A 288,358-nucleotide genomic window follows, 5' to 3' on the forward strand; every position below is an offset into this window, starting at 1 on the left:
TCCTTGGGGTGGAGGAGCTGAGGGTCCTCTTGGTTCATGTTTCTGGACATTTAATGGGTCTTTACAGACTAGGAAGGACGCTGGGTTAAAATCATAAACCTGGTCATCCTGCCTTTTTTATTCGCTTCTGAGGTATTTCTACCTTTTAGCTTGTTGGTCATCTGTGCGAAGATGCTCCATGGGCCCCTGCAGATCCACTGTCCCCACTTTTCCGCCCCCGGGAACCTGGCTATCTGGACAAGAGCAACATTCGCTTTGCCCTCTGACCTGTGATTGGCTTTGCCCCGTGGGGGCCACCAGCAGACGAGGAAAGGACAAGTATTTATCCCCCAGGCCCCTGCCGGCTGAGCCCTGGGTAGGCTGTGGCCTCCTGTCCCCACCAAAGCACAAGTTCTCGCGGATGTGATGGGGAGAAGCCTCTCCTCCAGACACAGTCTCTGCCAGGGCCTGGTCCTACTTCTTCCTCCCTTCGTCTTCAAAAGCCTAGGAGAGACTTTCCCAAGGCTGCCAGTTCCCGGGGCTTCACCAAACCCCTCCAATTCCCCTTAACTCTGACCCCAACTTTGTAAATCTTCTTTTTGTTAAGTCTCTTTTATTGGCCCCTTTTGAATGTATTCCTGTTCCCTACCAGGACATTGATTATGCATGGTAAGACTGAGATTTTGGGGGGATACAGAAATTCCTCACCTGTACCATAATCCTAAATCTCAAACTAAAACCAGGTTTGCAGAAAGTCTTACTTTAAGGGTTTTAGCACCACTGATAAAGAGGTTCCTTGCTTCCCATTTCTGGATCAGCTAGCTAAAAATCAGTGAATGCCAATCAGTCAGCTTTTATAGTTATTGCTACTTCAACTATTATTATTATAATTAACACGCTAAATATCTGTATTTGTAATATTGCAATGGTCGTGTAACAGTTTGGGGGTGCAGGTCAGTGTATTCAAATGCCACCAACACTCATCTTTCTCTGTGGAAAGAAGAACCTATAACCAAACAGAGATTTGCATGTAGACCACAGTGACTCCTGATAAGACTTGAGTCTTGCTTCTTGCCTGGGATATGACATCTAACCACTGTATTCACCATGTTAGTTCCCAGAAAACCCTAAAATTTAGTTGGGAAACCAGATGTCAGAATACTTAGGGCTTGACACAATTAAAAGTTAAATGAAAAACAACAAACAAACAAACAAAAAAAAAGTGGGGGCGGAGGAAAAAGAAAAGAAAGAAACCATCCCAACTTACCCAAGGCCAATTTCTTGCTTTTTCCCAGCTATTTTTAAATTATCAAATCACCATAGTATCTATGGCATTCTGCAGATTGCAGGGCTCGTGAGTCATATCCTTATTTACAGGAATGATGGGGAAAGTCAGCATGTTCAGTATTTACTCCATTTTTGAGAAGTGAGCAGACAATTAAGAAGAGGGGTGCGGGGGACAGTCTGTTTCACACATAATTTTACCTTGTCCGGCTATCTCTTTATCTTTCCCTTCCCAAGACTCAGATCTGAGAGAACAGCCACTGCCCAGACATGTTCAGTGACAGACAAAATAGGTTCAGAGCAGCTGATTGCAAATGCAAATTCTCCCTCTCATTCCACCGCTGAAAAACTTGGTTCCTCCTTTATTCACACTGGCTCGATCCTTCTGCTCAGAATTCTTGTCCTGAACGCCTTAGTCCAAAAGCTGCCAATAAAAAGTTTTTAAAAGACAAACTCCGGAGGGAAAAACTGTGTTTTCTGGTTTGTGTGACTCAGGCCATCCCCTCCCCATCATTATCATATTATCTACATTCGCAAAAGCTGCCCACACACAAGGACTGGATAGGAAGGAACGTTTTCAAGGTTTCCGAGAGCGAAATGAAACAGATATGATTTTAACACTGTAACTTAAAACCTTGTAAGTATAAGACATTTCTCTTTCAGGGAGCATTTGTTGGTAACTGTAAGAAATAATATATTCTGTCTATAATATAACATAGACAGAACTGGAAGGTAGTCAAACAATCTAATGGTTCATGCAATCAACCTCATGGTTATTTCAACTCAGCCTATGTGCATTTCAAGTTTCTATGTTCACATGTGATATAATTTAACTCTCAGCTCTGATTATTATCGTTCTTTAAAATAACAAGATGAGTAAAAAACATTGTCTTAGACTTTCTGATCACTTAAGAGTATTCTCTTGCCAGTTCTAGGTTTGGAAACGTTGAAACACAAGATAAACATTTTAAAAAATGTGGGGGGTAGAAATATTCACTGAAAAGCAGGATTATTAGTGTCACCCAATTAAATGCATTAATGGTGACTGTGAAGGTAGACTCAGTCTGTCTTTTATTCTGCCAAGCCACATGATACTACTGAGGGCTTATTATTCTCTAAGGAGACAAATATTCATTAAAATGACTTATCAAGTAAAAAGTAATAATCCTATATAACTAACCCTATCATCAGTCTTTCTGGCCAGCTAGCTAAATATACACAATATAAATAACCCTATAGAGCACTCCCAACAACTGAAAGTAAGGTAACTTAAAAAAGAAAAACTCTTAAAACATGTCACTGTAGAAGATATGTGTTCACATGTTACCCTCTGTGCTTAAAATTCAATGGATTCCTATTGCTTTCAGGATTAAGACCAAAATTCTTAATGTGATCTTCAAGTTTCTGCTTTATTCTACAACCTCATCTCGTACCACACTCTCCCTACATCTTCATGCTCAACCACATTGGTCTTCCTTCAAGGCTTTGAACAGGCCACAGGGCCTTTGCACATGTTTTCACTCTGTCTAGATGCCTTCCTCTACCTGCCTTCTTTGCCTCTTTAGCTCTTACTCATCCACCAGATCTTAGCACAGTACTCACCACCTTAAGGAAACCATCCCAGACTCATCTCAGTTAGATTCTCTTTTGTATGTGCATTCATAAAGTACGTTTCTTTTCTGCTTGGCATTTACTTACCTCATGTATATGGTATATCTGTTATCTATTGCTGCATAACAAATAACCTTGAAATTTAATGGCTTAAAACAACAAACATTTATTATCTCTTGGTTCCTGCTAATCAGGAACCAGAAGCAGCCTGGTTGGGTGGTTCTGGCTCAGAGTCTCATCATGTTGCATCAAGATATCCGCCAGGGCACGCCTGGGTGGCTCAGTCAGTTAATCATCTGACTCTTGATTTCGACTCAGATCATGTTCTCAGTGTTGTAAGATCGAGACCCTCATTGGGCTCCATGCTGGGTATGGAGACTGCTTAAGATTCTCTCTCTCCCTCTCCCTCTGCCCCTCCCCACTTTCCTTTCTTAAAAAAAAGAGAGAGAGAAAGAAAGAGAGAGAGAAAGAAGGAAGGAAGGAAGGAAGGAAGGAAGGAAGGAAGGAAGGAAGGAAGAAGAAAGGAAGGAAGGAAGGAAGGAAGGAAGGAAGGAAGGAAGGAAGAAGAAAGGAAGGAAGGAAGGAAGGAAGGAAGGAAGGAAGGAAGGAAGGAAGGAAGGAAGGAAGAAAGAAGAAAGGAAGGAAGGAAGGAAGGAAGGAAGGAAGGAAGGAAGGAAGAGAGGAAGAAAAAAAGATGATGTCAGCCCAGCTGCAGCCATCTGAAGTCTTGCCTGGTGCTGAAGGTGTTTCCAAGGTCACTGGCGTGGCCTCAGTTCTCCTTACCATGTGGGCCTCTCCCTGACCTACTTGACTCTCTTCAGAACATGGCAGCTGGCTCAGCCCAGAGCAGATGATCCAAGAGAACAGATGAGAAGGAAGCCCCTAGGTCTTTTATGATCTAGTCTTAGAAGTCACATACTGCTACTCCTTCTCTGTTCTGTTTGTTAGAAACAAGTCTTCAAGCCCAGCTCACACTAAAGGGCAGGGAAATTAGGCTCTACCTTTGGAAGGGATTTTTGGATATATTTCAAGACTAACCCAAGACTACATTTGGGTAAATATCTACCTCCCTTACTAGACCAAGGGTACCTTGAGAACAGGACCCATGTTTCTCTTGTTCACTATTGTGTCCCTGGCACCATCCAGAATGCCTGGCAAAGTACAAGCATTCAGGAAATAGTTAAAAGAATGAATTAAATGATAAAAGAATGAAACTTTGTATTTCAATCCCAGTGCTAGGGAACTCTGGACAAATTCTCTAACATTAGTCACTGGTTTTGGAGAATGGGGTTAATTCTAGCTACCTCTCAAGCTGTTACAAGAATTAAACAATACAGCCCATATAAAGCACCTAGCATCATCTGGCACAGAAGGGGCTCATTAAATGTTACTTCTCATCTTCTTTGCTTCGATTATGTATGCACTCCACCCCAGGCCACGCACAGATTCTACTCACATCCCTCCATCCCACCTAGTCTGTGACTCCATTTCAATTGCTATGTCTCTCCTTCTTGCTCACTCCTTTCTACTGCCCTTCTGACAATTCCTCATGCCTCTGGTCTCTGTCTCGTGTGATCCATCCCATGCACTGCAACCATATGAGTTATCTTCAAGCCCTCCACGTTTCAAAACGTTTTTGTCCAAACTCCCCCACAACCAGAGCCCAGGGGAACTGCACAACTTAATTTTCCACTACCCTCCTATATATATATACTCTAGAGGAAGACTACTTACTGCCCCCAAATGTGTGGCTCTCACTCTGTGCTTCCCAAACACTGTCCTGCTCACGCCATTCTTTTCTTCTTTGAGGTCCTACTATAAACTCCATTTATCTTATTGCATTTATGATTATTCATGTGTTCCAGGAACTAGAATGTGTGTACTATTTCTGTTACTAAATTGGAAGCATATCAAAGGCTGGGACTATGTCACTCATTCTTACACCCTCTATTGTTGTTCCTCTGCCCTGCACTAGGAAAGTGTATAATAAACTTTTGTTGAATTGAATTTGAATTCCAGGTGGCTTTTATTTCCTTATTTGTACTGACTTAATGATACATTCCAGCCCAGGTACCAGAATGAGATAGAGAAACATGCTCTGCCCATACCGATGATGAGAGATTTGACTTCTAGCCACATATAACTACATTCTTTTCATGTCTACATAAACTAAATGATCCACAAATAGCAAATCTTTAGTAGAGCAATTGCAGGATATAATATGGGTTACATTTTCCTTTAATTCTGGCTCTAATGCAAGTATCTTCACCTTAATATTTATAGGACCTCTGTGCTCATTTGTAATGCTCTGTAGTATTTTCACTATTGCTAGCAGCAAGAATATGATAAATATATTTGAAGATAGAAAATTCTTAAATGATTCTGGGTTACGTCAGTAATACGCAGTGGTAAGTAAGATTGGGGGAAATTTGTCAAACGAATGAATAGACAAGACCGCAATGTAAGAAATTTTGTCTTTAGATTGCTCTGGTAATGCTTCAAAAGCAGATGATGTTTTCATATTTTCAATGAATAAAAGTCTGCTAAACACACACACACACACACACACACACACACACACACACACACACACACACCTAGGGAAATTCTTGCTTTTGAGTCATGAATAGATACCTTTTGGAAACACACAGTAAAATTTCAGGCTGAGACTGACACAAACATGAAAACTATTTGTTCAGTGTCTCCTTACTATATTACCAGTGGTGTTCGAACATTTTGACCCCGCAAAATTATTTTCATTCTGGTAAAGCAGAGGTATTTTGGAACTATATTTCCCTGCCCCTCCCCCACATTATCTATAAGGGGTCATGACTGCTCGAACTCTGTAAAAATATCTAACTCTCTTCAGATGGGCAGTGACCAAAAATTAATGTTTGTGTATAAACGTTGGTAACATACTCTTCATCCTCCCAGTCCATTAACCCTGGATTTATAGAAATTTAGTGGACAATCTCTTCTTTATGTTAGTATTTATAAGCCTTGGGGTTACTTAAGAAGGTTCTACCAGGATAATAGGGACTTTCATCTTTGGTCAAATGTTAAAGCAGCTTCAGGGCGAATAGGAGCATGTAACATTAAAAACTTTGAGATCTATCTAAAAGCTTTATTTTACAAATAAGGAAACTGAGGGTCAGGAGATGGAAGGACCTCATGGACTCTGCACCTCATGGCAAGAAACTTGTGACCCCACAACGTGCTTCCCCTTGGCATTTGCCCACCTACCCAGTAACTAGTCTGGTCCTGGGTATATCAAACTTGTCACCACTGGCACATTGGGCCAGACAATTCTTTGTACTTGGGGTGTTGTCCTGTGCATCTCCGACCTCTAGTCTCTAGATGCTAGTAGCACCTCTTCATCTTCGTCATGACAACAACAACAACAAAATGCCTCTAGACTTTGCCACCTGTCCCCCCAGGGGGTAAAATCATCTCCTGCCCGTAACAGCTGGTCTATCCTAAGCCATCTTACTGTCATAATCAACTATTCTCTTTTATGTTTTCTGGGAAAATACCTTAAGACATGAATGCATCATATTGAATATTAGAACTCTGCATGATTTCCATGAGAAACCACAGTCTTTCCAAGAAAAGGGCCTTCACTGCTTACTTCACACATTCAGATACAATAAGAACAGAGTCTGACGCAGGGTGGCCAAACCCAACTAATCTTTAGCCTAAGAGAAGCTCAGAAAGGGACAAAACACAGACTGACAGTTTTGATTCATGTTTAATGAAAAAGAAGTTACATGAATAGAAATGAACATAAAACAGATCAGTTTGGGGAAATATGGTGATAGGTGGAACCAGGGAAAAATCATTTTATTCCTGAATTTATTCATATATTCCTATTCGTTATTACTGATCCAAAATATCTCCTCAAACCCAAAACAAAGTCATAGTTATAGTTTTACTGATGTTTTTATGGGAACTCACGAAAGTCATGTCCAAACAATCCTTTTCCAGGCCCCCCCATGCCCGCAGAACACACACAAGCAAAGGCAGAGATGTTTACTGGCTGGTAATGTGGCATAAAAGAAAAAGTAGCCTTATCAGCTTTTTATTACAAAGCAAGTTAGCACTGGCAGATGTGCTTTTGGCACAAACATGCTTTCTGCTAATATTTTCATGAGAAAGCTTTTATGATACACAACCATTTATTCTTAGTACAATCAATCATTGAGGGATTAAACCTAACTCTGGTGAACATAAATAGGTGTGCAGACGTTGCTGACTTCAGGTTCGAATGCAGTTGAAATAGTCAAGATGTGAAATTTAAAAATACACGGATATGAAACTGCAGTGAGCATCTTACTGGTTTGTTTCGTGGCTCAATTCTGTTCAGGATTCTTAGCCGAGTCAGTCAATATTCTATTTTGTTTGTTTGTTTCGTTTTCTACCCCAATGTACAGGATGATCACATCTTCTTAAAGAAGAAAAAAAAAATCTTTGGAAATGAATTATTGATCTCTGAAAACATATACTGGCAAGAGGTTTGCTTTGATCATCTTATTTCAAATAAGATATCCCTTCTCTCAAACTCGAACTGGCAAGCATTAAATTCATAATAGACGTTTGCCACGTGGGTAATAAAGAGGAACAATGAAACTTTACACACCATCCCTTTAAAATAAAAATCTTTTGGCCAGCACACAGCCGTCACCAACCTTCTATGCTCACATTGACTCGTTCAAAGTTAGGACGAGCCCTGTCTCTTCTGATACTGAATTCTAAGTTTTTCCAGCTGCTCGACACATTGGGACTGAGCCAACTTCAACGTCCGGTTCTCCTCCATCAGCTCCTCGAATTCCCGGGCCAGCTGAGCAGCATCCACCTTCTCCCTTTCTGCCTGATCCAGCTTGGCGATGAGCTCCTTTCTGAAGATTCAGTGGGGAGGTGAGGAAAAGAGCACAAAATTTAATGCAAGGAAATTAAAGGAAGCAGTAACAGCATAATGGAAGCAGAATGTTTCCTTCTGCTTTTCTGAACTTCACCATCTCTATTGGCTTCCAATGCCTTACTTTTAGTTTTTCCAGCTTCGCGAGTTTTAGGCACTTTATTATTTTTTTTATTTTATTTTATTATGTTAGTCACCATACATTACATCATTAGTGTTTGATGTAGTGTTCCACGATTCATTGTTTGTGTATAACACCCAGTGTTCCATTCAATATGTGCCCTCTTTAATACCCATCACCAGGCTAACCCATTCCCCACCCCCCTCCCCTCTAGAACCCTCAATTTGTTCCTCAGAGTCCATAGTCTCTCATGGTTCATCTCCCCCTCCGATTTCCCCCCTTCATTTTTCCCTTCCTGCTATCTTCTTCTTCTTTTTTTTTAATTTATAATGTATTATTTGTTTCAGAGGCACAGGTCTGTGATTCATCAGTCTTACACGATTCACTGTGCTCACCATGACACATACCCTCCCCAACGTCTATTACCCAGCCACCCCATCCCTCCCACCCCCACCACTCCAGCAACCCTTCTAGCACCCCTACCAGACACATCCAAAATACTAAATGTAGACCAAAAAAGCTCAATAAGTCCTTCGACAGTCAAAAAAAAAAAAGTGATTTTTTTTAAAGAGTACAACAAATTGTAAAAGTTATAATTAGTTTAGGGAAAAAAAAACCAGAAAGTCAGTTTATAATTTAAGATGGGATCTACTGTCCTATGGGTAGAACTATAGTTTGTCCTTTACCTTGTCTTTGTCTTCCAAATTCAATTACTGTCTTCCTTTGTTTTCTATTTCAGGGCTTAACGAATCTTTATTAGACTGCTTTGAACTAAAGAACCCAACTCCTTCCTGAAAATATTATTTTCCATGTCCTTCCCTACTGCTTATGTATATCTTGCAGCCCTATTTAACAAAACAATATATCTACATTTCATGCTGGCCGACTCTAGAATTTAGGAGGTAAGCTAAGGTTATTGGAGGGAACTTGTAGTGATAAGGTCTTAAACAAATTCAGTTCTTGGTAATTACATGTAAATAATTCATTGATATAAATACACATAATAAGGAGCTGAAGATTCCCAGTCCACGTTTAGATTTACTAAACATGACAATCCAAAACAGATCCGCTCCCCTTATGTGAGTCAGTTAATCCTAAACTAGATCTAACCAAATTCTTTGCCTATAAGCGTGTGTCAGATTTCTTTCTCTGTAGGCAAAAGCATAAGAAACTTGGAAGACCACTTTAACCAAGTGATCAGCCTTGACATCACCAGTAAGGAGATAAATAGATATGGCTGGCACCAAGGACACATCCTTTTTCTGGTATTCCTTGCCAAAAATGCATACACTAGACAACCTCAAATTGAGGGAAATTCTACAAAATTGCTAGCCTGTATTCTTCAAATTGCTAGCCTGAACTGTTCCATATTTAAGGAAACTAAAGAAAAATGACAACTAAGTTCAATGCGCAATTCCAGACTGGAAAAAAATTGCTGTGAAGAACATTGTTTAGAAATTGATGCAATTTAAACGTGGATTGTGAAATAATAGTACTGCATCAATGCTAAAATTCTTTTTTTTTTTGATGTAGTGTTCCATGACTCATTGTTTGCATATAACACCCAGTGCTCCATTCAGTACATGTAAAATTCTTAATTTGTAATTATTGTACTGTGGTTAAATAAGAGAATGTGCTTGTTCTTAGAATACTGAAGTATTTAGAGCAATGGGGCATGACTACATAGATAGATAGATGGATAGATGGATAGATAGATAGATAATAGATGGATAGATAGATAGATAGATAGATAGATAGTTGGATAGATAGATGGATAGATAGATAGATAGATGATAGATGGATAGATAGATAGATGATGGATAGATAGATAGATAGTTGGATAGATAGATGGATAGATAGATAATAGATGGATAGATAGATAGATAATAGATAGATAGATGATAGATGATAGATGGATAGATAGATGATAGATAGATAGATAGATAGATAGATAGATAGATAGATAGATAGATGATAGATGGATAGATAGATGATAGATAGATAGATAGATAATAGATGAATAGATAGATAGAGAGATAGATAATGATAGATGGATGGATAGATAGATGATAGATAGATGGATAGATGGATAGATAGATAGCTGGATAGATAGATAGATGATAGATAGATGGATAGATGGATAGATAGATGATAGATAGATGATAGATAGATAGATGGATAGATGGATAGATGGATGGATAGATAGATAGATGATAGATAGATAGATAGATGGATAGATGGATAGATAGATGATAGATAGATAGATGATAGATAGATAGATGGATAGATGGATGGATAGATAGATGATAGATGGATAGATAGATAAATAGATAGATGGATGGGTAGATAGATAGATGATAGATAGATGGATGGATAGACAGATGATAGATGGATAGATAGATGGATGGATAGATAGATAGACGGATAGATAGATGGATAGATGGATAGATGATAGATAGATGATGGATAGATGGATGGATAGATAGATAGATAGATAATAGATAGATAGATACATAGATAGGAGGGAGAGAGAGAGAGAACCTCAGTAGTGTGCAGTGTTGATGGAGGGAGAATAAAGCACAACTGGGGAAGCTTTGAATAATTAGTGAATCCAGCAAAGGATATATGGGAGTTATTTATACGATTTTTGCAACTTTTCTGTAAGTTTGAAACTATCAGAATAAAAAGTTACCCCACGAAAAGGACAAAACACAAATCAGAACTGAAGTTCTAGCGTATTCTTCCTTCACCCAATGGACTGCTTTGTGCACCTACTTTGAGGACCGCTGAGCAAAACCAAGCATTGGAAAGAAAGTGGACAAAGAGAAGATAAGCTGGAATACTGCTATACATATACACAAGGTTCCTTTGGGCTCTTATTGATCTTTGAATTTTCCATGGTATTTAGAATATAAAGGCTCTCAATAAATATTTGCTGAATGAATAATTAAAGAGTAAGATACCTCAGAGACAAAACACAGGTATTTTAAAGATGAGGAAATGGAAATGCAAAGTGCTTAACTTAATTGAAAAAGCCACCCAACTAATAAGAAAGAGCCAGAAATCAAGCCTATCTTTCTGATTAAATGTTTATGGCTCTTTGCCTCTAAGCAGTAAAGGTCAATAATTAAGTATTAGTAAAGTTCCTTATGTAACTTTCCTAAAGAAATTGATTAGTAAAACTGAAAATTCAAATAAACTGTGTCACACAAATAATTCACATGGAAATAGAGCTTTGCTTTCAAAGCATGGTCTGGAAATTGGCAGTACCAGGTATAACAATAGGTATTGTCCTTGTTCCATAACTGACCTCTCTTAAAACTCCTCAGAACATCTGTTATTGGTTTTGACTGGTAAGAAAAGATAAATCACAAAGTCACAGATTTTACAGCTAAAAGAAATGATCATGATGGTCTAGTTCAGTTTTCTTGTGTTGGAGAAAGTCAATAATAACTTCTTCCTTCCTGGAATCAAGAGGACCTAAATGATAGGTTTCTAAATTAGTTTGATGTATCTGATAAGCAATTATACACATATTCAATGAATACTGTCAAAATGTGTGTTGTCTTCTGTCCAAGACCTATTTATATAGATGTGTTTATGTTCATCCATTAGCAATTCATAATTAAACCTGGCACATCAAGCTATGGAGACAATTTTATAAATAGATGATCTGAGGAATAAATCAATATCTATAATTGGCTAACATGTGGTCCTACCTTTGAATTTGTGTTTATTATTTCTAGCATTCCCTTCAGTGTAATGTGATAAGGGGGTAGAAGACCATCATTACAGGAATCCTATTTCTGAAATCAAGAACCTATAACATAGTTTCCAATATGATGTATTTCAACAGGGAAAAGGCTGTGACCTCGGGCCCATCATAGATCATCTGCCATCCCCATCCTAAGCCATATGCCTGGAAAAGTTTTTATTTGCTACAACAAATGGGGGAAGGGAAAGTGCAAGTGAAGAAAACTTTGAAACTTTGTGGAAACTAATTCCAAAATTAAGGAGATTCCTTATGTTGCAGGAGGTTGGGACATGAATTCATCATTAGAATGAATATTTCTGTTTCTGGAAAGACCACTACCATTATTCTTGGGACTTTCAAAGTTGACTTAAGGCTTTTACTTGGAAAAGACAAAAATCCTAGATGTTTTGGCCATAATGAACTAAAGGGTTTTGGATAATAATGTGATAAAATACAATCTTCATCATGGGGAGAAGTTTATTCTTTTTTCTTAAAAGATTTTATTTATTTATTCATGAGAGACAGAGAGAGAGAGAGAGAGGCAGAGGGAGAAGCAGGCTCCCAAGGAGTAGGGAGCCCGATGCGAGACTCGATCCCAGGACCCTGGGATCATGACCTGAGCCAAAGGCACACGCTTAACCATCTGAACCACCCACGCGTCCAGAAGTTTATTCTAAATAGTGATTTAGACTGTACTATCGGTGGTTCTTAAAAGATGTGTGTTCTAATAAAGCATTGAGACACAGGAGAGAAGAAGCAGATACCTAAAGATGGCAAAAATGATGTGAAAGTCTACCTTCATGTTATGTGGCTAGGGAAACAATCCATGGTATTGAAATGGAACTGCAGAGCACAGTCTAGACTGTGGTAATTGAAGCCCTATAAATGAATAATGCATAAGGAATAAATGTATTACATCATTTGGGAGCCAAAGGGCAACACTTCTTGCAGGAAGAAGTGAGATTTGCTCTAGAGTTTCTCTTGGCACAATTAATCATTTGGGCCAGACATCTCTGCTATTGGAGGCTACCCTATTCACTGGCATCATAGGCTTAGCAGCACCGTTGGCCTCTATTCACTAAATACCAGTAGCATCTTCCCCCACTCCCGATCATTACAACCAAAAATGTCTCCAGACATTGCCAATATGTATGGGTTGAGGACTGAGGAACTGGCCCCGTTAAGAACCACTACTCTAAAGGAAATGGAGACTTCCACTATTGATCACCCCACAAAAAGTTAATCCTGGAATAGGAATAGATGAAAGGCAAAATGTTTCCTCATTCTGCTCCCCCAAAGACTGGAGCCTCTTTTCTTAGCCAGGGAGACCTACTTAAAGGCACTCTCATTGAGAAGTGGTAAATATTCTGTCCCTTTTAATGTGGTTCAAGGCAGAGATTAGATGGAGAGATACTGAGGAATGAGATTCCAGTTAGAAGTCTGGACAGCAGTTAAGCAGGTGGCATAAAAGGCCCAAATCATTATGACTGAGGCATGAACGGAAAGTGTAATCTCAACGCCTGAAGAAGTTGGGAACATTGGGATTTCACACAAAGCTAAATCCTAAAATGAAAAAATTTCCTCGGCTATACCTCTGGAGCAAAGTAAAGAGCCAAGACAGTTCTTTGGTTCTATTCATCCACTCAAGTATTTCTTGAAATCCTATTGCAAACCAGGCACTTTTCTCGATTCCTGCTAGTGAAGTTGGTCTCAGGAAGCATATCTCCACTGTTGGAAAATGAACACAAGTCCTATACCCTATACAGAGGCGTCTTACCCACGTCGGGACGTCTTAGAGGAGAGGATAGGTCCCTTCCACCATACTACTGCTTACCCTGCAAACACTTATGGAGAAATATCTCCATTTTCTATTGCTTTTTGACAATAAATTTGCTAATTTCTGAGGGCTGTGTAAATTTTTTTAAAGAATTTTTTTAAATGCTTGGAATATAAAAGTGAGGTTTGGTTTTCAATGTTTTCTAGCTGTGATACCATTTTTCAAGGAAAATCTCACCCTGAAGTGAAGCAAATAAAACCAACCAAATAGGACTTTCTCTGGTTGGTCTTTGGACAGTCCCCTGCCTGACACCCCCTCTATCCCCAATCTTTGAAAGGTTCCCCAGAAAACAGCTTTAAAATCTCTGCCATCAGGAATGTCCTCAAGAAATAAATGTTTCAGGTTAAACATCTATTGTTATTGGAAAAATCAGAACAAAATAAATGCCATGACTGAAAACAAATCATAATGGCTATTTTTAGACTCTGCTGTTACAAATTACATATGCTCCTTTTCCCCCATCCTGATATGTTCCCCTCAGTGAGATGTTGCTCCTTCAATCATCATGTTATGTATTTTTAAAAGATCTGAAGATAAGGGCGCCTGGGTGGCTCATTCAGTTAAGCATCGGACTCTTGGTTTCAGCTCAGGTCATGATCTCAGGAGCGAGCCCCGCGTCAGGATCCCCATTGAGCGGGAAATCTGCTTGTCTCCTTCTCCCTCTGCACCAGCCCCTCTCCATTCAAGTGCTGTCTCTCTCTCTGAAATAAGTAAATAAATCTTTTTTAAAAAAAAAGATCTGAAGATATAGGTCTGATATTTTTGTGTTATTCCCATACGAAAATCCTTTTCTAATGTTTTGCCTGGACCCACAAAAATTATATAACATTTTTTTCAATTCCATAATCAAAAGAGAAATAACCCAAATGAAAAAATGGGCAAAGGCTATGATGGACATTTCTCCAAGAAGACACAAAAAAATGCCAAAAAGCACATGAAAAGATGCTCAACAATGTTCAGCTGTCAGGGAAGCATCAATCAAAACCACAAAGATACATCATTTTGCCCCCATTTAGCATGGTTATAACCAAAAAGACAAAATAAGAGTTGGCAAAGATATGGAGAAATCAGAACCTTCATACATTTCTGGTGGGACTATAAAATGGTGCAGCCACTTTAGAAACAGTCTGGCAGTTCCTCCAAAATTTACCCATTGAGTTATCACATGACACAGCCACTCTACTCTTAGGTACATATCCAATTGAACTGAAAACATACCTCCATATAAAAACTTGTACTCGAGGGGCGCCTGGGTGGCTCAGTTGGTTAAGCGACTGCCTTCGGCTCAGGTCATGATCCTGGAGTCCCGGGATCGAGTCCCGCATTGGGCTCCCTGCTGAGCGGGGAGTCTGCTTCTCCCTCTGACCCTCTCATGCTCTCTCTCTCTCTATCTCATTCTCTCTCTCTCAAATAAATAAATAAAATCTTTAAAAAAATAAAAATAAAAAAATAAAAACTTGTACTCGAATGTTCATAATAGCCCAAAGGGCAAGCAACCCAAATGTCCATCAACTGATGGATGGATAAATAAAATACAGACTCTCCATACAATGGAATATTACTCAGCCATGAAAAGGAATGAAGCCTTGATACATGCTACAAGGTGGATGAACCTTGAAAACATCTTGCCAAGTGAAAGAAGCCAGTCACAAAAGACCATATACTGTATGATTCCACTTATATGACATATTCAGAATAGGCAAACCCCTAGAGAGAAGGTAGATGAGTGGCGGCCAGTGGCTGGTGAGGGAGGAGTACAAGGTTTATTTCCTGGGTGATGAAAATGCTCTAAAACTGTGATGATGGCGGCACAACTCTGTGAACATACCGAAAACCAGAGTAATTTTTTTTAATTATGTAACATTTTTCATCCTGACGTTTTTAAAAGTTTATCTCTGTTTCTGACATTCTAAGCCAATCTTTTAAACACCATCGCATCTGGCACAATGTTTCACATATACAGAAGACAAATGGTTTCTCCTTTGAACAAGATAAAATACCCTGTCTGGAGCAAAGCAACCTTCACTAATTGTAAATCTGATTGTAGATCTAATTGTAGCTTAATCATGTACTTTAACTTGCTGTCAAAATACTGGTGATAAATTTCATAAGTCATAAAATGTCTACCTCTCACTTTTTCCCATTAGATCCACAAAAAACCATGTTATATTTTAAAAGTTTACAATATTTATTGAGAAAAGCATGTACACGTTTCATTTTATTATATAAGCGATTCTATAAAAATATCGGTTCACATTAAAAAGGCCTAAAAAGAGGCAGAAATAATAGTAGGAATTCTGGACGGATGTCAGAATTCTTGGTAAGTTTTTAAAGCCTTCAGTAAGATTGTCATTTTTTTCAACTGAGAAGAAAAAAAATCCAATAAAAGTAAGAGCAAGCATTTCATACATCAAATAAGCCAGAAGTGATTCTTTGAATTAATTTCACTGCATGCTGAGTTTATAGTCCTAGAAAATGTTTGACTCTCTTTATCTAATAGACATGATTTAAAATAATAGTTAATCATCAACTCTTCTCTCGCCTCTGCAAAGTCTCCCAAACTTGATCCAGGGTGACCCCCTCTGGAGATGAGAGAGAAGTTCAGCTTCACCTGTGCCCACATGGTTCCACTAAAGAAAAACTCTTTTTTAAAATACCCGAGTTAGCATCTCTCTTTGTGTCTAGCTCACGCTAGCCAATCACCAGAGACAACATAATCACCCACACTTTATGAAATGATGGGAAAGAAATTCTTATCCAACTCATCAAAACACAGAGAGCTAATGACTTGGGTCAGATCCATTTGACCTAATTTATCTTGCTTGAACACAAAGAATGTCCAGGAAAATATCTGTTACATAATGAATTTCTGCTTTGGTAAAGTATTAATGAAAACAATGATCACCAATAACCCCTGGAGGACCAGTCTCATTTATTTATAAATATAAGATATACCACACTTCCTATTTTAACAATTCATCTTAGCAATTCCTTATTGCTGATATCGACACGGTATTTTAAATATGGACCGTGCAAATTACAAATGACACATCTGTTACAGTGTTTGTATACACCGAGGGTATTACCATGTCTTATAATCAGTCACTCGAAATCACCCTCACTCATGTTTGACCCCATGTACCTGTCCCTCTGCTTGGTGACTGGGACACCAAGAGATGTTAAAAGGTGACCACGTTTGTTGGGAATTCTGCACAGTCAGAAAGTTAGGACATAAAGTTAAATAGGTAACTATTGATAACACCAGCCCACAAATATGCCAGAAGAATCATTCCAGGGGCTCCTGTGAGGCTCAGTCAGTTACGTTGTTGACTCGATTTGGGCTCAGGTCATGATCTCAGGGTCATGAGATCCAGCCCCGCCTCGGACTCTGTGCTCAGTGTGGAGTCTTCCAGAGACCCTCTCTCTCCTTCTCCCTCTGCCCCTCCCCCTGAACACTTGCCCATGCCTGTGCTCTCTCTCTCTCTCTCTCAAATAAATAAATATTAAATCTTAAAAAAAAAGAATCATTCCAGTGTATTTTCTTTCACCCAGGAAGAGAGATGAACCCCGTAGACTGGTTGGGCAGGGATACTGGCTGGGCTCTCTTTGAGGGTAGCATTTGGGCATGCAAAGAGGAAGGAAGCAGTGCTCCAGACCTAGAGCTTGGTGTGTAAGCAAGGGCACAGAGGCAGAAAGAGTGAACAGACTAATGTAGCTGAAGACGAAGGATGAGGCAGAACATTCTACAGGGGTGCTGAGGCCATCGTGGGCTAGAGCTTGCAATCCAGGCCAAGAACTTGGTGTCCTTTTCCAACAATGTGAAAACACAGGCAGGGAAACCAGTTATAGTATTACATTGACCAGGATTTGAAGCAGCAAGTCTTGATCTCAAAGAGCAGAAGCAGGAATGGAGAAAAAGGAATTGAGAGACTTTATAAAAAAGAAAGGAAAATAGATAACAAAAGAATTTGGCCTTTGCCGTGCATCTAGCTAATTATTTAAGAAGAAAGTGGGGGGAGGGGAAGGAGATAACATAGTTTCAAGAAAAGTCCAAAGTTCGAACAGGCTTAGGGAAAAAATAAGATTAGTTATGTAGAAACAGCAGGGATATGTTTTCAATAAAAGACCACAATGAGTCACTATTACATCGTTATCCTATTTTTTAATGAAACACCCAAAAATATAAACTTACAAAACATACAATTTAGTGGGTGAGCTTCGCATTGCCGAAATAAAAAAAGGCCACCTATGGGTTAATTGAAATAAACGAAGTCTTCCAATACTTTCGATCTGAAGAGTTTACAAATAAATACATAATTACCTGTTATATCTGTCTCAACAGCACAGTTCACACACAGACACACACACACACCCACACACGCACACGAGGAGATACGTTTATAGGTTACTGATTATGTAAGTCCTCCTTTAACTTCCCCATGGGTACTATTAATAAGCTTCTTCAGCTCCTTTAAGGTTTTTTTAGGACTCAGATTGTGTGCGAATGCGCAATCTGAGCATTCCAGCCAATTTATGAGAACTTTCAGACCAAAAAGAAAGTCTCAGATAAATGAGGGGAAGATGTGTTTTTCTGATCTCCTCATAAATATCTTATCATCCCCTTTAGCCATAAGTCCAGGTATGATTTTATGTTTGAAGCATAACACAACAAGGAAGTAAGAAAAGGTTTGTTAACGGAGGTCTTACAGTAAGTGCAGTCTGACCCTACAACCCGTACCGCTCCCCACCATGTTATTCTGTCCAACCATCGTCCGGGGGGGACTGGGGGCAGGGAGGGCAGTCTTCAAAGAGTCCCAAGAATTTTATAAATTACTCAAAACATATTTCACTTGCTTTGATTTTGAAAACTAAGTAATACATACCATGTATCACTTCAGGAAGAGGAAGTGGGAAAAAAAAAAAACAAAGTTAAAGAATCAAAACATGTTTTGATTATGTGTCACGCAGTCAACAAAAACTGATTCAGCCTCTACAACCCATGTACTGTGCTCGGCTTCAGAAATACGATGGTGAGCGATACCTGACTCTCCCCGCCTTCAGGGATTAAAAGCACTTGGTGGTTACCATGTAGTAGGAGATGCAAATATTAATCAAAAGATCTCACTAATAAATATATAAGTATGGACTAAACAATGCTAGGGTAGAAAGCTGTCTGAGGCTTTGAAAGTATGTAAGATATGGGGATCACTGGGGTAGACACTGGTAGAACTAAGTGCAATTAAAGAGGAGGAGAATTCTGCAAGAAAAAGCTAAGTGTGAGCAAAATTAGAATGCTTTAATTAATTAATTTAATTAATAGAACTCTATAATTCCCTACAGCAGAACTGGAGTGGTAATGGAAGCTATCAAGGTTTTAAAAACCTCCTTGGGCTATTGGACTAAAAAATGCAGTTAGTCCACTAATACATTTACATTATTCCAAAGATCTGTCCCACTGGCTTCTTGACTTGACTTGACTTGATGCAAGAACTCCACCGTTAAGCATTAATCAAAATTCACTCCAAGCCAAAGTTCTCTGGGGCCTTTGGGCACATCCATAGGAAACGTAGTGTGACTCTGGCATTCTGACATTTTTAATTTCCTGAACTAAAAATGCTTATTAAAAAATTAAGTTTCTGGCAGGAAGTCCTCCTGCTGTTCTCAGTACTCCATAAAGTAAAGCATTTTGTCTTCAGCAGCTCGATTTGGGTCTCTTGTATAATCAAACATGATATCCACAGAAGTGGCCTAGTAACCTCTGAACCATGTCACTTGCCCCCATCCCTCCCTCTCACCCTCACGCTCAGCCCAGTCCTTCCCTGCCTCCCCCGGTCCGTGACCGGTAGGCAGTACTCGGAGGCCAGAGGGTTCAAAGGGACAGTACTTACTTCCTTTCCTCAAGCAGAGCGATTTCCTTTCTGACCTCATTGTATTCTTCTGCTATTTGGCAGTGTTGTTTGAACACCTGCATGGATTCCACGGAGTCATGACAAGGCGCCAGAGGCTTCACAAACAAGAAGAAGAAGAAATCAGTCCACTTCTTTGCATCGGAATACATTATCAACGATTTCGCTCTACTGATGTCCTTTAGAGGGAGATTTTTGGCATGAGAACAGCATCGTCGGTCAACACTGGACAGAGTTTGGCTGATTCTACTTGACTGAAAAGAGGGGGGTGGGCTGACCTTTCCTCACATTCATCTTCCAGTATCATTCACGGGCATTCTCAGGCCCAAGCCAGAACTGGGGGGCCCATGACACGCTCATTATTGGTCATACATTGGAGCAAAAATAGGTCTTCTAATAATTCTCCACTTCTCCCCAGAAATCTTAAACTCTGCTTTAGAGAAGGGCAGTGGTGGGGAAATATTTCAGTGGTCTGCTTTAGTTACCCCTTGCTTTCTGCGCCTTTAGCCCAGAGGCATAATCTCATCTTGGAGAATGGAGTAGCCCTACAAGAAAGGCTCTTTTCTGAGAGATGCAAACAAACTGAAGAAATGAAGCGGGGCTGGAAATAAAGCTTGCAAGGATTAACAAACCCCATGAAAGACCAAACCCCAAGTGAGACAATGCTCGTCACACGTGAGGCCAAAGAGCCTGGATTCGTGTCTTTGTTTCTCTCCCATCCACAGGGAAAACAAAGGCAGCAGCGCAAGCCTTTAGACCCATAACATGTTGAAAATCCTACTCCTTTCTAGAAATTATTTTTTGAAAAACTAGCTTTCCTTGAGTTTATAATTCTAATTCCTAGTTAGCAACACATTATTAAAAACATTACCTTAAGAAACACTAGCTAATAGTCTTTTTTAAAAAGAGTTTTTTAATCACCCTAGTCAATTATTTATAGAAAATGGTAGACACTATCTGAGAAATATAATTTCATTGTTAAGTGGGCTCTTTGGTCTAATCCTTTTCTCGCTATAGTCTGTATCTGTACGTATGTGTCTGACTAGGTCATATTTTCACTAATTTTATATGCGGAAATTAGGAAGTGATGCATTTCTTCCTGCTTGCTCCTCTCTTTATATTTTTCAAGGACAAAGATTTCTTTGGGTGTTGTATTCAGCAACCCCACCCAGGATGTAGTAGAAATTCTATAAAGTTCTATAAAATCCTATAAAGCCTGACTGACAGATAAGATGACCTCTCCCATTTATCATGAGGCCTCTAATTAGAGGTTTCCTAAAGGAAATAAAATTCAAAATAGATTTGCCTGAAATTTACCTTCATGTGGAACATCTTATGTCCAGGTTCATGGAAAATCTAATAATAATTGCATTATGAAGCGTCTTTACCTACTGCCCCAAGAACAAACACATTTGTAGCATAAACTCAGCCTGTTGGAACCATTACCGTCTTTCTTTATAGAAATAAATTGAAAAGTACTGCCCAGTAGTATTACAGTATAATGCACCCCATGAGACAAAGCTCTTGCCAAAGGAATTCAGAACTCCTGGCTCTTCTGGTCTGTGTCCTAGAAATCACCACTCCCTCATCAATTTTCACCTGTTACCCTGGCAAATTACCAGGTATAGCAGTAAGGAGAATGAAAACAATTTATTCTGGGCACCCTAGCCAAGTTGCTATTAAATCATCTGTGCCCCATGTCCTCACTGGAAGGCCCTAAGACTCTACGCATCTTATTTCCTGTCTTTACAAACATCACATAAACTACATTCAGCTCGTTCCATCACTTGCCACCCCTTGTAGGTCCCTGAGTCACACAATCAGCATAGTCATCTATGTGACAGCCAAAGGATTCTAGGGGTCCATGCAAAGGGTTTATGTCCTTAAGAGGAAATAAATGCACATAGCCATGTACAGGAAGAAATCCCCTCTGCTGCTAGATTCAAAAGGGAAAAATGAAAGTTACATATATATGTGTGTGTGTGTATAAGTGTACGTATAACAATATGTAATAAAGTTACATATATAATTTTCCTAAATTTACATACATAATTTCTTAAGAAGAGAATATACATTTACATATATAATTTTCGTAGGAAGGGGGGGGGTCTTTTCCCCCCTTAGCTTGCTACCTTGAAATCCTTTTTATTAAGGGGGAAGTTTTTTCATTTGTTTTTTTTTTTTTTTGGCACTTCTTAATTGTGGGAAATTTGAAGATATTATGTACAGGCAGTGTGATCATGCTGCCAAGGGTATATACGTATATGTAGTATTTCAGGATATATTCAGTATCCTCACATGCTCTTAGCAGGATGATCATGCTACTTACACATAACACTATTTTCAGGATTTTCCACAATTAAAAAGTAGTGCCAATTAAAAAAGGAAAAGTCAGAAATACTTAGTGTTCAGCGTCTCAGGGAATAAAAAGATGCCAGGTGTCACTTCAAGTCTGCAGCTCCCACAAGCTCTGTCTTCACCCAACCTGGCATATAACTAGGCACCACTTCTAGTTCTCTCAATTTGTATGAAAGCATTAAAGAGAATAGAGTAGATTTTCTTAAGCAAGGAGGGAAATTATGTTGCATAACCCACCACAACATTGTAAAGTCATCTCATTAGTTGCCAGGGGCTTGGGGGGAAAGAGGGGGGGAAGTGAGGAGCTGTTTAATGGGTATAGAATTTCAGTTTTGCAAGATGAAAAAGTTCTGGAGATTAGTTGCACAATAATGTGAATAGACTTAACATTACTCAAGTGTACACTTAAAAATCACCAAGATGGTAAAATTTATGTTATGTGTTTTCACCACAATTTTTTAAAAAGCTAATGCAAAAAAAGAAAATGGTCATTAGAGTTTCTTGCTGCCCCCACTCTTCTTCTAAGAATTGCTGCAAGGATTCACTATCTGAGGCTCACTTCATATGCACCTAAATGCTCTCTCCTTCCCAAATTTTCTCCAGGAAACATAAAATTTCTCACCCCTTTATATCTAGAGCCATTCACCACAAACCCTAAAGGTCATTAGACAAAACAAAGCGCCCCCTGACAGCAGGATGTGCTGTCGTTAGAAGGTATTTGGCATTTATCCCAGCCCAAAATCCATATCCTATATGGATTTTTAAATACATATGGTTCGCATCCCAACAGGAATTCTGGTGAAGAAAAGTATTAAGAGATTTAGGTTTATACCCCCCAAAAAAGTAGAACTATAGGTAATGAGATGTTGTTCTGTACAATATAGAACACTATTATTGCTTTATGATATAATATGTGTTTGTGTGTTTGTGTGTGTGTAGCATCCTAAGGTCTTCACTGAGAATGACTCTCTCTTACCTTCTTATAACCCCCGCAAAATAAGAGATAATATATGACCACTAGCATTCATTGAATAAAATGAAACTGCCTGAGGAAACAGATCCCTAAAATTCAAGCACAATAATCAGGTTTCCAGGGCAAAAAATGGAGCTATCGATAAGTTTAAATCATGTGATATTTGAAACATGGGCATTCATGAATTAATCAGTCATGCATAGGCTTAACACATGTTCACATTGAAAACTAAAAAAATAATGTAAGACAATACTGGTGGTGGCCAAATGAAAAAAATCTATTAGATGCTTAGAACAAAAATTAACACATATTTTTGCTTTAATGCTCATTGCTTCGTTTTGACTATTCTCATCTGAGAGGCTTTCGTAGTCATCGTTCCATGCTGGGAACAGGTGAGCAATAAATAAACTCTTCGTGTTGACAGTGAATTTCTTTTCACATCAGGAGAAAAAGAAATTTCCTTATTTTCTCCATAATTACGCTACATCTTCCCACACTGGATACACTTCTCCCACACGCTTGCCTAAAAGATGAACTATTGCATTCCGAAGACAGGAGTCCGAAGATATTTGATTTGAAAGTGAAAAGGTAAAGGTATTCTTCATGCACTAGAGCGTGAGTCCTGTGGGATCCCAGAAACAACTCTTCAGACTTAATGCCTTGGTATCTAGCCTACTCACAATACAGCCAGTTCTAAGAAGGTTAAATCAAGATATTCTCCTAACAGCAACTCAAGCCAACTTTGAAACACATTTTTCCAAGACCCAGATTGGGGTTGGATGAGGTCAGAGCCCAGGAGGGGGCACTTGCTCCTCACCCCCTTTCCTCCCTCTCCGCCCCATCCCGCGGCTGCCTGAGGATGGAGCTTGTAAGGGCTTTAAATTACACACAGTGTGAGTGAGTCGCTACTACCCCCGGTATCCACCCCAATCAACAGGACAGACTTAACAAGATGAAGTAAGAGAGAAACCGCAGGCTCCTGTTCCAAGAATGCCGGCTTGAGCCACACCATCCCATCTCTGCTCTCTGCCCAGGGTTTATAGCAAGCTCCTCCTGAAATGGACTCCCGTCCTCTGGAAAGTGCCCCGTGGGAAAGGACCCAGCCAAGCATCTCTCTGCAAGGGGCAAAGCCAACTTAAGTACTTCCGTTTTCTACTTGGTTTCTTCAAATACTACTGGTCCCGTCCACTTAAAAAAACGTAAGAATTTAATTTTCCTCTCCCAGCTTCCCACACAGAAGATTATATTTAGGAAGCTAGATATTCTATAGTTACTGAGTAGACTTTTTATTTATTCCTTGAATGTCAGTGTTACCTTTATTTGGGGGGAGGGGTGAGGATGGAGGTATCTGGTTTAAATTTATGTTGCATTTTAATATCCCCGAATTAACAGGCACAATTTGTTAAAACTAAATGGAAAAAAAAAACATCGTCGGAACTAATTGCAGTATTTGAAAACTCTGTTATCTTAGAATTTAAAACACTTCGGGGCGCCTGGGTGGCTCAGTTGGTTAAGCGACTGCCTTCGGCTCAGGTCATGATCCTGGAGTCCCGGGATCGAGTCCGGGCATCGGGCTCCCTGCTCAGCGGGGAGTCTGCTTCTCCCTCGGACCCTCCCCCCTCTCATGCTCTCTCTCTCTCTCTATTTCATTCTTTCTCTCAAATAAATAAATAAAATCTTTTAAAAAAAAGAATTTAAAACAATTCTAAAAATATTTTAAGAATTGACATTTCTATAGTATCTACATGATGGCCAAAGTCAACAATAGTCATTATAGAACATATCTTCTATAACATTGAAATGAAGGACATTTAAGTCATTTTTGTTAATGTAAGCAATATTAAAGGGAGAGATTACTCAAGAGTGTCTCAAAGTTTTCCAACAAGGCATCTTGTTGGATGGCTACTGGGCTTCTCAAAAAAAAAAAAAAAAAAGTAAGGTACCATAGTAAAGCTCCAAGGTATCTGCGTATATTTTCCGTGTGGTCACAAGCAGCCAATGAACGATAAGATACTTTTCAATATGCATATTGGAGGAAGAAAATGCAGACATGTTCACTGTTTTCTATGGGATTATTTCTTAATTGCATTTCCAGATGGATGTTCAAGACCAGGGTAGCAGAATCCCAGAATGCTAAGACTTCCCCATTTCCTACCATTTTCCTCTCTAAGACATCAAGCAATACACTGACGTAAGACCTGAAAGAAATTTCTGGAGAGACCGCTTGGATAACAAGATATTACAGCCCACAACTGAAGCTAGGAAATTGTTTATTTGTGGAGGTGACATCAGTTTCTGGACTTACTAGGCTCTGTCTGAGAAAAGGCAAGTTCAATGTGTACCACAGAGACACCTGTCACTGTCTTCTCAGATTAGATGGGAGGACTTTAAGAAGGATTGAAGCTATTGCTCAATTTGGCTTAAAAAAATTGTTCAAAGTACCTTAGATTAATGAAAAGAAGAGAGCAGCAGAACCTCTATCCCTAACTCAAATATCCAAAGAGATGCTTCTCTTGTCATTTTACACATCCAAAAATAAGTTACTAGTTCTTAAATACTTCATTCAAAAAACGATTTCACTAGAGAAGGAAATTAACATTAAGTGAGCAATTATTTTGCCAAGCACTGTGCTAGATCTACTCACTATCACATTTAATTCCCACAACAACAATACGAGATCAATATTGTTGTCTCTACTTTGCAGTTCAGAAAAGTGAGGTTTAGAGAAAGTAAATAATATGCCCCAAATCATGAAACTGGTAGGTATGGAGCTGAGGTTCAAATTCAGGCCAATCTAATCCCACTGCCGATGCTCCAGCCATTGTACTCCCCCCTAGGGAGTTTGTTACAATTTATTCATTACCATAATCTCTACCTGATGATAAAAGCATATTCTTCATTGCAGTGCAATTAAAACCAGATTATAGCTCAGCTTTGGATCATCTATAGGTCAAAGGATGATCTCCAAAACACAGCAACATGGTTAAATTTCAAGACAAATGTGGTGCCAACTCAGACCATCCTTCAGAACAAAGAGGGAGGTTGGGCATGATTTTGTTTTCAAATAGAAGGAAACTGAAGCCTAAAGAAAATTATTCCTTGAATCTCAGTGTCATCTTTATTTAGGGGGGGTGGTAAGAATGGAGGTATTCTGGTAAAGAAAAATAGTGATTTTTTTTTCCATCATTCTTAGAAGTGGCCATAGAATTGCGCCTCCCTTCTCTGGACAGTGTGTGCTAAACCAGCTCAACCCAACTACTGCCTCCAATAGGCAGAGAGAATTTAGAAACCAAGTTCCAGGAAAGGAATCTGCATAAAATAGAATCAGCCTACACATTGCCCCCACGCTGAGGCCTAAGGCCCACAAACGAACATTATAAAGAGATGCTCCTTTTAACACCTACCTTACCCCAAAGTCTCTTGCCCAACTTTTGCATTAATAGAGATATCAAGAGAAATGTTTGTCACGGCTATTCTTACACAGGGCTTTTTTTGGCTTCTGTGAAAATAGAAGCACCACGAATTACATGCTCCAACATGTCCACATTCTTGGCAAAACAACAGAAAAATCTAGGGGGTCAAATTGGTGAGAGAATATCTACCAGATAGCTACTTTATAGCTCCATTTTATAACAACACAAGAATGTGTAATGGAGATCAGAAAGTCAGAACCGACTTTACAAGGTTGTCCTATAGCCACGTTATGGCAACCTCGCAAACCAGAAACAAACAAAAAAAACCCCTCTACTTGTCAAAGTAATTTAAGCAGTCCATAGGTTTCCCAAAAGCTATCAGGGAAAGAAAGCTACCAAGATGCAGAATCCGAGATCGAGGTGGAAATAGCAAATTGGTTCAGACCAAAATTTGACCTCAGGTTTCTCATCTCTAAAGTGGAGATATTATTGTTAGCTTACACAATCACGGCGAGGCTCACATGAGATTATTTGCGTGGAAGCGTCACTTGCCCAGCAATACGCAATGTGCACAGTGGGATTTATATCTGAGTCTTATGCAAAGAGTAGGGATGGCAATAATCACCTGGCATTCTTTATCTTTCATTTGGCAAGTTTTTAAGGCTCCTGTGGAGATAATCAAGAGTCAGTTTATCCTCAAGCAAATAGTGACAACCACAAGGCACTTCGTGTAGCTTTGTCACCTAACTTTTATTCTTCTGCAGAGGATCATGATGGTCGGTACAATTCCAAGAGCCATTACTATGTGTGGAGAGCACATGACACTGACTCTGAAGAGGGCCTGCTCCACAGAACGGATTGCTCCTTTCCTACATAAAACATTTTCATCGCTTTCAATACAGAGACTTCCTGTGGCAGAATGGCTTAAATTTATAGGCTTATGCTAAGCATGGAAAGAAGAATCTGCTTTAAGACGTCGTTTTCTGTGTTAGCTTTCCCCTCTCAATCCCCACCGTTCGTTTTTGAGCCAATCATGCCCTGGAGTATAGAATAAAGGTAGCAGGCTACCGCCCCAGACCGAGGCGACCCTAACCAAATGGCTTGACAATTGGTAAATGTTTATAACAAACTTGGTCATATCCTTCACGCAACAAACAAGCACTTACTTAAGTGATTTAAGGTGTGAAGCTGGGAATGTTCCCTCCAGTCATGAAGACAGTAAAGCAATACCATATTTTAAGGGTAGGGGACGGGGGGGATCAAAACCCATGAGCCAGAAAGCAGCCTCTCAACTGCTTATCTTGTTAAGGATCAGTGAAGATGAAATAGTCTCATTGGATTAAAATAATTAAATAGACCTAATTTCTCGGGGTACCTGGGTGGCTCAGTTGTTAAGCGTCTGCCTTCAGCTCAGGTCATGATCCCAGAGTTCTGGGATCGAGCCCCGCATCGGGCTCCCTGCTCGGCGGGAAGCCTGCTTCTCCCTCTCCCACTCCCCCTGCTTGTGTTCCCTCTTTTGCTGTGTCTGTCAAATAAATAAATAAAATCTTTAAAAATAAATAAATAAATAGACCTAATTTCTAATATATATGTCAAATAGAATTAAAACCATAAAATCCAAATGGATCTTGAGATGCTCTAACAGAAAAATTGCCTGGAGAATTGCCAGGGGCGCTATGAATCCTGTAAAGAACAATCCATGAACCAGGGAAGACCATTAATGTTCCCAAAGGAAAAAAAAAAAAAATTGTCAATACAAAAAAAGTAGAATTCACGACCCACTGTTTGATGGAGGAACCAGAATATTTTACCAGTAAAATAAAGGAGGGGAAAAAAAAACTGGGACTGGGGGGGGAGAAATCGAGTTTTTACCTTATAATCCCAACTATACCACCAGCAGCCCATGCACAGCCCTTTGGTGAGGACAGAATCGAAGTGGGGAAAGTAGTGTGTGTGGTGGAGCATGCCAGACAGAAAAACACAGTAAGAGCTGAGTCTTTCTCCATGGTGAGAAAAAGCGATATTCAGGATATGGTTAGCTATGAGGAGCTGGGGGAACTGGGTTGAAGACCCTGCATGGGGTGCAGGAGAAGGAGGAGATAAGACGGCTGATAGCACAGAGGAAATTTTAGGGGCGAACAGAGCTGTCCTTTGACATCTGGGTGGTGATCAGCATAACCCTCCCGCCTGCGGGCTACTCTTCAGTAATCTCTGCATAACTGACACTGGTCTGTTGAGCGGGCTTTCTGGTGGAGGACTGTGAAAATGCCCTGGACCGTGGTAAGAGGTAGGAAGGAGGACTCCTCCAAGAAGCCTAGTCACACCTGAGTCATGTTGGGTTGATTTTTTTTTTTTTTTTTTTAAGAGACCACTCTAGTACTGGAACACAGGCTCTTCCAATCTGACCTGGCTACTTCCAGGTTTTTAACTCAGTGCCCTGGGTACTGAGATCAGAACTGGAACCCACCGTAAAGGACATTGTTTTGGATTGCACAAGGGCTCATTCTTGGTTCTTCCCACCTCTGTCAATGGCTGTTCAGGACTGGGGGTCCCACATGTGAATGACTTCAGGATACCAGTCACACGCACAAATGGGAAGAACTGCTGGGTGGAAGACAGTGGGGGACATAAGGCCTGGTGGGAAGTAGAGGTTGCAGACCCCTCCCAAAGGTTTTCAAAATCAATACTTAGAGGGAAAAAAAAAAAGTAGTGACTAAATAAATGTCTGTGTGCAGGATTCAACACCCCTATTACATTTGTCTAAGTGTGACTGCAAAGTGAGATACTCAGGAGCACATCTGGCCCACGGCCAGTATCCAGGTCTTCGGACAGAACATCTTCCTAAAGCCATCTTTGCCTGGAATCTCCATATATCATCTAAAGAAAGTTGAAATGTCATAAACTAGCTCCTTTCAAACGATTCTGGTGTACTGAAATGGGATCTCTTTGATAGGTCATCTGTAAACTACACACACAAAATAGTTTTCTCGCAGATCAAACCAGACAGTATTCAGAATGTTTAACTTAAAATAATTATATTCTACTGAAAGCTGTCAGAGGACTGGGGAGGGGTTGGGGTGAGGAAGGAAAAGAAGATTACTCTGAAGCCCCCTCTCCAGCCCCACCCCCGCCCATCACAAGTCACCTCTGCACAGTTTACCACTAAATCACTCATTCAACATGGGCCACAAGCGCAATGGCACAGAGACATTCTCAGGGAAGGAAGGCAGGGACCAGCCCTGTTCCCACGCTCCAGAACTCCTGATAAATAGGAGCTTGCTTATGCTGTAAATTCTGGATATTCTGGTGTTATAGCCAGATACGTAGACAGGGCTATTACATGCGAGTTACATGACTTTGGAGCTCTAGAAACGGAATCCTTGGTGACTTGAAAACTCCCCGCTCTGTCTCCAAGTCAGTCTTTTCTCAATGACGTCACTTGTGCATTCACTGTATCTTGTGAAGCTAAAGAGGAAAAAGGAAAGACTCTGGATATATCCTTACCTGTAGCTGCTGGTCTAATTCTGGAAAGACCAGAGGAATGGCATCTTCAGGAGGTGTATCATCTAGAACATGAAAATAAAAGGATTCTTCACTATAGAGCTCTTTCTCTCCTGGGAGGTGTCCTGCTCTCACCATCTTTGGATTTATACAATTAAATCATCAGTATATACTGCTTTAATTATTCTCATCACTTCAGGTGGGGACACAGAGAATACAGAAGACAATCTTGTTCATTTCTGGTACAAAACGGAAGCCTGGAGAGCATAGCTGGCCTGGCCAAAATTTTGCAAATATCAGAATCCTCAACTGTTCAGTCTGGTAGCTCTACAATTAAGAAACACAATATTCTCATGGTAGCCAAACCCAGATTCCCTGGTGTGCAGGAAAGTGCTTTAACAAGGCGCTAATGAGGTGATCAGAACAACCTCAATGGGACAGAAGAATGTGTTAGTGAAAAATAGAAGCTCTGCTCTGAATGACTCCAATGGGGGCAAGCTTTGGTGTCCTTACCACAAATCACCACCACCAGGCAGTTACCCAGAGCCTCGTTCTGGGTTCCGGTGAGCAACAGGCAGCAACCCAGTCAGGGGGTTCTTCCCCGCACGGCAGGCAGCAGTCCCCACCTGAGGCCGCGTGCACTGCCTTGATGTGGAGGAACCCGAGCGAAGACAGCCATGGCCACTCTGTCCCCAAATGCCTTACACTGACTGACTGGCAATAGGCAGGTGTCGCGGGATCAGAAGATGGTCTCAGAAGCATCCAAGGAAACCTGAGAGGAGTTTGGCCTAAAATATCCAAGTCACCCCCAAATGTCTTCGAGAACACACTGTGACCCAGCCACACAACTAGAGCACAGCCCCTTGTCAGCAGAACCTCATATGTCCAGGTGGGCTCTGGCGCCGCTGGGCCATCCATTCCCACCCCCTCCATGTTGGCAACACCTACCCTGGGACAGATGACTATGAGGATAAGACAAAAGACAAGTTAAAGAATTGTTTAAAAACCAAATCTGTTTTACACTATAACAAAGTAAGGAAAGTTCATGGCTTTCATGTTCTCACTATCATAACCAAATCTATTTATAAAAATGTGCTGTTCTGTTTGAACAAGAGCATGTGCTATGGGCCATATCCGACGCCAAAGCAAGTCTCCTCTCCCTACTCCTCGACAGCATAGTCCAGAATAACACACAGCATGCACGGAGCTCCTGGCTTCTAAGGCAGTACAATTCTTTGAAGGCACCAAAGATAATTACCAGGAAGGTAATTCAAACAAGGACAGTATTTGCCTCTGCCAAACACCTCAAGGGTCACAGCAGTTAATAGTTTCTGGTATATTTTAGTCAAGAGTAGTATAATAATACTCCCATTTAAAAGTGGCTTAAGACAATGATAATGCATCGCCCAATTTGCATGCAATTTTTCCTGTGCCTATGCCAGACTATGGATGCCCACGGGTTCACTAACTCTGTTCTGCTTCACACAGCAAGTAGAAATGGGGAAAATCTCCCCAAGACCTTGCTGCAGGCTGCAGGACTGAATCAAGAGGACCCAAGGAGATCTGATCCCCAGGCCCTCTGAGGGCTCTCTTCCTACTCAGAATGACAACTTCTGCCGGGTACTGTGGCTCTTCAAGTCCACCGCTTCATCTGCAAAGAGTTGGCCAAAAGACAGACATATTCACTTGTTGCTACTGACCCTTTACAGGTAGCCTTCATTATGAAACCTGTAGTTTGTAAAACTGATGTGAGTCTAAGGCACATTTAAATGTACCTCAATAAAATATCAATAAGCCAGACATCATGATTATGTCAGTTCATTGTGTCTGAGGCCAGAACAACTTGGCACAGGTAAATGGGAACATATTATACTTTGGCATCCCACCCCTAATAATCACAGATGAACAGGCACTTGTTAGAAGGAGAAACCACTTCTGTAAAGTACCAGAATAGATAGTGCCTTCCAGAATCCTAAAAGTCAGCCAGGAAGGGAGCTCAAGGCTTCCTGGGATTTAATCCACCTTACTGCCTGTGAAGTCACACTCCTTCCTGCTTAATTATAAAAAAGGAGAAGCAAGTTACTCAATGCCTTCACTGTAGTAAAGTAAATAGCCAATACAAGGTATGCCCCAGAATTAATACAGTGCATTGTAGAAATCTACATCATCACCTATAGTCAAACCGTGGCACTTATAGGTAAGCATGCTGATAATTTTGTGGACAAGGCTGAAGATTGGATCTCTTGAGTTAAAAAAAAAAAAAAAAAGTCTAACTCACTGACATAGAAACATGTAACGAGGGGGCACCTGGGTGGCTCAGTCGTTAAGCATCTGCCTTCAGCTCAGGTCATGATCCCAGGGTCCTGGGATCGAGCCCCACATCGGGCTCCCTGCTCAGTGGGAAGCCTGCTTCTCCCTCTCCCGCTCCCCCTGCTTGTGTTCCCTCTCTCGCTCGCTCTCTCTCTCTGTGTCAATTAAATAAATAAATAAATAAAATATTTTTTTAAAAAAAGAAACATGCAATGGATGTTGTAATGACAAGCAAAATAAAGATAAGACTTTGGTTAAAGAATGGTTCACGTTGGCTTAATCCAAGCGGGAAACGGCAGCAGAAATAAGAAAACCGAAGACAGATGTAAGGAGACAACCGAGAGTCTGAAAGCCAGGCCTGCCTTCCACTGCCTGATGCCATCTGGTTCGTCTGGCATCCCTGCCGGCCAGAAATTTCAGGGCTTGCAAAGCTGCTTACAAAGCTGCTCTGAGTTGATGTGCGGTGTGTTTTCTTTTAAACAGTGGCTGCCTTCTTTGACTGGTTTTAAAAATAGGCAAGTATTCTAAAAGCAGAATGATGAATCACAGGATTGGGCCAAAAGGAAAGAAGGAAAATGATTCAGACAGACTAGTAGCACAGCTGTTCCTCCAACATTTGGCCAAATCGTTGTAAAACATTTTGACAGTGACATTGGATCAGCGTTCCTGAGAGCAGTTAGGTTTGTTTTGACAATTCAGAAGCACAAAGTGGATTGTACAGTAGCTATACAAGAGAAGAGACCTTCTCTCTGGCAAATTTGGCTTTTTTTTTTTTTTTAAAGGAGAGCAGTTACCAGATATGCTTATAAAATGACAAAATCAGAATGCAAGTACATTTTTATTAAAATATATTTATTTACCAAATAGTCATTGAATGCCTTTGATGTGTGAGGCAGGGTCTCGGGCTCTTGCTAAATTGGCAAATTTGTCATGTTTTTTTCATGTATTATTATTAAAAAAAAATTCTTCGACTTCATTTTTCAAAATGCCACTGTGGGCTTTAGTGGTCCAAGCAAAATGTATCCTAAGGAATTTTTAAAGAACGAAATATAAAGGAAAGAATTTAAAGGGTTGTTTTGGGGGGGGGGTTGTTGTTTTTTTGATAAGCAGATGTTCACTGCCTGTTTTGCAAAACACAACGTGACTAAGTCAATGGTACTTAAGATAGAACTTTCTTATTGGTATCCCAACCACTATGACATGCCATAGTACATAGTCTCAGCAACCCTGGAACAGCTGTTGAGTTGCTTTTGTGGTTATTCTGTTTCAGATTTCCTGAAATTTTCTTCTCTCTGTTTCTCTGTGAATCAGGTAAGTGGGACCCACTGGGTCTGTAATCCAAATCCTCACTGTTATTTAGCAATGAGAGTTATGTGGTCAGAATTTTCAGAGAATGCTGCAGCTGGACGGGACTAAACCATCATCTGGTCCAGGACTCCGTGCAGAGCAAAGGACAAGGGCCCCAACAAAGGAAATGAGTTTTGTAAGACTAAGGGGTGTTTCCCAGCCCCGAGCTCTTCCCTATCCTACTCTGCTCTTCTTTGTTTTCTGGTCCATGAGCTCCCTGACTTTTGTATTTCATGAGACAGTGAAATTTTCCTCAAAACATTGGGAATCATGCCTTAGAGTGTCCAACTTTTTATTCAGCTGGTGAAGATGACTCAGAACACCTACCATGTATCATTAGTATCTCTTTATGACAGAGAGAACATTTTAGCCCCCAAATCTTAAGACAAACATAATCGTAGAAAAGTGTCCATTATAATGGATAAATTTAGCTTTAGAGACAAAAGCAAACACACACCAAGAAAACCTCACTGCCGTGCCCTTATTTCTTTTGTTGTACTTCGGAGAAGTGACAACTTCATCAAAGCCAGACCAGGCCTGCAAAGCAGCAGTTGAGAACCACTGTTCTAGGCAACATCTTGACTGGCCTTTGGGATCCATTATCTCCCCTTTCCACTGGGCTCTCCAACCCAGGCATAACTGCAGGCAAATCCTTGGTAGGAAGAGTTTAGGTTTCCACACAGAGAAGACCTCAGGACGGAGATGAGCCACCGTTAGAAGACATTCCCAAGCCCCACCCCACTCCCCAGCCAGAAACTCAAGAGGCACCCCTGCCCAGAATCCATTCCATTTGACTGCATTTTCTGCAGTCAGGGCTGGTCCCATTGGCATGTGTGCACGCAGACACACAGAGCCCTTCCCCCAGGTGTGGCTCCTGGTGTAATGCTCTAGCGAGAGTACTTGAAATTCTTGGGCAAGCAGCCCTGGGTTTTAGTACTGTGCGTCCACAAATTACGTAGCTATCCTGCCCGCTGGAGTCCTGAAGATAATCCTTCGGGGCACTGGGAACAGACTCACACTTAGGAGGCAGATGGCTTTGGGCATCGGCTACAGTGCCAAGGCTCATGCAAAAATATTCCTGGAACTGTGGAAGCTCCCAACCACTCAAGATACAGTGGGTTAGTCCACATTCTGTAGGGCTCAGGTCAGCCACTTTTTTAATGTGGACAATCAACATAATCTCTTCGAGACTTGGTTTCTCCTCTACTGTCTCAAAAACTTATTAGTAAAGGAATGCATATGTCAATTCAATCAGCCTAAAGCCAGGCGCCTAGGAAATAATCAGTAATAATAATGAATATTTAATATAACTGAGCTTACTTCCATTCCTTTTCAGCATAAATCCAACCAAAGGGGTAATGGGGGGCAAGGCACCTGCGCGTGGATGTGTGCATATGAGAGTATGTGTATGATGGTGAGGGTTGAAGGTATTATTTCTCATCTGAATAATACAGACAGGAGGCAGGGTGAGAATCACTGCTTCTGATTACTTAGCTCTCCCCACGCCAGTTAAGAAAGATTTCCCTGGTGCAGCCACAACCTCAGGTCTCCTGGGTTTTCTATCTTCATTTAAATCTGAATTTAAGAAGGGTTTCCCTTTTACTTCCCTATCAAAGCAAACACTTTCCATATGAAATATTATTTAAAAATTTTTAATTTATGCCTGAAAGGTCTTTGAGTACTTTCATTTTAAATCTAAATCAAGATTCATATTTTAGTTTTAGAAATAAGTCATCTAAGGCTGCCAACTTACATTACTAATGTATCAAAAAAACTTTTTAAACATGCCTATATACCTTGGTTCTTGTTAGAGCAACACATCATTTTGAGACACATCAAAAGCTTTTTGAAATTTTGCTTCCTGCTTGTTAAACACTGGACGTGTGAACCTTTTAATACACATTGGATTTTCAGGGCCCATCAGATTAAAAGTGCAGACATGGGTACGGATTCAGGCAGCGATTTGGTATGACACCTAACAGATGGCCAATTCTTTATAATTAATAGTAATCATCATGTCACCTCAGCCAGTACCTACAAACAAGATCATACATCAAGGGGCGCCTGGGTGGCTCAGTCGGTTAAGCATCTGCCTTCAGCTCAGGTCATGATCCCAGGGTCCTGGGATCAAGTCCTCCATCAGGCTCCTTCCTCAACAGGGAGCCTCCTTCTCCCTCTGCCTGCCGCTCCCCCTGCTTGTGTGCTCTCTCTCTCTCGCTCTCTCTCTCTGACAAGTAAATAAATAAAATCTTTGAAAAAAAAAAAAGATCATACATGAAACAGACTGAATGAGATTTCTCCACACAGAGAGACCTCATTCAGTTTAAACACTTTTTTTTTTAGATTTTATTCATTTATTTATTTGAGAGAGAGAATGAGACAGAGAGAGAGAGACCATGAGAGGGGGGAGAGTCAGAGGGAGAAGCAGACTCCCCACTGAGCAGGGAGCCTGACACGGGACTCGATCCTGGGACTCCAGGATCATGACCTGAGCCAAAGGCAGTCGCCCAACCAACTGAGCCGCCCAGGCGCCCAAGACCTGATTCAGTTTAAAGACAGGTTTTATGTTTCTTAGAAACATTCATCTAGCCACTATTATTGTAGCTAAGTTTGTGAATCTTACCAATTTATTTTTTGTAAGAATAGTTTTACTTATTTAGCCTATAACATATTTGCCCAGAAACATTTCCTTCAAAAAGAGCCAGGCGGAGGTATATTTATTTCTCAGCACACCACCAAATAAAACTTACCTCTACTTTTCCTCTTTCCTGTTCTATAAAAACATATCAGAACTAACCTTTCTCCACCATTTCCCATGACTGTTGAGGAAGCTCTTTGCTGTCAGAAACAATCATGTTTCTCTCTCATTACATGGCCCTTACTTCAAACGGGTAATCAAGCAAAAACAGCCCCAAGAGCCCAGCTTTGAATCCCTTCCTACTACTTATTAACTGCTTGATTTGAGGCAAGTTCCTTAACCTCCCTTAGCCAATGGTCCGCATCTGTGAAATGGGTATAATGACATCGTCCCGCAGAGTTGCTACCAGTCTAAACTGATGAGATGATATAAGTAAAAGCATCTAGGTATTCAACAAACAATGACTTCTGTCCAGTTTTTGTGGCCTTAAGCACCAGATACCAACCGATAAATCCAGCTGTATCTCAAAGAACCTTCATCTGATATTGGAATAACAAACTCAAAGTGGTTACAGATATTGTATTATTGATTTTATAGTATTTAATGATTACATTTCCACTGTGGTTCTCAACTCTGTGCTTCATGAAAGATGTAAATATAGGAGACTCCTCCCCCTTCAACTCCCATCGGACCTATGAGGGAGTTTGACTGCTTGTTGTCACAGCGTGCTGAGACAGCTTTGGAGGCAGGGTCAGAGTTAGGAAAGGTGACTTGAAAGAGCTCAAAAAGGCTCCCCAAGCCCCTATTCTCCCAAAGACCATCCTATCTCTTCACTGGCTGGCAAAATTCCAGGGGGGGCTTTAACCCTTGACTTCCTACCGATTCCCCTGTGGATATTTAAAATAACAGTAATAATAATAGAAAAAAGAAAAAACACCCTGAGAGTTTTTTTTTTTTTTAAAGTAAACCTCAATATTCATTCATTTAATGCTTAGTGGGAATGAGGTTTTCCAGAGTCTTTCCAGAGAACAAGGATTGGGAACATGGAGCGAAGAGAAGACAGAAAACATTAGGGCCCTGAGGAGGGGGAGGGAAATAATACCTAAAGGTACCAAAGGTAGAAAAAGTTGAAGGAAAGCAACAACGACAAGAGACACTTCACCTGCATCACGATTTTCCTGAGAATCAGTGGTGCACGTGCACATTCGACATTCACACAACGTCCAGTGAAATTAGATTCCACGGTCACTCTTTCAGCTGCTCCGCATGGTTCCCACTGCCACAAAAACACTCTGATATGTAAGGAGAATAGTACTACTTAAAAGAGATATCAACAGAATGGATCCTGGATTTTTTTTTAACCAAATGTCATATGATTAATTCAAGTCCAGATATGAAAAATTCTAATAGCTTGAAAGAATCTTTTAAAAACAAAATGTTGAAAGCTACTGACTTGGGCTGATACTAGTACCCTTGACTCCTTCTTAAAAAAAAAAAAAACCCTAAAAGCTTAACAACAACAACCACCAAAAGAACCCCACAGCCAAGGTCTAAATTCACACTTGAGTGTAGCAGATTTTATAGCTTGACTGAAATAAAGAAAACGCTCAAGTAATGAACATGAAATCCTCATGTCAGTCCGACTCTAAATTCTCTCCAGCTGGAGAAGAGCCAGTGATTCTCTAATAACCCAAGAGATGGGATTCATGTTTCTCTTCTGCATATTTTCTATTGGGAAAACTAACTCCATGAATGTCCCAATTTAGAAAGTTAACTCTTTGGAATTCCCAGTTTAGAAGTAATGTCAATCATATCATTAGTTTGTTAAAAATAGCCATTGCTGCCTCCAGGAACTGTGGTTAGCTAAGTGTTACTTAATGAAGGCTTCTGATGATAGGCTAGAAGTGGTGATTATATTTTAAAGGGCTTTTTCTCCCCCCCCTAAAAATTTGCTTCCTGTATTTAAGCCCCTGGAGGTCCACCGTCTATTTGGAGTCTTGTGGCACATTCTGCCATCAATAAGTCATGATCAACTCCCCATCCAGAGCCAGTCTGTCACCAAGTCCTTTCAACCCTCCCTGCATAATGTACTCTGAATTCAGTCATCCCATTCCATCATCTGATCCAGGCACTCAGTACTCTGTCTCTGTACCATTATAAAAAGCCTCTTCCATTCTCTCATCTCTACACATTCCAGACTGTTCTACCAATCGAACATTTACCATTTTCATCCTATCATTCCCTTGCTCAAGAACTTTTGACACTCGATTGTTTCTGATCAAATCCAAACTCTGTTGTTGAACTTTTAGGATTATATTGTTAACTCTAGTTAATGGCTATATACACAGATATTCAAGGTAAACCTCAAAGTATGGTTCATTAAATGACATGCCACTCTTCCACCATTCAAACCTCTGCTCCAGTTGACAAGAATTTTACTATTTGATGAATATATCATGCTCTTCCTGACTCTTAGGTTTTGCTCAGTCTTTTTGTTTGAAAGGAAAAGGAAGAATGGTTAAAAGTTGTATAGCCCCCATTTTTGGTACCTGGTACCCAGAGATGGCACCTTTCCTACACTGCCCGTCAATACCCCACCTGTCTTCAAGAGCAGGTTGACTATCACATTTCCCAAGAAGATGTTCCCATCTGCTCTGGGTGACACAGATTTTTCCTCAACTCCCTTTGCCTTATGAAACCCACAGGAGGGATCATGCCATACTTCGTATTTGCACAACTCACCCACCTTTGGGAGAGCACTAAAGCATAGAAACTAAGTTCAGCTAATTGATAAGAGGAGAGGCAGGGGTACCCCAAATCCTCCAATTGCAAAACAAGTCTTTAAATAATCTCAGGCCAGTTATACTATAAACTCTATCTTGACATTAAGTAGATGTGGGAGATATAGGTGAGACATAAAACTGCTTAAGATGCTTATATTTTCCCTAATACTCCAGAATCAATTATCATAGGTACAAGGACCAGTCGAGTCCTTAATTTGTGTCAAGCACTATGCTAAATGCTTTACCTATATAGTCTTATTTAATTCTTACAACCACTGTGTGAATTATCGCTATATACACCTTGTGGGAAACTGAAGTTCAGCAAAATTGAGTGACTTACCCAAGATCACACAAATAGTGATGGAGATGGGTCTAGAAACCATGTCTTGAGGACTCCAAAGCCCTATGTCCTTAACCTCTACACGAAATCATCTCAGAAAAATATGAAAAAAAAAAAAAAGCCTAATATAACGAAAGGAATGAGCACTCTTTTCTCATGGACTCTGCTTACCCCTCAACGATAAATCCATAACTATGGAATTACTTCCCAAAATTCCATCTTAGTTTCCCCATTTACTATGGGAATCTAGGATGCTTGCCTTTGTTTTCCCCCTAAATGTGTGGTCTAGAATGCACTGGAATTCAAAAGGCATGCACAGCGTGCGTGATGGCAAGTGTTGTTCTCCATGACACTCCACAGGCTCCATAGTCAAGAATTCAGAGGGAGTGTCTCCAAATATCTGCAAAGCCTCTTTCTGTGCACTCACAACTTCATATGCATGCAGAAATACAGATTGCTGGACCTCCATCTGTCCCTACTGCCCCAGAATATACAGGAGTAGGGCCTTGGAACATGTATTTTTGGTGAGCGCTCTCAGGTCATTATTTTAAGAAAGGTTGAGAAACGCAGAAACCCACTCCTGCCTTGGATTCTCTAGTTAGATGCCTTTTTAGAGATATGAGGACACATAGATCATAGGAAAAAGTTCTTTTTTAATTTTAGCAGTTTCTTTATAAATCTTCCCAAGCATCTTTTTGTGGAACTAGAGAGTAAGAATTACTTGAAATAAATGACAACCCCTTTTTGAAGCTACCGTATTAAAAAACATGAATTTCAAAAGTGGGCATTCTTGGGACATTTGAAAGACTGGAACGAATCAATCTAAATTGACTGATTAAAAAAACATACAAGAGCTCCTAGTCAGGGGCTGATAGCCTTCAAAGGATGATGGCAAATTAATGACAAGTTGTATATTTTGTATTTCAAGGAAGAATATATTTATGCAGCCCAAAGATCAAGATTCACCTCTCCATGCTCTTTTCTGTACATAAATTAAATTTTGTTAAAATAAAGACAAGGAGGGTGCCTGGGTGGCTCAGACAGTTAAGTGTCTGTCTTTGGCTCAGGTCATGATCCCAGGGTCCTGGGATCAAATCCCACATCAGGCGCCCGGCTCAGTAGGGAGTCTGCTTTTCCCTCTGCCCCTCCCCCTGCTCATGTGTATTCTCTCTCTCTCTCCCAAAAATAAATAAAATCTTAATAAATTAATAAATAAAGATGAGGAAACGGTACATTTATTTGTCTCGTCCAAAATTATGATATAATAATATTGCTTGGAATAAATAAGCTTTATATACTGAAATTGTCTTTGTAAGACTGCTGATTGTAACAAGACTTGTTCTGCTCATGTGGGACATGATCACAAGGAAGTAAATTATACTTCTTTCTCCCAGATTTGGGAGCTTACATGTATCTGTCTTGAAAGCTAGCCACTCAAGCATGAACTATTCCTCAAAATCTTACATTTATGAAACGCATAAAAGCAGGAGGGGCTTTTCTTTTTCTTTTTAGAGTAGTGATATAGAATAATAGAGTTCAGATTCATAAGTCTAGAGACCTGCATTTAAATCATAACTCTGTTAACCTACTTACAGCATGGTCTTTGGACCTCAAGCTCTGTGTCTGCAAATTGGTAATACTAATGTCTACATTGCATGGTTATTTTTTTTAATATTTACTTAGTTATTTAAGTAATCTCTCCACCCAGTGTGGGGCTTGAACTCAGGACCCCAAGATCAAGAGTCACATGCTCTGTCAACTGAGCCAGTCAGGCGCCCCTACATTGCATGGTTATTTTAGAGATATGCGATAATACATATGAATGCCTAATACAATAGAGAAATGCAATTAATGTTAGTCATCATTTCTTTGTTGGGATGGATTGGTTTGCCTTTTGGGAGGATTTCCCTTCACCACTGTGTTTCAAGGCAACCTGAGTGGAGATACCAGGACAACAGCAGGCCATGGGAAGAGGGTTGAAAGAACAGACAATGAAGAGTCAAGGCTTCACCTCTTCTTACTCTCAAACAAATCCTCCACTGGGGGCTGCACAATCCAGGAAAACGGGGGCAGATGGGCTACCACCAGAATCACTTGGTATAAGTAAAGCCTGAATTGGCTGTATAATGTCAGACTTCACAGAGCCCAGATGCTTACTTTGCATTATTTTAGGGATAAACTTGCTTCTTTTCAATTATTACTTCTTAAAATATTACCCCTACATGTGCAGTGTAGGAAGAAAAATAGACGACTGAGTGAGTGATTGATTGATTGATTGATAGGTAAACAGAATCAGCCCTCAAAAGACCCAAGATTGAAACAGTAATGTTGTTTGAGTGTGTGATTGTGGATTTTAACAGATGAGAGACTGAGAGCCAAGGCTGATGCCAGTGACAGAGATCCAAGGGTTCCCTTCTCACGTCTGTGACCTCACACCACCTGGGGTCCCCGTCATAGGTGGTGTAACTCAATATGTGTGTTAAGAGGTCACTGAAGGGAGTCATAACAAAGGGCTCCAAGTACGGCAGCCTCACCTCAGACCTTACTATTTCAAAAGGGTCTGCTTCACCTGTCCCATTCATCACTCTGGCTACAGTCTGTTTGTTCGGCCTGAATTGTGGAAGCACCAGTGAGAAACCAGGCTTTGGAACTTGGGCTCCAAGTATTGCTGCTGGAACCGGGACAGTGATATTTTTACATCACTAACCAACTGCCAGGGCTTTAATAAACGTCTCCTCACACAGTTTCAATGATGACATACGTTGGAATCGTTAGAAATTGTTATAGCCCTGGGAATTTTATAATAAAAGAAAGTTAAATGGGGAAAGTAAAAAGGAAGGAGAAATGTGCTAAAGCACCCAGAGGATAGGAGGCTGGGGCGGCATCACCAGAGGCATTTCTGGAAGCCACACTCCAACGATGCTTGATGAAAAAATCACACGCCCCATCATTAGATCATGCCAGGCATGCATTTTTTTCTTTTTGTTAAAGATTTTTTTTTTTCATTTGCCAGAGAGAGGGAGCACAAGCAGGGGGAGCAGCAGAGGGAGAGGGAGAAGCAGGCTTCCCGCGGAGCAGGGAGCCCGATGAGGGGCTCGATCCCAGGACCCCGGGATCATGACCTGAGCTGAAGGCAGATGCTTTACCGACTGAGCCACCCAGGCATCCCCAGGCATGCATTTTTAAACACCCTTTGTGGAACAGGAAAAGATGACCGCAAAGCAGTGACGGGCAGGGAGGTGGCCCTCTCCCTGCATGCAGAGCGTACCTGAGGCATTATCGAGGCTGAAGGCAATGCGTACTGGCTTATCCGCAGGTACCCTGGCTGTGCTGATCATGTGGGCACCTGAGCTTTGGCCTTCCCCTGGGTCTTCCAGCTGTAAGGACAAGAGAGAGCCATTGTCACTTACCCAAGTCATCCCTCAAATATTCAGAGGATCTTGGAAATTGGAGGGAAAGTTAGTAAGCATTACTTTCTTATTTTGAAGATACTCCCAGTTCCTAACTTTCTTTCCCTACATGGAAAGTATTCACCTGCCCCATTTAAAATTCTTTTTCTGGCTTATAAAAAAAAAAAAAAACTTGTCTTGGAAATACATATCTAGAATGAAATATACAAGATGGAGCAAAATCTCCACCCACCTCACTTTTTTAGTATCCCTTCACACACACTAGTCCAACCCTGGCCCTTCCAGGTCTTATATAGTGTTTTATTTTTAATTGAGGAGGATAAAGAAATCCTAATAGGGCATCAGATGGCTTCATATTAAATTAGCTTGTCACACTCAAAAGCCTAAATTGGACCTGAATTATTGATCTGAATTATTGAGTGGTAAAGAATGGGTGATAAAGAATGTATCAAGGACCACTTCAAGAATACCAAAGACTATTTTAAAATATCCCACAGTTATAGTATGAATATTACGTGCTTTAAATATCTATTTAACTACCTGTGAATCTATCAAACACCTATCAGGTTGTACATCTTAACAATGTATGATACAAGCAAAAGACAGAACTTAAAAACATGCTATTGATGTTCTACTGTACCTGTAAAATTATCATTAATAAACTAAGATCGAATGAATGGAAAAACATCCTATAGATGAGTTGGAATGGGCAAAAATACATGCATATTTCCTTGTTATAATAATAGAATTTAGCCCAAATACATTTTAACCAAGATATTTGATAACTTTTGTACAATGGGACTAAGGAAAAGAGATTGTTATAAATACATGATATCTTCACTATTTAAATACATATGTGCAACTTTTCTATTTTTAATCATGCTTCCCTAAACTCTCTACTTTCCTTCTCATGTAGACAGTAAACCAAAAACTCCGAGTGATATTTTTAGGAAAACATCTCTAAAAATGGCAAAATATAAATCATCTCTTTAACCATCCTCAGCAAGATTCTGGGAACTGTTTATCAGGACATTTTCTCAGAGCAAGGTTTCCAACTCTTTCCCATAACTTTTTTGTATCTAAAAATAGTGTCCAGAACACTGAATTTTGTTTTTACACTTATTTATAGAGCAAACTCAAATGCATACATACACACACACACACACACACACACACGTATATTTAGACATACATACATATGGAATCATCCTACCCAGTATATGGAAAGAGAACAGGATTATATTAAACACCTAGTATAGCTTTGGAGAAAAACCAGCAGCTGTTTATCACCCAGTTAGAATCATATTTGGCCCATTCATTCAAAACCACAAATAGCAATGAACCATAAAGCACTCCGAGTCATGTCCTTCTAAGTTAAAAAAAAAGTAATAACATGAAACATTCAACGTAAGAAAAGGGTAATACAGAATTGCTGTTACTTGACTCAGGATATGTTTTATCTTAGCTCTGACATACATTTCTGTGTAGTCTCCTCTGCTTAGAATCAACCATCTTGTTAGCCACCTGTTCCTAGGGAATAGAACAGACTGTCTCAAATTTAACAAAACAAACAGTAAAAAAAACCCTTAAAGTTGTAGCTAAGAGAAAAAGTCTGATTGTTATGCACTGTCCCATCACCGACCCATTTTATCCTAACACCCTAACAGGATGAAAAGTGCCCCTCTTTTGGCTAAATTTCCCAATGCTTTCCTGCACCAAGAAATAAAGCGCGAGAGGTGGAAATTTGCCTCGAGGTTTCCAGTGCCCGGGGAAATGAAACTGGTAAACACAGCTCATTAGAGCCCCTCCCCTCCACACAACGGAGAACATCTGCCTGCATCGGAAAGGATGACAGCAGCCAAGGGGGCTGGATTTTGAGTTCCACACGGTGTTGGCCAGGAGAGCTCCTAAACCAGCTTGCCTTTTCATCACACCGCCTGTGGGAATGGACCACTGCTGTCCTCCTCTCCGCTGTTAACAGAGCTTCAGTTAAGTTGCTGGTGCCCCGAGCGTTTAGTTCGGTTTTCACACCTGCTGCCTTACCTCACTTAGTTGAGTGTCTGCACTTGTGTAATCCAGGGCCAACCACTGCCTTGGCCAGTCGTTGCCTTTGTGGAGCGAAGACCTAGTAAGAGAGCAGGCTCCACCTGCTGCATAGCAGCTAGTGACAGTCTGAGGGGCAATGACAGCTGTCAGGGCAGTCCCCTGCTACCTGCTCTCCCCCAGACCCCTGCGTCCCACGGGCCTCCCTGTTCCGCTTCCCTCCGCAACCCCTCTCTCCTTTCCTTGCCTCTCCACCAGCCAGGATGTTGTCATGCTTCTAGAAAAAGCAAGTGCAAAAGAAAACCCTCCTCCTGTCAGAGGCATTGATAAACAGCAAGTTGTGGAGAGTCCAAATGTTTTAATTCATTAGTCCTGGCAAACCTAAAATACAAACAGACTTGCTTCACAAGACAGGAATGTCTTCAGCGTGACCCAATCGGTGTCTGTGTCTATTCCAGCAAACTGGCAAAGACAGCATGACTCCAGTCAGCAAAAATGTCGGCAGCTCCAATCAGCTCAGCAAGAGCCGGCCAACTCCGACAGACCGCAGGCTGACTCTCAGATGATAGCAGCAAGGATTCCGGTTCAGAACGTGAGGTCTGAGATGGAGCGGCTGATGGGCTTGATGACTTGATCCCATCTACAAACGCACCCGACTACAAAACCAGTCAATGGTGAAAAGGAATGGAGCATTCGATTTGTTCATCCTCTTTAACAGCTATAAGCCTGCAGGTACTTTAGTACTTTAAAAGAGTTGGATGATGATGTTGCGGTCAAATAATTAAAGATAAACAAGTATTAAGAGAATGCAAAGACAAGCCATAGCTGAGAAGAGTAGTCTTTGAAAACTAAGTACCAGATAAAGAGCTAGTCTCCAAAATATAAAAAGAACTCTTTAAGCGGTAGGAAAACAAACAACCCAGTTTTTTAAAAATGGGCAAAAGATCTGAACAGATACCTCAGCAAAGATGTACGATGGCAAATAACCATATAAGAAGCTGCTGAACACCATAAGTTATTCGAGAGTTACAAACAATGAGTGACCACTACACACATATTAGAATGGTCAAAACCAAAACACTGACAGCACCCAAGACTGATGAGGACGCATAATGGCACAGACACGTTGGAAGACAATTTGGTAGTTTCTCACAAGACTAAGAGAACTCTTACCCTATTATGCTCCATCAGTTCCGCTCCTTGGTATCTACCCAAAGGAGTTGAAAACTACTGTCCACACAAAAACCCACACCCGGATGTTTATAGCCACTTTCTTCGTAATTGCCAAAACCCGAAGGCAAACAAGATGTCCTTGGAAGGTGAACAGATAAACCAACTGTGGTCCATCCAGATAGTGGAATCTAATTCAGTGATAAAAAGAAACGCGCGCTCAAGCCACAAAAATACATGGAGGAAACTTAAGTGTATATTATTAAGTGAAAGAAACCAATGTGAAAAGGCTAAGGACTACATGATTCCAACTATGCAAAATTAAGGGAAAGGCAAAATTTAATTAAAATTAAGAAGACAGTAAAAAGATGAGTAGTTGCCAGATCTTCAAGGGAGAGGCAGAGAGGGTTCAACAGATGGGACTTTTGGGTGCCTGGGTGGCTCAGTCATTAAGCGTCTGCCTTCGGCTCGGGTCATGATCCCAGGGTCCTGGGATCGAGCCCCGCATCGGGCTCCCTGATCGGCGGGAAGCCTGCTTCTCCCTCTCCCACTCCCCCTGCTTGCGTTCCTGCTCTCGCTGTCTCTCTCTGTCAAATAAATAAATAAAATCTTAAAAAAAAAAAAAAAACAGATGGGACTTTTAAGGCAGTGAAACTATTCTGGATGATACTATAATGGTGAATACCTGTCTTATACATTTGTCAAAACCCACAAAATGTACAATACCAAGAGTGAACCCTAACCCAAATTGTGGACTTTAGTTAATAATAATGTATCTCTACTGGCTCATCAGTTGTAACAAATGCACCACACTAACGCCAGATGTGAATACTAGGGGAAATAAGTGGGAAGAAGCATTGGGAGGGCATAAGGGAAACCTGCTTTTCATTCATTCTTTCCTGTAAACCTAAAACAGCTCAAAAAAAAAAGTTTAATAAATAAGTAAAAAGTCTTAGCAGTTTGTCTTGATCTAATGAATAAAAGACTAAATTTTGGGGCACCTGGGTGGCTCAGTCAGTTGATCTCAGCTCAGGTCTTGATCTCAGGGTCGTGAGTTCAAGCCCTGCATCAGGCTCCATGCTGGGCATGAAGCCTACTTAAAAAAAAAAAAAAAAAAGGCTAATTTGTTATGATATCCACAGCAATAAGCTGCACAGATTCAGATAATTAGAGCATTCACATATAAACCTATTTGCATTTCTAACTGCAAATCTTTTCAGAAATCATTATTACTGTTTTGATGTTATTTTATGGTTAATAACATCACCTTACATAATGCATTATACTTCATCAAAAGAGTCTTATTCACTATCTCATTGTCACCTTCCCTGTAATCCTGTAACATAATCATGGTCAATATTGTCATCCCTATCCGACAGATGAGCAAACTGAGACTCAGACAGTAGAAGAAACAAGCTTAAGGGTAAATGATCAGATGGAATAAAGAAACCCAGATAGGATCCAGGTTTTCTAATTTTTGGTTCATGCTATTTCCACCATACCAGGATGCACTCTGTATGAAATATCCAACTGAATTGTTTCATTAATGATGACTGACTTTTAACTTTTGGCTTGGAGGAGACAAAAGTATAACTTGCTCCAATGGTCTGGCATCCAGGTTCATCTGACCCCAGCCATATTTATCATGACTCTCCAAGGAAATCAAAGTTGTGCATCTTATCTATGCTGATGGTGAAGTGGATACCACAACTGCACTCGCACCCAAATCAACCCCTCAGTGCACCTTGAGAAATGCTGGTGGTGACATCAGTATTATATTGATGTCTGGACTCCAGTGAAGCATCTGGACTCCAGTGAAGCTGACCCTTCAGAATGGAAAGACCCGAAATGAGGTAGCACCTTCCTCCTCTGCCCCAATCATCAAAACTCTGGAGGAACAACCCAGAGATAGAAAGGGAAAGTTACACATTAAATACAATAGAACTATTGTTCTTTATTTTATTGTCAGAAGCACCTGACAGTTGCAACATAGATCTTTCTGCAGAGAATTCCCCAGCATCGATTAAAGCAATCCTGGGGACTGCCCAATTTGTGGGCTTCAGTGTCAATGGCTCCCTCCTCATAACATCAAAGATGACATCAACAGTAATGTGGTGGATGCCCCGTTGGCAAAGAGCTATAAAGAGAAAGATTTCATTAAAGGATAATTTGACAGCAACCAGAAAGGAAAAAAAGAATACATCCAAATAATCTAAATGTGCTCCGTCCAAGTCTCATCATATAAATTCAAGGTTTTAAACAGTAATTAATATTCACTAGCTCTTCTGTTCCCATGGGAGCAACAGTGTATTTCTTGGCTCTTTATCTAAACACTTCCAAGAGAGTAACAAATCTGAAACCAAAGTGAAATCCCTTCCCACAACTGTAACCCAAAATAACACATGGTATTTTAAAAATTCAATAGAATTGTACTAATTCAATCAAAAAGGATTGTGAGTATACATCAAAATAGTAACAAATTAACAGTATGTCTCTGGGTAAAAGCAACATGTATAATTTTTATTTTCTTCTCTTCAGTAATAAATGTATTTCCTTATTAGGTGAGAAGTTAGCTTTAATAGTATTCAAGGAGCTTTTCAAATAATGAAATCTAGACCTGCTTCTGAATGGTGGTCCGTAATATGCACAGAGGCTCATGGGACAGGTCATTGTTACAACTAATGTGGTCTGAATGTCTCGATACAATTCAATCAGCATTTGAGGAAGATTTACTTACTTACTTACTTTTACTTACTTACTTACTTAACTTACTTATTTATAGTAATCTTTACACCCAACATGGGGCTCAAACTCACAACCATGAGATCAAGAGTTGCATGCTCTTCCGACTGAGCCTGCCAGGTGCCCCTCATTTGAAGAAGATTCAGTATGCTCCAGGCTACTTACCTCATCACTGGGCTCATGCCTTTGAAAAATACCTCTTGCCAGGCTCTGCCATGGCAGTGACTCAGTAGGGCTGGAATGGGCCCAGGGTTTTGTAAATTTAAATAAGAAATACTAATGCCTATGCATGGTGTTTAGGGAATGGTTTATAAGACATTCCTGACCCACGGTTCTAAGGGAAGACTGATTATTTCACTGTCATGGAATAACCGACCCTTGAACTCCCTGGGGGTTTAGGGGCACCAACTCCCTGGGTGACAGTCAACCATCCACATGTAGCTTTTGATTCCCCAAAAACTTAACTATTAATAACCTACTGTTGCCCAGAAGCCTTACTGTTAACATAAATAGTTGAGTAACACATATTTTGTATGTTTTATGTATTATATACTCTATTCTTGGACAATGAAGTAAACTAGGGAAAAGAAAATGTTAAGAAAATTGTAAGGAAGAAGAAATATAGTACTGTACTGTATCCAAAAAAAAAAAAAATCTGCATCTAAGTGAACCTGCACATTCAAACTTGTGTTGTTCAAGGGTCCACTGTATTTTGTGCGGGGGAGAATTCAGGCTTAAGATAGCAGAACGATCAGCTTTATATCACTAAGCTCAAGAGAGGGGTGAATAGATGAGAACTATTAAACCTCTCAATGGGTCCTTCTGTTGCCTTGTGTCTCCCTCATTGCAAGAGACAGAACGGTGTATAGCGGACAGCCTGGCTCCATCTCTTGCTGGTATGGGACTTACTAAAGTTGCTTAACTAATCTGTGCCTCAGCTTCCCCAAGTATGGTATATATGTCACAGGCTGTTTTGATTATTAAAAGATCAACAATGCCAGGAAGACAATAAGCACTCTGTAAGTAAAAATTATTATTTTGAGGGGCAAAAACATAGGGAAAACCATACCCAAAGGGTATCTAGAGTTAGAAAGCCTCGGTTTGAATTGTGATTCTGTGAAATTTTACACTGGACACTTGACATGCCCAGCCTCAGTTTTATCACCTAGAGCAGGGGTTGACACACTTTTTCTGTAAAGGGTCAGAGGGTAAATATTTTAGGCTTTGCAGGCCATACCATCTCTGTTGCAATGACTCACTTCTGTCATTTCTGTTGTCAAAAGAGGCAATAGACAACATGTATTTAAATGGATGGGTGGACTCCAATAAAACTTCATTTACAAAACAGTGAATAAATTCCAGTAAAACTGTACTTACAGACAATGAGTATTTCATATAATTTCCAAATGGCACCAAATACTATTCCCCTTTTGGTATTTAAGGTTTCTTTGAGACATAATTGACATATAACACTATATTAGTTTCAGGTGTACAGCATAATGATTCAGTATTTGTATATGTTGTGAAGTGATCACTACCATAAGTCTGGTTAACATCCTTACCACACATAGTTACTGATTGTCTTAATACCTACTCTCTTAGCAACTTTCAAATACATAGTATACTATTGTTAACTATAGTTATCATGCAGTACGTTACATCCCCAGGACTTCTTTATTTTAAAACTGGAAGTTTGTATCCTTTTGATATTTGTCAACTATTTAAAAATATAAAATCCACTCTTAGCTCATGAGCTACACCAAAACAGGTAGTGGGCCAGATTTTTCCTGAGGTCTATAGTTTTAAGACCCTTAATATACAGAATTAGCCCAACAAGCGAGCATGGGATAGCTCAGGGTTTCCTAAACTGGAATAATATAATGTGTGTGTCTGTGTGTGTGTGTCTGTGTGTGTGCGTGAAGCCTGTTTAACTTCATTTATATATAATTTTAATGGTTTTATACTATACATTTTTCATTTATAATTGACTAGATTTGACAAATATGTCCCAATTTCTATAATAACTTAGACATCAGGCTCATGGAGAAGAATGACATTTTCTTTAATATTCTTGGCTATGGGAAATTATATTTATCTTATATTTCAGTATTTGCATCTTTCCCAAGAATATAAACTAGAACAAATAAAACCAAGTTTTAAAACTTGTTACTACAGTACAGATAGATTTATTTTATCATTATAATATTATCCTAAGAAAAACATGAATTTCCTCTTACCTATAAATAACCCAGTGTGTACTCCAAAAAGCAAGAATACTCCCTTCTTTAACACATCTGAATAGTGCTATCGTACCAAATAAGAACCCCCATCATTGCCCGACATCATCAACATCCAGATAAACGCTCAGATCTCCAGTTTTCTCACAAATGTCTTAAATTACTTTTTCAGTTCATTTTTTATTTTTAATCAAGACCCAAACAAGTTCTGAATATATGATTGGTTGCTATTGTCTTTACATTTTTAAAATCTATAGATACCACCTTTGATTCATTTTTTGGTAATTTATTTATTTTAGAAGACCATAGAGTTTCCCACAATCACACCTTGACACTGTTGTTCAACACGTCTCCTTCTTCTCCAGACTCCCTGTAAATTGACAGTTGGATCCAGAAACTTGATCAGATTCAGGTCTGATTTTTTTTTTTTTTTTTTTGGTGGGGTCCTGGGGGAGGCAGGACTGCTTCATAGGCAGTGAATACTATTCTTTTAGAAGAACAAGTATTCTCCAATATTGACTTAGATAATTTTGATAATAATGTTACTTAAGTAAGTACAAGCATAAAACTATGTGTAAGCTTCTTACAAAACTCTTATTAAGGGGTGCCTGGGTGGCTCAGTCGTTAAGCGTCTGCCTTTGGCTCAGATCATGATCCCAGGGTCCTGGGATCGAGCCCCACATCGGGCTCCCTGCTCAGCAGGGAGTCTGCTTCTCCCTCTCCCTCTGCCGATCCCCCTGCTTGCATTCCCTCTCTAGCTGTCTCTCTCTCTCTGTCAATAAATAAATAAAATCTTTAAAAAAAAAAACTCTTATGAAAACCAAATTGATAAAGCACTTATAAAAACATGTTTACAAATTAAATACAAATAAAGCAAAATTAAAATACCATTTAACCCCATTAATTAAAAATGACAGAATGCTTCCCTGAAAATAAGCAAGTACATGCAACGTGAACATAGTAGTCATTTTGTACGGTATGATTAATTAGGCTTCCTCCATCCACACTGCTGTAAGAATGATGACTGGTTGCTTATGGGACTTTTTCTCTGTGACCTACTTTGAAATTCATGCTTGATTGGTGCCCATGACATCCTTGCCCTTCACACAAGCACATGTGACCAAGAAAGTGCTCAGCACCTGGTGTCTGCAAACATTGGTCTCCTTTTTTCTAACCACAACTGCTTCTTTTGTACCATATTAACCCATGAACAGAGCCTGTTAAAATTGGAAGGCCTAAACAGATATATCCTGAATACTTTTCTGACATTTCTCAAATGAGCTTCAGTTTTAAGGTCACATCTTTACTGAAATATAAAGGAACTCATTGAACTTCTACTAAAAATCCCAGACACTGAGCTATATGGTCCATTAATTATTGTGGTTGTCTGTCCTCTTGGTGTATGTCTTAACTTTGAAAGCCTCCAACTGTGAGAGCAGACCAAATGCCAGTTGAACCTCCCATGTGATTGAGGGGTAAGTAAAAACAAGCTTTAGCTTTAACTTAGGATTTATATCAGGATTCCTTCAGGTATGAGAGTCAAAAACCAATTTAATGATGGCATAAATAACAAAAGATATTTATTGGCTCACATGACTAGGAAATCCAGGGCCCTTCTCATTTCAGAAGTGGATTTATCCAAAGGCACAGAGACATCAGGAATCTGTCTCTCTTTATGTCCTGGGTCATCTTTCTCTTGTACTAACTCCATTCTCAAATGCAGTCTCCCCGTGAGGGGGCCATAAGCTATCTAAACTCACATCCTATCAGCTTTTTTTTTTTTATTATGTTGTGTTAATCACCATACATTACATCATTAGTTTTTGATGTAGTGATCCATGATTCCTTGTTTGCGTATAACACCCAGTGCTCCGTGCAGTACGTGCCCTCTTTAATACCCATCACCAGGCTAACCCATTCCCCCACCCTCCTCCCCTCTAGAACCCTCAGTTTGTTTCTGAGTCCATAGTCTCTCAGACATTTTTCCAAAGAAGACATCCAAACGGCCAAAAGACACATGAAAAAGTGCTCAACATCATTCAGCATCAGGGAAATCCAAATCAAAACCTCAATGAGATACCACCTCACATCGTATCAGCTTTAAAAGCCCAGTCAAAAGAGAATACATTTTCCTCAGAATACTTGGGTACAAGAACATTGGCCAAGTTATTGGCCATACCCATCACTGTGGACAGACAAGGAGTAGTGTATTTGGACAGTTGAGGCCTGCGTCACAGGCCCACCCAGAAAGTCAGGTAAGAAGGGAATTATTCCCCAGACTGAAAAATTGATATTGAGAGAGAAAAGAAAGAAGGAAGAAAAAGAAAGAAAGAACGAGGGAAGGAAAAAAAGAAAAGAAAAGACTACTTAAAAATCTTATGCTACTCTCTTCGGAAGTAGGATAAATCAGTGTCCCATGAGGCACTTAGATTTCAAGATGGTGGTGAAAATGAACTTGATGGGGAAATAACTATGTTCCAGACCTTGGCTAAGTTCTTTTCATACACATGACATCATTTAATGCTCAAAACACCCCTTTAAGATAGCCACTGTCATTTCTATCTTATAGAGGAACAAACTGAAACTCCAAAAGTTTTAGTAATTTGCTCAAAGTTCCAGAGCTAATAAAGTACTGGACCAATTTTTTTTTTGCCAAAATAAATCTCTTCCTCTACAAATCAAAATCCTGTTCAAGGCACAGGGCTGAAGTTGCCTTTGTAGGAGATACCTTTTCCCATTGCCAGAGTAAGAGTCTCAAAAAGTTATTTCTTTATGAAGGAGAAATGCAAAGTCTCAAAAAATGCAGAGTGTGTTTATTTTAACAATCAAATGCCAAAAGATACAAATCTGGTTACCTCATCCAATGAATAAAAACGAGTTATTCCTTGTGTAGGGAATCAATATGAAGCTTCCATAATTAGCAGTCAGAGAAACAGAGAATATTAGAATGGACTAGGATCTTAATCCAACTCCTTCTTGGGGAAACTGAGACCCAGAAAAAGAAGGTTATACCCTTGGCCTGGAAAACAAAAACAAAGGAGATGAGCACTAAAGGTTCATACCTGTTCCAACAGCATCATCCTCTTTATGAGCTTAAATTTATATGGGAGTCCAAATATACCAACCAAATACTACTTTTGAAAGCACAATAAGACTCTTAGAAAGTACGGATTTATAACATTTAAATTTTGAAAGAAAGGCAGAAGTGAAGTAGGAGAAATTCCTGATCTCACCGATTCTTCTCACATAAGACATCCTTTTCCTCACCTCTCCATGCAGAACTGATCACCAAATTGGGTGACTTCTTCCAGGTTTGTTTCACAACATCAAGGTGGTGATATCATCACTGAAACTCCTACCTTGACTCTCATTTAGCTCATCTGCACACAACCATCATTGTTTACCTTCCTTTAAAAAGAAAGGTCTGGGGTGCCCGGGTGGCTCAGTCGTTAAGCGTCTGCCTTCGGCTCGGGTCATGATCCCAGGGTCCTGGGATCAAGCCCCTCATTGGGCTCCCTGCTCAGCAGAAGCCAGCTTCTCCCTCCCCCACTCCCCCTGCTTGTGTTCCCTCTCTAGCTGTCTCTCTCTCTGTGTCAAATAAATTAACAAAATCTTTTTAAAAATTTAAAAAGCTCTGAATCACTATCATACTCTGGTGAAAAGCATCCGCTGGACAGAGGCAGCTTTTGGGGACCTGACTCCCACAGACCCCTTCCAAGAGCCTGGGTGGGACCCTTACAATGGGTTCACAGGGTCATATGTCTTTGTAAAATCTGCAAACGTGAGCGAGGTTAGCTGCATTGGTTAAGATTTTCATCTCTTACTAATTCAACTTCCCTTCTGTCACAATTCCTCTAGTGTTGAGTGGAAATGGAGTCTCAGTGGGAATTTGGCTAAAGGGAAGTTGAGTTGGGGATACATTGACTATCCATATTCATCTGTGGTTCTCTGTGTCAGTACAGAGTATATGTCTGGCTGAGCCAGTGTAGGAATGGCTTCCAGTATTACCCCACCACCCACTGTACCAACCCACAGCATGACAGCAACAAGGTTCAGAGCCATTGGCCATCTCGTGATATTAGTGTGCCCTAGAGGGTATGCATGATTTTCTAGACTTGTTCTCCAACAACATTCCAGGAGCTCTAAGCACCACTAACCAAGATCCATGCCTCCATTTCTAAAGAGACTTACATGTAAAGATGGCAGCTCAAACATTTTCTATTTCTAAAGCCCTGCTAAGATGATAGCAAAGCTTTGTTGTTGTAATTGGTTTTCATTTTTATTGGTTTTGTTTTTGCTTTTAGGCAAAAATCCACAAGGATGGGAAAATAGGAAAAGACACAATAGGAACAAAGTTTTGCAAGCTGGAAAGCAAGTGGAAGAGTACTAAGAAGTGAAGAGTAGCCTGGGGATGCCTGAATCAAACTTTAGCAAGGCAAGTTGAGAATCAAAATAGATTATAATCTTCATAACAGGAGGAAAAAAATAAAAGAATCAGGGGTCGGAAATGTTTTGGGGGCTCTCAGTCACAACACTGGAAACCACAAGGAAATGGAGCTAGTCTTGAATATTCCCAGGACCGTGGGATCATGACTCAAGCCAAAGGCAGAGGCTTAACAACTGAGCCACCCAGGTGCCCAAGAAAAAATTATTTCTAACCTGGAATTCCATATCTGAGCAAACTATCAATCAGGACTGAGGATTAAGATCTTAAAAAAATAATTTATATCCTGTGCACTTTTCTCAGAAAGCCACTGGGGTAAACCAGGAAAGAGGAGGCCTGGGACACAGGAGACACAGGAGAGGGTGAAATACTTTTGGGATCACAGTAAAGAAGATTAGAGCAACCCAATGCGCCAGGAGCAGGGGGCAGCCCATGTGCAGTCCCCACAGAGGCAGGTCCAAAGACCACAGAAAAGGCTCCTTAGGAATAGGAAATGGTTAGACTTTATTGGTACCATATGAGAAGAGATTTATACTGTTGGCAGAAAGGCAAAGACATTTAGGGTTGAATTAGTGACAATACATGAACTGAAAAAGCAAACAAACAAGATGAACCCAAGGGGGCGTCTGTAGCAAAGTAGAAGGAACTGTAGTCGACTATTTGCCTCAGCTGTGAATAGCATTTACATGACCTTAATAATGTAAATACCGAATATTGACTTAACTAAAATCGCGCCGTTGAAAAGAGGTGGTATAGGAAGGATCCCTGTGTGTGTGATGGCAGTAAGATGCAGGGAGAAAGAAAAAAATCCTCGTTCTCCATGGTGGGAAGCCAGCAGATAATGGCGCAGACCAAAAAAGTAAGAAATTGTAATGAAAACACATCGTGTAGGAGTGGAAGGTAAAGACCAACATCATTCTAGAACGCGGTTACCTCTGGAATGCAGAGGATGGGAAGGAGGGCAGAGCACCGTTGGGATTTTTCAACAAACCTTGAGGAACTACTTGACTCTTCAGTGTATGAGCGTGTCAAACTTTGATAAAAGTTAAGATGTGCAAGTTTCCATTTGTGGGCCGAGTCTTGCCTAGAAGATAACATTCAGCATTTGAAGCCCTTCTCACCTTGGCCTCTTCCCCACTGGGCTTAGCTCATGGCCCACCCTCCCTATGAGGGGGCCACACTGAGCCCTCAGTGCCTTGAAACACGACAGCCTTGGTGCCTACTTTGTGCCCTTTCAATCAAGGTCATCTCTGCTATCACCTCCTCCGTGCAGCCCTTCGAGCTCGCTATTCCCAAAGCCCTTTGTGCATGTGCGTGCTAAAGCACTCAGCAGCACCTCGTGTTGCTCCCATCTCTTTACAGGTTGGCCCCCTTTCCTCCATGAAACTGCTAGAGCAAAGGTACATGTACGATGCCTGGTCCGTAGCAGGAGCTCAATAAGTATTACTGGAACTAAATTGAATCTGGGATCCAAGTGTCTAGTGGAGAAGACACCCAGAGAAACCAGGGATATCAGGAGAGAAGTGAAGAGATATCCATTTATTCTGCCTATATCTCTACTTTTGTCTACTGCCAGGCCTAAATCCAAGTCAACCTCTTAACTTTAGATTTGTTTTTGTGAAGAATCAGTAGCCAAAAAGCCACAGGTATGATCAAATGAACGGAGGCATCCCTGCCCTAAAAGGCATGCTTGAAGAACATGCCAGGTCGTTGTTGACCACGGACCTCTCTTTTGCCGAGGGGCATACGGAAGTCCCCCCACTTATCTACAGTTTTGCTTTCCATGATTTCAGTTACCGCCAGGCAACCATGGTCCAAAAGCCGATGATCTTCTTTTTGACGTATCATCAGAAGGTCGGTAGTAGCCTAGCGCTGGGTCACAAGGCCTGCGTCATTCCCCTCACTTCATCTCAACACGTGGGCATTTTATCAGCTCACATGATCACAAGAAGGGTGAGTACAGTACAATAGACATTTTGAGAGAGACCACATTCACATAACTTTTATTACAGTATATTGTTATAATTGTTCTCTTATATTCTTAGTTATTCTCGCTTCTCTCTTACTGCGCCTAAGTTACAAATTTAGCTTTATCCTAGGTACATGTGTACAGGAAAAAATACAGCAAACATAGGGCTTGACACTGTCCACGGCTTCAGGCACCCACAAGGGTCTTGAAACATACCCTCCATGGATAAGGTGGGACTACCATACACTCTCCAGGCCAGAGATGAGTGGCTCCAGAAAACAAAGGGAATTGAAAAAGCTATGTGAGAAACAGGAAGTGGGGAAAGAGACCAGAAAACAGGATGCCAAGAAGAGAAACAAGGGATTCCAAAGGGACAGTCCACGTTTTTCTGGGCAGTATGTGATCTGTCTCCCTAGGAAACATACGGTAAAATCCACCTTGTTCACCAGTGTTTTCGGACATGTGTATTTTGAGGATGTAAAAAAGTAGCAAGTCTGGGGGCGCCTGGGTGGCTCAGTCGGTGAAGGGTCTGCCTTCGGCTCAGGTCATGATCTCAGGGTCCTGGGATCGAGTCCGGCATCAGGCTCCTTGCTCAGCGGGGAGCCTGCTTCTCCCTCTCCCTCTGCCTCTCCCCACTGCTCGTGCTCCTCTTTCTCTCTCTCTCTCTCAAATAAATAAATAAAATATAAAAAACAAAAAGTAGTAAGTCTAAACCCAAAATTGCTTATGGGGAGACAACAGAGGTTACCCAAAGGGCTCAGCCACTTTGGAGTATGACACATGGTATTCCTGAACAGTATCACAAAGGCCAATGACACGGAGAGTTGCAAGGGACTCATATAAATGGGAAGCTACTGGTGTGGAAAAATGTTGCCGTTGATGGTGGAGGTATTTAATTAATCAAATTGCCAACTCAAACTTTTTCATTTCATTATCAGATTACATAGACTCAGTGTTTTCAGAGGAAGGAGAAAAGTAAAATGACTTTGAAGTGAAGTAAAGAAGAGAGAGGGATATGGCTTAGCAATTCACCTTTTTTGTGGGAAAAGTCACCAACACGAGAATAAAAGAAAAAGGACCCAACACAATGTTTTATCCACCTTTTCATCTTGGTTCTGTCTCTCACACACGTAGCCACATTGAGATCATTATTTCACATCTCAGGGCCACAGTTTCCCTGATCTCAAAGGGAGAGATTTAAAATTTAGGCTCTCTGGAATTCTTATAATTCCAAATTCTTTCATTTGGAGAGGTAGAGCAGCCCCAAAAATGAAAAAAGCAAATTATGTTCAGAATTCCTTCCCTAGTTTTGATTCAGTAAAGGGTAAACCGGTTTGTAATAAACCAAAAATACATTTTACAGCAACCGTCAAGAAAAGAACAGAATGAAGATAATCCCTCTTCTTTTTCCTGTTGAAGCCAGTTCCCAACACCACCCCCAATTTTACTGCCAAACCCATTTAGTCATCAGATATTTCATACCCCAGCAAAATCCATTCAGTCCCTGATTATACTGTGAAACCGGAGGAAAGTGACAAGGAAGAGATCATGTTTTGTTCATCAAAACATTTTTCAAATTAAGCCATCACATCCTAAAATAGTGGATTAGAATCACCCAGCAGGACTTCTTCCTGAAAGCATGCAAATGCACGATCCTTGTTTAGAAATGGGGTGTCAATTACTTGTGCAGATACAAAAATGACTAATAGCTAAAGCCTAATAAGACACCTGTCAATTTCCCTTTTTTTAGCTTAGCCACAGTCAATTCATAGAAGTTGCCCAACACAAACAGCATTTTGCTGACAGTTCTGTGTGTGCTTAGGCAGTGATAGCATTCAAACGAAAATGGAGTTTCAGATATTTCCATCCACTTCTTAAAAATACATTTTAAGAATTACAGTATTAACCACAAATGAATGGCTGCCTCGCCTCTCCAATGAGATACAGAAATAGCATCGTTAAGTCCACCAGAGAAAGGACAGCTTCCTATCATTGCTCCAGCTAAATGAGAATGAAGAAAATTTCCTAGAAGAGTCTACAAATAGAAACTGACATTTTCCTGGAACAGAAAAATCCCAGTGAAGGACAGGAGATGATCTCCTTTTGAGATCTGAGAATATATTAAATATAAGAAACCTATCAATAGTGAGGACAGAGTTCACAAATGCTTCTGTGTTTGAGGTGAGAGCATGCATCATTAAGAAAAAGCCTGACCCAAGGTTAGCATAGCCAAGGTAAGAATCCAAGTGATATTTCACAGGTTGCCAGATTAGTCCAAATAATTTAAATTAGACAAGTCTGTACTACAAGGTCCTTTGTGGACTGAGTTCCATGAAAATGGAAGTTATTTATCAGGAAAGCATTCCTGAACAGGAAAAAAGTTTGCTTTAAAAAGTCCTCTGGACTGGGGCGCTTGGGTGGCTCAGTCGGTTAAGTGTCTACCTTCAGCTCAGGTCATGATCCCAGAGTTCTGGGATCGAGTCCTGCATCAGGCTCCCTGCTCGGTGGGGAGCCTGCTTCTCCCTTTGCCTCTGCCTCTCTCGCTCTGTCTCTCATGAAAAAATAAATAAAATCTTTAAAAAAAAAAAAAGAAGCTTATTTAAAAAAAAAAGTCCTCTGGACTAACTGTAGCTACTTCATCCTTTGAATGTTAAAATTATATATATGAATATATATATATAAATATATAAAAATATATTTTTTCAAACATTTTTATTTATAATTGACATACAACGTTAAATCTCAGTGATTTAACATAGTGATTTAACAATTCTATACATTACTCAGTGTTCACCAGATAGATGTAGTCGAATTTTTAAAGAACTCTCTGCAGAGCCTTATTAGCATGGTTTTAGAATTCCCTTTCCAAATTTAGATTCTGAAATTCACATGAACATGAATTATGTTCCCTTTTACCAAGAAAAAGAGTAAATGAAGATTAATGTGACTATAGAATGAATAGTATTTTGTATTCCATTTAGGTTTTTTAAGCGAGGATTTTTAAAAAATTATCTGCCATTGATCAGAGCTGTTTTTAATAATTTTCTTTAAGAACACATTAATAGCAAAAAACAGTAATTTTAACTAGGTCTTTCCAGTTGTGTCTCCTTGAGCATTAACAAAGAATTGGAGCACATGTGATTACATTATTAATGCTAGAACTAGATTTCTTTTAAATCACCTAAATCATCTCCTGCTTTAACCCATGAAGAGACTCAACCATCATTTATATTTACATGTATCTTTTTTTTAAAATAATTTACACTTATAAATTCTGTTCATATTTTGAGGACAAGATCCCAATGTCATTTACCTGACTCTTCTAAATCCATATACATGACAGTTGGGTAACTTCATTTTTTAGATCTAATTAACATTTACATAGATTGCATATATGCTAAATGCTGCTTTAAGAGCTTTAAATACAGGACCACCTGGGTGTCTCAGTCGGTTAAGCGTCTGACTCTTGGTTTCCGCCCCGGTCATGATCTCATGGGTTGTGAGATCGAGTCCCACTTCGGGCTCCACAAGGCTTGGAGCCTGCTTGGGATTCTCTCTCTCTTTCTCCTCTGCCCCCCCCCCGCCCCCCACACACACCCCCGCCTCTGTGCTCTCTGTCTCTCTCTCTCTCAAATGAATAATTTTTTTTTTTAAAAAAAAGAGCTTTAAATACAATAATTCATTTAATCCTCACAACAATCCTCTGATTAGGGCCAGCTTCCTGGGCAGCAACAGAGGGCCCCGAGCTCAGAAAGACCCCATCCTTCGATTAATGCTCTGCTGTCGCCATCTTGAAATTGGAACAAGGGGCCCAGCATTCACTTCACTGAAATTTGAACAAAGGGCTCAGCAAATTATGTAACGAATCCTGTCTATGAAGTGTTAGAACTCTTATCACTCCCATTTTACAGATGCAGGAACTGAGGCAAAGAGAGGTTAAGTAACTTGCTCAAGGTCCAAAAGCTGGTCATTATTGGAACTGCAATTCATACCCTGCACACCTCTGAACCGCCTCACGGGGAGAGGCTGGAAGCCCTTATGCTCAGTTCCTCGCTGGTTCTGCAATCCTAACATAGGTCCTGTACTAAGAGGAATGTTGCTTTCACTCTTTCCTCCTGCAATCAAAGCTTTTTATAGCTACAGAATTGCGGTGGATAAAGAAAAATAGATGTTGCGTTCACAAACAAACCAAATTTGAAAACAAAACTGCTTAGCTAAATGGAAGGTGAGACTGTTTGAAGTGGTCCTGGCAGGGGCGTAGCTATTTAAGTGACGAGCTAAACAGGATACCTTGGGGGCTATTTCAGGCTCTGATCCCCAAATTAGAGCTTTTAGGAGTGGGATCCAGAGCCCTACATGGGAAAGACCAAGTTAGCCTGGAATGGTGATACCACAGCAGAGGCGGAACACATCAAAGGGAGCACTCCGTGCTGCCTTTTATAGATGTGAAAACAGCCCTACTGGCCTGTTGTCCCCAGGCAAACATAAATAAAAGGTTTGCATCAGCTGAGGATCAAATACTAAAGAAAAGGTTCAAGATATCCTGAGGACGCAGTCAAAGGTCAAGTCTCCTGTGGAGAGAAGCATCTGGCCTCCTTTTGCTCTGGAGTTTCCTGCCAACCCTCTTCCATCCCCATCTCCTATCTAAGGTAACTGTGGGTGTTTCACTTTGACTAAAACCCATGAGCTCAAGGCGATGGACTGTAGACATTCCCCAGTAATCCTGGGTCTGGTCCAGACCACATAAACTCTGAGAGTTGTTATTATTATTATTATTATTATTATTGGCTGTTGTTTCGTTTTCTGTCTGCGCTGTACATTCGATTTTTTAAAAATCAGAATAAAACTCTTTTGTTTTACTAATTTCAAAACTAGCTTCCAAATACAGGTCAATAAAAAGGCCACCCGAATTTGGGCAGAAATGATGTCTCCAAAGCGAACCCTGGAAGTTGCTGCTTGGAACCCAGCACACTCCTTATTGCTAACTGCCCTTGCGCAGTGCAGACCAGAACCATGTGAGCCACACTGAAGAGAGAGACCCAGTAACTGATGGTGGAGTCTTACACGAAATCAGTGGTTTTCAAGACTCTTCGAGTTCTCTGATAACACTGCGTGTTTTCTGATTGGAGTATGTAAAGTCAATACAAGGTCCCATAGTTCTTAGGCTACTCTGATTTTCTGATTGGTCAATAGGGTCTCTGTAACTTCTAGTATGTAGTCAGTTAACCAGCATCAGTCTTCTCAGGAGGTCCCCCAACCTCTGTCTCCCTGCTCAGAACCATTAAGGACCAGGTCAGGATTCCCAAAGAGGCTTCCCTGTCCCCAAATCCGTTCTGCATTTGGCTGGCGTCAAATTTCCTGTCCCTCCTGGAATTCCTTTCAATAGCATCATTGCTCCACGTGCAACCAAAAGTCAGAAGCACTGACCCTGAAAGAGCAAAGCTGAGGATGCACCTGTAAAGGCCATAGGTGGCAGCAGGGGAGTTTGCAAGGATGGTGTCTGACCTGGACCCCTGAACACAAAAAACCATCTGCAACCACACAGGTCACTGTCTAAGTTAACATCACATCACTATGGCAGGAAACTTGGAAGATGGAGTTGTAAATAACTTGAGTGTTTCAGGAACTTCCCCAAAATTCACTTATCCAAACACTAGACTATTCAGGGTTCCTCATTAAAGTAAATAACCACCTCTCAGAATAGTAGAGCCTTCAAGCAGACTCATCAGATGATTTTTTTATGTTTCCTGACAGGTGTCATTCTCAGTTTGTCTGCCAATTCTAAACTATTATATAACAAATTTTGCCCAATCCCAATTAATCCCCACCATACTGGAAGACTCACCTTAAACCAGACCCCATAAATATCCCACCTTTACCCTCTCGCTGCCAGGAAGCTACTAACTCTGCTTTGCTTTATCAACACTTTGATATTTGAAGGCTTTTTTCAGGAAGTTAGTAATTGATACTTGCTTCCCCTCCACAACCAGCTCCAACCTATTCGTCTCCCCTGATGGCACAAAGGCCACATAATCAACAACTGGATACAAGGAGGGCCTCGGGCTCTGTGAGAGTTGCAGAGCAGAAGACTGCTGCAGACTTTCTTCCCAGTGGCTTGGGCAAGGACCTGGGAATCATCACTGGAGGACCCACTGCAGCCTGCAGGGATTTATGGACCCTCGGGAAATGGTCTCCCTGTCCCTCGAGCGGTAAGCTAAGCCCTCCCTGACCAGGAAGCTGGGAAAGCCTAAGAGAAAAGGAAGAGAGACTTTCCCTCCAGGGGTCTCAGCAATGGGTTAGCAGCCTACCTGTGCCTATCCCGCCTGCCCAGCAGACTTGGCTGCCACCATTTGGAGACCCCAATGAACAAAACTATGCCACAATGAATTTGAAAAGGAAAACAGACATACATAAAAGGAGGCTCAGAGAGAGAGAGTAATGCATCAGATTGTTCCAATGTAGCACATGCCAAGAGAAATAGAAGTGTAGGAGAATGCCAAAGGGAAAAAAATGAAGTCCCAATTCAGGTCCAGAAACAGGTTGGAGCTAAAAATTATCACTTTCCAGCTAACATTTCACAAGATGAGTTGGAGGAAAGGAAGACCATGTTGATATCCAAAACAGTGGTATAAAATAACTAAAGGAATAAATATCCTTTTTGCACAAAGCAAAAATATAAATAAATCATGAAAGAAAAGTAAAGAATTCTGAGAGAAAATGGTTATAATCCAAGAATCCTATATTTAAATCACCTGTCAGTATAAATCATAATAGAGGTTCCAAGGCACAGAGGGAAAAGAAAAGAGGAAAAGAAATGATCGATAAACCTAGAATATATACACACATTCATACAGACAGATATAAACACTCAAACATACATACATATATAGATATGTTCATGTACGTCTTGATGGTATGCATGTAAATGGATAATGGTATAATATCTAAGAATGTTTATAAATGTGTTAACAAGTTAACATTTATTAAACTATGAAAGAGGCAAAGAGGCATCTGGATGGCTCAGTGGGTTAAGCGTCCCACTCTATTTCAGCTCGGGTTGTGATCTCAGGGTCCTGGGATTGAGCCCTGAATTGGGCTTGTGCTCAGTGGGGAGCCTGCTTGAGATTCTTTCTCTCCCTCTACCTTTGCCCTCCCCCCCAACTCTCTCTCACATAAATAAATACTTTTTTAAAAAGACTATGAAAGAGACAGTGTTTCAAGTACTTGTCATATAGTAAATAACTAAACCCTCACAAAAACCTTCATGACGTTGGTACTAATATTAACCCCATTTCACCAAGGAGGACAGTGAGGCACAAAGTGTTTAAGTAACTGACCTACAGACACAAAACAAGAAAGGCACAAAACCAGGATTAAAACCCAGGGAGTCTGGTGCCAGATCCTAAGTTTTTTAAACACAGTAGTACTGAACTGTTCTCAGGTAGGGACTTTTGAAGAAAAAACATACTACAAGGAGAAATTTAACAAAAGCATACAATTAAAAGTTAACTATTTCATGAAAAAAAATATTGGCGTTAAGAGTTGAATCTAGGGGGTAGGGAAATTTTAGAGTAAGAGTTCCAAAGGCCTCATTTGCTGGGAGAAAAGGTGGAAGGAAGAGTAAAAATATTCTGGAGTCAGCTAATCAAGATGGGAGGGACATGTGGTGAACTATAAAGAGCGTCTCGATAAGGGAAATCATTGGTGCCTTGTTTTCAACAATGGTAGAGAAATAGGTATATAATTATGAGAACCAAAAATGATAGATTGGAAAAGCATAGTAATTATCAGGAGAAAGGGAATGAATTACAATTTGATGAGACCTACCAAAGAAAGGAAAGGAGAAAATAACCATCTAAAAAAATATAACAAATACAAAATCAGATATAAGGAATAAAATCTAATGCATCAATCCATAAACTACAAAGCAGAGAATGTCAGATTGGGTTAACAAAGAAATCCTAACTGTATGGACTAATTACAAGGAAGACACATAAAACAAGTGATAAAGAAAGATTTGCCTTTAGGGGACCTTGGTGGCTCAGTCAGTTTAGCGTCTGCCTTCAGCTCAGGTCATGATCCCAGGCTGCATCAGGCTCCCTGCTCAGTGGAGAGCCTGCTTCTCCCTCTCCCTCTGCTGCTCCCCCTGCTTGTGCTCTCTCTCACTGTGTCAAATAAACAAATAAAATCTTTAAAAAAAAAGATTTGGGGGCACCTGGGTGGCTCAGTTGGTTAAGCGACTGCCTTCGGCTCAGGTCATGATCCTGGAGTCCCGGGATCGAGTCCCACATCAGGCTCCCTGCTCAGCAGGGAGTCTGCTTCTCCCTCTGACCCTCTATCCTCTCGTGCTCTCTATCTCTCATTCTCTCTCTCTCAAATAAATAAATAAAATTAAAAAAAAAAGATTTTCCTTCCTAACGATAAAGGATTGCATTTAATTTCAATCCTTCCAAAACTACAGCAAAAGATTTTGTAATGAATGAGCATGGAACCTTAAGGAGACAGAGAAGGAGAGGAGGCAACATAAAGTTTAGGTCTGGAAATATCCAGATGTGAGAATGGCAGAGGGCTGAGCAAACCAGAGGGTATAAGCCATCAGCAGGGAAAGTCAAAAACCAACTCAATTTACATCACAGAATCCTCCAAAGGCTCAGCAATTGGTGGCACCAGGGACCTCTGGAAGGGAGGATGAAGTAAGAAACTAAAATAAGGAGGATGGATTGAAATCTGTTTGAGACATTGTCAGACCCTTAAATTTCCTGTTCTACTCCATACTGCCAGTAGAAGAGTGGTGTTTTATTCTCTGGAGAAAGGAGAAGAGAGGATGAGTGGGTATACTTGCCTAGAAATGGGACAGAGCCGGGGGCGGGGGGGGGGGGGAGATGGCGGTTAAGTGAAAGTACAGGTCTTCCTGTCCTCCCCTTCTGCAGTGCAGGCACACAGGAGACTGGAAGATTCTTCTCAGGAAAATTTGACGGGCCCAAGAAGATGGGTCTAAAGAGACTGATCCCAGGAGGAGGAGGAGCTCCCAACAAACCCAATAGCCAGACTACCCTCCAGTGCGCAGGCCCACCTGTGCATTCAGAGCTTCTGGCTAGCATTTACCTCCTTATTTTTAAACAAGAGCAGACAACCAGAGATCACCAGACACCTTAGGAACACCTCTAACATGAAAAATAAAAAACAACAGCAAAAAAATAAAACACACAAACAAACAGACAAACAAAAACCACAAAGCAATTGGAAGATGCAGAGGCTACAGAAAGAGGAAAAAATACATCTTAAAATACATGTAGATAGAGGGTGGGGGTATGTGTGGAAGCGATAAAGGGGGTTAAACGTACACTTATGGTGATGAGCACTGAGCAATGTATAGAATTGTTGAATCATTATATTGTACACCTAATATAACTAATAGAACACTGCATGTTAATTATGCTTCAATCAATATATATGTTCAGATTTGATATATATATTCAGAATATATATATTTATATTCAGATTTAAAGGAAGATGAAACATCCACGAAACAAAAATAGAATAGTATAAAACAAAGAAGCATTCAGAGAAGGAAAAGAAGTTCTTTGAAATTAAGAACATGAGGGGCGCCTGGCTGGCTCAGTCGGGAGAGCAACTCTTTTTCTCGGGGTCATGAGTTCAAGCCCAATGGGGGGGCATAAATCTCACTTTAAAAAGTAGAAATGAAAAGCTCAATGGAAAGGGTAGAAAAGAAAATTAAGGGCCTACCAGCAAGTAGAACAAAAAGGCACAGAGATGGAAAATGGAACATGGTGGGGGTTAAGAAAATTAGAGGACTAGTCCCACCATCGTTTGAATATAGGAGTTCCAGAAAGTGAAAAAGTAGAAAATGTACCTCAAAGTTAATGGCTTTAGTTAAGATCTATAACTAATTAATTATGGGTGATTAAAGTACATAATGGCAGAGATACATGAATGTATGTCCGTATAACGAATGTGAGGCTTTTTACGAAGGAAAAAGATTAATTTTGTATTTAAAGTAAAATGTCTGGTCCCAAGGTGTAATTGAAGATAGTAAAAGAAAAAAATTTGCATGGGTACACGTTGTAGAAGTTTTGAAGAGAAGTGGAAGTGTGCTCAAATTTTCTGAATCAAAAAATGCAAATTAAATATACAATATAATATCACTTTATACATCATTGGACTGATAACCTCTTAAAAACAGAAAACATCTCTTGTTGGCAGGGCTGCGGGGAAAATACACAGCTGTGGATTGCTAGATTAATGTCTTCTTGGAGAGTAAACTGACAACATCAACTAAAATTAAAGATTGTGTATACCCTCTCACCCAGAAGTCCCATTCCTGGGAATCTACCCCACAAAAAATGAAAGCTGTGGTACTGACAGTATAGTACAAGATCATTTACTGGATCATGGTACATAATGGGAAAAATGGAAACAAAATGAGGGCCCATCAGCAGGAGAAAGTTGGTTCAATCACAATATTGTTATACAAAGGATTGTCATATAGCCATTCAGAAGAATGAATTAGACCCAATGAAGTTGGCTTGGAGGGATTATTCTAGAGGTTGTTGAGTGAGAAAAACAAGATGCAGAAAGCATGCATAATACAATTTCTTTGTATAATACATATACATAGTCATAAGTAGGCTTATGCATATCTATGTTTGAATATGATTATTTGGGCATGGAGAGAGATATGAAAGGAGACTTTTATTAACATGGGTTGGGAGGAGAAGGAGTGGGTAATGTGGGGACTCTAAGGATGGAGAGAGGGGAAACCGAGTCAAAAAGAAAAGAAATTCACTTAAACAAGGAGGCAAGATTTGATCACATTTATTCCTTTGTACATAGGTGTATGAAGTTTTTTTTTAACTTAGAGGGGAAAATATTGTTTAATTTTCCAAAAAAAGGAGAGCATTATTTGATATATTTAATTGTCACTTTGTGAAACACAGTCTGAAGAAGATCCGAAGAGATGTTTTTCCAAATAAGACATACAGATGGCCAGCAAGTGCATGAAAGAGAAAAGATGAACAGCTCTAGGAAGGCTGAGAAAAATCAGAGAAAGTCCTTCTTTAAGCATAGAATCCCCCAGGGCAAGCTCTACCTCCTGTGTTGGAGTCCTAGAGACACAAAGCAAAAGATCAGGCCTGGCCCAGAGGCTAATCTGCAACTGGGTCCCACCACTAAGCCGGGGGTAGATACCTGGATGGAAATCACACGGTCCCTGGTACAATAGGAGGCAGCCAGTGAAAGTTCCTTCCCTGCTCAGTAGGAAACAGTGTGCTTCTCAGTGCGAGAAGTCCTATCTCTGGGCTTCACAGGGAAGTGAGTGGTCCTTCACTGGGACCCAGAGTTTGGCTGAGGAGAGCTGGTTATTTACAAATAACTATTAAATGTATCTAGTCGGGGGCAAAGCTAGGCCTGTGTGCTCCCAGAGGATTGACCACTGAGTCTCAAAGGCATGAGAAGACGGCAGGAAGGACACGGTTGAGAAGCCGGTGCATGCAGAAAGAGAATGTCCACCTCGGTTAATGAGGATTAGCTGGAGGATATGCTGTGGTTCATAGCAGTCGTACTTTAGGGGTGATGCTTCCGGGAGCGTTGTAATTAGAGATGGCCACACACACATTCTGTCATTTAGGCAGGTCAACAAATACACGGCCCTTTCCTGTGTGTGATTCCAAATACTGCCAGCTAAGGACAGTGTCAAGTTTCTATGCAGGACTTTTCTAATCCAGACAAGCGTTCCCTCTGAGCAAAGGTTCTCAAATTCACGGTATGTGGGTAAGGCAGGTCAGTGAGGAGTGGAAAACAGCAAAGCTCGCCTCCACGTGGAGGAATTGCTTGTTGTTCAGATCCTGTGCGGTTGGAAATGAAATGACCTCTGTTGGGTGTCCCCATGCAGACCACACACAATGGGAAGGGGAAAAGGGAATGCAGTTAACTGTGGAAAGGAGTTTGTTCTGCTGGGATGACAATAGTTTAAATATAAACCATAGCTCTTGCTGAGAGGAGACCTGGAGAATGTTTCCAGAAGGAGAACAGAAGGAACCTCAAGGGAAAATAACGTGTCATTTTTAAAGTATCATCTGGGGTGATGCTGATGCCACTGGTCCAAGGACCACCCTTTGAGGAGCAGGGCCTTGAGGGACACAAGCCCTGAGGCTGAGTGACAAGAAAATATGCATCAAAAAAATACAAACAGCATCATGGCTGGAGTTTGTGTTGATGGGAACTCAACACCGTGGGCCAGTGGGTTGGAAAACCAGGAAGGATGAGAAGTAACTTGCTACATAGTAAAAGTACCTAATACAAAGGAATTTGGCAAAAGTTCTTAAGAGAGACGCACAGAAATATCCTCTTAACCTTGACTTTGTCATCTGACCCAAGGAACTCACCAAGAAACCAGGCGAGAGATGCCCTATGCTAAAGAAAGCATCATGGAGCTGCTTTGTGTCAAAAACCAACCCAAGAAAAGAAAAGAGGAAGTACAAAATACAAAGCCCACCCCCACCTGGTCAGTGTCAGGCTAAAGGTGGAAGTGGGTCCCCACAACACAGTTCTGACCCAGCAGACCAGGCCTACTCTGCACTCCCTAGACCACTCACTGGTCAGAGTGGGGGGGCAGGTGTCAAGGCCACCATGAAAGTAATGGGCATGCCACAAGCTATTAAGGGTGTTCTTTAGGTGCATTCTTCTCCCAGGTCTTTAATTTATTATGCATGCCCTTCAAGGCACCAGGAATCCAGGGCAGCCTAATGTGTTCCAGCTCCCTTCCCATGGAGACCAGTGCAGATCTGGAGGGGAGGAGGAAACAGTGGAAAAGTGGGAGGTGGAGGCAATTTGAGTTTTGCTACAAAGATCCTCCAATGTATCACTGACACATTCCCCAGTTGCCTAGACAAATTAACAGGCTTTTGAGTGGAGTTAGGCTCTGTTTGCTTGCAGAGCCACTTTGTTCAAATATATAGTCATATAATTAAGATGATTTTAGGGCCAAGTAACCAAAATTCCAACTCAAAGAACTGAAACAATAAGAAAATCTGTAGGGTCCAAGACAGAGTTGAGGTAGACTAGTTCTGGTGTTGATTAATTCAGTGGCTTGATAACTTTATCGCAGACCCAATGTATTAGTCAGGATTCTCCAGAGGAAAAGAACCGCTAAGATTCATATAGATATAGAAAGGATTTATTATAGGAGATTGGCTTATGCAGTTATGGAGGCTAAAAAGTCCCACGATCTGCCATCTACAAGCAGGAGGCCCAGGGAAGCTGGTGGTGTAGTTCCACTTCAAACCCAAAGGCCTGGAAACCAGGACAGCCAATGATGTAAGTACCAAACTGAGACTGAGACCCAAGCACCAACGGCCAAGGGCAGGAGAAGATGCATATCCCATCTCAAGCAAGAGAGAAAATTTGCCCTCCCTCTATCTTTTTTGTTCTATTAAGGCTCTCAGAACATTGGATTATGCTCCCCTTCCTTAGTGAGGGCCATCTTCTTTACTTAGTCTACAGATTCAGGTGCTAATCTCTTCTGGAAACACTTTTACAGACTCACTCAGAAATAATGTTATACCAGCCATCTAGCCATCCCTGAGCCCAGCCAAGTTGACACATAAAATTAGCATCACACCCAGCTTTTTGCTTCTTTTTTTTTCAAGTTTTTATTTAAATTCCAGTTAGTTAACATATATGGTAAAATTGGTTTCAGCTATAGAATTTAGTGATTCATCACTTATATACAACACCCAGTGCTCATCACAAGTGCCCTCCTTAATGCCCATCACCCATTTAGACCATCCCCCACCCACCTGCCCCCAGCAACCCTCAGTTTGTTCTCTATTAACTATAGGGTCTCTAATGGTTTTTGCTTCTTTAAGCTCTGCTATTCTAATTGCGATGGCTTTATCCTTCAACTGACTCTTACCTTGGTCACAAGATGGCAAGTAGCACTTCCAGGGGTCATAGCTAGATATGACAAAATCAGTATAAAGAAGAAAATGCTGGGGCCCTTGGGTGGCTCAGTCAGTTAAGTGTTAGACTCTTGATTTCAGATCAGGTCATGATCTCAGGGTCCTGCGATTAAGCCCTGCATTAGGCTCCATGATCAGTGGGGAGTCTACTTGAAGTTTCTCTCTCTCTCTCTCTCTCTCTCTCTCCCTTTGCCCCTCTCATGCACTTGCTCACTCTCTCTCTCAAATAAATAAATAAATCTTTAAAAGAAGCAAATGTCTATTCTTGTATATCTCTCTTAGGAATATTTGCCATATTCCCCTGTGTTACATATCTATTCTTGTATTTAAAAAAATTACTACAAAAATTAACAGTTGAGGCAGGGATTGGCAAATTTTCTTTCCATAAAGAATGAAATGATAACTATCTTTGGCTCTGTGGGTCACATAATCTCTATCACAATTACTCAACCCTGCCATTGTAATGGGAAAGCAGCAATAGACAATATGTAAATCAATGGACATGACTGTGTTCCAATAAAACTTTATTTACAAAAACAGGCAGCAGGCTGGATTTGGTCTTCCATTTATAGTTTGCCAACTCCTGGCTTAAAACAACAAACATCTTTTACCTTACACTGTTTCTTTAGGTCAGGAATCTAGGCACAGCTCAGCTAGGTGGTCTTGGCTCAGAGTCTCTCATGAGGTTGCAGTCAACCTGGGGCAGTGGTCATCTGATGTCTTGACAAAAGCTAAAGGGTCTGCTTCCATGATGGCTCCTCCAAATGGCTGTTAGCAAGAGGCCTCATTACATGTACCTCTCCACAGGGCTGCTTAAGTGTCCTCACAACATGGCAGCTGGCTTCCTCCAGAATGTGAGATCCGAGGGAGAGAGTAAGAAAAAAGCCATGACATCTTTTTATGACCTGGTCATACATATTTTGCCATATCCTAGTCTTTGGAATTGAGTCATTTGTCCAGCTCACACTCAAGAGGTAGGGAATTAGTGTCTCTCTTGTGAGGGGTCAAAACACAAAAACAAAATGATGGCATCAAATCAGTCTGGATGTCTTGGGCCAAATGTGTGCTCCATCTCTAATAATTGAAATTTAGCCTTATTTCTGAAGACTGTTTTTACCATGTACTTGATTTCTCTGTTCCCTGGGCCTCAATTAATTGACCTAAAACTCAACCAAGTTGGAGAGACTCTTCAAGCAGACTCCCCGCTGAGTGTGAAGCCCGACGCAGGGCTCATTCCCACAACCCACGAATTCATGATCTGAGCCAAAACCAAGAGTTGGACGCTCAACCAACTGAGCCATCCAGGCATCCCCAAGACCCTTTTTCACATGTGCTACTGGGAAGCCACAGGTCTGCCACGCATGGTTATACAGTGTGTACACTGTGTAAGGGGCCCAGATGAGACGAAAAATTGGGGCTGAAATCTAGCCTGCACTCAGTTCATCAAGCCTTGTCCCCTGAAGAAGGAAACAATTTTTGTCATTCTTTTGCCTGGAAGAGTCACCTCTGCAAGGATCTACATAAAAGGAGACTTATGTACCTGGGATGTTGATTTTTTGCATGATTTGTCCCCAACCTTGGTATATTTGTCTATAACTCCAGCCTGTTGAGATTTATTTGGGTCCTGACTCTGGTATTCACCACATTCCCTATGTCTCCATTACTTTCTATGTCAGGAGGTTACACATACCCAGAGAATACATGAGACAATCCATTTGGGTTCAGGTTTAAAAAAAAAAACTTCTGTTTCTAGGCGGTTTTATTCATCTAGAGAAAGAAAGAAATTAAGCCTTACTATTAGTTAATTAATTAATGTTAGTTGATGTTTATAAATTAATGTCAGCAGACGTTCATAATTTATAAATAAATATATGTATATTGAGGTAGACGCTCAGAAGTTTTTATAGATGCATGATCAGGAAATATTAAAGACTATTGTTTAATATCATCATCTAAGTCACTGATAAAAATTTTAAATGAGACCAGGCTGAAAATAGAACCTAGAGATGAAGACTGATCCAATAGGCTATCTGGGTACCAATACAATTTGACCCCTCATCTAAGCCAAATCGACTGTTACCTAGCAGATACTCCATGCTCAGCAGCCTCTAAGATGGTCCCCAGTGATCCCAACTCCTGCCTTTCACATCCACGTAAATGATATTTTGCATGACAGATCATGCAGCTTTGTAAAAATCCTGAGCCAGAGGTGTCCAAGCCACCCCCAGATTCCTGACCCACAGAAACTGTGAGATCAAAAATGTTTGCTGTCATAAGTTGCTAAGTCCAGGAATTTTTGTAACACAACAATAGATAACTAACAGACTCTTCTAAGTGATTTGTAATAGATATCTCTAAACTTGCAACGGCAAACAACCCTGCAACCTAGATATTATCATCCTAGTTTTACAGATGAGTAAAGAAAGGCTCAAAGTATTTAAATGGCTTTCCTGGTTTAAAACAGCTAGTAAGTGACAGGATTCAGCTCTAAAATCCACACTCTTTTTCACTTACAATAATTATTCCCATATCTAGCTCTATAACCTTGAGTAAGTAACATCAACCTCTTAGTTTCCTCATCAGTAAAATTGGGGACTGAAACAAATTACTCATCTCTAATATTATAAAATTTCATCCCCCTCCTCTGCTTTAGCCACAGCCCAAGAAGCAAGTTTAAATGACTTTTATGCTAGAGAATGTTGGGGGTGAGGGACGAGGGTTTGAAGATCACTTGATTTAGCTAAAGAAATACACTGAAGTCAGAAACCACTGAGGCTTAGGAATCTCCATTGTTTCTGTAGCTGATGCCAAAAGCTTCTCATATGTCCCAGTGCTGCCACTCAGAGGATAAAAGGGGGATGCGGTCTATTTCTTTTTTTCTTTTTCTTTTTTTTTTTTTTAATTTTATTTATTTGACAGAGAGAGACAGAGAGAGAGGGAACACAAGCAGAGGGAGTGGGAGAGGGAGAAGCAGGCTTCTCGCCGAGCAGGGAGCCCAATGCGGGGCTCCATCCCAGGACCCTGGGATCATGACCTGAGCCGAAGGCAGACACTTAACGACTGAGCCACCCAGGCACCCTGGATGTGGTCTATTTCTTAGGAGGAAAGGAAGAAGCATCTACTCTAACAGAGATCCCCCAGCTGCAAAAAATATAACGAAAGTGATAAAACTTATTTTTGCTGCAACTCAGCGTACATCCCCTTAATAGTGTGATGTGACAGAAAGAACTTTGCAGAGCAATGCAGAGAAAGAGGTAGCATAGAGGCAAAGAGGGGCACCATGATGTATTTACACATTCTTTTTTTTTTTTTTTTGAAGAAAAAAAGGGAGAGAGAGAAAGCATGAGTGGGGAGGCGGGGCAGAGAAAGAGGGATAGAGAATCTTAACCAGGCTCCACGCTCAGCACGGAGCCCAATGCGGGGCTCAATCTCAGGACCCTACGATCATGACATGAGCAGAAACCAAGAGTCAGACACTTACCTAACTGAACCACCCAGGTGCCCCAATTTACACATTCTGAGATTCTGTTTTACTTTATCATACTTTGCTATCATTTTCACTGGCTTTTTTGTATGTGTTCTGTTTTGACTCTTTCGATCTGTACCAGTGGTGCCTTCAAAAACCAGTGTTTCCAGCTAAGCCTTAAACCCAAAAACATGGGAGCCACTGCCCTAAACCCTAGGACAATGGCCCAGCTTGATCAGGGAGGGGACCTTTCAGCAGAAGCCACTTCAAAAGTCCACCTGCCACTTTGGCATCTTTGGAAGTAAAAGGAATAGAGAGTTTCCACTTCAACCTGATGAAGAGGCTATTGTCCTCATAACTGAAGACACGAAGTCCAGATAAACAAACAGGTAGATAAAGGTACAACGAGTTCCTCTCTTCCTCAATGGAAAGAGGCCCAGTAACAAATCTCTTGGGGTTTAACAGTATTTAGCAAAGCAGTCTAGTTGGAAGCTTATGGCCTTTGCTGTCTGATCATCCATTTGTTTCTTCGATGGTTCTACCATTTACTAGCTAGGCGAACACAGACAAGTTATTTGCCTTCTCTAAGCCTTAATTTCCATCTTTGCAAAAAGGAGGGAATTATGAAACCTCCCTCATATATTACTGTGAAGGTTAAAGAAGATAGAACAGGGCACAGTGGTGCAAATAAGTGGGGATTCAATAAATGCTAGATTTTCCTCTTTTGCATGCTTTTTTTCCTCTTAAGAAATTTCCATTTTTAAAAATCACCCTGACTGCTCTAGGGAGACCGTATATAAATGGCAAGAAGGGAAACGGGGGAGATGAATCCAGAGGCTATTGCTGTTACAAAAGTGAGATACTAGTGGCTTGAACTCAGGGGGTATCAGTGGAAAAAGAGAGAAGTGGTTAGATCTGGGATGTGTTTTAAGGCTTTGTATTTTGTACTTCCTCTTTTCATCTCTTGGGTTGGTTTTTGACACAAAGCAGCTCCATGATGCTTTCTTTTGCATAGGGCATCTCTTGCGTGCCTTCTTGGTAACTGACTGAGTTCTGTGGGTCAGATGACAAAATCAAGGTTAAGAGGATATTTGTGTATGTCTCTCTTAAGAACTTTTGTCAAACTCCTTTGTACTAGGTACTTATTCCTATGCAGAAAGTTACTTCAAAAGGGCCATCTTATTCTCATCCTTCCTGGTTTTCCAACCCACTGGCCCACGGTGTTGAGTTCCCATCAACACAAACTCCAGCCATGATGCTGTTTGCATTTCTTTTTGATGCATATTTTCTTGTCACTCAGCCTCAGGGCTTGTGTCCCTCAAGGCCCTGCTCCTCAAAGGGTGGTCCTTGGACCAGTGGCATCAGCATCACCCTAGATGATGCTTTAAAAACAACACATTCCTTTCCCTTGAGGTTCCCAGGTATAGACTGCCCACAGCGGTCATTTCATTTACAACTAACTGCACAGGGGTCTGAACCACAAGCAACTCCTCCACATGGAGGCGAGCTTTGCTGTTTTCCACTCCTCGCTGACCTGCCTTACCCACATACCATGAGGTTTTAAGAGTAGAGTTGACAGGATTTACAAGGAAAGAGAAAAAAATCCCTGTTAAAATTTATATTTAGTTTATTTCATCCCAAAGAAAGGGAACTTGACCCAATCCTATCTAGATTAGGATTGTCCAAAGAACTTTCAGTGATGATGGAAATGTTCTACATAGGTGCTGTCCAACATAGTAGACATTAGCCACATAAGCCTTTTGAGCTCTTGCAGTGTGGCTAGTATGACTAAGGAATTGATTTTTTAATTTTATTTAATGTTTTTATTTTAATTCCAGTGTAGTTAACATACTGTGTTGTATTAATTTCAGGTATAATGATTCAACAATTCATACGTTACTCAGTGCACATAATGATAAGTGTACTCTTAGTGCCCTTTATCTATTTCATCTACCCCACCCACCCACTTCTGAATCCCCTTGAAATTAATCATTTTTCCCATAGGCACTATGGCCAAGTTTATATATATATACCACATTGGACAGTGCAAGTCTGGGTAACATGCCCCGTAGATGTTTCCCACTATAATTTCTTCCAATTATACAGACACAATTTACAGAACCTATGATTTGCTCTCACATACACTCTTATGATCTTGTCCAGTCTTAACTACTTGACCAGTTTCTATTGACTGAGCTAAAACCTGGGGGAAAAATTATCAAGACTCCTCTACTTCTGTTCATCCCCATGTTATGACAGTAAGGGATAACCCGTTTTGACCAACGGTAAAGATCATTATAAAAATTATATCTTTACATGTTTTAACTAAACTGGAATATTGGTCTTCTGCCTAAATTATGGGAAGTCAATTGCTAAGAAACTATATATCATGCTGCTTGACCATGGTGCCTATAGGAAAAACTATTCATTTCAAGAGGATTCAGAACAAACTGGTAGTAAATCCACTGTCTTCTAGCCTAAAAACTGAAATGTTCATCACACCACAGGGTACTTAGCAGACGTCTCAAGGTTGACTTATGGGGAATTGTAGTGGTGATTGTTAAAATTTAAAACAAATTTTAATTTTGTTTTATCTCATGTTTTATGCATAACAGTAATATTTCCAATTTCCCTTTCTCTTCTCTTCCTTTCTTTTCTTTTCTTTTCTCATTTTCCTTAGGCAAGTTCCAAATATCTGTTGGCTACCATTTAGTCCATATACACCTAAACAATGTGTTCAAAAACAAACTTATCATCTAAGCTACATTAAAAATCCAAGGTCTCATCATGACATGCATACCTCCTCCATATTCTTATTTGATGCTTGTTAAGATTTTTTGGTTCTGTCTGCCCAGGATCACTTTTTTTCTGATAATTGCAACTGCTTTCTCCCTAAGATGATATTCCTGTCCCCCACTTGTGATTTTAGCGGGACAGCCAATCATGGTACTCCTCCCATTCCCCAGCTATAATCAGTGTCCTATACTTGATGTGATCAGAGTTCTTACCTGAGATTTAATACACATCATGAAAGAGAGGAGACCTCACTTTTCTTTGTAGTCGCTGAAATGAGATGTTATAAACCTTGCACTAATCATGCCTCTAATCATTGCTTGTCATTTCCCAACCATATGGAGGAAGCTCCTCTGAAATGGAAGAGAGTAAGACCAGCATGTAGAGGACAGGAAGAAAGCAGAGGGGCAGGCCTGATGGTTTCCTTTCATTCCCCTTGAGGACAGATCCACTCATGAACTTCCCGGCCCCATAAGCTGGGGAGGGGAAGATAGGAAGGGCTAGAAAAGGAAAGGCAAGTCAAGAGAAGTGTCTTAGTCAAGGCAATAAATAGAGACATCTGAGTTAGGAAGGTGGGTATGTATGTGAGCATGGTGGAATGGGGGGACCTGAGTCCTCAAATGCAACTCCCTCCAGAAAACTGTAATGCACTAACTGTGTACCATCTCTGATGTGAGGAGGGCAGCTTCCCTCCGTGAGGCAAAGCCTTGTCATTGCCTATAATCACACATAGATCACACAAAGAATTTAGACCTGGAGCCAGACTAGCTAATACAAATTTTGTACCATTTACCAAGTAAAGACACTATTTTGCTGCACTGACTAAGTGAAGAAGCCTATCAAATCAACCAATGCTTCTTGATGGAAATGTTTCCAGCAATGGTTCTTAAAGTGTGGTCCCTGGACCAGCAACATCAGCATCATCTGGAAAATTCTTAGAAATTCAAATTCTCGGACCGCAGCCTGGACTTTCTGAATCAGAAAATGCAGGGATAGGAGCCAGCAATTTGTGTTTTAACAAGCCCCCAGGTGATTCTGATGCATGCTAAAGTTTGAGAGGCACTGCTCTAGAGGAGAGTTTCTCAAATTCAGCACTATTGGCATTTTAGGCCTGATCAATCTTTGTTGTAGGGAGGTATCCTGGCATCGTAGGATGTTTAAATGAGTCTCTGGAATCTACCTGCTAGATTCCAGCACCATCCTGCTAATGTGACACCCCAAAATATCTCCAGACTAAATCTCCAAAGCTAAATATCCCCTGGGGGGACACAAGTGTCCCCAGTTGAGAACCATAGCCCTAGAGTCACAACTATGGCCCGGACTGGTCCAAGCCTAAATCGTGACATATAAACAAGCATGTCAATAACATATATGCATTCAAGTGTTCACACAGGTATGTGACAATGTGACATAAACTAAGGTTTGAAGCTTTTATGGTTTACAAAGCACTTTGGTATATATGTCCCTTGTTCTCACATTTATCCTATATGCAGAAGGTAATTATCATCATTCTTGTATTACTGGTAAGGAAACTGAGATTCAAAGAAATTACTTGATGTGCCCAAGATCACTGCATGCTAAGTAACTGGGCTGGAACTCAAACCCAGATGTTTCCTTTTCATAGATAAACAGCAATATCTTATTAGATGGGCTATAAAGGGGTATTTCTATCCTTGAAAAATATCATTGCTGGGGCATCTGGGTGGCTCAGTCGGTTAAGAGTCTGCCTTCAGCTCAGGTCATGATCCCAGAATCCTGGGATCCAGCCCGGCATTGGGCTCCCTGCTCAGCTGAGAGCCTGCTTCCCCCTCTCCCTGCCACTCCCTCTGCTTGTGCTCTCTCTGTCAAATAAATAAATAAAATCCTAATATATATATGTCTATATATATTTTTTTTTGCTTTTGGAACAAATCCAATATTAGCTGAGAAATAATAGTTGTAGGAATACTTAAACAGAATGTTCAATATGAAATGTGTTGCCTATGCAAGAGTAGGGTAAGCCTATCCATAGACAGCATGGGCTGTTACTTGGAAAGAAAATTTTTGTGAGTTTCTGTGAGCCTTAGAGATACTGGGGAGATTTGTACTCAAATCAAAGCAGTACAAAATAGCACAGCTAAACAAAGTCAGGAAGATTCTTTGGACTCTAAACCACACCTTTTTGGGGAAAGTAAAACAGAATCAAAATCATTGGCTGAACGAGAGAAAGAAAGAGAAAAACCCAGAACACTGGAGAACCATTGTCCTGCTGTGACCCAGATCCTTGCAGAATTAAGTGCTGTTCAGCCAGCATTAGGTCCTAGGGAGCAGTGTGCAAAAAGCCCACAAGGCCCACAGCTTCCAGAGAGTGGATGTGATACTCATCCAGAGGCGAGCTGGGGATTTCCATGGGCACAGTAATAGACTTTGGCTTCTGAGTGCGCATCCAATCACCAGCAGCCAACTTGCTGACCTTTGGACGGTCCTCCAACAAGGCCAAACTTGTTGCAGAGCATAAAACTGAAATTCTAAATAAAGATCAAGGCCAACTCAAAGTCACCATGAGACAAATGACCCCAAAGAAACCTTTTGATGTCAGTTCTTTTTTGCTCTGAGAAGAATTTGAAACCTCTTGCCTCTTCTTTAGAGAGGATTATTTAATGGTCCTATAAACTGGAGTTTAAATCTGGAGATATTTCTAATCAGAGGAAAGAGCACTGGGCCTGGAGTCAGAAGGCCTGGGTTCTGGTCCTGGAGTCAGAAGGCCTGGGTTCTGGTCCTGGATGTTCAATGGAGAAACCACTGAGCCTGCTCTGGCATCAGGTTTGGGTTTTGTTTTTTTTTTTTCCATAAAGCAGAGAGGTGTGACTACAGAAAGTCTGGGATTCCTTCCGTGAGTATAATACTCTTCACCAACATATGAAACTTGCAGTTAATATACCCACAACTTGGGAAATATCATGCATAAAGTTTAAAAAGCCAGGATTTTAGAGTCATTCAGACCGAGCATGAAATCCCAGCTCTGCTGTGTTAGTTGGGCCACACAGGACAACTCCCTAACCCTTCCTATCCTCAGTGACCTCATCTTTAAAATAGAGGTGATGGTAATAGTACCCAACCCAAAAGGCTATTGTAACTATTAAATGGAATCATTCGGATAAACAATTAGCACACAGTCCCTGGCCCCTAGGAAGTCTGAAATAAATGGTCATTGTTATTATACATTTGAAAATGAACACTCAGAAAAATAAAATTAAAGGTTTGTTTAAAAAGATTTTATTTATGGGGCGCCTGGGTGGCTCAGACAGTTAAGCGTCTGCCTTCGGCTCAGGTCATGATCTCAGAGTCCTGGGATCGAGCCCCACATCGGGCTCCCTGCTCAGCGGGGAGCCTGCTTCTCCCTCTGCCTCTGCCTGCTGCTTCCTCTGCTTGTGCTCTCTCTCTGTCAAAAATAAATTTAAAAAAAAATTAAAAAAAAAGATTTTATTTATTTATTTGAGTGACAGAGAGCATGTGAGAGAGAGAGAGAGAGAACAGAGGGAGGGGCAGAGGGAGAAGCAGACACCGCACTGAGCAGGGAGCCCGATGCGGGGCTTCATCCCAAGACCCCGGGATCATGACCTGAGCTGAAGGTAGCTGCTTAATCAACTGAGCCACCCAGGCGCCCCCAAAATTGAAGGTTTTGATTAAAGTCTGTACCTCATATTGTGACAGAAGGAATGAGAGCCTCTTAAAAATTGATTGGCTAAAAAATATTATTTACATTCTATTAAAAAGCTCTCAGAATTGGTAGATAAAAGTCTCTCAAAAGGACATAGACCATTTCTCATGTTTCCTGCTTCCAAATCAGTAGATAATTAAACATGAAGGGTCCCTGCATACTTAGCACCATTTTGTAGTACACTCTGTTGTGCTAGTTTTTAGTTAGGGATACATACACACACATACACAAAAGAGTGAGGAGAAAAGGAAGCCAAAAGGATGTAGCAAATTAAAAAAAAAAAAAGCCTCAGTTCGTAAGGCTTGATGAGCCTAGCTCCATGTAAAGCAAGGAAGACATCAAGACTGATTTTTGTATTAGCAAAATGTAAAAGAGACTATATTTCCTATGCCTTTTACATATTCCATTTCATAACATTTGGTAGAGGAAAGAAAAGAGAACTTGTACTTCTTTTTATTGCATAGTTTTTAAAACTTCTATTATTGAAGGCTACTTGACATACAGTATTATGTAAGTTTCAGGTGTACGGCTTGGGGATTTGAAAACTCTATACATTACACAATGCTCAGCAGGGTAAGTGTAGGGGCCATCTGTCACCATACATTATTATAATGTTATTGACTATATTCCCTATGCGGTGCTTTACATCTCTATGACTCATTCATTTTATAACTGGAAATTTGTACCTTTTAATCCCCTTCACCTATTTCACCCAGCTTCCCATACCCCTCCCCTCTGCCAACCACCAGTTTGGTCTCTGTATTTATGAGTCTGTTTCTGGGTTTTGTTCAATCATTTGTCTTGTTTTTCGATTCCACATGTAAGTGAAGTCATATGGTATTTGTTCTTCTCTGTCTGACTTGTTCTACTTAGCATAATACCCTCTAGGTCCATCCATGTTGTCGTGAATGACAAGACAATAGTTTTTAATCTCATAAATAACAATTTGTCCTTTTTTGGTCAGTAAGCAGTTGGAAGGACCTAAATTAAGGAAAGTGCACCCTCTGCAGGCTATTTAGTAGAATTTTAAAAGAAAACTCGGCACAGTGGCTCTCGGCTCCTCCCCGTTGGACAGACAGACGCATCTTCTGGTGCAGAGCCAGCCTTGACCCCGAGACACAAGGGTGAAGGTGGGAGTAAACGGATTTGGCCACACTGGGCACCTGGTCACCAGGGCTGCTTTTAACTCGCAAAGTGGATATTGTCACCACCAATGACCCCTTCATTGACCTCAACTACACAGTCTACATGTTCCAGTATGATTCCACCCACAGCAAATTCCCCACACAGTCAAGGCTGAGAACAGGAAACTTGTCATCAATGGAAAGCCCATCTCCATCTTCCAGGAGTGAGACCCAGCCAACATCAAATGGGGCAATGCCTGTGCTGAGTATGTTGTGGAATCCACTGGGGGCTTCACCACCATGGAGAAGGCTGGGGCTCACTTGAAGGGTAGGGCCAAAAGGGTCATCATCTCTGCTCCTTCTGCTGATGCCCCCATGTTTGTGATGAGCATGAACCATGAGAAGTATGACAAGTCCCTCACGATTGTCAGCAATGCCTCCTGCACCACCAACTTCTTGGCCCCTTTGGCCAAGGTCATTTATGACAACTTCAGCATCATGGAGGGACTTATGACCACAGTCTATGCTGTCCCTGCCACCCAGAAGCTTCCCCTCTGGGAAGCTGTGGCATGATGGCCAAAGGGCTGTCCAGAACATCATCTCTTCTTCTACTGGCTGTAGGCAAGGTCATCCCTGAGCTGAATGGAAAGATCAGTGGCATGGCCTTCCGGGTCCCAACATGTCATTTGTGGATCTGACCTGCCTCCTAGAGAAAGCTGCCAAATACGATGACATCAAGAAGCTGGTGAAGCAGGCATCAGAGGGCCCCTTCAAGGGCAGGCTAGGCCACACTGAGGACCAGGTTGTCTCCTGTGACTTTAACAGTGACAGTCACTCTTGCACCATCAATGCTGGGGCTGCTGTTGCTCTCAGTGACCACTTTGTCAAGCTCATTTCCTGGTATGACAATGAATTTGGCTACAGCAACCGGGTGGTGGACCTTATGGTCTGCATGGCCTCCAAAATGTAAGAGCTCCCTGGACCACCAGTCCCAGCAAGAGGAAGAGAGAGGCCCTCAGCTGCTGGGGAGTCCTAGCCCCAACTCATCCCCCAACACACTGAGAATCTCCCAACCTCCACAGTTTCCATCCCAGATCCCCTGAATTAGGAGAGGGGCTTGGGGAGCCCTACCTTGTCAAGTACAATCAAGAAAGTATACTGTACCCAGTCCCCCCCCAAAAAAAATTGGCACAGTGAAGGAGTCTATAAAAAGAATGAAGAATGAATAAAGGAACGAATGAATTACATTTCACATTACTATTTTTATAGTTTTTTACCATGGATTCAATAATGATGAAAATAAAGGCAAGAAAACAGGTTTGATAATGAGAAACTAGTATTAGAGCCTGCCAACCCTTTCTTCTTTTCCTCAGTCCTACCCTCTTTCCCTCCTTCCTTCTTCCCTTTCATTTTTTTCTTTCTTTCACTCTTTGAACCTCTCAGACACACCTTTTATATAAATCCTATGTAAAGACAGAGCCATAAGGTCAAATTCAACTTAGAGATACATGCTGCTTATTTCTATACGATGTCTTCACGAGGTTAATATGTGATTCATGTTTCAAAGCCCAACTTCACAGACAGGATCAAGACACAGTAAGACCATAAACATTCACCAGCTACAAACTTAATAGAGTCAAGTGCATAATGGTAAGCAGCCCTCAACTTAGAAAGGGGTTATCTTCCCAAAGGCAGCTTATTCACTGGTCATTTAGAATGGGAAATCTTTTTCTCATTTGTTCCAGGGCAAGTTTGCAAAAATACAAATACACATTACACTAATAACACCATGATTTCTACCTCATCAAGCAGTAATATAGCAGTATTTTTATGGGAAAAGACAAATATAAGGCTCAACTCAGTATCTCAGGAGCCCGTACTCCTTTTCTTGAGCAGTATGAGCAGGCTTCCCAGCTTCTGGAACTGGAGATGAAAGGTACCCAGGTACTTCTGAGATACCCATAGCAGATAGCCCAGCACCAGTAGCTTGTTAGCTTTCTATGTTGGTAAAAGGAAGCTAACTCATTGGGACGATCATACTCAAGATTTCCAAACTAGAGAACAAAAGAAAGGAAGGAAATTTCTCACTGTGAGATCAGAGAAAGCAGAGCCACAAAAGGTAAACTATCTTGCCTTCTTCAACACACACACACACACACACACACACACACATCCATGCACACACACTTTTCCTTGTGTTACCAAAATTCACCCATAAATTGGTCAATTGTAGGCTAAGACTGTCTGTCATGATAATAATAACTGGGCTTCAGAAGCCACAAGAAATATAGCATTAGTATTAAGGAATATATTTCCTATTAACAGTTTTATTATTTGCAGCGTAATTTATTTTAAAACCAATTTAATTCCGTTTAACCTATCAAATAAAACAAGCATGGTTAAATTAAACTTTGCAGGGTGTGAAATAACTTAAGGAGAGCTTTAGAGAAGGAGATTGGAAGAACCCAGAAATTACATTTATTCTTTACACATAATTCAAAACATGATGAAAATATAGTGCAAGGCTGCAAACTTGTGTACTCTTTGTCAAATATAGATCACATATCTTAAAATAAGTAAATGCAGGAAAATGCAACAAAGGTGATAGCATTTATTACTTGCTGTTTCTTATGCTTATATTTAAGCTTCTTAATCAAGAATATTTAGAACAGCCCACATTATATGTCTATTTAAGCTTCATTTCACTTAAACTCCTGAAAAAAATAAAAGCATCTATCTTGATCAGAGCTATTAGGACATAAGTGAAATATTTTCACAGCTCTGCTCTCTCCTGAGGGCACAATCTTGAAATTCAGCACTTTGGAGAAATACGGGCATTATTTAATAGTGGTTCATAAAAAAGTGCATAGTGGTTCAATACAGAAGCTCTTAACCCACTCAATTAACTTAGTAGATTAAAACACAACCAGAATTCCCCTCTTGGGCATCTAAGCTTTGTTTTCACTATAACCCTTACATGAGTCCAGGTTTGATGGAAAGAGATCTATTAATCCATGTCATAGCATGGTGGTTAGGAAAATGGGCTTTGGAATTAAGCCTGGATAAATCCTTCATGCGCCTTAGGAGTCGTGTGGCTTAAGACAGATATGTTAACTTCTCAGTGCTTCGGCTTCCTGCTCTGGAAACTGGAGTTCTTCATATATTGAATACCTACCATGTGCCAAGCACTGTTCTGAGAGCTAGGAACATAATAATAAAGAACATGTGTGGTCCAAATGTTCAGGAAGTTGACATTCAAATGGGTGGAGATGGAGAGTTTTTAAAAATCATTCAACAAGAACATTTCAGGGAGTATTAGGTGTTAGATGAAAATAAAGCAGAGTGATGTGTAAGGGGTATCAGGAGGTATTCTGGACAGAGTTGTCAAGCTAACCCTCTCTGGGAGGTGAGACCTCATCCAGGACCTGAATGACGATGAGGAGCCATCTGTGCTGAGGTCTAGGAGAAGAGCTGTCCAGATAGAGGGGACCGCTGGTGGAAAAGCTCCAAGGAGGGAACGAGCTTGGGGTGTTTCAAGAAAAAAACGAGGCAGAGCAAGTGGGAAAGAAGCAGGACCTGAGGTAGGAAGAGGCAGCATCATGCTGAGCCTTAGGGGCCCTGGTAGAGGGTCTGGTTTTTATTATAAGTCCACTGGGAAGTCATTAGAGGATTTTCATCCCAGTGGTTGTAAAGATTAAATGAGATAACCTCCATGAAGGGCTCCACACAGCAAATGCTTGGCACATAGTGCATAGGCAACAAGATGTGTCATCATCACCATGGCCACACGGACAACCCTGACATACAATATTGTAAGTGAGGCCCAAAATCTTCATTCATGTAAAAGTCAGGGTCGGAGCACCTGGGTGGCTCAGTCAGCTGGGCGTCCGACTCTTGATTTCGGCTGGGTTCGTGATCTCAGAGTCATAGGATCGAGCCTCTCGTCAGGCTCCATGCTTGGCACAGGGTCTGCTTGTCCCTCTCCCTCTGCTCCACCCCTGCTTGCTCTCTCTCTCAAATAAATAAACAAATAAAATCTTAAAAAAAAATAAAATAAAAGTCAGGGTCAAGCTAGTGTAAGATTACTTGAGAACAGGGCCTGAACAGAGGATAGGAGTCAATTGCCAAGCAGCATAAAGCCAAACTCTCATTGTGGGCCCTCTTTTACTCTGCGGTCTTTCTCATCATGATTACCAGCAATTAAACTGAAGTCAAATATTAGGCCAGCACTGTTCCCCAGCCTTGACTTTTGCCATCTGGAATAAAATGACAATGGGCCTATGGCAAAATCAATCCGAAGGAGCAAGATTTAATGCCATGGTCACTATAAAATGCCATCATCATTCCTTAATTTCTTCCAGAGCATCATCAGGTAAGTGGACTTTCTGCTTCCAGGGCTTGGTGAGAATCCTTCCACCCATTTCCCAGAGCTGGTGGGGAGCAAACACTTACTGGGCTGGGAATACGGAGAAGTCCATTTCAAGTTGGAACTCACGTGGGTGGGCCAAAGATTTTTTTTTTCCTGGCCACACTTAACCATCTGTGCTTTCTCTTTCTGTGAGAACACTATATAAAGCCATCCTTACTACGTGGATCATTTCGTTTACTAAATCATGGTTTATTTTTTCCTCAGGATATCACATGCTATTTTGGAGAAGGTTTTCAAAAGGTCTTAAGTGCCTTGGCTTGAAATTGGTTTTGTATTAAGGGAAAGAACCGGTGTCCCAGAGTTTCAATCAGCACTTCAACAAACAGGCAACTGACCTCCCAGAGACTGCCCAGGGGTTGCCAACAGTAATAGTGGGCTATAAGACTTCCAGGGTTCATTTCTTTCTGCTGCTTTTCTACATTTCTTCTACCCTATTTTTTAATGAAAACAGGACTATGGTTGAGGGTCTTACAGGAAGGGGTTGGGACGGAGTTGGCATACAATAAGATCTGTTGCCACCTCCCATCTAACTGCAGAAGTTTCAATGATGTGAACTGCTTGGTTTCTGCATGGAAATAATTGTTTTTAAATATTTTATTTATTCATTTGAGAGAGACAGAGAGAGAGAGAGAGCACAAGTGGAGAGAAGGGAGGGAGAAGGAGAAGCAGACTCCCCACCACGATGGGTGCCTGACGCAGGGCTCAGTCCCAGGACCCTGAGATCATGACCTGAGCCGAAGGCAGATGCTTAACTGACTGAGCCACCCAGGAGCCCCTCTTTGCATGGAAATAATTGAACTACCCAAGTTGTCCTTCACATGAGTGGTAAAGAATTATGTTTCTACATCAAAGCCATCACAACATTGCTCAAACAACACACTAACTATGTCATTAGCACTCAATACTGTTAAATATAGTCACATTTTACTCATACATAATTTGGGGGGAACGAGGTTTTCTCCACAAATGAATTTTCCAGAAAAGTGATGCTTCCCCCATCAAGGATCAAAAGATGTTTTTTCATCATTTTTGATAGAACTTAAATGTATTTTACATATTCAGCAACCACTTAAATAAGATGCAAGAATCATTATTTGTTTAGTCTTTTCACAGCCAATGATCACTTGAAGTGTAACTAACTGCTGCACACAATCACTTCACCGAATAGCCTCACTTTGGCTCCTCTAGTCCTTCATGTCTCCTTTAAGAATGTCAGGCCCTCATCCGTCTGGCTATTCTCTGTCACTCTTTACAACTATCAGTAGGTCGGACTGTTAGCTTGTGCATTCTCACACCTGTTCTCATTTGCCCTGTGTGAGAAACTAGACCGCAGTATAGAGTTTATGGGAATGAGTGGCATTTTTTGACAATAATTCTCAGTCCAAAAGGCCCCAGGTAGGGGCCTAAGAGTCATTTCGTACCTCAAATGAGAAGAAAGTGGTGGGCTTGAGGATGCAGTTTCCTGGCTAACATGTTTTCCTTTTTCCTTTGTAAATTTTTGGCAAAGCTTGAGAGTCTTCCTGAGATGAGTGACTGTGTAGTATTGCATTTTCTAAACACGTTCCTTCCCCGTATCTCTCATTTATGCATAAATTATCTTATTCATCTCAGAAAGTTAATTTCTAAGTGTTGTTAGCCTGTATTTGCCTAAGTTGTCAAAAATCCCTGTGTGATGATGTCGGAGGACAAGAAGATCTTTTGGAGGGGGATTTTTGGTAGCCATTACCCTTCTTCTTGATCAGGATTCCTGCTGTGATTTAACTTTCGCCTCAGTAGTGTGCTTTGGCAGTCAGAAGAGCGAGTATCTGCGAAGGAACAGAAAATAGTTAAATCAAATAACAATGAGAAAATGTAATTTCTCTAGCCATCCACTACATAGACACACGGATCCGTTCCTACTTTTATCTCCCTGAGACTGACCCTAATGAAAATCCTAGTGGAAATCATTGCAATAAAAATAGCCAAAACATTAAGAATAGGACAAGCAAGTATGACGATGGCTGATAAGCATTTGAACCATCAAGCATCCTTACTAATCCAACCACAAAAATAAGTACTGGCTCATGGGCTAAGTACCCAAAAGAAATCAGGGACCATCTTATATGAATCAATTAGTGTGTGTACCTTAAAGAAAAGAATTCTTCAATGATCCTTTAGTTCCCCTTATTATTATTATTTTTTTTTGAGAGAGAGAGAGAGAGAGCGCACAAGAGCACATGGTTGGGGGGGGTGCAAACAGACGGAGAGGGAGAGAGAGAATCCTAAGCAGGCTCCACGCCCAGCATGAAGCCTGACGTAGGGCTCAATCTCACAACCCTGAGATCATGACCTAAGCCTAAATCAAGATCAGGCGCTTAACTGATGGAGCCTCTCCCCTTATTATTTTTAATAGAATCTACGTTTAGTAATGTAAGTTCTCAAGCTTGTTTTAAACTTTAGTGTTGTTGTACTTACAGTTGATTGTGTTTCTAACAAAAACTGTAAATTCCTCTCCCTAAATTAGTAAAAAAAAAAAAAATCATTCTGAAGTGAGGCTTCTAAGGTCTTGAATCATCCTCAAACCATCTTTAAGTCCATAAACTAGCACTTTAAATATATATATTTTTTATCCCACCTCATTCCATAAGGATTTGATGGGGCTTATAAAAAAACAAATAAAATCAGTAAATATATTTTTTTAAGCTGAGATAGTCAAAAAGAAAAGAAAGAAAGAAAGAAAGAAAGAAAGAAAGAAAGAAAGAAAGAAAGAAAGAAAGAAAGAAAGAAAGAAAAGAAAGAAAGAAAGAAAGACCAAGCAAGAAAATAATAAAACCAAGTAGTAAAAGTAGTATACAGAAATGGTGCACCATTGGCCTCTATGGTTGGCAGAGCTGGGCTACACATTTGGCTCAAAAAATCCAGCAGTTTAAGAGAGAAACACAGAAGTTGTAAGATTCATAGAGGCCATAAAATAAAAACAATGGTGGAATAATGAGATAAGTTTTCCCGACAAGTCACATAAAAAGGAAATGTAATGAAATGTTTGACATCCAGGAAAACAGGCCAAGAGTAGAGACAATAGTCCATTACATTTGGCTGTTCCTTATTATAAGACAATGGCATGATACCAAAATGCAATTTGTCAAACTCAATTCTCCAAATAACTAGAATTTTGATGGTCTGGCTTGATCCAACAGCAAATTTGTTATCTAAAGGAGAACGAACTGCATGGCATTCAAGGGATTTCTCACAAACATAAATTTTTGCAATTAGGTTTCTGATAAGGATAAAGGATGATTAAAAGTTATATTCTCAAACTAGAATTCCAGGGTACAGATATTCTATGTAGCAAAATAAAGCAGGGAAAACTGAAGAAGTGACCAAGATAAACACCCAAGTACCTTGGGAGTGGACTGATATCATGCCCTGCAAATATTTCTGAATTCACTTCAAAATATAAATAAATGGAAAAGATACCAATGCTCGACAACACAAAGAATGACCACACTAATTTTTAGCTTGAATCTTTATAACACAGATATTACCGATCATTCACTGTGGCTCAAGAAAAAGAAAAAAAGAAAAAAAAAACCTCAGTAAAGCACTGGAGTAGGGCGCCTGGGTGGCTCAGTCAGCTAATTGTCTGCCTTCAGCTCAGGTGACGATCCCAGGGTCCTGGGATCGAGTCCCGCATTAGGCTCCCTGCTCAGTGAGGAGTCTGCTTCTCCCTCTCCCTCTGCCCACCCCCGCTTGTGCTTCTCTCTCTCTCTCTCTGTCTCAAATAAATAAAGCCTTAAAAAAAAGAAAGAAAAGAACAGTTGTTGGCCAAATACTAAAAAAAAAAAAAAAAAAAAAACCACTGGAGGAAACCTTAATTCAAGTAATATTGCTTTCTAGTGAATCCTACAAGACACATTCATTCTGATATTTTCCTAAGATAACCTGCTGAGTGGAATTGTTGAATAAAAAGCCAGCGAATGCTGGAAAACTCTTAGCAAAAAAGGGTGATTGGTGTTTGAGTGGCTATGATAGACTGCACTATTGTCCTCAATTGTCATACTTCCTTGCATCTACACTCTCCAGTACTTCCCTCCCACACTGATTCTGGGCTGGGCCATGTGTCCTACTTCAGCCAATATGATAGTAGCAAATTTGATGAAGGGCTTGCTCATTTCGGCTTGCTGTCTTGGAACTCTCCATTTCAGTGAGCACCAGCCCAGGTAGCCTGCTGGAGGATGAAGTCCTGTGAGACACAGCTAAATTGTTCCATTTGAGGCCTCCTAACCTGCCAGTTCCCAGCCTACCCACAAGCTGACTGTCCTTGCCCTAATGCAGTCCTTGCCCTAATACATCAAAGCCTGGTCCAGATCAACCAAAGTGCCCAAGCAGTCCTATACATGTGAGAAATGATAAGTGGTTGTTGTTTTAAGCCACTAAGCTTTGGAGTGGTTTGCTATTGATAGCTGATACAGCAATCACTAACTGCTACAGTACCTGAATTTGAGCTATTCTTTTATGTAGTATTAGAAAATAGGACCAAGAGTTGGTGAAAATCATTTCTAGAGCTTGGTAATATTAGTAGATAATATTTACTATTTTCACTCTGAATGGGAGTAGGGAGGGATTCAATTAGCTCATCCAAAAATAATACTGAATATTAAGAAATGATTAAAAAGAAAGGAGGTCTTCGAACATTTCTGTTTTACTCATCTTGAGATAATTGTTCAATTGATCAGGAAACTGTTCTTCCAAACCCAGATCTTTACACTGGTGTTAAGATGCAAATTCTATAGAAGACTCTGGATTGGGTTCAGTGTTGTATAGGTTAGCCTACAACTGGTTCCTACCCACAGAACCAAATACTAAGTAAAGATAAAAAAAAAAAAAAGATGTGAATGATCTTATCTTGTTCTTGAGAGATTTCTGCATAAAATATACAGAAAGGAAAAATAATTTACCATGGAAGAGCCTTGCCAAAAGCCTGTTGCTTCTGTAGAATATTGGCCTGAGAAACCCAGACTTGCAATTTTTCATGGGCAACTAGCTAAAATATTTTTTTAAAGAAACAGTAATCTGATAAATCCATAATTACAAAGGAGTAGAGGATTTACCTTTTTTTAAGAGGTTGCAGATGGGGAGCAGGACATATTATATACTTGGTCCATCAGAGCAGAACTAGAAAGGTCAGTCACCAGCAGACCGTAAACTATTTTAATAACAGAAAATCCTCACTGGGGAACTTACTTAATTTGACCTTATAAATCAGTAAGACTATGAAAGGACATGTTTTCTGCATACACTAGAAAGAGAGCGAATTATCTCAAATTATAAATTTGAGAAAAGGGGGTGTCTCATACTGTTTGCTAGGGGGCTTCTTCAATCATCCTCACCAGGTTCATCTCAAAATCTTTCCTGACTCTCAGCTCTACCTGCCAGGTCTGGGCCAGCCACAAGAAATTAAGTTGAAAAACAAAACTTTTAAAAACCAAGAGTAAAAATTGGATTTGGCAAGATCCTGAATGACTTCCGAATTTCATTTCCTATGTTAGCTCACAAGGCTGGCCATGAGTGCTTTTAGCTTCCTAAAAATCATACACACAGGAATTTCTCAATCAACATCCCATGTAGGAAACAAAAACCACTCTAAGTATTACAAGCAGAAAGGCTTTAATACAAGGAATCAGATGCTTGAAACATCCGTGATAGGATGGAGTAGCAAGCTCTAAGATGGTCTTCCGGGAATAAATCCCAGATGTCACAGAACTGACCCACCTTAAGATCTATACTTTCTACATCATGGGAAAGTTGAGAATCAAGAAACACCACTGGACAGTCTGAGATCAGGAGCACCCCACCACTGCTCTGATGTAGAGAGCAAGAAGCCAGGATGAGGAAGCTGTCTCCTGGCCACACATTTTGCGTGGAGACTATGGAATTGGGATGTCAAAAATGCATCCTGTCATGACCCTGCCTATTGGGGGACACACCAAGTCCTCATGAAAATCAACCAGATCTCCTTACCACCTTCCAACCCTCACAGTGTGTATCTAGCTGCTGGAAGTCTCACTTATACCCAGCACCTTAACCATGAGGGAATCTGGGAGGTACAGTTTGGGCTTCCTGGCCTCCGCAACAGAGGTCGGCACAAGGGCACCAGTCTTGCATGTCCATCAGAGGAGCTATGGCGGTAACTCTTTGTTTTTCTAAAAGAGGGAGTGATGAGCACAGTTTTAGCGTATCAGCAATCCGTTCGTAAAAGCAGAAGGAGAACTTGTCTCTCAGTCCCCTAAGACAGAGATATCATCAATCTCCAGAGATCTGAGGCATCACCAATGGAATCTAAATGTGTCTTTCTCCATTTCCCCTTTCTCATCCCCATAACCTAACCAGCTCAATCTTGGCTAGGCACAGATCGGCACAGGGGCAACTAAGCCAATGTTTAAAGTAAGAGGAAATGATCGCGTTCATACAGTCCAAGATCTCCATTCTCAGAATGGTTAATACTCAGGGAGTGATTAACTATAACACATTTCATCTCTTTTTACTTTGCTTTGACCCAGAAAGACTTCAGGGGAGCTGTTCACTACAGCATTGCCTTGGATAGATTGGCTGGACTACTTATGAACCTCTGAATGTGGGTCACATCCACAGTCCATCTTGGAACAAAAAAGCCATAAGCATTCCTTATACTAAAGTTACAGATGATCCTGGCCCCTGGTCACCATTAAGCATGCCAGCAATTCTTGCTTAGGATAAGGCAGCCATAGGGGCTTGTAGTACCCTTGATTTGAGAATTCAGCAGAACCTGGGGGGTTTTTGTTAGATAGCAATTCACTGAACCAACCAGATGTTCTCTCTTGGGATGTTTAAATATGAAACACACAGAAACCCACCTGAGGGGGACAGGGCAGCTAAGATACACATAGAGACAAGGAAAGAAGCTGAAGCTAAATGTAGAGAGAAGAAAAAGAGGCCAACAGTTGAAGGAGGTGAAGAGAAGCAGAAGCCATAGAAACAGAGATAAACTTAGGTATAAAAATAGTAACTCAGAGACACCAACCTGCAGCAGTATACATGAAGTCATCTTGCCCTAGGACAGATGTGCAATTTCTTACTTTTTTGCAATCCTTAATAATCCACACCCTCTAAAGTGATTTATTTTCCTTGAAACCTCAAGGAGCCTAACTCACTTCCCAGAATAGAGGGAACTGACCTTTCCAGGTTCGTGCCTTATGTTACTGTTTAGAATAAGAAGCATCTGTTTGCAAATGAAATTGGTGGGAAATTTACCATTCAACATCTCCTTGGGGGCCCCAGAGAAATGGCTCATGGGAAATTAAATGTCTTTTGATGTTTTGAGGCTGGAGGAATGTCTCCATCTGTTCTTTAACAGACCAGGTGTTTAAATGGTTCTTCCTGCTAGGGGGTTCATAGAATAGATGAAAGTCCAAAGATGACAGAAATGTGGTCCAACATCCGGAAGACAGCGGGAAGTCTACTAAAGGCATTATGTGCATCAAGGTGAATCTCGGCTGATTTATCAGAGAAATTAATCAGGACCAAAAAGTTCCTATAAGAATGGAGAATACTTTGACCTTAATGCCCCAAAATTCATATGTTGGAGCCCTCATCCGCAATGTAACTATATTTGGAGATAGGCCTATGAGGAGGTAATTTAAGTGAAATGAGGTCCTAAGATGGTGTTCGGATAGAATCGAATCAATGTCCTCCTAAGAAATGTTATCAGAGATCTTGCACACAGCAGGATGGCAGCCACCTACAAGCCAAGAAAGAGGCCTCAGAATAAAACAGAATATTCTGTTGTGGCAGCCTGAGCTGACTAAGAGAGCTTGACAGCCACCATCCCTCTGCCTCCTGTAAGTTTGAAAAACACGAGCATAACTAGAACCTCCTTACCTCTGTGAAAGTTTTTTTCCCTATAACTAAGAAAAGAGGAACCTACAAACTTGGACTTAAGGCCTCCGTCAGTAAAATGATTAATATAGCCAGAATACATATAGTAAGTTCACTTGATAGTTTTAAAATAAGGTCTTAAGTTCCCAACTACACCACATGCTAATAGAGGAATTTTATTCACTGGAAGGGAAACAAGGTCCAGCTAAACAACCAAAAATAGAGAAGAGACATATTGGTCATGGTGTGGGGATTGGTGTCAGCAAGAGAGGCATCTGCCTGTGTCAGCTCAGGATCATTCCAGCTCCCTCTTTGGATTCCAAACATAGCCGCTACCACCAGCATTTAGATCAATGGAAACACACAGTTTCTCTGAACTAATACACCATTCCTGATGCTAAGCTCATGGGAGATTTAATCATCTGGAGAGGATCCCCTTTGATTGTCACTAGGCAAAGTGTCAGGAGTGACAACTGAAACCATCTACACCCACACAGCTTGATGTCCACATTAGCATGACTTTACCAGTGCGATGTCTTCATCAATTTATTTATTCCAGGAAACACTGACCCAGGAAGATAAAAGCTGCAAATAACTTTATTGTTCCTTCCAGGAAGTTCCTGAAAGATCCACCACTCTTCAATAGAAAGCATCAAATGACAGTTTATACTTCAAGATTCTTTGAAAGCCTTGCCTCAAATCCTCATCTTGCTGTGCTCATCAATCCTGTATCATGATCCATATTCGAACCAACCCAAGCCCCTGCATTGAAAGACCTTCATTACCTGGACTTCAAAAACCCATAAACATCCTAACTTTGCAACTCCCCAAATGACATGTTATTAAGATTCTATCAAAGTAGTATTCTCCCTGACTGCAGTACAATAAACTCAGCTTTGTCTCATTAACATGCTGTCTTGGTGATATTTTAGGAAGCCAGTATTCTATTGATAAGGAAATAATCAAGGGTAACAAAAGGCTGTAAGATCTCTCACAACATGGGGCTACAGAAGTGTTATTTCAGCAGAGTGGGGAGGAAGGGTAAGCGTTCAAAAGATGGAATGGCAAGATGCACCCCTTTGAGGACCAGGAATCACTGCTGGAGTGAACCCTCTAAAGATAGCCACAAGGAAAAACAGTGTCAAGAAACTAGGGGAATGGATCTGCCATGGTGCCATGGCAACTTTGCATCTAGCCACGTAGACCACCCAAGCAAACGCAATCCCAAACTAACCTGGGTCTTGGCAGAATGTTTTGGGATTCTCCTGGAATACAAGAGGATAGGAAGCCTCCAAAGAGCTTCTCCAAGGCCCTTTCCCTCTCACCTCTGCTAAAAAAAAAAAAAAAAAAAAAAAATTATCAAAGAAGACAATGTAGGTGATAAAAACAAACTTCAGTTCGAACTTTATGAAGAGTCACCTTTTGGAGAACCGCAAAGTGGAGTGCAAGGCAAAAAGCTCTTATAGGATAAAGAATAAGAACAAGACAAATAGATAATTTCTGATTGTCTGGGGCCACATAGTCAACCTTGTTTGGAATGAGAAGGCCCAGGGTTGGCTTGGCATTTGGGGATTGGCTGACTGGATATACTGCATTTCTGGGCAGAGAGAGTTTCCAGGGACACAAAAGTTGTCTAAGTTTCAGTTTGCTGATGTGGCACCCTGGACAAGAGTGGCTCCATCTTGGGTCTAAAGTTCAACACCTCCCTAGCCCCTCTGGAAAGCTGTCAGGAAGCAGTTTCTCACCATCTCCAGGGTTCTGAAGGGGCATGGATCATCCTATTCTATCCCCCGCAGAATAGAGGGGCAGAATATAAAAAGTTAGCCGTGGTATCCCACAGCCTGTGTTGCAATCTTATAGTACCTCTGGTTTCAGTGTAAATCTTTTTTTTTTTTTTTTTAAGATTTATTTGAGAGAGAGAACATGAACAATGGGGGGGGAAGGGGGGAAGGGGAGAGGCAGAGGGAGAGGGATCTCAGGGTGGTGGGAGCCTCCCCTACCTGCCCCCCTCAGGCTTCCCCCTCAGGGGGTAGTCCCCTTCACTCCTTTTCCCTCTTCCTCTGCCCCTCCCCCCACTCGTGTGTGCTCTCTCACTCTCTCTCTCTAGAAATATGTAAATAATCCTTTTTTTTAAATTCTATTTTTCGGGCACCTGGGTGGCTCAGATGGTTAAGCGTCTGCCTTCGGCTCAGGTCATGATCCCAGAGTCCTGGGATCGAGTCCCGCATCGGGCTCCCTGCTCCTTGGGAGCCTGCTTCTCCCTCTGCCTCTCTCTCTCTCTCTCTCTGTGTCTCTCATGAATAGATAAATAAAATCTTTAAAAAAAATAAATAAAATAAAATAAAATAAAATTCTATTTTTCAAAACCAAATAATGAGGAGTGGCATTGTTTTACATTTTTGTAAATCTCTTTTATATTTGGCTTAATAATACCTGGCTTCTCATGCCCTTTACATTCAAACTGTTTTAATCACACACATCGTGCATCTCTGGAAAACTCCCCAATTAAAGAATGAGAAAGCAAATGTCTTAGTCTTATAAAAATAGTTTTCTCCTGAGGACCCTCAGGTCTGGGTGAGCCTCAGAGGTGCCTGGACCACACTTTTGAGAATCCCTGATATCTTATAATGTTTCCCAACAAGTGGTTCACGTATCATTTGATTTGACATGGCAAAAAAAAAAAGTTTTATTTCAATAATTATGTATTTTAAGTGCTTATTAGAAGTTATAACTGATGATACACTTGATGCATCTGATAATTCCTTAAGGCACAGCAAAACTGTCCCAATTTTAAAAAAATAAGCAATTTGCAAGTGTCCGAGTCAAAGAACAAAAGTCGAGCCAAAACGTTCTGCTTCACGTTTTCTGTATTTTAACAAGAGTGGATTACTTTCATGGAGTGCAATTATTCCTAAAAATACTACATTCAACCTTGCTGAAATCAACCATATGTTGATTTGGGAAGACACAGAGATCGAGTTTTAAGATTCTGGGAGCATAAAATAGATTTATATTTCCAGGAAGAAGCAGAAAAGAGGAATATAGGTAATGGTTAAGAACTCGTATTTTGTAATCAGTCCGATCTGGGTAGGAATCCTAGGTTTAACATTATTAGCGCTGTGATCTTGAACAAATTGTAAACGTCGGTTTCCCCGTAGCAAAAGGAGGTAGTAACAGTGAACTCCTAAGATCAACCGTTAGCTAAAACACCGCACGTAAAGTAAATAGCACAGAGCCTGGCACATATGAGCACATTCGGTGTATCGTTATTCCTACAGATTTTATTTATCGCCCTAAAGTCGCCAGAGCTTCCCACAGTGCCCAAGACAGAGCGGACGCCCAGCGACAGATTTCGGGGGAGGAGAACAGGTGCTCCGCCTCGGAGAAAAAAGGCACACCCGCCCTGATGTTGGGGGTGGGTCTGGAAGATTTCGCGCAAGTTAATCTTAAGAGGATCGGGTTCCAGGTGAGAAATAGCAAAACACCAAACGTCCCGACCTTGGAGTCTCAGCAACGGGGTTAATATACCGCCAGGTCGCTGGCCCGTTTGCCAGCCGGAAGACCGAGGGCGCGTTCTGCGAGCGGCCCAATCGATCGATGTGATCGAGGATCGTCAACTCAGTTCTGGCTGCAGGAACTGTTTTTTCTCGCGAGGCTTCAGACCAGGCGGCCAGGGAAGAGGCGGGCCCAGCTGGAGAGAAAGGAGGAGCGTGAGGTTGCCGCACGCTGCGTCCCCAGGAGGCTTTGCGTGCCCCTCGCTTCCTCCCGGATTCTCTGAGCGAGCGCGTGAACGGCTACCTGCGGAGGCCATGGCGCTTCACGTCCCCAAGGCCCCGGGCTTTGCCCAGATGCTCAAGGAAGGAGCGAAGGTAAGGCATGGAGGAAGAGGGAGTGAGGTAGGAGAGTTACCGTAGGGCTGCGGCGGCTGGAGCGAAGGAGAGGGGCCTGCTAACGGGCCGGGTGTGCTCCCCGGGCACAGCGGTCGGAGGAAAAGAAGATTCCAGAAAGGGAGGTGTTCTGGGAGGCGTGGGGAGTCTCGGCCACCGAGGCCCGCGGGCGTTTCCGTTCTTCCCCGACGTTGGGAATGGTCGAAGGGGCAGAGGCGGCGAGAGAGGGGTAAGGCCACAGAATTCGCGTACTATGCTTCCTAGCCGGGCAAGCGGAAAGTAGCTAGTGCATTTTCCTCCATCCCGAAAACGGGGTTTGATTTGGCTCTCCACCTGTAAAGGGTGTTTTGAGGGTGAAGTCGAATAACGTAGGTGAAATTGCTTTGGGAACGGCGAAGCCGATTGACACAGTTCAAGGTGTGGGTAATCCGAGGAAGAGGGACAAGGGCCAGTTGTTGACAGCTTTCCTTCAGATGAGGGATAGGGGGAGGGCTGCCCGGTTCTTTCGTAGTAGTTCGTTATGGTAGGAAAAACGTTACTCTGAATTCAAATGGGTTCTGGTCCCAACTTAGATTAGCTAGTTTGATGTAAAACCAACCCTCAGGTCTTGCTTTGCTCTTTAAATGAAGCAAAAGATGGTAGCTTTGAGGTGTAACTCTCTGGCTTACCGTGTTAAGTATACGGGACACCCTGGACTAATTAAAACTTTTTGTTTTGTGGTCAGACCGTGAACGTCATTTCAAGAACATAAGTTCTTTAAAATATCTCAGTATACTACTGATAAGTTTGTCTCTGTGTTCAAAGTGTTCCTTTATTTGTCCCCCAAATTTCCAATACTTAATTCAAGAAATATAGATCATTGTGGTTCAGTTTACAGTAACAGTGTTAGGGAACTAGGTTCTTGTTGGCAGAATACACTTGGGATAACACGAGTGTATCAAATATCAGGGTTTAATGTAAATACTAGTAAAATAGCTTTGCTGGTAATGACATTGACTCTTCTAAAAAGTGAGACTGAATTTTTCGTAGTTTTTATTCTTTTGAGACAAGTAAGGATAATTTCAAATACTGATGAAAGAAATAAAGAGTATTGTAAAAAAAAAAAAAAGATTCGATAGAAAGTACTGTAGTAGAGAATGACAGGAAGTACGAAAGTCTGCCTCCCCCTGAAAAAAATGAAGGGTCATGGGTAGATAGAACAATTAAGTAAGATGTTCAAGGAAGAACTCTTAGCTCAGTACTGAGTGATGAAAGGAAACAGCCAAGATTAAACAGGGCAGTGTTCCAGGCTGAGAAACTAGTAGGTACAAAGGCCCTAAGGATGAAATGAGTTTGACCTGTTAAAACAGAAAGGTGATGGGGTTGAACCTCATTAAGGGAAAGCAAGAATGGTGAGAGATGAATTTAGAGAAGCTGTAGGTAAGGACTAGAACATGTAGGACCTTGTAGACCTGAGGAGGGTTTTACATTTTATCGTAAGAGTGATGGGAAACCATTGATGGGATCCAATTTATGATCACATGGCTGTTCCTCAGAGAATGGGTGAGGGAAAAAGCCAGCGTGTAAGCAAGATCAGACTAAGTGCTATTGTAAGAGTTCAGCTCTCAACTCTGAAGACATTGCTTCTAAAGTAATGGTTATTAACATGATGCAGATCAATTCCTTTTATGAATATTATAAAAGCCACACCTTATGCTCTAGAATACAGCCATCTCATAGAACTAACTACCCATGATGATGGACATGTTCTATATCAGTTCTGTCTAGTACAGTATCCACTAGCCACATGTGGCTTGTGCAGTTGAGATACTGAATTTTTTTTCAAGCCACACTTGAACTGTGGCTAGTGCAATTGAGATGCTGAATTTTTTTTTTAAGATTTTATTTGTCAAAGAGAGTGCAAGTGTGAGCATAAGCAGGGGGAGCTGCAGGCAGAGGGAGAAGCGGGACCCTGGGATCATGACCTGAGCCAAAGGCAGATGCTTAACCGACTAAGCCACCCAGGCATCCCGAGAAACTGAATTTTTAATTTTAATTATTTAAATAACCACATGTGGTTAATGACTACTATGTTAGGCATAGCAACTCTAGAAAAATGTTCTCATGAACAAACAGGAGGCTCATGAAACCCATCTGAGGCCACAGGTAAATCCCAATTCTAAAAGAAGTCAGGTATAAAGTTTGAGAATTTTCATATTGTGAGGAATTCAGCAGTTTTTCAGTATGGATGCATTAGGATTGTGTTCCGATTCACAAAAGCATTCAGAAGTCTGTATACTAAACATTTGGGGGCAGGTATGTTAAGTGGAAATTCCCAACAAACAGAAGACTGCTGGCTTTATAATGCTCAGGTTCCTAACATAATAAAAGTATTCATACCATATTTTCAAATTGAGTCAAAAAGTAATGATAAACTGAAAAGGTATTTTTACCTGAAATACCTCATCTGCATTCACTGATCAATCACAGCATTCTTCCCTGCACTTTGACTACATTTGAAAAAAAAAATTATAGGCTTTATGTTTTGATGTGTAAGCAGGTACCTGTGGTCCCTAAAAATGTCACTTTATTCAGCCAGTGAGCAAATTTATGGATCATTTATGAATAGCAAGCACCATGCTTTCCTCACATAAGCCTTGCTTGATTATTATTTCAGCAGTCCTGTAGGTAGGTACTATTATTATTATACCCATTTTAAGATGAAGAAAATCCTTGTGTTTCACTGTTCTGTCTAATCAGAAGCGGGATTTGTTTTTGTTTTTTTTTACAGCATTTTTCCGGATTAGAAGAGGCTGTGTACAGGAACATACAGGCTTGCAAGGAGCTTGCCCAAACAACTCGTACAGCATATGGACCAAATGGTAATTTCCAGGTTCATGTTTTTAAAAGATACAGTGATAGAATTTTGTGTACTAGCTTCTTCACACTTATTCTGAGAATATTATACATAAAATGAGAGTATTAGCCACCATACAGAAGTAATTTCATAGTTTATTGCCACCAGTGTAGTGTTTTCAGTTTTTAACCAGCAACTCAGGTCTCTTTAGAAAAATAGGATTCAAAATGTTATTTTTTATCATAATTGAAAGGATAGAAAAATTATGGTGCTTTCACTATTGAGATGATACCTAATGTAAGGAAGAAAGTTCTCTTTTGCCTCCTACCATCAACTGAATGTAATTGGTACACATGTATGGAAAACAATAAAACTATACTTTTAAGTAGATTTTTTGGTCTTTATGTTAACGTAATTTACATTTATTGAACAAAAATATGAGAAGATAGACGTCCTCCCTAATAAACATTAGGAGGTTAGAAAGGACAGGAATAATATGGGGGTGCATTTAGGCTAATAGAGTTTTAAAGAGTAAATAATATGTGTCGAATTTTTATAGTTATTTTAAAAAATAGATACAAGCTTATATTTCTTGACTAGGTTTTCTTGGGTATTTGGAGAAAGATTTGAACGATAATGGATTTCTTTTTCTAACTTTTCTTTTTTTTTCAGGAATGAACAAAATGGTTATCAACCACCTGGAGAAGTTGTTTGTGACAAATGATGCAGCCACTATTTTAAGAGAGCTAGAAGTAAGTTATTTCTTTGAAATCAAGGAATGTTTTGGTGATGTCAAAAATTAAGTATATATTGACATAGAAAAAACGTCTTAGGACGATAAGGGACTCCCCCCTCCCCCAGCTTCAAAGTTTATTATATCAGTTTTCCTAATTATGGTGTCCTCTTTAGTTTTAACATCTTACCACTTAAATTTAAAAACCTCACAAGTTATTAATTTATGGAGGATTGGATGTGATAAAAGCATATTTGCTAATAATCATATCAAGTTGAGTATTTGTCTCATTTTTAGAGTAGGACACTGAAGTGAATTATTTCATAATGCAGAAATAGCTGATACATAAAACAGTGGTTTTAAAAAAAAAAAACTATTTTTTTGGCTTTGTGAAAATAAAACAGTTGGTGGCATTTAGCTTTGTTCACCTACAGTTTTGATGTTACAGAGTCTGTAGAATAGATAACTGCCGGCAAGGTTGTGAGAAAGGTCTGGCACCTGAACATCAGAGAGCCATTCCTCATCTAGCTGCTTTGTAGCTGAAAGATATTTTCAACTTCAAGGAATTTTCCTGAACTTAGCTCTTAAAGCATCAGAGCTTAATCTTTTTGAATGAAACTGTAGGTATGTTAACATTTCTCTACTTGCTTAAATAACAGTTTATTTTTAAAATAATATGGTGAACAAAACAAATTTAATTGCACAAGATGTTTATGGAAAGACTAGTCATTGTAAGTGTTAATGTTGGACACTAAGATGGACTCAGAAATTATTCAGGGATGGTGTGAATATTGCCTTAATAAAACCATAGCGACGGGGCAGCTGGGTGGCTCAGTCGGTTAAGCATCCAAGTCTTGATTTCAGCTCAGGTCTTGATCTCAGGGTCCAGGGATTGAGCCCTGCATTGGGCTCTCAGTTTAGCAGGGATTCTGCTTGGGGTTCTTTCCCTCTGCCCGCCTCCCATTGTGCATGCACACACGCTCCTGCTCTCTCTCTCTGAAATAAATCTTTAATTTATGCATGTAATAATTTTCTGAACCTTATGTGTGAAGTTGTATGTACTGGATAACTGACCATCGAAAGAAGATGCAGTTTTAAGAAGTTGTTTTCATTTGTAGTAATGCATTTGTGCTGATAGTCTCAGAGGGATTTGGATTGTCTTCTTGGGACCACGCTATAATATATAGCAGTATGACTGAATGGAGTTACCTAGCCCACGGGGAGATTGGAGTCTGTTAATTTAAGAAGGAATGGAAATGAAAAACTTAGTGTTGCTTTAAGGATCAAATGTTTTTGATATTTAAATTCAAAACCCTTCTACCAGGTACAGCATCCTGCTGCAAAAATGATTGTAATGGCCTCTCACATGCAAGAGCAAGAGGTTGGAGATGGCACGAACTTTGTTCTGGTATTTGCTGGAGCCCTTCTGGAACTAGCTGAGGAGCTTCTGAGAATTGGCCTGTCAGTTTCAGAGGCAAGTGTTCATTTTATAATGTACTCCTATTTAATTTGTGCCTATATATATATATACATACCGTAAGAATCATCATTGTAATAATAGTTAATATTGAGCGGTTTACTTGTGCCACTTCTTGGAGCACATGTGCCTTACGTGCAGTATCTTATCCTATTCTTACAAGAACTCTATGAGTATGGCCTATTAAAATTCTTATTTTATTTTAGATGAGGAAAGGGAAATTTAGAAAAATCTATAAGTGGCAGTTAGCATTCAAATTCGGGCCATCACAAAAGCTTGAACTCTTGGTTAGTAGGCTATGCCATTGATGCTATTCTGAAAGTATACTTTGTCATTATATTTGGAAAACAAATACCCGTATTCCTTGGGTTACCAAAATAAGCTATTTTTTAAGTCTTGTCAAAATTAAGTCTTTTGAAGAAATGTTTTTGCTCTTTATTTTTAAGGTCATAGAAGGTTACGAAATAGCCTGCAGAAAAGCCCATGAGATTCTTCCTGATTTAGTGTGTTGTTCTGCAAAAAATCTTCGAGATGTTGATGAAGTGTCATCTCTGCTTCATACCTCCATAATGAGTAAACAATATGGTAATGAAGTGTTTCTGGCCAAGCTTATTGCTCAGGCATGTGGTGAGTATATCAGTAAATGAAAAGCTCCAAAATTAAAATGTCTTAATGAGACTAAGATATTTTCTCTGTTGTTCCGATGTATCTTTTGATAATGTCTCATTTTCTTAACAGTGTCTATTTTTCCTGATTCCGGCCATTTCAATGTTGATAACATCAGAGTTTGTAAGATTCTGGTAAGTTTAGAAAATGCATCAGTGTTGTCTACATAGGTCAATTATATTTTGCAGAAAGGAAAAATGCGTTCATCCAAACCTAAATTTTACCCCAGGTTTTGAACATTTAGGACTTTGTGCCTTTTGAGGTATCATTTGTGACTTCTGATAGGTTAAATTTTAAAGGTGGTTGATATATTATCTCCTTGTAAAGTCCTCATCTCTCCATGACAACTTGAAGGTTGAGAATGGCGTATAAACAAAGTATCACATGTCTTACATTTTTCATATGTGTTGAATTAAAACAATAAACTTAGAAGCCAGTTTCAAATGAGATGAAGTTCTGTTGCTCTACAATAATAGAATTCACATCTTAATGTTAGTATTGAAATGAGGTTTTTTTTTTAATTTTGTGTTTCCTATAGTAAAATTTATAATTTCAGTTGTTTGCTTATATAAATATACCTGCTGTGTTATTTATATAGATGCTGTGCATTTTCTGACTCCATGCACTACCTCCTCCTCCCCCATTAAATTATAAGCTTGTACGATCAGAAACTTTGCTTTGTTCCCTCTTCTATCCCCAGTACTAACAGCTGTGCCTGCTACATTGGCACCAAGTATTTGGTGAGTGAGAGAATGAATGGCTCAGAGCAGTTGTTCTCGGTCTTTGCTTGCTCCCAGTGCCCTGAAGGCCCCCCGCCGCCTTCTTAACAGTGGCTCATTCTCAGAGTGATTTCTACCTCAAGCAGACTCGTGCTTTCCGCCCACCACCCCACTCCTTATTACCAGGAGTCAATTCCATGGTATATTTATTTAGAAACAGGTCTTTTTGGTACATGCAAAATAAACAACTGACCCCTGATGTTACTTTGAGGAGATCACGGATGACTTTCGTATTCAATCTTAGGGCTCTGGCATCTATTCTTCCTCGGTATTACATGGCATGGTTTTTAAGAAGGAAACCGAAGGTGATGTAACATCTGTCAAAAATGCGAAAATAGCAGTGTACTCCTGTCCTTTCGATGGCATGATAACTGAAACTAAGGTATGTAGACTTCAAAACCTTAAAATTAAAGGTAAATTTTTTGACACTGCCTTTTCAGATTAGTGTTTTATGATTCTTAAGTTTTTAGGTAGAGATTGCTCTACTGCATAATTATTGAAGATTGCAGGATTGTATTTCTTAAAATCAGATTCCTGTTCTTTTTTGGATACCTAATTCATATACTAAATTTGAAACATGAAATGGTAGCAGTATAGTTTATGTTCTAATATACAGCTCTTGACTCCTGTAAGTACTTGCTCAGCAAGTAAAATGCTCACGGAATAGGAGTGCTATGTGCTCTTCATTAGTATATTTAGAACTTGAGATCCTATAGCATTCTGAAACAAACATGCTAATATAATTTGAAAATAATAGGTTTGTTTTTAAAAATACATTGTTAGGAAGTTTGAAGTTCTTGTTTATAGGTCACTTCTGTCTTTGTCCCTGGAATTCTTAAAATCTGAGTTGATGGTTTTAAAAGTTTCACAGTTTGTAGATGGGCCAGGGGGAATCATTTTAGAAAAGTTTAGAAAAACTTCAAGAATCACAACGTGGTGATTTTGGTACACCAATTGACGTTTGTGAAAAGAAATGCCAAGACCACCTGCCCAATATATCTAAAATAACAGTGTTTCTCCCACTTTTCTACAAAGTGCCTGTCAGAGCAAAATGCATCAGTTTTAGGAGTTGGGGGGCTCTAGCAGTAAGCTGAGTTTTTATGAGTTTCATACACATTTTGTATTGTTTCACAATGCGTGTATAATTATTTTCCTATTTTTTTCGCCAAATCTTTATTCAGTAAAATATCACTCTATGACGTCGAACACCAAAGTGGTAAAATGGTTCTAAAGAGCATGCTTGCTTGTTTTGCTAGGGAACAGTATTGATAAAGACTGCTGAAGAATTGATGAATTTTAGTAAGGGAGAAGAAAATCTCATGGATGCACAAGTCAAAGCAATAGCTGATACCGGTGCGAATGTAATTGTAACAGGTGGCAAAGTGGCAGACATGGCTCTTCATTATGCAAACAAGTACAATATCATGTTGGTGAGGTGAGAGCTGCATTCTATTAACCTGTATTGTAAATAGCCTTTTGGTGGTGAAACACCAAACACCTTCAACACCCCATGAATTCATGACTTAAAAAAGGGCAAGTAGAAGATATTGGATCAAATAATAGCAGGACTTAACTTGATCTAGAGGGACAGGAAACACCTGTAAGAAAACTTACATTTATACTGAGAGCTGAAGGACCAATCAACATACGTTATTTGAAGAGGGAGGGGGGAAAAAGCATTCCAGGCAAAAGCTGCAGCTTGAGAGACCAAACTCAAGCCTGGTGCACATGGTCAGGGTATGGGATCTGGAACGTAACTTCTAATCCATAAACCCGTTTATGGGGCACAGGAGACAGCTTACCTACCCATTCCCACCCCTCCTAGCACCTGACCAAATACGCAGTGTAAATCTCTTCTCTTCCTTGGGGCTTACGCGATTACCCAGAGTGAAGCAGAAGGTTCCTATATACCAGGCCTGCCTTAGTGTTTTAGAACTATAATTCGTGACATTCTAGTGAGACTCGAACTCTCCCAATTCTAGAATAATGCCATCTACGTAGACCTATGTCTGGATTACATGTGCAGTCCAGACCTATTGAGCTTAAATTCAGAATCAAGAATGTGATTTGGGGACCAACGTACAGTTGCCTGTTTCATCTCTGCATTTTGTTATGGTATCTGATGGAATTTAAGTAAGGTCTTTGGGTTTTTTTAAAGGTTGAATTCAAAATGGGATCTCAGAAGGCTATGTAAAACAGTCGGTGCTACAGCTCTTCCTAGATTGGTATGTATTTTGGACAACATTAAAATGTAATTGAACCTATTTGAATTATTTTTATTATAACAGTCACTTTCTTTTAGACTCCTCCTGTTCTTGAAGAAATGGGACATTGTGACAATGTTTACCTCTCAGAAGTTGGAGACACACAGGTGGTGGTTTTTAAGCATGGTATGTAGAAATGGTCAAGTATGTTTATGTAAGTATGGGCTGTTCATTTGCTTGTATTCATATATTTAAATTTCTTGACAGAAAAGGAAGATGGTGCCATTTCTACCATAGTGCTTCGAGGCTCTACAGACAATCTGATGGATGATATAGAAAGGGCAGTAGATGATGGTGTTAATACTTTCAAAGTTCTCACAAGGGTCAGTATTAGCAGTACTTTTAATTTAGTAATTTGTAAGGTTTCAAACATAGTTGGCAGAGAACTTCAAAATGAACGGCTTATATAAAAGCAAAGTACCTTTTTTACTTAAAGCCAAAGTGTCCGTTGCTGATGAGTATGATAGTTTTCTGAAATGGTTATGCAAAAAAAATAAAAACCGCAAAGCAAGGCTTTTGACTTTAACTGCTGGAAAAAGTTAGTTCATGGTTTTTTATTTTAAATGTACCTTTAGTTTCTTAAGTATTATTCTTAGTGCTTTGTCTGTGGAAATGCAGGTAAGGTATTGTGTGCTGTTCCCATTCTTAACTTTGGTTCTCCCTTTTTATATACCAGACCCTAGGTACTATAAAGTAATTTGCCCAAGTCACTCCATTATTATAAAATTTGTAATTAGAATTTGTGTAACAATGCCTGATTAAAAGCTCTAGTGTGGTGGAGTACTGGAATCTGAGAAGATTAGAAAACTATAAACTGCTTCTTAGTAAATTTTTTTTTACTACATATTCTAGGATAAACGCCTTGTTCCTGGAGGTGGAGCAACAGAAATTGAGTTAGCCAAGCAGATCACATCATATGGAGAGGTACAGCTTTCTCTGTATAAATTGACTCTCGTCGTGTTCTTTGAATAAATAAAATAAAATACAGTGCTAAACACATTTTTGTTTTAGACATGTCCTGGACTTGAACAGTATGCCATTAAGAAGTTTGCTGAGGCATTTGAAGCTATTCCCCGGGCACTGGCAGAAAATTCTGGAGTTAAGGCCAATGAAGTCATCTCCAAACTTTATGCAGTACATCAAGAAGGAAATAAGAATGTTGGATTAGATATTGAGGTATTTGAAAAAACAAACACTATGAACTTATTTTGTGAATATAAAACATAAAAATGAAAGAGTAAGTTTAAAAAAGGGAAAGTCAGAAAATGTTCTGATCTGTAAGCAAATGATTTTCATAACAAAAGCTTTGATAGAGTTTGTCTGACATCGTTTCCCTTTAAATAACCTTTGTTTTATAGTGTGCGTAAGAGAGTACTTTCATCTGGCAACTTTCTACATAAGCCGTGTGTTTTTATTACTGAGCTAAACATTTTCACATTCAACAATTTAAAGTGAAAGAATGAAAATTGTTTTTGTGCTGACAGGCTGAAGTTCCTGCTGTAAAGGACATGTTGGAAGCTGGTATTCTAGACACTTACTTGGGAAAATACTGGGCTATCAAACTGGCTACGAATGCTGCCGTCACTGTGCTCAGAGTGGATCAGGTGAGTGACGAGAGATTTTGATCTTTAAAAGTACTGATTTTCATATGGATCAATAGTGTATTTTCATTGAGCTGGTTATTCTAGCCAAAGGCGTTTTCCTTTATTTTTCATCTTAGAGATGCTAAAGTGCCCCCAAAAAAGTTTGGGTTTTTTTTCTGTTACAGTTTTAAGTTGTGTTTAGTATATTTCAGCTAAAATAAATGAGTATCTTTTCAGTGAAAGAAGCCTTTGCTGTTTTTAAACTGGAATGGATAAAACAAGTTCACAGTTTTCAGGCGTTTCTTAGCCTGGGAACCCCTTTCTACAAATAACATGCAGACTCGGAGTTCACTGTGTCACGTGGAAGGCCCATGAATCCCTGAAGCACGGGCGTGCCACCAGCTTTAAGGAAAATGGAGCCTCTAGTCGTCCATGGAGTTGCTAGGACCTAGGTGCATAGGATTCTTTCTGCTATGACAAACTATGTTTTGAGGAACTAAAAAGTGTCAAAAATCATAATATTTTCTCGCAATTTTTTTGTAGGGGGTGGCAGGAAGGATACTGTGGCAAGGAGGAAAATGGTCAGGACTCTTCTAGGTTCAGATAATGAGCCTCAATTCAAAGGGGATTTTTCAAAAGGTGTTTTTTGAAATCCATTTTCCTTCAGAATTCTAGAACTGATTGTTAAGCAGTGAGTTATTTTTAAGTACTTAGTAGAAAGTGGTAATTGTGAGGGGCATGGTTATAAATCCATTAGGTGAAAATCATGCCAAATTAATATTCGGAGAAACAAGTTATAAGAAAATAATGGAGAGGAGATGAGACTTATTCTAAGCATAACAAGGACTGGTTATTGTTGATAATTATAGTAAAACATTCTATCTCAATAGAAATAACTTTCCTACTTTTGGTCCTTGAAATGACAAAAAATGGAACGATATCCAGTTTCAACTCACTGGAAATAAACAAATTAGATGTTCATGTCCTAGATTTATTAATAGGGTGTGTTTATATCAGTGTATCAGGTAGTTTCCAGTAGAATGTGGTTTTGGAGTTCTCAAATAGTGATAGTGCAGGCCGAAGAAAATGGTTTTTCTAAAAGTTATACTAAAAATAGAAGGGGACAGGAGAAGCTAAGTACATTGAAGCATGAGGTAAACTGGAATTCTAATAGTGGGAGTTCCTTAACTGAGGAACTTTTTGAATGTCAGTCATCCAACTGAGACAGTAATTGTAATAACACAAGTGCCTTGATCACAGAGGCAGTTCTCAATTTTGGTTTTAAACTGGGATGCCTGTTTTGTTTTATGGTAGAGCAGGATGTTGATTGTTGTGTGTCTCTGGACTTTTTCAAATATCTGAAGAACCCATCCACTATCAGTAACCCGTTTGTTACTATAATGAACTTGTACTCTTTTAAGATTGTTATTTTGTATAGTATACATTTGGGAGAGGGACTTACGAATCAAGTTTTAAGTATTGAATAACTTAGGGCTGGATTCATCTTTGTTCAGATGTTTATTTCACTCGTTCTGAAATTACAGTTCTCAAACCAACAGCATCAAGATCACCTAAGAAGGGCGCCTGGGTGGCTCAGTCGTTAAACGTCTGCCTTCGGCTCAGGTCATGATCCCAGGGTCCTGGGATCGAGTCCCACATCGGGCTCCCTGCTCAGTGGGAAGCCTGCTTCTCCCTCTCCCACTCCCACTCCCCCTGCTTGTGTTCCTGCTCTCGCTGTCTCTTGTCAAATAAGTAAATAAAATCTTAAAAAAAAAAAAATCACCTAAGAATTTGCTAAAAATATAAATAAATTCTCAGGGCCCCTAACAGGCCCACTGAATCAGAAACTCTGGGAGGAGGCCCAGCAGTCTATTTTAAATAAGCTTTCTGGTGATTGATGCCTACTAGTCTGAGAACTGTTCTGAGAATGTTTGGTTTTATCAAGCTACACTCAGGTTCTAAAACTGTACCTGATACCTTTAATTCAGCCTGAATTTAACCTCAATTAATGAAATGTTATATGAAGAATTTCAAGTTTAGATTTCCTGCAGAAGCTTCTGAAAAAAGGGGTGTTCAATCTATTGGTGGAAGTGGTAGTGAACATGTTTTACGGTTTGTGTTGCTTGAGGACACAAGCAAGACCCCTTGATGTTCTACAGAAGGATCTTAGTCCTATAAATTTGGGAAGCAATGAATACTATTTTCAGGTTAGAGATTCAGAATGTACATTAGAGTTTGAGAGTTCTACTTTGAGGAAAGCCAGCTAATTTAATTTAGATTCTTCCAAATTTGAGCCCAAAGCTGCCACTACCCCTCTTTTTTCTCCCAAATAAATCCTTTAAAAATGATAGATGGTTATACTTGGAACATACTTGGTGATTAATGCATTCTAGAAAAATTAGGGGCTTCTTGGCATGTTCTTTTAAGTTACCAGGAAACTCTACATATTTGGATAATTGTTTATGAATACGCACTTCCTGCCACTTGAATGGTTTCATTTACAGGTACTAGGAAATTTCAGGGTTGAACTTTCATATATATATTTAATTTATGTACCAACCACTTTAGATTATAATGGCAAAACTGGCAGGTGGACCTAAAGCTCCTAAACCACAAGGAAATTGGGATAAAGATGATTGGCAAGACAAACTTCATATATAAATAGCAAATCAGGTGCCAAACTGATTTATATTAGTAATGCATGCAGGTATTTTTCACATTTGGCTAGGGTTATTGAGTTACTGAAGTGCATGTCTTAGAATGCCCTTCACTAACGTGTTTGGATTTTGCTGCTGTTAATGTCCACAAGAGCCGTCAAAACATTGCTGGAAGCTAACAACTTTGTGATAGTGTCTCATATGCAGTACATAACAGATTGCTTATATTGAGAGGATTGCTTCATCTTGAATCAGTCTAGTAGAAAAATATTCTTTCTCTTCATTTTAAAGGTAGAGTTTATAAGTATATACTTGTTTTTGCTTTTCCAGATCATCATGGCAAAACCAGCCGGTGGGCCCAAACCTCCAAGTGGGAAGAAAGACTGGGATGATGACCAAAATGATTGACTGGCTTAGATTTTACTATAGGTGAAGACTACATTTGTAGTAGTAGTCTAGGAATTGCCTGATGTTTTCATATTTTCCTTAAATTAAGAAGTGTTTTGTGTTTATATCCTCAGCTGGATGATACAATAAACATGTTGTTGGTATCAAAGCCTCATTGTCTGATGAGCAGTGTTCTTGGATGTGAATGACCTGTTTGTCTCAACCTTGGTAATGAAATTAGCTGTGGGACCTCAGGCAAGCCACTTAATAAGAGGCCAGTTCCAATATATAGCTGGCCTGCTGCCCGTTTGGAACACAGCCATGCTCGTGTATTTACATACGGTCTATGGCTGCTTTCTATAAGGAAATGGCAGGGTAAAGGAGTAGTGATAGAGACTAAGTGGCCTACAAAGCCTAAAATATTTACTGTCTCCCTTTACAGGAAGTCCGTCTCCCAGATTGGATTTCAGTTTTTTCACAGCTCTGCTCTGGGAATTCTAAGACTTGAGAGGACCTGTTGTAGTACCAGTGAGTGATCTGTTAAATAGCTAACTTAAAATACAGTCCAGTAGTAGAATGTAAAGATATTTGTAATACAACTGAAAATCGATCTGGTACTAGAGATAAATTAAGCAAGTCAGTTTTTATAAAGTAGATCTTAATATATTAAGATCAGTAAGGAGTTTTGAAAAAACATGAAAGGTTAACTGATTTTATGGGACACAGGCTACTGTATGTGTTGGTTATGTAAGGTCTATGAGTAACACTGAAGTTTTATATTTAAAAATTAAAATTTATATTTTTGGTATTTGGAAAGAATTTCGGGAGCAGTACGACTGACTGGGACTTAGATAAAGTCAACAAGTGTTAAGAGTAATGGAAGTTTAAACAAACTTGGTATCTATTAAGGCTCTTAGGATTATAAGCAACTTGGCAGTGCTGGCTGGCTTGGGTAAAGACATTTTCTCTGGCATGCTAGCATTAAGGGGGACCTGGTATCAAATTACTTGAGAGTCTTGGGAGTATCTACCTTGGGTCCGTTAACAACTGCACAGAACAAGTGCAGTTAGGCCCACACTGCAGCTTACGTACACTGTCTGCCATCAGAATTGTAAATAACGAGTATATTTCTTCCAAGTATATATTATTGCCAATATCAAATGTCTACGCTTATATAATCAGCACTTTTTAAAAATACACCTGAAGTTTTATTAGCCAGTCTGAAACATTTTTTTAAATGTTACCTGCTAGGGTAAGAACACAACTTAAAATCCTCCAAGTAATAAAACAAGCTTTGGGGGATAAGTCAGTTTATTGATGTTACAACCCACCACCCAGACATATTTAATCACAGAGGACTTAAGGAATTCAGAATCCTTTCCAGAAACTGGAAGCAAGAATAAAAACCACTATGACAATACAAAACCATTGTAAATTTTTAGGTATTTTCCCTTCAATATTTTAATAAACATGATTTCTTCTGGCATGTGTTTAATTTTAAGTGAACATGATTTTACAGTTAGTCTTTACTTCTTTATTATTATTGTTATTAATTACAGCCATTTTAAAAGCCATAAGCTTGTTTCTGGAGAAAGCACTCTGAAACTATTACAACACTCTCTCATAAAACAGGAGGTACGCTTGTGAGTTCAGTACTTTCGCTGTAGGCACAGCTTGCACATGTGTATCACTGATGTGAAACCACTGCCCTTTGGTTGACTGCATTTCAAAATCTGTAGAGAGAAAGTTACATGTAAATGGGAAGATTCAAGTTCATTATTTTTTGGTTTTGCCATAATCGGAATACCAGAATTTTCCAAGACCTTTTACCTTGTGGAATGTCACCATGGAGAACGAGATTAGAGAGATGACTATTCGCAGCTCTGGTCTTGGCATAGGCAGTATAATGCCCTGACCTCATGGTACCACTGTGTTCAACGACTCCATATAAGGAATACAGTACCCTTGTATTTTCTTCAGCGACATTCTTTCAAAATGAACAGAATTCAAAAATTAGTTCTAGTCCCATTTATAGATGCCAGTGGCAAGATCAATTTATGCAAAGGGTTGCTAACCTCTACTTTGAGAATGTAGAAATCACATTTGACCTTGACTACTTCTTCCCTACCTTTACCCAGCCTACTGAGTAGTGTCACACCATGGCTGGATGTTTTTATTGCTTTTATTAGAAAATCACCATTGCTGTTTCTCTGCTAGAATCATAAACCAGAGGCCACTTGCTGCAATTGCAGTTTCCTGGCCCAGATACTTAAAATAACTGAACTTGCCAGTTTCTCTACGAGTCCTGGGCTCTGGTAATTGCAAAATACCTCAATAGCGCTACCAGTCCAGTTCCTCCCCAGACTAAGCCTTTTTTAAGATCAAGAGGATAGCGTTTAAGTTGTGCCAAAACTCCCCCTTACGTTTACACATGTCCCCTAAAGATTCAACTTCTCACTTTCACCATCTAGACCTTGGAGCCTGCTTATTCTAAAATCCCGTATGCTGTAGGGCAGACTGGTAACAAGGAAAGGCATTATCCAAGCGGGGGGCCACTCTCAGACAACTTCCAACTTAGGTTCTCTAGTAAAAAGTCCTGAATGGGCATCACTGTCCTTCCACAGAACTGTCATCTCTTTAAATCTACAACCCCCTATTCACTGGAAAACTTCATACTTCACCCCAAATCCTGTCTGCTTCCTCGGGGAGTTCAAGGGTTGTGTGCTTCCCAGGGTTTCTGCAGCCATCCTGTTTTCACTGCCACACCCAGGACTAAATTCTGCAACGGGTCCTCACTTGGAACTGTTCAAGGCTTCCCATTTTTCTAGTCTCAGCCCGCAATTCTATTCCTTTCTCACCTCACCTGTCTCCTCTCTCTCCAACCTAACTGGACGCTCCAGTCCTCATTTTCTCCTGGCTGATGAAGCCTCTCCTGGCCTCATTCCCCGATCAAGTCTGTGTCTTCTCTACTCACAATGGCAACAGCACAGCAGTGTCCGCACAGACCCCCACCTAAGACCTACTGATGCCCAAGTGACATACGTACATTAAAGCTGGAGAACTTAGACCACGTGCATCAGTCTTAAAAATAATCTCTCTTACACCGACCACAAGCCTTGCCAGCACATTGACTGATCAGAAAATCCTACTCTGAATCCTACAACAAACCCTTCCCAACCCCACACCCAGACAGCTGCTATTCCTAGGCAGCAAAATTACATACCCTGCAGATTGATAAACTCACTGAGGACTCATCAGGATCTTGCATGTGACTATGATCTTGTAACTTGTTCCTTAGCTCCCTAGTTCCATGGATTTCCTTCACAGCAACTGACCCACACTTTAACCATTCCTTTAGCCTCCCCTTATCCCCCAAACCTTTACTAATCTCTGCTGTTGACCTCACCTCCCACTTCAGGAAAACGGAGATACAACCTACCCAACTCTAAGTTGCCTATTCTTGGGAAGATGAAGTATCTCTCCCTTTTGTTCAGAGACAATACCCCAACTTAGTGTTGCTAAGCTCTTCTGGCCTCGGCCTCCTCCAGGGTCTTGCTCAATCAATTATCTCTCTTTTCTGTATCTTCAACTTGTAGATTTTCCTGTTGGCCTACCAACCTACTTAAGTCTCCCAGACTTAAAAAATCATTGATCCACCACTTTTCCTTTTCAATAAAGCCTCTGGTGTATCTGCATGCTTTATTTCCAATATTCTCATTCAATTCTCAATCCACTGAAGTCACCAACACTTCTTAAAAAATTTACCATGACCTCTATACTGTCTAATCCACAAATACTTTCTAATTCTTTTTCTCTGATATTCTGACACTCAGGCCACCTAGTCCTTTCCCTGAAACTTGAACACAGGGCAATGACATTTTAGGCAAACAATGGATTCCTAATGACCTTGTGTCTGAACTAATCCAACTACAGGTATTTCTGTTTATCGGCAAAAGTGGCCCTGCCCCACAGTGATAATATAGAAATTACAATTCACTCTACCCACCAGCTCTGAAATACCTTTCTTGAAAAATTTTAAATTTTTAAATTGGGAGGCAGGACAGGAGAATTTCTATCATTTCAAATTTTGCACATAAACTTTATTAATGTTGATACTGAAGCATTTGAAATCTGAATATAATACTATAGCTTCTCTGTCCAAATTCTTCAACATGGGGATTTGTTGAGATTGTTGGTAGTGTGCTCCTCTTCCACACATGCTTCTTACACTCAGCGGCTCACCAGAGTTGTCATTAACCATCTCTTCTCTTTCACCATGCTCTGCTCAGGGGGTCCTAACCTCACCGTCTAAACCACCACCTATGTATTGATTTCCAAATCTTTATCTCCAAACCTAACCTCCCTGCCCTGAGCCTCAGACATGTACATCCACATGTTTTCTAAACAAAGCCCCATAGATATTTCAAAAACAGCTGAAACTCAGTGTATCCAAAACCAAACTCATTATTCGTTCTCCGCCTCCCAACCTCTCTTCTTCCTGTACTTCCTACCTCAGCTAATGGTACTGCCACCTGCCCAGCTGCCTAGACACTCAAGCCAGGCCTCCGGAATCAGGCTCAACACGTCCTGTTGTATTAACCTTACCATCCATTTCAAGGCCTCTTCCTCATCTTCCAGAGCCAATCCAATCACGAGTCTGGTGAATTTTACCTCCTAAAATATTCTTGCAATCTTGCCTTCTCTTACCCTACTTGAAGTCCTCACCATTGACTAAATTAATTCAACAGCCTCCTAACTAGAGAGCCCCTGCCTCTCTAGTCTTTTCCTCCTAAAATCCAACCTCCTCCATGCTTCAGCAAGTAACCTGTGTAATACACACATCTGGCTACGTCACCCCATTGCTTTAAACTCTTCAGTGGCATCCTACCACATACCTAATAAAGCCCAAGTTCCCCACCACGATAATCCTCCAAACCTCATTCCCATTTCACTTCTCTGGCTTCACCTCCCAGTGTTCTCTAGGCTTTGTACTGTAAGTTCTACAACTGCTTCTACTGCTAGTCACTAGTCCCCACCACATCACTGTACACATCTTTGCTCCAGCTGCTCTGTTCTCTCTGCCTAGAAAAAACTTGTTTCCTCTTGATTCATCACACTAACTCTTACTCCTTCTTTAAGTAGTGGTTGAGGTGTGGTCTACTTCACAGAGCCTTCCCCGAACCACCAACATATTGGGCTAAGTGCATAACCACCCTGCTCTGTGTATACCAATCTTAAAACTCAACCATATTAAACTGAAATTACCTGCTGATCTTTAGTTTTGTGCCCTCAGCTCCCAAGACAATGTCTGCCACAATAGAAATTCAAAAAATGAACTGAATTTAACAACCTAATATTCAAAATGATTCATCAAAGATCTTGAAATTATAATGGTACAAAGATCAAAGACCCATTCTACTCAGTCATTCTTATCAACTTCATACTTAAGTGAGTTACCATTAGAGTATCTGGTAAATAAGCTATTGCCCTTTAAAGGATTTTCCCAAAAAGACCACTTTCACTTACCTTACACTTGAGGGTACAAAAAGGAGCCAAATCTAAGATTTCCGGAAATTTTATGTGTTTGTTAACTTTGCGTAGGTTAAAACCAGCCTAAAAAAAGAGAGATAATAGATTGAGTTCTTCTTCTGGAAAAGCTGTACACATTAAGTAAACTGTAGTCCTACTCTGATGCACAAAACACCAACATCCAAACCTAGGTTCAATCTTCTCAGGAGACTCTTTTCTTTCTGACCACTAAATGATTTTTGCTAGGTGCACACCACACACACACACCCCCCAACGCATTAAGAAATCTGCTCCCAGGGGCGCCTGGTGGTTCAGCTGGTTAAGTGTCTGACTCTTGATCTCAGGTCAGATGTGATCAGGCACGTTCAGGGTGGTATGGCCACAGACTTAATCTCAGCTCAGGTCCTGATCTCAGGGGTGTGAGTTCAAGCCCCATGTTAGGCTCCACACTGGGAATGGAGTCTACTTAAAAAAAAAAAAAGAAAGAAAGAAAGAAAGAAAGAAAAGAAAAAAAAAGCTGCTCCCCTGAGAAAATTCTGTGTTTCTGCTCTGGCCATCCAGAAAAGCCAGATTAGATCAGAGGTTCTGAGTGTTTAAAACTCAGCAAGAGCAGAATATCTTCTGTGGAGCACATACTCTCTGCCTCCTTTCTAAAACCAAGCTTAGTGCTTGGTTCATGGAGACCCACCCAGTTGGTCAAACCCATACAGGGTTTGAGGGAGGGAAAATGTTCTAAAGGTACTTTGGGAATTTGGAACTTAATTTAAAACTTATAGTGCTTACAACCAAAGTCTTCCAGAAAAGACAGGGTCAACAAAATGATGAAAATCCAAGGTATCAATGTTTTTTTATGAAGGGTCAGTAAAAATAAGGTACCACACCCAAAACAGAAAAAATATCACTACTTTTCTTAAGTGTGAGATACAGCTAGTAAACTGGACTTTTTTTTTTAACCTGAAAAAAAGTTAAGAGTAAGATGCTAATTTTACTGAAAAGGACAACATGAGTTCTAGTAAAACTGAGGAAGGACTGTGCCTACATGTCTCCTCCACCTTGACAGGCGTCTTCATCTAAGTTTTTGTCATGCCCAGGTATATTTCTTACTTCCCTATTTTTTTAAAATTAGAACTAGGAAATAACAGAAAACCAAAGAAACACAGTAATATGGTGAAACAATAACAAATAAAGCAAATGTTACATATTTAAAACAAATTTGAGCTAACAAAGGTGTACCTGCTGAAATCTCTTTAAATGAAGAGTGAGAACAGGAGGAGCAAGAGAAATCAGCATCTGCTTTTTGGCATTGGTATAAACATGTTTCCTTTCACCTAAAGAAAGAAATTTTAGCAGCGTGAAAATCATTTTGGACTTCTAAAGCATTCACATTTGCTATAAAATCATTTTAAACATCTAACACAATCGACTTATCTTTAAACTTTCTGGAAAGGACCAGATAATAAATATTTTGGGCTCTGTGGACCAAGAGGCAAAATTAAGGACATTTTGTAGGTATCAGCAATAATTTCCACAAATTCCCACAAATTTTTACTGATGTAATTCAAAGTATAGCAATAACTGAGTATGACTGCAGTCTACCAAGAACGGAATTATTTTTGGAGAGATACCATTTAATTAATTGGGGCTCAAAGTCAGTATTTCCTACCACTGAATCATTTTCAAATGTTCATCAATAAAAGACATAGACACCATACAAAAACCTAACTGTGGACAATAGTTGGCCACTGTTTGCTCTAAAGCAAACAGAAACGCTATAAAATCAACACAATTTACTTTTTATATTGACATGCAAGCTAGACTTTTTAAAAGTTTCAATAATTCTAGTAAGAGTCCTTAGGAATCCACAATCCCTCCTTATCCCACTTACCCAAGCTCAAAAAAAGGGGGGTGGAAGAGAAAGGGAATTATCACAATTTTTCTGTTCTATATTTGAGGGAGACTAGAAGAAAGCACTGTCCTCCCAGTACCTTGCACTGGGCATATCACAGAAGTACACGGATGAGATGAAGTGTAGCTTCCTGCATACAAGGGAGAGGGCCAGCGCAAATGCTGACAGGAAACCGAGCATACGAAGAAAGAGCCACTATCTGTAAGGACCCTGCTGCAGTAACAACCCAGTGGGATGATTTACCCATAGACAGAGGTGTTGGAGAGCAAACAGTCCCACTCTATCTGCCGTTCAGCTGCCACAGAGTTTTAGCCACTTCAATCTGTTTATTCAACCTTCTGTTAAAATATTTACACAGGGGAGGAACTTACTGATGCCATGCAAATTCTGATACAATTAAGATAGCAGGATTCTACCTACTCTGTGCAAAATATGCCCCCGAACATTAATTTCACTTTCAGCAAGAGAATCTAAATTACCTTTTATGTTTGCCTTTGGTCCACTAAACTGTCTCCGGGTGCATACTTCGCAAAGCAGTTTATTTGCCTCTCGAAGTTTCTCGTTTCGGGTGAACTGATATAAACAATGTTGGATTGAACACTCATCAGTATGGAAAGCTTCCCTGTTTGCAAGAGTACAGAAAGCAGTTTCTGGATCTTCGTTTACAACTTCATATACCTTGGTCCCAGGAGAATGACTCTCATTCAGAATCTCTATATTTATTTCGTCAGGTTGAAGAGCAGCATTCAAGTTAAGGTTTTTGAAACCACTGGAAATGTCCACTTCACCACTCCCTTCTGTTAGATAGGCACCATTTAAATTCCTAGAACAGTCAGCAGGAGAAGATGCCAAAACCTCCAGATCATTATCCATGTTGACATTGTTCATATCTATTTCTTCTGTGGATTTTTGATTGTCAGTTTCACTTTCTACCATTTTTTCTTGGCCATTCAAATCTTTCTGATTAATACAATATTCTTTATGTATAACTTCCTCTTCTGAAATATGGTTGGATTTAACATCCACTTCTCCCTGAAGTGACATTCCAACCTCACATTCATTATCTTCAGGATGGTCAATGGTACAGATATCATTTAAATGAAGAACTTTTCCTTGAATTTTTTGTTGTCTTCGTTGGTTCTGTGCAAAAAGCATAAAACATTAGAAAATAAAAATAAAAAAAGGACGAAGAAAAAAAAATAGGAAGAGAAAGAGCATACATGTACCACATCAGGTTTTCTTGCTTATCAATCAAAAAGTTTATAAGGAAGAGTGCACTCCCAGAATTCTGATCCTCAGAGCTCCTTTTACTATCAGGGACCAAATAAATTATGAAGAAAGTTCTTTCACTGAAAGGAATAAACCATCACCAATCATCAAAATATTGTGACGTGGGGCAAATAAAAACATGCAAGACATAGTCTGTGTTCTAAGGGAAGTGACCTAGACAGGATAGCAGACTAGAAAGAAATTGCCAAATCCAAGCAGCCAAGTATGAAACCATGTTGGGAGTCTGACTACACAGAGAGCAGGAAGGGATGTATCCATGTGAGTTAATGATTATCAGATCAAGGTTGCACTGAGGGAAGAAAAAAACAAAATGAAAACTCAAGGATGCACTAGTACAGGACTGCTTTGGGCAGGACGGAGGAAAACATCTCAGGAAATAAACGGCCCCAAATTAGGGAGGAAGCAAGGAAGCCTCATGAACAGAGGACAATAAAGGACTTCCCTCCTAAAATCACTTTTATTTGCCATATTTGCAGCCTATTTCCAAGCAGAGTAGGGAGAAAGGCATTTCATCAACATTCCTGTCACTAGAATGCCTACAGACTCAGAGTAAAATGACAGTCCCCATGAGGCTAATCTGTAATACCAGAAGGCTGAGACACACGCAGGACACAAACATTTTCCAGTGTGCTTCAGCTACAGTTACAACATGAAAGAAAAATGGAGGAAGGATATAAGCAAATACTGAAAAGAAAAGGGAACAAAATGGCTCAAACATAAAACCATAGTTTACTTATATTAAAATAAATGGAAAATAAAACTGCATTGAGAAAATATTTTCCAACCATGAAACTGGCAGAAATCCAGAAGTTTGATAACACACTTCTGTCAAGGATAAGGAGAAACAGCAAGTCTCATTGTTGCTGGTGGGAATATAAATTGGGACAGCCTTTGTGGAGGGCAATTAGGTAACACTTATCAAAACTACAAATGCCCTCCCTCTTCTCAAAATGTGCCGTACTGATGACAGGAATATAGGATTATTCACTGCAGCACTGGCTATTATATAGCAAAAGACTACGAACAGCCCAAATCGATAGAGAAACAGTGAAATGAACAACAGTACATCCATAAAGCAGAATACTATACAGCTGTTCAAAACAACGGAATCCTTGTGTCCTGAAATGGAAAAATCTCCAAGAACCCAATTAAGCAGAAACAAAACACAGGGTCCAGAACAGTGTGTATAATTTTTTTAAAAATTAGGAGGAAAAAACACAGTGAAAGGGGTACTTTCACTGTGCATCTTTATATATTTTTAAATTTTTGAAAGTCAATGTATTAAGAACTCAAAAAATTGTTAAAAATGAACTAAAACTCTTAAAAGTTCTCACAAGCAGGGGTGCCCAGGTGGCTCAGTCAGTTGGATACCTAACTCCTGATTTCGGTTCGGGTCATGATCTCGGCGTCATGGGATTGAGCCCCATATGGGCTCCGTCCTGGGCCGGCATGGAGCCTGCTTGGGATTCTCTCTCTCCCTCTCTCTCTCTCCCCCGCACCTCTGCCTTTCCCCCCATCCTGCCCCTGCTCCCATTCTCCTCCTCTGAAAAAAAGGAAGTTCTCGCAAGTAATGCAAGGTTACAAAAAACAAAAGCACAACCTTTTCTTTCAGTCATTCAGACTTCAGACTCAATAGCTGCAAATATAAAATTAGAAAAGCACAGTTTTCTTCCTAGTTACCTACCTTGGCTTGCTTTTTGGCTTGCTTCTTTGCTTTCTTCTGTAAGTGCTTACTTGTTCCCGAAGGAATGTCATTCCTCTCTTTCATGTAACTGTCATTATCTTTCTCCTCCTCGCTCTCTTTATCTTCATCCTCCATCGTCTTTTTCAAATTTTTATCATTTATACTTTTCTTACCACTCTTAAAATATGGGCCAAAAATAAAATTTTACAACAACTGGTGAAGAGATTGCATGTTAACCTAAATATTTTTCAATTCCTATGTCACACTGGATTTACTTTCTATGTTTGAAAATATATCCAGGACAAAATTCATTCATCTCAAATACTAGAAAGCAATCTTATATACCGAGAAAACAAGCCAACAAACACAACAGTAAAAAAGGCAACTTCACATGCCAGTAAAATAGAAAGGAATATCATGCATTTTATTAGATACGTGCTGCATCGCACAGTAATTATGCCCCTTTCTAACTGCGCTCCCTGTTTATCAGTGAATTACTTGTCCCACTACAGGCATTCCTTTTTATCCTTTTCCTTCTTTCTGTGTAAATGAGAGTTTTAGAAAAAGAGAAAATAAAGTGAATTTGGTTAAGACTTTAATCACTAAGTAACACTGATTAAAGGGACCCTGAATTCATATGAAGTTGAATAACGATTTATCCAATATTCATATAACAGGCTTTCTTTTCTCCAACCACTAGCTGACGGAACCGAATTAATACGCCTTAAAACTGAGATACTCTCTACTAACATGTATGAACTGAAGACTGTAAGGGATTTACGTTTAGTCTTAAATAATGAAATAAAAAGTAATTTTTAATATAAAGAAAATACTTCCCCTACATGTCTACCAATCAAGCTAATTATCTATAAAGAATTCTAGACACACCATCTATCCTCTTTTAAAATAAAAAAGCATTTACTCCAATTTCTATTCAAATCTTTAAAATTCTATCTCAAATACATTTAAAAAAATTCCTCCAAGGGCTAATGTACAAACTTGGAAAAGAGTGGCAAGGCTTCCCTCATAAAATCTAACATGGGGGGAAAATCTACTTAAATAAACTCAGTATGTCTTACCTGATCATCTAAAACTGGTAGAGACAAATCAAGGAAAGATTCATGAACCAAGGAGACCTTAATCAACCAAAAAAGATAGATGTAAAAAGGAAGGAAAAAATTCATTTTAGACATTACATAGTAAGATTATGGTGGGGGGATGACATTTTTAAAATTCTTAAGAAAATGAAAAATTACACAGTGTTGAGGTCTTTGGGTTAGGAGAAATAAATTAAAATGTTAAACTAACTTCTTTCAGACATAAGAAGTGTTCACAGTCCCAGGAAAGAACTATGAAGATTTGGGAAGCCCAACAAAGAAATCTTTATGAAACTAGATACTTCTGTTTTTGAAAGACACAACTGATGAACTATACTCTATTAATATTAATGAATAAATCCAGTTCACACTACAACTTACAGTTCTACATTCATCACACATGATTGTACTAGTTAGTTCACCACCAAAGATGCGGTCCACAAAACTTGGTACAGATTTTTTCTTTTCATAATCTAGAAGGGGAAAAAAAGTTTATCAATTATCCTTATATAATTAATTGAGTAAGTTAGAACTATTTACTTACCTATCTAACCCTAAAATTTTATTTTTAATTTCCTATCCCACAGGTTTTCTCTGTTCATAATTACCATAATTTTATTTTATGCTATAGTCAGCAGCAAACACTCCACTTTTGAGCACAACACAATTTAACACAATCATGTCTCATGAAAAAGAAAAAGTTCTTATCCTAGATCTAGTCAGTGGAAAATAAACCGTGGAAGTCAGTGAGACCTTCTATCCCCACTAGTAAAATGAACAGATGGGGCCAAGCTGGATGATACTCTAGATCACTTCTAGCTCTACCACTCTAATAATATTCAGCAGCAAACTTAGGAGAGAATGCACATAACTTGTTTTTAAACTCTAAGACTGAACTCCACTCAAAATCAAAACAAAAAACAAAAAAATAAATCAGGAAAATGTTTCAGACAAAATCTTCCTTTTACTTTTTCTATGTTCCCAGAAACAATCTTGGTAAGTTTAATATAAGACAATTTTACCACCTGGTCACCCAATTTTCTAAATACATGAAATGTATAAGCCTTATTCCAATGATAAGTGTGTCCATTTATACAGAAACACACTTGATGACAGATAGCACCAGCAGAGCAAGATTCTCTCTGCTACTGGCCTGGCCCTAAAGGACACCAAAGAGGCAAACAGGTGCTATGTGTTGATTCTAAACTGTGCTTCACAGGGGTGCCTGGTTGGGTCAGTCAATAGAGCATCTGACTCTTGATCTTAGGGTCATGAGTTCAAGCCCCACAAAAACAAACAAAAAAAACCACAGGGCTTTACAGTATAATAGCCGCTAGTCACTTCTGATGATTTAAATTAAAATTAAATAAAGGTAAAAATTTAGCCCCTCAATTGCCCCAGTCACATTTCAAGGGCTGAATGGCCACATGTGGCTAGTGGCTACTGTATCAGACAGCATAAATATGGAAGAGTTCCATTACCACAGAAAGTTCTGTTGGACTGATCCATCCTAAATCTTTAAATGCCACACAACAATAATAATGAAGTTGGCACCATGATTAACAAACCAGCTTACTGACAACTCACACAGACAAGTGTAACTCACATGTTGCTGCTCATTAGAAATACAGCTGACCTTTGAACAACACGGGTTTGAACTGTGTGGGTCCACTTATATGTGATTCTTTTCAATAAATACAGCACAGAACTGAAAATGTATTTTCACTTCCTTATGATTTTCTTAGTAACATTTTCTTTCCTCTAATTTACTTTACGTAAGAATATTGCACATAATACATATTACAAAAAAAAAAAAATACATGTTACTTTACTGTTTAGGTTATCAGTAAGGCTCCTGGTCAACAGTAAGCTACTAGTAGTTAAGTTTTTAGAGAGTCAGAACTCAGAAGTAGATTTTCGACTACGCGGGAATGAGGCAGGAAGAGACTTGTGCCCTTAACCTCTGCATTGTTCAAGTGTCAACTGTGTAAGCTTTTCAAAAATAAAAATGTAATCTCATTTTAGCTCTATCTTTATAAATTTCACTGTAATACAGCATAAAAATACACCAAAGTTAAATTTTTCAAAAATATTCACCTTTGGAGTACTGAATAATTTTTTTAAATCAATGGTGATAAAGAAAAATTATGTTATTAACTGTGAATTTGAAATACAAGTGCCAGCAATCTTGTCCTAAGTTACAGAAGAATTCAACTATAGTGTGTTAGTTCAAAAAGTCAGACATTACCTTTAACTTTATTTTTTAGTTCTTCATCCAATTTTTCAGTAGAATTACCAAATGCTTTAAGAATTCCTTTACTCACTCTCTAAAAGTAATAAAATGGATATATATACACTATTAAATTTTTAAAGTTTTATAGTTATTGTCCTTAGAAAATATGTAATCAAGTCAAGAAAGTGATCAAGAATTAACTCCCCCAACTTACTGAATAAAAATTAGTATTTCTAAAGTCACATTTTCAAAATTAATTCAAGGAGCTAAAAAAAAATTACAAAACAATCACTAACCCCTGAACAAAGGCACTGTCTTACTTCAAAATTTTAATCTATTCAAACCAAAGCTTTTCACACATGCCCACCACCTTTGGAAAGACCACTGAAATATCATGTCCAAGAGAAGACTGTTTAAATGAGAGCTATAGGGGACTCCAGCGTTCAAAGCTGAGAGCCACCATTACTGGGTGACCTTGAACCAGGTCCTGAACCTTATTTACACCCTGGCTTCACAGTCTATAGAGTGAGAAAATGATTAACAGCATCTACCTCAGAGAAAGTTTGTGAGGACCAAGTAAGGTAATTCACATAAGATTCTGAAAACAGTGCTTGACATAAAATAAGAGCAAAATAAATATTATCACTAGTTATCACTTGTTATCACTCATATTACTATTATTAATTATATTCAACATCCCCAAATACATTACTTTTCATCTGGTAATTTACAAACAATTAAAAACATAATTACATTCCCTGACTCTTAAAAATGAACATACTTCCTAGATTCAAAAAGCTGTGTTAAATCACACTAGGAGTAAGAATAAGAATGCACTGCAACTGGGAACTGTTTTGGGGGAAACATTTTCCAATACTCTGGAGCTCTCCTGGCATAGGCTAGTATAATAGAATAGAACTAAAGACCAATAATGCCCTAACCAGCAAGGAAAACATAGCATCATGAAAAGGAGAATCATTTCTAATTCTCTTCATTCATTCTACTGATTAAAATATACCAGTTGAAAACACTGGTGTAGAAAAAAAATTTTAAATACAATGGCCTCAATAACTAGTTTCATAGCTTTAATAACCCTTTAAGATGTCAAATGTCAGAGAAGTTAATGACGATGGGATTATAAATTATACTGGTCAAAATATGCTAACTTGTTGTTCTTCTGCTCTCATTCCATCCAATAAATAGCGAAGCAGCTCCTGGCTGTCTTGCTGCTGATAGCCTTTAAACCGTACTGCTCTACAGAAAAAAAGAAGACAAGACACAAAGAAAAACAATGATGAGTCTACTAAAAAAATCTTTTTGTAAAAGATTTTTACAAAATCTTAGGATCATATCCCAAATCTCAGAGGGTTCTAGTTTCTCAAAATTTCCACTTAGTTCGACAACACCCTTAGCAGATTTAATTTTCACATTAAGTTCATGTTTTTTAATCCAAATGAAATAAACCATGCTGTAACATATATACTGGGCTGACTCTAACAAGTTTTTCATATTATATCTCAGCATCTTACTGATGCACTGAAAACAAAATCAAAGCAGATACTCACTTTTTACAGACCTGAGAAAAGAGTTCTTTAGGTGTCACGATTCCCTTTTTGGTCTCTTGCATCTCATTAAGAAACTGGCTCATGGCTAAAGTAAGAGGGCCTGGAGGCTCAAGGTTTATTTCTAAGGGTTCCTGAATATGGGAATAAAAATTACTTTCTTCAGTCAAAGTATGGAATCATTTATGTTACCAAATCGTAGCTAGTCAACTTGTTAATGCCAATGTTCCTGATAGAGCTGTCCCATTTAAAACTTCAAAATGTACATCAAAAGGGTGCCTGGGTGGCTCAGTTGGTTAAGTGACTGCCTTCGGCTCAGGTCATGATCCTGGAGTCCCGGGATCGAGTCCCACATCGGGCTCCCTGCTCAGCAGGGAGTCTGCTTCTCCTTCTGACCCTCTTTCCTCTCGTGCTCTCTATCTCTCATTCTCTCTCTCTCAAATAAATAAATAAAATCTTTAAAAAAAAAATGTAGGGGCGCCTGGGTGGCTCAGTCATTAAGCGTCTGCCTTCAGCTCAGGTCACGATCCCAGGATCCTGGGATCGAGCCCCGCATCGGGCTCCCTGCTCAGCAGGAAGCCTGCTTCTCCCTCTTTCTCTGCCCCTGCTTGTGTTCCCTCTCTCGATGTCTCTCTCTCTCTGTCAAATAAATAAATAAAATATAAAAAAAATAAAATAAAAAATAAAACACATTTAAAAAAAAGTACATCAAAAGATGTAGAAAGTTTCTGTTCATTGACTATGAAGAATTCAGTTCTACTGTTTTAGTTTTAGAATATCAAGAGCAGACCACCTAAGAACTGAAAGAGCCAGAGAAAAATGTGAATAATAAAAATGGATAGGATAAAATTCATTTTGCTACACACAATTTAAGCCACCTGCAAAGCTGTTGAAAATAATAATGCGTGCCTAGGGCTTCATGCCTATCAACAGCTTTCCCAAAGACACCAAACACCAGAGCACAGCAGAACATGGCATACACATAGCAAATAAATCTAAAGGCTTAATCTATTAGCCTGAAAATGTTTAACTCAGTAGCCTAAAATAAAAGCAAACAAAACAAGTAAAAAAGGTGAAAATGAGCATTGATTCTTTAAAATAATTTTGAATGCGGATATTCAGAGAGGAAAATTACTGACTGTAAAAGAAAATCTTAAAGTACATACAGTTAGTGCCAAATCGGGTGGTTCAATTTTTACAATTGTTCCGGACATTTTTACTTCTTTTAGTAGTTCTCTCAGCACCGGTGTTTGTGACAAATTCTGGAGTAAAGGATGGAAAAGAAAAGGAAAATTATTTAAAAGCAAATCAAATATTTATGTCATCACTCAAATATTTAAATAACTCAAGTATTTCTTCAGTGTCTATTCTATCAAAACAGAACATCCCGATCAAAACGGCCGTCTTCATTGTACCTATCTTAGGAAACAAGAAGGAACAGCATGCTCCTCTCCCACCTTATTTGGCTCCTAAGTTCTTCAGTTCAGAGCTTACTCATCACCTCAAAAGGGCACTGCCTACTACCCAACATGAAGTAGCTACCTTACCACCACCACCACTGGTGACTAGGTATTTGTTTCCATAACAGGTTATCCCGTACATCCCCGCCCCCCCCAGTACAAAGTCCTTGAAGCCAGGGGCCATGTTTGTTTTGAACTCTAACGCACCCCAGGGCTTAGCACAGTGTTTTACTGTCATGCATAGTCAACATTTCCTTAAATATTCTTCGAGAACTCAGAAATAAATTACTTGGGGAAAAAACTCAATACTATAAGTAACAAGTATGCAAAAACATCCTATAATGTGAGGGAAAAGAGTTTTAAAGAGGGAAAAAAATTAACATTGGCACCTGCATAACTGCATTGAAGAAACATGTATTTCCCAAATTACTGAGTCCTTTCACAGTTATTTGGGAAGCAGAATTCGTGGAAGGATTTTCTTTAGCCATGTTTTCCTTTTTATCTCGCTCTTGTTCATTTTTACTCTCCTTTTCTAATTTTTTATTTTCAAGTTCAATGTTACCATCTTTTGCTGCTTTAAGAAAAAAAAAAAGAAAAAAGATCCAGCAAAATGTGTAATACAACTATACCAAATGCAAAGTTGTAGTTGGGACAGAGTACTAGAATTTGTGAATTTTTACCAAACATTATTCCCAGCTGTTTGATTTTAAATGTTTTCTAATAAATATAAGTAAATTACCATCACCAGAGAAAAACCAATAAAAAATATTCAAAAGTGATGGAAGCATTAGTTTGACAAATGAAACCAAACAGTGTATGTTTGGCATAAACCTTCCCCTTTTTACTGCACAGTTTTTTGTTTTGTTTTTTTTCCAAATGAGCACATCCTACCTTATGAAAATAGAGTATAAAGCAATCAGGTAAAGAATGTGGACATGAAATAAATTTTTAAATGAATGGGTCAAAAATGAATCCTGAAGCTAAGAACAAACAATTCTGGCTGTGCAAAGATACTCTGTGACCGTAAAAATCAAAACAAGTTTAAAGCAGATGATGTATGCCAACCCAATTAACTCAATTATGTATGAAAAAAAGCTGAAAAATCTGACTTTCACTTGTGTATCAACCAAACACAAATATAACAAAATAAATTCAGTATGAGGCAGGTCTCTCTCAAGCCCGCTACAGAAAGGGCATCACTGCTCATTACTTCAGACTCATCACAGACTCTTTATCACATCTGACTAGACTGTTCCTCAGATTCCCTTCTAACACATTATAATAATCTCTATTCCCGCTGTTTTATATTCTTAACCAAAAATAGTTTCACTGTTTGAAATCAACCATAATTCATTTTACTCAGGTATATGTAATGCTGAGCAGTACAGATACATTAAGTAAGATACATTAATAGATACACTAAGATACGTTAGTTAACATTAGTGTACATTAGATACATTAAGTTACATAGATACATTAAGTTCACATTAACTAGATACATTAAGTTAACATTACAGTATACATTTTTTTTAAAGATTTTATTTACTTATTTGAGAGAGAGAGAATGAGAGAGAGAGAGCACGAGAGGGAAGAGGGTCAGAGGGAGAAGCAGACTCCCTGCTCAGCAGGGAGCCCGATGCGGGACTCGATCCCAGGACTCCAGGATCATGACCTGATCCGAAGGCAGTCGCTTAACCAACTGAGCCACCCAGGCGCCCAACATTACAGTATACATTAAGTAAGAAATTATTTTACCTGATTTTGGAGTTGTAATATCAGCTTGTTTTCTAACAAAATCAACCACCTGACCCAATCTGTTTGAACTACAATACTGGACTTCATCATCACATAGGTAACACCTGTGTCCCAAAAGACCACAGAGAAGAAAAGTGACAAACACAACCAAAAAAGGGGATGAATTAGAATTCCTGGAAACCAAAATGTGTAACCACCAAATTATTCTATTAAAGAAAATGAAAATAAAAACTTTGTGTTTTCGTGAAGAAGACTATCCATGTTACCTCTGGTTTACTTAGTAAGGCTAGCCAGAACTGTGGCTACATATAAATCCTGTGGAAAAACTCCAATCATTTTATTGAAATGGCTATTTACAATATTAAAGTCAAAAGTTTTTTCTACACATATTTCAAAATACAGACCTACGTCATCAAAATTAACAAGTTTTACAACTGACAGATGATGTGCAGTGAACACTACTGTGTAAATGTTTTTTAAAGATGTGAAAATTTGTTTTGATGATGTTACAAGAAATATACATACCAGCTTGACATTTATTTTCATACAAATTCATTGCCAAAATTTTACTATATTCTCAGTTCATCTGAAATTTGTTCTGTGTCCCAAATTTTAAATAACCCACTACATGCCATTTATAATATCACAAGAAAAACAAAAGGGTAAAGATTCATATGTCTTCTACATGCTACAATTTCTATGTGCATACAATACTAAGCAAAAGGTTCTCAAATATCACATCCTCAAGCCTTCTGAAAGTTATGGTATTTAAACAAGTCCTACAAAAATTTAAACTTTCTTGCTCCTTAAACACCTCCGTTCTCCAATATTTCAAAAGTTACCAGTCAACTGACAGGCACAAGAGTTGAAACTTACCATACACTCCAGTTGTCCAAACTGAGAACCAGACAATGAGGTTCAGATCTTGGTGTCATATAGTGCTTCAAGGCATGTTGCTCCTGAGAATCTCTGCCACAGCCCTAGAGAATCATAATCATAAGCCTCAAAGCCACGAAAGTTCACAAAAAGAGAATTCATAATCCATAATGCACAAGAAAGTGGCCTGAGAAATTCTGTCATTCTTACAATTCTGAAAATAACAGATTAGACTCTAGAGAGAGTCCCGATTTTGTGAAAACCTAAATACGAATAGGCAACTGATCTCAACAAGAAGGTATTTAGGAACCGTGCATTCAAAGTAGTCTTCCTCTCCAACTTGTGCTTTCCAGTCCCAACTAAACCATGCTGATGAGCCATTCACTAGGTCTAGTGTGAGCCACTTAACGGCTTCCTAAGTACTTTCCTGACTTCGACTTCTTTCTTCACATACGTATTTTTTCAGTTTAATGGTATCTAAAAAAATTTCTGTTCATATACTCAATTCAAAAATTATGAATTGCTTTCAAACTTCTAATTAACAAACCCGATACCATCTGACCTCACCCTACTTTCCAGGGTTAGCTCTCATATTGTCCTATATCAAATCCCACTCAGTCTTCAAGGTCTAGCTCAAAGGCCACCTCCTCTCAGAAGCCTATGATTATCCTTCCAGATAAGAAAACATTGTATTCTTGCTGTAAACAAACTCCTACAAAACATGGTATAAATTCCTAGTGGCATTCCTTATTTTCTACTTCATATTAAAGTTGTTAATGTTTATATCCTTCCTCCCCTGGATTATAAATCCTGTGGATACAAAAACAGAACGAATCATCTATTACCAAAAAAAACATTTAGCAAATGGAAGGTCAATAAGCATTAATTGAACAAGCAAATGGGAGATTTTCACCTACAAGATGTATAGACTTATTCATAAAAGAACATGGCCAGGGCGCCTGGGTGGCTCAGTCGTTAAGCATCTGCCTTCGGCTCAGGTCGTGATCCCAGGGTCCTGGGATCGAGTCCCACATCGGGCTCCCTGCTCTGTGGGAAGCCTGCTTCTCCCTCTCCCGCTCCCCCTGCTTGTGTTCCTGCTCTCGCTATGTCTCTCTCTGTCAAATAAATAAATAAAATCTTTAAAAAAAAAAAAAAGAACATGGCCAGATTTTCTGCCTTTCGCTGGTTAAATCACTGCTATGAAATGTATCTTCACTGTGTATCCATCTGAAACCAAGCCACCCACTCCCTTGGATTGCATACAGAAGAGGTCCTGTTTCTCTAAAGCCAAAAATACACCTCGAAGGGGAACTGTTTAACAATGGCTTCTAATCTTTTAATTATGATATCAACACTACTGATTTAATTTATCCCATTCAACATTCAATTCTAAAATAAATGAGCATTAATTTTGAAAAAAAGTTTTTAACACCATTTGAGATCATTTGAAACATAAGAATGAGATGACTTGTCTTAAGACAGCAGTTGAGAATCACTTTCTAACAGTGCAAAAGGTAACTATAGGACAAAAGTTAACAATAAATAGTGATATTGTCTTACCCTTAGGAACTAAATAGGTAGCAAAATAAAATTTATAATAGGAAATGTATTCTGGAAAATTTGAAGTAACAATATATTCATTCTCACCATATATATTTAAGAGCTTCAGTGAAAACCTTTCAAATACAAATAATAAATATGTTCTTTGCAGCCATTCAATTTTTTTTTTTAAGTAGGCTCCGTGCCTAGTGTGGAGCCCAATGTGGGTCTTGAACTCATGACCCTGAGATTAAGACCTGAGCTGAGATCAAGAGTTGGATGCTTAACCAACTGAGCCACCCAGGAGCCCCAACATTCAAATACTTTTAAACTGTCTGACTGCAATGAGATAGCACTATTCACCTATCAGAATGGTTAAAATAATAAACTGTGACAATACTAAATGCTAGCAAGAATGCAGAGAAAGCTGATCACTCATACACTGCAGGTAGGAATATAAAACATTATGGACACTCTGGAAAACAGTTTGGCAGTTTCTTTTTTTTTTTTTTAAGATTTTATTTATTTATTTGACAGAGAGAGACACAGAGAAAAGAGGGAACACAAGCAGGGGGAGTGGGAGAGGGAGAAGCAGGCTTCCCATGGAGAAAGGAGCCCAATGCGGGGCTCGATCCCAGGACCCTGGGATCATGACCTGAGCCGAAGGCAGACGCCTAATGACTGAGTCACCCAGGTACCCCCAGTTTGGCAGTTTCTTAAAAACTAAACATTCAACTAATATATGATATAGTAATTGCACTCTTGGACATTTTTCCAGAAAAATGAAGTCATAAAAAACTTGTATATAAATGTTCACAGCAGCTTGATTTGTAATCACCAAATGTGGACTGGGACAGCCCAGACATCCTTCAACAGAATAAACAAACTGTGGTACATCTACAGCATGGAATACTACTCAGTAATAAAAAAGAGCTATTGATATACACAATTTAGATGACTCTTCAGGCAATTATGCTAAGTGAAAAAAGCCAATCCAAAAATGTTGTATACTGTATGATTCCATTTATATAAAATTTTTGAAATGACAAAATCTGAGAAATAGGGAACAGACTAGTGGTTGCCAGGGGCTTGGGCGAGAGATGGCAGTAGGGATGTGGGTATAATAAAAAAAGGGCAATATGTGGGGCACCTGGGTGGCTCAGTTGGTTGAGCATCCAACTCTTCATCTCAGCTCAGGTCTTGGTCTCAGGGTCATGGGTTCAAGTCTCGCATTAGCCTACTTAAAAAAGGGGGGCAGGGGGATGGGCAACACAAGAGATCTGTGTAATTTGAAAGTACTCAGTATCTTGACTGTGGTAGTGGATACATGAATCTAGACAGGTGACAAAACTACACAGAACTTAATATACACAATCACACATGCACAACATAACATACAAATGAAGAGAAGTAAAACTAGGAAGAACTGATTAAAATTGATGGATTGGGGGCGCCTGGGTGGCTCAGTCTGTGAAGTGTCTGCCGTCGGCTCAGGTCATGATCTCAGGGTCCTGGGATCAAGCCCCGTGTCGGGCTCCCTGCTCAGCGGGAAGCCTGCTTCTCCCTCTCCCACTCCCCCTCTGCTTGTGTTCCCTCTCTCGCTGGGTCTCTCTCTGTCAAATAAATAAAATCTTAAAAAATAAATAAATAAATAAAATTGATGGATTGGATCAGTATTAATATCCTGGTTGTGATATTATACTATAGTTTCATAAAATGTTCCACTGGGGGGGGGCACCTGGGTGGCTCAGTCGGTTAAGCATCTGCCTTCGGCTCAGGGCATGATCCCAAGGTCCTGGGATTCAGCCCCCCATCGGGCGCCCTGCTCAGGAGAGTCTGTCTCTCCCTCTCCACTGCTCCTCCCCACCCCCATCAGCTTGTGCTCTTTCTCTCTCACTTGCTCTCTCTCAAATAAATAAAATCTTCAAAAAAAAAAAAAAGTTCCACTGGGGGAAATGGGGCAATGTATATAGGGATATCTCTGAATTATTTCTTATACTGCATATAAATCTATAATTATCTCAATAAAAATTTCAATTTAAAAGAAAAAAAAGTCCTCTGCCTCATCTTGAAGCTTCATGACAGGAATGCCTAGCAGCCCAGTTGCCTAACATATAAACTTAACTTGCCACCAATAACAGAGAAAGAGACCCTGACCGTTATTATCATGGCAATACCTGTGAGCTGTTCTGCCCCCAGATACCATCCATGCCCCAAAACCCAGGTACTCATTCCCACAGCTGTCACGAATGTGGCCTACTGACAGCTCACAGCTCAGTCTATCCACCCCCGGGAATTATCCTCAGTGTAATGGAGCTGCCTTGCCCAAGGTTAGTCCCCCTCCCCAGCAGCATCCCACATCCAATGTTAGTCTATGCACAAGTAAAAAGGCCTGGCCCCTTGTCTCAGTTCAGGACATCTCTGAAGGCCAGAATTCATTGTGGGATCAGCTGAGGCCCCATAGCACTGCCTCTTGCTTCAGCTTCTCCCTCTGCTTAATCTTGCCTCCCTAACTCTCTTCCTGATTGTGGTACCTGAGAGCACTCCCCAGTAAACCACCTATACCCAAACCTCAGTCCCCAAATCTGTTCCCCAGGGAATAGAGCCTAAGCCCCCTGGCAGCCTACTCACCCAAACTGTGGTTTTACGTAATACCTTCTAAAATAAATTCAAAGAGTTTTACAAAATCCCATATTGATCAAAACCTAAGCATACCTGATGGCCACATTTAAGACATAGCCAAACTGAAGGGTTTTCTTCCGTTTCTTCTTCAGATTTATCTTTTACTTTATTGTCCGTCTTACAATCTTGGCAAATATTCCATTCCACATTCAATAAAGCCCTTTTCAAATTACCTTGTTCCAATCCTTTTCTAATGTGTCTGCACATAGGTTCTATTAAAACAAATAATAAAGGAGTATATGAGGTAAAAATGGCTTTCTGCAGTTAAACTCAAAACTTACCCCTCATTTGAACTTCAAAAATGAATTTATAAACAAACTGTTAGATAATCTGAAAGCTTAAATTTCTCTTTCACATTTGAATATTATGATGATGGAAGAGATTTTATACAAATTTGAAATTTTGGCTTCTTGAAGTCCTAGGTATAAACATCACCACCCCAAATTCACTTCAATTTATCTATTTCCTTTAAATTAAGGCCTTTATCATATTAATTATTCTCTTTATCCTAAAAGGTTCATGAAGAACGTCCTTCGTCAAGTCAACATTACAACTATTGCAGGCCCAGCACTATGGTAGGGGCCAGGGAACCTAAAAAAGACCAAGCCACAGCTCTTCTCTTTGAGTAGTATTCTGGCAGAAGCAGATAAATAAATGTGTAAGAATCTCCAAAATGTTAAAACAAACAAACAAAAAAATTATCTCCAAAATGTGCTACAGCAGTACACAAAGGGCTAAAATCAATGAAGGTTACCAAAGGTAGGTAACATCTGTACAGTCTTATTAACAGTAAGAAAGTTTTCTGGTATTAAGCACTTACTATGAGCCTGACACTGTGCTAAATGTTTTTGCATACATGATCTCATCAGAAAGACACTACTATCCCCAATGACAGATGAGGAAACTAAGATTTAGTGCCCAAGATCACATAACTACAGAGTGGCTATGCCAGAATTTGGACTTAGGTCTTTCTGACCTCAAAGCTCACACTTTAAACTATAAACTCAGGGACTATAGAACAAATGAAAAGGCCATATCCCAAGAACAAAGGTATGTAGGTACAAAATGTCAAAGTTCATACTATCTCCTCAAACTGTGTCCTCACACATGTGTAAAAACAAGCAGCTAGACCGGAAACTGAAAACCCTGTCGGGACCAGATCAGTAAAGGGTTTTGCAAGTCACTCTAAAATGCTTCAGTTGTCTCAGGGACCCAAGAGGTTCAGAAACCAGTCAAGTGGCACATTTAGCTTATGTACAATGAACTTGCACCCAGAGAAAATAAATACAAATGAGATCATACAAAAAACTACTAAATCCCAGTAGGTGGTCAAAGAAACACAAACTAAAAAAAGAAAATACTCTTTTTCAACTAGACAATCAGCAGATGTTTATAAATGATACTGGAAAGTGTTGATATCATTAAGGGGAATGGGCACTTTATTTCACTGCTAGGGGACCTATAAGTTAGTAAAAAAATTTTGAAGAGCATTTAGCTATGGAACCAAGAGAGTCTTGAAAATATTTATGCCATTTAATTCAGCAATTCTACTTTTAAAATCTGTACTAAAAAGACAGCTGGATGTGCAAAGAGATTTAGCTACAAAAATGTTTACTATTACTCCATTCAATATCACTGAGAAGTTAAAAATTACCTAAATTTTTAACAGTGGGGAATTACCTAAGTAAATTATGAAATATGCACCCATGGTCGTTTACATCAATGGAGTATCATGCCATTAAGAATATTAAGACTATTAAATGACATGTAGATATAAACATTAAGTTAAAATGCAAATTACAGAACAATACTGTACACTTTGATCCCATTTGTACATATTAAAATATATGTCCATTTAGGGATATAAACATAACTTTAAGATTCAATTGGTGAAATATACCTAAAGATTCAGAAGAATCATCAATTGGAACAGTTTTTCCCTTTGTCCGTTTCTTTCCCATGTTGGCACTTTATGGATTACTTACTGACACAAAATAACAATCTAGAAAACAAGATAAAGTTAGCTTGACAAAAAAAAAAAGAGTATGTTTTATATTTCTCTAGGCAATAGTAACTAAGCCACATATTTTACATGTCTATCACACTTTATAATTTACAGAGACCATTCACATGTATCATCCAGTTTTCAGTAAGAACTCTGAAGTAGATAGGATAGTATTACCCCTGTTTTTCATAGCTTAGAAAACTGATTCTTAGTAAAATTAAGAGTTTTACAATGAGAGGCGCCTGGGTGGCTCAGTCATTGAGGTCTGCCTTCCGCTCAGGTCATGATCCCAGTGTCCTGGGATTGAGCCCCGCATCGGGCTCCCTGCTCCATGGGACGCCTGCTTCTCCCTCTCCCACTCCCCCCGCTTGTGTTCCCCTCTTGCTGTGTCTCTCTCTGTCAAATAAATAAATAAAATCTTAAAAAAAAAAAAAAGTTTTGCAATGAATGTAAGAGTCAGGAAAGAACCTGTGTCTTCTTACACAGATCCTAAAAAGTCTCAGCACTTTACACTATTAGGAATTCAACTTCTCACTAAATAAATGTGGAGTGGTGGTGGCATTTTTGAAACAGAATAATGTCCCTTCCTTCTAAGCTACCTTTCTTAGCTCTGCAATCTATGCAAATTAAACTGATAATTTCTCCAAGAAAAATCTGAAATAATTCTGAAGATAATCTACTAAAGGGAGTTAGAAAATTTATAAATTTCAAAGCCAAATATAAAAAGTGATCCACTGTTCCACATTTTCCATACCAGGATTCCCTCTGGGTATTAGCTAACTGAGAATTTATTACAACTGCATTCTCAACTGTTTACGTTATTATATTACTGCCAAAATCAGTTTGGAAGACTATGCCAAATCTAGCTGCACATCACATCTTCACCTCCTTAGTCAACAATTCAAAATTAGAATACATGAAAAGTGCTGCAAGTACATATAGATCTACCTAACTTTAAATAATAATGATTTTGAAAACTTATACTTCACATCAAATAACTTAGTGTCAAAATCACCGAAATGACTATAATAATTATTTTATCTGGGATTCTTATTAAAATTCTGATTACATAAGTGGAAAGTAGGACCTGGGAGACAGGTTTTGAAAACACTTCCCAATAATTCTGATACTTGGTGTCATCCTATCCTAAGGTCTTAGAAGTATTCCTCTTTCAGCTCTTACTTGGTTAGTGTAAATAAAGTTAATTCAAAAAGGTTTATATGAAGTGCCACATCAAGTAATTGTTAAACTTTCCAAGGATCATCTAAAATGTAACAAGCCTCCATGTTTACAAAATAAATGAATTAACAACAAACAAAAGAATACAAAGTATAGGGGTATATATAAAACTAGGGTACTTTTTATGTACATTTTGTCACCCTAAAGTAACATATTACATAATTTACCTCCTCTATAGATTTTAAGGGAAAACAAATAGTACCCAGTACCCAAGTTCTTGCCTCCAATCCAACTACCTCTAATCTGTGCTGCATTCCAGTACCAGATAGATCTTCTAGTAATACCATTTTCATCATATCCAGGATCCTGAGCTGTGCACTCACGGTCCCTTACAAATTGTCCTCAAGGCTCTGGTAATCCTGATTCTCATTACTTCTCAGCAAAGAACCACTGAAGTTTAATTATACAGTGCGTTTGATCTTCAAAGCCATTTCATAAACATTATCTTATTTGATTTTCACAACAACCCTTTAAATGGAGCATTTTGCTAAAGGAAGAAACTCAGAAACAAAATGATGGAAGATCATAGGGTGGCAGAGATGGAATTAAAACACGGATCTTTCAGTTCCAAAACCACCACTCTTTGCATTTCAATCAAGCCAGTCTCTCCAAAACACTGTGGCCCCACCTCTATGACTTTGGTCTCTAGCTGGGACGTTCTCTCCACCTATCCAAATCTTACCAGTCCTCCAAGATGTCCATTGCAATGAAGACTTAGGCAACCATTCTACTCTAAATAAACCTCCCAAGTGAACTTCCCCAACCTTAATAATGTGCACTGTTCGTTTTGTCCCCGAATCCAACGGGCTGCTTCTTAAATCTTTGACCTGGACACGTGTTATTTATCTATATGGAATCTAAAGTTCTAGGAGAAAGAAATGGTTTTGGGCATCACCTCTGAATTGCCTAAAGCATCTAATAGAGTGTCAGTACATATAGAAATACTTCTCAAGAAATAGTGCTTGCTTTGAAACAGAAAAAGAGCATAGTACCTGAGACATAAAAGATTGATATAAGGTACAAAGGTAGGTACACCTAAGAATGAAGCAAAAAAGTTCCGCTGAAAAACAAAAAGGTAAAGAATGAAGAAGTATCCTGTAATGAAGACAGCATAGCAAATCTGGTTTGAGGACTGCAGCAGCCCGGACTCCAAAGAAAAACTTGAAAGACTAATTGTAACTACTTCAGGGAGAGGACAGTAGGGTTCACTTCAAAGCTGTGGAAGCGCTGCAAAAAATCTTTAGCAGCTATAAAGGGCATGAAATAAGTCTAGAGAAGAGTGGCGAGTACTCTCGCTAAAAAACCTCAATAAATCTATTAAGCTTTTCAGGTGAGTCTTGAGATGAGAGTCAGCTTCTCAGCCAAACTACTCTTTGCAGGACTCCACACAAAATTTAAATCAAGGCTGGGTCTTGCCGGTTCGCATACTAATCCAGTTCCCTTTCCTTCCCAGTCTTCCCATGCCTGCTCGATTCCATTAAAAATGGAAGCGTTTGGAAAACTTTGTCAGCAGATCCTAAATATGGCTTTCAAGTTCGGCGTAGATCTGACCTACCCTAGGTTCACTGAATCGGTGAGATGACAGATCTTGCTTTTCCTACTAACCACCACATGGACGTGGCAGCAAACCCAACCCCAACCTGTAGGGTGCTCCCGGCCGCGCGGCGCCCGCCACACCTCCCCTTCCAACTGCTCTGAACCCAAGGGGGAACCTTCGGGTCCAGGGTCGATCAGGGCGCCAGCACCGACAACTCATTGGCCAGCTCCTGGTACTGACAGGACATGAAGCCAATGAGAACGCGGTACCGGGCCGAGGCCGGGTAACGTGCTTAAGGAAGAGGAGCCTTCGAGAAGAGAACCAGGTCAAGGCAGGAAATTCGGGCTCTCGAAACGCAGGAAGTCATGCGAGCGGTGACTGCGAGTCAGTGGGAACAGAACTCACCCACGGCGACAGCGCCCATAACTGCATCCCCTAATGAGCCTGTGGGCTGGGCAGCCAGCTCCGTCTCCCTCCCGGTGACGGATAGAGAGCGACAGAGCCGAAGCCAGACTGACCCCTAGAAAGCAACAATTTCCGGTACTCGGCATTATGGGAGGTGGCTTAGCCCCAGGGGCCTGCGGCGCTGACGCTATTTCATTGGCGCTTGTGCGCGGTTCCCTCCGGAAGTTCAGATCCAGCCGCCTGGAAGAAATTGGCTGTCAGTTTTCCCCACTCTGGTGTAATTATGGGGTTGTTTAAATGTTTCGGAAGCATGAGTACCTGGTGGTGGTCAGAGTATTGGAATCTCCTGGATGGGTTACCTTACTCACATTACATCTAAAGGCTGGCTAGGAGGGTAAAATTTACATTTCACGCAGTTCTAATTCTGCCCAATAGCCTTCTAAATGTTGAGTACGTAAATTGTCTTGAACTAACCTTGCCCACGGAAGGTAAAATTTTCAAACATTTACTGTGTGTCCGTTAAAAATATGTAAGGGCCCAGTCCCCTGTGAAGTGAATTAAATGAACATAGGCTCGCTACCCTAGGGTTTAGTCTTCTACAGAAGACACAATAATAGCTTGGGAAAAAAAAGATGCAAGCGCCAGTAGAAACATAGGCAAGGAATATGAACAGGTAATTCACAATAAAAAGACAATTGGTCATAAGAGATAGGAAGAAATGTTCCTCATTAGTAATCAGATAAAGGTAGATTAAGTGGCATCCTAACCGTTCAAACTGGCCAGAGTAGCAAGGGTTACATTTAACTCTTTTGCTCTTTACTGCTGATAGAATTTTTTAAGCTTTCTTCACTCAGCACACACGCATTTTTTTTTCTATTCTAAAACGCAGCCTTAGGGACATTGTACCACTTGCTTCCTCTGCCTAGAATGCTGCTCCCCATGATCTTCTGTGGTTGCTATTTTATTGTAATTCTGTTCACACCTTAAAAGTTACTTTCTCACAGAGAAATTGGGCAATCTAGGTTACATAGCCACCTGATCATTCACGTCACTTTATTTTTTGTCACTACGCAGCAAATTATCACTAATATTTTCCCCTTATATTTACCTATATATTTCTTCCCCCCCCCCAGCCCCCATACATACACAGAAACATGCAAATGTAAGCTCTTAGAGAGATGGGATATCTTTGTCTTGGTCGTGGCTATCTCTAGCATCCAGAAGTGTCTGGAACATAGTAAATGCTCAATAAATACTTATTGAAGGATAATCATTAGAAATGAAGAATTTTGCAAGAATGTTCATAGTAGCCTTACTCATTTTAGCCAGAAACTAGAAACAACCCACATTTTGAACAAAAGAATAGGAAAACTGTGGTATAGTCATAAAATGGGATTCTAAGCAATAAAAAGAAACTGTAAGGCACAAGCACATGGATCAATCTTAAAATATTATAGTGAAAGAAGACTTATACAAAAGTACCTACTATATAATTCCATGCATATGAACAGGCAAAACTAATTATGGCAGGAAAAAATCAGAACAGTGGTTGCCTCTTGGGAGTTCAGGTGGGGACTAACTGGGAAGGAGCATGAAGGAACTTTCTAGGATGCTAATAATGTTCTAATCTTAATAGGATTTGAGCTACACAGGTGTATGCATTTATCAAAACTCAGCAAATGTACATTCAAGATGTGCATTTCATTTTTACCTCAAAATAAAAAATCAAACATTTAATCTTAATGTTATGCATGCTGAAGTACTTAGGGAGAAGTATGCTAATGTCTGCAATTGCTTTGAAATGCATCAAAACAGATGGATTGATGAATAGATTAGACATATGACAAAGTTGGTAGAATAAAATGTTACGATAGTGTCTAGAATCATGATAGCACCAGTTTCTTAACCTCAGCACTATGGACAGTATAAACCAGCAAATTCTTTGTTGTAGATGGATGTCTTCAGCATTGTAGAAAGTTGAGCAGCATCCCTAGACCCTATCCATTAGATGCCAGAAGCACCCTTCCAGTTGTGACAACTCAAAATGTCTTCAGATATTACCAAATGTCCCCTGAGGAGCAAAATCGCCCCCTTTTTTTCTTCCCTGAGGGTCATTCCACTATTTCACTGTAAAATTCTCTCAACTTTACTGCATGCTTGAAATCTCTCATAAAAATTGGAAAAAGGGGGCACCTGGGTGGTTCAGTTGGTTAAGTGTCTGCCTTCAGTTAAGGTCATGATCCCAGGGTCGTGGGCTCCAGCTCCACATCGGGTTCCCTGCTCAGCAGGGAGCCTGCTTCTCCCTCTGCCTGCCGCTTCCCCAGCTTGTGCTCTCTTTCTCTCTCAAATAAATAAATAAAATCTTAGAAAAAAGTTGGAGAAAAACAAAGATTAAAAACATTGAAAAATGCCCACAAAGCATCAAGTCAAAGATGCAGCTATGAAAACGTATGTACTAAACTTATTTTCATTAAAAAAAGTTCAAGTTATTGATAAATTATACCAATGAATATGTTCACAAAAAATCTTGAGATTTCTAAAATGAATATGTAACATAAAGAAAAAAGTGCATTACCTATATTTAGATTGTGAAGGAAAAATCTAAATTACTCTCATGGTGGAGTCGCCTTCAAACTGTCCTTTTATTATCAGTGACAGATTTCTATTAAATAACACAGTATTTCCTAAAGTCGCCACGACCACCATCCAGGCTCACCCCTCCCTAATGCCTTGCTATTTAGGGGCCAGAAGCATCCCTCTTGTGTGGGAAGATATCAGAAACCCAGAATAGGGAACCCCACTCCTACCTATTGAATCCCAAGCTACACACAACCGAACGATTCCTACGCATGTTTGAATTTGAGGAGCGTTACTTTAATGGACCATTCCTTGGCCCAGGAAACACTGCCGTCTAATACTTCTCCGTAACCCTGGCAGCAGCTGGGAAATGCCAATAGGGTGGAATTTGAACTTTGCGGCTGAGAAGCCCATAGCATTGCCAAGAATTCCAGCCGTTGAGCACCTGCCAGGACCAAACAGCCAGGACCAACGGGCTTCCGGGACCTCTGGCCCTGAGCGCGCGCATGCGCCAAACGGAGAGGGCGTTGTCTCACTTCCCTATGCCGCCTCGCTGGAGTGGTTTGTAGGCTTCGGATTGCCTAGCACTGGACCTCTGAGGCTCCCTCCGGATGAGACCTGAGCTATCCGCGCAGCCATAAAATCCAGGGTTTCAGCACCGAGGGGGTCCGTGGCTCCAGGTGAGTCTTCGGTCTACTGCTGCCCAAGTGAAACGGGAATTTCCTGCCCAAATGAAACGGGAATTTCCAGAGGCCCGTTTCCGACTCCGGGAACTTGGCGACGTCGCGGCCCCGCCTCCCCGCGCGCTACACACTGCTCATTGGTTAGAGCCGGCTGTTCCTGACCCCGCCCGCAGTCGGGACCCTCCCTTCCCACGCTCACCACCATCCCTAGGCCCAGGCAGTTGTTAGGGGCGATGGCGCCTGCGCACGAGGTTTCGGTAGTGGCCTTCTGCAACTTGCCGGGGGTCAGGGCTTGTGCCTCCTGGACCCGCTCTCCTCTGTAAAATAAAAATCTGCGAGGAAAAAAAAAATGGTTCCACTTAGGAAACTCGGTTTTCATTCTACGTTCGTACAGAATTCACTGAAATCTTGAGTCCAAAAATTCTTTTCAAGGGTTTGGTTTCTTTGCATTGAAATCTTATCTACGAAAATAATTGGACAAGTAAATAATATACCTGTAGCATCACTCCCATAGTTGTTCGCACACGGGTGGCTTGGCCCCAAACTTCTTTGCTGGCTCCATTTCATCTTCCAGACCCCCGAACTCAGTAGGACTTTCTCCCAATTTCACTCACTCAGTAAGTGACAAAACAAACATGCCTTTAAATATATGTTGGTTACTCCCAAAATACATCTCCAGCCGGATACCTCATAAACTGCATAATTGTACATCCAGCTGTCTCCTAAACATCTCTATTGAGTAGGTGTCTTAATAGGCACTTCATTACATAGTATTTCTAAAACTAGGCTTCCAGTGTCCACCATCTTCCCTACCTAAATGCCAAATCCATCCTTCCAGTCTCTTAATGCCTTGGATTCCTCTTACATATCACATATAATTTGTCAGTAAATCCTGTTGGTTCTACTCTCTATATGTCCAGAACTCGAAAGTTGTGCACCACCTGGACTTCCACATCCTAATCCAAGCCACTGTCATCTCTCCCCGAGTCATTGTAGTACCTCCCTGGTCTTTCACGTTTCATCCTCATTCCCCTGCACATTTCACAGCATCAGATATGGGCCTCCCCATAAGTAAGTCAGACCCCTGCAATGGCCTTCCATATCAGACAGAATAAAATCTGAAGTCCTGGCCATGCCCTCTGAGTCCTAATATAAACTGCCCCACATTTCCTCTCTAATCTTGTCTCCAAAAATCTTGCTCCAGGCTTAGTCAGCTCCAGTACCTAGTCTAGCACTTCCCTTCCACAAGGCCTTTGAACTTGCTGTGTTCCTCTTGCCTAGAAAACACATTTTTTGTTGTGATTTTTGAGATTTTTTGGTTTTTTTTCATTGTTATAGTCTTAGTGCCAAGGACAATACTTGACACACAATAGGTGCTCAAGACACATTTGTGGATGAATGATGAATAACAACAGCAACCACTTTTATAGTATTTACTCTGTTGCCAGGCACTGTTTGAAACACCTTCCACACATCATTTAATCCTCACAGCAACCTTATCATTCCCATTTTGGAGATGGGGAGACTGAGGCACAGAGAAAGTAAGCCACCTGCCTAAGGTCACACAGTTTTTAAGTGCATGTTGGCAGTCTAAGTAGCAGAGCACATATTTAAACCACTATGATGAAAATACAAAATAAATTCACTTCCTCTAATAACCATCTAATAATATCTAATAACTATCTAACCTCAACTTTAAAAAAATACTAGAAAAGATATTAATGGAATTCCAATGAGTTCAGGGATTTTGAATACTTACATGAATATTTTGTTTAATAACAGTAAATGCATCAGTTAGGATGTCAAATGAAAGTAGGATATAAAATTATATGAAGTGACTGGTTAGTAAAGAAAACATAGATATACACTCAACTTTGAAATTTTAAAGAGACTGCTTAATGAAGGGACTGTTTATACAGAGGTGTGGCCAGGCATTACTGCCCCTAGGCCCGGACGATTTCCTGGAGCTGAGGAAGAAGGGCTGCCCTTCTTCCTTCCACCACAAAAGCTGTGGTCTTAGGGCGTCATGGCCATTGTCAGAATGCCACCAAAACAAGAAAAGTGTGGTGAAGAAACACCCTGGCTTCTTTCTCCTCCCATCCTTCCCCTTCCTGCCAGAGCATTAGCTGAAACTAACCACAAGAAAGAAGAGTGGGGTGGTATAGGCTGCGGAGGTCAGTTTTTCAGCCTAGAGCAGGGAAAAGAAGGACCAAGAATGTGTTTAGGGGACAAACAAGAAGTAACTAGCAGAAAATGGTCCAAATAATGAGCCCCTGAATTAGGCCTTTGTAGTCAAGGTTGTGAGGAAGGGACAGGCTCAGGTCTATACTGTTTTTCTTGTGCTTTCCTGCTTTACAGACCTTTCTTCTCTCCCCACTATGCTCCCTTCTCCACTTGTCTAAGTCTTAGCCTATCTTTAAGGCTCAAGTCAGGGTCACCTGACTGGCTCAGTTGGAAAAGCATGGAACTCTTGATCTCAGGGTCGTGAGTTCAAGCTCCACATTGGGTGTAGAGATTACTTAAGTAAATAAAACTTAAAAAAAAATTGGAGAAAAGGTTCGACTCAGATCCTGTCTCCTTCCTTAAATCTTTCCTGATAGCCCATTTCATTGATCATGTACTCCTCTTAAACCCCACAATAATGCCTATACTAGTCATTTAACACTTAGCCTTTTTTGTCTGCATTGTTCTATATCTTACTAGATAATATGTACTGATCCTCAAACTAAATAGAAAGCTCCAGAAAGGAATGAAGGATGAAGCTCTAAATATAGTATTTATTAAATAAACATTTACCCAAAGATGAGAAGGACTTCCATGAAGACGCCATTAACCAAGATAATGGTGTTTGATTTCACAGAGTAAATTCTCTTTGAGAAGGTAAGCCATATTTCCTTTGGAGCAATGGGACTGAGTTCTGTTTTTCTTTTCAGATGTGTAACTCCTTTTTTTCTGAATTCAGAAGCACTACATACTAATTCTAAAACTTCAAACAATATAGAAGCATACAAATTAGTCCTTCCCTTCTTCCTTCTACCCACATTTAACAAACTAATTTGGTGAATTCTCTTTCTGACTTTTTTCATGTATGTGTAATGATATAACAATGGATAATATCATACCTATTTATATTCTTCTACAATCTCCTTTTTTTAGGTAATTGTATTATGAATATCAGTGTTAATATATATATTTTGATGGTCTCATAATATTCTGTTTAGATATATATTAACTAATCTATTGTTGAACATTTAGGTCATGTCTGATTTTTTTATTATAGATAATAAGCAGTGAACATCCTTATAAACACCTTTTTTATATACTGTCTGATTTTTTCCTTAGATCAGCTTCATAGAATTAAATCAGCTTTCCTTATACCAACTTTTTCTTCTATAACAATTACCAGATGTTAACCATCTTTGTGTGTGTGTGTGTGTGTGTGTGTGTTTGCACATGCATACTAATTCAATAAGTTAAAAATATTGTGTAGGGGGGACTTCCACTTTTGGAACAACAGAGTAGATGTGTCTTTCCTAATTTGTCCAGCTAAGTACAACGAAGGATCCCGGACACTATTTATAAAACAAACACAAAAGACTCTGAAAAGTGAAGGGGAATGCAGACCAACTAGGGACCTTGGGACCCAAGAAAGGACACAGTGGTGACTTTCTTGGTTATTCTTTTTTGCCGCAAATATCTGAGACTTGATTAAAGAAGCAGCAACCCAGAAAAACCAAGGGTACAGACCAAACAAGTTGTAAAACCTCAAAAAACCCTGCTCTCTAGCTAAAGTACCAAGAAATGTGCAGCTGAGCAAGATGGAAAACATTTAGATAATAAATGCTCTATACCAGGCAAATACTAAAGAAAATACTGTGGCCTCTCCCCTACCACACCAGCAAAGGGAGCCTAGATTCCAACTTCACTGAGCTGTAATAAGTACTTCAATGCCCACTCCTTGTCAGGATGTATCAAAAAAATCTGATTAGGGATCTAGGACTTTCCTCTCTGCCTGGTGATAATGAGGACCTTACCAGAGTTTAGTGTCAGACCCATGTCAGACCACATGGGGAGCCTGTACTTCCACTCTGATGCAGCAATAACAAGGCATCCCTCCTTCACCCTGCTGGAATGATGTCCAAGAAGTCTGGTGGGGAGTCCAACTTTCACCAACACCTAGCGTTAGCAAAGTGGCCCGTCAACATGGTGTTAATGGAGGCCACATGGGTAACAGTAAGGAGGCTTTCCCACCCCTCCTGGGCATAAGCCCCCCTTTTTTCTCCCTTCTGAAGCAGGATGTCAAAAAAAGTATCAGAAAAAGTATGCTAAAATGGAAGATTTGAGTAATATTCAGAGTCTTAGAATACCTAAAATGTCCAGATTTCAATAAAAAAAATCAATCATACCAAAAACAAGGAAAATCTCAAACTACATGAAAAAGATGATAAAATAGATGCCGATTCCAGGATGACAGAGATGGTAGTGTTATCTGACAAAGATTTTATTTTTTAATTTTATTTTTAAGTAATCACTACACCCAGTGTGGGCCTTGAACTCATGACCCTGAGATCAGGAGTTGCCTGCTTCCTACTGAGCCAGCCAGGTGCCCCTGACAAAGATTTTAAAACACATATCGTAGAGGCACCTGTCTGGCTCAGTCAGAGGAGCATGTGATTCTTGCTTACACATTGGGTGTAGAGATTACTTAAATAAATAAAACTTATAAAAAAATACCTATCTTAAAAAATTTTCAGTGAGCAATTATAAACATACTTCAAGCAAATAAAAAAAAACGGGTCCCAGTAAAGAAATAGAGGATGTGAAGAAGAATCAAATGGAAATGATAGAACTGAAAATGCAATAACCAAAATTAAAAACACAGAAGATAGACTCAACAACAGAAGAAAGGGGACAGAGGAAAGGATCGGTTAACTGGAAGATACAATAGAAATTATCCAGTCTGAACAGTGGAGAGAAATAGAGCAAAAATAAATGAACAGAGTTTTAAGAACGTATGGGACTATAACAAAAGATCTAACATGTCATTCCAGAAGGAGAAAGAGGGGGGAGGGCAGAGCTGAAAAAAGTACTTGAAGAAATGATGGTTGAAATTTTCCCAAATTTGTCAAAAGGCATAAACAGATTCAAGAAATTAAATGAATGTCAAGCACAAAAAAACTCAAAGAAATTCATATAGAGACACATCATAGTTAACCCTATGAAAACTACAGAGAAAGAAAAGATCTTGAAGGCAAGCAAGAAATGAACCTTTGCTATAAGGTTCAAATAAGAGAGTATTTCTCATCAGAAACTATGGGGCCAAAATGAAGAGGAATGATATTTTTCAAGTGCTGAAAATAAAGAATTAACAACCCAGAATGTCATATCCAGTGAAAATATCGTTAGGAATGAAGGGGAAATCAAGACTTTCTAAACTTTTATTTTATTTATTTATTTATTTTTGAGAGACAGAGCAAGCACAAGCAGGGGAGGGGCAGAGGGAAAAGCAGACTCCCCACTGAGCAGAAGCCCAATGCAATACCCAGTCCAGGACCTTGGGATCATGACCTTATCCAAAGGCAGACGCTTAACTGACTGAGCCACCCAGATGCCCCAAGAAATTCTAACATGAAGGAAGATTAAGAGAATTTGTCACCAGCAGACCTACCCTAAAAAAAAAAATGGCTCAAGGAAGTTCTTAAAATGGAAAAGAAACAATAAAGAAATTATCATGGAAGAAATACAGAGAAAGCAAAGGTATGGGCAAATAAAATGGACTTCCCTTCTCTTCTGTCTTCTTAATTATATTTGATGGCTGAAGCAAAAATTTTAACACTCTTGTGGTTCTAAATATATATAGAAGAAAATTTTAAGATCACTCTATTACAAATGCAGGAAGGTAAAGGTACATAAAGTTTCTATATGTCACTCAAACTGTTTAAATAAGACACTGGGAGACTGTGATGTTTTATATACATGTGTGTAGAGTAACCACTAAAAGAGCTATAAAAAGAAATACATGCAGAAACGTTACAGATTAACCAAAATGTGGAATTCCAAAATATTTTCTACCTGCAAAAGGCAGGGAAAAGAAAACAAAGAAATGGAAAACATAGAAAAAAACAAAATGAAATAGGTACTTAAGACCAAACATATCAATAATCGTGTTAAATGTAAGTTTTCTAAATACAGTAATTAAAAGACAGAGATTGCCCCCCTACATACACAAACACAGAATTACCTGTTCTGAAATATCAATAGTGCCAAGATTGAGAAATCCTAAACTGGAGTCTAGTTAAGTCTAGACTCTAGACTTTAAACAAATTCATGTTTTCTACTGCACATTACACTGCTGCTTTCTAGGGTACCTGGTGCTATTTCCTGAGCCTTCCCGAAGTTCTGCAGCTCCCCTACCCACCTGACCAAGCAGTTAATAGAGGGAAGGAAGCTGAAATATAAGTTAGTTATAATTCATTTACCCCTTTTCACCTTCCAAACTTTTGTTGATAGCTTTTGTTATTTCCTTTCCCTTTGTCTTTGAGAATTTATCCTTTTATTCTCATTTTAGTGGGGTCACAGAGAAAGGGAAATATTTATACAAGTGCTCAGCCTCCATGTTTTATCAGAAGTCCCTACACTTTTTCTTGCAAATGAAATTAATTAAAAAAAAAATCCTATTTGATTAGCATCTTGGTGAACTTTATAACCCTGGAATGGTGAAGACTTTTCTAGCAAAGATTCAAAGTCCAGAAGCTTTGAAAGCAGAAATTGATGAATATGCCTACTTAAAAACTCATGAATGGTACACACAGACAAAAAAACACCATAAAAAGACTATGTATTAAGAATTTTTTTAAAGAGTTTGCAGGGGGCAGGGAACCTGGGTGGCTCAGTCCATTGGGTATCTGCCTTCAGCTCAGGTCATGGTCTCAGGGTCCTGGGATCAAGCTCCGAGTTGGGCTCCCTGCTCAGTGGGGAGTCTGCTTCTCCCTCTCCCTCTCCCTCTCCCCCCTCCCCCATCCGACTCATGTGCCCTCCCTCTCTCTCAAATAAATAAATAAATAAATATATAAATAAAATCTTTTGAAAAATTAATAAAAATAAAAGGTGAGGGGACTATGTAAAAACTTACATTTCAGTATGGCAACTTTTGGAAGGCAACCTGGCAATATCTACCAAAATCTAAAATGTTATACTTATTGACCCAACAAGCCACCTCTACAAACTTATCCTTGAGAATACAGTATTAACAGTTTGCCAAACTGTATCTATAAAAAGAACTTCTATTAAAGAAATGTTCATAATAGCAAAAGTATGGAAACAACCCAAGTGCCCATCAATAGGCAAAGAATGCAATAAATTATGACATATCAACAAGATTCAGTATGACAGTCAACCACTAGAAAGAATGAGATAGATCACTATGTACTGACAGTGAATATGTCTTTGACATATATTTGGAGGGGAAGAAGTGGAGAAAAAAGATATGTTTATATGATCCCATGGATACATTTTGATTATGTATCTCACTCTTTACATATACTTAAACATTATACCACCATATATTTTCCATTTATGTATGTCTCTAATTCCTAAAATATTTTCTGTTTCTGTAACACCAAAACTCTTCACCTTGGATGGGAGATTTAGGCAGGTAGGGGAAGAAATCACCAGCTGAAGCTATATCTTCATTTTTTAACCTTCTACCACTTGAATTTTATAACCTAGTACTTTTTTTTTTTTAATGTTAACAGAGGGTACTTGAGCTGTGACGTTGTTAGCTTATTTTCTCTTCTTCACATTCTTCTGCTTTTTAAAAACTAATAAACACTAATATTAAGAGAAAAATATTAACCATCCACAAAACTAACTCTGTTACTTATTCTGTTCATTCTAGGTTTCCAAAGTAACCAGTCATATAGCCTCTCTCCTGGCTATATCATTGATAGGGCTTTTGACTATGTAATTAGTTTACTTAAGTGAAATTGTTCACTGTGGTAGCTCAAGATTCCAGGTCAACTATCCAGACACAGAGGAATTTGATGCCTGGTTATTATTAGAGTTTTATGGCTTTCACTGGGTTGGCCCATAGTTTGGATCCTTAGTATATTACATCTGTTTAAATTTCACATTTTATGAAGAAATCAAACACACTTTCAATAAGGACCTATATTGATCTATTGAATTCTCCCAAAATTGCATTTGTAAATTCTCTTATCCTTACCTCCTTAGAAATTTACAGATATCCAAAAATGATTGAGATTGAACAGGCAGAGGCCCAGCTCTCTGAGTTAGACCTGCTAGCCAGTATGTTCCCTGGTGAGAACGAGCTCATTGTGAATGACCAGCTGGCTTTAGCAGAACTGAAAGATTGTATTGAAAAGAGGACGATGGAGGGACGATCTTCGAAAGTTTACTTTACTGTCAATGTGAACCTGGATGTATCTGAGGAAGCAATGGTAATTCAGTTTGCTTTTTGAAGAACTGAAAGCCTGTCAAGAATTAAAACACCACTTAGGGCATTTTCTTCTTCTATTTTTTTAATCAGGTGATGTTTTCTCTGGCTTGTATTCTTCCCTTTAAATACCCTGAAGTTCTGCCTGAAATTACTGTCAGGTATGTTACAGGAATTGGCCAACATCAAAGGTTAAAATTAACCTGAGAATAAAAGCAATGCTTAAGTTTTCTATTCTAAAAAATTGATTTAATTTTTATATTCCATATCTTTTCCATCAGATCAGTATCACTTAGTAGATCCCAGCAGACTCAGCTAAACACAGATCTGACCGAATACCTGCAAAAGAATTGTCTCGGAGATGTCTGTATATTGAATGCCACAGAATGGGTTAGAGAACATGCTTCTGGCTATATCAGCAGAGACACCACACCTTCCCCTGCTCCAGGAAGTACATTCCAGCCAGTTGATCTCATTCTCACAAGACTGTGGATCTACAGCCATCACATCTACAGCAAGTGTAAAAGAAAGAATATTCTAGAGTGGGCAAAGGAGCTTTCCCTATCTGGATTTAGCATGCCAGGGAAACCTGGTGTTGTTTGTGTGGAAGGCCCACAAAGTGCCTGTGAAGAATTCTGGTCAAGGTTTGCTTTCACAAATGTTGTATGCTGTGTCAATAATTTTAGTAGTAAACAAGATACTAGAGATGTGGAAATTAGTATGTCCCTGGGGTTGTACCTTCGGGGATCCTCAAGTCAGTGGATAAAACAGAACTCACATATGATCAGCGTCACCCCCTTCCCTGACATGGTGCACATAGATGTTCTGTATATAGCTGTTTAATTGAGCCCTGTCCAAGATGTTATGATCCCCTCCATTTCCATGGATCGGATTCTTCTTAGTGATGTGATAAGCTGTGCGTACCCTGTGAAACAAACGGGTTTCTAATCTTCTCATTTCTGTACTGACATCCTGAATAAGTTTCTAAGAAGTCCCTTTGGGAGTTTGAGATACAGTAATTTCCACATTTCTAAAATGTTGATATGAGGCAGTAGCAATAAATGAGTTTGGAGATAGGATCATGACCAGCATCATATTGAATTAAAATAAATCCCTGTGAGATAAAAGTAAATTTCTTTACTTCTGGGAAAAGGCATTGAAAAGTCTGTTTTATAACTTCTATTTTCAATGCTCTAGAAGACAAAACACATTTTCAAAATGTCTACTTTGAAAATTTCTTTTCAGACTCAGAAAATTAAACTGGAAGAGAATTTTAATTCGCCATCGAGAAGACATTCCTTTTGATGGTACAAATGACAAAATAGAAAGACAAAGAAAATTTTCAGGTTTTGAAGAAAAAGTGTTCAATGTTAATGGAGCCAGAGGAAACCATATGGACTTTGGTCAGCTGTATCAGTTTTTAAATGCCAAAGGATGTGCGGATGTTTTCCAGATGTTCTTTGGTGTGGAAGGACAGTGACTGGGCAAAGGAGTATTGAAAGAGTTTTGTCACTGTTGGCCTTTTGATTTTTCCCCCAATCTTTCTTGAAAGATGAAGTAATTTGGGGTGCCTGCCTGGGTGGCTTAGTCGGTTAAGCATCTGACTTTGGCTCAGGTCATAATCTCCGGGTCCTGGGATGGCGCACTGCTGTCAGGCTTCTGCTCTCTCTGTCCCTCCCCCCACTCGTGCTCTCTTTCAATCTCTCCCTCTCAAATGAATAAATAAAATCTTTTAAAAATAAATAAATTTAAAAAATAAAAATGTATTTAAGATATCAAAAGAGAGAAGAAGAAGTCAGATGGTCCTGCCTGCACTGTATACTGTAAAAGACACAATAAAAGCTATAAGAGGGGAGGGGTGCCTGGGTGGCTCAGTCATTAAGCATCTGCCTTTGGCTCAGGTCATGATCCCAGGGTCCTGGGATCGAGCCCCGCATCAGGCTCTCTGCTCTTTGGGAAGCCTGCTTCTCCCTCTCCCACTCCCCCTGCTTGTGTTCCCTCTCTCACTATGTCTCTGTCAAATAAATAAAATCTTAAAAAAAAAAAAAAAGCTATAAGAGGGGAGCCTGAGTGGCTCAGTCTGTTAAGCGTCCAACTCTTGATTGTGGCTCAGGTCATAGTCTCACGGTGGGATCCCGTCTCAGCGCGCTCTGAGCTTGGCAACAAGTCTGCTTGGGATTCCCTCTCTCCCTTTCCATCTGTCCCTCCTCTCTCTCTCAGATAAATAAATCTAAAAAAAAAAACTATAAGAAACTGTAGTTAAGGGCCCCCTGGGTGGCTCAGTCTGTTAAGCATCTGCCTTCAGCTCAGGTCATGATCCCAAGGTCCTGGTATCAAGCCCCACATCTCCTTCTGCCCACACCCCCCCAGCTTGTGTTCTCTCTTGCTCACTCTCAAATAAAATGTTTAAAAAAAGGAAAAGAAACTAGTTGAATGTTAGGAAACATAGCTTTCGGGCGCCTGGGTGGCTCAGTTGGTTAGGCAACTGCCTTCGGCTCAGGTCATGATCCCGGAGTCCCGGGATCGAGTCCCGCATCGGGCTCCCTGCTCAGCAGCGAGTCTGCTTCTCCCTCTGACCTTCTCCCCTCTCATGCTGTTTCTCTCTCTCTCTCTCTCTCTCTTCCTTTAAAAAAAAAAAGGAAACATAGCTTTCTTAGATTATTACCAATGATTACATATTTGATATATAAACATCCCTGTTAGGTAAAATTGACCAGTATGATTGCACATACATTTATTCCACAATGACAATCTGTCAATGTATTAATTTGATATATATCTTGAACTGTAATCATCTACAAAGAAATAATAATAAATTCTGAAAAGAAACTATTAGTCCCAAATCAAACTATGGTTAAAAATTAAAAGGATTATTAGAAAACAAAAGTATGGGCAGGAAACAGTGGCCATATGTCCACTTTTATTTGTAAAAGTAATTCCTGTATAAACTTTTTTTTAAAGATTTTATTTATTTGAGAGAGAGAGCGAGAGCGCGCGCGCGCCCGCGCGCGCGCGTGCACCAGCAGGGGGGAGGGGCAGAGGGAGAGGCCGACTCCCTGCTGAGCAGGGAGCCCAATGTGGGACTCCAGGATCATGACCGGAGTCAAAGGCAGATGCTTAACCAACTGAGCCACCCAGGTGCCCCAAACACATCTTAAGTAAAATTTTTAAAAATATTGTAAATTGGGGGCGCCTGGGTGGCTCAGTCGTTGGGCGTCTGCCTTCGGCTCAGGTCATGATCCGGGGTCCTGGGATCGAGCCCCGCATTGGGCTCCCTGCTCAGCGGGAGGCCTGCTTCTCTCTCCTCCACTCTCCCTGTCTGTGTTCCCTCTTGCTGTGTCTCTCTGTGTCAAATAAATAAAATCTTTAAATATGTATATATTGTAAATTGTAAAATTAATCCCATAAATCCAAACTAGTTGAACTTGGACTAACAAAGTCAAAAGCCACTGTTGTCATTTGCACATTAATTTGATAAACTGAATTTTAAAACAAAATTGCATCTGCTGTTCAGAACTGATGATCACTTTGAGCACTAATATAAAAACTGTTACACAGGTTGTTGTTTTTTTTTTTAGAAAGCTATATAATAAGATATTAGAGAAACCCAACAGAATATATCGTTTGTGGACCTCCATAAAGACTGCAAGGCAGCTACGAGTTTATGGCATTTAAGGACTGATGCTCTTGGTACTTCCCTACCCCCTGCCACGATTACAACTATTTAGAACCATCTGAGCCCATAAAAATTCCGCAAAGGGGCACTGTGAGCCTTCTTCTGGTTAAGCACAATTTAGCAATCTGCTCCCATCAGGACGGGGGAGGGATGTAGGCCTTAATATCTTTTGCCATCCCCCCTCCCCCCCAATCAAAGGCAGAACCCTTCAAGGAGCAGAGCAGCGATAGGGAAGATTTCGGCTCAGCATGAAAGGGGAGTGACCGGCTACCTGCTGACACCAGCTCCCCAGAAGCTTTCAAGTGCTCCGGAGCTTCGACTGACGCTTTGGCCTTCCCCAGCCCCCGCAGCTTGAGCGCACGCTAGGGCTCCCACCGGGCGCAGCTGGGAGGGACCTAACGAGGCTTAGCGCAGGTAGCCACCGACTAGCCCGGGAACTACTAGCCCGGGTTGGGGGCGTTGTAAATATGGGAGCAGGTGGGCAGAGGCTTTTGACCCGGGGCTCTAGCCCTAGACTGCGGACTTGCCCTTCAAGTAGGGATCTCTCAGCTGGACGGGTGTGGCTGTGCTGCCGGATGGCCTTTTTCTTTTTTTTTTTTTTTTTAACCGCTCATTATCTTCTGGGGAAAAGGCCTCGATGTGCATTCTTCTGGGATTTCCCAGATGCTGCTATAGCGGGAGAATTGGTGGAATTCTGCTCCCTGAAGTTCTGGTGGTGCAGTCCAGGACCGCGTGTCTCCAGATTTTAACCAGGGAGTTATCTAAATGGAGGCTTATTTTTTCCTTCCCGGGGCATTTGGCGTTTTGGATTTTGTGAATCTCTTCTTTCTCCACCCACCCCCATATGTATGTAATACATTTTTATTAGAAAAGATGATTATTATAGGAAATGTAGAACTAACTGGATTTAAAACCCACCCACAAATCCACCCCTAAGAAGATAATATTAAATTTTGGTTTTACGTTTTATTTTCTAGTATATTATTTTTACTTATGGGTATATGTGATATTAAGTGATATGTGATATTCAGTTGAACGAATGCAGCATTATAGTTAGTTCTGGAAATTCTTACTCATTTCAGTTTTGTTATTAAAGATATCAAGTACCTGTATTTGTCCTAAGAGTCCTTTTTATGAATCTCCTTGAAGATTAAACACTGTTCACAAGAGGAACAAAACTATAAATGACAAAAGACTCAAAAATAGACATGACATGATTAAAGATCTGATGAGAGTTCATTATAATGTAGCTGACAAGGAAATCTGGTTATTTCTCTGACACACAACACCTCAATAATCAGAATATTGAGTGATGACCTTATACCAGAAGGTAACATACCAAATAAACATGCCTAATTGGTCAAAGAGACTTCATTTATGATTTAAATCTTGGTGAAGTTTGTTAAAACCTTAGAAAGTTTTAAAGCACTGGCCTAAATAGGATTATAGATCGTTAAAGACCTGATAAAGACAAAACATAGACACTGGTTTTCCAGGCAGACAAAAGAAAAAAACCCTTTGTTTACATTTTTCTTACCAAGAGCAGACCAACAATCTAAGAAAATTTAGTGTTTTTAAGAGAAAGAAAGCACGATTTCAATCTTATACAAGTGTACTTCTAAAATCCACTCATTTGGGGGCACCTGGGTGGCTCAGTTGGTTAAGCGACTGCCTTCGGCTCAGGTCGTGATCCCAGGGTCCTGGAATCGAGCCCTGCATCTGGCCCCTTGCTCAGCAGAGAGCCTGCTTCTCCCTTTCCCTCTGCCTGCCTGCCACTCCCCCTGCTTGTGCTCTCTCTCTCTCTTTCTCTCTGTGTCAAATAAATAAATAAAATCTTTTAAATAAATAAATACATAATACATACATACATACATAAAATCCATTCATTTCAGCTTTAGTCCACCCTGATGGCATATAAAATTCCTTTACAAAGATTTCCTTTCACAAACCTTCTACAACTTTCTTTTGCATTCAGATTTTGTCTCAAGCCATTTTTCACCAAACAACTGGTATCATTTTAAGACAAAATTTCTTTCTTTTACCTTCAACAAAAATGTATTTCCATTCATTATATCTTTTATTAAGATTGATTTTATTTCTTTATTTACTAGAGAGAGAGAGAGAGAAAGAGAGAGCATGAGTGGGGAGAGAGGTAGAGGGATAGGGAGAAGCAGACTCCCCGCTGATCAGGGAGCCTGATGTGGAGTTCAATCCCAAGACCCTGAGATCATGACCTAAGCTGAAAGCAGACACTTGATTGACCGAGCCACCCAGGCACCCCCTTATATCTTTCTTATATATCTCCTACTTCCCACACGTAGAGTTGCTTCCCTTATTTTCATCAGTTTTAATTACATTTAGCAGAATTTTAACTCTTAGAAAACTAAGCCTCCAGTGAAAACTAAGTAGTAACCAATTGTGAACCGTTACACCAGAATTCTTTCAATGGCAAATTTATGAATCAATTAAGCACAAAGCATGCTTACCAACAAACTCAAATATCCTCAATTTCTCTGCAATAAGAAGCCAACAAACCTACATTCACTAATCAATGCTTTAGCACTCCTTTCTATTTAGAAAAGACCTAGATACCCAATGAGTTCAATCCCAAACATCATCCAAGCAAAACTTTAAAGTTTTAGGCTACCAAAGACTATCTTAGCAATTACCCATGAAAACCTTGAGATGAACAAAATTAACCATTATTTTAAGTCATCTTTTTGCTGACAAATTGCAACAGAGATAACACAAGCTTATTTGACCTTGAGTAAACCTTGGTAGAATAAAAAGTTTCATATTTAATGCTGAGAACTCACATGTCTATCTTAATTAAACCAACAAACTTAAAGTAGTTTAAATACCAATTTATGTTCCATGTGGGTCCACTTAAGAGTCAATCAATTTGTTTCCCATCGTTAATTTTTATCTGGGGCACCAGTGTGGAAATCTGAAGTGGGCAGGGTTAGGTCTAACAGGGTGCTCTTTGCTCCTTGACAGCGAGGATAGGAGGAGTCAATGGTGCCAGAGGCACCGAGGATGGTATAGGAGACAGTGATGCAGGCTGCATCGAAGGTGGTGCAGAAACAGGAGGAGGGGGAGGGGAAGGCAGAAGAGGTGAGGTGCTACCAGGAAGGCTGGAGGCAGATGAGAGTCCAGAGGGCAAAGAAAGAGGTCTCTTGGTCTTAAAGCTCATCCACTTGGACAGATGAAAAGACAGGTTGAAATGATGGCTGAAACCAAGTTTGCACTGCAGTTCAGAGTCTAGATGAGAAGATTCAGCCCCACACTAGGCACCAAAATGATGTGGTTCAGAGTGGTGAGGTTCAGAGCCCACGGTCAAGAAAGAATTCTTGAGACACCTTTGGTGCAAAATGGTGGCTTAAAGCACAGGGACAGGACCCGTGGGCAGAAAGAGCTGCTGCCTGGGGTTGTGAGGGGTGACGGATTATATAAGATTTTCTATCCTATGGAGGGTGAGGGTGATGTTAGGGCTCCAGGCAATTGGGTCTATAGGTTCCTGGAGATTGCTTTTCTTCTTGTAAATCATTAAGACAGTTGCAAACTAATGGAGACTCATGTCCTACATGACTGTGATCTCTATCAGTTAACCACTTGTTTTTTCCTTTCCTTTGTTCTTAGGCAGCCAGTAGTGCCTGAGGAATGTCACACATATGCCCCGGGGTGGGGGGAGGGGGGGTTGCAATTTTTGTGCTGCAGTCTTATGCTTTGCCCTCAACTTGCCTTTTGCTCCCTAATCAAAGAGATCGTAACCTTTTTTGGTTTTTGTTCTGTTCTGTTTTCGGTTTTGTTTTCCAATCATCAAAGCTACTATGAGCATCCATTATGTCCTCATGTTAGATTTCCAAAAGTGGAAAGTCACTCTTAACCCCTGGATTTCTCTTGTCAAATTGCACTTATGAAGGGTTAAGAAATGAATATTACAATTCTGAAAATTCCTTTTCTCTGGATTTTAATCATTATTATTATTTTGTCTTTTTTTTAGATGAAAAATCTACATTTTATGTTATCTTCATTTGACTTTTAGAGTGGGTCAATTATATTTCCTTTGTGGTAAATGCCTATTTATGCTTTACTTATTTTTACTTAAATGGGCAGCCTTAAAATATTTATTTGTAAGCATTTTTTTAACAACAAGCACATTAACCCCTAGGTAATGCTGCAGATTTTCCTGTTTGTCTATTTGTTTTTTCTGACATAGGGAAAAAAACATTTTAATTTAATGTATTTAAATCCATCAATAGTTTTCTTTCTTTTTTTTTTTTTTTTTTTGGAGTATCAACTGGGAAGGCTTTCTGTTGGTTCAAAACCTTGGAAGCTTCCCAGGTATAATCTGAGAGGCCACACCTCCCCCCTCTACTGGGAGGGCAAGGAGGGAAGGAAGAGGCATGCCACTCCGGAGTACTAGGTGGCATGTGGTTTTTGTTTGTTTTCTTTTGTTCTCTTTTACAGGAGACTCATAGGGGAAAATAAAGATGATTTTGAAACAAGGTGTTTTTAGCCTTAGCCTTAAGCTGTTTCCCCTTACAGTTGAAATATGCCAGGAGTCTGTTATTCTGAAGTAAGAAAAGAAGAAATCCTTTCCTCCTAAAATCTTATAAAGGTCCTTCTGTTCAGTCCAATTTGCCAACCTAGGTCACTTACCCATCCATGGACCAAGTTGACTTCCAACTTCTGTGTTTTGGACTGATTGGATACTTTGTCCTGAAACTAAAAATGAGTTTCTCTCTTCTAGAATCATGAGTATAGGTGTATACCTGAACAAAATTTGCCCATTGAGTGGCAAAACTAGAGGGAGTCATCTTTGGTGGAAATTTGTTTATTGTGAAACTTAAGAATACGCTAATCTTTTTGACTATTTGCCTTTTGATCTCAAAACTTGAATTTTTGTTGCTTCAGGGAGGTAGTCATATTTCTTTGTTGCCTTTTTAAACTATATTATGGTAATTTGGAATACATTTTCAACAACTTTCTATTAAAGAATGATAATATATTTTAAGCAGAATAACAGAAAAAATAAGCTTTATTTTTTAAAGGAACAATCAAGTGAGTACAAAAAGAAGATGCTGGGGCACCTGGGTGGCTCAGTCGGTTAGGCATCTGCCTTCAGCTTGAGTCATGATCTCAGGGTCCTGGGGTCGAGCCCTGAATCAGGCTCCTTGCTCAGCGGGGAACCTGCTTCTCCCTCTCCCTCTGGCTGCCACTCCCCCTGATTGTGCTCTCTCTCTCTCTCTCTGTCAAATAAATAAACATTTTTTAAAATTGATTTAGTATGATTTTTATTCTGTGTGTGTTGACCATGAAGATAATGCAAGCAGAATAAATCCACTATTTCAGTGTTACAAAACGTAAGATCAAAGACCAATAATCAAGAAAGTCTACTATCTAAAATTCATTAATTGTATGATCAGAATGTTTAATAAATCTGACCTAGATAAACAAATAATTGGGATATACAATACCAAAATATCATATTCTTAACTTTTTAATGCATTTACTTAGGCTTAGTAGAAATACACCCAGGGTTTTATCTTCTTTCTAGATTTTAGCAATTTTTTTCAAATATTCATCCAGTGTTAGGCCTTTTAGTATTATAAACAGTCTTAGAAGACATGCAGCTTTCTCCTATTAGCCCTATCTTACTTCCATACCAGGTATTGTGACATACTAATTACCTTATAGCTTGAGATGTTGACCCCTGGTAGGTGGCAGTTTTAATAAACAAAGGGAACTTACATAGGAGGTTTTCTTGGGTGGCAGCAAGATGAATGAATCCCCACACCGGCCCACCAAATCTTAAAAGTTTATATAAAGAGGTTTTAACTAGGTTCAGTCACATATACTGTTCAGGTGTTCTTAACACCACATCATTACCTCAAGGCTGAATCAGTCTCTGGGAGCAAGAAAGGCAAATGGAACACACATTTCAAGGGAGGGGGGCAGAGGGGTGGTGAGGAGCCCCCCCACTACCTGGGTCCAGCTCATGGGTCGACCAGCAGTTCTTTTCCATGACCTTCCCCAACACTTTCCAAACTCCAGGATAATTGTAAAATATATTTATTTATATAACCTTGTAATTTCATTTGTCTTAAAAATCTTGTGAAAGGAGTGCCTGGCTGGCTCAGTCAGTAGAACATCCGGGTTGATCTTGGGGTTGTGAGTTCAAGCCGCATGTTGGGTGTAGAGATTACTTTTAAAAAATCTTGTGAAAATGATATGCAACATTCATCCTATTTATCTATGAATATTTACCTTGTACAAAAAGGTAAAAAGAATAAAACAATTAACAGTCATAATCTTGCAACTCTGTTAGAGAAATAAAACTTTACCAGTATAGTTGAACTCTGCTTGAGTACTTTTGTTTATTACAACAATCCTTGGCAGATTAACCCCTACCCTGAAAGTATTTATCATTCCTATAAATTTCTTTGTACTTTTATGACATATGTGTCTATCTCTATGCAACATCTTATGGCTTCATTTTTAATGTTCAGTCATCAGCAATTCATTTGAGTGCTGCATGAAATAGGCATTTAAATTATTTTCTCAAAAAGTAACCAGTTGTTCCAATGATATTTGTTGGACAATCCATGTTCTTCAGACGTTTGAGATGCTACTCTTATCAGAGCCTGAAGGTGGGCTTCTGGATGTGCCTTTCTATTTCACTATTTATTCCTAAACAACGCTGTTTGGATTGTTATGGCAATATCTCACATTTTAAAGTTTGTTAGATGAATCATTTTTTTCTGTTTGCTTTTCAAAATATTTGTAGGTATTCTTCATGTGTATCCTTTCAAATGAGCTTTTGAGATAGTTTTGTGATACTTAAAAACAAAATCTTGGGGCACCTGGGTGGCTCAGTCAGTTAAGCCTCTGCCTTTGGCTCAGGGCATGGTCCTGGAGTCCTGGGACCAAGCCCTGCGTTTGGAGCCAGCCTGCTTCTCCCTCTCCCTCTGCCCCTCCCCACTCATGCTCTCTCATTCTTTCTCAAATAAATAAAATCTTTAAAAAAAATCTTACCAGGAATTTGATTGGGAATACATTAGATTTACATGCATAGTTTTTGAGGTTGACACCTTTTAACTTTTGTGATTTTTTTCATCATCTATTTATGACTCTGATTAAATTTTTGTAGCCTTTTTCCTCTTGGTACTGCTCTTATATACTATTCTTAAATTTTTAAAGTATTTTGGATTTATTTATTTATTTTTCATTTTTTTAAATATTTTATTTATTTATTTGACAGAGAGAGACACAGCAAGAGAGGGAACACAAAGCAGGGGGAGTGGGAGAGGGAGAAGCAGGCTTCCCACTGAGCAGGGAGCCCGATACGGGGCTCGATCCCAGGAGCCTGGGATCATGACCTGAGCCGAAGGCAGACGTTTAACAACTGAGCCACCCAGTCGCCCCTAAAGTATTTTGGATTTAATAATTATCTTCAGTTAGGTCTTTTATTTTAGAACTCATTTCTTATAACTTCAAAATTGATATTACTGCCTGATTGAACAAATTCCTCTCAGCATTATTTACTAAAAACATCGTTTGATTCTTCCTTTACTCTCTCAGACATACTTTTAAATCATATTTTTGAAGTTCATTAAGACTTTTGGTTGCATTAAAATTATATGTATTTTGATTAGAATGGACATAATACTAATAGCTAATATGTATTAAATGCTTATCAGGCTTTGTGCAAAATCCTTTCCAAGGACAATCTCTTTACAGCAATCCTTTTGATAAATATACTTTACACACAATAAAACTGGGGATCAGAGTGGTTAAGTAAAATTTACAAATTTGCAGTTAGTAAGTAGAGGAGCTAGACTAGAAAGTCAGCATGAACCCAGAACGTGTCTTCTGAACAGCTAACATATAGTCCCTTGTCATTTTCCCATTATTTCACTTTTCTGTCCAGAAACAAAAGATATCTTTCCATATATCTCTTATGCTCCTCAGTACATTTTTTTGTGTTTTTTTCATATAGGATATAAATTTTATTATTTTATTCTTGTTGATATATATTTTATTGCTACTTAGAATATCATCTTTTTTCATTATATTTTCTGTTATTGTTAGTCAAATCAATACCTTTATATTTGATATTTATTTAATATCTGACTACCTTTGTGAAGTATTTTACTCTTTTAAATATTTCTTTTATTAATACTCTTGTGTTTTTCAAGTAGACAATCACAGTATGCCAATAATACTCCAGTGGCCTACTTTCCAATATTTGCATTACTTATTTGTTTTTGATATATTTTTGTAGTAGTTGGAACTACAGAACAAGATCAAGAATGCCGGTAATTGAATGCTGTTTTTTCCCCTAAATTTATTGCTAATACTTATTATTTATTCAATAACTGTTTACCCACTCTGGAATGGATAAAAGTGGATGCAGTCCTCATCAAATTTTGATTCTGGTTGGAAAGAAAGACATTTGACAACCATTGAGACTGCTATTTATTTTCAATTTTTGTAAGTAGAACAATCTATGAGAATGTATACAGCAGAATCTGACCCAGCTGAACTTGGGAAGAGCAGGGGGTTTGGAGAGAGGGAGTGGCAAAGAAATTTTCACCCCAAAAGAATAGCCTTAGTGCAGATCCTGAAGCTGGAGAGCCTGTGACACATTTGGGGTGCCTGGGTGGCTCAGTCAGTGGTTAAACATCCGCATTCAGCTCAGGTCATGATCCCAGGGTCCTGGGATCGAGCCCCACATTGAGCCCTGCATCGGGCTCCCTGCTCAGTGGGGAGCCTGCTTTTCCCTCTCCCTCTGCTGTTGCCCCTGCTTATGCTCTCTGTCTCTCTTTCAAATAAATAAATAAATAAATAAATAAATAAATAGAAATCTTTTTTTTTAAAAAGTGGCTCATGTTTGGCAAGTAATGAACAGAATGGCATGACAACTTGGAGGGGTGGACTGGGGCCATGTAATATATGACCTTATAGGCCATTTTTAAATTAAATACTCCTCTGGCTGCAGCATGTATCCTAGATTGAAGCTGGAATGCCTATTTGCAAATCAGTGAGGAGGTTATTGCCAAGGAATGATTCTTGGCTTAGACGGTGGAGATGGAGATGGAGACAGAGATTGAAATGTGGATACATTTGGTGGTGCCTGGGTGGCTCAGTTGATTGGGTGTCCCACTTTTGGTTTCTACTCAGGTCATGATCTCATGGGTCGTGATCTCATGGATCTCATAATCTCTGGGCATCGGGTTCTGTGCTCAGTGGGGAGTCTGCCTGAGGATTCTCTCCTTCTGCCCTTCCCCTACTCTCTCTCTCTCTCAGAAATGAATAAATAAATCTTTTTTTAAGAAAGAAATGTGGATACATTTGGAAGATATTTAGAAGGTTAAGTTGTTAGGATTTGAGAATTTACTGAATAGAGGTACAAAGGAGAGAGTGATAGGAAGGTTTTGTCTCAGAAGTGTGGCTTGTGGAGGTGAATTTATTGTGGTGTATTTTACCAAGATAGACAACATAAGACAACCAAGTTTGGGGGTAAAATAATTCCATTTTGATGAATTTGAATTTGAGTGCCCAAAATACATTCAAATTAACTTTCTAATAGAAATTGTCTACATAGGTCTTTATTGTAAAAAGGTGTGGACTGCATATAAATTTAGGCAAAAAGCTATGAATATGAATGAAATTGCATAGGCAGAAACTATGGATGAAGAGATCAAATGGCCTGAACTTTGAATCCTGCCGAATAATGGACTCCGATATTCAATATTTGAAAACTCCAGAGAAGCAAATGAGTCACCAAAGAAAACCAAAGAAAGGAAAATTAGGAGGAACAGTCTGAAAGTATGGTATCAGAGTAGCGTAGAGAGTATTTTATAGGTACATTCAAATTTCTGCCCCTACCCCTTACTCCACTGGATTTTTTGAAGCAAATCTCAGACATTGTTATCTTTTTGTGTACAAGGTTCAATGTGTATCTTTAAAAGACAAAGACTCTTTTTTTAACATAGCCAAAATACCTTTGTCACACCCCCAAAAGTATTAACAACCATTCTTTAATGTCACATTTCCCCAATTATCTCAGAATTTTTTTTAACAGTTTGTTTGAATCATGATAAAAGCAAGAGCCACACTTGCATTTGGTTGATATGTCTCTTTAGTCTCTTTCAATCAGTCCCCTTTCTCTTCCTTCTCTTCCCTCTCCTCCTGCTTGTCCTTCTACATATTTATAAAACTGATTGCTTGTCTTGTAGACTTTCCCAAATTCTAGATTTTGTTGATTGTCACTGTTCTTTAATAGAACTCATTACTACTAGGTTTGCCATTGTTTCTAGACCTTTTCAGGAGACAAAGATGGAAAATACTATTAAAAAACATATGTATACACATGCATATATGAGTTCATACTATTTTTTTATTTCAAATTTATAAATTTTATTTTAAACCTTTTTTTTTAAAGTAAGCTCTACACCTAACATGGGGCTTGAGCTCACAACCCTAAGATCAAGAGTGTCATGCTCTACCAACTGAGCAAGCCAGGCACCCCTATCTTAAACCTTTTTGATTTTATATCTCTTTTCTTAGTCTTTAATGGCATTAACATAATTACATATTTGCTTTTCAAATCAAATATGAATTTAGGTAAAAACTCATCTTTTTTCATGTAGACTTCTATGAGTTTTGACAAATGCTTATAGTTGTAACCATTACCTCAATCAAGATACAGAATATTTTCATCACCCCCCCAAAATTCTGTGTACCTTTATAATAATTACATATTTGATTTGATTTCAGAATAATAGTACTGGTATTATTATGCTATTATAATTATTGAAAATAGCTTAAGAATTTTTTGCAGTTCATTTGTAAGGTATATTCCACACAGATATACAGTCCAAATGAATGTGCCCTAGAGTTCACTGAAATAATTCCTCTTTGTGTTACAAAGCCATCAACTTTACTGATGTATAGGTGTATTTGTTCATTTTGCTTTTCTTTCTTTTTTTAAAAATTTTTATTGTTATGTTAATCACCATACATTACATCATTCGTTTTGGATGTAGTGTTCCATGATTCATTGTTTGTGCATAACACCCAGTGCTCCACGCAGAACGTGTCCTCTTTAATACCCATCATCAGGCTAACCCATCCTCCCACCCCCCTCCCCTCCCGAACCCTCAGTTTGTTTTTCAGAGTCCATCGTCTCTCCTGGTTCGTCTCCCCCTCCGATTCCCCCCTTTCACTCTACCCCTCCTGCTAGCTGCTGCTGCTTTTTTTTTTTTTTTTAACATATATTGTATTATTTGTTTCAGAGGTACAGGTCTGTGATTCAACAGTCTTGCACAATTCACAGCGCTCACCATAGCACATACCCTCCCCAATGTCATTTTGCTTTTCTTTTTTAGGGAGAGTTTTAGGGAGAGAATTTATTTTTATTGCTAAAATCATGTGAAATATTTACTTGATTCTGAATTCCAGTTTCCAGTATAAGCTATATTCAGAGAAGTCTAGAGCTCAGAGGAAGTGTCCCATGGGGCTAGGAATCAGCCCTCCGAGGGGGATGTTCCTGCCTGGCTGCTGAGTTACTGGTACCCCTGAGGTGCACAATAAGGGTGACTGATTGTTGAAAAAAAGATGCAGAGTGAAACCGACTGCCACCTAAACGAATTGATGCTGCCAGGGCAAAGCACCACTGCTGGGATGGTGCTAAGGGAATGGAGCAAGTCACTTCTCCTTCTTGTCTCACTCTCATTCTAGTCCCCACTGTGGATGGAACCTAACACGGAGCTGTTGAATAAAGGAGAAATAGTCTGCAGAGTCTCAGTATCATGGAATTGAGTATAAAGTGGTATGTGGACATGAGAGACAGTAAGTAGCAATGTGTGCTTATGTTTCCCTAGTGTCACTGAGAATCAAAATCACTTAGTACAAGATCTGTACACTTCAAATTTTATTAGACTTTTCTAAAAATCACACTTAACAATTTTGATACGAAAAAGGGGGGATTTAGAGACTATTGCCTAGAGCACTACTTCTCAAATTTTAACAACACCGAGGAATCTTGTTAAAAATGCAGAATCGGGGGCGCCTGGGTGGCTCAGTTGGTTAAGCTTTTGACTCTTGATCTCAGCTCAGGTTTTGCTCTCCCCTCCCCCTTGGGCTCCACGCTGGGCATGGAGCCTACTTTTTAAAACATGCAGAATCTGATTCAATAGTCCTAAGGTGGTCCCGACAGTCTGCATTTTTTTTTTAAAGATTTATTTATCTATTTGAGAGAGAGACACAAGCAGGAGGGGTTGAGGGAGAGAGTGAGAGAATATGAAGTCCACTCGAGCTGAGCACAGAGCCAGAGGCGGGGCTCAGTTCCATGACGCCCCGATCAGGACCCCAGCTGAAATCAAGAGCGGGTAGCTTAACCAACTGCGCCACCCAGGGGCCCCTCTGCATTTCTAATAAACGCCCAGGTGTTGTGAATGATTGCATTTTAGGTCAACCATTTCCCTGTTTTCACAGCCACTACCATGTCATTCTTCTGCTACCTTTATGTGAAAATGCCCTTATTACGGATCATCCCAATTGCCTACCCGCTAAGAGGGGAACAAATCCCGCTCCCAGAAAGCGGGAAAAAAGACAAGATTTGAAGCCTCGGGACTCAAGCTTGGCCTCTTAGGAGACATGGATGACGTCACTCAGACAGGCGTGGCTCTAGTTGTGACGTTTCCGGCGGCGGATGGTGAAGGACGCGGCGGGAGGCGGGAGCGGAAGTGGGGGGGCAGGAGGGCGGGGTGGGTGGCGGAAGGGGAGGGCCGGGAAAGTCGCTCTAGTCCGCCCTTTTCCGGCGTGAGGGGCCGGAAGTTGTGGCCTGGCCGTGTCAACTAGGGGGCTGCTGGCTGAGAGTGCGGCTGAGACCGCGACCATGGGCGGGAAGAACAAGCAGCGGACCAAGGGGAACCTGAGGGTGAGTGTGGAGGGACTCGGCCGGCCGGGGAGTCCTCATCTCGCAGCAGCTGGTTCTACCACGCGCGCGTCCGGAGGGCGTGTGGAGCGCGGCTGGAGGGAGGCGTGTGTTTGCGTGTCGAGTGTGACCTCTCTGATGTGTGTGCGTCCCCCCGAACGGGGTGGGTTGTCTCTGAGCAGATTGGGGATTTGTGAGAGAAAAGATGTTCCATGCCAGGGCTGTCTCCACCCGAGCACACATCCTACAGTTTCCATTAAGGAATGGTTCAGTATCCGTTTCAACTGGAAGGTTACCTGGACGGGCTAGCGGGGGTGGGGGCGGGTGGCACTAGGAACAAGGGAATTGGGTAGAAAGCATTTAAAGTGAGCCTGGTGTGCAGGGCATCTCGGATCATGTCGTTCTTTTGCTCAAAAACCTGCTGGGGCTCCCCAGATTCCTCGGGGTAAAGGCCAAATTCCTTACGATGGTGTACAGGGTGTGTGGTCAGCCTCTGCCCCCTTTCTTTCTCTGGCACCATCTTCAGCTTCCTCCTTTCTCGCTCCATCCAGCCACACTGTCCTCCTCACCGAGCCTTGACCTTGCCTGTCAGGCTCCCTAAGGCTCTTTTTTTTAGGCGGCTACAAATTTCGTTGAGACACCCCAGTGAGGTCTGTCATGATCGCCCTATTTTAAATTGTAGCCTCCCTCTCCGTGTGCTCCTTTCCTGCTTTATTTTACTCCTCTGCACTTAGGACTTCTCACATACTATTTGATTTACTTTCTTCATTTACTGTCTTGCTTCATTGGGATGTATTATGAAGGCAGGTGTTTTTATGAAGGCTGTTGTCCTAGGAGCCTAGAACAAGGACTAGCATATAGTAGAAGCTCACTAAATATTTTTTTTAAAGATTTTATTTATTTATTTGCGAGAGAGAGAGAGGCCACAAGCAGAGGGAGAGGGAGAGGCAGGCTCCCGCTGAGCAGGGAGCCCACCACTGGGGCCTCCATCCGTGACCCTGGGATCATGACCTGAGCGGGAGGCAGATGCTTAACGACTGAGCCACCCAGGTGCCCCTAAATACTTGTTTAAAGAAGTGAATTAAACTTATTAGGGATGTTATTATATTTTTATGGTATTAGGCTTGTTATGGCACAGTCCAATATTATGAGAGTGTATTTTTCCTGCTTCTGATCAAATTCTAGTGATATCCGTACATTTTCTTAGATCTGTCACTTGATCTGTTTTTGGCAAATAGTACCAACTGTAATAATAGTAACTTGCCTTGTGTTGGTACTGTGTTAAGCACTTTATTTGCATTCTCATTTAATTTTAATTTTTTATTTGGACAATTTTTTTATTTTTTAAAATATTCCAAACATGAGGATAAGTTGCAAAAATATTAGACTGACAAGCCATATGTTTTTTACCTAGATTCATCAGTTAATATTTGGTCACATTTGTTTTCTTTCTCTAAATATATGTATTTTGCTGAACCATATGAGAACTAGTTGCACATATCATGACACTTAACTCCTAAGTACTTCAGCGTGTATATTCGAAACAAATGCCATTCTTCTTCATAACCATGAACAACTACAACATGCAGAAAATTTAACTTCAGTATACTACTACTATCTAATAATAGATAACATTGTATTCAGATTTCTGTATAGATCTCAATAATGTTCTCTATAACTTGTTTTTAGATACAGCATTTTTAAAAACATCTAAGATACAATCAAGGAGTGATTCCATTCATTTAACCTTTTAGCTCTATGTAGTTTTCCTTTGGAGTTTTTTTCTTTTCGTTTTCTCTTGAGGGCAGTTCTTTTACAACAGGGACAATTTAGAAAAGTCTAGGGCAGTTGTTTTGCTTAATTTAGAATTGTCTGTTCCTTATGGTGAGATTCAGGTTAAACAGTTTTTGATAGGAATGCTTCATAGATGATGTACCATCATCAGTGCATCAAGAGTGTACGTGTTTGTCCCATTATTGGTGTTATTTAATCACTTGGTTAAGGTGATGTCCATTGTAAAGGTATCTTTCTGTTGGCTATTAACAAATAATATGGGGAGTGGTATTTTGAGACTGGGAATAATCTGTTTTCTCACAAACTTTCACCTAATGATTTTAGCATCCTTTGATGATCTTGCTGGAATCAATTTAAATGGTTTAAAATTTACATTTAATTTTGACAACCCAAGTAATGGCTTAGTAACTTACTGTTTTCTCATTTTAAAGATGGTGGTACTGAGGCTTAGAGAAAGGGGAAGTTGCATAGTTGAGATTTGAACTTAAGAATGGCATTCTAGGGGTGCCTGGGTGGCTCAGTCGTTAAGCATCTGCCTTCGGCTCAGGTCATGATCTTAGGGTCCTGGGATCAAGTCCCACATTGGGCTCCCTGCTCAGTGGGAAGCCTGCTTCTCCCTCTCCCACTCCCCTTGCTTGTGTTCCTGCTCTCCCTATCTCTGTCTCTGTCAAATAAATAAATAAAATCTTAAAAAAAACCCCTATTAAAAAAAAAAAAGAATGGCATTCTTTCGTCCAACAGAAGACTTTGAGTACTGAATGCCATGTACTCAAAGATCATAGACATGTTTCTTGTTCTTGAACTATTAATTTAATGATAAACATATAAGTAAGCAAATGATTATAATATATTAAAGAATTATGATATGGGTATGAGTAGAAAGAAAATGGGAGAACAGAAAAAGAATGATAATTGACCTGAGGGAGGCAAGCACTGAAAACAAGAGTGTGTTTTGAAGGATGAGTAGGAGTTTGTCAGGCAATGAAAAGGAAGAAGAGGTTTTCAGGTGGAGAGAAAAGATTACACAAAGATCAGATTGTGAAAGGCATAGCATATTCAGAGAACTGTGAATTCACTTTGGGACTGGAACATAAGTGGTGGTAGCAAAATTGGGAGAGGAGAGGAGGAACTGTGACAGGGGAAGAAAAGAGTGTAAGGCGATAAGCCTGGGAAAAGCTAAGGCCAGATGGGGAAAGACCTTGTAAGTCTTCCCGAGTTTGGCCTTTAAACTGTAGACTCAGGATTGCCACCTCTACTACTTCTAGAAGACAGGCACAAAAGAATGAAGTAGGTGTAGTGTAAGAAAATTAACTTTCAGAAATAGAATCAAGGTTCTTATTTTTGAACTGTGGGTATAAGCATTTAACATGCAGTAGAGGAAGTAACAAGAAGAAGTAACTATATTTTAAACTCAAGGTAGACATTGAATAAAAGATACAATTAGTATATTTTTGAAGTAATTTGTTACTTTAAAACTGGAAGTTGGAAATCTGGTACCTTTTATTCTGTATGTAGTTATCACTGTCAGCTTGGATATTTCAGGTCAGTTCAGAATTCAGCCTTGAATGCTTTGGCTTTTTTAAGATGTTTTTATTTATATATTTGACAGAGAGACCACAAGCAGGTGGAGTACCAGGTAGAGGGAGAAGCAGGCTCCCTGATGAGCAAGGAGCCTGATGCGAGGCTTCATCCAGGCCCCTGGGATCATGACTGAGCCGAAGGCAGTTGCTTAACTGACTGAGCCACCCAGGCACCCCCTTTTATTTTTTTAAATTACACTCCACGCCCAGCATGGAGCACAATGTGGGGCTTGAACTCACAACCCTGAGATCAAGACCTGAGCTGAGATCAAGAGCGGGATGCTTGACCTACTGAGCCATCCAGGCACCCCTTGACTCCTTTAGCTTTTAGCATTAATTTTTATACGATTTCATTATTCTATTTTATAATAAAACTGTTTATAAGTGATGTTATAGATAAAATTCTGATGTCCTAATGTTATCATAGTTTTCAGAATTGTATTATAATTCACTAATTTCCATTGTAGCTGTTTATCCATGTACCAGTATTGAGAAAGATGAACTGAATAATGTTAGTTCATTTTAAGAAAGTTCTAAAATAGAGAACCGTTTTTGAAGTTAGTCTTAAATGCTACTGTTTTGAGAAACAAAAAGTAATTCAGGTTATCATTATCATTTTCATTTCTGGTCACTCATTTCAGTTTACAAAGTAGTCCAGATTATTTCTTGACAAATGAGTTTCCCAAACACAATTTTGCTAGGTATGAGCAAATAAAATCATACATTTGGGTAGCTCTTTCAACCATTCTTAGAAAGAAATCAGAAACAGATGAATTTATTTATTTATTTGTTTGTTTGTTTATTTATTTTTTAAGGAACAGGTGAATTTAAATGGATTCTAATGTCATCCTGGACATTGAACTGAGGCATTTTCTTTCTTTCTTTTTTTTAAGATTTACTTAAAATCTTAAATAGAGTGCGCGTGAGCAGGGGGAGGGATAGAGGGAGAGGGAAAGAGAATCTCAAGCCGACTCAGCGCTGAGCATGGAGTCCAGCACAGGGCCCGTTTCACAACCCTGAGATCATGACCTGAGCCGAAACCAACAGTCGGAGGCTTAACGGACTGAGCCACCCAGGCATCCCAGAGGTATTTTTCTATTAGATGACAATGAATGCGTTACGTTCTTTGAACAGCTTAAATATTTTTTTTTTTTTTGGTCACAACCAGCCCCCTTAACTTTTTGCATTAAGTAGCTACTATATTGAGTATCCATTTAACAAACTACTGACTATGGTTCAAAGGAGTGTATCTTAAATCCTGACCATTGTATTGATTTTATGTCTATAGTAATATAATTTGTATCCATTATAGCTCAAAGAACTTAGGGTAACTTTGAGTATGTAGAAATGAGTGTGTCTGCCCTCAAGGAACTCCTAATCTTAGAAAGAGCTATCGTTAGACTTGTCCCATGGTGGTTGTTGAGCGGATGAATGAAAAGATGTAACTCATGTGTGAATTAATTTTATATCATTACATAGTACACATATGTGTGTATATATACTCTTTATACTAATTTGGAAATTAAAATTTTTATAAAATAGTACTTATTCTTACCATATGTGATGCATTCTGAGTTTTAAAGTTTTATTCTATTTTTTGAAATGCTGTCATTACCCATTAAGTTGATCATCATGAGCCACTAATGGATTGTATCCAATTTAACCAACATTGTTCTGATGTTTAGCAGACCAGGAAATAGCACTAGGATCACTATTGATAGGTTCTTGGTGATGGGAACATTACAGGAGATGAAATCTTAGGCTAGGAAATAAAAAGTTCTAAAATAAGGGTGCCTGGGTGCCTCAGTCAGTTAAGCATCTTGCCTTTGGCTGGGGTCATGATCCCGGGGTCCTGGGATCGAGTCCTGTGTCAGGCTCCCTGCTCAGCGGGGAGTCTGCTTCTCCCCCTCCCTCTGCCTCTCCTCCTGCTTGTGCTCTCACTGTCTCACTCTCTGAAATAAATAAAATCGTTAAAAAAAAAGTTATCAAATAAAAAGCCTGTTCCTCTCTGAGAATCGTCAAGGACAAGAACTCAAAGTTAAATTTTGAACACTTCCTGGACTCTGACTTTTTTTCTCTCAACTTTCTTATCAGCCTTCAAACAGTGGCCGAGCTGCAGAACTGCTTGCCAAAGAACAGGGAACGGTGCCTGGATTTATTGGTTTTGGAACATCTCAGAGTGACCTAGGCTATGTTCCTGCTATTCAAGGAGCTGAAGAGATTGACAGTCTTGTAGATTCTGATTTCCGAATGGTGCTGCGGAAACTTTCTAAGAAAGATGTCACGACAAAATTAAAAGCAAGTTTTATGTTTTTCATAAAAATGATCAAGAAAATCCTTTTGTTAGAATAAAATGTCATTGGTATATTTTATGTAAAGAAAAATGAGCAATCGTTTATCACTAATAAGTTCTTTTACAATTGTACTTTTTTCTGACACATAGACTTAAGCTTAGTTTTTACCTTTTATTTTCTGGGCTATAAATTAGTTTGTTGTTCTACACTTATTTGAACCACTTTGGAATTCTGGGTGTATGGTTTTTCCCATTAGAGAATGTGATTTTGACCCTATAGCATTAAATGGAGTTTTTGTTTGTATATATTTTATTAAAAAAAATGAAAAGTTTCTATTATAGTATGTTGTGAAGGAACTCTTCAGATTAGTCCCATACGGCATAAACAGAAGCAGTGTATTCTCCCGTTATATTAAATAGACCAAGCTTCTATAACAGAATAAGTATAATCAATACACAATATTGTGGCTGTTGATCCTTAGTAATGTTGCTAATTTATTTTTAGGCTATGCAGGAATTTGGAACCATGTGTACAGAGAGAGACACAGAAATTGTAAAAGGAGTCCTTCCATACTGGCCAAGAATTTTCTGCAAAATTTCACTTGTAAGTATTAAAAAACTTACACTAGTTTTTTTTTGTTGTTGTTATACAGTTTTTGATTGAAGTCATGGGGACTGTTACATTTATATGATTCATTTTTGGTGAGGATTATAAAATGTTATGTCAGTATTATGCAGATTGGATCATGTTAGTTGTATAAAGTATATTGGGAGTCTGTTTTCAGAAATTAGGTAATTACTAGAGAATTACCTAGATACTTTCTAGTCATAGTAAAATTTGACAGTTTAATTTCTTTGCATGTTTGCTGCAAAAGAGTGAGTGTGAATTTGAGTCTGTCTTGAATAGTTTTTATCTCATTGCAAGAAGGGGAAAAGGAAAAATTAATCAAATTTCTCACAATTTTTAAATTTAATAATTTTAGTTTAGCTCTGCCCATAGGTGAATTCTTATTAATGGGTCATCATAGCATATCCAGAAATGTCTGTATTTGTATTTTTATGGGCTAGAGCTATTTTAAACCATGTTATATTTTTATTAGGATCATGATCGCCGGGTTCGAGAAGCCACACAGCAGGCTTTTGAAAAACTTATCCTTAAAGTGAAGAAACACTTGGCTCCTTATTTAAAAAGTTTAATGGGCTATTGGCTAATGGCTCAGTGTGATACTTACACACCAGCTGCATGTGCAGCAAAAGATGCCTTTGAAGCAGCTTTCCCTCCAAGCAAGCAACCTGAAGCCATAGCATTTTGTAAGGATGAAATTACAAGTGTAAGTTCTTGGAACTGTTCTCTGTTTTTTTCCTCAAGTATTTAAGGGATATAAGGCATGTTATAATGATAGCTCTTTTACCTGGCCTTGTGAAGGAATAAGAAAGTGGTGTTTAACAAAATTGATCATTTTTGATTTTTAACATAAATAACATTTTGGATTGAATCTAAGTTATTTAAATTTTTCATCTTTAATTTATAAATATTAGTGATAGTACCTAAAAGATTTGGGTTTATGCTTTATGTTACAAAATCTGAAGAAAGAATACATCTAAAAAATAAATCTTAAGTTTATTTTCCCCATATTTCCATATCAGTACATGTATACAGATCTACTTCATTCTTTTTGTTGACTTTCTGATATGGATGTACAACAGTTTATTTAACTCCTTTTATATTAATAAACATTTGGGGTTTTCCCTCAGTTTTTTATTATAACAAACACTGCTTCAGTGAACATTCTTGAATAGATCCCTTTATACCCTGTGGAGTGATAGTAGAATTTATAGTAACCATATGTTGGGTCAAAGGATAAGAACATTTGTAAAATTTTTGTAGATGGTGATAAATTGCCCTTCAGAAGTCTATATAAATAGGCTTACCTATCTGATCTTTCCACCTAACACCTCTCCTACACACACACACACACACACACACACACACACACACACACACACACACACACACACACATATGCATTCTAGTTCCCCATTTAAGTTCTTGGTTCTTCTATTCTTTATTTTTCAGGTTTACCAAGTTTGTTTTTCTAGGGATGGGGTTTGTAGCTTTAATCATATTCTCAAAGGGAGTTGTCTAACCCAAGAATCATTGGTTTATTTAAAATATCAAGTATTAAGTGTGAAGTGTGATGAGTTGGAACACTAGGAGTTTTAGAAAATAGATTTTGAGACAACTAATTTGGCTATTCAGGTTTTCATTTGGTTGGTTTTTTGTTCTTGGCTTTGTTATGGATGGATAACTGATCATTGAATATGTGGATTATTTCCTCCATTATTCTTCCTTTACTTGGTTATGTCACAGTTCTTACAGGTACTGAGTTTGAACTTTCCCAAGTTCAAAACCAATTTTGTAGAGAGGAGTTAGGCAAATGAAGACCAAAATGTCAGATTTATAGTTATTACATTATACTGTCTGTAAGAACATAGGCTCCAGGTCATACACACAGTGGGTTCTAGTCCCACTGTGCCATTAGTTTTGCATGTGACCTTGGGCAAGTTTCTGTGCATCCATTTCTTCATCTATTAAAGTGGAAATTGTACTTTATTGAGTAGTTGTGAGGATTAATTTAGTTAATGGATGAAATGTATTCAAAGCAATACCTAGCATGTGGAAAAGCTAAGTAAATGTTACCTGTTGCTATTGCTGATAAAAGGGGTCCTAGAACAGTGGGTTCCCTAGTCTGCACCCTGGAAGTAGGCAGACATACCCACTTTGAATGGAACCTTAGACATTTCTCCATGATGAAGCAGAGCACAATGTGTGGTCTCCTCTATGAGCTGGGAGGCACTCAAAAAGAGGGGAGAGGAAAACAACCTAATTTCTCTTCCAAATTTACTCATCGGGAATTCTACTTCACTGCTGTGTACAAGAGGAATGGAGGAGCAAGAGACCAGGAGTATTTAAGGGAAAATTCCTCTTGACAGGTATTGGAGATGTTCAGAAGAAGTACCCTCTCCTTTTTACCCCAAAAGCAGTCAACCTTGGGGATTGATAGGGAAAGAAAAATAGGTAAAATTCAGACCTTTTAGTTTTGCTGCTTAATTTGCTACTTTTTTGGGGAAAGGGTGAAAACTTTTAGGTCAGATAAGGTTTATGTTCTAACTGTTCACCATTGACAGTCCAATAAAATCTCAAGGTTATGGAATTCCCCCCCTCCATAGGTGCTGCAGGATCATCTTATAAAAGAAACACCTGATACACTCAGTGACCCGCAGTAAGTGATGCTCTATCTATGTAACTCATGTTAAGAATTTGTTTCACTCATAGGTAATAAGACAATCACTTCAAGGTTACATTTTTTAAAAAGGGATTGTAAAAGTAGAAATGAAAATACTTAATATAATGCTATATGCCAGGTGCTGTTTTAAGTGTTTTTACTTGCAAGTTGTCCTATTTAATTTGAATTATCTGGGAGTTACGTGTTTTGTTCTTTTACAAAGAAATATTTTTATGTTTTTCCCACATTTACCTTTTGATAGTCCTAGAATCATTTTAAGGTCTGGTTGAAATAGTGAAGAACTATGAATAGTTCTGTTGAAAGAGTAGTAAAATGTCCCATTTACTTTTATGTATAAATAAAACTATGAGAAGTTCATAATGGAAAGTAATCTTAGATGCACTGATACCCATTTCCTAGAATCATCTTGCTGCTGAGAGCAATATATTTGCACACTTTTTTCAAGTCACAGCTTTTCATCTACTTTCACCTTGTAGTAGTTGAAAAATATGTGATTAAAATTCTGTGTATGTTTGTATTTTAAGGGAGGAGGGTTGGCACAGGGAGGTAGATTGTAGAAATAAAGCAACTTCAGTAGATACTTAATGATAAAACATTTAAAATAGAAGTGCCAAATATGTAATTTGGCTTATTTTCAATCCTTACATTATTTATTTTCTTTTCACATCAAGAACCGTTGCAGAGGAAGAAAGAGAAGCTAAATTCTATCGGGTTGTAACTTGTTCCTTATTGGCCTTAAAAAAATTGCTTTGCCTCTTACCTGATAATGAGCTTGATTCTCTGGAAGAGAAATTTAAGTCTCTTTTATCACAGAATAAGTTTTGGAAGTATGGAAAACACAGTATACCTCAGGTATCTTAATCTTTTATTGTAAACATTTCTGTGATTCCTTTTTTCCACTCTGATATTGTTAGTTTTATATTTTTGCTTTATGCTTATTATTTATGTTTAAAACTTTGTGAACACATCTTTGTGGTTGGGCTGAATTCCTCTTTTACTGCAATGTTACTGTATTTTCACTTTTTTATTTAGTTATTTAGACCTCAAATTCAGAGTTACGTTATCACACTCCTCTGTTCATGGTGCTTTAAAATTGTTGCTTTGTGTGAGGCTCTTCTAACTTAATGCATTTTTTTCTCTTTTGTCTCTGCTTCCCTTTTCATCCTCCACTTCTACCAGCTAACCATTCTAAATGTGCTTAGTGTATGTCGTTTTGTATGTAAAGTTGATGCTTGTTATTCATGGTAATTAGGTTATATGAAAAACCTGCAAACATTGAATTAGTGAATACTGAAGCATTGCTCTTAGGGGAAATACAAGATTGGGTGTCTGCGAGTCTTTGGTCACATTTTTCTCAGTTGGTCAATATATAACCTTGTTTTATGTATGTTTGTTTAAAGACATCTTAATATATGTTGCTGATTCATTAACATTGAACTCCTGGACAATAGCACTAGAAGTCATGCCTGAATGAAGCTTATCTAATATGCATTTTCTCTGTTAGGCACATCATTGCCCTTTTGCATGTATTTTTAATTCACATAAATGGTATTATATTTTGTTCTATTTATTTTTTACTTAGACTTTTTTTAAATTTTTTATTGTTATGTTAATCACCATATATTACATCATTTGTTTTGGTGTAGTGTTCCATGATTCATTGTTTGTTCATAACACCCAGTGCTCCATGCAGAATGTGCCCTCTTTAATACCCATCACCAGGCTAACCCATCCCCCAACCCTCCTCCCCTCTAGAAACCTCAGTTTGTTTTTCAGAGTCCATCATCTCTCCTGGTTCCTCTCCCCCTCTGACTTACTCCCCTTCATTCTTCCTACTTAGACTTTTTAAGTACTGGGTGGCTCAGTTGGTTAAGCGTCTTAACTCTTGATTTTGGCTCAGGTCATGATCTCAGGGTTGTGAGATTGAGCCTTCATTGGGCTCCACTCTAAGCATGGAGCCTGCTTAAGATTCTCTCTCTCTTTGAAAAGAAAGAAATCAAAAGTACTAAAATACTTTAAATCTATCATGTTCTTATATGTATATTTGGTCCGTGCCTTCTAACTGCTGTGTAGTACTCAGAATTGCATTCCTTCCATTTTACCACCCCCCCCCCCCGCATTCTCTTAGTGGTAGACGCCCTGATTGCCTCCAACTCCCTGCCTTCACAAACAGGCAGCAGTGAACCTCTTCATTCATATCCCTTCAAATCTGCAAGGATTTCTTTTTTTTTTTTTTTAAGATTTTATTTATTTATCTGACAGTGAGAGACACAGTGAGAGAGGAAACACAAGCAGGGGGAGTGGGAGAGGGAGAAGCAGGCTTCTCGTGGAGCAGGGAGCCCAATGTGGGGCCCAATCCCAGGACGCTGGGATCATGATCCGAGCCGAAGACAGACGCTCAATGACTGAGCCACCGAGATGCCCCTGCAAAGATTTCTTTTTATTTATTTGAGAGAGAGAGAGAGCATGGGTGGGGGAAGAGAGGGAGAGGGAGAAACAAATTCCCTGCTGAGTAGGGAGCCTGACATAGGGCTCAATCCCATGACCCCAGGATCATGACCTGAGCCGAAGGCAGAGTTGCCAACTGAGCCACCCAGGTGCCCCAAATTAGTTTTTTTCATAGAAGTATCCTGAAAGTTGAAAGACTGTCTTATCCTTACTCTGGCACCTTTGTCAAAATTCAGTTGACCATATATCTTGGATTTTAATTTTAGACTCATTATTCTTTTCCATTTATTTATATGTTTATCCTTACACCAATACCACACTCCTTGATTATTATTGTTTTGTAATAAACTTGGAAACCCTCCAGCTTTGTTCTTTTTAAAAAATTTTTAGGCTATGTTAGGCCCTTTTCATCCTAAAATAGTATTTTATAGTGTGTTTCATCCTGAACATGTTTATAATTTTTGGTGCTGTTGTGAAATGGGTTTTGTTTTTTGTTACATTTTTTATTACATTTTTTATTTTGTTTGTACTGATATAGGTATCCTATACTTTTGTATGTTAATTTTATATTCAGCAACTCTCTCAAACTCTTGTTAGTTTTAATAGCCAGTGTTTAGATCTTTTTGAATATTTTTTATAGCCTGCTATTTTGTTATGATGATAGTTACTTACTTGGGTTACTTTCCAATTCTTTTTTTTCCTTGTCTCTTAGTATTAATTAGGTCCTCCAGTTGAGTGAAGTGGTGAGAGCTGGCATCCTTTTCTTGTTCCTGACTTTAATGAAATAGTTTTAGACTCTTAATATTTTGAGTATGGGGGTGCCTCGGTGGCTCAGTCATTAAGCGTCTGCCTTTGGCACAGGTGATGATCCCAGGGTCCTGGGATCGAGGCCCACATGGGGCTGCCTGCTCGGTGGAAAGCCTGCTTCTCCCTCTCCCACTCCCTCTGCTTGTGTTCCCTCTCTCGCTGTCTCTCTCTCTGCCAAATAAATAAAATCTTAAAAAAAAAATCCTTATTTAAAAAAAATATTTTGAGTATGATGCTTTCTCTAGATTTTATAAGGTTTAAAGTTTCCTTTTTATTCTTAATTTGCTGACTATTTGTCATAAATTAATGATAAAATTTTCTTGATTGCTTTTTCTGATATGTTTAAATGATCATATAATTTTCCAGCCTAGCATTTAAGAGATAACCTTAGTCATGCTGTGTATTTATCTTTTTAAATACACTGCTAAAATCGATTTGGTAATATTTTATATAAAATATGCAGAAATAAAGTACTTTGTGAAGTTTAATATATGTGTATGTGTATTTTTTATCCCAGAAAATATTACTGTGATACTCTTTGAATCTTCATTTAGATTTACCTGCACATTTGGTGCTTTGTTTGCTCTTTATTCCTTTTTTCATCTACCTTCCATCTGAGATCATCTGCCTTGTATGTAGAACATGTCCTTTGGATTTCTTTTTGTGTTGGTCTGCCAAAGATGAAGTCTTTTTCTTTCCTCTATCAGAAGGTGTTTTTATTTCACTTTGATTCTTTTTTTTTTTTTTAAGGTTTTATTTTTTCAAGTAATCTCTATACCCAATGTGGGGCTCAAAGCTACAATCCCGAGATCAAGAGTCTCATGCTCTACCAACTGAACTAGCTAGGCACCCCTTCATTCTCATTGACATAGATTTTAACTGGGTACAGGATTAAATACTGGCAGTTGTTTTCTTGTTGATTATATTGTTGATATTGAAGTTAGATGTCAGTCGTACTGTCCTTCCTTTGAAGGTAGTTTGTCTTTTTCCTCTGGCCACTTTGAAGATTTACTCTTTGTTTTGGTTTATTTTTGCTTTTGTTTTTTTTTTGTAGTTGCACCGTTTTGTGTGTTGGTGTAGATTCCTTTTTATGTATCCTGCTTGGGATTTGTTGGATTTCTTGAGTTTGTAGATTGGTGTATTTCATTGGCTGTACAGAATGCTTAGCTATTAACCTCTTCAGATATTTCCATTACTTCATTCTTTCCTCTTCCTTTGGGATTCTGATTAAATAGATATTAAACCTTCTTTATCCTCTGTGTTTTATGTTGTCCTTGGTGTTTTTCATCTTTTTTGTCTTTCCATGCTACTTGGTGGATAATTTCTTTTACTCTTTATTTCTCATGATCTGTTCTTAAACTGTGAATTGAGTTCTAATCTATCATGTATCTGTCTTTCTGACTGTTTATTTTTAGTTTAGGAATTGTGCTTTACTCTTTTTCACATCTGCTGTGCTTTTTCTGAGATCCTTTTCCTTTCAGATTTCTTTAAACCTTTGCTTCTTTAAATATAATAAGAATTGTTGATAAGGAATTTGTAACTGATAATTCTAAGATTTAAAGTCTCAGATCTCTGTGTCATCTTTTGTTTCTGTTGATCGTGGCTGATGGTTTCTTAGTTTTTGTTTGCTTGGTTGTATTTAACTTTGTGCAGCCTAGTAGCCTAGTGCATCAATAGGAATAATTTGAGGCCCCAGCTGAAGGCCTCAGCCATTAGAGAGGATCTGGCTTCAGCCAAAGAAATAGAAAGTTGAATTCTTTCTGCCTTCACTTTTATGTGGTAATTCCTAATGTCCTTACAGCCCACATACTCTACGGAAGATTTTAAAATGTTTTTTCTAGCCTTTTTAGTTTTATTAATGGGAGGGTGAGTATGAATAAACTATCAAGCTATTAAATAAAAATTTCATCGTAGCTCTACTAGGCTTTAATTTAATCCAGCTTTTCCTTTTTTGTTTTAGATCCGCTCAGCTTATTTTGAGTTAGTTTCTGCTTTGTGCGAGCGTATTCCACAGTTGATGAAAGAGGAAGCATCCAAAGTGAGCCCATCTGTTCTACTTAGCATTGATGACAGTGACCCCATTGTGTGCCCAGCTCTCTGGGAAGCTGTACTTTATACACTTACAACTATTGAGGTGTGTAAGAGAGGTACATTCAGTACATCAGGGAATATTTGTCTTCTTAGTTTGTTTTTTAGAAGCCTTAGATATGATGTGAGAGAGAGCCTATCAGATTATACTATCTAAAACTTACTGGAAAAAAATATTTTCTTAGAAATAAAATACTTAATCCAAAACTTGGTATAAATCTTAAACTGACTATAAAATGGCATAGAGTTTTTATTGTACTTTTAGTTTAGCCGTATCAATTATTCTTTAAACCGTATATGATCCAGTGAAGTCAGTATATCTGAATCTTTTATTTAAGATTGAATATTGCTGTCCGTTTTACAAAGCAGCTTTTATAGAAGTCTTTTAAGTTAATTATTTCTGATCAATTATGTGTGAAGCACGTGGGGTGTATGATTACTATATGTAATAAATTTATTAAAGTTTCTGAGTTTTAGTTTAAATTTAGTTTTAGTTTTAGTGATGAGAGATTTTAACCTCTCTAGGTAGAATGCCTGATTACTACTTTTGAGAGCTTATGTGTCTCTTAATTGGGAAAAGTATTTTATGATCTCTAATTGTTACTATAATCTTTCCTTTGTTAGGACTGTTGGCTTCATGTAAATGCAAAAAAAAGTGTGTTTCCGAAGCTGTCAGCTGTGATCCGTGAAGGTGGTCGGGGTCTGGCTACTGTCATATATCCTTATCTTTTGCCGTTTATCAGCAAACTCCCTCAGACCATTACAGATCCAAAGTTGGATTTCTTCAAAAATTTCCTCACCTCTGTAGTTGCAGGGTAAGGAGTTTAAATTTCTTGATCACAAGAGATTTTTCTTGTTTGCATATATGGGTAGGATGACATACTCGTTATTGTCTTATTTAAATTTCTCCAAATTGTTTTGCTGTTCATTAAGCACTTTTAAAGTTTTCAGAGAATTACAATTGGAATCCTTTTCTTGGGTACTTTCAAGGCTTCAGTTGTAATACACAATAGAAAGTGCAATGAATATTGTAAGGCCTTAGATGGAAATAGACCATTTTTCAAATGTTATTTTTTGGAATGCTGATAAATACAAATGCCCAAATGGAAAAAATGAACCACTGAAGAGTTTGTAAGTTCCATAAACTTAAATATGATAGCTGTTTTTAAAGTCATAATTAAAAAAAATCATTTCTTAGTGTAATTGTTGAACTTAGTAAAAGATACTGTTTTATTAATGATTACAAAATTATTTTTTACTATATTATTATCTTTATTTAAGTCCTCTCTTTAAAATTTCAGATGGATTTGTTCCTGAATAGAAAATAGATTTGTATTCTCTTTTGTTGACATATTTGAAAATATGCTTTTTTCACACTTCTTCAGGTTCCTATTGTTCTTAGTTTTTAGTTTAAGAATTTTACTGTAAAAAATTCTTTTCTTTTGGTATGATGCCTTACCCATGTCTTTATTTAGGTGTTTCTGAGTTGCTTATTTTCTTTTTTGTGAAAGAGTAAGCCATAGTTATTTATTATTTCTTAGGCTATCAACAGAAAGAATAAAAACCAGCTTTTCAGAGTGCTCAGCAGTAATATCAGCTTTTTTTGAATGCTTACGTTTTATAATGCAACAAAACTTAGGTGAGGAAGAAATTGAAGAGATGCTCGTCAATGACCAGGTACTTATAATGTAAAAATCATCAGTGCCTTTGCACATTGACTATAAAGAATCAAGCCCATTGCATCTTGTTGACATTTTTATTAATTAGCCTTCATATAGATTTCATTTTTTATTATTTACAAATTGAGTAATGTGTATTGCTGACCAACTAAATAAAAATTCTGTATTGTTTGTTGCCGGAATAATACCATAATTCTTGAGTACTAATTAGTCTCTGGATGTGCAAACCCTGTTTATTGTAGAGTTGTAACACAAAACATAATTTCACAGTTGCTATTTGTGGTCTTTTATATTAAGTGTAAATTATGCAATAATTTGTTACTTCTAAAATATTTAACAACATTTATCCTTTTGTGAACAATTGTGCTTGGCTTTTAGAACCAGTGATGAGAGCAAGTTCTGGAATATGGTTCCTTATGTTAGGAAATTAAAGAAATTATATAAGTGTAGATCCTGGTTGATGTCTCAGTTAACTTCTCTTTGTAATTTAAGAAAAAGTTCTGAACTCTGTGGGTCCATATATCTTTCATATTGATTTAGAAAAAAGTAAAAACCTTGAGTAAGTTCAGAAAATGCAAAGAAAACTATATTATTTGTTAATGACCAATAATCTTGATTAATTATATCATAAAAAGTAATTGAGGGGGAATGCAGCAAAATCATTAACCTCTTTGTATGATATGAAAATGATCTTCAAGTTAACTCTTCAGAGTTTTGAGGGGGAAAAAAATCAATGTTTTTCAGTTATTAAATATGGGATTTTATAATGTTTTACAAATACCTTGTTTCTTTCTTTTTTTTTTTTTTAATTTTGAGAGAGAGCAAGCAAGCAAGTGGGAAGAGGGGCAGAGGGAGAGGTATAGAGAGAATCTTAAGCTGGCTCCATGCCCAGCTCGGAGCCTGACTCAGGGCTTGATCTCAAGACCTTGAGATCATGACCTGTGCCGAAATCAAGAGTCAGGGACTGCTTAAGGACTGAGCCACCCAGGCGCCCCCCCCCCCCGCCCCGCCCTTGTTTATTTCATTTTACTTATTTTTTTTTTTTACAAATACCTTGTTTAAATTTTATTGCTCCTGAAAACTGAACTTTTCTATTTCTACCTTCTCTTTTAGTTGATTCCTTTTATTGATGCAGTTCTCAAAGACCCAAGATTGCAAGATGGGCAGCTGTTTAACCATTTAGCAGAAACTTTAAGTTCCTGGGAAACCAAAGCAAATGTGGAGAAAGATGATAAAACAGCTCACAGTTTGGACAAAGTGCTGCTGAATTTTTGGGAAAGACTCTCAGAGATCTGTGTGGAGAAAATCAATGAGCCAGAAGCTGATGTGAAATCCGTGTCAGGTGTATCTAACCTGCTACAGGTCCTTCAGAAGCCAAAGAGCTCGCTGAAGTCAAATAAAAAAAAAGTTGGTAAGGTTAGATTTACTGATGAGCTACCAGAAAGTAATAAAGAGAATGAAAAATGTGTCTCCTCAGAAGGCGAGAACAGTGAAGGCTCTGAATTAATGACTGAACCTTCTCTCACTCATAATTGTTCAGACCTTATATCGCCGCTAAGGAAGAAACCTTTGGAAGACTTGGTCTGTAAACTAGCAATGATGAGTTTTAATTATGTCAATGAGCAAAAGTCGGAGCAACATCTAAGGTTCCTTTCTACTCTGCTTAGCTCTTTCTCTTCAACCCAGGTATTTAAAATGCTGTTAGGTGATGAAAAATGGAGTATTGTCAAAGCTAAACCTCTTGAAATAGCCAGACTTGCACAAAAAAATCCTGCAGTGCGGTTTTTATACCAGAAACTGATTGGTTGGCTAAATGAAGATCCAAGGAAGGAAGCTGGTTTCTTGGTGGACATTTTGTACAGTGCCCTCCATTGCTGTGACAATAATATGGAAAGAAAATATGTCTTGGATGATCTCATCGAGGTATTGTTGTTGTGTATCTCTTTAAACTATAATGGTTTACATTGCCACACTAATTATTGATAAGTAGAATGAGACCCGCATGGAGGTTATTCTTGGGTGGTTTCTTGGCTGTGAATATCTGTTTAAAGAAGAGCAATATATTCTTTCCAGTTTTAGTATATGTGCTGTCAAAGCGAGCACAAGCAATATATTATTGATTGTGATGGGGAGGTGTATGAGACTTACGGGTATGTGTTCAGTAAGTATGGTAAGATGACAAATGCTTGGTAATAAAACGCAAAGTTTTTTAGTCTATACTTTTTAAAGTTGGAGTAGCTAAAAAAGTTTTAGTTTTGTAGTGATTACATAGTGACTTCATTCCTTCTAGCAGATTATTTCTAACTCTTTTTCCTCTTTCAGGGGGATCTGAAATGGAATTCTATTCTTCAGGTCATTGAAAAGGTATCTTAGGGATTTTTTTTTCTTTTTCATATTTATGGGTATAGAAAAATTGAAACCAATCCTATTCACATGATGGTATGTGGTCAGGTGTCTATGTTAGAGAGCTTCCTTCTTACCGTAACTTTCTTCCCATAATTGGGAAAGCTTTTGTTGTTTGCCTTTCTGTAGTATTATTTTTCTAGTTAGGAATATCAGTAAGGAGGGACTAGGCTCTGGAAAATACAGTGTTTCTCCCCTGGCAGATAACAAAAGGAGAGTTAAACATTTGATGACCTTTAAATTAAGACTACAGGTTTCTGCCCTTATCCTAGTAACCTTTCCTTCGATAGAAATGGATTGAGTGGTTTTAGCTTTGGCTAGAACACTTCAAGAAATTAAGTTTGTCCTACTCCAGAATCCTGTACGGGCAAATTAAGATCTTCCAGGCTTTGTCTGATTGCCACTTGACTAAATAAGAAAATTGTGATAGAAATAATGAAAAGAAATCAAGGAACCTAAGCAATTTAGAAGTTTTAAAAATGGCTTAAGTGTTTTATCCTAATAAAGATGTAAATGATGCAATACTTTTCAACTATAGAAATGTTTAGACTAGTTACCTAAAATTTTTTTTATTTTAGCATTTTTTATTATTTTTAAATTTTACACAGATAACTTTTTAATTTATAAGGTTTTTTTTGTACCTTTATTTTAAATTATGGTAAAAACCCCATAACAAAATTTGCCGTCTTAACTATTTCTGAGTTTACAGTTCAGTACTGTTAAGGATATTCATAGTATTGTGAACCAGTCTCCAGAATTTATCTTGGAAAACTGAAACTCTATGCCCATTAAATAGTAACTCCCTACGTCCCCTAATAGTTTCTTTTTACAGAATAAATACAGAATATTAATTTACTGTTTTTCAGTGAGAAATATAACGTATCAACATTTCATTAGTTTATCCACTACCTTCTCTTTCTATAGGCAGGGTACATGAAAAGCCAAATTATCAGAAAGCTACTTGGTAAGTCTAGAATCAGAGCAAAAGGAGTTAATAATTTGATAAGAGAAGACTAATACCCATTTTCAACTTAGGAATGTACTTGCCAGGGAGCTCAAATACTCATATCCATTTGGGAGACTATCCTCTTCCTGGGTAGAGTTTAGAAGTTATGGGTAGTGTTTGCCTCCTATACTTCCATGACTAACGGGTCTCTTCACCCCCCCTTAAAGCTGGTCAGGTTCTTTCTGTAGATTGGTTAAAACATTAAGTATTGTACTTCATGTCTTGCTAACTTGAGAGACATTTAGAAGTTTATTTCCTGGATTCTTTAAAATAGATCAGTTTTATTTAGTAAACTCTATTAGGAAAGTCAATATTATATAGCTACATAGACTCTAGTTTTTCTTGTTTTTAGGCAACTTTATACTTTATGATCAGAGTTATAAAGTCGGCTTCTTTAAAAACAAACCTGAATTTTGTAACCAGAAAAGGACTTTTGAGATTTTCTAGGTTAATCTTCATTTCTAAAATGAGGAAAGAGGCCCAGGTCGGTTAAGAGATTTCTCCAAGGTCATAAAGCCAGAATAGTGGTAAAGCTTGGACTAAAATAAAAGTCCTGGTTACCTACAGTTTCTTAAATAAGAGGATAAACAGTTTTTTAGGCACCACCCAATCTGCACTTGGATTTTTTTTTTTTTTTCCAGATTGCTTTGAAATGAACCAAGTTGCAAATTCCTTTCTTGTCAGCCCTAAAGCAAAAGAAGCTCTGGAAACATGGATCAGCATGCTTTTGGGGGTGGATTTGCAGTTTTTTTTTTTTCCTTGCTTCCCCACTCCATGAAAATAAACCAGTTGCTGTTAGATATCTGGCCTCAGTTACTATTGCAGAAAATTAGGGGAAATAATAAGGCCCATTGTTCATATTGAAGTAACTTACAACTATTAAATAATGGTTGTTCCTTAATTTTAGTAAAATTAATGAACAAAAATTTAAAATATAGAGCATTTTAAAATGTCTTCAAAGTTCATCCATTCATTATTCATTGAACATATCTGCAGTGTTGATAGCAGGTATCAAAGAAGTTTAAGACAGTCTCTACTCTCAAGGAACTTACAATCCCATTGGAAACAAGACATACACAGATGAAACATTATAAATAATAATACAATCCAGTAAGTGCTTTAGAAATACAGAGAAAAGCAGTGATGAGTATGGACTGGAGTGGATGGGGGAGATTTCGTAAAGCAGGTGGGCTTTGTAACAATTCTGAGAGAATGGATGGGATTTTGATAAGTAAAGAAGAGGGGAAGTATTTGTGGTTGGGAAGATAGCATGAGTAAAGCATGAAAGTGTACATAAGCAAGGCTTAGTGGGGAACAGGGACAATACCAGCCTTCTTAGAACTTGAGGAGGTGTGGGAGTAGTGTTGGGGCCATGATGATGAAGGGAGGTAATATGGTACAAGTAATATTTTAGGTAGATAAACTTTTTCATCTTCTAATCTTTGCTTTGATTTTATGGTTTTAGGCATGTTCTAGTTCAGATAAACATGCTTTAGTAACTCCTTGGCTAAAAGGAGAAATCGTTGGAGAGAAATTGGTAACCTTGGCAGATCATCTTTGTAATAAGGACTTGGAATCCTCAGTATCTTCTGAATCTTACTTCTCAGAAAGATGGGCTCTTCTAAGCTTGGTATTATCCCAACACATTAAAAATGGTAGGCAAAAATATGGCTTTTGTTTTTTAGTAGGGAATAAATCTTTCGCTTTTGGGGGAGATTCCATATTGCAAAGTTTGCATGTAATTGATTAAGAATAACAAGACTTCATTAAGATATTTTAATCTTATAAGCACCCTAAATGTCTATTAATCTTTTTAGCATAACTTGGAAGACATTGTAATATTTTTAGTTTTATATTCTAAAGGGTTTTGAATAGCAAAGCTCTTCACTAATTTTGTAGAGCATTGCTTTTTTTCCTTTAAAATTGTTTTTTTACGTTAGGGCTTTTATGTGCGAGAGATCAGATTGATTTATTGATATAATTTTCTTTTGTCTACATTTTTTTAATACACAGAAAGATTTAAGTGGTTGTTAACCCAAAGTAAGGTATTAAAAAACACACTTAATATTTTTAAAATTTTTTGTCTCTGTGAACTTTTTTTCTCTAGATTACTTGATTGGAGAAGTATATGTTGAAAGAATTATTGTTAAACTTCATGAAACTTTATCCAAAGCAAAGGAATTGTCAGAAGCTGAAAATAATGACTCATCAGTGTCTTTTATCTGTGATGTGGCCTATAACTATTTCAGCTCAGCAAAAGGATGTTTGCTAATGCCATCATCTGAAGACTTATTATTAACTCTCTTTCAGTTATGTGCTCAGAGCAAAGAAAAAACACATTTGCCAGGTAATAGCTTACTGCTCAATGTTTTGTTGGGAATCTCCGGCTCTGACCTTCATAGTGTAAATGCCCAGGCTTTATTAATTGAATCATAATGTACTTGAAAGTTGAAGGCATTTTGAGTAAAGGGCTACAAATCTTAAACACTTTCAGCTTTAGAAACCAGGTTAAAGATGTCTGTAGACATTATGTCTAAATTCTTTCTTGATACCAAAGACACAGTTTTAGAAGGGGCCATGATAGATGAGTTGGAATCTTAACCCCTTCACTCAGTGGCTGTGGTTTGGCAAGTTGTTTAATTTCTTGATGCCTCAATCTCCACATTCATTAAGAGGGGGTATTAATATCTCCTTCTCTTCCTCATTGTTGGTATATATCAAAATGAAATTGAGATTGCCTTTTTAAAGACTATATTGCCTTATGTATTAATTGAGACTTAATTATGAAAGGAATGTTAAAAAATACTAGTATTGATACCTTTCCTTCCAAACCCTTTCTTTTATACTAACTTCTCTATTTGGAAAAGGTATAATATTTTTCACATCTCCCAAAAGGACAGTGCTCTTATAAATAAGTTCAGAGCAGAAGAAAGCTAACTTTAAAAATCTTAACATGTTTGTATTTACATGGCATGAGCTAGCTTGTATTATTGCACATTTATGACGATTATTTTATTTCAGCAAAATTTTATGTTCTCCTTTTTTAGCAGTATCTTAAAAATCTCAAGTCTACATTGAATTATTTCAGACATTTTGTACTGATTATAGTTGCTTCATAGGGATTACAAATTACTGTTGACATCTTGATTTTAGACTTTCTTATCTGTAAACTGAAAAATACTTGGCTCTGTGGTGTGAATTTATTGATCCACCAAACTGGCAATACATATAAACAGAGTACCTTCCTATGTTTGTCTGCCCTGTGGCTGAAGAACCAAGTTCAGTCTTCATCTTTGGATATCAAAAGGTAACGTTTTTTATGCTCATTTGCTCTCTCTTTAATACCTGATCACTGTCTTTAAATAAGAGCCCATGATTAGTGTGAATGACTATGAAAAATGATTTGTTATATAAGAAATCTATAGGACTCTAAGAGAAGATCCAGACAAAAAGATTTTTCCAGAAGGAATTTGTTTTAATGATCATTCATTTAAATTCCATTAAATGAAGAGTGATTTGTCTTAGCATATCTGCTGGACTCCTAATTTATGCTCAGTGATGTGATGGTGGTGCCATCCTCTGTCTTGTGGGCTGGTGTGGATTATAACCATGACCCCTCATGGCCACCACACATAGTGACTGTTCTTCATTGTTTATTTTGGGGGACCAGGTAGCCACTGTTTAAAGGTGTTGAATTGCAAATATATTTCACACCTCATGCCTAAATCCATATGTAAAAGTGAAAACCAAGAGAATGCATCCAGAGGCTGTTAGGGTTGGGTCATATATTTTGCTGAACGTCATGGTTTTTTTCATACAGTAAGGTAGCTGTATTTCAGAAATATCTGATCTGAAATAAGTCAAGTTGCATTCATTCTGAGATAGAAGCAGCACTCAATTGAGCAGCACTCAATTTCAGATCATAAATGTTGGATTAAATCCACAATTTGGCTGTGTGTATTTTGGATATAGGGTAGAGGAGTTGCTTAGCTTCATTTTTACTAGTCTTTTTGTTCAGGTAAACTGTTAACCTGCCACAGGGTATTTAATGTGTACCAGGGTGTTAAGTTAGTCATAGCATAACTATAACACTTATGTGGTTTGCATTATTTTCAGTCTTCAAGTCCTCTTGTCTGCTGTTGATGACTTGCTAAATACGCTTCTAGAAAGTGAAGATACTAATCTTCTGGGAGTGTATATTGGAAGTGTAATGCCAAGCAACAGTGAATGGGAAAAGATGAGACAGTCTCTTCCTATGCAGGTATGTTTGAGATTGGATAGTGCTTATCTTATTTTGAACTTTGGACTTCGTGCAAGCTTAAACATTTTTATTTTATTCTGGGGAAGGAAAAAGTAAACAAAATGACTATCTTTTGTTTTTTTCTGGGGAGAAAAAAGGGTATTCTGAAATGAGTATATTGCTTTGCCTTTACGTCTCTGAATGCTCATATATTGTATGTTTGTTGTTTGTAAGACAGTGGCAGTTGCCATGGTACAAGGTGAATTAGACCAAGTTTTGTCCTGAAGGAGTCTTAAATACACATATTGGTAATTTCTTGAAGTAAAACCCAAACTTCTAGGCTTCTGTGATTTTACTAATAAACTAGTAATAACTTCATTTTTGAAGTTATTCTAATAACATTTTGAAGATATTCTAATAATTTCATTTTTGTTCCCTGTCTTAACTGCATAGGTAGTAAATAATTTAGAATATCTAATGATTTTGTATATAATTTAATGTATTCTTTTTACAGTGGTTGCATAGACCTCTTTTAGAAGGAAGATTGAGTTTGAATTATGAGTGTTTCAAAACAGATTTTAAAGAACAAGATACAAAGAAACTTCCCAGCCATTTGTGTACTTCAGCCTTATTGAGCAAAATGATATTAGTTGCACTGAAAAAGGAAATAGTCCTAGAAAATAATGAGCTTGAGAAAATAAGTAAGTATATATGAGCATTCAGATATAATAGAAATGTTTTGAAATAATTATAATTTTGAAAGAATTTTGATTAACCTGCAATTTAGATAAGAATCTTCCATTCCTGTTAGCTGTTTTAGTGATGAGAAACTTGAGGTTACTTGAGTGATGAATGGTAAATTGCACATTGGATGGAAACATACTGAAAACTTGCTATAATCTTATTAGCAATAGAGCAGAATTTGGTATAAGATCAGTTACTTAAGCTGGCAAGACATTGATACAGGTAGATCCTATGGAATATATCCTTAAAGAAAATGGTTAAGTGAGTCTAACGTTTCATCAAGGATTCTGAATTCTCAGTTTTTGAACCACTATACCTTTGTGTTCATAGGGATGTATGTACACACACACACACACACACACACACTTTTTTCTTGGCAAGTAGAGGTTCAAACAAAAAAATCCGCCATTCCAGGAAATGGTGTAGAATTGTAGGAAGCAGTGTGACCTATATAAAATGGTATTAAAGGTACAGAGGATTTGCATAATTTCTCTGTCAGTCTTGTTTGTAAGCCTTCAGCTGTAGCATAGTTTGTAGTAGAAGGAACATATGCCCTGGGGAAGAAAGCTGGAACACCTCTTCTGACTAGCAGCTCCACAGGCAGTTAAGGGCAAGGAGATTAGTCTGCAGTTTATATTGCCCACAGAGTAAATCTGTCCAAAAACAAAACTGGAAATTGGAGTAATGATCTTTGTAATATTTGTTTTTGTTAATTGTGTTACTAATTACAAACTGACAACATTACGTTTTTAATCTTTTTATCAACCCTATCAGATATTATTATTGTTTTCCTCACCTTGTTGTTTTCTTATCTTGACTTGATTAGAGTTACTTAGCTTGGAAGGGATAGGATTAGATTTTGAACCAGGTCTCATGTCTTCTGACTCCAAAATCCATACATGGCTTTTTAAGAGAGTGTTGTGACTAATTATGTATTAAAATCTACTATGATGTGCTAGGTACTGGTCCTTGAATTCTCACAGCTCTCCCTGAGGCAGATTTTTGTACTCTAATTGATAACTATATGTACAGCTCATCTGAATCCAGACCAGTCTGTCACCGAGGTCCACGCCCTGTTTACTATATCATGGTATTTCCCATTCCTTAACATTGGCTTGAACTTCTCATTTCAGGTGTTGGGTCCATTAGTTGTTTGTCCTGTAAGTAACTTGTTACCACTTGAGGCAAAAATAGTAGGAAGAGTCTTCCAGTATTTCTGATAACTTAGGCTAGTCGCATTCTTCACTAATCAGAAAAGGAACCAAGTAAGATTTGGGAGAAGAGTCTCATTTTGTATCAAATGTTCTCAGGTTTCATTATCATGGAACATCTCAAAGCAGATTTGAAAATCAGTTCATAGATATTTTGAGACTGGTGGGCGTAGCAGTATTAGAAAATGGGGCAGAGAAGTGAAAGTGATCAAAGGCCTCGTCACAGAATACACTTGATGATGTGTCGTCCATTCTATAGTTGCAGAACTGCTCTATTCACTGCAGTGGTATGAGGAATTAGACAATCCACCTATTTTCCTAACTGGATTTTGTGAAATGCTTCAAAAGATGAATATTACATATGATAACTTGTGTGGACTTGGTAATACTTCTGGCCTTTTACAGCTGTTATTTAACAGGTAAGAATCCCTTTCAACATCCATTTTTATATGATTATTTTACTCATTTTTGGCTTTGTTTCTGTAAAATGTAAGCTCACGTTGTGCTAATCTTTCAGTCAGAGGGTTGGTCTAAATTAAACCCAATTCTTTTTCTTTTTTTTTTTAATATGTATTATTTGAGACAGAGTGAGAAAGCACAAGCAGGGGGAGGGGCAGAGGGAGAGGGAGAAGCAGACTCTCCACTGAGCGGAAAGCCTGATTCCAGGATGGATCCCAGGACTCCGGGATGGATCCCAGGATCCCAGGATCATGACCAGAGCCCAACGAAGACAGGCGCTTCACCAACTGAGCCACCTAGGTGCCCCTAAATTAAACCCAATTCTTAATGATAAATACTTTGTGGATTCTAAGTACTCGATTTACTCATCTGGGGAGATATTTGAACTTTGGTTACGTTCTTAAATCCATAAATACATTCAAGAATGGGACAGATGACAATGAAAGAAATAGAAACCTTGTAGAAGTTGTTTTGTCATCTGTGATCCATCCTTCCACTACTCTCAAATCTAAGCTTTTACTTTGGATGTTGTTACAGATGTGTCTTAACATTATAACCACAGGGGCGCCTTGGTGGCTTAGTTGGTTAAGCATCTGCCTTCAGCTCAGGTCATGATCCCAGGGTCCTGGGATGGAGCCCTACATCAGGCTCCCTGCTCAGCGGGGAGTCTGCTTCTCCCCCTCCTTCCTGCTCGTGCTTTCACTATCTCTGTCTCTCTCAAATAAATAAATAAAATATTTTTTAAAAAAAGATTATAACCACAGAACCCTCTCGCCTAGTTGAGGAAAGTAGGTATGACAACAGTCACACAGGTTATAGCAGTTAGGTATTTAGCCTGTTGAAATTACTGTGTTAAACTGCTTCTCTCTTTTTCTCACTAGCCAATAGTGTTTTGAGTATGCTCTGTGGTATCAGGAACCCCAGGCTGAGTACATCTTTCTCTGCAATCTCAGTCCACATACTCGACACTCAGAACTTTCCCTGGCGGATATTAATACCTCCTTGGTTCTTCAGCATTAACCAGCCTTGGTGTCCTGTGGAATATGTCCTTTTCCCAGCTGCAGTCTCTGGTCCTCAAGGCTAATCTCCCCTATTGGGATTTGTAGGGTTTGGGGATGAGAGCTCAGTACCAGGAGTGTTGGAAGCCTAAGCCTCCCAGTCCATTCAGTAATGGCAGTTGTTTGGGGGCAAAAGCCCTATGTGAATTGATACCCTCACAAGGTGATTTATTTAATTCTGTAAAAGGAATCAGGCAAACACTCTTTAAAAATCTTAAACATTTTGAAAATGGATTTTTTTCTTTTTCTTTTTTTAGATCCATGGAAAATGGCACCCTTTGGTCTCTCATTATTGCTAAGTTGATCCTTTCCCGAAGTGTTTCATCTGATGAAGTAAAACGGCATTATAGGAGAAAAGAAGGGTATTCTTATTTTAAATGTTTGTACTTTGTAATTTGTTGTATTTGGTCACTTTGGCAACCCCAACTAATGAATAATCTAATCAATCAAGGAAACAAGGTTTAAGAAATGAGGAAATTAAAGGAAATGAGAATTAAAGACTTTTTTTAATAGATTTTATTTATTTGCAGGGGGGAGAGAGAGAGAGAGCGAGCACACACAGAGGGAGAGGGAGAAGCAGACTCCCTGCTGAGCAGGGGGCCTGACATGGGGATTGATCCCAGGACCTGAGCTGAAGGCAGAAGCTTAACCAACTGAGCCACTCAGGCGCCCCACAGCTGAGCCACCGAGGCACTCTGAGAGAATTAAAGACTTTAAAAGAATTTCAGTTGTTTTAGGGTTGGGACACACCTTATTTTATAAGTATTTTTAACTTTATAATATTTTGTTATGGAATTTTATACTTGGTTTAAAAAGCATTTTGTTAACCTGCTCTCTTTTCCCCAGAAATCTTTTTGGTAGAAATCTTTCTTTTTCCCCTCCCTTACATCCTTCTTCTATTACTTTATTTGTTATTTGGAAGTGATAGGAAAAGTTACTTACTCTTCTCTTTAATAAGGATCATCCTGTTGAAAAATACGATAGAAATGTGATAAATGTGTTCTTAAGACAAAGAAATAGATTATGGGGCTGGACATACTAGAGATCTAGAGTTGGTCATATTAGAGAAGCTGAACACTCAAACACTTAGTTGAAATTTACCAAGAGGCATTTTGAATTTTCTGATTTACCAAGAATTCTGAAATGATATGCATATGTTCTGGTAAGTAGAATTGTAAACTAAATTTCTATTTTTTCGTATTTAGAAATGTTTTAAATTTATTATTTCGAAATAGTTACAGATTTACATGCAATTGTAAGAAATGATACAAGGAGATTCCATATACCCTTCATTCATTTTCCCTCAGTGGTACCATTTTGCATAACTTTAATACAATTTTACAACCAGGAAAATGGCATCGATACCATCCATTGACTAAGTTTACGTGTACTCATTTGTTTGTGTGTGTGTTCTATGTAATTCACATGTCTGACCACTACCACAGACCAAGAGACAGAACAGCTTTATTGTAAGGATCCCTTGTGTTACCTTTTTATAACCAGGGCCACCTCTCTTCCTCCCATTTTCATCTCCAGCAACAAGCAATCTGTTCTTCTCTTTATCGTTTAGGAAAGTTATATAAATGAAATCATATAGCATATGATCTTTTGATACTGGCTTTTTTATTTAGCATAGTTTAATTTTTTTCTGATTATAAAAGTAATAGGGAATTAACTAGAGAAGTATTAGAACTAATTACTAATGATGGATTTATACTTGACAGAAAAATCAAAAACTTTTTTATTCAGTGGTAATAATTAAAAATGGCATAGGACGTCTGAGTGACTCAGTCGTTAGGTGTCTGCCTTCAACTCAGGTCATGATCCCTGAGATCGAGCCCCGCATTGGGCTTCCTGCTCGGCGGGAAGCCTGCTTCTCCCTCTCCCTCTCCCACTCCCCCTGCTTGTGTTCCTGCTCTTGCTGTCTTGTCTCTCTGTCAAATAAATAAATAATAGAAGCCTGCTTCTCCCTCTCCCACTCCCCCTGCTTATGTTCCTGCTCTCGCTGTCTCTCTCTGTCAAATAAATAAATAATAGAAGCCTGCTTCTCACTTTCCCACTCCCCCGGCTTGTGTTTCTGCTCTCGCTATCTTTCTCTCTCTCTCTGCCAAATAAACAAAAAAACAAACAATATTAAAAATGGCATAGGAAAAAAGAGATTCTATGGAAAATGACAAGAAAACTATACCTCGAAATAAATTTAACAAAAAAAAAATACAGTATAAAACTTTAGTAAAGATTACAAAAGAAGGTGGGAAGATAAATTGTAAAAATGGTTGTATCAATCTGTAATTGCAGTGTAATCTCATTCAAAATTCCAGCAATGTTTTTTGAAAAACTTGACAAACTGCCTTTTAAGGAAAAATGCTCAAGAATTGGTAGGGGTAAAAAAAGAATCAGTAGGAAATTTCTGAAAGAGAAAAGTGAAAGGGACTTGCCTTGTCAATATAATAATTAAGGAGTATTAAATTGGTGAATAGACAAATCAGTGGATCAAGATATAGAATCCAGAAACTAATCCACACAGATTTGAGGATTTAGTTTTTGATGCAGGTGGCCTTTCAAATTAGAGGCATGAGTCAATAATACATGATGTTAGGAAAACCAGATATGTTTGAAAAAAATAGCAAGATGCCCCTCTCTTTCGTTATACACCAGAATGAAGTCCAGATGAAAGCTAAATGTAAATGTAAAACGTAAAACAGATCTATATAAAAGTATCAAGGGAAAATAAGAGTCTCTATGTAAGCTTGTTAGGGGAAGATCTTAAGCAAAGCACAAAAACTCAGAATCCGTAAAAGAAATGATAGATATTTCATTTTGTGAAAATGAAAACTTCTAGCAATGTAAGTGCCCATCAATAAATGAATGGATAATCAAAAAATGGTGGTACACACATACAATGGAATATTATTCAGCCTTTAAAAGGAAGGAAATTCTGACACATGTTATACATGGATAAGCCTTGAGGACATTATGCTAAGTGGAATAAACCAGGCATAAATGACAAATATTATATGATTCCGCTTATATGAGATACTTAGAGTAGTCAAATTCATAGAGACAGAAGGTGGAATGGTGGTTGCCAAGACCCGAAGAGAGAGGAAATGGGGAATTCTTGTTTAATGGATAGCGTTCCAGTTTTGTGAAATGAAAAGACTTCCAGAGATTGGTTTACACAGCAGTGTGAATGTACTTAACACTACTGAACTGCACACTTAAAATACTTAATTTGCTAAATTAATATGTATTTTACCCATAATTAAAAATTTTTAGAAAAAGAAAACTTATGTATGACAAAAATGCAGTAAATAATGGTTAAAGGACAAGTGACAAAATGGGAGAAAACTTTTACAAATTAACAAAAACTTAATATCCATAATATACTAATAGCTTCTATTAATCAGTAAAACCATCCAAATTAAAAAATTTGTCAAGGACTTTAACAGGTAATTCATAGATGAAATAGTCAGTAGTCATTTCATTTATAAAATGAAAAATGAATTTGTCATAGTAATAATGATAGAAATACAAATTAAAAGAAGCACATTTTATCTGCCATCTTTCTAGAAATTAAGATTCATCAAGTGTGCAGTCATATTTGTCCATTTTTGGTGAAAGTGTAAATTGTGCTTTTTAGGAAAGCAATTTGAAATTATCAAAATGTAATACATTCATATCCTTTGCTCTTGCATTTCTACTTCTAGGAATCTAGCTTAAATAGTATTATATTTGCACATACGCAGAATAATACCTTGCTCACAGACATTTATTGCAACTTTATTTGTAAGAGCAAAATTTGGGAAAAAACCTCAATGCCCACTAATAGGGGAATAGTTAAATTATGATAGTATGGAATATTTTTCTTTTTGTTCTTAATTTAGTTATGGAGCTTTAAAATAGAAAGTAATTTATATCTATATGTTCTGACATAGAAAGGTCTAAAATGTAAGTGGCAAGTAATACAGTAGTATATTTAGAGTGATCTCATTATGTAAATACATAAACACATAAACTAATTAATAAATAAAAACATAAATAAACATAAAATTCAAGTATATATATGACATCTATGAATATCAATTCATAGAAGGGACACAACTGGTACTGTTTAAATGAATCAGTTGACTCTTAAAGAGAACATAATCATATATTGTATAATTTTTAAAAATTATACATGGAGGTGAAGTTATATATACTTATGTTAAAAACTAGAAGCCTTTCATCATCCAGAACCAGCAACTCTCAATCTTTTCATTGTTTCCTTTTTTTTCTATACAGTTATTTTATGTAGTGGCATTATTAGTCTTTTTGAATATTCTGAAGGAATTTTCTGAAACCACTGCATGTTTAGGATAAATATAATTCATACTTTTCCTTTTCTTTAAACAGTTTTTTCCCACTAACGGAAGGTAATATGCATACCATTCAAAGTCTCTGTCCGTTTTTGTCAAAAGAAGACAAGAAAGAATTCATTGCTCAATGTATACCTCCCCTTTTGGCCTGGACTAAGGAAGATCTTTGCAGTACTAATGGTTAGTGCTTGATAATAAATATTTCTTTACTTTAATTATTGCTTGAGATAAAAGAAGTGTTTCTTAATATCTAAATCCAAATCTAGCAGAGATAAATTGAATTGTAGCTGATTTATTCCTAGTTTATACTTTTGCTTCATAACAAGTTGGCAGTCAATAGGATGAGTGTCATTGGAGAGTGACTGTTACCATTTTGTAGTACAGAAATGCTACAGCCTTAAGGGAAGATAAAAACCTCAACTGTCCTTTCATTATTTCCATCCATAGCATTTTTAGCTATGCTTAATTTCTCCCTAGTCAACCAATGACTGAACATCTAGAGGTAACAGAATAATTTTTGTTGTATTTTAAACCTTTTTGGACACTCTGTACTCTTATTAGTTCATTTGTTTATTAATTTAATAAACACTGAACCTGGCTCTTTGGCAGTTCCTTTGGTAGAGAGGACAGGCATAAAGTTATATCGTGATAACCGATGTATCAGAAACATGTCCTGTGCGTCAGAGCAGCAGAAAAGGAGTTTCCCCACTCTGCTTTGAGGCATCAGTGGTGATTTCACAAAGAAAAATTTAACTGGGTGATGAAGTATATTTTTCCATATGGCTATAGTTGGGGAGGGGCATATGGATATAGTTGGGGACAGACAACATGAAAGAGTGTAGAGAGCTCAGTTTGGCTGGCATTTAAAGTAGAAGGTTGGGGACAAAGGATGTAAGATGCACAAGTAGCTGGATTTTGAGAAAGGGTAGGGGAAAGGCCTTATGTAGGTTAAGGAATTTGGACTTTAAGAGCTAGGCAGTAAGGAGCTATTGGCTCAAATTAGGTAGGAGAGTTGTAAGACTGTCTCATTAGAAAGATTATTTTGATAACTGTGAAGGATGGATATGAGGGAAGAGAGATTGGGGGTAGAAGACAGATAGGAAACTATTGGAATGTCTTTATTTTTTAAAATTTTTATTTTATTTATTTTTGGGGGGGTGGGTCAGAGGAAGAGAGAATCTTAAGCAGGCTCCATGCCCCGCATGGAGCCCGGTGGCGGTACTCAGTCTCCCAACCCTGAGATCATGACCTGAGCTGAAATCAAAGAGTTGGATGCTTAATTGACTGAGCCACCCAAATGCCCCTGGAATAATCTTAATGAGAGATAAACAGAGCTTGAATCAAGGCATAGACGGAAGAGAGAAGTAGGAAATGAAAGAGATTATGGAAATAGAGTTAGTATGGCTCTGTGATTCTATTTCTGAATTGGGTAGAAGAAAATACCAATAGGCCTTATAGAGAACCTTTAAAGGAGACTTGAAGGTTAGGAGGAAGTAGGCAAGGAGTATACAGGGAGCCAATGTTAAATTAAGGTGGCTATGGTTATTACTCAAATGGAGATTGTCTCTCGATCGGATGGAAATACTACTTTCCAAGCCCACGTCATGTAGGTAGTAGTATAATCTGTAAATGAGCATGAGCTTGTCCAGGCAGAGTGAAGAGTGAGAAGAACGTCAAGGGAATGCCAATACATAGATACAAGGGGTATGTGGGTGGGGAGAGTTGAGAATAAGGACTAAATATAAAAGCAGAGGAGTTTTAGGTAGTATTCAACCCCTGTGTTAAATACCACAGAAGTTGACATAAAATTCAGGAATGAAGAGTGTTGAGAAAATGGAGGCAGGTATTTGTTCTAAGTGTTCGGTGAAAAGGGATGTAGAAAGGTGAAAGCCAGAGATGAATTTAAGGTCAGAGGGAAAATTGGTGTTGCAGGGGAGGAGGAGGAGGAGTAGGAGATAGAGAAACTGATGATAGCTCCCACTGAGGTGATGAGAGGGATGGAATCTACTTAGAAGATACTAACCTCATGTAGGTGGAGTGACTTTCTTCAGAGAGAAGTTAGGAGAGATGTAGGATGGATGCAGATGTGAACAAAGAGGGTAGGGAACTTGATGTGTTCCTTACTAATAAGCTTTGCATCTCTTTGGGCCAGATCATTTAATGAGTAGAAACTGGATTGCAGATTTTAAGAAGGATAGTGAAAGTTTGAAGTAGTGGAAGAAGAACACACCTATCAACAAACATTTGTCAAGAAGAATTACCCTATGGCACCCAAAGCCAGCCGATGTCAAAAATAAATTATTGTGGCATTAAGCTTTATAGTTTCGTTCACTGACAGAGTTAGATTGTAGGATCAGGCAGGGATTTGCAGTTCTGGAATGGGGATGCAGTAGAACTGGCTGTGCATAGAGGAGAGGAGGACCTAATGGGAGTGCAGGTGGTTTCTCCAAGCAACATTATAACTGAAGTATGGCCAAGGGAAAGAAGGGGCAGGAGGAGACAAGGCTGCAGTGTCACACAGCTGTGTGCAGTCACACAGACCATGGGTTCCTAGCTGTGTGGAGGCTCTACAGGAGGAGGAATGTTTTTGAGATTTGACAAGTAATTTTGCTCTTTCAACCAAAGTAATGAAATAGAATTAGCTAACAAATAGTTTTTAGTATATAGTTGTTAGAAAATCTATTGTTTCTGATTACACTTGAGCTCAGCCTATTCAATTTTGCCAGGAAGATTAAAAAAAAATTATTCCTCTGCCTTTAAAGGACAGTTAAATACATTATACATTTTTTTTCTTTATTCCTCAGTTCCCTTTTACCTAAGGATAAAAACCCAAGTCCTTAGTTTGGCCTGTTGGACATTTTACAATCTTATTGCAACTGATCTCTCCAGTTTTACTTTTTGCTTCCATCCTGGACCTGGCAATGCTAAATCTTCATGATTTTTGAACATTATATACTTTTTTTTCAGTTTTATTGAAAAATTATTGACATCACTGTGTTTCAGGTGTACAACACGATGGTTTGATTTATATATATATTGTGAGGTGATTACCACTATAGGTTCAGCTCACATCCATATTCTCATGTAGATGCGATAACAAGAAAAGGAAAAGGAAAAAAATTTCCTCCTGATGAGAACTCAGGATTAACTTTTACCAGCATTCCTATATATTATATAGTAGTGTTAGCGTAGTCATCGTGTTGTACATTACATCCCTAGTACTTATTTATCTTATAACTGGAAGCTTGTGACTGTAATCCTTCCTCCAAGCCCCGCCCTCCCCCATCCTCCCTTCTGGTAACCACAGTCTAATCTCTTTTTCTGTGAGTGTGGGTTTGATTTGGTATGGTTTGGTTTGGTTCCACATATGAGTGAGATTATACAGTATTTGTCTTTGACTTATTTCACTTTAGCGTAGTATCTTCAATGTCCATCCATGTTGTCACAAATGGTAGGAAATCCTTTTATGGCTGTGAATAGTATTCCATTCTATGTATATACCACAACTTCTTTTCCATTTCATTCATTAATGGACCTTTGGGTTGTTTACATGTCTTGACTATTATAAATAATATTGCTATGAACATGGGGGTGCAGATATCTTTTGGAGTTAATCTTTTTGTTTCCTTTGGATATACATTGACCTTTGAACAACATGGGTTTGAATTGTGTGGGTCCCCTTGTATGCAGATTTTTTTCAATAAGTACAGTACTATAAATGTATTTTCCTTATGATTTTCTTGACATTTTCTTTTTTCTAGCTTACTTTATTATAAGAATATAGTTAATACATATGTGTTAATTGTCAGTGTAATTGGTAAGGCTTCCAGTCAACAGTAGGCTGTTAGTAGTGAAGTTTTTGGGAAGTCAGAAGTTATATGCAGATTTTCAAGTGCATGGGTTGCGGGGGTTGGTGCCCCTAACCTCCACATTATTTGAGGTTTAACTGTATTCTCAGAAATGGAATTACTGGATCATACAGTAGTTCTATTTTTAATTTTTTGAGGACATCCATACTGTTTCTCATAGTGGCTGTGCCATTTTACAGCCCCACCAACAGGGCATTAGGGTTCCATTTTCTTCACAGCCATGCCAGAATTTGTTATCTCTTACCTTTTTATGATGGCCCTTCTGTTAAGTGTGAGATAATATCTCATTATAATTTTAATTTTCATTTCCCTAATGACTAGTGATGTTGAGCATCATTTTATATATCTGTTGGCCTTAGGAATATTTTCTTTGGAAAAATGTGTATTCAGGCCCTTGGCCCTTTTTTGTAAATTGGGCTATTTGGTTTTTTGCTATTAAGTTGTATGAGTTCTTTATATATTTTGGATATTAATCCCTTATTGGATATAAGGTTTGCAAATATTTTTCCCATTCTGTAGGTTGTCTTTTCACTTTGTTGATTTATTTTGCTGTGCAGAAACTTTTTAGTCTGATGCAGTCCCACTTGTTTATTTTTTATTTTATTTGTGCTTTAGGAGTCATATCCAAAAATTAATTACCAAGGTGTATGTCAAGAGCTTCATTCCTATGTTTTCCTCTAGGAATTTCATAGTTTTATATATTTAAATCTTTAATTGCTTTTGAGTTAATTTTTGCAAGTGATGTAAGATATGGGGCCAGTTTTATTATTTTACACGTGAATAACCAATTATCCCAGCACCATTTATTGAAGAGACTGTCTTTCTCGATTTAGTATTCTTGAATACCTTGTCAAATATTAGTTGATCATATTTTGGGCTCTCAATTCTGTTTCATTGGTCTGTTTGTTTTTATGACCTATTATACTATCTTGATGACTATAATAGCTTTATTGTATAGCATGACATCAGGAAGTGTGATGCCTCCTGCTTTGTTCTTCTTTCGCAGGATTTCTTTGGCTACTCAGGGTCTTTTGTGGTTCTGTATACGTTTTAAGAGTGTTTTTTCTACTTCTCTAAAAAATGCCAGTGGAATCTTGAATAGGGATTGCATTGAATCTATGGATGGCTTTTGGTAGTATTGATATTTTAACAATATTAATTCTTCCAGTCCATGAACATGGAATACCTTTCTATTTATTTGTGTCTTTGATGTCTTTCATTAATGTCTTGTAGTTTTCAATGTAAAGATCTTTCATTTTCTTAAATGTATTCCTAAGTATTTTGGTTTTGATGCTATTGTAAATGGGATAGGGAATTTTTTTCAGAAAATGTGTTGCTGTTGTATAGAAATGTTACTGATTTTGTATGTTAATTTTGTATCCTGCAACTCGACTGAATTCACTGATCTAATACTTTTTTTGTTTGAGTCTTTAGGATTTTCTATATATTATATCATGTCATCTGTAAAGAGACAATTTTACTTCCTCCTTTCCAGTTCTGGTACCTTTTATTTCTCTTTTCTTGCTTGGTTGTTTTAGCTAGGACTTCTAGTACTGTGTTGAACAGGAGTGATGAGAGCAGCCATTGTTGTCTTGTTCTAATCTTAGAGGAGAAGCTTTCAGCCTTTCCGTGTTAAGTATGATGTTAGCTGTGGGTTTGTCATTTATGGCCTTTATTATAGTGCAGTATGTTATTTCTACACCTAATCTGTTAAAAGTTTTCATTATGAATGGACGTTGAATTTTGTCAAATGCTTTTCTCTGTGTGTACTGAGATGATCATATGATTCTTTTCTTTCATTTTATTAATGTGATGTATCACACTGATTTGCGTTTATTGAGCCACTTTGCATTCCAGGGATAAATCCCACTTGGTCATCGTGAATGATCCTTTTAATGTACTGCTGTATTCAGTTTGCTAGTATTTTATTGAGAATTTTTCACCTATATTCTTCAGACCATTTGCCTATAGTTTTCTTTTCTAGTAGTGTCTTTTTGTCTTTTTCTGGTTTTGGTATCAGGATAATGCTGGCCTTGTAAAAACAGTTTGGGAGTGTTTCCTCCTCTGCAATTTTTTGGAAGAGTTTAAGAAAGATTAGTGTTGATTCTTCTTTAAATATTGGGTGAAATTCACCAGTCAAGCCATCTGGCCCTGGGCTTTTTTTCATTAGGAGATTTTTCATTAGTAATTCCGTTTCCTTGTTAGTAATTGGTCTATTCAGATTTTGTTTCTTCCTGATTCAGTCTTGGTAAGTTGTATGTTTCTAAGAGTTTTTCTGCTTCTTTTAGGTTGTCCAGTTTGTTGGCATATAGTTTTTCAACAGTAGCCTCTTATGATCCTTTGAATTACTGTGATACCAGTTGTAATGTCTCCTTTTTCATTTTCAATTTTGTTGATATGAGTCCTTTCTCTTATTTTATTCCTTTGGTTAGTCTAACTAAGGGTTTGTTGGTTTTTTTCCTTCAAAAACCAGCTTTTAGTTTGTTTAATCTTTTTTATTATTTTTCTGTTCACTGTTTCATTTATTTCTGCTCTAATCTTTTATTTTTTTCTTTCTTCTGACTTTGGGCTAATTTTGTTCTTTTGCTAGTTCCTTAAGGCATAGAGGTAGGTAGTTTATTTGGAGATTTTTTTTGCTTCTTAATTAGGCATTTATTGCTATGAACTTCCCTGTTAGAACTACATTTGCTGCATCCCACAAGTTCTGGTGTGTTGTGTTTCCATTTTTGTTTATCTCAAAAAAGTTTTAGTTCCCCTTTAATTTCTTCTTTGATCCATTGGTTGTTTAGGAGAGTGTTAATATCCATATGAATTTTTAAGTTTTCCTCTTGTTATTGATTTCCAGTTTCATGCCATTGTGGTCAGAGAAAGTATTTGATATAATTTCAGTGTTTTTGAATTTGCTGATTGTTTTGTGGTCCAATCTATGGTTTATCTTAGAAAGTGGTCCTTGTGCGCTTGAAAAGAATGTGTATTATGCTGTCGTTGGATAGAATGGAAACATAATGTTCTAAATATTATCAACATAGAAATATAAGATGTAATTTTGTTATAAGTAAATACATATATATTAGTTCTGTTTTCTTCTGTTTATATCTGTTAGGTCCATTTGATCTATAGTATGTTTAAGTCCACTGGTTACTTATTGATTCTTTGAATAATCTATCTTCATTGTTAAAAGTGCAGTTAAAAGTCTCCAACTATTACTGTATTACTATTTCTTCTTTTAACTCTGTTAGTTTTTGCTTTCTATATATATATATATATATATGTATATATATATATATATATAAATATATATTTGCTCCAATGTTGGATGTATAAATATTTACAATTGTAATATCTTTTGATATATTGAACCTTTATCATTATATTATAACCATCTTTGTCTCTTTTTACCATTTTTAAAGTCTATTTTGTCTACGTAAAGACACACCTCGTTTTATTGCATTTTGCTTTGTTGCATTTTGCAGATACTGTGTTTTTTTCTTTTTAATAAATTGAAAATTTATGGCAACTCTGTATCAAGCAAGTTTGTCAGCGCCATTTTTCCAACAGCACTTCATGTTTTTATATTTTGGTAATTCTTGCAAACTTTTTCATTTTTATTTTATTTTTTTCTGGTGATGTGTGAGCAGTGATCTTTGATATTGCTGTTGTAATTGTTTTGGGGTGCCATAGGCTATGCCCATGTAAGATAGCTAACTTAAATGATAAGTTGTGGTGTGTTCTGACTGTTCTACCAACTGGCCATCCTCCTGTCTGTCTCCCTCTCCTTGGGCTTGCCTAGTGCAGGCCAATTAATAATCCTATAATGACCTCTATGTTTTCAAGTGAAAGGAGGAGTCACATGTCTCACATTTTAAATCAAAGGCTAGAAATGATTAAGCTTAGTGAGAAAGTCATGTTGAAAATGAAGATAGTTTTGAAAGCCAGGCCTGTCACACCAGACAGCTAAGTTGTGAATGCAAAAGAAAAGTTCTTGAGGAAATGAAAAGTGTTCTCCATTGAACACATAAATGATAAGAAAGAAAAACAGCCGTGCTGCTGATGTGGAGAAGTTTTAGTGGTTTGGATAGAAGATAAAACCAGCTACAACATTCCCTTTAGGTCCTAACTTTCTTCAGTTCTAAGAAGGCTAAACGAGGTAAAGAAGCTTCAGAGGAAAAATTTGAAGCTAGGAGAGGTTGACTCATGAGGTTTAAGGAAAGAAGCCCTCTGTATAACGTAACAGTGCAAGATGAAGCAGTAAATGCTGCACAGAAGCTATAGCAAGTTATCCAGAAGATCTGGCTAAGGTAATTAATTAAAGTGGCTACTCTAATGGCAAGTTTTCAGTGTAGATGAAACAGCCTTCTACTGAAAGATGCCATTTAAGATATTTGTAGCTAGAGGAAGAAGTCAATGGCTGGCTACAAAGAACAAGCTGATTCTCTTGTTAGGGGCTAATGCAGCCGGTGACTTTAAATTGGAGTCACTGCTCATTTACCATGGTTGTTGCAGTTTACATTTTTTTAACATTATATAACCAATAGCAGATTTTTGTAGTTATGGTTATTTTTACTAATTTTTTTTTTTTAGATTTTTAAATTTTAGAGTAAACATACACATGGGGGGAGGGGCAGAGGGAGAGAATCCTAAGCAGACTCCCTGCTGAGCTCAGAGTTTGATGCAGGGCTCAGTCCCACTACCCATGAGACCATGACTCAAGCTGAAACCAAAAGTCAGACGCCAAACCGACTGAGTCACCCAGGCACCCGGTATTTTTACTATATTAAGAAAATATATTTTTTATTTATTTTTAGAAAGAGAGAAAGTGAATGCACACATGCCCATGAGCGGCAGGGTAGGGGGCAGAGAGAAAGGGAGAGAGAGAATCTTAAAGGAGGCACCATGCTCAGCACAGAGCCCAATGTGGGGCTTGATCTCATGACCCTGAGGTCATGACCTGAGCCAAAATCAAGAGTCAGAGGCTTAACTGACTGAGCCTCCCAGGTGCCCCTAATTTTACTATATTTTTTAAAAACTTTAAACTAGAGTTGTAAGTGAATTATGTACCACTATTATCATATTCCAGAATCCAACTATGACTATATGTTTACCATTACCAATGAGATTTACAATACCTTTTTATGTTTTTATGTAGCTAACTAGTATTCTTTTATTTCCACTCAAAGAACTCCCTTTAGCATTTTTTGTAAGGTAGATTTGGTGGTAATGAACTCCCTTAGCTTTTGTTTTGCCCAGGAAAGTTTTTGTCCCATTCTCTCCTGCCCTGAAAAGTTTCTGTTGAGAAATTCGCTGATACTCTTATGGAGGTTCCCATGGATGTAACTTACTGCTTGTACTGCTCTTAAAATTCTTTCTTTGTCTTTGACTTTTGACAATGTAATTATGACTCAAGTGTAGCCCTATTCACATTCACTTTATTCACAAATAATTATCCTTATGGATCTGGATGTCCATTTCTCTCTACAGGTTTGGGAAGTTTTCAGCCATTATTGTTTTAAATATACTTTCTGTCCGTTTCTCTTTCTGGAATTACCATAATGTGAATTTTTTTTTTATAATTCCCATAGGCTTTCTTCTTTTTTCTTTTTGCTCCAGTGTCCTATCCTCAAGGTCTCTGATTCTTCTGTGTCTTTGAGTCTACTTTTGAAACAGTTGAATTCAGTTCGGTTACTGTATTTTTCAACTCCAGAATTTCTTTTTTTTGGAAGGGAAACCAGAGTTTCAATTTCTCAGAGAATATGAACAAAGGGAAACATGTTCTGCTTACACAAGTATAAAGTTCTTGCACTTAAAAAAGCTAGGTGGGACATGTAGTTCTAATAACACTGGCTGAACTACAAATACAGGCATTTCGCTGTACCCATATGAGGAACCAGAAGTCAGTTTGTTGTATAGCATAACAAAGAGCTTGGTACTTAAATACTTTAACAACTCCAGAATTTCTGTTTGTTTTTTTTGATGGTCGCAGTTTTCTTATCAAACTTTGCATTTTGTTCATGCATTGTTCCTAATTTTGTTTAGCTTCTTTTCTTCGAGTTTGCTAAACTTCTTTAAGAGAATTATTCTGAATTCTTTGACAGTTTATAGATTTTCATGTCTTTAGGATCAATTATTAGAGCTTTACTAGTTTCCTTTGGGTGTCATATTTATCTGATTATTTGTGATCCTTTATTCCTTACGTTGGTATCTGCACATTCGATTGTGCTCCTCTTCCAAACATGAATAATTTATAGGTTTGTTTTGCAGTAATAGTTCTTTACCAGTCAGCTCAGTTTGGGTTTTTAGGTGTGTCTGCTGGTAATGTCCTTGTGCAAGTAGGGCCTGCTATTACAGTCTGTTTTTGGGCAAAGCTGAACTCTGAGGAAGCAGGGCTGGTGGGGTCGGGGGGAGGCTAACATTTGGAAAAGACTGCTAGCTTGGTGCTGCGGTTGCCTGGATTCTCTGGTCAGACTCACTAGGTAGTTGGAACTGGGTACTATATTCATCAGTGGTTTGGGCTATGAATTAGTTTCTCTGCCCTGCCAGGGCAACAGGATAGATTCCAGAATCTATACAGCTCATTGTTTGGGGACCTGAATTGGCAAGAGCGTGCACAGAATTCCCTTGTCAGATGATGCTCTCTCTGCAGATGGGGGAAGCCACGGGTTGTGCTCGCTATTCAAGTGCCGCTGGACACAGGGTTTTTGGATGGGCTGTGGAGCTTCCTGTGTGCTCTGGTTATTTAGGTTCCCTGGTCAGACTAGCTAAAAGGTTGTATTCGATGATGAGTGGGGCTACAAATTAGATTCCCTGCCTGGGCACAGTGGCAGAAAGAGGTCTAAAGCCAGTGAAGCTCTATATTGTCTAAACTCAAGCAGAACTGCATCCCAAGTTCCTTGACTGAACAGGGCCACTGGTTTTTGTCTGCAGACTATCAGCTTTGCCTGCCCACCTCGGTTTTAGTGCCACTGTGCTGTAGAGCTTTCAGGAATTTTTGCTAGCCCTTTTGGTCAGGTGGGCTAGAAGACTGTCCACAATGTGTGGGGCTATGTCTCAGCTCCCTTGCCTGGGTGGGAGGAGGAGGGGCCAGGAGTGACCCTCAGCTTTATCTGTGAATTAATCACTCTGCCCGTGTGGAGCAGGGGAAGCCCCAATGCATGGCTTTGCTCTGGGGTGATCAGTCCCACTCAGCCACCTCTTGGCTTGAGTGCCATGGGGCCACACAGCTTTCAGGGATTGTCTCCAGCCCTTCTGGTCTGATGGGGTGGAAGATGCTCCACAGTGTGTGTTGGGGGAGGGGTGGGGAGGGGGCGGCTGTGGCTCAGCTCCTTAACCTGGGAGTGGGTAATACCACTGGGCTTTAGGGCTGTCAGAACTACTCCTTTAAGAATCAGAATCAGGCAGATCTGCACCCTGCTATGTTCACTGGTCAGTGTGCCCCTGGCTTGGTTCTGCAGATAAGCAAAGCCACTGGTTGGGATTACTGCTGGGCACTGCAGGTATGAACTTGGTCGGCCAAGATCCATGTGCTGGTTGTTACAAGCACTTCATCCATTCTTTGTCAAAGTCAGAGTCCCAGTGGCTGAGCCCTGCAAATTTCCCAGCAATCCCAGTGCTGTGAGATCAGGGTAGGAGCTCCCACCAAGGGACTCACAATAATGGGTGTGTGTGTGTGTTGGTTTCCCCCCTGGGTTCTCTTTTCCTACTGAAGGAACCAGAGTCTCCGGGGAGACCTCTCCACATGGTGCTGCACTGTCCTGGGGAGGGACAGTGCAGTCAGTGGATAGCTGCTTTTCTTACCTTCCTAATGCATCTGTCTTGGTCTCAGTGATGTAGGGGGTGTTTCAGCCTGACCCCTGTAGGAGTCTCAGTGAGGTCTTGTTCTTGAATAATTGTTAGTTGTTTTTCTTGTGAGAGGGAGCAAAGCTAAGAACAACCTATGTCGCCGTCTTGGTGATGTCTCTCCTATTCCACACTTTTTTAGCACTTTGTGCCTTAGCTAGAGTGCCCCTTTGCTACTCTTGCAGACTTGTTTATCTTTTGATAAATCCCGGTTCAAATGCCAGCTTTAAGAAGCCCTTCCTTCCTTCCGATTGATTCATTTATTTCAGAGCGTGAGTGAGTGGGGGAAGGGACGGAGGGAGAGAATATCCAAGCAGACTTCTGCTGAAGGTGGAGCCCAACTCAGGACTTGATCCCACGAGCCATGAGTTCAGGACCTGAGCCAAAACCAAGAGTCACATGCCCAACCGACTGAGCCACCCAAGCGCCCCCGGGAAGCCTCTTCTGACACAACCTAGATGGAGATAGTTGTTTCCTTTTCTAGGCTCCCATTCTTTGTCCACATTATATTGTAATTTGTTTTTAAGTCTCCTAGTACTGCTGGATGAGTCCCTTCAGGGACTGGATTTTGTTCATCTTTACCCAGCATCTAACAAGGCACCTGATATTCATTATTTATTCATCTTCATTTAGTCAGTCAAAATAAATGTCTGTATCTCAGGCATTGTCCTAGGAGGAAGTATACAGTGATAAGTAAAACAGACAAGGTTCCTTCATGGAGCTTACTTTCTGTTGAGGAGATAACAATAAAAAGTAACAGCACCTTTGGTGCTGTAAAGGCAACAAACACATGATAATTAAGAACAGAGAAATGCAGAGGGCTGTATTTCATATATGTGGGAATTACACAGAGTGGAGGCAATATTGAAGCTGAGTGTTGAAGGATAAGAAGGAACCAGGGATTCTGAAGAGGGGTGAGCCTGTGAGCGCTTTCCAGACATTCCACAATACATGCCTATGAAGTGAATGTATGAATTATGGAACGACATTTTCTGTTTCCCATCTTTATTTAACTTTACACTCTAACTATGTTTTTTGTATGTTTGTTTTTATTTGAGAGGTGGGTATACTGAGTGAATCCTATACTTAAGAAACCCAGAATAAAAAACAAAAAAAACCCAGCACAATATCATTTACTCACCCCACCTGTACCTCCATCCCCATCCCCACTCCCTGTTCTGTGTTAGGTGCTTGGTATGGAGAAAGGGTCCCTGCCCTGTGGAGCTTACACACTTATTTGTTGACTCTTTCATGTAAGCCCTTTTTAGAATTCTTAACCAGGACATTTAGGAGAAGGTTTTTGACCTATCTCAAGATAGACTTTTTTTTTTTTTTATAGTAGCAATACAGTTTTTTTTTCTGAGTTTTCATTTTCTTTCTTTCTTCCTTTTTTTTTTTTTTTTGGTCTCTTGCACACAATTTAACGATACAAGAATGAGTTGGTAGTTTACCATTCTAAAGAGTGATTGATTTTCCTTGCATTTTCTCATTTATAGTAATTATAGTGCTTACATGATTTGCACTAGAATTGCTTTTCCTCATTTCAAGTTTCATACCGAAGAAAGAAAAGAATGCTTTTTCTGTGTTAACATTAGCGTGTTCTAAGAGAATGATCATCCCTATTTTTTGTCAAAAACCAGTTTTTTCAGAGAAACAAAGCAATAATTTCTACATCTGTAAGACAAGACTTTGGTTTAAGGCAGTATATATGGATAGATGTGGGTGTGTATGTGTGTGCATTTTAATTTTCATTTTGAATTTTACTTTAGGAGGTTTTGGACATCTTGCCATTTTCAATTCTTGCCTGCAAACCAGAAGCATAGATGATGGGGAGCTATTACATGGTATATTAAAAATTCTAATATCCTGGAAGAAAGATCATGAAGATATTTTTCTTTTCAGTTGGTAGGTGATATTTTATACTGTGTCTCCTTCCCCCATTACAATGTGTATCCAGATTGTGTATCTTATAGTCACAATTTTGTACAGTAATAGGATAGTAAACATTTAAGTCAGCCTTTCATAAGTATATCAGATTTAAAATAAAATAGTTTAATTGAATGTCCATATCATTCTTTCATGTTTTTTTGTTTTGTTTTTATCTTTATCACAGTAATCTATCAGAAGTAAGTCCAGAGATACTAGGTGTAAATATAGAAATAATCCGGTTCCTTTCCCTGTTTCTGAAATACTGCTCATCTCCTTTGGCAGAGAGTGAATGGGACTTCATCATGTGCTCCATGTTGGCTTGGTTGGAGGTAAATTAACCCGATGTGTCATCACCACTGTTAAGTCTTCATGCGTATCTGTATACCAGAACCATCTACTAATCTTATTCTTTAAGTAATGGTTGTAATTAGCTCTTTTGCAAACATTTAAACACCTTATAGATGTATTCCTCACCAGTTACTGTTTGATAGAACAGTGAAATGATAGAGGTTTAATGTCTGCCAGAATCATTCAGTGACCAAATCTCTTGCTCTTAAAGTGTTCTCTCCATTAGCTCATTTTCATACAGTATTTGTAGCACAGCCCTTGAGGTTTTATCTTTCATGATCAGTTTTTTCATCTTTTTGGCTCTTAATTAAATTATTATTAAAATGTATTGTGTCAGTAATACGTTAAAGATTAAGCAAATTCAGAGGGAATTCATGCTCTTTTTATGACACAAAGCAAGTATAGTATTTGTGGGCTCTGATGGCAGCAAATCATTAGGGTTGAATTGGTCTAAATCTCTGCTTTGTTTGCTGTTAGCTGTGTGGCTTAGGGTGTTCAAACTTGACCTACTTGAGCCTCGGTGTCCTTATTTTATTTTTTTATTTTTTAAAGATTTTATTTATTTTAGAGAGATTATGAGCTGGGGAGAGGGGCAAAGGGAGAAGGAGGGTGAGAATCTCAGGCAGGCTCCCCGCTAAGCACAGAGCCTGACTCAGGGCTCAATCTCACGACCCTGAGATCCTGACCTGAGCCCAAGTTAAGAGTTGGACATTCAACCAACTGAGCCACCCCGGCGCCCCCAGTGTCCTTCTTTTAAAAATAACTTAATAATGCCCAATTGGTAGGGCTCCTGAGGAGATTATAAATATGTTTTTATAATTTCACTTGGTAAATGGTAATTGATATTTTCTTTTATAGTTTTAGAAATAGAGAGCATTTCAGAATAAATGGATTGATTCTAATTCTTAGTATTTAATTTTTTTAAAAGTTATTTTGATGTAAAATATATAAATGTCTCTGAGACTACACTTCAACTGCTTTTTATTTTAAAATTTAGAGAACTGAGAGAGTTTTCTTTAATCCCTTGATTTGTGGTGTTCTGGTAGATGTCTGCTAACCTATTTCATTTTTGTTTCTTCAGACAACAAGTGAGAATCATGCATTGTATTCTGTTCCACTTATACAACTGTTTGCCTGTGTCAGCTGTGGTTTGGCCTGTGAGCTCAGTGCTTTTTTCGATTCTGCAACTCTGGATACCATTGGCAATCTCCCTGTAAATCTAATCAGTGAATGGAAAGAATTTTTTTCCCAAGGCATCCACAGTTTGCTTTTACCTCTTTTGGTGACTGTTACAGGCAAGTGAAAGGGGAATCATAGTGGGATTCATTGCACATGACTAGTTGAAAAATTCAAAACAAAAACTTTGGCTGCTTAAGTCAAACGGTACAGAAGAGTGAAGAAAAGAACCTGAGAGAAAACTTGGCATCTCAGAAGCATCACATACGCTTCTGCTTTATAGACAAGATTTGAAAACTGGCAAAGTATCCAAAGACTATTACAAGTTAAAATAATAGTAATTCAGATAACCTGAATAGATTATTTATAACTCAAACTTCTCTCTTTTTTAAGGATGAGAGAATAGAAGTTATGATTACTGTTTAAGATTACATTAAACGGTTTCTAGCGAGGACTGCTCTACTTTGTCAATTTTTTACTTCATTTTCTTAAATGACGTTTGACCGTGAATCAGTCAAGTTCTGTTACTCACTTTATTTTGGGATGTGCATGTTTCTTTCCTTTTTGTCATCAGAAGAAAGTGAAGATACATCTGAAACATCCTTTCAGAATGCAATGCTGAAGCCCATGTGTGAAACATTAACGTATATCCCGAAAGACCAGCTGTTGAGTCAGAAACTCCCTTCAAGATTGGTTGCTGGCCAAAAAACAAACTTACCAGAGTATCTCCAGACTTTGTTAAATACATTGGCCCCATTACTCCTCTACAGAGCTCGGCCTGTGCAAATTGCTGTTTACCATATGCTATACAAGTAAGAATTCTTCCAATTGAATCAATGTTGTGGTGGTTCAAAAAATATATATATATAGATAGATAGATATCTATACATATATTTAGTTTTAACCCTTGGTCATCAAAGAAAAGTCAAAGTAAAAAAGAAATAAACTCAGCCATGCATTTTAATAACAGGGATGCCAGATTTTGGATCACCAGGTCACTGTTCTCTATACATAGTTTACATTTAGATAGTCCTGGCCGTAGGTGATTATTTCAGAAAACAATCACTTAAAAATATACTCATTACAAAGTAAGTATTGGTCTTTCTGCTCTTGAGCATGATTTAACAATGAACAGTTTAATGTAGTATAATATATATTCTGACTTGCAGATTGATGCCTGAATTACCACAATATGATCAGGATAATCTAAAGTCATATGGAGATGAAGAAGAAGAACCAGCCTTGTAAGTTTTTTTAATAATTATTTAATTCTCATAATCCACCTCCCTTATAATAACTTCAGAAGATGGATAAACACAAAAGCTCTAAATTTAGAGTATATATTCATTCAATAGATCTTTTATAAATCATCTGTAAGATAAAAATGAAAGAGTCCAGCCAAAAAAGATAGTTTCTCTCCTTAATTGTTCCTAAATCATATTTTCAGTTTGCTACTATTTGGCAGAACTTTCTTTGACCACACGGTAGCTGTGGAAAGAGTATCAATTTAAATATCTATTGAGCACCCACTTTGTGCAAAGTAATAAATGTCTAGGGGAGAATATGGTGTTTAGTAATTGTTCTTATTCATAAGGAGCTTATAATCACTATAGACGATACTACTCTATAATAGAAGACAGTGTGTGGCAGGTGCTGTGGAACAGGACAGATAGCATGCTGGGGGAACACAGCTGCTTGCACCAGAAGGGAAGACTTTTTCTTGAGAAAGAGACATTTATTCTGGATCTGTCAAGTTAGGTAGCACTTCAGCAGGGCAGGGAAGACCATATCAATTAAGGGAATACCATGTGCGAAGGCATGAATGTGCAGGATGTGCTGGGGAGTGTTGAGTAGTTGCCACTTAACATTATTTTTTGTTGTCTGTATCTTCCTCCACTGGAATAGAAACTCTGTAAAGTCAGGAAGTTTTGTCTCTTGTTCCCAACTATATTCATAGCATTCAGAATGGTCCCTGGCCTAACACAAGACTCATGAATCCTGCTTATATTTTTAATAAAAGGATAAATGATAAATGAACGAATATATGTAGAGTAGGTAGGGAAGGTATAGATAATGAAGGGCCTTAAAAATTACATTTTCTGGGATTTAGGGCATTATTTGATAGAAGATGGGAAAAGTACCAGCTGATTCTGGCTATAGCATGAATCATAAATTATACAAAGAAGCACACAGAGATGGAGACCATTCTAGAAACAGTAATAGTGCGTGGAGGGCAGCATGGAAATGGAGAGATACCTGAGCTGGTATTTGTAAAATCCAGTGACTGTTGGTATGGAATAGAGAAGGGTTGGTAGATGGGATAGTGGTGCTGAAGGTAAAAATCCAAGGGCAGAAGCTTGAAGACCTGTGTTTATGGGCTGGGAAAAGGAAGCCACAAGGAAAGAAATGTTGCACAGGTGAAAGGAAAGAACTGAGCTACAATGTCAGAGAGAGTTTGAGAGAATATACACATGTATTTCACTTTTTGAGAATCTCCTAAGTTCATCTGAAAGTGTTAATGAGTGTAGTAGTTCAGTAAAGAAGAAAATTAATTTACATTGTCATAAATTAATGTGAATATTGAATTTACTTCCCTGAAAAGACATACAGTCTTATGTTTTTTACCCTTTATAGGATCTGGTAGGACCTGGTATCGCTAACTACTAGAGCTTATATTTTGTAGTATTTTTCATAAATATTTCAAGTAATATAAATATGAAAAATATTTTACATATTTATGAATATAAAATGTGTTTTACGTTTACATATGTTAATGTATTTGTAATTAAATATATTTAATTTAACAGAATTAGCAGTTAAAATTAGCATTTAAAGCTGAATCTGTAAAGGGGGACTTTTAAAATGGTTTTTGAAAAATAGAGAAAGATTTTTCTGAAATGCTTAAAGTGTATACATGCTGTCAATTTTTTAAGGGATAAGTTATGAAGAAAATTGTGGTGTTTAATCATTGATTCATAGGTCACCACCAGCAGCATTGATGTCTCTTCTTAGAACTCAGGAGGACTTGCTAGAAAATGTTTTGGGGTGTATTCCTGTTGGACAGATAGTAACTATTAAGCCACTGAGTGAGGACTTCTGCTTTGTTCTGGGATACCTCCTCACCTGGAAATTAATACTTACTTTCTTCAAAGCTGCGTCATCTCAGGTAAATAGGTGATAACTTTTGACAGTTCTGTCATCTGTGTGTTTCTGTTACTGTTCTAAACCCTTTGTTTCCCCTCTTTTTTTTTTTTTAAAGATTTTATTTATTTATTTGAGAGAGAGAGAGAGAGAGAGAGAGAGAAACAGCATGAGAGGGGAGAAGGTCAGAGGGAGAAGCAGGCTCCCCGCTGAGCCGGGAGCCCGATGCGGGACTCGATCCCCGGACTCCGGGATCATGACCTGAGCCGAAGGCAGTCGCTTAACCAACTGAGCCACCCAGGCGCCCCTCCCCTCTTTTTGAAAAAAGGGGAAATGCCTCACATTTTAATCTTTCCTGGCTAACTTCAGACATTCTGCTAAATTTATATCTGTCCCTTAACTTCCTTATCCTTCCCCCCCCCCCCCCCCACGCACACTGTTTTTTTGTAAAAGTAATCTCTGGAATGTGCTTGAATCAATTTTTTTCTTACTGAATGTAGCCACGAAGTCCTTTTACTGCAGGAAACAAGATTTACATAATTTAATTTTGTGTTACCACAATAATAATTCCAAAGGACTTAGATCTTGCTGTTTTGTTTTTTTTTTTCCTTTGGTCAATTTCTGACCCTTGTGGAGATTTTATTAGTACATCATTGGGAATTTACCTTATTTGAAAATCAGTGTTTAGAGCAAGATCTGTGAAATGTTACTGTGTAATTCAAACTGTTATCTCAAAATGGTAAAAATATCTTAAGATAATTATTTTGCCCAAATTATTCTAGCAGCCACTAGATGTCTCTGTTGTCTCATGTTTAGGAAGAAAGACCTCATTGTCTAGGAAGAAAACTGGAAAAATTTCCAAGTTTTTCTTTCTTTTTCTTTTTCTTTTTATTCTTTAGGCTGATCCCCACTTAAAAAGTTCCAATTAAATGTTGATTGAATCAGTTTAATAAACTGATGGCTTTTTAAATATAAACAGTGGCTTTTTTGACAGGTTAATACAATAACACTTAATTTCTTACCTCATATTTGAGGTGTGATTAAATATGGCATTCATTTCCAATGTGATTTTTCCGAATTCCTAAGTTATAATTTATGTCGTTGCTAATAACTCATACCTTGATACAAATATATGAACATACGCATCTTTGCATTTGTATATCTAAGGGGAAGATCAAATTACAGAGGCAACGATGATCTAGATGTTTAAGTTGTTTTATTTTTCTGTAGGCTGGCCACTTGTGTTTGTGACTTGAGCTAGTTTTATTTGCTGGTGATGTATTTCAAGAACTCCTTGTTGGGTTTTTATATTTGTTTCTTAAAATATTGTTGATCTCTTAAAAAATTGCAGCAAGTGAGTCTTCCATGTGTAAGAGTTTTGTTCTTATCATCTTATATTCAGAAATTTTGAAAATGGCCATGCATCATTTTTTTTCATTAAACCAGAATTGGGTTAGGGGCACAAAGAATTGTACAGCAGCATTAATGAGCCTGGAACTTGAACCGAATGGTGACAGTTAAACCAGAATAACTCAGTTAATAGCCTAATCAGATAAATCCTAAAGCACAGAATTTTTTTAAAAAATACTGTAATTGGTCCTAAATCCTAAATCTTTTAAAAAACTTTTTTCTTAAGAAAAACAACTCCCAGTGAATCAGATTGAACTGGAACAAAGCCATGAGCTTATGTATTTCATAGCTTTACTAATATGTTTTTCACATACTATCAAATTTACTTAAAGTATACAGTTTGGTGTTTCTGCTGTATTCACAGAATTGTGTAAATATCACCACTTTCTAATTTTAGAGCATTTTCAACAGCTGAAAAAGGAAACCTTTACCCATTTGCAGTCAGTTCCCATTTCCTCTCAAGCCCTCCAGCTCTCGGCAGCCACTATTCTGTGTTCTGACTCTATGGATTTGCCTCTTCCTGGACATTTCACATATGTAGTCTTTTGTGTCTGGCTTATTTCACTTAGCATAATGTTTTCAAATTCATGCATGTTATGCCATATATCTGTACTACATTCCGTTTTATGCCCGAATAATATTTCGTCATGTGACGAGCATACCACATTTGTTTACTCATTTATCCATTGATGGACTTTTAGGTTGTTTCCACTTTTTGATTATTGTGAGTAAAGCTACTGGGAACATTGTATATGAATTTTTGGGTGGACATATATTTTCATTTCTCTTGTGTTGTACACCTAGGAGTGGGATTTCTGGGTAATATACATGCGTTTTTAAAAGTCCATTGATTTTTTTTCAAGTTTTTATTTAAATTCCAGTTAGTTAACGTACTAACTGGAATTTAAATATTAGTTTCAGGAGTAGAATTTAGTGATTAATCACTTACATTCAACACCCAGTGCTCATCACAAGTGCCCTCCTTAATACTTATCACCCATTTAGCCCATCACCCTACCCACATCCCCTCTAACAACCCTCAGTTTGTACTTTATAGTTAAGAGTTTTTTGGCGTGCCTGGGTGGCTCAGTCAGTTAAGCATCTGCCTTCTGCTCAGGTCATGATCCTGGAGTCTGGGATCAACCCCTGGGATGTAGTCCTGGGATCGAGCCCTGCATCAAGCTCCCTGCTCAGCCGGGAGTCTTCTCGTCCATATCCCTCTGCCCTGCTCATGTTCTGTCTCAAATAAATAAATAAAAAATCTTAAAAACAACAACAAAAAATAAAATAATTCTGCAGTTTCCCATTTAAGAAAAGTTTCTTATGGTTTGCCTCTCTTTCTTTTTCCCCTATGTTCATCAGTTTTCTTTCTTAAATTCCACATTTGAGTGAGATCATATGGTATTTGTCTTTCTCTGATGTATTTTGCTTAGCATTATACTCTGTAGCTTAATCTGTGTTGTTGGAAATGGCAAGATTTCATTCTTGATGCCTGAGTAATATTCCATTGTATATATACCACGTCTTCTTTATCCGTTCATCAGTCGATGGACATTTGGGATTTTTCCATAATTTGGCTATTGTTGATAATGCTGCTATAAGCATCATGGTGTATACCCCTTCGAATGTGTATTTTTGTATCTTTTGAGTAAATACCAGTAGTGCTGGATCGTAGGGTAGTTCTTTTTTTTTTTTTTATTGAAATGCAACAGTACTTTAATTATTTCAGTGCTACGGATCAGTTGATCTGTGCCACCCACACCAGATCTATTTTTCTGTGAAGATTACCTGACATTTTTTGTTGTTGTTATTTTTTTTTAGTAGGCTCTATGCCCAATGTGGGGCTTGAACTCACAACCCTTAGATCAAGGATTGTGGGTTCTACTGACTGAGCCAGCCAGTCATCCCAGGGTAGTTCTATATTTAACTTTTTTGAGGAACCTCCATACTGTTCTCCAGAGTGGCTGTACCAGTTGCATTCGCACCAGCAGTGCAAGAGCGTTCCTTTTTTTGCACAGCCTCGCCAACACTTGTTTCTTATGTTTTTGATTTTTGCCATTCTGACAGGTGTGAGATGGTATGTCATTAGTTTTGATTTGCATTTCCCTGATGATGAGTGATGTTGGTAATCATTTTGTGTGTCTGTTGGCCATCTGAATGTCCTTAGAAAAATGTCTGTTCATGTCTTCTATTTTTTAACTGGATTATTTTTGGTTTTTGGGTGTTCTTATAAGTTCTTTATATATTTTGGATACTAACCTTTATCAGAAAAAATCCATTGATATGTATCATTAGCTTTTTAAAATTCTACTTCCAACTTTTTTTTTTAAATTCAGATTTACAGAGGAGGTAGAAGAGTAATTCAATGAAAAGTCATGTACCCTTTTCCTAGAGTCACAAATTTTTAAATGTTGCTACCTTTGAAGATTTATTTATTTTTTGGAGAGAGAGAGAGCACAGCAGGGAGAGGGAGAGGAAGAGAGAATCTCATGCAGACTCCCCACTGAGCATGGAGCCTGACGTGGGACTCAATCTCATGACCCTGAGATCATGACTTGAGCCAAAACCAAGTCGGACGCCCAACCAACTGAGCAACCCAGGCACCCTAATGTTGGTACCTTTGTATGTGTTTTCTCTATATTTACTTTTTCTCTGCTTGTCTATTTGAAAGTTGCAGATTCATGATGCTTTACGAAAAGTATTTAAACATATATCTCCTAAGAACAAGGACATGTATTGATATAGTTATTATACTCAGATTTAATTTTAATGCAATAATCTAATTTGTATTCAAATATTTTTGGTTGTCCCTGTAATGTCCTTTATAGTTTTATTCCTTCTCTTTGAGGATTTGATCAAGGATCATATTTGCATCGTGTTTGTCATATTTCTTTAACCCATAATTTCCCTACCTGTCTTTTCTTTATTGTCATTCAGGTTGGTTATTTTTTAGACTCTGTTAGGATTTGAATTTGTCTGATTGTTTCCTCATGATGAGTTTCTGGTTAATTTTCAGCAAGAGTACTTACTGGACATGGTGATGTGTCCTCAGTGTGTCACCTCAGGAAGCACAGAATGTCAATGTGTCCTTTATTGGTGATACTAAGTTTGGTTACTTGGAAAGGTAGTGTCCTCCAGATTTCTCCATTGTTAGGTACTTTGATCAACATATTTAAAAAATAAATTCCATATCCTATGGCTTGATACTTGTATGTGAGCTTGTATGAACAAGTTTATGCTTGTATGAACTACATGTTCAGAAAATGGTGTCTTGCACCAAGAGGAGATATATGCTTTAGTGGGAAGAATAATTTTAAAACCGGTACATATACCAAAGAGTTGCAAAGTAAATGTGAACATACGAAAACTGGGTTATTGAGGAATGAGTTCTGAAGCACACAGATGCCTTTAGTGCACTGAGTGGGGCCAGATTTTCCTATTTCTTAAAATTTTAATCCCCGTATAGTTAACATACAGTGTTGTATTAGTTCCAGGTGTACAATATAGCGATTATATAATTCTGTACATCACCCAGTGCTCATCACAAGTGTCCTCCTTAATCCCCATCACCTATTTCACACACCCCCCACCCACCTCCCCTCTGGGAACCATCAGTTTGTTCTCTATAGTTAAGAGTCTGTTTTTTGGTTGTTTGTGTTTTTTTCTTCTTTGTTTTGTTTCTTAAATTCCACATATGAGTGAAATCATATGGTATTTGTCTTTCTCTGACTTATTTTACAAGATTTTCCATTTTTAAAAAAGGAACCAGAAATCCATATATTTTTTGAAGATTTATTTATTTTGAGAGAGAGAGAGCACGCTCATGGGAATGGGGAGAGGGGCAAAGGGAGAGAATCTTCAGACAGACTCCCCACTGAGTGGGAGCATGACACAGGGCTCAGTCCTGACCCATGAGATCATGACCTGAGCCAGAACCAAGAGTCGGACACTTACACGACTGAGCTGCCCAGGCGCCCCCAGAAATCCATATTTTTGAGTGAAATCCTGCTTTACAAAACAAGAAGACCCCAAGACATTTTGGACTACTAGTTTGTGCTCTCTTTTTCTAAAGGGATGCTGGAGTGTTTGCTGTGGTGTGAGGTCAGCCATAAAAATGGGATTAGTTTTAAGTAGGACTTTTGTACGATTAAGAACTATGGTGCGGAAGGGGTATGTGGAAGACTTGGGAAGAGAGGGAGCAAATCATCTGGGGAGTGAGGAGTAGATTTTCTTAGAGAAAGCAGAGGTGAACTTATTAACGAGATAGTTTGAGAAAGATGTTAGAATCTGTCTAATAATGAGGGGATAGTGAAAACTGCTTGTTTATGAAGAAAGGGAGGGGTGCCATCAGTGACACATTTGGAAAGTAAGAATGTGGCATGTATTTTGTAGGACTCTTCCATGTAATTCTAAGTCTTCAAATTAATGCCTTTTTCATTGTGTTCTTGTACAGTCTATTCTACTTTGATTTGTTCTTCTCACTGAGTTGGTTTAATTGGGTTTACTAACAAAAATTCTTTACTCTCCACCAGCTTCGGGCACTGTACTCAATGTACCTTCGAAAAACAAAAAGTTTGAATAAATTGCTCTATCACCTGTTCAGACTTATGCCAGAAAATCCGACCTATGCAGAGACAGCTATTGAGCTCTCAAATAAGGACCCTAAAACATTCTTTACAGAAGAGCTCCAGTTGAGTATTAGAGGTAAGATGTGTGTTTGTGTTCTTTCTTGGAGACTAGGTCCAGATTAGGTTGTATTTATTATGCTGTACTCTTCAGAGTTTGGATAATAACCCCAAATGTGTGTCCTGGCTATGAGAAGATTGAAGTGCATCTTAAAATGTCTTGGAGATGTGAGGAGGGTACTATGTCTTGTGAGTACTGAGGTGGATATTCTAGGATTTTTGTATAATCTCACAGTGAGCTCTGGGGAAAGTATAGGGACCAGACTCCTTTTCATAATTTATAAGAAGACGATCTTTAAATTTTTCCTCCTTTTTTTTAAAGAGTGTATTTATTTATAATCTCTATACCCAATGTGGGGCTCAAACTCATGACCTGGAGATCGTGCTCCACCGACCGAGCAGCTAGGCACCCCTAAATTTTTCCTCCTTTTTATTTAACTTTTTTTCCCCCACTCCCTGGGTGTAGGGGCTTGGGGTTGTCCTTTTTAAAATTTGTATGTTCCCTTTTTTTGTGATCTGTCATGTGAAATACAGAATGCTATGTCTAGGCAGATTTTTCAGTGTCATTTGGGATCTTTCTTCTTTTTACTTCTTTTTGCCATTCCAGTGATTCATTTTGAATGTGAGAGAAAGTTAATACTCTAGAGTTCTGGCTTCTTCAGTATGTTTGTTTTTTCAGCTCTAGCTCTAGTTTTAAAGAATTGAAAATGATTTTCTAGTCTGTTATTCTATGTAAGAAATACATATTATTAACTAAGAATTTGTTTTTTCCTCAGAAACAGCAACTCTTCCCTACCATATCCCACACTTGGCTTGTTCAGTCTATCATATGACATTAAAAGACTTGCCTGCCATGGTTAGGCTGTGGTGGAATAGTAGTGAGAAGCGTGTTTTCAATATTGTAGATAGATTTACAAGCAAGTATGTCAGCAATGTTCTTTCCTTTCAAGAAATTTCTTCTGTGCAAACAAGTACACAACTATTTAATGGCATGACGGTTAGTATTATCTTGAATTTTTTCCAGAAAAGTTGTTTAAATATTGTTTATGTCTGTCATTTGTAGTGAGTATCATCACAATATTAACCATTGGTTCAGAATTTACAGAAATTGTCTACTATATTTTCTACTTCATTCTTAGGTATCAAGTCTCAGTATTAATGTATAGACTGAAACAATGTTATAATTTCATTTACTCCCATCCGAGTTTTTTGAACATTCATTAGTTCATTCAAAATATATATTGGAACACCTGTAGATTCCAGGCACTTTGTGTCAATCACTTGGGAAATGAACGGTTTAGTAGGGTCAGATTCCTACTGTGTAATATCATACAATCTAATGAAGGGAAAAGAGTGATACCGATATGTTTTTTGTGTTGGAAACTGGAAAGTGGCACATTAAGAGGAAGCGTGCTCTGTGATCAGCATGGGAAAGGTTCATCTGACTGAGGGGGTTAGGTGCACCTTTATGGAGGAAGGTGACTTTGAAGTGGGCAGGATTGTGTTTTAGGGGCAGTGAGGAGAAAGGTGTTGAATATAGAGAAAGCAGTATGGCAAAAGCAAAAAGCTTGGAGATGAGAATGTAATTTCTGTGATTGCCCTAAGAAATGATGAACAAGCCAGCATTCATACAGAGCAGGATTCCTGAAGGTAAATAGAGAACCAGTTGCTTCCATGATGAATTAGAGCCATACTGGGAAAGGCCTCAAACGATAGTTTAAAATATTTGGTCCTATTTGGCCACTGAAAATTTTCCTTTGAGGCAAGTGACACCGTCAGTGTTATAATCGGTAAAATTGCTCTGACTGCAATATATAGTATAGGCTGTTGGCATGGAGCTTGGGTTCAGAAGCATAGTCAGGGAGACCCACTGGTGTAAACATTATGAATAACAAGGAGGGCCTGAGTGAGGCAGTATCAGTGGGAATGTTCCATTAAAGGAGAGGAATGTTAAAAATTTTGTGGTGATTTATCCAAACTTGTAGCTAGTTAATATCTGGGAGGAGGTAGAAGGAAAAATTTAAGATGATGCTATGGTTTTTAGCTTGGAAATCGGACAGTCAGAAGACTACATTGGTCAAGCGTGATAATTTGTGTTTTATGTTGTTTGCAATGCTAGTATGAAAACTAAAACCAGGTGGAAATAATTGTAACGGTTGATGGTTGGCTTTAAAGCTAAAGAGAATTCTGTGTCAGAGAAAGACTTAGGGGACTTCTAAATATAAATGATATTTGATACCCTGGGTGTGGAAGAAGAGCAATAATTAAGAACTCATTCTCTCACTGGTCTGTTCAAAACTTATGCAGCAACCCTAATACCATAAAACATACTTTTTTATGAGAAAGATTTCTTTTGAAACTAACTTTGAATTTCATAAAAATCACTATAAAACACGTCAGGTATATAAATGTATGTATTAAATATCTCTTGTCCAGTAAACCAACATGTTTACCTGTATTGTCTTTGAATGAAGACTGCCAATAGTCAACCTATCAAGATGTTTTTTGAATGAAAAGAAAGAAATTTGCAAAAAGGTATCACCTTTCCTGTGTTGCAGGTTAAAGCTCGAGCTACTACCCGAGAAGTGATGGCTACTTACACTATTGAGGACATAGTTATTGAACTTATAATACAGCTGCCTTCCAATTACCCCCTGGGTTCAATAACCGTGGAGAGTGGGAAAAGAGTAGGCGTGGCTGTTCAGCAGTGGCGGAACTGGATGCTGCAGTTAAGCACTTACCTCACCCATCAGGTAAGTTTCTCTGTGAATATTCAGCTTTCCAGATAGTACTACTGACCTCCTCTTTGAAAGGTAAGTAAGACTTAAAATATATCACTTCTGCTTGAGGTTGAAAGAGGTACTCTGTTTCCTTGGGTCAACACAGATGTACGCCTAAATGACCTGAACCTACCTATTGAGCTGTTTTCCTTTTTAAGGTTCGGCAGTTTTTTTTTTCTGGTGTTTGAGAGGAATTGACTTTACTCCACTGACATTGTGGATGACACAGAACAATACATGGTATTAAAGAAATTGTTTGAGAGGGAATCTTTGTAAGATACTGGATCAACGAATATCTTTGGAACTACTCTTAGTCTAACATTTCAACTCTCCTGTGACTAGAGAAATCCTAGTACTCTCAAAGATCTTTGACTTTTAAACAAATTGTAGTTGTTTGCACATTGAGACTATAAAACTTGATGTGTTGATGCAAAACCTCTCTTTCAGGTCTGTCTTTAATGGAGAAAAAATTATATCTGGTTTCTAAAACTTGCGAAGTCATTTTAAAACCAACATTCAGAAAACTTAGGAGATGTGAATATAGCCAAGCAGATTCTTTTCTTTCTAAATTAAAATTCAGGGGTGCCTGAGTGGCTCAGTCGGTTAAGCGTCTGCCTTCAGCTCAGTTCGTGATCTCAGGCTCCCTCCTCAGCGGGGAGTCTACCTCTCCTGCCACTGGTGCTCTCTCTCTCTCTCTCTCTCTCTCTCTCTCTCTTTCTCGTGCTCATTCTCCTCCCTCTCAAATAAGTAAAATATTTTTTTAAAAAATTAATAACTAATTAAAGTTCAACTTTAAAATTTATGAAATTGAATAAAAATAACTTCGGTGGTCTTCAGAGTATATTTACTCTATTTTTTTTCTTTTTGTTAACAGAATGGAAGTATTATGGAAGGCCTAGCCTTATGGAAAAATAATGTAGACAAACGTTTTGAGGGTGTTGAAGATTGCATGATATGTTTCTCAGTCATTCATGGTTTCAACTATTCTCTTCCCAAAAAAGCCTGTAGAACATGCAAGAAAAAGTTCCATTCAGCCTGCTTGGTAAGTCCAAAGAGAAATTAACTTACTTATATTTTATGTATATTTATATGTGTGATACCTAATTTTAGAAAATGATGTTAAACTCTTAATTGTAGTTAATGAGCGGCATATTAAAATGATTTTTCAAAATCCGTAAAAGATAATTAGTAATTCACAGATACTGGTAGCATCAAAGCACTTTAATAAATGAGTGTTTTTATTATAGCTCTCATTCAAACAGTAGATGGTCCTGTAAGATCTAGACCATAAAGGAGACTGAAAAAATTGGAACCAGGGGCCATCTGGCGTTAGAGCTCTTTACTGTTTTTAAACATCGTACTGAAAAGAAAGCCACCCAGGATACAGTTGCTTCATAGGGAGGTCTTCCTGACATGTCTTAGTGGTTGGGTGCGGGAACCTAGGGAGAAAGAATCATACTGTAGCTTTTGGAAATAATGTGAATTGTGTTCATTTTGGAGATGAATGGAGGAAGCAAAATTTTGGTATTCTCCCTTTTCCACTTAATCATTATTAAGCTTACCTTGGATGTATATGTAAAATGACAGCTTTACATTTAAAACCTTTTCTTTTTCAGTACAAATGGTTTACGTCTAGCAACAAATCCACTTGTCCACTCTGTCGTGAGACCTTTTTCTGAATTTTTTCCTTCCATTGGAAGTGATTCCTGAAGTAAATCAAGCAAAGACTGTGGATCTGGATCCATCTTAAAGTGTTGATGGGAGGAGGCCAGTGAGCATTCCTTTAAATAGGACCTTCTCTGGAAAATTATTTTGGTTAAAGTAATGATCCTAAAATCAGGTTTACTTATCTTTAGATTGCTTTGTAAATGTTTGGAAACCTTTTCTTTTACATAAGAATATTACGTATTTGAGAGAAAATATTTATATTAATAGTTTAATCTTTTTGTATATTTAAAAATAAATATGGAAAAACTCTAAATTACAGAATTGGAATTTGTGAAAGCACTGTACAACTGTATTATGCTAAAAAGCCCATTCAGTTTGTTGATCTATGTTCTAGAAGAGTCCAAGTGAGGCAAATGAATTGAGAGTTGATTTATATCTACAGATATTTTAGGACTTATTTATTAGTTATGACAACAAAATTAATTAGTATTCTGATATTTGTAGATTATTTTAATGATAAAAATGAGGCTAAGCTATTAATATAGCTTATCATAAGCTATTTGAAGCATGCTCTGAAATCCTATATAAAAGAGTGTAAGCTGAACTTCAAGGTGTCTCCATTAATCAAGGGTTATGAAATTCAGAAAATTAAATTCACGGCACTGACCTTTTGCTGTGGAAGAATTTCCATGTATTAGTGAAATTTGAATTGCAGACTTGTCAGTGAACTTACTACTCAGTTTGAGTGAGTCTCTAGAGGGTATGAATTTGAGAAAAACAATTAGATTAGTTCATTCATGAAGCAGAGTGGTAGTTATCCCTCTATTTAGAGGGAAGAAATAAATATTTCTGAAACTTAAAATTGGTGGAAAAAACAAAAATTTTAAAATGTCATAGGAGGCTTTCAATTTTGTAAGCAAATTTTGCTATTCTTACTGGCCAGAGTTACACTTCATTAGAGATTTGGGGGAGCTTATTTTTTCCAGCCTTTAGAAGTACAAGTTAATAATTTTAGTACTAAGTAAAATTCAGTATAATGGGCTGAAGTGGAATAGGTAATACCTGCCATTTGCCACAGCACTGTTACCCTTAAAAAATTGTGCCCAAGTTATAAAATTTTGGAAGTTTGGAACTTGAAATAATTTTATTGCAGTCTTCCATTACATGGGAAATATTAGCATATCTAATAGCAAGTTTACTTGAAAGATCAGCTAATCATCTCTGTTACAAATGTTTAATTGGCAAAAGCAAGTCATGTTAAATAAAATCACTGCTTACCATCAACTGGGTAAAATGGTTATTATTGAAATAGAATGAATGTGGTCAGAGTATTGTAGTCAAGAGTGAAGTATTATGCATGAGTTACAGATCTCTTGAGTTGAATTTGTAGATGCAGTATCCTACCCAGTTTTGTCTGTCTCTTGGATTTTTCTCCCTAGTGTTTATTATCTTACAGCCTTGAGACTCCAGGAGTCAGTCAATGAAGAACAGATAGCAAAATTCTACCTCTTCTTAACCCCTTTCTTAAAATATTCTCTATGTCTGTCTCTGACATAGTAATCCCAAAGGATTGTGTTACTCTGTGAAAGTTACACACTTTTCCTTTAAAAATGGTTTTATAATAAGACCTTGTTTATAATAAGACCTTTTCCAATATTGGTACTTCTTGGCTTCTGACCCAAACCTCAAGTAGAACAGAAAAGGGAATAATGGAGCATTGTTTTTCCACGTTAGTATCTAGGGCATCAGGTTCTTGGTGAAACACTATAATTAAATGGAATACCTACTCTTCATACTTAGGACTCTTAACACTTTTCTTTGAGACTTGTAAATATAAATGTAAAGCTTGTTACTGTTTATATGCTAAAGAAAAAGCTTTCCAAAATAAGACTGAAATTCAGAATATCATTGATTAAAGTTTTATTTATATGGCTTTAACAACTCTGCAGAGCATCCCTTAAAATTCTAGCATAAGGACATTAAAAATTGCATGAGATTCAAAGCCCATTAGCAAAATTATTAATTTAAAACCCTAATGTAAATTGCAAATTTTAGAATTTATTTTTAACTCTTATTTATCACATGCTCTAATGTATGTACATAAGTTTCTGTGGCTTAAATAATTAATGTTATTATTTGATAAGTTTTGGTGGTATGAATGATTAATGTTCTTATTTGATTGTTATACCATATGTGCCCATTAAGATTCTTTTTAATTATAAAATATTTCAAATATACAGAGTAATAATAATATAAATGCCCTTGTACTCTTCACAAACTATTTTGCCATATTTGCTTCTGATTTTTAAAGAAATAAAATATTCCTCTTTTGTACTCCTCCCTGATGCCATCTCCTCTTTCTCTCCCTAGAGCTAACCTACTGTTCTGAAGTTGGTGTGATTCTTTCCTATTTAAGATTTTATACTTTATCATGTGTTTGTATCCATAAATAATATATAGCAGTTTAAAAAATATTTTTATTTGAGATAGCCTATTGTATGTAATCTTTTGTAACTTGCTTTTTCACTCAACATAACTGCTGTTTATAGTATATTAGTTTACTTGCCAATTCCCCCAATAATGGTCATTTCAATTATTATTTTTTGCTATTTTGAACAGTTCTGCAGGTGTACATCCTTGATAACATTTTCTCACACAGATGTCCTAGATATTCTCTCATATGCCCCAAATGTATATGTATACTGTGTGATATGTATACTCTGTGACTTCAGATCTTGTCAAGTTGCTCTCCAAAGTGGTGTGCAGGTTTGCACTGCCAACAGTAAGGTAAGAGAATTCTGGTTTTCTTGCCTCAGATTTTTAAATTTTTCTAGTCAGAGCTGTGAGATAGTAGCTTTTTGTTTTAATTCGTATTTCCCTGGCCACCAAGAACCTTAGCTTCATTTCATATACTTATTGGTCATTGTGAATTTATTATCTATATGCCTACTTTTCCCTATTACATGGCAGCCTTTAGTGTGTGGGTTGACTTTAAGGTGGTCTGTGGCCGTCTTAATTAGTTTAGTCAAATTTATCATCTTCCTTTATGACTGAGCCCTTTTTTTTAAAGATTTTATTTATTTGAGAGAAAGAATGAGAGAGAGCACATGAGAGGGGGGAGGGTCAGAGGGAGAAGCAGACTCCCCGCTGAGCAGGGAGCCCGATGCGGGACTCGATCCCGGGACTCCAGGATCATGACCTGAGCCGAAGGCAGTCGCTTAACCAACTGAGCCACCCAGGTGCCCTGACTGAACCCTTTTTGTGTTAGGTTTTAAAAATTTATTCCTTCCCTGAAGTCTGAAAAATTCTATTTTGCTTCAAAAGCTATAAATTTCAAAATATGCCTAATTCACCTCAAATTAAATTTTGTGATTGTTGTAAGGTAGAAATCCTACCCCATATATTGATAGCCAGTTCTCATAACATCTCTTATTAAATAATACGCCCATTCCACCATTAAACTTTGTAGTGGCTCCTCTCTTATATTACCAAATCTCCTTGCGTGTGCAAATTCGTTTCTGGACTCTGTATTCTATTCCATTGGCCTACTTATCTGTGTTAATTCACAGATTTTTTTATTTATTTAAAAAATAGCTTTATAATTAATCTTGAAGAGGAGGTAAGTAGTCCTCTACTTTTGTTGTTCTAAGACTTTCCTTGGATAGCCGGATCCTCTGCTATCCAAGTATTCCCTTTCCCTTGCTTGTTTATTATCATGGCTAGTTTGTCCTCACTGTACTACGTTGTTTTAGGAAAGAATTTGATAAATGCCCATGTTAGGTTTTATCTGGTGCAACTGGGTGGCTCTTCTGGCTTAAGGTCTTCCAGTCCAGTTATTCTGTTTGTTTCAAAATTGGAAACAAAAATTTTGTATATTTGTGATGGATTGCTTGAACGTCTCCATGATTTTGTCTTTTTGTTTTATAAAAATTCCTTGCAAAAAGACTTTGGGCTCTGCAAGGTATTTAGCATGGGGGTCTGCTAATCTAACAACTTTGATAATATCTTTTTTTTTTTTGTACTCTGGATTTCTTTTTAAGGATAGTAACTTCTTTAGGTGGCACCAAAGCATCAAATAACTTGTATATTTCATATCCGGATTTTATTAGGAGGTTAAGGAACCTCTGTTTCTGTAGCATTCCAAATTGATATGTTATTTCAAAAATGTACTGGCTATCTGTTTACTCCGTCTAGCAATGTGATGTGTCCTTTAAAAGACTTAAAAAGAAACCTATAAAAGACTACAAGTTTGTCCACTTGAGCCTATTTTTCTAAAAGACTCTGGTGTATTGTATATCCAGATAATAGTCTTCCTTTTCATTTTTTTAATATGAAACCCATTAACAAACAATATTTGTAAGAATTTAGTAGTACAGTGTTCACAATGTCTGTTCTGGGCATAGACACTTCTTGAACTGCAGAACCATAATCATGGAATTCTTCATCAGCTAAAGATAATAAAGTTAATGGATTTGAGAAGGCTATACCAGTGGATGGTAAAATGAGAAAGAGAAAGTGATAATATACTTTATGTGGTACCATTAGATTTAATTTGCATATTGATCTTGTACCTTCCAACCTTGCTGAACTAATTTATTCTAATAGGGGTGTGTGTGTGTAAATTCCTTAGGATTTTCTATTATATACAAGATATGGCAAATAAGGAGTTTTACTTCTTTTCCAGTCTGGATTCCTTTTGTTTCTTTTTCTTGCCTAATTGCCTTGGCTGGAACCTCCAGTGTTGAACAGAAGTGTTGAGAGTAGATATGCTTATCTTGTTCTTGATCTTAAGGAGTAAACTCTCAGTCTTCCAGCGTTGTGATATTAGCCGTGGTTGATAGTAATCAAACCTAAAGGTGAACTTAGTACAAATGTGAAGATGCTTCAACTAATTATAATTAGTCTAGTCTGCAGTTTCTCTGATGCAAGAGAAAATAAGCTATTGGATCAAAGGATAAGCTTGTAAGAGACAATGGAGTTTTTATGTGTGCCATGCTGCAGAAAAACTATTAGAGCAGAGTTTCTCAACCTCAGTACTTTTGGCATTTTAAGGTGCATAATTCTTTGTTTAGGGAAGTGCCCTGTGTATTGTAGGATGTTTAGCGCATTCCTCGCCTCCATCTACTAGATGCCAGTGCAGCATCCCGTTTGTGACAACCAACAATTTCCCGACATTGCCAGATGTCCCTTGGGCGGTAGAATTGGCCCTAGAGAACCATTGCCTTAGAGCAGGACTAATAAGCCCTATTGAATAAAAATATAATGTGAGCCACATGTTATTTTAAATTTTGCTAAGTAGCCACATTAAAAAATGTAAGAATAAATAGGTAAAATTAATTTTAATAACACATTTTAACTTGGTATCCAAAATACTATTTTGATAGGTAATCAATATAAAAATTAGATATTTTACATTTTCTGTATTATTTTTGAGATCCAGTGTGTTATTTTAAATTTACAACACATTTCAATTCAGATAGGAAATTTTCATCAGAATTACTTGATCTTTATTTAGATTTCAGAAAATTTACAGTTAAGAAAGTAAATTCACATACCTAAATTTTTCCAAACATACTTAAAAGTTTTCCAATAACTGATCACATGTCCATTTTGGAATTTAAATTAATTAAAATTAAATAAATTTTAAATTTAGTTCCTCAGTCACACTTGGCATATTTCAAGTGCCTATTTAGCCGCTTGTGGCTAGTGACTGTTGCATTGGACAGTTGCAGTCCAGGCCTAACTTTACATGTACAGACAGAAAGAAAGGTTTATTAGAATCTAGGGAGATTCAGTCTGGACTGTTGTTAAATTCAGCTCCAAATACTTCACCTATGTCTTGAGAGTCTTTGCCTGTAAGAATTCTGGGATTATGGGTGCCTGGGAGGCTCAGTTGGTTAGGCACCTGCCTTCAGCTCAGGTCATGATCTTAGGGTCCTGGGATCGAGCCTCGCAGCCTCGCATTGGGCTCTCTGCTCAGCGGGGAGTCTGCTTCTCCCTCTCCCTCTCCTTCTGTGCTCTCTTTCTCAAATAAGTAAAATCTTAAAAAAAGAATTCTGGGATCATAGCTTACCACTTGATTATTTTTGTAATTGCATACACAGTGTAGTTATATGTCCAAATCAGCTATGCTTTAATCATACATAGAATTTTCCAGAGCTTTAAAAAAAAAAAAAACTTGCGGTGTTACCTGGCAGTTTCATATATTAAGTAGAACCTTATTAAATGGTTGTGTCATAAAGAAAGTACTGTATCCTGATATTGGTCCCAGAATAACAGTTAAAGATTTAGACATTTCCACTATTTGAGTGGTTTTAGTACTCTGAGGGATCTGGTATTCTGTGGTAGTGGAATTATTAGTGGATAAAGTGACCCATATCTATATTTTGTTGTCCATCTCTCTTTATAAACCTGTCTCCCTAGTTGAGAAGAAGGTCAGGGAATTTTTAAGTACTGATGTCTCCTGGAGTGGCATTAGTAGAGAGACTTTGGATAGTTGTCCTGTTTTTAGCCATTATAGGGCATTGAGTTTTCCTAAGGCCCCTTCTGCTTGTGATATCCTTGTCCAGAGCTGCCTAATTCTTATAGAACATAAAACCTTTTAGTCTTATTTTTGATACCAGTTGTTTTATCTTGAGGGTCAGAAATTTGTTTTGATTTCTAGCTTTTTGAAATGTTAAGTGACATCTTAAATTGGCATTTTTGAGTCCTATTTTCATTTTTTTTAAAAAAAGGACAAGCCCATCTGCCTTTCCAAATTAGCTCTTGAGGGTACCCCAGAATATTGTTTCAATTTAGAGTCAGGGTCTCTACAATTCAGAGTCTGCTACTTACTCATCTTATTTGTTTATAATTTTTGAATTTTTGTCTAATCTATCTGAGGGAAAGGCTTCTGGAATGGCCTTATGTAGTACATTTCCTATTTGCTTCCCCTTTCAGGGTCATACATTGAATTATGAGGAAACTGGGTTATTTAAACCATCTCCTAGTTTTTGGATCTTTGTTGTTATTGATTTTGCTGCTTTTAACTATTTTGTTCCCATCTGAGGGGCTAATAATTAAGTGAACTTGTTGGTACAGATTCCAGGACAACAAATATATAACAAAATTCTGAATTCTACAGCATATTTGTTTTCCAAAGGTTAAGAAAATCCTTGATTATAGCTCTCTACTTGACTCCAGACCAAGATTAAAATATGTTTCTTTAGATCTGCATTCTGCTCTAATAGTTTTGAAGGGATAGGATATGATGTAATTGTTCTATCCTAAGAAAAACTTTGAGCAAAAGATCACTTTTTTTTCTCGAGGTAAAAGAAGGTGCAGAAAGACAGAAGGAATTTGGTAAAGCTCAAGAGGGAAAGGTGTGAGGAGGTGGATTTCAGAAGGCTTGAATGGCAGTGAGTTTTCATTATTTCAGTTTGACATCTCAGCATACCAATCAAAAGTTGACTATTGAATACTTCAGGCTTTTCCCCCCCTGATTTTTCTAGAGCTCCTTTGAATGTATTAATATTGGCATATCAGAAGTTCCTTAAAATGGCTATACGTAATTCTAAGTCATTTTTTAGCAAAATTTTGCCACTTACCAAGTTAAGCACAAGGGTTAGGATTGTAGTGAAAACTGTTGGGAGGAGGTTGTGCCTTTGACATAGACAAATCAATGACAAGAAAAAGGCAGTGCATTTGTCCAAAGTGTATTTGTTAGCAGTAGATGAGGGTCCCCAACCAAGCAGAGGAGTGGAAGGAGCTGCTGATCAATGACCCCAGCCATTGATGATCCTGAAATAAAGACTAAACATTAAAAGTGAACTTCTTTTACAAATTGCCAGGCCTTGAGGAATACTCATGAAGATTTCATAGAGGACCCAAAGCAAAATTTGACCAATCATTCTAGCAGCCAATTGTCGTATGTCTAATGGACCATTAGTCTTTAGGGCCAATTTATACTGATTTGGAGCCTATTGCTTCTTTTCCCTATGAAGTACTTCCTTATACATTCAACATACGCGAGACAATAATGGACAAAACAGGAATACTTAAAACAAGATTTTGTATAAATAGATGAACAAACAAACCAAGCAGTGGGAAAATAGGATAATGGCAAAAATATTTACCAAACGGTTCACCTCTAAATCAGAGAGTGGGTTATCATATAGACAAGACAAAGTATAATAAACTTATATGGAGATCTGTTTGTTTAGAAGTCTTAGATAAAATAAATTCAGCAATAAGAACTCAATGAAACTGGTCTAAGTTCAGATTGTTTTTGAGAAACTCACCTGGCAGCAGGTCTGAGACCTGCTGGAGTGTGGGGCTCAAGAAGGCACTGATATTTCCTGTTGGTCCAAGGATCCACTGGAATACCATCAAGTGAGGTATTCTAAATAATCTTCTTGTGGGAATTGTCCAAGGAAGAGATGAAGATCACCACTTGATAACTGAGACAAGAGCTGGGAAAGGGAGTTATGCTGGTTAGGCCCATCATTTTGAATAAACCCAACTGCTAATTTTATATAAGGTTTTTGAGAGGGATTGTTTTGATGTTCAGTTGGTTGCAGAGGTCGAGTGGATTGAGGTCAGTCTTACAGACATGGTTATTCTGGCAAGACCTGGGGCCAGCTGGCTTTGAGCAGATTTATACTGATAAGTTTATTGTTGATTGGTTGGCCTTTGAAGTATGAGACTGTCAGTGAATGATTGGCTTCCAGAGGCAAGTTGTCATTGATCACTTAAGATAAACTGAGGCAAGTTTGGATGATCAAATAAGTTTTAAAACTGATTCAGATTTACTTGTTACTGGCTATAGAACAATCTTTTATTAGGACTTTCCCTAGGCTCTTTTATTCATAATAAAACTTATTCCTAATAGGTTTCTTGGTTCATAATTTTTGCTAGATTTACTTTTTAAAAAAATGAAGTGAAATTCACATAACAGCCATTTTTAAACGGACAGCTGAGTGGCATTTAGTACAATTTAACAGTTACTCCTTAATCTCCCACCCTACCCCTGGTAACCACCAATCTACTTTCTGGGTCTGTAGATTTACCTATACAACATGTGACCTTTTGTATCTGCTTTCTTTTACTTGGCATGTTTTCAAGGCTCATGCACATGGTGGCATGTATCAGTATGTCATTCCTTTTTATGGCTGAATAATATTCCACAGCATGTGTATACCACAGTTTGTTTATCCATTCATCTCTTGATGGACATGTGAATGGTTTTTTTTTTTTTTTTTTTTTTTGCTGCTGTGGACAATGTGTCTATGAACATTCATGTACAAGTATTTTTATGAGTACATGTTTTCAATTCTTTGGGTTATATACATAGGAGCAGAATTGCTGGTAGGTCTATTTTTAACTTTTTGAGGAAACACCAAACTGTTTGCCATAGTAGCTGCCACATTTATATTCTCAGCAGTGTACAAGGGCTCCAAAATCTTCCCATCCGTGCCAACACTTATTATTTTGTTTTTTCCCCAGTTGTAGCCATCCTAGTGGATGTGAAGTGGTATTTCATTGTGGGTTTGATTTGAATTTCTCTAATGATTAATGATGTTGTGCATCTTTTCATGTGTTCATTGACCATTTTGTGTATCTTCTTTGGAGAAATAGCTATATAAATCCTCTGCTCATCTTAAAATTTTTGTTGTTGAGTTGTAAGACTTTACTATATATATATTTAATATAAATAATAATTATAGTATATATTGATTAATATATATTAATATATATATTTTGGATACTAGACCAAGATTATTTTTATTTATTTTTTTAAAGATTTTATTTATTTGATAGAGACACAACGAGAGAGGGAACACAAGCAGGGGGAGTGGAAGAGGGAAGCCGGATGCGGGGCTCGATCCCAGGACCTCGGGATCATGACCTGAGCCGAAGGCAGCCGCTTAACCGACTGAGCCATCCAGGTGCTCCCAAGATCTACATGTTAATGCTCTTTAATTTGAGGGGGAGTTCTTGAGACTTCAGTATTAATTAGATTTGGTTCTGAATGACAAACAATCCAAAGCAAATTTCTTAAACAAGAAATTTCTCTTTTGTAAATGAAGTCCAGATGTAAGCAGTTGAGGGCTGTACTCCATAATCATGACAGACCGAGGTTTCTTACGTATGTACCTGGACCTAGGTTTCTTAGTTGTTGCTTCACTATTCTCAAATTTTGATTCCACTTCACCGCCCAAGCTGACAGCTCAAGCAAGCCCCAGCTGTTGTGCACTTTACAGTCAGCACAAAGGAAGAAAGAGGAACATGCTTGCTTGCTGTGAGGATGCTCTTCACAAGTCACACACAACACGCACATCCTTCAGGAAGAATTTTTTCTCTTGTCAATCTCGAGCTTCAAGAGCAGCTGGAGAATATCTTCATTCCTAATAGCCATATGTCCAGCTCAAAGTCAGGAGTTCTGTTCCTGAGGAAGGTGGGGAGAACAGATATATGGAAGGACAACCAACAGAGTCTCTTACAACTGTTTTGATACTTGTGAGTGCTCTTGTCTTTCCCAATATTAGTCAATATTTGCAAACCTGGACGACCATAATTTTCTAGAGTTGCATATGCCTTTAAAATGTCAGTGTTCTCGGGGCGCCTGGGTGGCTCAGTCGTTAAGCGTCTACCTTCGGCGCAGGTCACGATCCCAGGGTCCTGGGATCGAGCCCCGCATCGGGCTCCCCACTCAGTGGGAAGCCTGCTTCTCCCTCTCCCACTCCCCCTGCTTGTGTTCCCCCTCTTGCTGTGTCTCTCTCTGTCAAATAAATAAATCTTTAAAAAAATAAAAAAAATAAAAAAATAAAATGTCAGTGTTCTCTATCCAGTGTAACAACCTTTGTTTTTTAATAGTAACATTTAGCTCATTTACATAATATAATCATAGATAAGTTTTATAGTTTTCTAATTGTCTCATTGCTTTTGTGTTCTTTTTTCTCTTCTTTTGGACTCATGAGGTTGTTTTCCAGGCACCCGTAGTCTTCATGAGTATTTTTTATTCTTATATCCTTCTATTACTTTAACTTTACATTATAAATGTGTATGGTTTATTATTCAAGGTTATCCTGGAGTTTATAACAATACACATTTGACTTAATATCTCATATGTATTAATACTTTAACCACTTCCTGGAGGACAATTCAAGGACTTTAAAATAATTTCAACACTATTGTTTTTTTGTACTTTTGTTTTTAAGCATTTCTTTATATTTTAAAACCCACAAGACATTACTGCTTTATTAGCCTGTATGTTAGTTTGTATTTGTCATATGTCCTCTTTGTATTGATTTGTATTGATCACCACTCTTCCCTGCATCTTTGGCAGTTCCTGTCTTTCATCACAGCACAGTGTCTTGCATCTTTGGGATTCCACTGTGTCTGTTGCAAAGAATCGGGGCGTTTTATTACTCCTTGTAAGGAATGTATCCCTCACCCCACCCTCCCCCGGCTGCTTTGATTTTCTCTTTGTTTTTGGTTTTAAACAGTTTTACTGTGGTGTCTCTAGGTGTGGATTTTTGTGTTTGGGATTGTAAAATTACTTGAATTGGGGATTTGATGTCTTTAGTCATTTTTTGGAAAATTCTGAGGCATGAACTCTACAAATAGCACTTTTGCTCCATTCCTTCTCTCCTGTTCTCAATTTTCACCATAAACCATATGTGTCTTAGATTTTCTGTGTTGTTGTTGTTTTATTCTTTCTTCTCTTTATGTTCTTATCATTTGTGTTCAAGTAGTTATTTAATAACTTAGAAAAATGTATTTTTAATACCTATAGCCTGGTCACAGGAAATTAATTTTTTAAAATTTCAACTTATATTTTGTTACAGAACAGTATTATGGGGGTAAATAAAAATATTTTAAGCACTAAAATATGCTATAATTCTGTGAGGTAAGTGGAATAAAAATACTGACCCAATGAATGATGTTAAATGTCTGTTGAAGTTTGTTCTTGTATTATTATACTGATGATGGTACACGACAAGATCAGTCACGCTGAGGGTGGTTAAGACCACAGACGATACAATGATGGTGAGAATCAAATTGCTATAGTATTTAGATTCTACTAGATACACTTAAAAGAATGATATAACAGTTTTTAAAAATGTAAGTATATGCGACTGGAGATGATCTTAAACTTATTTGAATTTATGATGGTAAATGTTAGTTATCAATTTAAAAATAATGTGAAGTGGTACGTATTTTCCCAAAATGTATTTAGAGGTATGCAAGCAATAAAGTTTGAAGATACTGTTCTGGCAGATGCTAAGTGTAAGGTGGGCTATCAGGTTCTAATACCAGACCCACACAGATCTTTATTGATAGTTTTATAGAGATTTAAAAATATTTCTTGAGATTTGGTGCTAGAGAATCTGACATGAATAGCATGTCACACTCTCTCTTCTAGGTGAGCTAGTCAAGTTATGGTGCTAGAAATGTTGAAGAAACTGCTTTACTGCTTGGGTCCAATCTTCCAAAGGCTCTGTGGTTAGGATTCTAGGCATTGCTGGAAAAGAGAGAGAAATCAAACAGATACCTGTTGTCAGAGCTTCCCTAATAGCAAAACCAACAGCCTTTAGGAAATGAAAAGGTTACATTTTCTATCAACAAAAGAATATACATTTTGACATGTCTTACTAGAAACGGTTTTGTAGTTAATTTTCACAAAATTACAATTAATTACATTTTGGGGAAAGCACTTTCCTTAATTCAATACCTCCTCATGCCTACATGATGTGGAGATTTGTCATGGTCAGCTTGGCAGTCGTTCTGAGGACATTGCCTATGGAATGTCACATCTTTTTTTCTCATCTTACTGTCTGGCAAGACTTCTTAGTAAACAGTCTTCCTTGTTTCTTGAGCTTTAAGATGGAATGTTTTAAGTACTAAATGTGATACACATGTATAGGTGTGGGGTACATAATACTCTGTATTAAGAAGTATCTTTCTATTCTTTGCTTATATTTTAAAGTCCTGAATGGATGATGAGTTTTATCAAATGCTTTTTCTACATCTATTTAAATGACAAGTAGTTGTTTTTCCTTCCTCTGTCCTTGTGGTGGATTACATAAATAGATTTTCTAATGTTGAACCATTCTTGCATTCTTAGGATGCATACTACTTGGTCATGATCAGTGCTGTTATTACTAGTAATATATTTGTGAGTTTAAAATTTTTTTTTTCAAATTTTGTATCTTCACAAAATCAACCTATGATCTTTCTTGTATTTATTTATATTCATAAGATAAATTAACCTAAATTTTCTTATATTGTTTCCATTTGGTTTTGCTATCAGTGATATACTAGTATCATAAAATGAGTTAGGATTCTTGAATGTTTGGTAAAACTCACCTATAAAATCACCTGATGCTTTTATTTTATGGGGTGAGGGTAGAATGGGCAGATACTCACCTAATTCAATGGCTTTAAATGTCATAGACTCTTTAAAGTGTTCTACTTTTCACAAGTTAGTAAGTTTTATTTTTTTAGGAGATTATCCATTTCATCTGTTTTCACATTTATTGCTATAAAGTTATTCATGTTATTTTCTCACGATTTTTTTTTAACATTTATACTCTATTTGCAAATACAGTCTTTTCATCCCTAATACTTATTTGTGTCTCATTTCTCTTTTTCTTGGTCTACTTTATTAGACGTTTATCTTGTTAATCTTTCCAGAGAACATGTTTTTGTTTTTAACTCCTCAGATTCTCTTATGTTTTATTAATTTCTTTTTTTCGTTCTTTTTTTTTTCCTTGTCTTTTGGGATAAATTCTTCTGTCTTGGCTTATTATTTCTTTATACTTTCTGATAGTTTATTCTTATCCTTTTTGTAGCTTGTTGAGTTGAATTTTTCCTGATTCTGTCTATTTTTGTTTTCTGATAGATGCATTTGAGGGGTGTATTTCTATATCTTGAACTGTATTTCACAAGAATTGACATGTGATGCTTTTTCATCTCATGATTTTCAGTATGATTGTTAATTTGACCCAGTTATCTAAAAGTGAGCAGTTTTTTTATTGTTTGTTAATATAAGAAGCATTTTGGCTATCCCTTTTATTTTCACTTTTTTTGAAATAAATTTCTGCATGTACTTCATTGTGGTTATGATTTCTATTTCATCATTGTTACTGTTTTCCCTCTGTCATGCAGTCATCCTTAGATGGGAATCACTAAGTCCACTCGGGGTGCAGAAGTAGGCTCCACCTTTTGAAGGGATGAGTGTCAGAGAATTTGTGGACATAATTTTAAAATCCCCACAATGGAGATAATGCACATACAGATTTTGATGGAGCAATGTCACACCAAAAACAATGTTCTTTTTAATTTAAGAAAGCTATAAAAGAGAAATGAATTTCAAATTGGTTGAGGTAGCTATAATTTAGGATTACATCCAAACTGTGTTATGCTGTCAAAGCCTAGGGTTAATTTATATACACACACACACTTTATACTAACTGAACACTATAAACAAACACACAAGCTGATATTAAACAGTATACTTCAGCAGAACAATGCATTCTTTTTCTCTGTGCAGCCTATCATAAATTGGGTTTTAGATACATTGGAGGCTTTGAACTCATGCTGTAATTCACTGTTAAGTGTCACACCTACAACGGCATCAAAGCTTTTCTAAGTCCTCTAAATTTGTATTACATTTGTTTAAGCTCAGAAAACTAATGAAAGAAAATGTCATTTACTATACACCATAGGAGCCAGGGAGACACCAGCACTTAGCAAATCCACTAAATAAACAGCTCCATCTACTTCAAAAATTCCCAATTATTTTAATATGACTGCTCAAAGACAATTGTTTCAGCACATGGCTACTGCAGGAAGCACGTTGATATATCACTTGGCGAAGCATGACTTTTCATTTAAGTAATTCAAGTGATTATTCTAAAATAATTTCATTTTCTGTTCCAGTTTTTCTTATTTCACATATGAGAAGCGAGGCTATTATTGATGTGTTTCATTAGCAGAACTTTGGAGTTAAATGATGCCAGTTTTATATTAATGTCATCAGATACATCAAAAGAAATCAGTTTAAGTCAATGCCAAATTGGCTCAAAACTTTAAAAGTTCAGTTCGAGGAACTGAATAAGCTTTTTGGAAATTCGTTCTGTTGATTAAACGTCTGACAATATTGTGCATGTTATAAATGAAGTTGAAAAGCTCAACACTGAATATAAACCTGTTTGTTTTGATGGTTTTATTAGTTCTCCAAACCACCCCTAACATAGAAGTTTAAAACAATAAACATTTGTTACCTCAAACAGTTTCTGTAGGTCAAGAATTAGGTTGGCTTATGTGGGTGGTTCTAGCATGAAATTGAGGTCAGGACGTTGGCTGTATCTGCAGTCATCATGTGAAGGCTTGACTGGGGATGGAGGGCCCTCTTCCCAATGATTCAATCACATGGCTGTGGGCAGAGGACTGCTCCCTCAACACATGAATGTCTCCATGGGGCCACTTGAGTGTCCTCACAAACATGGTGTCCGGATTCCTCCAGAGTGAGTGATCCAAGACAGTAAGACGGACGCTGTAATTTTTTTTATGACCAGCTCTCAAAGTCTACGTCATCACTTTTAGATTCTTTATTACCAGCACCTGTACCTGTGGCACACTTCATTAATGATTATTTGCACCTGAAATAGGATAGGTCCACCAGGTAGTTAGGGACTGACTTAGCCCATCAACACAGTTATGCCTCCCTCCTGGGACTAGAGACTGGCACCAACTGTCAGTTCTTTGACTCTTATGTGAATTATTATGGTGACATGCTCAGCAACCACCAAAGCAAGGGATTTAATGGCCATTGGTTCAGGATCTCATCTTGGGTCCAAGGTAGGTGGCCTTGGTAGATTCAGGGCTAGGCCAATCCTCAACACCGAAGTGTCCCCTTTTCCTTTAAGACAGGGGAGTTTCCCAGATTTCTGCCCTCGTCACTGTGCCTGTGAAGGATATGGGCATCTCTTCCCAAAGCCTGTATTCCTGTGGTTATCAATCCTGGCTGCATATTAGAGTCAAATGGGGAGTTTTGAAAAGATACCAATTGTCAGCTCTCATTCTCCATGATACTTATTCAGTGGTCTATGATGGGGCCCTTGGCATCACTGTATTTTGAAATATATTCAGGCAATTATAGTGTGCAGCAAGAGTTGAGAAACATTGCTCTGTTTTCTTCCTGAGTACCAAAAACGGGTTGGCCAACTTTCTATAAAAGGCCAAACAAAAGATTTTAGGCTTTCAGCTAACTATTCAACTCTGCCAGCATATCAAAAAAGCAAATGAGTGAGCATGGCTGTGGTCCAATAAAATTTCATTTACAAAAACAGGTTGTGGGCCAGATTTGGCTTGTGAGCTGTGGCTTGCCAGCCCTTGAGCTAGATCAATAGAACATGAATAGCACCCTGAAGCTACAACGGAAGGCTCAAGTAGGGCCACCAAGCTGCAGGAGTCTCACTGTGTGTCCTGAATTCTGGCAATGGTAAAATTCTAGTTTCCCTAATCTCTACCCATTTGAACTAGCTGCTTGGTGTAGCCCTAGTTGTGGTGTCATTTGTCTTGAATAGGATTGGACCTATCCTTCTACCAGAATCCCTACCACTACCCTATTGTGGCAGGGTCATGCAGGGGGAAATAACCTCAGAGCCAGAAAGACCCTGTCTCTGGGACTCTTGCCCCACGGCTGTGATACTCACTGCTATGTCTCACCAGGCACGTACAGCCGCTGCTCCCAGTCCCTGGTCTCTTTGCCCCTACTTGGCTGAAGATGCAGGTTGGAAGACAAGTCTTCATAGTTCTCTTGTAAATGTTTCTTCATGTCTTGCAAGCAAGGCACAAACTGCCCTTTGCTCTAGGTTATATTTTCAAGAATAGGTGTCTAGTGAACATCCTTGGAAGATAGGGATAGTGTCTCCAAAGCAAAGAGAAGACACTTCCAGAGCAAAGAGCAGGCATTTTTACTCCTCAGTCTCATAAACAGTGTCTCTCCACAACAAAGGGAAGGCATGCTTAATGCCCATAATAAAAAATCAGGATTCCCTGAGTTCAGGGTTTCTCTCTGAGGATGCAACCCCCTGTATGTGCAGGGCTTTTGTCGGGGCCCATCCGTGTTGCTCCCGTAGGACTCAGGGGCCAGGAGAAACGGATGAACATACGCTGATGCTCATACGAATCACTATGCTGAGTAATAAAGTTCTTTGTCTCTGACCCAGAAGCTTTCTTGGGTGAAACTGTCAGACTGACCAGTTAGCTTCAAGTAGGGTAAAAGCTCCACAGTGCAGTGTCCTGCAGTTTTCCCTCCTTAGTGCTGGCTGACCAGAGCCAGTGGGCCTTCATGTGATAGACCACTCCCAGAATGTTGTCCTGGCACGTTTGCACACACTCCCAGAAACAAGCAAACCTCCCTGGTGACTGCAGAGAGCTCTCACCTCTATCTCACTCCTTCCCCATTCTTTACTTCATGCATGAGGTTTTCCTGCCAATCCCACTGCTTCTGCCAGTGAGCTAGGCCAATGTGGTTGGAGACTGGAGATTTCTGAGGATGATGGTGAAGCTCAGCCCAAGTTGTTTTCACTGTGCCATCTCGAAGAAAAACCAAATTCGGGGCATGCTCAGGAAACCATGGCCTGAAGATGAAGCTAAAGGTATGACTGAAATCCTTCTCTATGCCCTCAGAAGCCAAGGTGCTGCCTCAGGGCAGGTTCGGTCAGAATAAAGGCCTTCTAAAGATTTTATGGATGCACCTCACAGACTCAAATTAGGGCCTCCAGGAAGTTTAAAGGCATTACCCCTAAGACATCTCAGCACAAGCCAAGGTAATGAAGTTATCTTGAAGAAAATTTATGTGTGTCACATACTAATGGAGTTAACCCCAAAAGATTGTTGGGAGACTTTAACATTTTAAAGAGGCCTATATCAGTGTTAATCGTTTGGACTGAAAAGGACAGAACATACAAAATGAAAAAGAGGTTTTGGATCTCTAGACATCTAGAAAGCAGGACCCATCCTGAGAAAACTACTCAGATGCAATCAGGTGCTACTTTAGTGACAAAATAAATCAGAGGACAAACCAAGAGCTTAGATGAGGGGACCGAGAGCCGTGGTGAGTCAGTTCTGGGCTGCAGTAGGACTGAGTCCAACATTTGCCTGGCTACATTTCAGAATTGCTATGGACCAGTGACCCCTTTGTGTCTCCCATTTTCTCTCCTTTTGAACAGTAGTACCCACAGCACTTATTGTATGCTTGGCCCAACATTGTAGGCTGAGTGTCGGGGAGGAGGACAGTGTACCCCTTTAGTACACGGCATACAGATAAGGAGTTCCTGCACTTGCTGTAGTTCAGGAACAACACCTGAGGGGTCTCAACCACTTCTAGACCTGAGTTTTTAGCCCCAGTCTACACTGGTGCCTTATTAATGTGCTAGTCACTACATCTTGGGTTCTCCACTTGAGCATGTTTATGATTTGCACATCAGCTCTCTGCTACCTTACATGGAATAGAGCCATTAGGTAGAGCGCCTGGCTGGCTCAGACCATGGAGCATGCGACTCTTGATCTTGGGACCACGGGTTCAAGCTTCATATTGGGTGTGGAGATAACTTAGGAATAAAATCTTTAAAAAAAAAAAGCAGAGTCATTAGGTGCTGTAGGTTAGAAACAAGATGATGAGTTCCAGATGCTAAGCTGATGTTGTAATGGGGTGAGACTTTGGGGGGCTTCACACGGCCAACAGAATGCAGCAGAGGTGATGTTATGTTACTTCTGAGATCAAGTTATAGGAGATAGCAGCTTCTATCTTGGTCTCTGCTTTCAGATCCCTTCTCTGGGAGAATCCATGCTGTGAGCAGCCTTATGGAGAGGCCCATATGCCAAGGAAATAAATTCTGCTAACAGCCATATGAGTGATCTTAGAAGTGATCTTAGAAGATCTTAGAAGGGCATTAAGCATGCCTTCCCTTTGTTGTGGAGAGATCTTAGAAGTGATCTTAGAAGATTAAGATCTTAGATCTTAATCCCCATTTGAGTCTTGACATAACTATGGCCTTAGCTGACCACTTCATCATAACCTCAGAGACCCTGAGCATGCACCACCCAGATTCACCTATGTATTTTCTAAAACTTAAAAAATTCAGTCTTGGGCACCTGGGTGGCTCAGTCAGTAAGCATCTGCCTTTGGCTCAGGTCATGATCCCAAGGTCCTGGGATCGAGTCCCACATGGGGCTCCCTGCTCAGCAGGGAGTCTGGTTCTCCCTCTCCCTCTGCCCCTGCCTGTGTCCCCTGTCTCACTGTGTCTCTCTCTGTTGAATAAATAAATAAAATCTTTAAGAAAAATAAAAACAAAACATTCAGTCTTTCATATTTACTCCTTAATCTACTTTAGTGATGAGAGCGAAAGACTGTTGGAAAAGGTTGTCAAGAGGATGTGACTGCCACTGGGGCACCTGGGTAGGTGAGTCAGTTAAGCGTCCGACTCTTGATTTTGGCTCAGGTCATGATCTCAGCATCCTGAGATCAGGCCCTGTGCTCAGGAGGGATTCTGCTTGAGATTCTCTCTGTCCCTCTCCCTCTGCCCCTCCCCCCAGCATGTATGTTGCTCTCTCTCTCTCTCTAATAACTACATAAATCTGGGGGGAAAAAATGATGTGACTGCCGGTTGACCCACTAGCAGGACCCAGGCAATGGGGGGCTCCTTACCCTCTTTCCTTTCCCTGGAATGTATGTTCTGCCCACTCTTCCCACAGCTGGAGCCATTTTCAAAGACACAGCTTTGAAAGAGCAATGTGTGGTTGAGACCATCTGGATGGTGTATGTAACTGAACCCTGTTAAGGTCTCTAGGCAAACTTTTAAGATTCTGGTGGGTGGGTACTGAGATCTATTCATCTTGCTTCATTTCCCTTATAGGGTGTCTTGTCTGTCAGCTTCCCTGCTCATTAACAGCCACCCACCTATCTGGAACAGACGATCTCTTTCTTTGGTCTCTCTCTCAGCCCTCCGTGTATGGGGGCCAGTTTCACATTTTACTGGGGGAACTCCCGAGGTTGTGAACTGATGGTCATTTGTACCAGTACTAGTTACGGAATATTCCATTTCATCTGCAGTGTCATCTCCATCATACATGAGTTTCTATATGTATGTGCATTTCTTTTTCTTTTTTAAAGATTTTATTTATTTGTCTGACAGAGAGACACAGCGAGAGAGGGAACACAAGCAGGGGGAGTGGGAGAGGGAAAAGCAGGCTTCCTGGGGAGCAGGGAGCCCGATGCAGGGCTCGATCCCAGGACCCTGGGATCATGACCCCAGCGGAAGGCAACTTAACCAACTGAGCCACACCAGTGCCCCTGTATGTGCATTTCTTTATGAGTTTTCTATTCTGTTTCAATTTGTTTATCTTTGGGCCAATAAAAATATTGTCTTAATTATTCTTGAATACTGGGTAGTTCAAGCTTCTCCATGCTCTTATTTGAGAGTGTATTGGTAGTTCTTGGCCTTTTGCTCTAGTTCCATGAAAAACCCTCTTGGGATTTCTTTTTTTTAAGATTTTATTTATTTATTTGCAAGAGAGAAGGAACAGAGGGAGAGGGAGAAGCAGACTCCCTCCCAAGCAGGGAGCCCAACGTGGGGCTCGATCCTGGAACTCCAGGATCATGACCTGACCTGGAGGCAGACACTTAACTGACTGAACTACCAGGCACCCCCCACCTTGGAATTTTGACTGGAATAGTACTGTATCTACACAAAGAATTGGTATCTTTAAGCTACCAAGTCTTCCTATTCTTGAACATTCTTGAGTAACTCTCCATTTGTTTAGGTCTTTAAATCAAATTTTAAAAATGTATGCATGCTAGTCTTGTGCAGATGTTAGATTCACTTCACGGTGACTAATTGTGTTTTCATTGTAAATGGTTTTATTAAAACACATTTTTCTTCTTTTGGGGGCCAAGTGCGTAGAAATACAAATGATTTTTGAATATTGATCTTGTAGGCAACCACTTTCCTAAGCTCTTTATTATTGCTAATATTTTCTCTGTAGCTTCTTTGGAATTTTCTTGGTAAAGGATCATATCATCTGCTAATAATCTCAATTTTGTTCAACTTTCCTATCCTTTTTCATTTATTTTTCTTATTTTGCTGGCTAGAACTTCCAGTGGAAATGTTGAATAGGAGTGGTGATAGGTGGCATCTTTGTCTTGTTCTTGATTTTTAAAGGAGATGGTGGATGTTTCCAGAGTTTTTCCTTAAGAATATTTGCCATAGATTTTGGTATACAGGTCATATCAGGTTAAGGAAGTTCTTACTCATCCTAGTTTTCTAAGTGTATTAAATCTTAAAAATGTTTTTCCACATCTGTTGAGGTGATAATGTGGGTTTTCCCCCCTTTAATCTATTAGAATGATAAATGGAATTTATAGATTTTTCTATTAAACCATGCTTACACTCCTGGGATAAAATCAACTTGGTCATGGTGTATCATCTGTTTTATATATACTGCTAGACTTAGTTTGTTGAAGTTTTATCATATTTTTCCTCTACGTTGATGTGACTGGTGGTAATTTTCCTTTTTTATACAATCCTTGTCTGGTTTTGTTATTAAGGTTAAACTTGCCTCATACAATTAGTTGGGGGAAAGAATCGTCTCTTCTTCTTGGGCATACAGTTAAACTATATTGGTAACATCTGACTGAAAATTGGCCAATGGAATGTGAAGTGACTTAAGCTATTTCCAGGACTGGTTCGTAAAAATCCCCTAATCCACCATTCTTTTTTTCCCTAACCATGTTGACTTAAAAGCTGAATGTGATGGTGGTACAAAATAGAAGAACCCCAAGTCTCTGAATGATTGAATGGAACAGAGCACTCTCCAGCCCCTAGACAAACACATTACACTATAAAACGAATAGGCAACCAAAAACTTCTATTTTGTGTCACTGATAAAGAACTTGGCACATTGAAGTGTACTGCAATTTTTATAAAATCCCAAGATATGTCATATTGGTTTAGTTATTTGCGGGGTATGGAAAGGTGAAGAAACTGATAACAGAAACTGATTAGATGGTAGCCCATGTTATACCTTGGCGAAACAATTGGTAAAACTGTGATTGACGATATTTAAGTACTAGCTGAGCTTTAGGAAGAGAGGTTGGAAAACTGTGACTGTGATGTATGTTGATTGTTACTAACTACGTTTTGCAAAGTGTGGTAGGGAAAAACAGACCCGTTTAGAGGAAGCAATGGAAAGTCACAGAGAGTCTAAAAATGCAAGGTACCAAATGATTGAAAACCTGACAGCCTCTAGACCCCAAATAGTAAGAATAATTCAGTCTTATTAAGATCAGATCAAGAACGCTATCTTCCCACCCAGTTCTACCATTTAATTGAGAGAAAGGCACAGGTGTAAAGCTATAAAGCAGGTTTAAGAACTATTCCTAAGGGGTGCCTGGGTGGCTCAGTTGGTTGGGCGACTGCCTTCGGCTCAGGTCATGATCCTGGAGTCCCTGGATTGAGTCCCGCATCAGGCTCCCTGCTCAGCAGGGAGTCTGCTTCTCCCTCTGACCTTCTTCCCTCTCATGCTCTCTCTCTACCATTCTCTCTCTCTCAATAAATAATAAAAATCTAAAAAAAAAAACTATTCCTAGGAACAAATAAGTTGGATGTAGTGATTAGCAAATGGGACTGTCAGCAAATGTATCAGAAACCTACTAAGTTTTTGAAGAAATCTATTGTCAAAGAAACCCAGTGCCTCCACTCCCCCACCCGCATCACCCCCTCCCAAAAACACCCCACCGTGTGACTCTTGAATGTGCCTTAGAGCAGCACTTGGTTGGGCAGGAAGCTGATGGCAAAATTTCTCACCCCCAAGATGTTGTAACTATTGGAATGTGAACAGAAGTCATAGATGCTACTTCCAGAACTGGCCCATAAAAATCTCCCATGGGTGACCCTCCATGCTCTTTTCCTTCTTCATGGTGACTTAGAGGCAATGTGCTGTATGTGGCAGTGGCACCAGATAACACCTATGTCAACTGTGGCCACGGGGAAGAACTGACAAGGCAGAACTGAGTCACGGAGAACAACTGACAACTCTCCCCAGCAAGCAACAGCTGCTAGTGTCCTTTCATCTCCTCTCTTTCCTGAGATGGCTGAATTAATTTTGCAGACCTTGGCAATTAGGTTGGGGTCATATGTCAGCGTTCTGGCCAATGTAATCAGGAGGAAGTGAGGGAGGTCACTTATAAAACCAGCCCATAAAAACCTCCCACGGGTCATCCTCCATCCTTGCAAGTTCGTGTTGGAGATGGTGGTGTCCCAGGATGGGGGATTCTGGGTTTCTGCATAACTGCCTACAACAATAGACCTCCGCTGTCCTCCTTCCCACAACCATTCCGGCCTGTGACCTGAGCAAGTGATCGCTTTTATCTTGTTTGTTTTGGTAAGCCATATAGATTTGGAGATTGCTACAGTAGTCATCTTACCCTCACTGCTATGGGAAGTAGGCTCTCTTTCTTGATTCTCTGGAAGAACTCGTATAAAACCGAAATAATCTGGTCTTTGAAAATTTTGTAAACCTCACTTTTGTAAAACCATCTGAACCTGACCTTTTAAACTTTTTTGAGGGGGAGTTCATAATAAGCATATAATTACTCAGGCTTATTATTCCTCATTAGTTTTTTTTAATTTTATTTTATTTAAATTCCATTAATTAACATATAGTGTATTATTAGTTTCAGAGGTAGAGTTCAGTGATTCATCAGTTGCATATAACACCCAGTGCTCATTACATCCCATCATCCAGTTACCCCATCTCCCCATCCACCTCCCCTCCAACAACCCTGTGTTTTTCCTATAGTTAAGAGTCCCTTATGGTTTGTCTCCCTCTCTGATTTTGTCTTATTTTATTTTTCCCTCCCTTCTCCTATGATCCTCTGTTTTGTTAAGTTCCACATATGAGTGAAATCATATAGTTGTCTTCCTCTGACTTATTTCACTTAGCATAATACCCTTTAGTTCCGTCCATGTCGTTGCAAATGGTAAGATTTCATTTTTTTTTGATGGCTAACATTCCATTGTACATATATTTAAATGCCACATCTTCTTTATCCATTCATCTGTCGACAGATATCTGGGCTCTTTCCATATTTTGTCTATTGTGGACATTGCCGCTATAAACATTAGGGTGCAGGTGCCCCTTTGGATCACTATGTTTGTATACTTTGGGTAAATACCTAGTAGTGCAATTGCTGGGCCATAGGGTAGCTCTATTTTTAACTTCTTGAGGAACCTCCATACTATTTTCCAGAGTGGCTGTACCAGCTTGCGTTCTCACTAGCAGTGTAAGAGGGTTCCCCTTTCTCCGCATCCTCGCCAACATCTGTTATTTTCTGACTTAATTTTAGTCATTCTGACCGCTGTGAGGTGATATTTCATTGTGGTTTTGATTTGTATTTCCCTGATGCCGAGTGATGTTGAGGATTTTTTCATATGTTTGTTGGCCATTTGTATGTCTTCTTTGGAGAAATGTCTGTTCATGTCCTCTGCCCATTTCTTGACTGGATTATTTGTTTTTTGGGTATTGAGTTTGATAAATTCTTTATCTATATCTTTATCTAGTGTCTATATCTTGGATTCTAGCCCTTTATCTGACCACCGTTGTTCAACATAATACTAGAAATCCTAGCCTTAGCAATAAAAGGCATCCAAATCGGCAAAGAAGTCAAACTCTCACTCTTCACAGATGACATGATACTCTATGTAGAAAACTCAAAAGACTCCACCCCAAAATTGCTAGATTTCATACAGGAATTCAGCAAAGTGGCAGGATATAAAATCAATGCACAGAAATCAGTTGCATTTCTATACACTGAGACAGAAGAAAGAGAAATTAAGGAATCGATCCCATTTACAATTACACCAAAAACCATAAGATGCCTAGGAATAAACCTAACCAAAGAGATAAAGGATCTGTACTCTGAAAACTACAGAACACTCATGAAGAAATTGAGGAAGACACAAAGAAATGGTAAAACATTCCATGCTCATGGATTGGAAGAATATTGTTAAAATGTCTATGCTACCAGAGCAATCTACACATTCAATGCAATCCCTATCAAAATACCATCAACATTTTGCACAGAGCTGGAACAAATAATCCTAAAATTTGTATGGAACCAGAAAAGACCCCAAAGAGCTAGAGGAATGTCTCAAAAGAAAACCAAAGCTGGGGGCATCACAATTCCGGACTTCAAGCTCTATTACAAAGGTGTCATCATCAAGATAGTATGGTACTGGCACAAAAACAGAGACATAGATCAATGGAACAGAATAGAGAGCCCAGAAATGGACCCTCAACTCTATTATCAACTAATCTTCGACAAAGCAGGAAAGAATGTCCAACGGAAAAAAGAGAGTCTCTTCAACAAATGGTGTTGGGACAATTGGACAGCCACATGCAGAAGAATGAAACTGGACCATTTCCTTACACCACACACAAAAATAGACTCAAAATGGATGGAAGAGCTAAACGTGAGACAGGAAACCATCAAAATCCTAGAAAAGAACACAGGCAGCAACCTCTGTGACCTCGGCTGTAGCAAATTCTTGCTAGACGCGTTTCCAAAGGCAAGGGACATAAAGGCAAAAATGAACTATTGGGACTTCATCAAGATAAAAAGCTTCTGCACAGGAAAGGAAACAGTCGACAAAACCAAAAGGCACTGACGGAATGGGAGAAGATATTTGCAAATATCTTGCAAATAGCCCCTTAACTACATCTTTTGTCTCAAAAAGTGATATTCACCCTTTGCCAGATAGGTAATATTTACAGGTTCCAGGGATTAGGACCTGATACCTTTGGGGACAATTATTTAAACCTATCACACCTGGGAACTTGTTAGACTGCAAATTCTCAAGTCCTGCGGAATAAGGAACACCAGGGGTGTCTTAAAAACAATCTTGTGGTATGACAAGTCCCGCAGAGGATTCTGGGAGAATGCTGAAGTTTGAGTTACCACTGCTTTAGAATGTTGGCCAGTTCATCTCCATTTAAAAATTACTGGCATCGGGGCGCCTGGGTGGCTCAGTCGTTAAGCGTCTGCCTTCGGCTCAGGTCATGGTCCCAGGGTCCTGGGATTGAGCCCCGCATCGGGCTCCCTGCTCAGCAGGAGTCTGCTTCTCCCTCTCCCACTCCCCCTGCTTGTGTTCCCTCTCTCGCTGTGTCTCTCTCTGTCAAATAAATAAGAAATCTTTAAAAAAAAAGGAAAAAAATTACTGGCATCAAAGTGTTCACAGTATCATCTATTTGTGCCTTTTCTTTTTATCAATATAAAGAGAATTTTTTTTCAAATTTCACCCTTTGACATTGTCTCTTAAAATTGATTTTTGCTCTTATGTTTATTATAGTCCCTATTTTCTACTTAAACATATTCTAACTTCTCAAATTGGACACTTAGTATATTAATTCTGAGCCTTTTATTTTAAAATAAGCACTTAAGGCTGTAAGTTTCATTCTGTTTTTACTTCCACTGCATTCCCTAAATTCTGATACTGAAATTATCATTCAGAAATTTTAAAAATGCCAATTATTCTTTGAGTTATGAATTATTCAGAAGCATGTTTTGAATTTTGCAAACGTATGAAGTTTAAAAATTTAACTTTTTCTTAGTGATTTATAACCTAATTGTATTATAGTCAGAGAATATAGGCTATATAATACTGATTCTTTGAATTTTATAGGGACTTGCTCTTGGCCTAATACGTAATTAGGTTTGTAAACATCTCATGTATACTTACGTATTATCTAACTGTTGGTTCCAGAATTCTATATTGTAAATCCACCTTATATCTATTGTTCAAATCTTCTACCTTTATCATTTTCGTGTACTCCCCGATGCAGTAGTGATTGAGAGGTGATGTGAAATCTTCCTATATGATAGATTTGTCGATTTATACTTGTATTTCTATTTTTATTTTATACAGTATGAGGCTAGTTTGCTAGTTGCACTCAAGTTTAGAACTGTGAATATCTGCCTGGTGAAGTGTAAATCTTTTATCATTCTTTAGTGCCCATTTCTAACAATGCATTGGGGCTGTCAGTGTATGAGCTTCCCAGAGCTGCTGGAACAAAGTGTCACAGAGTAGATAGCCTAAAGCAACAGAAATGTGTTCTCTCAGAGTCCTGGAGGCCAGAAGTCTGAAGTCAAGGTGCCATGCTCTCTATGAAGCCTCTAGGGAAGAATCCTTTCTAGCCTCTCCTACCTTCTGCTAGTTGCCAGCCATCCTTGGCATTGCTTGGTTTGCAGACTCATCATTCCAGTTTCTTCCTCATCTTCACATGGCATTTTCTCTATCTGCATCTCTACATCCAAATTTCTCTCATTTTACAAGGACACCAGTCACATTGGATTTACGGCCCACTCTAACCCAGTAATGATGTCATCTTAACTTGATTTCATCTGCAGAGACCCTCTTTCCAAATAAGGTCACATTGACAGGTTCTGGTTGGACATGAATCTGGGGGAGGCACTATTCAACCCAGTACAGTGAGCTATTAAGGGAACTATCTCACCTTGTTGATTTGTCTGATATATCTTCCTTCATCACTTTATTTCCAGTTTTTTTCTTTTTTAAAGATTTATTTATTTATTTGAGAGAGACAGAGAGAGGACAGTGCGTGTGTGCAAGTGGGGGGAGGGGCAGAGAGAGACTCTTAAGCAGACTCCCCACCACCCACGGAACTCAACACAGGGCTTGATCTCATGACCCTGAGATCATGACCTGAGCCAAAATCAAGAGTTGGACGCTTAACTGACTGAGCCACCCAGGCGCCCCCCATTTGAGACTTCTGGGATGTTTTTCCTTTTCCCTGAAACACACCTTTTGTTTATTTGTTTGTTTGACAGAGAGAGTGAGAGTACAGGCAGGGGCAGTGGCAGAGGGAGAGGGAGAAGCAGACTCCCCTGCTGAGCAAGGAGCCCGATGTGGGGCTCGATCCCAGGACCCTGGGATCATGAACTGAGCTGAAGGCAGATGCTTAACTGACTGAGCCACCCAGGTGCCCCTGAAATACACCTTTTAGAAGTTCCTTTACTGTGGATCTCATTGGTAAACTCCCTCATTTTTATCTACTTTTACAAACCTTACTTGTCAGACTTTTGTTGGAAACCAACAGATGGACCATTACTCCCAACACTTTGAGGATGTTACTCCACTAGCTTCTGGCTTCCTTTGTTGTGAGGGTATTATTCCACCGGATTTTGGCTTCCTTTGTTGCTGTTTAAGAAATCTGTTGTTGGGTGCCTGGGTGGCTCAGATGGTTAAGCGTCTGCCTTCGGCTCAGGTCATGATCCCGGGGTCCTGGGATCGAGTCCCGCATCGGGCTCCCTGCTCCTTGGGAGTCTGCTTCTCTCTCTCTCTCTCTCTCTCTCATGAATAAATAAATAAAATCTTTAAAAAAAAAAGAAATCTGTTGTTACTTTATAGTTCCCTTGTAGCAGTGTTGGCAAACATATTAAAGGGATAAATGGTAAATATTTTGTGGTTTATGGGCCACGTGGTTTCTGTGGTCTAGGCTGTGACTACTCAGCTTCTGCCTCTGTAGGCTAAAGCAGCCACACACGATACTTGAATGAATGGCCAGGGCTGTGCTCCAATATTTTAGTTACAAAATGTTTGCCAACCCCTGCTGACCAGTGAGTCATTCCTTCCCTTTGATTAACTTTTAAGATCGCTTTGCCTTTGATGTTTTGCAATGCCACTATGCTATGGCTAGGTGTGGATTTCCCTTTATTTTGTTTGTGCTTCCGGAGTCTGTCTTCTTTTTAAAAAGTCAATTCCGGAAAAATATTAGCCATTATCTTTTCAAATATTGCCTTTCTTACATTCTTTTCTTTTTCTTTTTAAGATTTTATTTATTCACTTGACAGAAGGAGAGAGCACAAGCAGGGGGAATGGGAGAGGGAGAAGCAGGCTCCCACGGAGCAAGGGTCCCAGGACCCTGGGATCACGACCTGAGCCACCCAGGCACCCCGTCTTTCTTACATTCTTTTTGGGACTCTTGTGTGTTTTATCTTTCATAATCCTTATTGTTCCTTCATATTTTCCTTCTATCTCTTTGGGCAGTACTTGATGAATTTTTTTTCAGTTCATTAATTCTCTTTTCGGCTATTTACCCTGTCCATTGTGGGTTTTGATTTTAGGGACTCTGTTTCTCATTTTTTAAAAAGTGACTTTTGGGAAAACTTTTTATGAAAGCTGAAGATAACTGGTAGGTATGTATTTATCAGAAATGCATACATGTTTGCTGAAAGATACAAATGTGGTCACAATGATACAAAGCTAGAAGCAATGCAGATATTCAACAGTAGAATGGATAAATTTTGATATATTCATACAATGGAAGTAATAAGAATATACAAAAGTGAAAATGAATAAATCATTGCTGTGCACAACTGCATGGAAGAATCTCATAAAAACACTACTGAATGAAAGAATCTAGACACCAAAGAGTATATATCATATGATTCATTAATACAGGTTCAAAGTAGGAAGACCAGATCTGTAGTAGAAGGAACATAACACAATTCTAAGATGGCCTGCAAGGTTCACTCCCACAGGTGTACATGCATTGCGTCATCCCCATCCCTTGACTGTGGGTAGGACTTGTGAATGACTTTATTTCTCTCTGTAATTAGGTTACATAAGGTCCCTCATCAGTTGAGTTCGGATAATTAATTAAACAGAAGAGTATACTGGGTGAACTTGACCTAATCAGATGAGCCCTTTCAAAGAGATTCTAGGCTCTCACTGTAGATTTGGAAGGTCGAGAAATTCTCCTGCTGGCCATAAAGAAGCAAGCGACCATTTTGTGAACTGCCTGGGGAGGTGATCATGGTACAAAGATTCAAGAGAGGCCTGAAGAAGGTGAGAATTATCCCTAGCCAACAGCCAGAAAAGTGACTTTAGTCCTACGACCACATGAAAAAGGACCCTGAGCCCCAGATGAGATCACAGCCATGACCAACACCTTTCCTACAGCCTGGTGAGATTCTAAGCAGTGAATCCAGCTCACTATACCCACACTGCTGACCCAGAGAAACTGTGAGACCTTAAATTTGTGCTAATAGCAGTAAAGTCAGAGCTGTTAGTTATGCAGAAATAAAAAACTAACACAAAAAGCCAAGCAATGGTTTCCCTTGGTGAGTGGGAGGTGGTGACCGGGAAGGAAATCTGGTGGAGCTTCTGGAATGCTGGTCATGTTCTATTTCTTGATTTGGGTGTAGTCTAAATGGATGTTGATTTCATAAAAATCCATCAAGCTAGACACCTAAGACATATACAATCTATAAATCTATGTTCCACCTCAATACAAAGTTTACATAAAAAGAAAAATGAAAACAGAATGGAGATAGGCATTGGTATTATTGTATTATTTTATATGCAAAGTAATTTTAGCATATGTATGAATCACATCCTACATCTACACATAGAATGATTTACATTTAGTCATAAAGGTTCCTAACATGGCTATATTTCTCTTAATCTCTTCCTGAGTCTTTTCAGTCCTGTCTAAATTTTTCTTTTTTCAGTCCTATCTTAATTTGTATTCCTTTTTCTTCCCAGTGTGAGAAAAAAAGAAAAAAAAAAGTAAAAGAACTATAACTTAATTTTGCAATGGAATATTATCACTCCTTTGTTTTAAAATACTGTTTGTTGTTTTTGTTCTTGTTCTTTTTCTTTTTTTTTTTTTTGGTAAGCACAAATTAACACTAATGCATTTCCATGTCTCTATTTCTCATTTTTAAAAGTCGACTTCAATTTGTTCTTTCCAGTTTCTTCTTGTATGAGCTTTTCTTTATGTTAATTCTTTAAACATGTCAAACATTCCACAATCTGAATATAACAATTCCACTGTTTATATACCTTAGGTGTCTGTTTTTTTTTTTTTTTCTGCTCTCATTGATTGTAGCTTCTTGGTGAGCAACGGTTTAGATAGTTTTAATGTTGACTTTTTCATGTTAATGTTCCTACCTCACATAAATGAATTAAATCCTACAACAGAGGGTAGCACAATCTATAATAGTAATAGATTATTACTATTTTTCTTTTCATTCAAGGTATGACAGTTTGTTTTGCTGCTTCCCTTGGGCTAAATGATGTGGTTTTACAGGTCCTCTTTCTTCCTGTATTTAACAGCTCTTTCTGAACACGAAGAGAGCTGGATCTGCACCTCTCCTCCTGAAGGCTCTGGGTCACAGTTCTGACCACCAGGACACAGCATCCACTTTTCACGCTAGCACTGCTCTCTCTTGTTTGCAGAATGCAGGTATTGCCCTGTCTTTAATCACTGTATTAGTGTGCTAGGGCCACTATGACAAATACCACAGGCCGGGTGGCTTCAACAACAGGAATTTATTTGCTCATAGTTCTGGAGGCTGAAGTCCAAGAGCAAGGCGTCAGCAGGTTGGGTTTCTTCTGCAGTCTCCCCGCTTGGCTTGCAGATGGCTGCCTTCTCAGTGAGTTTCATGTGGTTTGCTTCTGTGTGTGTGAGCATCCCTGGTGTCTCCCTATGTCCTAATCTCTTGTAAAGAGGCCAGTCAGATTGGATCAGGACCCACCCTGATGGCCTCCTTTAATCTTAGTTATCTCTTTGAGGCCCATCTTCAAATACACTCACCTTCTGAGGTTCTGGGGATTAGGACCTCAACATATGAATTTGGGGGGGACACAATTTAGTCCATTAACACTTATGCATGTGAAGTTTTGGGGTCATTTATGTAGCATTTCTATGTTTTTAATCTCCTATGTTGACAGTCGTCTTCTATGTGAATTTTAAAGTGTTTCAAATGTTATCTGAAAATATTCAAGACCCCATTCTCCAAAATTATAACTAAAGACCCGCAATAAAGTTCTAAGTTTTTTTAGACTTTTTTTTTTTTAATTGTAACATTTCAGATGACTATTTCTGGGAAGGGGAATATATTTACAGATATTAGATTCAAGTAAATACTAATTTTGACATCTTTACTGCTTAAAGCCATATAAGCAAATTGAAAGAAAGTGTTTGGGAGTCAGATGTGTCTGAGTGCTGCCATACTGGCTTTACCCTTTAACTACTGTGCTTCTTTGAACAAGTTATTTGACCTTTCTGAAATTCAAAGGAGGGTAATTCCACTCTTTCTGTGCATTGTCCTAAACATTAAATAAGAATGTGATTTAAAACAATAGTTCTAGGGGCGCCTGGGTGGCTCAGTCAGTTAAGTGTCTACCTTCAGCCTAGGTCATGATCTCGGGGTCCTGGGATCAAGCCCCGTGTCAGGCTCCCTGCTCCGTGGGAAGTCTGCTTCTCCCTCTCCCTCTGCTGCTCCCCCTGCTTGTGCTCTCTCTCTGTCAAATAAATAGATAGATCTTCAAAAACAAAAAAACAAAATAGTTCTAAAATTTGGTGTGCTACCTTAAGGAACACTAGGAAGCACGTTTTAAAAGATGCCATTTTTAGGTCTGTTCAGCAGAGGAGTCCACGGGTCTATGGTCGGGCTTAGGAATTTATAATCTTAAAAAGCTTCTGCAGTTGATTCTGGATGTAGCCCAATTAAAAATAAATTCTAGATTCCACTCACTCTGATCCTACACATATAGGCAAGAAGAAAACAGAAATATATGACAAAGGATAAAAGGTAGGAACAATCTGACCAGGGAGAAACATGGAGGCAGAAGGCATTCTAAATAATAGAAATAGAATGTAGACAATGAACAAGTGAAAGTGAATTTTAAAAAATTTTAAATGAAAACCTTTTTAAAATTATACAAGTCATACGTTATCATTGTGCAAATGCTAAGAGAGCAAGAGTCCCCCGTTCCCTCCTGCCATGTATCTTCTGAGACGTTCCAATGTTCACATACACACATACCCTCTCTGCTGGGTTTCAAAATTATACATACAGGATCATACTCTTTTGTAATTTGCTTTTTTCCCTCAATAGTACATTAGAAACACCTTCAGACCTGACTCATGTTTAGTGACTGGATACATCACTCATGTTCAGGTTTTATATGTAAAATGCAAATAATATATATTCTATATGCATCTACTAGCACTTATGCAACTATTTCTGTAGGCTTGATTACCTGGGGAAAAGGGAATGCAATGCCCTTCCCACCTTTTTCTATATAACCTGACAATTTCACTTGTTAACGAAGAAATGACTTCAGTTTCAAAATATGTGAAATACATTCAGTTTCTCTCTCTATATATATTCACATATATATTCAATATAATATATATATCAATATATAAAATCAGCATAATACACAGCACACACAGTAAGTTAGGACTTGGTAAACTTCAGGACTGAGAGGAGTTCTTGGCCTGCTTGCCTGGAAAGTGCAATAGTCCCTTGTAGACCTCTTGTTGTCATTGTTTTCAAAATTTCTTCTAGAATAAAAATTAAAAGGTAAAATCCAATTAAAATCATCTAGTGCAGAGTGTATGATCACTAAACAGTTTAATAAGATGATAAACGCAGACTATTTACAAATTCTACTTACCTGAGGAAACAATGTATACCAAGTAAATTTCTATTAAAATGGACTTCGGTCAAATGGGAGCACCTGCATTTGCAAGGTGTCGTGGAGAGCTCTAATCATACTGAACGCTTGCTTTGCAGTGGTGGCCTACTCTGGACTCAACAGAAACATTAATTACACTTGTCATTATAGCAAGTAATTAGTTTAGTTGCTTGGCTCCAATCCTGGCCTTTCTTTTGGGATGAAAAAAGTCAATGAAAGTAGGACAAACTGTACAGTGACATTAAACAGTGAAAGTAAATGAAATAGCTTATTTCCTTCAGGTATATTGAAAAAAGGAACACCTTCCCTTTTGTAAATAAGTGATACTAAAAAGACTGAATTAAGAAAATGGACTTACAAACAGAGCAAAACTTAGTAATCATTATGTGATTTGAGGGGCTAAGGATGTAAGGTATAAGATGAAAATCAAACTTGTGTACTGAAAGAGAAGAAAGATTTTGGTCAATTTTGTACGGAGTCATCTGAAAACCAATATCTAAAAATCCATACCATGAGCTAGCTTTCATAACAAAACTTCACATGAACTAAAGAGTACATAGCGGAATTGTCAAGGGCATGTAGACTACAATGTGGAGAGAAAATTCATAATATTCAGGGTGAGGTGTTAAAAGAAGAAATTACAGATTTTGTGTTTGAATATTATTTTATCAAATAGGGGAAAAACTGTCCTCTCCCTTTAAAAAAATACTACTTTCTAAAACCAGAAAAAACTGTATCTTAAAAATCTCTCTTCTTTCAATATGAATGTTATGCTTGTGTGAGCTGTTGTCAGTGATTATATTTACAGTATTTCAGGTTACTTTATAGTCTTTAACATTATTAACTTTTGATTTCAGCAAAGTAAGTGGTTAAAAGATAACTAGTCTGGATTACCTGGATTGTTTTCTTTAATGGTAACCAGATAGAATAATCCTCTTGGTGACAGAAGATCTGGAGCCAGTGGGAAGAATCGGTCCATGACTTCCCGACCATTTCTGCCACCAGCCCAAGCGGCTTCTACTCCATGACTTCCTACCTGTGACCATTTAAAAAAGACCGTTTTGTTTTGATTCAAGTTACATTTAGAATCACACACAGAATCTTCTTGACAAGTAACATTCATCAAACAAGTATATACTTTGTATTTTACTGCTGTCCAGGAGGCAGAAAAGTTGAATCTGTGCCCCACCATTTCCTAGCCCTATTATGACCTTATGGAAGTTTGTCATTTTTGTGAATTAGTTCCCTCCCTTATCTGTAAAATCAGAAAAACAATAGTTTTAACTGTTAAAGTAGAAAAATGGTAACAAATTAATTTTTTCCATTGCTAGGAATAACAGAGGAAATATATTTGAAGTTTGAAAACAGTGCTCTGCAAATATCAAGTGCTTAGTAAACGTTGTTACTATTTATGCAATGTTTATATTGATAGACATCGGTGATTCTTATACTTAACAATCAGAAAGAAACTAACAGGGAAATCTTGCATTATGAGAGATCTACTCTGCAGGAAGTTTGTTGAAACTACATGTCCTGCTGCATCTGGCTCTCTTCTAGATTTAAAGTATGAATTGTACAGACCTTTTTAAGGAACCTATTTAATATATAAAGGTTCACCAAAGCATTTTTCCCCATAACAATCTAATTCTATCGTAGAAACAAAACACATGAGAGTTCATACGGTACTAAAAATCTTTAGATTCTTATCACTGTATATCATTTTCAAAACTAAAGAATATTTTAAAGAAACCATTCAAAAACTAGTTTAACCCTAACAATTATTTTCCTTCTATATCCTTCAATGGTTTTGTCCATATTTTAGTTTAAAATAATGGTATACAATCATGCCTACTGCTTTTATTCATTTAAATGGTATATATTTCTCCATTAAATTTCTTTATACCTGTAACTATATACGTATATTATTTTATAAATAAGGGAAATACATTCATATACCTGCTTTTTAAAAAAATTGCACTTTCCCCTTTTACTGTTTTGCTTGTCTGCTCCTTCCCCATCTTACACACACACACGTTTTCTTCTTTTTTTGTCCATGTTTTACAAAGACAGGATTATATTCTATATTTTTACCCCATATCTTGCTTTTCTCACTCAACAATACCTTAAGATGAGCTCTTCATGTGATCAGGTGTGGTTCTGACTTACTCTTTTAATGGCTGCCTAATATTTTATTTTTTTTAAAGATTTTATTTATTTATTTGACAGAGAGAGAGAGTTAGTGAGAGCAGGAACACAAGCGGGGCTGTGGGAGAGGGAGAAGCAGGCTTCCTGCCGAGCAGGGAGCCCGATGCGGGGCTCGATCCCAGGACCCTGGGATCATGACCTGAGCCGAAGGCAGATACTTAACAACTGAGCCACCCGGGTGCCCCTGCCTAATATTTTATAATGGAAAAGTATCATATCTTATGTAGCTATTGATGAGCATCCAATGCATTCATTTACTTAAATTTTTTTGTATCTAATTTTTTAAAAACATTTATTTGTTTTAGAGAGAGCGAGCAAGGGAGCAGAGAAGGGGCAGAGGGAGAGAATATCCAAGCAGCCTCGTGCTGAGTGCAGAGTCCCATGTGGGGCTCGATCGCACAACACATTTAACATCAGGACCTGAGCCAAAACCAAGAGTCGGACACTTAACCAGCTGAGCCACCCAGGAGCCCCTTTTTGTATGTAATTTAAATTATTCTCATATCTATCATAAACTTTTCAATACAATTTTCCACAAAGTAAATTATATTAGGAAATTTATTAGTTCCTCTGTTTTCTGTCAAGACTTTCCTCCTAGAGACTTCCCTTTCCTGGCATTCCTAGAATTACTTTTCTGGGGCTCCTGTCTTCCTCTTCCTTGGTATACCCCCTTATTTTGGTGGAGCCCATTCTATGGATGTTTCATCAGGTAAAGTGGTCTGTGGAAAGAGCTCCTGGTGATAAGGCTGTCTTTCGTTATTCTCTTCCAGAATGGACTAGTACCCCTCTGTGCTAGACCTTGTTTATGTGCCTCCCCAGGGATGCTCAGCCAGGTTTATCTGCTTCCCCTTAAGGGAAGATTTCCAGGCACCAAGCACATTCTTACAGACCACAGAGGGAGGGTTTCCATCTTCACAGGGAGGAGTCACGTTTGGTCGTCTGTTTGCCTGCTACCTGAGCCTTGCTGTACCTGCTCTTGATCCTTCATAGCTCACGGGCACAAGCCAGAAGTACCTAACCTCATGTCTCTACATATACTAGTAAGTATAGCCACAATTTTTTATATGCACAGACTCCCATTATTTTTATATTATGTCTCCTGGATCTAACCTCTAAGTCTCTTATCTTTTGCCTGCATGATTTCCTTTTTTATCTTCATGCTCTGTGCACTGAAATCTTTCATCTGGTTTCCAGGACACTGATTCAGGTCTTGACAGAGACCAGATTCTCTTTTAATTCATTTCCTAGTGTTTTATTTTGTAAAACATGTTTTTAAGCTCAAGGAAATCTTCGTTGTCCTACACTTTGATTCTGCCGCCCAGCTAACTGCTTAGCTCATGGGAATTACAACAGTAGCTCTCGCTGTTGGGACTGTGAAAGAGCCAAGGTCCTGCCTCCTCCCAATCATCTCCATGTTCCAGCAGCTGTAAGGCTCAGGAGAAGCAACTATGGAGCTTAGTAGTGGGAATGTGGGAGAAAGGAAGCCCATACATGTCCCCATGTTCCCAGAATCTCCTCTTCATTCACTAGTCTTGCCAGAAGTTTGTAGACCTGATAGACCATGATTTACTTAACTACATCTCCTCTGTTACATATATAGGTTCATATTATTTGTCATCATAAATAAACATGCCATAAACATATTTTTGTGAATGTCAACTTTTATTCTGTTGAATGATTTTTTTTCTTTTAAGATTTATTTATTTATTTGTCAGAGAGAGACAGCGAGAGAGAGATAGCGCACAAGCAGGGGGAGTGGCAGGCAGAGGGAGAAGCAGGCTTCCCGCCGAGCAAGGAGCCTGATTTGGGACTCGATCCCAGAACCCTGGGATCATGACCCGAGCTGAAGGCAGAGGCTCAACCGACTGAGCTGTCCAGGGGTCCCTTAAATGATTTTCTTAAATTATATCTCAAGGACTGAAATTATTGGACTGAAACATTTTTATCACTCTTGATATTTATTCACATAGTCTTTCCTAAAGAGTTGTATTAAGTTGCATTGCCCTCAATCTCTGTTCACCTTATGACTTTCCTTTTCAAGTGAGTTCCTGTGTCAGAGGAGCAACAAGTTCTTAGTTGCTTAGCTGCCTTTAGTAGTAATAGCAGCTACAGAGACTTTTGCCATCTTAGTAGAGGAGAATGTAATGTTTATCAGCCTTGCCAGAGAATGATTCATCGATGAATAAAACAGGATCATGAATAATTCAAGGAAAACTAGCCTTAGTTTGTTATTAAACTTTGTCTGCCTTGACCATTCTCTCTTTAAACTGGGATATGATTTACCTCTTCATTATTGAGATTTTCCAAATCATATATTTCAAGATGTTTCTTTTCCCTACCTGAAATAAGAGCCACCCCCAAAACACCTGTGAAAGGAGGAAATCGTTGACTTTCAGAAAGAATTCCTATAAGGAATTTAAGGATGATTTAAAATAATGTTTTGCAAATTTGCCATTCATGGTAAAGGACACACACACATGCAAATTTAAACATATGGCCTGATTTTGATGGGAATTTTAAGGATGAATATGGGTCACTGTATTTCCATTAGTTTGAGATTCCTTTCCTACATCTACCAACATACTTAATTTTTGACAATTAGGAGTAATATCAGACCAGTTTGTGTTACTCAGCAGCTGACTAATGTCATATAATGAAATTCATTGGATTTTATAAAGAAAATAGCTGAAAATATTAATAATTAAATCTTGTTACATGTCTTACCTCTTCAGGTGGAGTCACTACATAGGGGGGATTAAAGACCAGAAGATCAACTTTTTCCTTCAATCTTGGTAGTAAGCCTTTGACCTAAATGTTTCAATAGTCAGAATTTTAAGCTGGACTCAGAATTAAAATAGATAAATAAATAAATCTTTAAAAAGACTTTCTTCCCATGTTTTTAGAGAACAATGTGTTAGAGGGCTAAAATTGTAGACAGAGATGGAGATAAATATTTTTACATTTTCATTCAGATATAGATTATATGCATTTACCTAAAAATAGGAAATTAAACTATTTAAGAGAATGAACATAAAATGCCCAAAAGCCTCTGCTTTTTGACAGCTCATATGTTTACACTCTGGGTTCACTTTTAGAAGGTTAAATAAGGAAGCAAGCTCTCCTATGTTCTATATCGATATACAGATACTTTAAAGCTAGTGCTCTAACTTAAACATTTATTTTCTATAACCAAGAGAAATGTTTTATGAGATGACAAAAAACATCAGAAGATACATACATGTGTATATATATTTATATATATTTATATTTGCTTTCTACTTTAATTATTCATAAATATACTGGCTGGAACAATTAGATATCAAAGAAAGGACTAAAAAAAGTAGAAGAGACACTGAAAATCTCAGTTGTTTGGCATTTTGTAAACCTTTAAACCACTGGGTGCAATTTTCTGTGGAGCCACAACAAAAATGTCTTTTTAAACAAAGTGCTTTTAGGGCACGATGCCATTTAAAGTATTCCTTTGATCCCTCTGATGACTGAATTACATACATACTCACAAAACCATGTCTGGTGGGCGCCTGGGTGGCTCAGTCGGTTAAGCGACTGCCTTCGGCTCAGGTCATGATCCTGGAGTCCCGGGATCGAGTCCCGCATTGGTCTCCCCGCTCAGCGGGGACTCTGCTTCTCCCTCCGACCCACCCCCCTTTCATGTGCTCTCTCTCTCTCTCATTCTTGCTCTCTCAAATAAATAAAAATCTTGAAAAACAAACAAACAAACAAACAAAAAAAAACCATGTCTGGTCATGTCACCCTGCACTGTCACAGGTACAGTAAAGTAAAAACACAACATCTGGATAGGTTTTCACCGCTAAAGCCATTTCCTTCAATTACCACATTGTACAGACTCTTGCCCATGAATTTTGAGGCTGTTTCTTTCTTTCTTTTTTTTTTTAAGATTTATTTATTTATTTGAGAGAGAGAGCAAGCGCATGTGTGCACATGCAGGAACGGGGTACAGGGAAAGGAAGCAGACTCCCCACTGAGCTCAGAGCCTGATGCGGGGCTCAATCCCACAAACCGTGAGATCATGACCTGAGTTGAAATCAAGAGTCGGACACCTAACCGACTGCGCTTAACTGACTGCGCCACCCAGGTGCCCCCTGAGGCTGTTTCTTGAGATGGAATAGCTGAAGTACTTCAAGGCAGGGTCCAAAGTGTTAGGTATTTCATTAACATTCTTATAATTCTCTCATATATGCACAGGGACCTACCATTATTTACTGAATATTTTTCATTAAATGGACCTTTTTCTGTTAAATAAGTTTGTTCTAAAGGGAAATCAGTATTACTTCCTGGAAATAGAAATGACTACAAGGATAAATATGATATAAATAAAAAAATGTTATGGTTATAGTTACTGCTGCCAGTCTGAGAGTGACCCAGGCCATCTGTCTCTTTGTTAAAGAGACATTTGCAGGGAAGCCTGGGTGGCTCAGTCGGTTAAGCATCTGCCTTCAGCTCAGGTCATGATCCCAGAGTCCTGGGATCAAGACCCGCATCAAGCCCCTCATTGAGCCCTGTATCGAGCCCCGCATCTGGGTCCCTGCTTGAGCCTGCTTGTCCCTCTCCCTCTCCTTCTATCCTGCTCGTGCTCTCTCACAGCCTCTGTCTCTCAAATAAATAAATAAATAAATAAATAAATAAATAAATAAATAAATAAATAAAATCTTTAAGAGAAAAAAAAAGCGAGACATTTGCAAGTGTTTAAAAGGTGTTAAAACTGAGACCTTCTCCCAGATGTAATCAAAATGGCTAAAGGAGAATTAGAGAGGAAAGAGCTTTTATGTGATTCAAAGTTATTTAATACTCAGTCATACCATCTCAGTACTGGGCACCTCACTGGGCTATTTACACACAGTGTGAAACACCGCCTTACAACTTCCATTTTATCCAGGTTTCTAAAAGCAATTCTATGTTTGTCATTGTAATAAGCCTGTTAACTATACAGTTCAAAGAAAATACACGAATAGCATCTTTGAGGAGATATTACAGAGGTAACTTTTCTTTCCCTATTTATTTAAAAAGTGAAGAATAACATTTTTGAGGGAAGTGATTCAGGTATACCCTTGTCTGCAAGTAGGAAGGTGACTAGTGAATCTGCTGTTCCTTTCAGTAGTGATACTGCAGTGAGGAAATACATTTGAAATAACCAAAAGCTTTATTTTCAATTACATAAAGAAATTAAGTTTCTCACATTGTTAAAAAAAAAAAAAAAGCCCAGAAGGTAATTTTCCAGAAATGTTGAGTAAGGAAACTAGAAAAGAATTTGCTTTGTAATTGTTTATAATGGCTCTGAGGTACTATATACTAATAATCATTGCAGTACTGGATTTTAAATAAAGGAAAAAATGGATATTAAAACATGGAAAATGATGTAGTTTACAAAGAAAATGGATTTAAATAAGGAAGTCACGGTAGGCTGGATATAAGGTCTAATCACACACATCTCTCACCCATCCATATTCAGCTTTTGGGTGATCTTAGAGCATTAGAACAGATCCAAGAATTGGGAAGTAAGCAAAAAAGGCCTCTGGCAAGAAGTTTTAAATCCATATAGCAAAATGTACTTTATTCATATGAGAGGCTCTTTTTCAGAGCCCCTGAACTCTTAATTTTTTTTTTTTTTTTTTAAAGGAACACAAGCAGGGGGAGTGGGAGAGGGAGAAGCAGGCTCTCCACTGAGCAGGGAGCCTGATGGGGGGCTCGATCCCAGGACCCTGGGATCATGACCTGAGCCGAAGGCAGACGCCTAACGACTGAGCCACCCAGTCACCCCGAACTCTTAGTTTAAATCCAAGTTTAACTAAATCACTTGTTCGGTATTCTAGCACAGAGCACATGGAAAGAGAGAGTGAAAATGCCACCAACAGGTAATAGTAAAATAAGACAACATAAAGCAAGTGAAGAGAGAGACAAAGAGGAGAAGAAATAAAAACTCAAAATCACTGCAGGCTCTAGCTACTCAGTGTAAAGACACAAAGCCCTGAATAAGCCTCATTATCACACCTAGCACAGAACAGCAACTAAGGTTCATATTAATGACCCTGAATCAATCAAAGGTAAAGTTATGTTTAGTTTTAGGAATATAAGGAAAGGCATATGACATATCTGAAAAACGTCTTTTTTCTAAAACTAAAAAAGAAGCAAAATAAAAGGTACTACTTTGTAAACAGGTAAGCTTAGTTATCTAGAACAATGACTTTGTATCACGGCTGTGATAATCTATGCTCAGTGTTCTGAATATAAACAAAAAGAGAGTTCTGTAAGTGGATCATAATACCTATGCTAACCCTTACTTCCTTCTTTCTTTGTCAGTACTCAGTGTCACCATCACCGGGAACCACTGAAACAGCTGACTCTGGCATGGACTACCATGAGCTGTGAGACCCCTAGATTTAGATTCCCATGGTCTGGGCTTAAATTCTGTATTTAACACTTTATTAGTTATGTGACTTTAAAAAATGAACCTCACCTCAGTTTCTACCTCTGTTAAAAAAAAGATATTCTGAATTTCTTGTATCTCTAAAGTTTTATCATTATATCAAAAACATATATTTAACACTAATCATGGACACATTAAAGAAACAAGTTAAAATTTTAAAGGGCAAAACCACCACAGTGATCCCATGTAAATCACCTGAGTACCTTTTTTTTTTTTTTTTAAAGATTTTATTTATTTGAGAGAGAGAGAGAGCACATGAGAGGGAAGAGGGTCAGAGGGAGAAGCAGACTCCCTACTGAGCAGGGAGCCCGATGCAGGACTCGATCCCGGGACTCCAGGATCATGACCTGAGCCGAAGGCAGTCGCTTAACCAACTGAGCCACCCAGGCGCCCCCTGAGTATCTTTCTTGATAATCTAGTTTTTAATAGCAGTCACAAGTTCTAATAGGTAAGAATTTTTTACATATTTGGCTTAATTCCTTCCAAGCTGAAAAGTCATTTGTGAATTTAAAAAAGCAGAAAAGCTAAATACTCTTACCACTGTAAGAATAATACAGGTCAAGAAGCACAGAAAGCGTTTTTCTTATCCCTACCTGGTACATGCTGTTATGATTTTTTGCTTACAAAAAAGCACTTATAACAACAAAAATCCAAAATTATCCACGTTTTACTAATTAAAATATTAAAGGAAAACTGCAACTGGAAAATATATGTGTAACTTAAAATAAAACGATGGTTCTGTAATTATGATGTGTCGTTTTCACCTGCCCAGGCCTCATTCCCCTTTCTTCCGATTTTACCTCCTTGATCTCTATTGGGTAAGCTCTATCTCCTCTCATTCTCAATCCATGTGGCTTGGGTAGGGCTTATCCCAATGCAGCTGCTGGGGTGGGACTATGACTCAGGCCTAAACCAGTCATCTCCATATTTCGATCCCCTTTGGCCATAGTGAAAGACTGAGAGATGGTATATGATCTAAGATGATCCAAGCAATACTCATTCTGGGGCTTGTTAGACTAACTGAATAGAAAGAGTTTCTTTCCACGGAGGGGTGAGGGAGGTGTTTGCTGAGAAATAAGATACAGACATGCAAGTATCTTCTTACCATGAAGGGAGACTACCCAGAAATAGAGCCAATAGAGAAGTTCAGAGCTAAGAAAAAGATGCCTATCATATCATTTGAGTTCCTGGAGCCAGCTGTGCCTGAAGCCACACTCTCTTTACTTAAGCCAGTGTGAACTGGATTCTCTGTCACTTCTGACCAAAAGATGACTGATCCTTCCAAGACAGTAGAAATTCCCTTTGAATATTGGACAAGATGAATTACAACAGTCAAGAATTTACTTTGTAAATTATGGGGTATACTATTTAGTGGATTAAAAGTTAATTAATTAATCACCCAAGCTTCTTTGACCTAACCATCTTAACCTTAACTTATTTGAAAAGGAAATTAACTATTATTGGACAAGGATGAACAGCTCACCAAGTCTGTAATTACTGGTTGAATGTGGACTTTGTTACAGTGTGCTGTCTCCAGAGTGCAAGCTGCTGCCTCAGGGTTGATGTCAGTGCACCTAGAGACAGAAAAGAAAGAAAACTATATCTTACGACCATGAGGCAAACCTATTACTGAAAAATTAAAAAACGTTCCGCTGCTTTTATACAAAGCAGATTTAGAAAAAAATTAAAATGCTTTAATAATGGTGAAGGAAAAAAAACAAAGATTTGTCATATGAATGAAAAAGAATGTTATATTGATAAAATGTGCAAGAGTAGAAAATATACATACATGCATACACATCTGAAGGCATTTACTAAATTATGAGTCCAATGATTACTATGCCACCACAAAAATGAAATTTAAAAGGAATTTTTGAAAAATAGTCATGATACCATATTAAATGAAAAACATAGGAAATGGGGAAAAAAAAGAAACACACTTGGACCACATGTGGTAGAACCGGAAGTGACTTTTATTTTCTTCTTTAAACTTTCCATATTCTCAAATTTTCTTAAAAAATTTAAGTAACTTCCAATTTTTTCTGGTAATCAGACTATTTACCTAAAAAATTTCAAATTTAGAAATACCCTAAAATTATTTTGTTGCTTCTATAATTATGTAGTATGATGGAAGTTTTGGACATGTAGTTATAATTTTTAGGGAAGAATAATTCACAATCTGAGTCCTTATTACACTTAAGTAGACCCTTTCAGGTATATATTATTTATTTACAAAAATGATTTCATTAGAGCAGTCATACCCCTAGTGAATTTCTTAGTGGAAGATATGGATGAATTTGATATACTTACACTTACATGTACAAAGCTTGAGGACCTATCATAGAGGCTAGGAATGCAGATACCACTCCAGACCCTGACCCTACTTCAAGGCATATTTCCACTCTAAAAAAAGCAAAATAAAATAAATATAAGTATAGTAGGATAAAAATATACATCCCAGAAAATGACTCTCAATCTCCTTTTAATATGTATTTTTCCAGCATCCCTTGTCCACAAATATATGGAAATATAAAAGAAATTTATAAACACACTAATTTCTGACAACCACTTTGTGCTCATTTAATTGTTTCACTCAAAATTGTTTGGAGTTTGTAATTTAAGTCCATAAAATAAATGGCTTTCAATTAATTTCTATAAAACATTACATAAAAATTATGGAATAAGGTTGAGGGTTGAAAATATTATTTATAGGAAAAACATCAACCCTTCTCACAAGAAGCTCCTAGTTTAGTATTTCCCCCAAATGATAGGGTTAGTAGTATTACATTATTTATTTATGAAAGATGTTTCCTCTATCATTTAAAAGTACAGAACATTCACAAATCCATTAGCATATCCTAGGGAAAAAAATTCCTTTCTCTTAATAGATTTAGAGCAGCAAAGAAATTCCTTATTTGTACAGCTGTACACTGAACTGGGAAAATATCAGAGTATCTGATCTTAGAATATTAGTAGTAACTTTAACATGCTTTTGAATAAATTCTTCATTATACCGTATTTATCTTTCAATTAAATTTATTTCCCTGCCTATAACCTACATATGCATGGAAAGCGCCAATTATTTCTATCACAGAAATGGGTTTGATGGGATTTGGGAGGTCTCTCCAGCAACTAACTCCTCAAACAACTATCCAACTACAAACTCTAGCAGCTTCTAACTTTTGGAACCAGTCCACATTATCTGACAAAACTTTATTCTGTGGGAAGTTCTGTTGATTATTTGAAAATAACTATCATGCTTTCATAAACAGAATTCCAAGACCAGAAAGAATCTGACTTCACAACAAAATCAGCTCCTTTCACAGCATACTTTGCAATGCAATTTGTGCTTGTAAATCTTTCGGGAATATCTTGAGACTAAAAGACAAATCATAAAAATCAGTACTGTACCATTCTATATTCCAGTAAATCCCAAAGTTCCATCGTTTACAATGGAAAGCTAGTTTAATAAGAGTTGGGGCATTTTATATATGGAAAAATCTGACCAGGTTTAAGAGAGATAAACAAACAAAATAGAGAAATATAGATCTCTGAAGTCTGACAGCTGTTTCATCTTGAGAAAACCAATTTCAAGTCCTGATCTTTAAATAAATCTAATTACTCAAATTCCTTTCATTAAAAAAAAATTACAATGACTTTTCATGTCATTTAAAATTTATGGGCGCACTTGAACAAGTCAATTTTATTATTTACAAAGTGCTCGGGAAAATTCCATAGGCTGCTATGTAGCTATTTAAATTTTTAAGTTAAATGAAAAATTACGTTCTGTGTCGTGCACTAGCCACATTTCAAGGGCTCCGTAGCCACACACGGCTAAGCGGATATTGGTACAGGGCAGAGAACGCTGTTCAGTGGGTTTAAAAATACTTCTCCACGCCTGGATCTCACCACCTCATTTCATTTTTGTGCCCTTCCGTTGCTACAGGGTGCTTTTGTGTACGGAGTAAATTAAATACGACGCAGCTTTTAATATTTACTAAAAATTTTAATATTAATAAGCAATATTTTCGTAATATTCGGTTTTTGAACGTGTTATAATATCGCTGCTCGCGGGGGCTTGCGTTCTTCAGACTAACAGCTGAAAGGAAAAGATACACGCCGGCGTGGAAAGGAGCTAAGGAGCTCCTGCGACCAAAACAACACCTTGGCAAAAGTAGGTAGCTCCCTGGCCCGCTCATTACAGGTAACTACAGGAAAATCGTCTGCAACGGCATTCTGGTGTCAGTGTTCGCCGAGTACGCTGACACCGCCCCAGGGCAGACAGCATCCCTCCTTTCCCTGGCTCTCCTTCGCCGCCGCCTCTCCAGGACGCCCGAGCCCTCTCCCGCGGGGACCCTCGCCCTCCTCGCACCCCCTCAGCTCGGCCGCTGCTGCCTCGAGTGCGTCCAGCAGCAGGAACGTATCCTCCGCGGGCTCGTACACATTGCTGAAGGCGCCGCGGCCCACGTGTCCGTGCCGCGGTGTGGGGAAGCTCGGAGACGCCATCTTCCCTCTCTCCGTCCCACGCGCAGGCGCCAAAATTGCGCGTGCGCAGGCCCGGCGGTGGGGTGCGGAGCGCCGGATGCGGAGAGAGGAGTCCGGGCTTGTTATTTCTAACAGTTTGCCAGTAAATGCTCTTGGAATTTCTAAGTAACCAGCTTTATAATCTGCAACTGCTGACATTTGCTTTCTTATTTCGAATATTTAAATTTATTTCATTTTGTAGATTAGCACTTGATGCAGGGCGTCCTCGACTGTTTTTGACTAGGGAGTGTTTTTATTTCTCTATTATACATTTAAGTTTTCTTCTGTTTCTTGTTTGCAAAGAATTGAAAAAAATATATAATGGTTACTAAATTTTACTTTTGTTTTTACATCAACTGAACTTTAAGCTTTGAGCTTTAAGATTTTTTTCTCATTTAATTTTTTTCTGTAGTATATTATAAAAATTACCTTCCTGTTGTTAAATCATGAGGGCACTCTTTTTTAAACTCTAGCAAGATGATTTTTCTTTTAATATCCTGCTGAATTGGAATGCTCATAATTTAGCTTTGTTTTGATTATGCTATCCTCACAGGATGAGTTAGGACATTGTTTCTGGAACATTTGGTAGAACTCACCCATAAAATTGGATGGATTTAGTGCTTTTCTTAAGTGGATGGTTCTCTGCTGTTTGGGCGCATCTTCTATAGGTTTTTAGACTATTCAGGCATTTGCATTCTTTTTAAGTCAATTTTTGAAATTTCCCAATGAAACATTTTTACATCTAGTTTTTAAAATTTGGGTAATAAAAATACAGAAAAGTACTCAGATTCCATTTTTTAAAACCCTGAGTACTTACCACCCAGAATTGACAATAGCACTTTCTCATATTTCCTTAAGAGTTTTTATTTTATTTTTAAAATACATATTATATTATATATTATTATTTAAAATGTATGTTAAATATAATATATTTATTATAGGGAATTAGCTCACATGATCATGGAGACTCACAAACCCAAAATCTGCGGAGCCGATTTCCCATCCTTAAAAGAGTTTTTAAATAGATGAACTAACATATTACAGATGAAGTCTGCATTCGCCTTCAGTTCCATTTTGTAAACCTCTCTCCAACCAGATTTCTCTCATGAATTTAGCATGTATCCTGCCAATAGATGTTTTTATGCTTTTACATTCAGATATTCATGAGCAGTGTATGGTTAGTGTGTCTTCAAATTTGTTTCAGTGGTAATAGGTTGGACAAACTGTTCTTCCCATTTCTTTTTCACTGAAAATTTTCACTCTGTGTTTTCATGTATATAAAGTTAGTTTATTCCTTTTCATTGCCAGATAGTATTATATGAAAATATAAAATATCCTATCCGGAATGGATAAATATCTATTGGTAAGCATTTAATCCTCTCCAGATTTTCACTATTATAAACAATACTGTAATTAACTTTCTCAAACATGGTTTTTTCTGATCCTTCTGAAACAAAAGTTTCCTGGGATTCAAGCCAGAATGGATTAGCATGTTGTATACACATTTTCATTATTACTAAACATTTTCGAATTTCCAAATTTCTTTCCAAAGTAATTGTGCTTGGTTGGTGGCAGACTTAATATTTGATTTAATATTATTAGACTTATTTTTAAAATTTATTTTAAATTAAATTGGCCTGATTGTGGTTGAGTTTAGGCATGTGTTCATATGATCTTCATTTGAATTTCTTCCTTTGTGAACTGTCTGTTCATTTTTGCCTATTTTTTCCTTTTTAATTTTGTTTTTATTTTCATCAAAGTTGATACGTGCATAATTTAATAGGCCAAATAGTGCTACATGAGTTATTATGAAAAACAGTCCAGTCTAGTACACCAGCATCTAATTTCTCATGTCTCATTCTCCAGAGATGACCATTTTCAACTTTTAGCTGTTTCTTTGGCCATTTATCCATATATCTATGTACTAAGCTTATAATGATACTACTTCATTTCTCAATTTTCACATTATCTGTTGAATTCCCATGATAGAAGGTAAAGTTCACGTGATAGAAGGCAAGAAGTTGATTCTCCTGCTGCCAGTAAACAAATGTAATTGCCAGGCCCCCTCTCCCTATCTTCCCAATATGGTTATATTGTGATTGAGTGATTGATTTTTACATTATTCTGCCTATAGAAATGCTACTTGGAACTGATTTCTCTATTATACCTGTTACTTTTCTTCCTTGCACAACTTTTTGCTTTTTCTTGAAGTTAATAATCATCTGGTGTATTACTTTCCTAGGGTTGCCATAACAAATTACCACAAACTGGATGGCTTAAAACAACAGAAATTTATCCTCTCAATTCTGGAGGACAGAAGTGTGAAATCAAGGTGGTGGCAGGGCCATGCTCCCTTATGAAGGCTCTAGGGAAGAATCCTTCCTTGCCTCTTCTAGCCTCTGGTGGTTGGCAGCAATCCCTGGCCTTCCTTGGCTTGCAGCAGCAGCATAACTCCCATTTCTGCCCTGGTCTTCATGTGGACTTCTTTCCCAAGTGTCTTTTCTTTCTCCAAACCTCTTTCCTTATAAGGACACCAGTCATGGGGCTTGGGGCCCACCCTAATCCAGTATAACCTCATTTTTTTTTTTTTAAGATTTTATTTATTTGACAGAGAGAGACAGTGAGAGAGGGAACACAAGCAGGAGGAGTGGGAGAGGGAGAAGCAGGCTCCCCACCAAGCAGGGAGCCCGATGCAGGGCTCGATCCCAGGACTCTGGGATCATGACCTGAGCTGAAGGCAGACGCTTAACGACTGAGCCCCCCAGTCACCCCTAACCTCATTTTAACTTGATTACATTTGCAAAACAGTCTCTCTCTCTCTCTCTCTCTCTCACACACACACACACACACACACACACACACACACACACACACGCATGGGGTGGGGTGGGGAGAGTTTAGGATTTCAGCATATCTTTTTTGGGGAATGTAATTGAACTCCCAACACCTAGTAATAACTGCTCTTTCATTTGCATAGTTTTCCATATAACACAGTTCAGCCTCAAAGTCTTTTCTAGTTGTTTACCCCCTGCCTGCCCTCTACTCCATCCCAATACATTTAAAGACATTGAGCATTCTGGGTATTTCTGTCTAATCTATTTAGGCACCAATATATGTCTCTGGGATTCATCCCTGGGTTCTGTTTCTTCAGCTCTATCCTCAGTCTAGCCCTTGCTCTGGTACCAGGATGGCTGCATCTTACAGCTTCATACCATAAATTCAGTGGCAGAGGTCTTTTTCAGTTGCTTGCACTAAAGTCCTATCATTTACTCCTTCTTATTGGCCCCAAATGGGTTCTGTGCTAGTGCCTGAATTGATCCTGTGGCCAGGTAGATGATGAAGTGATTTCCTCACACCTGTCTTGGGGCCTGGAGGGAGACCTCATCACCACCAGATAGCCAGAATGGTACTCCAAGAGCAAAATCATGGTGCTGATATGGGTGCTGGGCAAAAACACAAAATGCATACTATATGGAAGTGTCTCACAAATGGTTGGTGATTACTTCCCTCTGGCTTGCTATTGCCTTTTTGTTTTGTTTACAATATTTTTTACTATGAAGATATTTAAAAATGATTAAGTCTGTTTTGGGGGTTTCTTATTTTTGTGCTGTGCTTAGAAAATGCTCTCAAAAAAAGTTTATTTTCTGGTTTCAAAGTATAGACTTCACTATATTAATTGGATCTACCTCATTAACTAGGTCGTTAGATCTTTTTTTTTAAGACTTTATTTATTCATTTGTTAGAGACACAAACGGGGAGCTGCAGGCAGAGGGAGAAGCTGACCCCCACTGAGCAAGGAGTCTGATGCAGGACTCGATCCCAGGACCCTTGGATCATGACCTGAGCCAAAGGCAGATGCTTAACTAACTGAGCCACCCAAGCTTCCCCATGCAAGTCACTTTCTTAATATATATATTATATATTTTTAATATATATTTATATATATTTATATATAATATATATTTGTATATATCTTATATATTTTACTTTTCATCTTGTTGAATACTTGGTGGACTTTTTCAATATGATCAGTATCTTTCATCAATTCTGGGAAATCTATTTATATGTTCTTTGATTTTTTTCCTTCCCTTCCATTCTCTGTTTTTTTTTTAAATTTTTTTAAATTTCTTTTTTTTATTTTATTATGTCATGTTAGTCACCATTCTCTGTTCTTGTCTGCTGAAATTCCAATCATAGAGATGGAGACACACTAGATGTCTTCAGGTCTTTTTGTTTTTATTCCTTCTGTCTGCCTTAGATTGGGCTACCTGGAAACGGATGCTGAGTTGGAGATCTGCAGACAGAAGGCTTATTGCTAAAGTTCTCTAGGAGACAATATCTGGGAGGGAAAGATAAGGAGGGTAGGGTAGAGGGAGAAGTTGAGCTGTGTTGCAGTTGTAACAAAGGCCTCAGATGGCTGTTCAGGGAGTTTTGGGGCTGGGATGACCCTTCAGATTGTCCTGAATCCAAGCAAGAGGATCTGTGTGCCTTTGAGGAAAGGACATCAATTTGGGCAAAGCAATTCTCTTTCCCGAGGTTAATTCCTGGAGAGAGACTTGGCTGTGAGCTACCAGCAGCCAACAGGTGGCAGAATGAGTGGGTCCCTGGCAGGGATCTGGGTGGTGGACCACAGCCCCCATATACCATCTCTCATTCTGAGTGTAATTTAGGTTTCCAGCTAGCATAACCGCTCTTCAGTTGAAAATATTCTGCTTTTTGCCTTATCTATTGAGATTTTTATTTGGTAATCATTTTCTTTTTAAAAGATTTTTTTAAAGAATTTATTTATTTGTCAGAGAGAGAGAGAGAGAGAGAGAGAGCACAAGCAGGGGGAGCGGCAGGCAGAGGGAGAAGCAGGCTTCCCGCTGAGCAGGGAGCCCGATGCGGGACTCAATCCCAGGACCCCAGGATCATGACCTGAGCTGAAGGCAGATGCTTAACTGACTGAGCCACCCAGGTGTCCCGCATTTTCTTTTTTCTAATCCAGGGTTCTTAAAAATAATCTTTTGTTTCATGGATGCAATATCCATTATCTTCCCTCTGAGGTTTTCAATTATACTATTTTCAAAGTTTCCATTTGTTTGCTGTATACATTCTCATTTGGTGACGTTTCCTTTGTTCATTAGCTTGTATGTTACTCTTTCATGGTGTTTGCTTACTTTAGGTGTTTACTTTCTGCTTGCATGGCTATCTTTGTAGTTGAGGTTGGGTCAGCCTGCATATGAAGGTAGTATGTACACCACAGTCAGCCACCGGGATTGTAGAAGAGGGGGTGTTTAGCTGCCAGACAGGGCATCCCAGTAAGCTTCTCTTAGGGAAGTAGAGCTCCCTCCTCCTCCTGAGCTTGACCTCTGGCCCCACATTTACACCCAATGTTCCAGCCTATCTGTTCTCTACTCCAGGTGGGAGGTGATGAAATCAGCCATCCTGGTGGTTGCTCCAGGATTCCTTCCAATAACTTTTGTCCACAGCCTCGACATTTGGAGTTCTAGAATTGCTCCTGGCTTTCCTTTGACAATTATATGCTTTCTACTCTTTTTTCAGGATGGGTGGGACAGTGTAGCACCTCACTATCCTTTCCATCTTTCTTCTAATATGCCTTTCTGAAATACTGAGGCTGGAACCCTCAAAACTACATTTTTTTTTTTTTTAACATTCCCTTGAAGCTCTCATTTTGGATGTATGTGATTTAGGTTCCACCGATCATTTACAGCAAATGAGTTTTAGAAGGCACAAGTGGAACAGTGAAGTAGAGGCTGATTTCAGTTGTCTCTGTTATTTCTGCTGGCAAGCCGAATTGTAGGGGAGCTTGATTTTTCTGCTACAGTGGTGGCAGGGGTCTCAGCATTAGGGCTCTAGTTTCATCGGTGTTGAGAGGCAGGGCACATCTTTATTTTGCTGCTGTGGATGGTGGTATAGGTGGCCTGGGTCTGGAGCCAGCAGCTGCAGCTAATTCCTTTTGGCAGGGCCAGAAGCTCAGTTCTATAATGTGGCTTTAAGATGTATTCCCGGAAGTTCAGCCCAGAGCTGATCTTCTTCAGACCTCCCAACCACTATGGTACCCATTAGATATCCTGCAATAAATTCCTCTTCACTTACCCAAACTAGAGTGGATTTTGTATGCAGTAAAACCCTCACTCATACACGGGGGTTCCTGGCATTTTCTTTCTTTCTTTTCTTTTCTTTCTTCCCTTCCTTCTTTCTTTTCTTTTCTTTTCTTTCTTTCTTTCTTCCTTCCTTCCTTCCTTCCTTCCTTCCTTCCTTCCTTCCTTCCTTTCTTTTTCTTTCTTTCTTTCTTTCTTTCTTTCTTTTCTTTTCTTTTCTTTTCTTTTCTTTTCAGATTTTATTTATTTATTAGAGAGAGAGAGAGAAAGCACAAGCAGCGGGAGTGGCAGGCAGAGGGAGAGGCAGACTCCTCACTGAGCAAGGAGCCCGATGCGGGACTCGATCCCAGGACCCTGGCATCATGACCTGAGCTGAAGGCAGATGCTCAACCAACTGAGCCACCCAGGCGTCCCAATTCCTGGCATTTTCTGGTATATTACCGTACTGCTTTCTTATTTCAGAGGTGTTTCAGATTTGTTATTTTAGGGGTGTTGCTAGTGGTTTTCGTGGTATGGCAATAGGATCAAATGCTTAGGCATTTTGATTTCATCTTTCTAGTGAGAATTCATTTTTCTCAGGGACAACAGAGTTTAATATCATACTGTAACAAGAGATATGTTTACTCTTAAAAAGGATTTGGTCCAAGTTTCTTGAAATATAAGAGATAATATCCTTCTTTTATTTTTTTGGCAAGTTATTTAGCAGGTTCTTATCCTACCTAAGCCTGGGTGCATTTTAACAGAAACTGCAAGTTGCAGCTGGTGCTCTCCACGAATCCAAGACTGGCACCAATCTTGATTAGATTCCAAGTCTCTTCTTGATATAAGGGGACTCTCTAGGAGATTTCAGTTAATTCCACCATAGTTTAGTAGTTAATGAAATAATTTATGAGCCTAACATAGTTCATTTTCAGTGCATCTTTAAAAATGAGTCTAAATTTTTACAACCAAAGAACTATTTCTAAATATTTTTTTTGTTTCCGTAAAGCACCTGTCCTTCAAGTTTGATCATTACACTTAAAACACTAGGACACAAGCTGGGAGAAAGTATTTGCAAAAGACACATCTGATAAAGGACTGTTATCCAACATTTACAAAGAACTCTCAAAACTCAACAAGAAGAAAAAAAAAACATTAAAAGATTTGACAAAAGATCTGGACACCTCACCAAAGAAATGATACAGATTGCAAATAAGCTTATGAAAATATGCTCAACATTATATGTCATTAGGAAATCTCAAATTAAAACAATATGATACAACTGTATACCTATTAGAATGGCCAAAATCCAAAAACACGGACAACACCAAATGTTGGTAAGGATGTGGAGCAATCGGAACTCTCACAGACTGCTTTGGAAATGCAAAATGGGATAGCCATTTTGGAAGACAGTTTGGTGGTTTCTTAGAAAATTAAACATACTCTTACCATACAACCCATTAATTATGCTCCTTGGTATTTACCTAAATGAGTTGAAAACTTATGTCCACACAAAAACCTGCACAAAGATGTTTGTAGCAGCTTTATTCATAATTGCCCAAACTTGGAAGCAGCCAAGTTATTTGGTCCTTTGGTGGGTGAATGGATAAATAAAACAGTGATACATCCAGACAATACAAATATATTTTTTTTTAAGGATTTCATTTATTTATTGGAGAGAGAGAGAGAGAACGAGCAGGGAAAGGGGCAGAGGGAGAAGCAGACTCCCTGCTAAGCAGGGAGCCCAATGCAGGGTTCGATCCCAGGACCCTGGGATCATGACCTGAGCCCAAGGCAGATGCTTTAACTGACTGAGCCAGCCACCCAGGTGCCCCGGACAATAGAATATTTTTGAGCCCTAAAAAGATATGAACTATCAAGCAATGAAAATATATGGAGGAAACTTACATATATATTACTAAGTGAAAGAAGCCAATCTGAAAAGGCTATCTATGTTATGATTCTAACTATATGACCTTCTTGAAAAGGCAAAACTATAGAGACAGTAAAAAGATCAGTAGTTGCCAGGGGTTGGTGAGAAGGAAGGGATGAATAGGTGAAGCACAGAAGATTTTTAGGGCAGTGAAATTATCTTGTATGATACTATTATGGTGGATACATATATACATTTGACAAAACCTTTAGAATGTACAACAAGTGTGAACCTTAATGTAAGGGATGGACTTCGGGTGATAATGTGTCAATGTAGCTTCACTGATAGTAACAAATGTATCCCTTTGGTGTGTGTGTGATGTTGATAGTGGGGGAAGCTTGGTGTGTGTGTGTGTGTGCGTGTGTGTGTAGGAAATATATGAGAACTCTTTACTTTGCACTCAGTTTTGCTGTGAATCTAAGACTGTTCTAAAAAATAAAGTCCATTTAAAAGAAACATCATGACATATTAAAAATATATATTTTTAGGGGCACCTGGCTAACTCATTCAGTAGAGTGTACAACTATTGATGTTGGTTGTGAGTTCAAGCCCCACATTGGGTGGAGAGATTACCTAAAAATAAAATCTTTAAAAATTTTATATTTTTGTTATTTGGTTAGATTTAGAAGGTAATTTTAAGTATTTTTACTAAAATTATACTTAAAAGTAGAGTTAAAAGATAAGCATGTTTTAGTTAATAAAATGCCTCCTATTATTATTATCATAACAATAATTATTATTTGACTTAAAAAATCCTCTATAGGCTTTAGAAATTTTGGGGTGCCTGGGTGGTTCAGTCAGTTAAGTGTCTGTCTTCAGCTCAGTTCATGATTCCAAGGGTCCTGGGATCAAGCCCTGCATTGCATCTGGCTCCCTGCTCAGTGGGAAGCCTGTTTCTCCCTCTCCCTCTGCTTGAAGCTACCCCCTGCTTGTGCTCTCTCTCTCTCTGTCAAATAAGTAAGTAAAAGATTTTATTTACTTATTTGACAGAGAGAGAGCGGGAGAGCAGGAACACAAGCAGGGGGAGTGGCAGAGGGAGAAACAGGCTTCCTGCCAAGCAGGGAGCCCAATGTGGGGCTTGATCTCAGGACCCTGGGATCATGACCTGAGCTGAAGGCAGTCGCTTAACGACTGAGCCACCCAGGCACCCCAAATAAGTAAATAAAATCTTTAAAAAAAAGATTTTTAGTGATCAGTGATGTTCATATTGAGAAAAAATATATCTACACTTGACAATATTGCTTTTGTGCTTTGGATGTTGCTATAATGATCTCAGTTAAAAGCATAGGAAAGATAAATACCCAGTAGTGCAATTGCTGGATCGTATGGTAGCTCTATTTTCAACTTTTTGAGGAACCTCCATACTGTTTTCCAGAGTGGTTACACCAGCTTGCATTCCCACCAACAGTGTAGGAGGGTTCCCCTTTCTCTGCATCCCTGCCAACATCTGTCATTTCCTGACTTGTTAATTTTAGCCATTCTGACTGGTGTGAGGTGGTATCTCATTGAGGTTTTGATTTGGATTTCCCTGATGCCGAGAGATGTTGAGCACTTTTTCATGTGTCTGTTGGCCATTTGGATGTTTTCTTTGGAAAAATGTCTGTTTATGTCTTCTGCCCATTTCTTGATTGGATTATTTGTTCTTTGGGTGTTGAGTTTGATAAGTTCTTTATAGATTTTGGATACTAGCCCTTTATCTGATATGTCATTTGCAAATATCTTCTCCCATTCTGTCAGTTGTCTTTTGGTTTTGACTGTTTCTTTTGCTGTGCAAAAGCTTTTTATCTTGATGAAGTCCCAGTAGTTCATTTTTGCCCTTGCTTCCCTTGCCTTTGGCGATGTTTCTAGGAAGAAGTTGCTGCAGCTGAGGTCGAAGAGGTTGCTGCCTTTGTTCTCCTTTAGGGTTTTGATGGACTCCTGTCTCACATTTAGGTCTTTCAACCATTTTGAGTCTATTTTTGTGTGTAGTGTAAGGAAATGGTCCAGTTTCATTCTTCTGCATGTAGCTGTCCAATTTTCCCAACACCATTTGTTGAAGAGACTTTTTTCCATTGGACATTCTTTCCTGCTTTGTCAGATGTAGGGATCTGAAGGGGTGCATGCACCCCGATGTTTATAGCAGCAATGTCCACGATAGCCAAACTGTGGAAAGAGCCAAGATGTCCATTGACAGATGAATGGATAAAGAAGATGTGGTATATATATATGCAATGGAATATTACACAGCCATCAAAAGGAATGAGATCTTGCCATTTGCAATGATGTGGATGGAACTGGAGGGTGTTATGCTGAGCAAAATAAGTCAATCAGAGAAAGACATGTATCATATGACCTCACTGATATGAGGCATTCTTTTTTTTTAAAGATTTTATTTGTGAGAGAGAGAGTGAGAGAGAGAGAGAGCCCAAGAGGGGGTAGGGTCAGAGGGAGAAGCAGACTCCCTGCTGAGCAGGGAGCCCAATGTGGGACTCGATCCTGGGACTCCGGGATCATGACCTGAGCCAAAGGCAGTCACTTAACCAACTGAGCCTCCTAGGTGCCCCTGATATGAAGAATTCTTAATCTCAGGAAACAAACTGAGGGTTGCTGGAGTGGTGGGGGGTGGGAGGGATGGGGTGGCTGGGTGATAGACATTGGGGAGGGTATGTGCTATGGTGAGCACTGTGAATTGTGCAAGAATGTTGAATCACAGATTTGTACCTCTAAAACAAATAATGCAATATATGTTAAGAAAAAAAAAGAAGATAGCAGGAAGGGAAAAATGAAGGGGGGAAGTTCAGAGGGGGAGACGAACCATGAGAGACGATGGACTCTGAAAAACAAACTGAGGGTTCTAGAGGGGAGGGGGGTGGGGGATGGGTTAGCCTGGTGATGGGTATTAAAGCGGGCACGTTCTGCATGGAGCACTGGGTGTTATGCACAAACAATGAATCATGGAACACTACATCAAAAACTAATGATGTAATGTATGGTGATTAACATAACAAAAAATTAAAAAAAAAAAAGCATAGGAAAGAATCCCTCTAACACAGCATGGCCAGCACAGTACGCTGGATGCTTCCTGACAGGACAGCTTTGCTTGCCTCCATCAGCTGAATTGTCAAGATGGTTACTCATCTGCTGGATGATTTCACAACCCTCTTCTTAAATTTGGTTGCTTTGGACACATTTTATCCTGGAAACAAAATCTAGGCTCCATAATACATTCAGAAATAGTAGATTCCTGTCTTTTTTCCAGCTGGTGCTGGTAGGGTTTACACATTTACTCCTGCACCATAGGAACAGCTGCTTGAAAAGCTGAGGGTGCGTTCAATTCCATTTCTTTGGCACAATAGAAGGTCACATAAAAGAGGGAGACTCTCTCAGCCTGTCCATAGTTGGAAAATTAATTCTTTTAAGTGCTTTTAAAAAATCTCTACAGGTGGTCAGATCTTATGAACTTAGGACCAGCAATGACCTCATCACCTTCAGCTGGTCTAAAAGTTATCTTTGGCTGCTGAGTACTTTATGAAATCTTGTTAATTATGATTGTTTTTCCTAGTTATAAGTCCTTCTGGATGAAGTTTTATAAAACATTTATTTTTATTGCTTACATAACTACATAAAATATTTTCATTGGTGTCAAAATGTCATGTTATTGCCAAACAGATTCCATTTCAATTTCTAGAAATTATTGGAAAGTTAATATTCACATTTTTAATGGCACCCTTGCTGTAGTATTAAATCATGCTTTACTGAAATTTACAACAGAAGTCATAATTACATTGCATTTTATACAGAATAAAGCACAGAATAGACAATCTTTCCAGTTAATCTCTATGGTTAATGATTATATTTTCCTTTCTTTTAAAGATAAATCATGAATGAAATTCAGTGTCTTTTTGAAACTGAGTTTTCACAGAAATGATTTGGATGGACACTCATCATTCACTTCTCTTTTCAGCACAGTGGCGTTTTAGTTTAGGAATCATAAATGGAATCGTTCTCCTGGTTTGTGAAACTTCACCCTATCCATTTCTAAGTCAAGAAAGGTAAAAATATTTTAAAAAGCAAGATTAGATAAGAAAGTCATAGTCCTACCTAAGCATTTGGTTTCTCCCTAGAGATGTCATTTCAAGAAAACTCACTCTCCATAGGCATCATTTCAAGGACGTAATGGTTTAAGTGCAAAGTTACACTTTGGGGTAGAAAACATCCTTTGGGGTTCACATTGAGGCTCATTTAGTGATCCTGAGAAATGAACTTTTCAGCAGTTATCATATTTACTCTTTGTTCCCAGCCAGGAGAGCTGGAGGATAACCAAAGGGCTTACTTTAATCAGGTCTCCCAGAGCAGGTACCATCACTTGGAGGCTCTTCTTTGCCTGGATCTTGCATCGCCCCTTCTATGGACTGAACT

The 288,358-nt window shown here is 38.6% G+C and overlaps 6 protein-coding genes, 1 long non-coding RNA gene and 1 pseudogene across 17 annotated transcripts; 4 read left to right on the top strand and 4 right to left on the bottom strand.

The window, feature by feature from the left end:
* Positions 1 to 7,588: 7,588 nt before the first annotated feature.
* On the bottom strand, positions 7,589 to 79,763 carry MAP3K7CL (MAP3K7 C-terminal like). Of its 2 annotated transcripts, XM_088023215.1 has the most exons (5): positions 43,957 to 44,004; positions 42,339 to 42,447; positions 29,656 to 29,717; positions 19,390 to 19,505; positions 7,589 to 7,769 (listed from the first exon to the last, which is right to left on the bottom strand). In XM_088023215.1, the coding sequence occupies exons 1-5, from the start codon at positions 43,990 to 43,992 to the stop codon at positions 7,589 to 7,591; spliced, it is 504 nt and encodes a 167-aa protein (XP_087879341.1). In that variant the 5' UTR covers positions 43,993 to 44,004. The 2 variants fall into 2 exon arrangements, with proteins under 2 accessions (XP_087879341.1, XP_087879370.1); XM_088023244.1 differs by lacking the exons at positions 42,339 to 42,447; positions 43,957 to 44,004 and adding an exon at positions 79,693 to 79,763 and having other exon boundaries at positions 29,656 to 29,722.
* A 547-nt stretch (positions 79,764 to 80,310) lies between these two features.
* On the top strand, positions 80,311 to 83,117 carry LOC114217662 (glyceraldehyde-3-phosphate dehydrogenase pseudogene; annotated as a pseudogene).
* Positions 83,118 to 88,062: 4,945 nt separating this feature from the next.
* Positions 88,063 to 98,041, bottom strand: LOC114218598 (uncharacterized). The gene is made up of 3 exons (XR_003611226.1): positions 97,968 to 98,041; positions 95,704 to 95,796; positions 88,063 to 88,381 (listed from the first exon to the last, which is right to left on the bottom strand). It is a non-coding gene; the product is annotated as an uncharacterized LOC114218598 (long non-coding RNA).
* A 157-nt stretch (positions 98,042 to 98,198) lies between these two features.
* Positions 98,199 to 111,907, top strand: CCT8 (chaperonin containing TCP1 subunit 8). 2 transcript variants are annotated; one of them, XM_088024116.1, is made up of 15 exons: positions 98,199 to 98,338; positions 101,127 to 101,217; positions 101,865 to 101,944; positions 103,250 to 103,399; positions 103,849 to 104,029; positions 104,141 to 104,202; positions 105,092 to 105,229; positions 106,104 to 106,282; positions 107,006 to 107,072; positions 107,150 to 107,237; positions 107,319 to 107,434; positions 107,964 to 108,035; positions 108,123 to 108,287; positions 108,596 to 108,715; positions 111,263 to 111,563. In XM_088024116.1, exons 1-15 carry the CDS (start codon positions 98,279 to 98,281, stop codon positions 111,353 to 111,355), a joined length of 1,662 nt encoding a protein of 553 aa, XP_087880242.1. In that variant the 5' UTR covers positions 98,199 to 98,278; the 3' UTR covers positions 111,356 to 111,563. The 2 variants fall into 2 exon arrangements, with proteins under 2 accessions (XP_087880242.1, XP_027971888.1); XM_028116087.2 differs by lacking the exon at positions 111,263 to 111,563 and adding an exon at positions 111,682 to 111,907 and having other exon boundaries at positions 98,200 to 98,338.
* A 1,124-nt stretch (positions 111,908 to 113,031) lies between these two features.
* Positions 113,032 to 140,666, bottom strand: USP16 (ubiquitin specific peptidase 16). 5 transcript variants are annotated; one of them, XM_028115964.1, is made up of 18 exons: positions 140,538 to 140,666; positions 137,252 to 137,353; positions 135,385 to 135,563; positions 131,131 to 131,234; positions 130,255 to 130,358; positions 128,889 to 129,070; positions 128,206 to 128,301; positions 127,043 to 127,173; positions 126,644 to 126,731; positions 125,493 to 125,571; positions 123,626 to 123,717; positions 123,227 to 123,283; positions 122,148 to 122,324; positions 119,653 to 120,313; positions 118,501 to 118,595; positions 117,265 to 117,351; positions 113,569 to 113,725; positions 113,032 to 113,471 (listed from the first exon to the last, which is right to left on the bottom strand). In XM_028115964.1, exons 2-18 carry the CDS (start codon positions 137,310 to 137,312, stop codon positions 113,347 to 113,349), a joined length of 2,475 nt encoding a protein of 824 aa, XP_027971765.1. In that variant the 5' UTR covers positions 137,313 to 137,353; positions 140,538 to 140,666; the 3' UTR covers positions 113,032 to 113,346. The 5 variants fall into 5 exon arrangements, with proteins under 5 accessions (XP_027971765.1, XP_027971753.1, XP_027971759.1 ...); XM_028115952.1 differs by having other exon boundaries at positions 128,889 to 129,073; XM_028115958.2 differs by lacking the exon at positions 140,538 to 140,666 and adding an exon at positions 140,151 to 140,360 and having other exon boundaries at positions 128,889 to 129,073.
* A 2,960-nt stretch (positions 140,667 to 143,626) lies between these two features.
* On the top strand, positions 143,627 to 155,809 carry RWDD2B (RWD domain containing 2B). 2 transcript variants are annotated; one of them, XM_028116662.2, is made up of 6 exons: positions 143,627 to 143,794; positions 146,501 to 146,677; positions 152,030 to 152,256; positions 152,346 to 152,413; positions 152,534 to 152,896; positions 153,498 to 155,809. In XM_028116662.2, the coding sequence occupies exons 3-6, from the start codon at positions 152,050 to 152,052 to the stop codon at positions 153,730 to 153,732; spliced, it is 873 nt and encodes a 290-aa protein (XP_027972463.1). In that variant the 5' UTR covers positions 143,627 to 143,794; positions 146,501 to 146,677; positions 152,030 to 152,049; the 3' UTR covers positions 153,733 to 155,809. The 2 variants fall into 2 exon arrangements, with proteins under 2 accessions (XP_027972463.1, XP_087880254.1); XM_088024128.1 differs by lacking the exons at positions 143,627 to 143,794; positions 146,501 to 146,677 and adding an exon at positions 149,225 to 149,554.
* A 12,963-nt stretch (positions 155,810 to 168,772) lies between these two features.
* On the top strand, positions 168,773 to 230,470 carry LTN1 (listerin E3 ubiquitin protein ligase 1). Of its 2 annotated transcripts, none has more exons than XM_028115633.1 (30): positions 168,773 to 168,877; positions 174,343 to 174,546; positions 175,047 to 175,145; positions 175,642 to 175,872; positions 177,773 to 177,825; positions 178,521 to 178,701; positions 183,065 to 183,238; positions 183,817 to 184,007; positions 184,734 to 184,869; positions 185,985 to 186,794; positions 187,194 to 187,235; positions 189,746 to 189,935; positions 190,388 to 190,627; positions 191,434 to 191,587; positions 192,397 to 192,541; positions 193,035 to 193,221; positions 194,735 to 194,894; positions 196,250 to 196,354; positions 200,385 to 200,527; positions 213,819 to 213,954; positions 214,163 to 214,307; positions 215,408 to 215,621; positions 216,077 to 216,314; positions 216,672 to 216,746; positions 218,482 to 218,668; positions 224,586 to 224,757; positions 225,515 to 225,735; positions 227,297 to 227,491; positions 228,393 to 228,560; positions 229,135 to 230,470. In XM_028115633.1, the coding sequence occupies exons 1-30, from the start codon at positions 168,836 to 168,838 to the stop codon at positions 229,195 to 229,197; spliced, it is 5,301 nt and encodes a 1,766-aa protein (XP_027971434.1). In that variant the 5' UTR covers positions 168,773 to 168,835; the 3' UTR covers positions 229,198 to 230,470. The 2 variants fall into 2 exon arrangements, with proteins under 2 accessions (XP_027971434.1, XP_087880256.1); XM_088024130.1 differs by having other exon boundaries at positions 218,515 to 218,668.
* Positions 230,471 to 258,630: 28,160 nt separating this feature from the next.
* Positions 258,631 to 275,938, bottom strand: HEMK2 (HemK methyltransferase 2, ETF1 glutamine and histone H4 lysine). Of its 3 annotated transcripts, none has more exons than XM_028113990.2 (6): positions 275,862 to 275,938; positions 273,737 to 273,823; positions 272,904 to 272,994; positions 267,682 to 267,765; positions 263,647 to 263,788; positions 258,631 to 262,618 (listed from the first exon to the last, which is right to left on the bottom strand). In XM_028113990.2, exons 1-6 carry the CDS (start codon positions 275,924 to 275,926, stop codon positions 262,512 to 262,514), a joined length of 576 nt encoding a protein of 191 aa, XP_027969791.1. In that variant the 5' UTR covers positions 275,927 to 275,938; the 3' UTR covers positions 258,631 to 262,511. The 3 variants fall into 3 exon arrangements, with proteins under 3 accessions (XP_027969791.1, XP_027969785.1, XP_027969798.1); XM_028113984.2 differs by having other exon boundaries at positions 275,793 to 275,938; XM_028113997.2 differs by lacking the exon at positions 267,682 to 267,765 and having other exon boundaries at positions 275,793 to 275,938.
* Positions 275,939 to 288,358: the final 12,420 nt, after the last annotated feature.

Source organism: Eumetopias jubatus, unplaced genomic scaffold, assembly GCF_037043125.1.
Source record: "Eumetopias jubatus isolate StellerSeaLion01/CBP00866 unplaced genomic scaffold, mEumJub1_p1.0 scaffold_1, whole genome shotgun sequence".
In the NCBI taxonomy this organism is placed as follows: Eukaryota; Metazoa; Chordata; class Mammalia; order Carnivora; family Otariidae; genus Eumetopias; species Eumetopias jubatus.

What these genes read in the sequence shown, in the direction of transcription:
- HEMK2 (XM_028113984.2), bottom strand. Translation starts at nt 275,926, where the DNA reads ATGGCGTCTCCGAGCTTCCCCACACCGCGGCACGGACACGTGGGCCGC. An exon ending in GCAGCGGCCGAGCTGAGGGG is followed by an intron (nt 273,824 to 275,792) that starts GTGCGAGGAGGG and finishes TGCTTTTTTTAG; the next exon opens with AGTGGAAATATGCCTTGAAG. An exon ending in GGTCCTCAAGCTTTGTACAT is followed by an intron (nt 272,995 to 273,736) that starts GTAAGTGTAAGT and finishes TTCTGTCTCTAG; the next exon opens with GTGCACTGACATCAACCCTG.
- USP16 (XM_028115952.1), bottom strand. Translation starts at nt 137,312, where the DNA reads ATGGGAAAGAAACGGACAAAGGGAAAAACTGTTCCAATTGATGATTCT. An exon ending in TGATTCTTCTGAATCTTTAG is followed by an intron (nt 135,564 to 137,251) that starts GTATATTTCACC and finishes TTGTTTTAATAG; the next exon opens with AACCTATGTGCAGACACATT. An exon ending in TTTGTACCCTCAAGTGTAAG is followed by an intron (nt 113,726 to 117,264) that starts GTAAGTGAAAGT and finishes TCATTTTGAAAG; the next exon opens with AATGTCGCTGAAGAAAATAC.
- LTN1 (XM_028115633.1), top strand. Translation starts at nt 168,836, where the DNA reads ATGGGCGGGAAGAACAAGCAGCGGACCAAGGGGAACCTGAGG. An exon ending in AGATCTTTGCAGTACTAATG is followed by an intron (nt 200,528 to 213,818) that starts GTTAGTGCTTGA and finishes ATTTTACTTTAG; the next exon opens with GAGGTTTTGGACATCTTGCC. An exon ending in GCTCCAGTTGAGTATTAGAG is followed by an intron (nt 224,758 to 225,514) that starts GTAAGATGTGTG and finishes TTTTTTCCTCAG; the next exon opens with AAACAGCAACTCTTCCCTAC.
- MAP3K7CL (XM_088023215.1), bottom strand. Translation starts at nt 43,992, where the DNA reads ATGGTTGATTCTAAGCAGAGGAGACTACACAGAAAT. An exon ending in AGAGGAGACTACACAGAAAT is followed by an intron (nt 42,448 to 43,956) that starts GTATGTCAGAGC and finishes TTGTCCTTACAG; the next exon opens with CTGGAAGACCCAGGGGAAGG. An exon ending in GCTCTGCTTGAGGAAAGGAA is followed by an intron (nt 7,770 to 19,389) that starts GTAAGTACTGTC and finishes CTGAATCTTCAG; the next exon opens with AAAGGAGCTCATCGCCAAGC.
- RWDD2B (XM_028116662.2), top strand. Translation starts at nt 152,050, where the DNA reads ATGATTGAGATTGAACAGGCAGAGGCCCAGCTCTCTGAGTTAGACCTG. An exon ending in ATGTATCTGAGGAAGCAATG is followed by an intron (nt 152,257 to 152,345) that starts GTAATTCAGTTT and finishes TTTTTTAATCAG; the next exon opens with GTGATGTTTTCTCTGGCTTG. An exon ending in TGTGAAGAATTCTGGTCAAG is followed by an intron (nt 152,897 to 153,497) that starts GTTTGCTTTCAC and finishes ATTTCTTTTCAG; the next exon opens with ACTCAGAAAATTAAACTGGA.
- CCT8 (XM_088024116.1), top strand. Translation starts at nt 98,279, where the DNA reads ATGGCGCTTCACGTCCCCAAGGCCCCGGGCTTTGCCCAGATGCTCAAG. An exon ending in TTGGCCTGTCAGTTTCAGAG is followed by an intron (nt 103,400 to 103,848) that starts GCAAGTGTTCAT and finishes TTTATTTTTAAG; the next exon opens with GTCATAGAAGGTTACGAAAT. An exon ending in TACAATATCATGTTGGTGAG is followed by an intron (nt 106,283 to 107,005) that starts GTGAGAGCTGCA and finishes GTTTTTTTAAAG; the next exon opens with GTTGAATTCAAAATGGGATC.